A 288358-nucleotide genomic window follows, 5' to 3' on the forward strand; every position below is an offset into this window, starting at 1 on the left:
CCTTTTACTTGAGAAAGACAGACCTTTCTTGCTAATCTTCCAAGTTTCTTGAGCCGAAAGACTGTTTTACCCCCCCCCCCCATCTTTTTGCTGCTTCTGATGTTCTAGGATTTGTTTGGGGGCACGATTTTATTGGTAGTTTGAAGGTGAATACTGGAAATTTACTGCTTGCTCTGCCATCTTAGCTCTTGGAAGTCTAATGAATATCCTTAGGTGATAGATCTGAGTACCATTTTAGAAAGGATATTTAAATATGCACAAAAGAATCATGATGATAACAGGATCACAAATCCTAGTGCATGAGGATTGGTGAAAGAAACTGTATATGCTTAGCCTGAAGAATGAGGTTTTTGACATTTAAAATGTTATTTTTTTATGGAACACACAATATGCTCATTCTGCTTGACCTCAGAGAGCTGATCTAGGAGGAATGGGTTAAAATTGTAGAGAATTAATGCAAGAAAAAAACATTCTAATAATTAAAGTCCTTTTAAAGAAATAGGCTTTCTTGGGAAATAGCGAGTTCCTCAGGAAATGACATGAAGTGAAAGCTGTTGATTTCCCTGTGGTTTCAATTGAATTGAATGGCCTCAAATCTTGCCTTAGACACTTAACTAACTGTGTGATCCTGGGCAAATCAGTCTCAGTTTCCTGATTTGTAAAACAGAGATAACAATAGCATCAGATTTGGTGAGAGAATCAAATAAGACAAAAGATATAAAATACTTTTCAAATCTTAAAGCACTTTATAAACACTACCTATAAATAATTTTATCTTCAGTGTCTAGCTTCAAGTCTTACATGTGCTGTTGATTAATCATTTCAGTCTCTTCTTGTCCCATTTGTGGTTTTCTTGGTAAGGATGCTGGAGTGGTTTGCCATTTTCTTCTTTAGCTCATTTTTACAGATGAGGAAACTGAGGCAAACAAAAATGAATTGAGTGACTTTCTCAGGGTCACCCATCTAGTATCTGAGACCAGATTTGAATTTGAGAGGCAGAGTCTTCCTGACTTGTAAGCCTGGTGTTCTATCCACTGCAACACTTAGCTGCCTGTACCTCATATCTAGTAGATGCTTAATATTTTTTCCTTCTCTATTATAAAAACAAGAGTAATTGACTCTGAATGAGAGCCTGAAAGGTTGGCTTGCCAATGAGTCAAGTACATGGTCTTTAGCTTGATCCATGACTGCCTGTCCTACTTCCTGTCCTGTCTTGATTCAAGACCTTACCAAATTCCACTTAACTTAGAAAGTTTTTGAGGTTAGATCTTCCAGAATTTTCTCGTTTCTCTCTGGCTACTCTTTTGCAATTATCCTTCCTGAGAAGATGCACCTCAAATTTATCAGATTCTCAAAGAAATCCAAAACAAACAATTCAAAGGCAGAAGGCAAAGTTCAGTTGTTTTCAATTAATTCCAAAAAGGCCCTCAGTTTTGGCTCTGGTATGGGGATAATTCATGTGACCAGTTAGTTCTGCTGGTTAGACTATGGAGTCAATGCTTACATGCTGTATTCCCCAGTTAAATCAAATTCTCTTGAGGGCATAGACTTTTTTTTTCATTTTTGTCTTCCTATCCAATTCTCTTATCCCAGAGCTCAGACCAGTCATTTCATAACAGTTTCAGAAACTCTGAATTTGGAAATTCCCTACACAGTACACACATTAGTAATGCAGTTTGGATCAGAGCGTGGGTCTCTGAGAGCTTAAGTCACATATATCATATGGCTTTGGATGGGTTTGGGGTTGGGAGATAATTGGATGGGGCTCTCAGAGGGAGGGCCTGGACCCAGGTTTTTCTGATTTTAAAGGGGCAGCCATGTGCAATGGAAAACATGGTGAATTTGGAGCAATAGATCTTGAGTTCTACATGCTGGCTCTGTAACTTACTGTCTAGGTGACCTTGGGTAAGTCACAGTTTTTCTGAACCCTGGTTTCCTCACTTGTAAAATGAGTTGAGTTGTATTAGATGGTCCTTCTATTGCTTTCCAGCTTTAAGTCCATGATCCTCAATCCACTGTCCCACATGGCCTTTTGTCATACATAGTAGACACCTAATCAATATTTATTGAATAGGAGGAAGCTAGATTGATCAGCTACTTAGCTTTGCCTGGTTCTCAGAGACTTTGTTCAACCAGTTCTCTTGGAAAGGCATACTATAGATCACTAGTGGTGTAGGGTGAAAGGATGGCTGGCTACCTCCCTAACTGCATGAGATGAAGGACCCTAAATCATATGTTATGTATCTGATATTTAAGCCCTAACTGTAAATAGAAGGGCAGCTAGTTGGCACTATAGTGCATAGAATGCTAAACATGAAGATCTGAGTTCAAATATGACCTCAGAAACTCACTATCTGTGTTATTTAACTCTGTTTGCCTCAGTTTTCTCCTCTGAAAAATGAGCTGGAGAAGGAAATGGCAAATCTCTCCAATATCTCTGCCAAGAAAATCCCAAATGGGGCCATAGAGTTGGATATGACTGAAACAACTGAGCAGCAGCAATGAAATTTAATAAAGGGGAAGATGAATTTCATTAATAGCCAGTTGAGGGATAAAGAACAAATCTGAAAGATAGCATTTAAAGCTGAGTTTTCCATTAAGAATAGAAAAGAATGAGACTATTTGAAAATGCCTGTGAAAACTACTAGAGTCTGGTGAGTCCTCCCACTAGGGCCTCTAATCCATATTCTTTTTCAGCTATTTTATCTATTGGTCAAAACCTGAAGACCATGGTGTAATTATCATAGCTTGTAAAGAGTTTGAAGTAGAATAAAGACAAGATTCTGTGATATCATCAGCTTGGGAACTCAACCTGTCTGTGATTTGTAAGTCCTGGAGAGCAGAGAAGGCATTTGGAAGTTGTGTAACTTTTCTGGGATCACCTCACTAGTAAATATCCCAGGCAGATTTGAACCCAGGTCTTTCTAACTCCAAACCCAGCCTTGTATGAGCATAGGGACTGTGATTGCACTCAAAAGATAAATAGAACTTTTCAAACTTTGGTTGACAAGAGGACTTCTGCCTTCCATCTCCATCTGACACAAAAAGTATGAATAATATCCTTGGAAAAGTGAGTACTTCCACTTTGTCTTACTTTACCTTATTTGACCTTGCCAGGATCAATGAGTGCAAGTTATGGGGAAGCTGTTTTCAGTTCAATAAAAGGATATATTACTTAACAAGTACAGGCAAGCTAAAGTAAAATGGACCATGTGAATACAAGTGAGCTTCCTATCACTGGAAGAGGCTGTAAAATGGTCATCACAATTCATTCCCTTCCTCTGAGCTAAGCACAGAATTTGAATTCCAGCTCTGACACTTGACCTGGACAACAATGGGCAAGTCATCATTTTCCTCTGGTTTTCATCTGATAAAAGAGGGTTGGACTTGAATGCCTCTGAGGATTCTTCTAGCTATAATTCTAAGATCCCATAAATCATTACTGTTTAATAGATTACTCACGTCTGACTCTTGACTTCATTTGGGATCTTCTGGACAAAGATATTGGAATAATTTGCCATTTTCATCTCTAACTCATTTTACAGATGAGGAAATTCAGCCAAACAGAATTAAGTGACTTGTCCAGAGTTATGTCTAAGGCTGGATTTGAACTTGGGTCTTCCTGACTCCAGCTCCACAATGCCACCTTGCCTGTTCCATCTTATAAACTATAAAGCACTATATAAAGGTGAATTATTAGTGTATGGATTTCTGTGTCCTCCTCACATCTCTTAACATCCTGAAATAATGGCCTTAATTTCATTCAATGGGGAATAGGGTTATGGGTCCTAGTAATACATCTCTGTACCATGTGTAAGCCTCAGGAAATTGAGCTCATATTTCAGTTCACTGTGTCAAATGGGGAGGGGAGAATCCCTTTCTTAAAGCAGTGAAAATGATTGAAGAGAAAGGTATTGAAATTATAATTGCAAACATTAAAGGAGTGAGTTTGTAAAGCCTTGTTAAGTGAGTTAAGAATCAAATTAAAGACAGATATAAGAAAGATTAAATTGTTCAGTAGTGTCCAATTCTTCATGAACCTTTTGGGTTTTATTGGCAAAGATAATAAAGTGGTTTGCATTTCCTTCTCATTTTGCAGACTAAGAAACTGAGTCAAACAGGGTTAAGTGACTTGCATATAGCTAGTAAGTGTTTTAGGCCATATTTGATATCACAAAGATGATTCTTCCTAATTTCAGGTCTGCCACTCTATCCACTGAGTCATGTAGTTTCCTATAAATCTTAACAATGAAAGCTAACTAATTAATGGTGCATTCCCCCTCTCTAGGCTCTTCAAATGAAGGCTGGATAGATTCTTCTGGGAGGTGGAGAAGAAGATAGATAGAAATCCTACCCTAGAAAGAACCTTGAAGTCTGTCTAGTCCAGACTCCTCATTTTACAGAGAAGTACACACTGAGGCTCAGAGAAGCTAAATGACTGACCACAGTCATGCTGCTAATAAGTGTCAAAGGTAAGATTTGAACCCAAGTCATCTCTGACTGTAGATCTCACCTCCTTTCCACAATACCTCCAACTTCCTGTTGAGGTTGAGCTAGATGGTTGCTAAACTCCCTTCCATTCTGAATCTTTTGAGGATGAAATATCATGATTCCATCATCTAAAAGTATTTTAAGCATAAAAACTATAAGAAGAAGGATTTTTCCAACCTTGTATACAAAAGTATAATTACACTACTTACATTAGTTCTTTTATCAGGGAATCTAGAACAAATATGGAAAGGAGCTTCCTCGGAATGTTTACTCAAGGGTGTGCTATTTCAATTGCCATATTTACTGTGGCGGGTAATATTAGGCATATGCTGTAAGAAAAAATATTGTGACATGAAGACAGATTTGCCAACATTTCATCCATGAACACATGACACCTACTGGTCAAATCAGAAAATGATCCTCTCTAAAATGGCCAAAGAGGTAGACTACAAAAGCAAAAATTAGAGGGGAAGGTTTGTACATTTTTCCTGAATACATTACTGAAGGTAACTAGGCAGTCAATCATCTGAGGTACAATTTACAGGAAAATATAGCAAGGGATACTTTTTAAAAACTGTTTTTTTAAATTAAATGCACATATTTCTAATTCCAAGAAGTTTTGTTCCCTTGACATATAAGTATTTCATTTGTTTTAAGTTGTTGCTGTTTTGGGGGTAAGAGGGAAGGCTTAAAGTCTCTACCAGGTATCATCGGTAGTGTAGTACAAGAGCTGAAAGGCTTGAACCTGGAGTTAGGGAGTCCTGAGTTCAAATCCTATTTTGTGGCTGTAAGTAGGTTAGCTAAACTTTCTGAGTTTCAGTTTATTGCTCTGTAAAATGAGAGTGATTATACTTGTTTTTGTAGACCTTGCAGAATTATGAGAATCAAATGAGAACATGAATTAAATTGCCATACCCATGACTTCTATTTTTACAGTGGTGTGTAAATATAGTTTAAGTTAAGAAAGATAGTTTAATTTTCAAACTTTATCAGTGCCTCTTTTTGGCTTTGATTCTCCTTATAGGATCTTTTCCTCTGGAATGAATTTTGTACTTAGATTTAGATTCTAGCAAGTTGCTAAATTATGTTTTCCCCCTACACAATTGCTTTGGGCTTCAGTTTGCAAAATATATGTGGGGGTATACATATATATTATACTATTTTTGTTTTAATTCCAAATATTTGGGTCAGAAAAATAAAAAACACTGTTCTAATCTTATGAGTTAGAATTACTTCTATTATATCTTTTTAAAAAAAATTATTTATTCAGGCATATTCAGGATATACATATACTATTTTTATTTCCAAATATTTGGGTCAGAAAAAGATCAAATCCTGTAAGTTAGAATTAGTTCCAGTATTTCTTTTTTTAAAAAAAATTATTCATTCAGGCAATAGGGTTAAGTGATTTGTCCAAGGTCACATGGCTAGGTAATTATTAAATGTCTGAGACTGCATTTGAACTCAGATCCTCCTGACCCCAGGGCTGGTGCTCTATCCACTGTGCCAACTAGTTGCAGCCCATTATATCTTTAGTTGACTTGGAATCCTGAATATGATTCTTTGGTAAAATTGTCCTGTGCAAATTTTTGTTGTTGTTTATTTGTGTGTGTGTGTGTGTGTGTGTGTGTGTGTGTGTGTGTGTACATGTGTACATTTAATTCCTTCCTATTTGAAAAATGCTGGGGCAGATATAAGTCTCTACAGGTAGTTTATGCTCTGACTCAGAGAATAAAGTCCTCTACTGTCTTGGGTTATCTATGGGGCTTCAAGCATTATATTTGCAAAAGGTTCCCCTCTTTGGTAGAGAGAATGAATGTTCCAAGTTTTCATGAGTTGAAGAAATTGGAAGAAAGAAAGATCCTGGGACTGTGACTTCTGGTTTTGAGAGAGGACACACATAATTTCCATATTCTCCTCAGACAGAGGTACCTGGTGGGGCAAAAAAGTTGAGATACAGAGAAATCACACCTTGAACAAAAATTCTTCTCTGAATTTTTACCACCCTCCATGGACCTCTCCCTGAGGAGAGTCTGGAACCATGTGTGTCCTTCCTTGAACATGGAAGTTGGTATAAGAAATGATAAGCAGGTAGATGGATTTCAGGAAAACCTGGAAAGACTTAACGTGAACTGATGCTGAATGAAGAGCAGAACCAAAACAAACATTACATACAGTAACAGCAATATGCTGTGAAGATTAACCATGATTGACCTAATTCTCAGCAATACCAAGATCCGGGACAATTCCAAGACTCATGATGGAAAATGCTATCTATATCCAGAGAAAGAATCGATAATTTGAATACAGATCAGAACAGCCTATTTTCCCTTTATTTTTATGTAGTTTTTTCCTGTGGTTCTGTTTCTTTTCTCATAAGATGACTATTGTAGAAACATGTTTTACATGATTGCACATATATCAAATTGCTTACTGTCTTAGGGAGGAGAGAGAAAAAGGATAGAGGGAGGGAGAAAAATTTAGACTCAAAATATTATAAGGTATGTTTTCCCCTTGCATATATGATATGGACTTCAGTCTGCAAAATATTGGTGGATGTATGTATATACTTATATACATAAAATATGTTTAAATACATACATATAAAAATGTTAAAAAAAATTTTACATGTAATTGGAAAAAATAAGATACCATTAAAAATACTACATGATATTTTAAATTAAATTAAATTAAATTAAAATTAAATTTTATTTTACACACCAAAAAAAGTGTAAGCCAGAATGCCTGGATCACATGTCTCCCAAGCACTTTCTAGCTTACATAGACACAGAGTAGCAAGAAATTATTCTCTCTAGTAATTAGGAGGTTTGCATCCCAGATTACATATAATTGCAAAGAACTTCATTAGTGGAAGTGCTAAAATAATGTCCAGTGTATTGCTTTTTAGAGAAAACAGTTTTTGAAGCACTTTTATGCTGTCTGCATTTATATTTATTTGCATTGCAGGTAGGCAAACTCTTTGTTAAATTTTCGATGTGAGTATTTACACCTCAGAAATCATTCAGATCAGGATCTGATTTGTCTTTTGTGGGTATCTTTGCTGCACTGCTTCTAGAATTGACTATTCTTCAGCACTGGTTGGGCTAGTTGACTGATAAGATTTCTTTCACCTATGAGATTCTGAAATTTTGAGGTGGCCCTTGTCATTGTAGGGAACTTTACTTTTCCAAGCACCATGTTCAATTAGAGCACCAGGAAACATAGAATTGGAGCTCTCTCTCTCTCTCTCTCTCTCTCTCTCTCTCTCTCTCTCTCTCTCTCTCTCTCTCATACAAACTACTATGGAAAGGAACTCATTCCCTTAAAATACAGTAGTTCAGAGTAATAATCAATCAATAAACTTTCCTTAAGGGTCAGTAACATATGCTTGGTCCTCTACTAATGACAGGAGACAAAAAAGATAAAATGACCCAATCTCTGACCTCAATGAGTTTACATTAACCTTGACCTAGAAAATATACTACCCCCACCCCCAACACATACACATGGCTGATGTCTTGGATGTCATCAGCAATTAAAAACATCCCCCAAGAGTTATAATGAGGGCTGGTGGCTCCTACCCTGTCCCTATAAAACTCCTGTGGGAACACTTCTCTAGGAGTGAGCAGTTAATTAGAACCGTGTCTTTTTTATGTCACTGTCAAATGTTATTGTCATATAAATTATGATAATAACAACGTATTATAACTTATGTAATGTTGATTTACATAGGCTAAATCCCATTTTAGCTTGGTAACTTTTGAAGGATGGCTAATTTTTCTATAGTACCATTTAAGAAGCTATCCTTAATCAAAGGCATTGGCAGGAGGCTTTTAGTTTTGCTATTTTTAAGGCTGTTTCCCCTCTTTGTGGCTGATTGGCAGGCTCACACCTCGGGGAAGGAGGTGGCTTAGACAAAGGGGAGTTGTCGGTTTCTTAGGTTGCACTGACATCTGGTGGGAAGACAGAGCATCCTTTTGTTAAAACCTGAGTGAGGAAGGAAAAAAAAAAGAATTGTGATTTAATAAAGGATCACAGATTTAGACCTGGAAAGTACCTTGGATGCCATCATTTATCCCCCTCATTTTGCAGATGAAGAAATTGACCGCCTGAAAAACACCTTATAGACACTGTCTTAGTTACAGTAAGGTCAAATATCAGTTCATTACAGTAATCAGGTTGAGGATCTGGAACCAATAAGTCACTGCAGTTCAGTCTGATTTTTCAGTTCATTTAACCAGTGGCCAACTCTAGTTCACAACATTTCTCCATCCCTCCATCCCTCCAACCATCCATCCATCCATCCATCCAGTCAGCCAGCCAGCCAGCCACCCATTCATACAGCTACCACTCCAATCACTTGGACTATCTTGAAGTCCCTAATCACCCCCCAACTGGATTATAATGTAGTAGTCCCATAAATGGGGTCTCTGTTTCCAATCTCTCCTTTCTCCAATCCAACCTACATGTAGCTATCAAATTAATATGTCAAACGCAGAGGTCTGAGTTACCTTTTTGCAGCTCTAGATGCTGCATCGCTTTTAAGATATAACACAAATCCATCAATTTGACATTTAAAACTTCGCAGCCAGACTCTGGGTTACTTTTCCAAGCTTTCTTCAGACAGAGGGACTTTCCATACCAGAAAGTGCTTCTATACCAATGAAATCATAGATCCAGTCCCTATCTTCTCACACACTGAACAATCTAAACCATATTTAAATGTACATCTTGACTTCACTTGGTTTTCTCTGCAAATAACATTGTATCCTGTGCCTTTATGCTTCCTCTTCCTAATGCTTGGAATGCTTTCCCTCCTCATCCAATACCTCAGGAAGCTCCTGGCCCTCTTAAAAGCTCAGCTCAGGTGTTACTTCCTACAGGAAGGCTATCATCATAGGACAGCTAGGTTGTACAGTGGATAGAACACCCCCAAATCAGGAAGATTTGAGTCCTGGGTGACACTAGACAAGTCACAACTTCTGGTTGCCTTTGTTTCCTTATCTGCTAAAATGGAGATAAATAATAGCCATTACTCCTCAAGACTCTTACAAGAATCAATGTATAAAACACTTTTCACTATATAAATTTATTATTAATAATAAAAAAGTTAGTAGTATTTTATCTGTGCATCGCATTCTATCTTCCAAGTAGAGTGTTAGCTTTTTGAACACAAGAAACTTTTGTTCTCATCTTTAAATCTCCAATGTCTAGAGTTATATTTTGTATACAACATGCAATACACATCATAAGTGATTATTGATTTTTGTCGAATTCTAATCTTTTGTTCAGAATTATTTTAGATTTTCTTTGACTCTTGCAAATGTCAACTGGAAAGCATAAAGTATGATGGCAATTTCCTGAAATTAAAAAAAAGTAAAATAAACCTTTACTTGAGAATTCTCTTTCAGAAAATATTTTTTACTTGTATACTGATTACCATCCAAATCATGATATCTTGAAAAGCAATATGGTGCTTATGGGAAAAAGACTGGATTTAGAATCAGAAAACAGAGCATATTGGCTCTGTTATTTGCTATTTTGATGACCTTGGGAAGCTCACTCAATTTAGTTAGATCTCAGTTTCTTCATGTAAAATGAGGGAATTAAATTAGATCAAAAGTGTCAAACATGAAAGGCTACATTATTCCCAAGGACAGCCTGAACTAGATTAAAATTTAATAGATTATATTTAACAAAATATGTTTAAAAATACAATAGAACATAACTAATATTAATATGTGGTTTTCTAAGTCTGTGTATCACCCTGAGGGATCCTTATGTATGGGTTTATGGCTTACATTTTTATTTTAATTTGACCCTACTGGACTAGAATACTTTTGAGCCCCCTTCCAGATCTAAATCTAAATAATTGACAGACAAGGAGGGACTTGTGTACATACAATGTTCTGCTCACTTCCTTCAATATCAGATCATATAAACCTAAGTTTTTCTGAAATCATCCTGCTTATCATTTCTTATTGCATAATCATTTCAAATATGTAACACAACTTGTTCAGTCATTCCCCAATTGACAGACATCCCATTAATTTCTAATTCTTAGCCACCACCAAAAAAAAAGATACCAGAAATATGTTTGTGCAAATAGATCCTTCTCCCCCACTTTTTAAAAATCTCTTTGAGATACAGATCTAGAAATGGTATTGCTGGATCAAAAAGGTAAAATGTATGGTTTATTAAATTGTTTTCAGAAAATGCAACTCTGCTAATAAAGGACTTCTTTGAAAGAAATGAGCAGCTAGATGGCTCAAAGAATAGAATGCTAGGTCTGAGTTCAAACGTGGTCTCAGATTGGGCAAGACAATTAATCTCTGTTTGTGTTAACCCACTGGAGAAGAGAATGGTAATCTACTCTAGTATTTTTTCTGAGAAAGCCAAATGAACAGGATCTCCATGTGGTCATGAAGAGTTCGACATGACTGAACAATTGGATAGCAGCAGAAACAACAAATGAGGGGTGGCTAGGTGGCACAGTGGATAAAGCACCGGCCCTGGAGTTAGGAGTACCTGGGTTCAAATCCAGTCTCAGACACTTAATAATAACCTAGCTGTGTGGTCTTGGGCAAGCCACTTAACCCTGTTTGCCTTGCAAAAACCTAAAAAAAAGAATAGTGGAAATTTGAGACAACATTCTGAGCTGAGGTGGTAGAGAAGGGAAGTTATGGAAGATCAAGGAGGTATGAAAAGCTTTGGAAGGGTCATTGTGGGCAATGTGAGAGGAAGTTCATAACAGAGGTGAAGGATTGTCCAGCCCAGTTGAAGTTGTGTGATATATTTATAGTGGACACAATAAGAGTGACTATGTCATTTCTCCACTTTCATTCAGTAGTATGTGTGTGGACACAAAGGGAATTCTCCAGAGGAGAACTGAGGAGTTGAGGGTCATGTTGTAGTCAAAAAGTCAGGTTTGGTAGAAGAAGATGGAGGGTGAGGTGGAAAGTCAACAGACTACTGTCAGATATGATAGTAGAATTCTTGAACATGGAGGTGATAGCAAGTTAATGGGAAGATTAAGAGTATGATCATCTTTGTGTGTGGTTGAGATGGCATGGAAGAGTAGCTCATGGGAAAAGAGGAAGCTGAAGAATTTAAGGGAGGTCAATAAGAAGTTGAAGTCCCTTAATATGAAAACAGGGGTTGAGGAGGAGAGAAAAATTGTGAACTAGGTACTGAACTTAATGAGGAAGGAAGGGGAGTGATCTGGAGGTCTGCAGACAACTACCAGAATTTTGATTGGGTAGAAGTTGGAGATTGTATGGACTTTAAAGAAGTGTTTATTGCATCATGGATGTAGGGAGACAATCTGGAAGGATTCAATGGTAATAAAGGGGTAATTCAATCCTTTACCTCAACCAGTAAGTTTAGGGGATTGAATCAAGGTGCAGCCAGTAACGAAAAGGGTGAACAGAAAGGCCATATAATCAGGGGAATCCAGGTCTTTAGAAGATGAAAGAAGTAGAAGGGGAAAAGATTTCACATGAAGACAATTTTTTCCTATGGAATAAGCATTCCTGATGTCATTATAAAATGGGTAGATAGTTGGGGACTTAGTTGGGACTTTGGAGTGGGAAGGATGAGGGAATTGGGAATAAAGAAATGGGTGTTGAAGGATGAGAAATAGATTTTGGATTATGACAGAGGGGAAATCAGAATCACTGGAATGAACAGGTCTGAGTATATTAATAGATTGACTGATTGATTGACTATTCCTTTTCCTAGAGAAGGCTGGAGATTAGGTAGGAGAAAGGCAACAGGAAAGGCAAATCCTTGCTTTTCTTTTCCTCCTCTCTTATGGGACAGGCAAAGCAGGAGATAAAAGGTGAGAGGTAGGATGGAAAGTCACTCTACTTCCCAATTACAGCTGAGGCTGGAGACCAGATGGGCTCCTATGAAGAGAAAGATGGAATTTGCATTGGGCTCCATACCATCTTCCCTCCGAGAACACAGGTAGCAGGATATGACATAGGATAAATAGCTAGAGAACTGATATGAGCTATATAATGGTAGAAAAATGACAGGCTGAAGGACATTGCAGTCCTTCAGTTCATTTCCCTCAATGTTTTTAGAGGTTGAGAATTTAAAACTCACAATGTAGGAGATCAAATAATTGTTTGAAGACAATGGGATGATTAGCAATAATAGCACTTATCTCTCAGGATTGTTGAGAGAACAAAATGAGAATATTTGTAAATTACTTTGAAAACCTTAAAGATAGTGATTATAAATGCTAATATTGTAATTAGTGTTTTAAAATTTTCAAATACTTTAGTGTCACTTCATTTCTTCCTTACAATAACTTTTTAAGTTATTTCAAAGACATTTAATAGATGAAGAAACTGAGAATGAAAAATTAAGAGATTTGCCCAGGGTCTCACAGCTAGTGACTCTGGGGGATTGTATTTGAACTCAGTTTCCCCCTGATTCAAAATCTGTCATTCCATCCACTTCTATTACCTCCTTACCTAAATAGGCTCTTGATTTCACAAGAGGAAGGTAGATTTTTGTGAGCTTTCCTCATGAGGCAAAGATAAGTCACTGGAGCCCAGCAGGCTTTGATTGGAATCATTGAGAATATTGAAGAAGTCAATGAAAGAAGACTTGGAAGAACCAGCTGGGGGAACTGAGTCAAGAAGACAGCAAGAGATAGCTAGGAATATGGCAAAAAAAAAAGTCAGTTTAGAGAAGAGGTAAGAGAAAGGCTGAAATTCACTGGAAGAGAACTGAAGCATATTTCTAACCTCAAATGTAGTTTATAGCTTGCAATACGTGATACCTATCAGAAGTACTGGTTACTCTCTATTGCCATCTTCTGTTGGATAGAGACACAAAAGAGAAGGGAGAAGAAAATTAGATCTGCCATGCTAGCAGAAACAGGTTGGACAAACAAGGATTCAGTCGAATCAAGAACTCCCTGAGCTTGTCTTCTCTGGTCAAAGAGGCAACCAAAAGGACTCTGATTTTAGAGAATTGCTTGTCAAGACTATAGTCTGAGACTTCCTAAGCACATTTTAAAGGATGATTGGGAGTTAAATAGTGCTTGTCACTGCTTCATACATTTGAGAGTAGAACAGGGAATGTTTTCTCTAATGAGAGCAAGTGTTGTTCTTTCTCTTATATCTCAATGATAGATTTCTGTGAAGTCTATGACCCCATGTCCTCATAAATATTATGGGCATTGATGGGAGTGGTTAACCTAGTTTATGGATTAACTATGATGTTCTCATTATTCTTATTTTCCCCTTATTACTAAGTAAAAGTTTTATGTTTAAGAGTTAATGTCATTATTCATGACTGATTTTTTATAGTTAGAAATCATAGTAGTGCAGACTCAGGACCTACAGTGGGAAGGAGTGAGAACATATTCTAATCTTATCCCCAGTCCCTGAGAGAATCTGAGTTGTAATTACAAGGTAGGGATTCTTTCTTGGGAATATAGACCTGCTAATATGAGGACAGGTTGGCATGAGCTAGCCCAAAGTGAGTATTACCCTCATGAAAGATTACATTGGGAGAAAGGTTCTCATCCAGGATGCCATGAACAAGTTATATAGGTCAGAAATAAGTTGGCAAAAGATAGCACTTTGCTATTGGACACTGGAAATCCTTATAGAGTTTGAAGTCATTCTAGCTTACATGTTGTCGTTTTTTATTTTTATTTTTTTTTTAGGTTTTTGCAAGGCAAACGGGGTTAAGTGGCTTGCCCAAGGCCACACAGCTAGGTCATTATTAAGTGTCTGAGACCGGATTTGAACCCAGGTACTCCTGACCCCAGGGCTGGTGCTTTTATCCACTGCGCCACCTAGCCACCCTGTTTTTTTATTTTTAAAGGAGGTGGTAAGAACCCTGGAAAACTACTTTCAATGGGATTTTAGCCTAATTTCATTAATTGGGTTAAACTTATTAACTTATAAACACATTTTGTATTTCAACACTTTAAGAATGATATAAAAGCTGTTGCTTAATTGAATCTAGAAGTGTTTGAAAGTATGTTGAATAAGGTAAGAATTGGGAAATGTTTCAGCAGGCTTGGTGGAGGTAACACATACAACATGCTTCTGGGGCTAACGCTGATTAGGTGTCCAAACTGAGTCCAGTGTCAAAATGGTGAGCTTCCGGGGCGGGGGGGTCACCAGGCTGCCTAAGGAGGGACAAACTGGCCCAAATCAAAAAATAGAACAGGTGCTAATCACAATGGGAATAGCCTGAGCAAACAGGGAAGCCCATCCTCAAGAAAAGGAAGGAAGGAAGGAAGGAAGGAAGGAAGGAAGGAAGGAAGGAAGGAAGGAAGGAAGGAAGGAAGGAAGGAAGGAAGGAAGGAAGGAGTGTGTAAGGGAGAGAAAGTGAAAGTGAAAGTGAGAAAGAAAAGGAAGAAAAGGGAGGAAGAAGGGAAAGGCAAATATTTCACTAGTACTCAGGTATAAGGAAAGGTTGTTGTATTCCAAGAGTCAAGAATTATATGTTTAATTTTATCCTGAGGTATAAATTAGGTGAACTAAAGAGAAAAGGTAAAGATGCCTCTTTTTTGAATTTTCAGGGTTTGTTGAAGCATCAATTTAAAGATCATGACACAGGGATGGTAAAAACTTTATTTATCTGCCAATAGAACTATCTTTCGTACCTCTTAAGCCCTTAATACCCACAAACAAAATTAAGGGAAATGCTTTGTTTGGCAAAATAAATAAATAAATTCTAATTTAAAAAATAAGTTTCATAATCTTCTTTGAAGTCACAAATGAGCAACAATAAAAAAATATAACATACACTTGGCTGCAGAGATCAGTGTAGATGGAACATGAGTATTTTAATATTATTTTTCATAGTCAGACAATCCACTTATGTCACTCCAGCAAAACAAAAAATCTCAAAGGTTAGCTTCACATTGACAAATCCTTTGCCACTGCTAAGGAACCTGGGTAAAGCACAAGACACCTATGTGGAAGATAAATATTATAATACAGAAAATGAACCAAAAGGGAACAGTCTTGAAAATCCAAAAGTGAGTTGTTATGAACTCACTATATACATATATGTCCATATACACACATATATGTATATATTACATATATACACACACGCGCACACAAATGTATCCTTTGGATTTATGATTCAGTTGTAATTCTTCTGTGACTATGTAAATTGGACTTTTTTCTTTAAAATGAAGACTGTTTTGTTGCCCTACAAAGAGAAGATAGATGGGGGATACACTAAATAGACTCAGAATTCAAGTCCAATGGACATTGTGCAACAGATGCAATAAGGTGAGAACTCATCAGATAATTGATGTGCAATGAGATAGAGTTTGTTTGTACTTGTTTATTAGAATTCTACAAGGGCACCTCTGCCAGGCCCTAATAATAATAACTCACATTTACAGAGTACTTTAAAGTTTACAAAGCTCTTTACATATATAATCTCATTAAATCCCTGTTTTAACATTCTTCTAAAACAGAACTGGTTTGTACGCATTTCTTAAATGTCGATGCAAACCTGATGCAAAGTATATGAGTGAAGGAGTGTACATTCTTAAGGTCAGATTTAGTGACAAAATGTACAACATGAATCCCGAGATGCCGTTAGACTTTCAGCTGCATATAAGTAAGTTAACACGGGCTGCATTTTCTGTGATCCATGCAGTGGATGTTTGGTAAAATGAAGTTAGCAATCAGACATTTTTTAGCTATTAGACAACCACCAAGTCATGAGAGACCTTGCAGTGAAAATGAAAGCTGGGGTGACTGCAGCCACATCCTGGCCTGCAGAATAAGTCTAGTCAGAGAGGTTGGGTTGGCCAGCAGAGGACTCAACAGCTGCCTTCAGATGTTCTCTCTTTGAAGGAAATGTGAGGTTAACAGTATGTTTCCTCGATGGCTTTCCCAGCGACAATACAGGACTTTGTCATGAGTCCAACTGGCATTTGAGGTTTGAGATGAAGGCAAGCAGCCTTAAATGAGAAAGCAGAAGGAAAAGTCTCATGGGTTTCAGACCCTGGAGACAGCTACTATTGTCCTTAAGGCAAATGCCAAGAGTCAGAGAAGAAGGAAAACAGTCTTAAAATGTAAACAGTAATGTCACAAACCAAGGAAAGTAATGCACCTGGATATCCTGGCAATAACACCAGCAACATCTCTTTCTGAAACAAGGAGGGGTTTCCCAACTTAGTGGCACTACCCATTCTGAAGCTTAGTAGTGACCACCTTGGACTTCTGAGGGGATAACAGTCCATAATGTTGCTATAAAGACTTAACACTGAGAAGCTACCCAAATACCCAAGCAGTTTGAGGATTATGATTTATTCATCTATTTTACATTTTGCTTTTATGGTTGGCATAGTATGGAAAACCAAACTGGGAAATCATAATGTTGGAGTATTTTAAGGGCATGCTGTCATAGATCTTCACAAGCTTATTTATACAGTAAGATCTCTGCAAGAAGTGATCCGCCCGGTGCCACATTCCAGAATAGCCACTGCTGGTCTCTTTTTCTAAATTGCCCATTTCCACAGGCTTCACAAATACCCCAGAGGTCTTCCCGATGTGTTTGGCGACCATAAAATTCATGGCGATGTCATCACAATTTTGCGTCTCATCAATCAGAGCATGGACAGTAGCTGGTTGTTTCTGGAAGTATTCGAGGTATTTGCGGTTGAAGAATGATGCTCCAATCAACACCATGGAGTACTGGTCTCCATTTCCAAATCCTGGTATTTGCAGCTCAAATCCACCATAACTATAAACACCTGAAGCAGTGGGGACATGCTTTCTAGGGACAAATCCTACAATCTGATCAGGAAATTGCTGAAAGGAGGGGAAAAGTAACACAGTTAGTATAGCAGTAATTTAGAATAGACAAGTTTAAGTCAGTGTGGTTTGCCAAAGGAAATTAAGCTAGTATGTCAACTTTGTTCTATTTCTGACTTTATTTGTTCTCACTTCCTGTCTAGTGTTGGACAAGTAGCTTTATTTCTATCTGCTAGCATCACTTTGCGGGTCAGATGCTACTGCAACACAAGTCTCTTGTATAAGGAAGTCTATGTGGATAACCCACTCAATGTAAGTATTATCCAGGTGATACCACAAAATTTTGGTTCAAGGTGGTTTTGTGGATATGGCCCTAGCAATTGAGGCGGGGGATAGTCAACAAAGGCCTCATGTAGAAGAAAGCATTTGAACCAAGATCAAAAATACAGGTATTCTAAGAAGTGAGGAGGAAGTTTTTCAGACATGAGAGATAAGCAGTGAAAACAGGTAGAGACAGAAAAGGAAATGCCATGTATGAGGAACGATAAGAAGATAGTTTGACTGGGCTATGGAGTGTGTAAGGAAAAAAAGGTACATAGGTGGATGGGCACCAGGTTGTGAAGACCAAGGGCTATCAATTTTACTTTTGCAACATCTGTTGAATATGCCCCTTTCTCTCTTCTGATATTAAGACTTACTTCACTTTAGCCTTTCATCACTCACTACCTGGACTATTGCAATATCAAGGCTCTGCCTTTCTCAATACTCTCCCTACTCTAATTCATCCTTCTTTCAGTCTCTAAAGTCATTTTCCTAAAATATGGTTCTGATTGTGTCACTCTCCTTTATCAATAAACTCAAATATCTCCCTTTTATAAAACTCCAGGTACAAATTCAAAATGCTCTTTTTAGCATTTGAAGCTCTTCATAATCTAGTTCCCCTCCTACCTTTGCAGGCTTCTATTTCTTACTCCCCTACAAATACTCTGACTCAGTGCTACTGGTCTTCTGGCTGCTCCATGAAGAAGACTCTTATCTCTTGGTTCTGGGCATTCCCTCCTCCTTTCTAACTACTGACTTCCTTGGATTCCTCTAAGTCCCATTTAAAATCAATCCTAGCTTCTATAGGAAGCCTTTCCCAATTCCCTTTAATGCTTTCCCTTCCTATTTATTCTGTATAATAGTATATTTTGTATATATATATATATACATATATATATATATGTATATATATATATATATACACACACACAAATATACATATTTACAAATATGTGTGTGTATCTGCACATTGTCTTCCACATTAGATTGTAAACTCCTTGAGGACAAGGATTGCCTTTTACCTCCTTTTGAATCTTCAGTGCTTAGGATATAACAGTCACTTAAATTTTTGCTGAAAAAAGAAAGAATTTTAAATGTTTCCTTTTGGACTTTTCTTGATTTGTGTGTTTGGCTTTTTCCTGTATATGGGGATATATAAAACATAATTAACATAATTATGACAACATTTAAGAACTAGTATGGTTACGATGGAAAGATTTCAGGACTTACCATGATTGAACTCTAATAATGATACTTACTATGAGATTATGAATAAGTCATATAACTTCATTGATACTTCATTTTCTCATTTGGAAAATGGGGATAATAATATTTGTACTATCTACTTCATAGGGTTTTTTTAGGGGGGAGGAGGTGTGCTTACTGTGACATATCCATTTACCACTATAAAAATTAAATGTGAGACAGTGAAGAGAGGAGGTTGTACAAAAGTCAGAAAAGAGGAAAAAAAAACAAATACTAGGTTCAAGCACTACTGCAGTCCAGGAAATAGAGCTGAAGACCAGATTCTACAATTCCAATGGAAAGAAAAGTTGAAAAGGAGGGAAAGGGGATGGCAGCATCCTTTCCTGGAGATTTGGGGACATCTAAAACTGCTCTAGCAGTGAACCTGGTCTCAGTAGATTTAGAAATAAAGATTAAGATTCTGTTTGATTGTCCAACACCCCTTAAAGTGTTTAGATATAGATATAGAGATAGAGATATGGATAGATATAGATATAGATATAGATATAGATATAGATATAGATATAGATATACAATTATGAACTGCAATACCTCTACTTCATTGAGCTCTCTGGTGCATTGGATGAGGTGGAACAGTGCCCTTCGTTTCAAACACAATCTCTTATTAGAACTTTTGTTTTTGTGTGCTCGTAAAAACAAGCCCTGCAATATTGCTGATGTGGCACCAAGACTTAGTTGGTAATCGGAGGTAAGCTTTCAGCCCGACCTCCTCTGGCCCCTTTCATTAGATGTGATATCAAAATTGAAGCTGTGAAAAAATGCTGATCATTGCAGAGAACTGCAGCCACATATCATGAATGAATATTTGATGAGGAGAAACTGTCTTAAGCCGCAAATTGAGAAGAGTTGCTACAATCAAAGCTGTTGTTCTTAAGGAAACACAGTATTACAATGTCCTAAGCTGCTTCTGAGGGTCTGTGGGATCAGGGTCAGTTTTGATTTTAGATAAATGAGTGAAAGATTCAAGGAAATGTCAGTTACTATGAATGCATATTCAATGAGAGATTTTATGACAATTTTTATTATTATAATTTATTAATTATATAGTTATGTTTATTAATTATTAAATCATGGCATATATGTGTATTTATATATGCATATATATATATATATACATCCACATATACATGTGAAAAATATACATGTTGTTATACTAAGGATTAGGAAAAAAAGAAGGCAAACCAAAATATAAATTTAATATAATATGAACTTATAACAATAACAGCTATATCTAATGTTTTCAAGTTTCCAATAACTTATTTGAGTCTTACAGCAACTTTGTGAGGGAGATACCTATGGGCACCTCAATTTTATAAATGAATATAAAATAAGTAGAATTTATCCCATTTTGTACATGAGTAAAATAAAGATCAGAAACTTGGGTGACTTGACCTAGAGTCACACAGAATACTAAACAAGGGCCTTGAACCCAGGTCTTCCCATTTCAAATCTAGAACACTACCTAGTCACTAAGCCACACTATCTAGAATGCATGGCAGAGTCATCATACTTAAGGTTTGCCAATCTCTTCTATACTGGAGCATAAGCCCTGTATTGTTTGCCTCCTTTTTCTTGCAGGACTTCATCACAGTAAGTATTTGACTAAAATTTGTGCAATGGGAAAATGAAAAGTGTAAAACTATAGCAAAAGCTTTTTTGTGGGGGTCCATGTTTAGGAAAAGGGATTTCTCTTGAAATTCAGTTAAATTCTTTGGTAGTGGAGACAATGAACACTTCTTGGAAAAGATCTTCATAATCTTCTGATATCTACCCTCATCAAGAAGTCACTAATATAAAGAAAGGAAGGAAACTTGCTAGTGTTTGAGACATGAATTCATGTCTTTGTTTCTCCAGGCCTAGAGTTTATCCACGGTGTCATTCAGTTAACTCTAACTCTAGTTCAAATATCTGATAGTGTGTTTGATGCCACTAATCTAAACAATCTGTCCCCTGTCTTCCTGTATTTCCCTGAACCCTAACATACTTTTTATTTTCCTTTGGAGGCTATCAGAGTTGAGAGACTTGCCCAAGGTTGAACAGCTAGTAAATATCTGAGCTGGATTTGAAGTCAGGTCCTCCTAACTTCAGGATCAGTGCTCTATCCACTGAACCGCATAGTTGGCCTTAATTTCTTCATCTATAAGTAGATGAGCTTCACAAATGTAGGTTTTGTCTCCCTCAATTATGGGAAAAGTAGGGTCTCAGTCTGACACTTTGGTCTCAACCCACTCTGTGCTAAAAATGTTGTGGGCTGATTGAGTTAATGGTAACAGATTCTCTTTGTTTTTGTCAGAGGTCAAATTTCATCACAACAAACAGCACTGTTACCAAAATCACTTTATAAGAACAACAAAAGTCCATAGTCCCAGACAATTTATTTTGGAAACAACAAAAAAAAGTCCATTTATTTTGGAAACAACAAAAATTCCATTATGTGTAAAAACTCTGACTAGTCTCTGAGTTCATTGCAATGATATGTGCCCAAAATATATAGAAAAAGGAAAAACAGAGAAATGAATTATAAAATCATTTATATTTCTACAAACTTTTTAAAGTTTACTAAGATATTTCCAGAGACTAATAATTCTTGTTGATTGATTGAGCAATTGAGACAATCCAATTTTTATTATTTTTTATAAATGAAGAAATCAAAGGTGAGAGAAATTGTCAAAAAAAATTTTTTTAAATTCCCTTCAGGCTTTGATTTTTCCTTTTTTGCTAAAAGGAAAGACAAAAGTCCTTGCAGAAGGGGGTAAGTAGGTTTTACTGGCCTCCATTCATCTTCCTTCTCCCTTTTTTCCAACCCTATCCCAGAAGGCAGATAGTTACAGTAGAAAGAGAACTGTATGGGGAGTCAAAGGACTGGGTTCAAATATTTTTTCTACACATATGACCTTGGCCAAGTCACCTGTAAAATGGAGAGGGTTGGGCTCAATGGCTTGAAGGACTTTTCTGACTTTAAATCTATAATACTATGACTTTAAATAGCTAAACTCTACCAATTCCTCACAATTTTCACAAGAACTTATCAGCAAATTAAAAAAAAGAAAAAAGAACTTATCAGCTCTTACTCTCTAGCACAGAATAATAACTGCACATCAAAACAGATATGAGATCCAGTTTGATCTAACTACTGTTCAATGACATTGGACTTCAGACAAGTGTTTCTATTTATCAAACAACTTTTCCCATGATTTAAGTGATCCAACCATATTAAATTGTCGATTTTTTTGGTTGTTATTAATGAGACTTTAAAAGATATCTGTATGAAGCAAGAACCAAAGATTACCTGCCACACTGAGAATGCAAAAACGAGGTCATGAGCGCTAATTAGCATGTCATCATCCACCATTAAAACAGCTGAAAAGAAAAGACATGAAACCATTTGAATCCAATAGCTCAGAAATGAAACTCAATAATTAGGAAAAATGGCAAAGGCATGGGGATTTATTCATGAAGCTCTGTAACAATCATTTAATTGAAAAAAATTGGCAATGGTGCCAGGGCCCAATTAGCACATGTATTCCTCAGGAGAGTTGCCAATAGGGAAAAAAGTTGCTAATTGAACCATAATTGATTTTTGTAATGGTCCAAGGACAAAAACGATCATTTAATAAGCCAAGTAAATTTGAGAGCACTTTGTTTCTTAAAAACAAAAAATGCTATCTGGTGAAGTTGACTGTAATGGCAAAAAACAATATAAGTATTTGTGGATACATAATAAGAAACGTGTGGAGTAAATTGTATTTTCACCTGTAATATCAGTATCCATGGTGTGTTATATGTTATTCTTTCCCTACCCCTGAAAAGTTTCTAGGTATCTGAAAAATGAGTCCTTATTTTTTTACAAAGCACTCTCTGATGACTCAATTCACCATCCTCAATGACAACTCAGTCAGGTGAGAAGGCTGAAAACCCTATCACTGCTCATTGAGCATCAGAGACCCCACTGAGAACACAGATGCTCCTTACCTTTGGTTTCTAGTTCTGGAAAGGTCTGAAGTCTATTTCTCATTCTGTTCACGGTCTGTATTTTGAAAATCACAGGGACAGGATGAGGCCCAAGGGCATTCCACAAGTCCTCTGGCACCTTCTCCCCAATGTTGTTCCAGACAACAATCACCTTGTGCAGATGAGGCACCGCCTGGTAATGATTTAACAGCCTCAGCAACAGATCTGTTCTGTTGTACGTCTGCATGATGAGAGTAAAGGAATCCATGGCGGACTGGCTTGGGGGTTTTGCTTCTCGGCGGGAAGTGGGCATTTTGTCATCTTTTATGTTAGGAAGCAAGGTAGTCAAAGCACCTGCCACTAGTAGTAACACAAGGATGATGATGGAAGAGAGCCGGAGTAATCGGATTCCCATCACCCTCCCAGGAAGTTTGCAGATGTGGCAACACCTGCAATGGAAATTGAAATGAAAAGAAAGAAAGGAATTCATCTTAGCAATAGCTCGATTTCATTTTATTTTTTGTATCCATCTATTCAGATGATTCCAGCTAAAAACAAAAACCACTCCTGAAATTGCAGAAAAAGTTGGTGATTGGATTTTTTTTTCTTCTTGAAAAATTCAGATTGGTTGCTTGCTCAGCTCAAACTCACCAAGAAGTTATTAATTCTTCCCTTCACTGGGTCTGGAATTGAATTAGTCTAAGAAAGATAAACTTGCAATTTATTGCAGGCAGAAGGTCTTGGGCAAAATAAAAAAGGAAAAATTAAGTATGTTTTGCTGTTGTCACTGCTATTAGTTTGTCACAATTTGTTGCTAAAATTTTTCAGCATTATGTACATGTGATGTAAAATTATTTACTATTGAGGATTTTGTTCATCTCATTTTAGTTAAAAATAATGACTTTATCTGCTCATTCTTTACTGGGTGATGATTTGCTCTAAATTTTTTGTTAAAATCAAAATCTCTCCAACCATATCCTATTTTGTACCATGGTGCTAGACTGATATTTCTTTAAGGTGACAGGATTTATAATTATCTTTGCCATAACTCATTTTATTACTTCTATTACTCTGTATTGACTTGTCTGTGTACATGTTGACTCCCCTGTTACCTAAAATATTCGTTCCTTGAAGGCAAAGACTATTTCATTTTTGTCTTGATATTACTGGAACCTAGTTCAAAGCCTTCCTATACAGTAGGCATTTTGTCGATATTTTTAAAATTGAATTTCTACCAGCTTCTCCAAGTTATCCAGTTATTCCTCCATCTTATATGAAATTGATCCTAAATGCAATACCATAAAACACTTACAATTAGAAAAGTGCACATTAGGATGTTCTTGATAGAAGCTATTCTGATATTTCAAGAGAAGAGCTTCTTTAATTATCTTCAATAGTATAGATCATCACAATACCTTCTAATCCTCTGGTATGTTAATCCACAATTTTCCATTGATCTTCCATAACTGGTTCATTCAATGTACTGAAATTGTTTTCCTATGTATTTTGGACATCATACAGATAGAGGTATGGCCCTTAGGCTATCTCTCTGTTATTCCTCCTATCTACCAACTCTTTCCTAATCATGTATCTTTTCCATGAAAACTTCCTTCCTCCCATCATACATTTCTTTGATATCTTTAACAAAACTTATGGTGCTCAAATCATTAGAGAAAAATGCTACCCTCCTGGACTCATCTCTCTCTCTCTCTCTCTCTCTCTCTCTCTCTCTCCCCCATTCTTTGAGATCACTTGCAATTTTTATTCCCTGGAGTTTATAATTCATAGTCCAAAAGCATCAACATAAGAATATTGATAATAAAAATTGTGTTTTTGTATCACAGAGCAGTTTGATTATTGAAAGCATTGAATATTTCTTAAATGTGATCCATCTTACTGCTTTCTCTTCAATTGAGTCCAGTTTACTGTCTGTCTACGATATATGTCCATATGAAGGGGAGAATAAATGAAGTTAATAAGGTAGTTTAAAGCCAAGATGTAAATATTTGTATTTGTAAATATTTGTAAATATTTGTATTTGATCTAGAGCAAGAGAGAGAGCCATTAAAGTATAGAGTTTGAGAGTGATATGGCTTTAGAACTATGCTTTGGGGAAATCCCTTTGGCAGCTATGTGGAGAGAGTACTTTCTCAATTCAGGGGAGCTGATTTGACAGATCCCTTGATCTGCCCTGCTTCTTTCCCCAGCAGCAGATTCCACAGCAAGGTTAGCCCCTTACAATCTCCTATGTCTCCTGTCTACATCCCATGTGGAAGGCTGAGAAGGGGAGTGGTGGCAGTGGTGGCAGTGGTGGCACTGGCAGTGGCAGCTGTGTCCTAGTAGCTAAGATTTCCCTCTCTTCCCAGAAAATCTTTTCTTGCTTTTTAAGAATTGAAGGCATCTTATATGCTCATTGCATTGGACACATTTCATGGTATTGGACTCAAGTGCCAGAACTGCCAGTCTAGTTTGTGTATGTGATGAATTCCTTTAGCAATCTGGTGAAACCTATGAACCCTTGACAGATTTACAATTATAATTGAGTCTCCCTACTCTTCTTTTATATTATTCTTGGCAATATGGAACCTCTACACCTGCCAGTTTAGGCATATTTTATTGACTGAAACAATTTTCTGTGTAATACACAGCCTATTAACTTGGGGTCTGTGAACTTTTAAAAATAATTTGATAAGTGTATTTCAACATAATTGGTTTTCATTATAATCCTATGCATTTATTTATAAACATAATTCTGACAAGAGTTCATAGGCATCACCAGATTGCTGAAGAAATTCATCACATACACAAACAAAAGGTTAAGAACCTCAAGTCTTAATATTTTAATTAATGATAAAAGAGGGGTCTTTGTGAACCACAGAATCTCAACATTTCTGAGTAGGGAGGGACCACCTTGACCAGCTGGTCAAATCCATACTTGAAAAAGAATGATGACCCAGTAGGAAGAACACTGGCACTGAAATAAGAAATTTAAATGCTACTACTTTCTGTGAGACCTTGGGCAAGCCATTCCATCCCCCTGGGTCTCAATTTCTTCATCTATGAAATTGGGGTGGATGAGGAATGGAACAGATGGCCTGTGAGCTCCCTCACTTCTCTTGGTCTATATTCTTGTATTCCTAGGAATCTACCCAACTATGGGCCATCCAGTCTATGTATTCTTAAAAAAAAACCTCACTATTTCCCATGGGCAGAGATTCCATTACTAGACAGCTCTAATTGTTAAAACTTAAATTGGCTTCCTTGAAACTTCTCCCCACTGTTTCCAGAACAATTCCTCTTTAACATGAAAAATAATTGAAGACAGTTATCGTTTACTCTATCCTAAGTTCTTGCAATCTTCTCTTCTCCAAGCTCAACATCCCTATTTCCTTCAATTAATTCTTATATGGCAAAAAAAAAAAGATTGTTGGAGAAGCAAAAAAAAAAAAAACAAACTGCTTTGCCTTTATTCAGAGTTCCCCTTGAAAGAATTAGTATTAGTCGAAATACTGGCTTTTTTCCCAAAAGTTGAATATTATAACAAGCAATATGCCTGCAAATGATTCTTCCTAGAATTAAAGGTTGTCTTTTCTGACCTTCTAAGCTTTTTTTCAGTTAAATTAAATGATTTTTTTACTTCAATTCTATCTCCTGCTCAATCGAGTTCACAATGATTAGTTTTCAAGGGCAGCTCAGTTGAGACTTTAGAATAAAACATTCCTATTTTACACACTTTCTTTTACCTAAGTCTTTCAACTTGTGTTTTTTTTATGAAAACAATATATATTGTTAATGTTTTCAAACAGGAGACAAACTACTGCCAGAACTTAGAGTCTTGCAAAACTTGTAATATACTATCAAAAGCAAGTCGCTTATAGCAATTTTTTAGCTCTAAAAAAAAAAAAAGCTGGGTCAAGGTTTTCCCAGCAGAGAATCATTCCTGACAATTCCTCCACAAAACATCCTGATTAGGATCTTTATGTCTGTCCTTGGGAGCAGAGGAGGAAATAATATATTGTACAACTTGCATGGAGAAATTATCCTTCCTTGAAACAGAAATTAATGTCACCCAATGGCAATTCTGGTCAAGAAAAACAATAGAAGCTACTTGATGATGTAATTTCAATATTGCAATAATCTATTGCATACTTTAAAAAACAAGTCAACGAACAAAAACCCTGTGCTACGGACACTTTACACCTCCCAACAGTGCTCATCACAGAAGTTCCCAGATCTGGATAACTTTAAATTACTTATTCATCATATATCAAAAAGGGACATATTTAAAACAAGGGTTCTTAACTTGGGATATCTGAACTTTTTTAATGTTTAAATAATTGTATCTAAAGATAATTTATTTTTTTGAAATCCTATTATATAATCCTAGTGCTATCTCCATGGAAATTTCTTCAACTATTTCGTATTTTATTTTCTCTAAACATGTTAGTTCTTCCAATAGAATGTAAATTCCTTGAGGGCAGGAATTTATTTCTATTTTTGTATCTTAATCCAACTCAGTAACTGTTACTTAAATTGGGCTTAACAAATATCAGTTTAATTGAATAAAATTTCATAATACAGTTTCTCACAAAGTTTAGATTTCCCAGTTGTACTATGCTCAATAAAGCCCTTGCTACACATAGCTTTTCTATAATTAGTCTTTGGATCTGCAGACTACTGATTTTTGGCTAGCACTATATTATTGAATGAAAACATTGGTGGATCCATGATCTCTTCAGGGTAGGCTTTCTTTTCATCTGTGTTGCTCATACCCTCTTCATACATAATTCTGTGTGATTATTGTTCTTTTCTTTCCACAAAGATGCTACTCATGGTGTTAGAGACAGCCTCATGGCAATTTTAATATCCTATTTAATATCCAGGTCAACCCTATTCTTTTCTCCATACTATTCAAGACTAGACTATCTCCCTTTCTTGTCCTTGATATCTTTTAGTCTCCAAGGCTTCTCAGCTATAAATCATTATTGGTAAATGTTTGCAGCCCATTTATAAGAACTATACACATCTCCATTGGATTCTGAGATGGTGCTGTTCCATGATTCACAGCTATATAGCATCATTGGGAGACTCTTGCTAGACAAAAAATGGACTGGGGTTACTAAAAACTTGTTCCACCTTCCAAAATTGATTTTAGCCTGATAATCTACTCCTATATAATCCAAATTATTGTCTATCTGAAGTGTCAATGAAATGTATATATGTGCATGTATGTATTTATATGTACAGATACACACATATACAGATGAAATGACTCTAGGGTATGCATATCATAATTTGGGTACTGCATATAATTTCCCTATCTGTATAGTAGAAATGACTATATCTTATATCCATTTTTCTATTCTTGTGTTTTTCTAAATAGGGTCTGATTTCATTGATTTGGAGAATTTCCACATTAAAAAATACTCTATTAATATAGGTTGGAACCATCTGAACAACTCAGTTTTAGGGAGTTGTCTAGAGTATTATGAGATTAAATGATTTGTCCAAACGTAGTTAATATGAGTCAGAGTAAGAACATGAACCCAGCTCTCCCAGTCTCTAAGGACAGTTCTCTATCCATTCTACCTCTAGAACTGATATTGCCCTTAAAGATCTGCAAAACTCTTCACATAAGTATCTCATTTGACCTTTACAACAACCCTGTGAGTTTGGCATTATCATTATCCCCCTTTTAGAGATGAAGAAATTGAGCCTCATAGAAATTAAGGGATTTGCTCAGGGTCACACAGTTAGTAAATATATGGGGCAGAATTCAAGCTCTTCTTGCAGCTTTTAAGTCAAAGATTTTTAACTTTTTTATGGATCATCTCCAGTCCTTTGGCAGTCTGCAGAAGTGTACATGCAAATAATGTTTGTAAATGTATAAAACATAATACTGGCACTAGCAAATGGAGAGGATCAAAATAAATTTTCTGTAGGGATTAAGAGGAAAAGTGAATTCTAGGCATGAAAGATAGCCAGTGTAAAAGCATAGAGATGGGAGATTGAATATTGTGTACATATTCATGCAAGCCAGTAGGGCTGGAATATGCATGAAAGTAATGAATGCATGAATATGAATAATGTATAAAAATTCTGGCAAGATTTGGTGGAGCCAGATTATGAAAGATTTTCGAAGGCAAAAAGAGGAGACTTTATTCTAGAGAGAAGAGAGAACCATTGGAATTTCTTAAGAGAACAATGTGGCCAGATCTGTGCTAGAAGAATATTGATTTGGTAGCTGTGAGGAGGATAGATTGGAGAGCAGAGAGATAAAAGAACATTCAGGAAACAATTACTAGAGTCCAGACAAGATGTGATAATGATTTAAAATAGGATGATGATTGTGTAAGTGGAGGAAAACAGATAGATGCAAGATATACAGTAGAGGAAGAATCTATAGGACTGGCGACTAATTGGATATAAGGGCATAAGAGAATAAAGGCTGATGAAGTCTCATGGTGTAAACCCAGGTGACTATAAAGCTGGCAGTGCTCTTATTATAAATAGGAAAATTAGAAAGAGAAAAGGGTACTGGGAGAAAGAGGATGAGCTCTGTCTTGGACAAATCAAGTTTGAGATGGCTAGCAGACATGCAGTTGGAGATGTTCATTGGCAACATGTAAATAGAGAACAGGGTCTAGGAAAGACCCCCTAGATAATATCTAATCATAAGATATGAGGCAATAATGCTAAACCAGCAAAAGAGACAGTGAACAGAAGTATCACATATCTGGAGAAGAAAGATTATCCAGGAGGAAGGGGTGGTTAATGGTATCATATGCTGCAGAGAAGTTTTTAAAAAAAGGAGCAAAAATTGATTTGATAAATGAGAGATTGTGGGTGACCTTGAAGAAAGCATTTTCAGCTGAATTACTGTACATCCATTAGGCACAGGGACAATACAGTGTACAGAGTGGATCCATGACTACTCTGTATGACCTGAGAGTTGTCTAGGTTTTGCAATATATCATGATAGGTAATCTTTTAATCTTTGGGGAAAGAAAAATAATGTCACTTCTTTTATGGATTTGAGCTTTGATTTGAAGGCTTGAAAACGAATATACCTGATATGTCCTGCCTCTTATTTGGATGAGGAATGAGTTTGGGAAAGGACCAAAATATGGCACCTCATGTAGCAGGTTCCTTGCTCCCCATCCACCAATCTCTATCTTGTGACTTTTCGCTTAAAGTCTATCTCCTCATTTATCCCTCCCTTATCAGCACTTTGTCCCACCTACAGGTCATTTAAATATCCTAAACATAATGATGAAAAACATAGTAAAATAAGTAGCCTTTGGGGGAAAAGCACTTTCTCCTTAAAACAGGAGAATGTGTATATTTGTTGGACCCATCATAGTGGGGATTCCCTTCCAGATATAAATTTGATTAGAACATGAGTTCATAATCTGTTTAACTGACTTTAAACAAATGTGAAATTTTGAATGATATATATGTATGTACATATAAATATATATAAAACACAACTTTTCCTTTGTAATCTTCTGTATTTTATTGTTTTTTGCTTTAGTAACATTATTTTAGAAAGAATTCCTAGAATTCCAAAGAGGTCCATGATACAAAGAAGTTTATTAACCCAGGAAAGATGGCTACTGGTATCTTTTCCAACTTCCAATTTTGTGTTTTTATGAAAAACAATAACCAAGACAACTCTTCATGATTTTTTAAAATTTATATTGTTGCTGTCTTAGAATATATTATCCCAGGGGAGGCAAGCTTTTGAGTTTATTTTTGTATATTGATTACCCAGCATTTTGTTCATTCTAAAGCTTAATAAGTATTACTTGATAATTATGATGATTCATGATATTCAGATAACCTCTGGAAGCCAAGATTATCCTGCTTCAGTAAAGCAATAAGAATATTAACCATAAATCTAAAACTGTTCTTTATATTCTCTTCTTTAATAATTCACTATTCCTTAATATGTGGTTTGGTTTGATTTTGCAGGTATGATAAAAAGAAAATCATTAATTGGCAATGTCATTGAAATATCTAAGTGATGAAAAAATATGTCAGGGTTTTTGATGTTAATGTGTGGAGGCCTGGCATTAGAGATAATTTAGTACTCCCTAAAATGTGGACAGGAGGAGGAAAGACTATAGGATGTTCTGTAAGAAATATTATGTACTTTCCTCCTTTGCAAATCCTCTCAACTTACAGGTCTTTTAATAAGACACATACCACTTTGTATCTCCACAGAATTAATATTCAGTCTAACTACATTACCAATGCAAACTCTGTAAGAAGACTAATATATGCCACCATAATAATAATAATAATAATAATAATAATAATAATAATAATGATGATGATGATGATGATGATGGCATTTTATATGATGCTTTAAGATTTAGAAAGCACTTAGCAAAATTATCTCATTTGATCCTCACAACTACCCTAGGAAGTTAGTGATATTATCATTCCCATTTTACAGATGAGGAAACTGAGGCAGATAGAAGTTAAGTGACTGGTCCAGGGTGACATAGGATTTGAACTCATTCCTTCTGACTCCAGATTTAGCACTTTATCCTTAAAGCTACCTAACTTCCTAATCTTTTACATATAGCTGGGAAGGAGAGAAATGAGTTGGAATAGATTAGTAAGTAACCCAGAACACATTGTATTCAACTATTAACAGATGATATTGAAAAGGGAAAGGGAACTCAATGTCATATAAAGAAAAGCAATCATTTTAATGTTGATGTTCACATTACTGCAGATGGTGACAGAATGATTGCTATTCTGCTGTTTCACCAAAGTGCTTGTATCATATTGCCCAGATACAGTTGGTTCCTCTGTCTTCTTCAATGGATGAATGAATGCACAGAAATACATTAATAACACCTTCAAGGTTTGCAAAGCATTGTCCTCAAAATGACCCTTTCAGGTAGGTAGTCCAAAAATGACACTTTCATAAAGACTGATTCTTAGGTGTCCAGAAAAAAGCCCCCAAACTAGCACAAAGCATACTTACTTCAATATAGAATACAGAAATTTGGTTTTAGAACTTCTTGCTATGAGGCTGAAATGTGAGCTCTGCAAAGGGAGAATTAATGGAGAGCAGAAAGCTGGTGTAATTCGAGAATATGTTCTCATAACAGAATTTCAGAGCATTAGCTATTTCCCTCCCACCCTAGCATTGTGTCATTTGGTAGACTGGTTAAGTATGCCATTATATATGCTGCTTATCCAAGTCATAGATTTAAAAGTTCAGTAAAAGAGATAGAGCCCCTCTATTGCAACTTTCCTCCCAAACAAAACCATCATAATTCTTCTTTGGATCTGGTCAGTTCTGAAGCCAAATCATTTCACTATATCTAGCCACATTTCTCTATGTTTTTCATTAGAGCATCATGAAAACTATGGCTTTATTGCAATCTGATTTTACCATGTCTGTGGTATTCTCCAAGCTGTCAGTTTCATAACTTTGTGGGAAAACCCCGCAGTAGCAAAAAACAAATGCAATTTTAATTCCAAGAACACTGGAACTGCAGTCAGGATAACTGGATTTGAGTTCTGATTCTGCCATTTCGGAGCTGCAGTGGGCAAGTTATTTAACTTTGCTGTGTTCTGGTTTTCTCATCTGAGAAATGACGGGCCAAAATAACAAAGTGTACTGCCTACATCCCAGGTTTGTTGTGAGCAAAATGATCCGTGAATGCTGAATCTCTTAAGTTGTGATAAGTATTCCTTCCTTTGCAATGGCAATTGAGGATGCTCTGGAATAAGGGATTTTTTTTTTTGTTCAGAATGTAACAAATCCTAACAAACCAAGATGCCATGAGACTAGAATAAACATAAAACCAACTTTAATGCAAACCAAGGCTCAACTTGAGACCAGAAAGAATCTGAAGGGTTTCTCTAGTTCATTGTCTCATTAGAGAATAGGTTCCCTACCAGACAGATTTCAAGGGGAACATGAACTTGGATGAGAACAATTTTATATAAATATATATATATATATATATATATGCATACACATAGATACACACATTTTGTTGTTGTTTAGTCATATCCAACTCTTTCTGACCTTATTTGAAGTTTTTTGGCAAAGATACTAGAGTGAACTGCCATTTCCTTTTACAGATGAAGAAACCAAGGTAAACAGAGTTAAGTGACTTGCTTGGGATCACACAATTAGTATCTGAGGTCAGATTTGAACACAGGCTGGACACTCTACCTATTGTGCTACTTTGCTGTCCTATTTAGTGAATCATTAAATACTTGGTGAGTAGTCCTCTAGCTACCAAGACCCTGGCCATAGAGGTCAAGACTTCATCTAGTTTCTTTACTTCCTCGTAATTCTATATCAAAGTATAATTTGGCCTAAACTTTTCTGGTAGGCTCTACAACTCTCTTTAACAATCTGACTCATAGTAGGAATCTGAATTATTTAAAACCAGGCCCCTTTTTGGAAAAACCCCAATCTGTGATTTTACTGGTAGAAGGAATTACTGGGAACGAAATAGGTAATGGAGAGAAGCATCTGCCTGGAATAGACAGAGATTTACATAGCCACATAGCCAGTTGGTACAAGAAGCAGGATTCACAGTATTCCTGACTTAGGGGGTAGCTAAGTGGCACAGTGGATAGAGCACCAGCCCTGGAGTATGGAGGACCTGAGTTCAAGTCCAACCTCAGACACTTAATACTTACTTAGTTGTGTGACCTTGGGCAAGTCACTTAACCCCACTGCCTTGCAATAACAACAACCAATCCAAGCAATAATTTTTTTAAAGTATTCCTGACTTCAAGATTGACTCTTTAGTCACCAGGACATGCTGGCTCTCATATTTTCTGTAGATATTGTTAATAATAAATAAATAACAAAGCAAGAGAGGAAGAGATGGAGAAACAGCAGAACTAAAGTAAGCAAAAAAAGAAAACCCAGGATGATAAGACCTTTGAGCTATTTGTCCAAGACACAGATGACTTCAGGAGCTTAGCTACCTATGATTATCACTCACTGATGTGGCTCAGTTGTTAAGATGGATGAAATGATTGGTCCCCTTGGATACAGAGTACTTAGGAATTATATAAATATTGCCTTTGTGACAGTGATACTGACTGCTTGGGAACTTCTACAACTTCTTTCAATCTATGCTGGCTCCAAGGGTTTGGCACTGTTCTTTCACCTCTGCTTCTGAGAAGAGAATAATTAACAGCTAAAAATGCAGGGTGGCTGAGTAATACAGAATGGTGCAGTGAGAACAGATTTTGTGTCAGAGGACTAGGGCTGGAATCCCATAGCCATTACTTAAAACCTATGAATCCTTGGGCAAGTCATACAGCTCATATAGGTGATCTAATCTCAAAAGTGAGAGCATTGACTTAGATGACCTCTAAGGTATCTTCCAATTAAATATGGAAGTCTTCATTGTTTTCTTCAGTCCAATTTTTGCTTATGGAATTGCCTAAAACTTGACAAAGTGACCTTCCCCAGGTGTCCCTGGCCCCAAGGCCAGGAAAAGAGTCCAACATTAACATGATGTTCCAAATCAAGAAATAGGGTGAGAAAATGAATAAATGACAATAAAAAAGAACCTGACAATAATATACTATGGTGATGGAGAAGACCACAACACAAACTCAGAAGAAGACAATGAAATCAAAACAACTATAAGGAAAGTCTCAAAGAAAGATGTGATTTAGACATAAACCCAACAATCATTTCTGGAAACTAATAAAGGATTTTCAAAATCAAATACAAATGGTAGAAGATTAGAAAAAGAAATGAAATAAAGGAAAAATTCTGAAAAGAAAATGAACAGTTTGGTAAAAGAAGCACAAAAAAATTTGACAAAAATAAATCCTCAAAAAAAAAAACAGAAATGGCCAAAGCTCACTGAGGAAAATAATTTATTAAAATAGGGCAAATTGAAGCAAATGACTCTTTGAGATATCAAGAAACAATAAAACAAAGTCAAAAGAAGAAAAAAGAAGAAAATTAAAAAATTTCACTGAAAAAAACAACTGACCTGAAAAATGGAGGAGAGATAATTTAAGAATAAGTGGATCACCTGAAAGCCAAGATCAAAGAAAGAGCCCAGACTTAATATTTCAAGAACTGCAAACAAGAGAATACAAAATAAAAACAGAAACAGAAAATAAAATGGAAACTGAAAGAATCCACCAATCACCACATGAGATTCCATAAGGAAAACTCCCAAAACTATTATAACCAAATTCCATAATTCCTATGTCAAAGAGGAAATACTTAAAGCACTCAGAAAGAAACCATTAAAATATCATAGAGTCACAGTTAAGAGCATATAAGATTTAATGGAAAGCTTGGAATATGAGATTCTGGAAGGCAAAAGAACTGAGATTGTAACCAAGAATAACTTGCCAGAGTTAAATATAAAATTTGACTTCGAAATACAAGAATCAAGATGGTAAACATGAAAGAGAAATCATAAGGGATTCAACTAGGCTGTACTGATTATCTTTCTAGATGGGAAGATGAAATATGTCTCTCAAAAGAACTTTACCATTATTAAGGAAGAAGGATTCTACGCATAAAGAAAATGTGGGAATGAGTCCATTATGTTGGGATAACATTAAAAAAATGAATAGGTGAGAACTACCCTGGGAGGAGGAAGGGAGAAAAAAATGTGGAATATTATTTCACAAAAAAACAGACAAACAAAGAAGAGATTTTACACTGGGGGAAGGGAGAGTATGAGGGAAGGGACAGTATTTGACCACCTACATCTAAACTGATTCACATACTAACTCAATTGGTAAGAGAAATCTTTATTAACCAACAGGGAAAAAAAAGGAAAAGGTGATATGATGGTACATTTAGAGAATCCTAGAGAATTAACTAAAAAATTAGTTAAAACAATAAATAACTTGAGCAAAGCTACAGGATATAATATAAACTATATAAATCATCAGTAATTTTAGAAACTACTAACAAAACTAGCAGGATGAGATAGAAAGAAAAAAATTCAATTAAAATGATAATATAAAATACTTGGGAATCTACCTGTCAAGACAATCCAGGAATTGTATGACTACAAAAAGTATTTTTAATAATTTTTATAAAGAAATCCAAACAATTGGAGAAATATTAATTTTTTGGGGGTAGACCAAACAATATAAACAAAAATGACAATTCTACCTAAGTTAATTTACTTATTCAGTGCCATACCAATCAAACTTCCAAAGAATTATTTTATAGAATTAGAAAAAATAATAAAATTCATCTGGAAGACAAAAGGTCAAGAATATCAAGGGAATCAATGAAAAAAATGTGAAGGAAGGTGATCTAGCAGTTCCAGATTGTAAACTATATTTCAAGGCAGTAATCATCAAAACAATCTGGTACTGACTAAGAAATAGAGTGGTATATCAGCAGAATAGATTAGGTACACAACACATAATAGTAATGATTATAGTAATTTAGGTTTGTTAAACCCAAAGATACAAGTTTTGGGGATATGAACTCACCATTTGACAAAAATTACAAGAGAAATGGAAAGGCATTTGGCAGGAATTAGGCATAGATCAAAATCTCATATGGTATACCACAATAATATCAAAATGGGGAAATGATTTAGATCATCTGAGAACGATTTAGCTACTCTGACCAAGACAATGACCAAAGACAATTCTAAAAGAACCTTGATGAAAAATGCTATCAATCTCCAGTGACAATTGATGAATTCTGAATTTTCTGGTTTTTTGCTCTTTTTATTGTTTCATTTTTCTTGGGGTGGGGGAACAAAATAGCTAATATGGAAACATGTTTTGCATGATTTCATATGTATAAGATATCAAATTGCTTGAATTCTCAAGAAATAGGGAGGGATGGGTAGAAGAAAGGGAATTTAGAACTCAGAATTTTAAAAAATATTGTTAAAATGTTTTTATATGTAATCAGGAAATAATAAAATAAAAATAATTTAAAATAATCCACAATAAAATAGAGATAATAATACTTGGCTATTTCACTGTGGTTATGAAAATCAGCTCTGACCCCATCTGAATCAATTAATAATCTTTTTATTCTATATCTACTATATGTTTTAAGTTAGTGACATAAAGACAAAGTCCTTGGGGAGTTTATAATTGAGCCCAGAGGAGACTATATATATATATACAAAATAAAAATTAGACTATTTTGGAAGGAAGGCACTAGCAGATGGGGAATCAGGAAAAGCTTCAGGAAGGAGATAGGGCCTTACCTGAGTATACAGGGAATTCTGAGACAGAGATGAGGAGGGAACACATTCCAGAAATGGAGGACAGTCAATGCAAAGGCTCAAAAACAGGAGAGGGAATGCTGCTCATGAGAAAAATGAAGAAGGCAAATTTGCTTGGCCTGTTGGATATGGAAAAGTGTAACAAAGTTGGAAAGGTACGTTGGCGGCAGCTTGTGAGGGTTTTTTTTTTTTTGCAAGGCAATGGGGTTAAGTGACTTACTGAAGGTCACACAGCTAAGTAATTATTAAGTGTCTGAGGCTGGATTTAAACTCAGGACCTCTTGACTCCAGGACTGGTGCTGTATACACCGCACCACCCAGCTACCCCTATGAAGGGTTTTATATGCCAAATAGATTTTATATTGCATCCTAGGAAACAAGGAATCACTAGAGCTTATTTAGGAGGGGAATTAACTGATCCATTTTGAGTTTCCCATATGTGAAAACAATGCTAATATTAATACCAAAGCCAATAATAATTATATTTATGTGAGTAGGTGGTGTAGTGGATAGAGTGCTGGGTGTGGAGTCAGGAAGATTCATCTTTGTGAGTTCACTTACTAGCTGTGTGACCCTGGGGAAGTCATTTAACAACATTTTGACTCAGTTTCCTCTTCTGTAAAATGACCTGGAGAAGGAAATGACAAACCTCTCTAGGATCACTGCCAAGGAAAAAACCCAAAATAGGGTTAAAAATGGTGGATTTGACTAAAATGACTGAATAACAGAAATATGATAGGCAAATTGCTCAACTTCCTAATTAGTTTCTTTATCAGTAAAATGGGTATAATAATAACTATATTAAATAGTTCAAATCATTCTAGTGAGGTGTAGATATATAGGTAGAAGGATAAAGTGACAGAGAGACAGGTAGACAGACAAGGTAGTAGACAGTTAAATAGGAAAATAGAGAGAGAAGCAGTGCTTTGACTTTCTGGTACATATCCTACCTGAACCTATCTCTGATTCCCTCTTTCCAATGGGGCAAAGTATCACCAATACCATTAGCACCACCTCATTCACCACTTCCCCCATTCACCACCTCGTATACCACCTTCCCTTAGATTCCAATGAAGACAATTCTGGATCCTGAGTTCAAGATTTCCAGGAAAAGGAGTAACAATCACACAATCTATCCTTCACACAGCTGTCAAAGTGATTTTCCTAAAGATTATCTCTGATAATGTCATTCCCCTACTCAATAAATTCTAATGATTCTCTACTGATTCTAGGATATTATTTCCATCTTATTTAACTCATCTCTTTTTATAAGTTTTATAAAGTTCACAAGCTAGATGGCACAATGGGTGGTGTGCCAGCCCTGAAGTTAGGAAGATCTGAGTTCAAATCTGCCCTCAGACACTTGGGTCTGTGTGATCAGGGCAATCACTTAACTCTGATGGTCTCACATCCAGGGCCATCTCCAATCATCCTGATTCATATCTGACCACTGGACCTAGATGGCTTTGGAAGAGAAAGTGAGGCTGGTGACTTAGTACAGTTCCCCCTCACTTAAATCCAATCCAGGTGCTCATCATGGAATCACCTCCCTATGTCATGGTCTTCTTTGAAAATGAAGGACATTAAAAAAAAGAAAATGAAGTATGTTGTTATTAAAATTCACAACAATTAGTATAGTAGTCCATTATAAAAATTTACAAATAAAATAATTATATTGAGGGACAAAGAAAATGTGATAATATAAAAAAAAGTTTAGTGACCATTGCTCTAGGGCATGGAAAAAAGACCCTGGCTTCATGGAATGACCACTGGATTTAGAGTCAAAGGACCTCAGCATGAACTCCAATTTTGTTATTGCTGCCTATCTTGACTTCTCTGATCTTCAGTTTCATCTTTGCAAAAAAGAGGGATGAAGTAGATAACCTCTGAGTCTCTTCCAGCTTCTCTATGATCCAATGAATGCTTAGATCAGATAAATACTAGCTGTATTCCTTCATAATAATAGCTCTAGGGTACTCTAGGGAAAGTACTTTTACTTCATTGGAGTTAATTTCATGGGGTCTCTGCTTTACTCCTCTAAGACCATCTTGTAATGGTATCTTTCCCATATCTCAACTTACTCCCTACCCTTTAATGATTTGAGGACATATTTGGTGCTAGTTGACCTGGGCACCTAAATTGATAACTACAGTCCTTAGATGGATTGTATGGTAAATGAAGGAGAAAAGTATGAAACCAAGCTGGAATGGAAGGTTTGGGACAGAGTATGGAAGGCCTTTAAATGCCAGGCTGAGAGTAGAGTAGACTTTTTATATAGAAAACAGGAGAGCAGGCAGTGGGGATGAAGATACCTGAGCAGGGAAATCGCATTCACTCATTTATTTAAAGAATTAAAAGAATATTTATTAGGCAAGCCACTTTTTTGGATGTCTGTGGATACCAGATTTAGAGGTGTTCTAGAAAGATTATTCTTTTAGCAATGTGTAATATCCATTGGAAAAAGTTGGGGTGGGTAGAGGAGGCGGAAGGACTAATTAAAAGATTATTATTCAAAAGAGAGGTAATGAGAGCCTATCCCTAATTCACAGATGGAGGAGCTGAGGCCCGGTGAGAATGTGTGATTTCCCCAGAGTCACACAAGCAGAGAAAAGCCAGAGGCGCAATTCATGACTCCTGAGCTTTCTTTTGAGCTACTACTACTAGCTGGAGCTTTCTCACAATCTGAATGCTTTGTTTTAAATTGACTATTTGAGACATGATTTTATACTTTATGTATATATTTATCTTTTCTAATTCTATAAGAATGATTGTGTTTCATGGAATCAGGCCAGGAAAAGGGCTTAAGCAACATTCTATCTAAGCCCTTGACTTTGAATGAATGTTTAATTTTTCAAGAAATAAAAAATACTTTTGTATTTCAACAGAAGTAACTTCTCAAATAAAAGTCCTGGCACTTACCTCATCATAGCAAGTATTTTTGACTTCACCCTCCTGTCTTCTATGATGGAGAGTAACAGCCTTGTCTTGGCAATCTTAAGGGAATGAAAATATTTTTGTTGATCTTTAGTTCAGTCAGTACATAAAACAAACAAACAAAAAGTTGCTTGGACCTTTCCCCACTGGCTAAGTATTTATTTTTAGGAACTGGTTATTTATCAGCATTTTCCATTTTTTTTCCAAAGCTTAAATTTATGAAGCAATGAAGTAAACTCAAGATAAAAGTAGTAAATCACATTTAAACTGAAGTTTAACCCTAAGATAGGTAGTGCCAATATCAAGATTCCCATTTTCAGATACAGAAATGGATAACTTCTCCAGAGTCAAATAATTGTCAAAGGAAGTTTGTCATATGAAACCTCAGTCAGGGGGTAAAATATAGAACAAAAGACTTGGGGTCTGGAAGGCATGAATTCAAATTCTGACCCCAAGCCTTGGGGTCCACATATGTGGCTTGTATTACTTCAGACAAATTACCTAATCTCTATTAAGCCTCAGTTTCTTCAATTATACAATGAAGAGAGTACTAGTAACTACCTCCCAAGGGTTGTTGTGAAGATCCAAGAAGATAACATAGAAATAGTGTTGTTCATGCTTTAAAGTTCTAAATAATTGCTGTTTATTTTTATTATTGTCATTCTTTGTGATAAGATTTAAAAAAAAACCTTTTGAGAAATGCAGAAGAGGAAAGAACTTATTTCCTTTGAAATAAGTTAAAATACTGACACATGACGATAGATTTGGAGTCAGAAGAACTGGGTTTAAAATTTAGCTCTTTCACTTATTAGATGTGTGACTTTGGATAAGTCAACTAACCTCTCTTTTAGGCCTCAGTTTTCTCATAAAGTCTCATCTCTAAAGTTTTTTCAAATATGTATGATCACTGTGAGACATGAAGCCAAGGAATGCCAGCTGTTCAGAAAACCCTTTGAAAAATTACAATTTTGTTACATATGCATTTAAATATCTGTGTCTACTAAACCTTCCAGGAGGACTTGTTTAATTCTGGACCTAAAGGATCCCACACTTAGTGTTTTATTATGTTTCTTGAGAGCTTACCATTATTGTGAAGACCATGGGTAGACCAGATACTGTTAACCTGAAGAAACTAATGGGTAGGAGAAATATCTTCACCATGGGAGACCATGTTTTATTCAGAACAATAGAAATGTTTATGCTACTTGCCATTATTAATGATCTGCTAACATTTTATCTCTTCCTCCAAACATCCCAACAATCTGTTCCCCACCAGTCTCTTAGCAGCTGTTAAGATTTGGTGATTCCACTTTGTGCAGTTACCCTCTCTTATCTACTATTTTTAAACCTCCATTTCAAAGCTTATAAAATTGTTAAGGCCATACAGTTGGATGAGAAGCCATTCCACATTATTTATTCCTTTCTGTACTGAAAAGTTCTCTCCTTATAGCCATAAGTAATAAAGCTTTGTCTTAATTAAGGTGGAAATGATTGTGCTTTGGGTTAATTCTAGCACAGTGCAAATAACACATAGTAAGCATTCAATAAATGATTAATGAATAAATTAATGAATGTTGTGTGGATATATACAATTTTAGCTAAGAGCAAGGCAGTAGCTTAAACTGCATCTTGTTATCCATCAAAGAACTATTAATCTACCAAAATGAAGTAGATCTAAAAACAGCCAGATTTTAAAGCAGGCTTGCAGACAAATATTAATACTGAGTAGCATCTGAGGGTAGGCAACAATGTTCATGTTTCCTGCAGGCAAACATCTTTTTCATTTTGAAGGAGGTGACTCTGTAGCTGCTGCCTCTGCTAGTATCCCATTACTAGAAGCATTCTTAGCCTTGCCCAGGTGGGTCTGTGCAGTCATTCTCTTCCAGCCCCTAGTCTGCATGTTTATCTAATGCCATCAATCAAAAGGAATTTGGCCAATCTATGCCTTACCATTTCCTGACAGAAATCTACATATAGAAATCTAAGCACATAATAGGTGCTTAATACATTCTTGTTGATCTGAATATCAATGTTGATCTGAATGTTAATTGTTAAACTAAAGAAATCAATCTTGTTTCTGTAATTTATTAGACACATTTCATAAGAATTTGAGATTATAAAATGATTATTCTGACTCATATAAGTAGTCAAGAATTCAAACCCATTTGCTTAAGGACTCAGGTTCTGTATGTGGGATGCCAATAACAATATGGCTAATAAATCTTTTTGAGCATAATATGCACATACACACACACAGACACACAGACACACACACACACACACACACACACGAGATATCAAGATAAGGATCACTAAGAGGAATAGGGAAGGAAGGCATCAGGATGGTACTTTTTTCTGTAGCTAGACTGAAAATGACTTGTAAACAAAATATCATTTTAACTAGGGATTGATTTTGTTTTCTTTAACTAAATATACATGCACATGTATAATAACTGTTAAATAAAAAGTAATGGCGTATAAAGAAGCAGTTGTCCATCACATAAGTCTTTCTCTGCATTCCATCCAAGACAGAAAGATGCAAAGTTAGCATTGCTTTGGGATCCAAGAAGACTCATGAAAACGATATGGCAGAAATTAAGCTTTAAATCCTTCAACTTGTTTCAAATCTGGAATTCAGATTTCTCCTTAAGACCATTCTCAGGGCTAGTGTGTTCTGGGCAATATTGCTAAAATATGGAGAATTTTATTGGACAAACAGCACCTGACCTTGGTAAGATCATGAAAAAAAAAAGAAAAATGAATTGCTTAAATTTTGTAATTTCTACCTATTTTGTAACATGAGCTCACAACATATTGCCATGAAACTGGTTTGGGGAAGACCAGGGTTATTTAGAATATTTGAGGATCACTTGTACAATGTAATTTCCACCCTAGGACTATTTTTCTTGAGCACTGCAGCAGATTAGAATACAGTCTCCTGTCACTTTCCTAGGCTTCCTCAACAATCCAAAATTTGATCTTTAAAACACTTTTTACCCTTTTACATTAAAAAAAAAAGAAAGTAAAAACAAAGGTGGGAGGAAAGTCGTATTTTTCAATACTTCGTTCCAGGAACCTCATTTTCTCTTCAATGCAGTTACCGTTTAATAGAAGCATCTGAATTCCTTAACTACCAACTACGAGCGATTATTTCCTTCATTTAAATAAGGATCTTGTTATTCTTCCTGACCCCCTCCCCTCCTGAATCCCCTAAACAGGAGAGGAAATCTACCTGCTCGTTACAAAATATCTGGACAGGAGGATGTAGGGTTACCTTCTTACCTAAGAAGAGAGCAGAGGCTTGCGGTGGGGGGGTGAGCTGTTTTATTTTCCGGATGAATCGCGGGGATCAGTAAAGGGAAGGAGGTTCCTGCTGCTGCCTTGATCCAATGTGATCATTTTGGCAAGATTAAACAGCGCGCAGAAAGAATGTCTTCTACCCTGGATTGATATTGGTGGGGGGTTGGGGGGGGGGGTGTAAGCGCCGCCCCGCAACGTGAGATATTCCTAAAGGAAACAGTAACGAGTCGCAATCTCTTCCCTTTCCTTGGGGCGCCACTTCCTGTTGGGGGAGCCAGAAGTACCCAAGGATCTCTGTTTTGTAGTTCTCGGTTCACCCCCAAAAGCTCAGCCTTCCATTACGCTTCGATGTGATCCAAGGAAACAACTTTTACGCATTCCTGGGGGGATTTACCCCCATACCTAGCCGGGGCATTCCCCCCCTCTGCGATGAAACTGCAACGGTTGTTTCTACCCATCCTTGAATATCTCATGAATGTTTCAATTAATTAATATCAATGCCTTTCACGCACACAGAATTGGGCATCAGGAACGCTTTCCGGGTGATTTACTCGGCTTTTGTAATCCTCATTTACAACTCATTTTACAGATTATGATGTCCTCCAAATTTAAGATACTTCCCTCAAAAAAAAAATTCTCCTTAATTCAGCGCTGATAGCAAAATTGTGCAGATGGGGATTATTATTTATCTTTTGGAGCCATCATCTTTTAAGAACCTGAGCTCTATTCAACAAATTCCAAAATGTGCATCTATGCAATATGCATTGCATCATTCATTTAACAAGCGTTTATTAAGCATTTACTGTTTACAAGGCACCCAAGCAGGTGTGGAGCAGGTAACAAAGACATAAAGAAAATGAATACCTGCACTTCCACCCACCCCAGTTCTGCTTTAAAGGACCATACATTTAAGGGGGGAAGACAATGATTTCTAGTTTAATCAAGTACAAGAAAATTTGAGGTGAGAGCATTAGCAACATTAAGGATCAGGAAAGCTTTCCCTTGGGAGATGACACTTGATTTTATTCTTGAAAGGATGCATTCTAGGAATGAGGGACAGCTCCAGTAAAGAACAGCATGACTGGTGTTTGGGGAACAAATAAATGAATGTAGATGGAAAGAGAGTGCATAGAATGAGTGAAGAGGGAGAACGTGGAAGTCTATCTCTTTTCATAGGAGACTTTCGGTCCTACTTTGGGGGGGTTTAGAAGGGCAAGTTACTCTTGGCTAAATTCTAAATGTTAAACTAATCCAATTCAATGAACTGAACCAAAATTATTAAATCATCTCAGTGTAGTTACCTAGTCAGGATGTGGTAGAAATTGAATTGGAGGCTTTTTTTTTAAATGTGTCATCTAATAAAACTGATTGAGCCAGAGCAAGACTGTCTGGATACCTAGAATATTTAAAAGTGAAATGGAGGAGAATGGAGCAAGAACCTGAGGGGCAGGAATATCCAGAAATTTATCAATTTAATGATAAAGGTCACCCAGTTATTATAAAAGAGCTGCCTGTAATTACTCTGAGGAGTAAATCTCAGTCTGGCAAAGGGTAATGATGGACAGTTGGGTGAAGGACAAGTCACCTGCTGAGGATGCAGGGAGAATATCATTCAAGGCAATCAGGGATAAGGACTTTAATAAACATTCTTAGGAGGGAAGAAGAGTTTCCCTCCACCATGGTCTGGTGGAGTAAAAAGGAACTCTGTATTTAAATATAGAGGACCTGAATACAAGGTTCATTGCTCATGCTTTATAAACCTTGATGCTCTATAAAAATGCAATTACTATTATTGTTGCTACCTGTAGAGTCTTAGTATATGCTGCTTTACCTCAATCCCCTCATTGTAAAAATGTATCTGTAACACATTTTCCTCAGGTAGAAGAAAACACCTTCAGGACAGGGAGGATTTCCCTTTTGCTTGTTGTTTGATGAAAGATTTGGAGTTGATTGACTCTAAGATAGCTTCTACTTTCAAATCTATGATCTTATAGATGATGTACTCCATTTCAAATAAGATACTGTGTAAAGTGCTTTAAAAGGGTCTAGATAAATACGTTATTATTTTCTCATCTGTAAAATGCAGGAGTTGGACTAGATGATCTCCATAAGATAAAATGAAACTATATATGAAAAGTTTTCTAAACTTTAAAGTGCTAGAGATCTGAATCACCATCATCTCCAATTCTAAATCCTGCCTTTTTTTTTTTTTTTTTGCAAAGTAATGGGGTTAAGAGACTTGTCCAAGATGACATAGCTAGGTAGTTATTAAGTGTTTGAGGTCAGATTTGAAGTGAAGTCCCCCTGACTCCAGGGTCAGTGCTCTATCTACCGTGCCACCTAGTTATCTCTTTCACCAAGTCAACCTTAGCCAACAGGTAATGCAACCTCCACCACCTCTAACCCAAGGCAGTTTGCAATTGCATTATCCACTTCGGGACTCTAGGTGAAGTAGTGCAGTGGAGAGAGAGCACTGACCTTGGAGTCAGGAGGACTGGAGTTCCAATCCAGCCTCAAATCATTTAACCCTGTTTGCTTCCCATCTTGGGCCAATTCCAGTCATCCTGATTCCTATCTGGCCTCTGTATCCAGATGTTTCTGGAGGAGAAAGTGAGCCTGGTGACTTAGCACAGCCCCCTCACTCAAATCCAATTCCTGTGTTTGTCATGGCATCACCTCTCTGATGTTGTGTCTTCTTTGGAAATTAAGTACAAAGGTTAGTATGACCTTGGGCAAGTCACTTAATCCTGATTGCCTTTCATCCATGGCCATCTCCAGCTGGGTGGTGCAGTAGATAGAGCACTTGCCCTGGAGTCAGGAGGACCTGATTTCAAATCTGGCTTCAGACACTTGATAATTGCCTAGCTGTGTGACCTTGGGCAAACCACTTAACACCACTGCCTTGCAAAAAAACAAAAAAAAACTTCCCCAAATCCTAATTCCTACCTGGTCACTGGACTAGATGATTCTGAGGAGAAAGTGAGGCTGGATTCAAACTCCCATCTTCTGCCAGCATCTCCAGTCATCCTGATTCCTATCTGGCCACTGGACCCAGATGGCTGCTCTGAAGGAGAAAGTGAGGCAGGACCTGAACTCCCATCCTCTTAAAGTATCCATATTCTCATGTATTTTTTTTTTGTTTATTTAAGGCAATGGGGTTAAGTGACTTGCCCAAGCTAGGTAATTATTAAGTGTTTGAGACCAAATTTGCACCCAGGGAAGCTTCCTCACTCCAGGGCCGGGGCTCTATCCACTGCGCCACCTAGCTGCCCCAGTATCTATATTTTCTTAAGAAAAAGTGAAAGAAATGATAGTATCTACCTCCCAAGGTTTGATGGGAAAGACACAATGATATATTCGTTTTCCAATTTTTTTTTTTAGATTTTTCAAGGCAATGGGGTTAAGTGGCTTGCCCAAGGCCACACGGCTAGGTAATTATTTAAGTGTCTGAGACCAGGTAGGTACTCCTGACTCCAGGGCCGGTGCTTTTTTATCCGCTGCTCCACCTAGCCGCCCCTACAACGATATATTTGTAAAGCGCTACATGAATGTTAGCTTCCTCATCGTTATTGTTATTATTATTTTTGCAGTTTTATTATTTTTTTATTTAAGGCAGTGGGTTAAGCGGCTTGGCCAGGGCCACACAGCTAGGTCATGATTAAGTGTCTGAGGCCGGACTGAACTCCGGCCGGCGCTCCACCCGCCGCACCACCTCATCCTCATCCTCATCCTTCGTCTTCCTCGCTCCCTTGCAGCCCGGAGAGGGACCGGCGCCCCGGGACTCCGAGGCGGCTCCGCCGAAGCCCCGCCCCCGCCGCCCGGGCCCCGCCCCGGCCCCGCCCCCGGCCCCGCCCCGTCCCAGGGCGCAGACGCGGGCCGGGCCGGGCCGGAAGTCGCCGCGTCCCGGTGTGCGCGCGGACGAGAGTGGATCGCCGAGGGGTCCCGGCCGCTCCGGGCCGAGTGGTCGCCGCCGCCGCCGCCGCCTCAGCAGGGCCCCGGGGGAGCGGGGCGCGGGCCCGGCGCCAGGATGCTGCCCCTGTCCATCAAGGACGACGAGTACAAACCGCCCAAGTTCAACCTGGCCCGCAAGGTCTCGGGCTGGTTCAGGTGAGGCGGCGGGGGCGGCGGGCGGGCTGCAGGGCCCCCGGCCCCCCGCGCCCGCCGCCCCCGCCCAGCCCCGCGCTGTGTCTGTGCCCGCAGGTCCATCCTGGCAGACCGGACCTCCCGGAACCTCTTCCTCTTCCTCTGCCTGAACCTCTCCTTCGCCTTCGTGGAGCTGCTCTACGGCATCTGGAGCAACTGGTAACCGGCCTGGGCGGGGCGGGCGGCCGGGCGGGCGGGGCCGGGCGGGCGCCGCGGTGCCACGTCGCGCTCCCTCCCCGAGCCCGCGGCGGGGGGGCAGAGCGGGCCCCGCCTCCCCTGCCAGGGCCGGGCCTGGGCGCTGGCAGTGCCGGGCCGGCGCTCCGGCGAGGGTGGCAGCGCGCGCGGCGGGACGAGCCGCCTCAGGCCCTCCTGGGCCCGCGCCCTGGTGGCTACCCGGGCTTCTCGTCTCCTTGTTATTTTATCAGGGGTACATCTTGGCTGCTGTTGTTACAGCTGTCATTAATCTTCCTTCACATTGAGATATTATTGCTGCCAGCTTTTATGAAATGCACAATTCTTTATGTATTTATTTTTTTTGCAAGGCAAACGGGTTAAGTGGCTTGCCCAAGGCCACCCAGCTAGGTCATTATGAAGTGTCTGAGGTCGGATTTGAACTCAGGTCCTCCTGACTCCAAGGCCGGTGCACTATCCACTGACCTAATTTTTTTCTTTTAGGATTTTGCAAGGCAAACGGGGTTAAGTGGCTTGCCCAAGGCCACCCAGCTAGGTCATTATTAAATGTCTGAGGTCGGATTTGAGCTCAGGTCCTCCTGACTCCAGGGCTGGTGCTCTATCCACTGCGCCACCCAACTGCCCCCATTTCTCCTTTCTTAATTACACTTTGAAGGGGCAGCTAGATGGCCTGGTGAACAGAGCACTGGTCCTGGAGTTCGAATCTGGCTTCAGTCGATTATTAGCTGTGTTATCTTGAGCAAGTCACTGTTTGCCCACCATCCAGGGTCATCTTTAATCATCCTGATTCCTCTCTGGCCTCTGTGTCCAGATGGGGGAAAAAGTGAGGCTGGTGACTTAGTGCAGTGCCCCCCCCTTCACTCAAATCCAGTCCATCTGCTTGTCATGGCACCATCTCCCTGAAGTCATGGTTTTCAAGACAGATAGAGGACCGGCCCTGGAGTCAGGAGGACCTGAGTTCAAATACACTTAATAATGACCTAGCTGTATGGCCTTGGGCAAGCCACTTAACCCCATTGCCTTGCAAAAAGAAAAAGAACTAAAGAGAAACATCATCAGTACATCTTGGCTGCTATTGTTAAAGCTGTCATTAATCTTTCTTGAAATTGAGATACTATTGGTGCCAACTTAAAATGAAATGCACAGTTCTTTATGTATGTATTTTTTTTTTTGCAAGGCAATGGGGCTAAGTGGTTTGCCCAAGGCCACACAACTAGGTCATTATTAAGTGTCTGAGGTCAGTTTTGAACTCAACTCATCTTGACTCTAGGGCCAGTGCTCTATCTGCTGCACCACCTAGCTACCCCAGCACAGTTCTTTATGAAAGAATGAGATCAGTGCATGGACTTATTTCAGTAATTGAAATTTCTTAATTTTTTTTAATCTCATAAGGTCAAAATATTAGCATACTATACTCTCTAAAAGTACCTTTTTGCTTGTTCTTGACATTTGTCATGACTTGTATTACAAATCATCATTCATTACAAATGAATTTAGAGTTTTCCTTTTTAATATATGCTGCCAACATAAGTTGTGTCAGACAGCTTTCACAATCTTGTATTTACATGTTGACTGTATTGCAGAAGCTTTTCAATGTGGCTTTCATAATTCTACTAATGTAAAAATGTTAATTGAAATGACTAATTCAAGGAAATTTCTGATTTGAGCTTGTTGTTCAGTTGTGTCCTATTCTTCATGACCCCATTTAGGGTATTTTGGAAAAAGGAGTGACTTGCCGTTTCTTTCTCTAACTTATTTTACAAGGGAAGAAACAGAGGTAAACAAGGTGAAGTGACTTGCCCAGGGTCACATGGCTAGAAAGTGACCAAGGTTGGATTTGATGGAAGATGATTCTTCCTGACTCCAGGCTACTTTGCCATCTTGTTGTGTAGAACTTCTCTCTTTTCTGTCAGTGGCCTCACTGCTGTGTTTTTCCAGTCATACAGGCTCAAAAGCTTTGAATCATCTTTGACATTTTTTCTCTTTCAACTCACATGTCTAGTCAGTTGGCAAGTCTTGTTGATCTTTCTTCCTCACTTCTTACATTCAGTCTCCTTTCCAGAATCCCCAAATTCATATCTTCACCACTCTTATCCTAATTGGGATTCCTGCTTCTAGTCTTTCCCTCTCTAATCCATCTCCCATTTAAGTTTTAAATCAGCATCACTAACATAGTCAGAAAATAATAATAGCTCCATATTGTCTTTAGGAAAAAAAAATTACACCAGCAGCAGCTTGACATTTAAAGCCCTCCACAATCTGGCACCCATCTAGCTCTCCACTCTCCATTCCTACTATTTCCCCTTTCCAGTCAAACTGGTCTGCTCCATGTTCCTGGACTGACTGCCATCTCCCATCCCAGCATCTTTGCTTGGTTTCTCATGGCTGGAATGCACTCCGTCTACATCTTTAGCTTTTTTCAAAGTACACACAGTGTGCCAATTTCTGCAAAGGGCTTTTTTAATTCCCTCAGTTTCTAGCACTCTTTCTCTCTGTTGAAATTACTTTGTATAGACTTTATAATTGTTTCCTACACATGCTTATATTTCCTTTGCTTTTTCCTTTTGTTCCCTCTTTTTCCTCCTCTCCCCAAGCTCTTTGTTGTCAGAGATTGTTTTGTTGTCTTTGCATCTCTTGTGTGCCAGTCCATAGTAGGCTCTTGACAAAGATTTGATGACTTGCAGATTATTTTAGTACCTTGGATACTTTTCTTGACTGAACTGAACTGCTTAATGATTTACAGCCATAGTTTGGTATAGTGGAAAGAGCTCTGGATTTGCAAAGGATTTGAGTTTGAATCATATCTTTACTACTACTATTACCTGTGTGATCCTGGGCAAGGTACTTGGCCTCTCTGGGCCCCAGTTCCTTCATCTGTAAATGGAATTGGACTAGATCTCTAAGGACACTTCCACTTTTAAATTCTAAAATAGTATCATTAGGGGTTTCCAGACAGACTGAGAGAATGGTAGTATGACATGAAGATATGGTGTGGCTCATTGATATACAGTGTGACTTTCTTAAAATGTGCATTCTGGCATTATGTTCCTACCTTTATAAAATCTTAGAGTGTAGTGGATAAAATAGAATGGAATTGTAATCTAGAGTCCTGGATTGGAATTCCTGCCCCTGATGCTTACCCATTGTGGGACTTCCAGGCAAGTCACTTAACCTCTCCCACCCTCAGTGCCCTAATCTGAAAATTAGGGGCAGTAATACTGTAACTGCTGCCATATGGATTAGAGCTGCTTTTGGAGGCCAGAGGACTTTAAGTTCTACCTATGATTCTTGTTTGGCCGTGTGATCCTGGGGCAAGTCTTTTAATGGCTCATTGTTCCCAGGTAATTCTCCCAGAGTCAGTGACTGAGCACTTGACATTCTGCTTCTGGGTAGAACAAAGGCATTTTCCGTATTGGTAGCTACTTATGCCAGAGAAGTTAGAGCTCAGTAGAACAAACAAATTCAAAAACCTTCTTGAACTGGTTACCTCCCTGAAGTACATTATGGAAAGAGCTTTCAAATTTTAAAGTGCTATGTAGTACTTTAAAATTTCTGTTTAAACAGAAACAAAACTATAGAGCATCAACTTCCGGTGAGGGAAGGAATATGGGATTTTGAGCAAAAGCAAGACTTGGCTGTTGAAAGACCTGAAATTCATTCTGTAGAAAGGGTTTGTTGAAGAAACTAGAAATGTTTAGCCTGGGAAATAGAATGGTTAAGGGAGAAATGATTGCTGTCTTCTAGTTTTTGAAGAGTAGTCACATAGTTGAGGAATTAAATTTTGTTCAGTTTGATTTCAGAGACTAGAATGAAGAGCCCTGGGTACAAGATTCAAAGAGGCCAATTTACACTTAATATAAATGACAATTTAGTAACAATTATAGCCCAGAAATGAGATGATCCAGGGTGTGATTTATCTTCCTCCTTCCCTCTCTTCCCTCTTCCATTAGAGATCATCCAGCAAAGGCAGGGATTTTTTGGATGTATTGTGAGGGGAATGTATTTTTAAGACCTGAATTAAACTAGATTGCTACTGAGGTTCAAGCAATGAACCCATCAATAAACAAGGTATGGTACTAAGCACTGGGATTATAAAAGGAGGCAAATGACAAACCTTGCCCTCACAATCTAATGAGGAAGACAAAACAATAAGTCAGTCAATACAAATAAGCTCTATCCAGGGTAATAGGAAAAGATTCATAAAGGGAAGCTTTTAGAACTAAGAGGGGTTGGGAAAGATTTCCTGTAGAAAATGGGAGTGAGGTCAGTAGACAGAGATGAAGAAGGAGAGCAGTCTAGGCATGGGCATCAGCTAGAGACAATGTCAGGAGAGCTGAGAGTTGCAGTGTCTTATCTGTGGAGCAGCCAGAAGCCCAGTGTTATTGTAGTGAACTCTGAAATTCTGTGATTTTTTATTTCTGTTCTGACACTGACTTTGGACAGGTCATTTAATCTAAGTCTTGTTTTCCTTGTCTATAAAAAGGGATTTTTAATCCTTGCTCCATAGGTTTTATAAGTTTGTACAAATGAAACAAAAGAAAAGCATTTTTTAGGGGGTTTTTTTGCAAGGCAAATGGGGTTAAGTGACTTGCCCAAGGCCACACAGCTAGGTAATTATTAAGTGTCTGAGGCTGGATTTGAACCCAGGTACTCCTGACTCCAGGGCCAGTGCTCTATCTACTGCGCCACCTAGCTGCCTGGAAAAGCATTTTTAAGTGCTTACAATGTAGCAGACATTGTGATGGGCATTAGGGGTGAAAATAGGGAAAAAAGAAAGCCTCTGCCATTGAGAGACTCATATTCTAATGGGGAAGACAACACATATGAGACATGGGTGACCAGTCTTGGAAGTCACATGATTGTAAATGAAACCACAGAACATTTGAATGACTTGTCCTATTCTGGAACAGCAGTGTTGATTTGATTTCCTTTCCCAAGGTTAGTGGTGGAAAATGTTGAGATGATTGGGAATGGCATGATGTGAACATGTCCAGAGAGTAGCAGCCATGGTAGCTCTAGACTGAGCCATTCTAGAGAGTTCTCCCCAATCAGGAGCTCAATTGAGAATCTGGTCAGAGGGGAGAAGGCATGGCATGAAGATAGCATAAACAATATTTTGTTGTAACAAGGGGTCTATAGGAACAGTTCCTAATTGCTCTGATAGCAAAACATGTCAACATCTTCCTCTGATTTCTGTTCACTGTCAGGCTGTAAGAAAGGGAACAGAGATAAGAGATCTCAGACTGAACTTTCAACAATTTGTTTTTTTGTAGTATGATTAAGCAGTAATAACTCTTTACCTTCCTTCTCTTCAAACATTCCAACTGTTCCTGTTAGGAGAAACCCACCTAATTGGTAAACTATTTTTACACACACACACACACACACACACACACACACACACACACACACACACACACAATAATAGAGAAGGGGTGAGGTTAATATGCCTTATGCCTAGATCACTACCTTCTTTTCCATTTTGGACTCAAAGGATATTTTTTTTCCTTGATAATTCATTGAATAAGGAAATCAGGTGTTGGCTCAGTGTCATTGCTATGTAACATTTATATATACATTGGTAGAAAATAATAGCACAAAATTTATTTAAATTTAAACCTTCATCCTATTTCAAGCCCTCAATACTTCTTGCCTGGGCTATTGCAGTAACCTTTCATTAGTGTTTCTGCCTCATATTTCTCTGTATTCCACTCAGTTGCCCAGGTGATTTTCCTAAAGTGTAGTTTTGATAAAGCCATCTTCCACATTCATTAAATTCCATTGATGTCCTGTTATTTCTGAGGATCAAATATAGAATCCTTTCTTTGATATTTAAAACTCTTCATAACCAGCTCTTCTTACTTTTCTTGTTTTCTTATACATAATTTCCCTCCATTTCACTCTTTAGTTATACTGATCTAATGACTACTCCTTAAAATGTCTCACACCATTTCTCATCATCATATCTTACTGCTAACTTTCTCCCATGCTTAGAATGCACTTGTTCTTTACTTCCACCTCATATCCCTGGCTTCTTTAACATTTATTTCAAAATTCAGTTTCTGCAGGAGACTGACCTGGATTCCTTAACTGTTAGTACCTTCCCTGTTTTATATATATATATATATATATATATATATATATATATATATATATCTAGTTTACATATTGCTTTTCCTAATACAAAATAAATTCCTCCCTGAAGTACATTATGGAAAGAGCTTTCAAATTTTAAAGTGCTATGTAGTGCTTTAAAATTTCTGTTTAAACAGAAACAAAACTATAGAGCATCAACTTACGGTGAGGGAAGGAATATGGGATTTTGAGCAAAAGCAAGACTTGGCTGTTGAAAGACCTGAAATTCATTCTGTAGAAAGGGTTTGTTGAAGAAACTAGAAATGTTTAGCCTGGGAAATAGAATGGTTAATTCCTGGTGGTAAAGGATTGTTTTTACTTTTTTGTGTGACCCCAGTTCTCAGCACAATATCTGGTGCATGGTGAGTGCTTTAATAAATGTATATTGATGAATTGTCTTGGAGTCAGGAGGATGGGAGTTTGAATATGGCCTCAGACACTTGACTGTTACTAACTGTGTGACCTTGGACAGATCACTTAACCCTGATTGCCTCGTATTCAAGGCCATCTCTGTCATCCTGATTCATAGCTGACTACTGGACCCAGATGACTGGAGGAAAAAGTGAAGCTGGTGACTTAGCACCCCCCCCCCACTCAAATCCAATTCATGTAATCCAATTCATGTGATTGCCATGGCATCACCTCTTTGATGTCATGGTCTTCATTATAATATAATTCCCTAAGGGCAGCTAGGCGGCCCAATGAATAGAGCACCAGCCCTGGAGTTAGTACCTGAGTTCAAATAAGCCTCAGACACTTAATAATTACCTAGTTGTGTGGCCTTGTGCAAGCCACTTAGCCCCATTGCCTTGCAAAGAAAAAAAAAAAACCCTAACCCTAACCCCCCTAAAAATACTATAATTCCCTAAAGGGGAATTGTTTTACTTTATAAATGTTAGCAAATGTATGCAAAGGGAGCTAGTTGTGGATAGCCTTAAAATTTAGATTAAAATAATTGACTTTTTTTGTGTATAAGCAGCAAAAATAGAGCTACTGAAGGTTTTTGAATAAGGGAGTGATACCACCATACTCCTGCTTTAAAGAAGATTATTTTGTAGCTCTGTGGTGTATAGATTAGCCAGGGGAAATGATTAGAAGTAGAAAGCTCAATTAGGAGGTTATTACAGTAGTCTAGATGAGAGGTGATGAGAACCTGAATTAGCATGATGGCTTATGTGAATGGAGAGAGGAAACCAATAGGAGGAGAGATGTCTTGGAGGTGTATTAGACAAGAATTGGTAACTGACTGACTATAGATATAGGGAGCCTAGGAACAAGGAAGAGTTAAGGATGACTGAGATTATATATGATGGGTAATTAATTTAATGACAAATAATAAAATTTATTCTGCTAATTACCATTTTATTTAATTTTCCTATTTGTTGAGGTCGGATTTTGAAAATCCTGTCTGCCCAGATTTCTGATTTCCTTCTTGGAGCTTTCCATAATTAAATGTTTGTGGAACCTATTCCCTTTAGAGATGTTTTATTGCACTTTCTGAAGCAGTAGTTTTAAAAGACAGTCATAATACAGTAAAGCTATTTCTAGTTTATAAGTGCTCTTATTTCTTTGTCATGATTTATTGAAATCTGATTTGGATTGGAAAGTAAATAACATTAAGTATTCTCTATTTTGTATTACCCTGTGTAACATTTTTTCTTTCTTTTTAAAAATATTTCGAATTCAATTTTATTTTATTTTCAGTTCCTAATTTTTTCTCCTCCCACTACCCCCTTTTTCACCCAATGAGAAGTCAGAAAACACAATCTGTTACAAATATGTATATATGGTGTAGTGGCTAAGGCCTCCCTCCCTTTTCCCCATGGATCACTTATCTATGAGCCAGATTTATAAGATTTTTCATATATTCATAATCAGAAATATGATTTTCATAACTTCAGTTTCAGGTTATAGATCAAACTACTTAGAGGGCCTACACGGTACCGTGGGAATCAAGAAAGCTCAGGAGACATAAACATCTTAAAACAAAAGACCAAAGCAATATATGATAATCATCAATGTTAAATCACATTAAGTCTCCTTGTATCCTAGTAACTCATTCCCAAAGTCTATTTAATCATCACTTTAGTCTTGAGCCCTTGATAGTCCATTTAGTTGTGTGATCTTTGGAAATAGCTGGAATAGGCCTCATTTTCAGGCAGCGCTGAAGGAATCTCAGCTTTTCTAGTTTCAAATCACTTCTAGAGATTCTTGGGCAATTCTGCTAAAATCTGCTAGTAAGAAGACAATGCAGTTTGGTGCAATCTCTTAAATTTGGTTTTCTAATAACTAGTTCATGTTGTTAAAAGCCAGCTCAAGCTTTATGGAGCTAATCCTATTTGTTTTTTTAGGTTTTTTGCAAGGCAAGATGGGGTTAAGTGACTTGCCCAAGGCCACACAGCTAGGTAATTATTAAGTGTCTGAGACCGGATTTGAACCCAGGTACTCCTGACTACAAGGCCGGTGCTTTATCCACTAGGCCACCTAGCTGCCCCAGGAGCTAATCCTATTAATAAGTTATAAGAACATCAAATTGGGAACCCATAATTTACTTGAGACTTTAGATAATTTCAATTTTTATATACCACTTACTATTTTTATCTTTATCTAAATGTTGTCCTTGATCTAAGAATCTTAAATTAAAAAATACTGTAAAATGAATTCCTGTCTTTTAAAATGATCAAATTCTTTTGAAATGAGATAATAATTTCACTTTCTTTACAATTATCATTAAAACTTTCCATATAAATCTTTAATCCAATTTTTAGAAGTTAATACTATAACATACTCAAAGTCTGAATTTCTCTACTAGATATATTTGGAATTCAATCATTATACATATGTATATAGTTCTTAGAGATGGTTTAAACCTATTGCTTTAAGTCTAAACCTATTGCTTTCTTAAAAATTTAGTATCCCATTTAATTAGAAAATTTTTGCATTATATCTTACTACTTTGTCTAACTCCTCCTTAGGAGGACATCATCACGGTATTATATTTTGAATACAAATACAGGTTAAAATTATAAGATTTTTTTCATACTTGCATCCTTTTATAGTAACTCAGAGATGTTGCAGTATCAATATGTTTAGTACTAATTAATACATTATTAATGTTTTATTATAAAACTTATACTGCTTAGCTTTCCTGTTTATAGAAATTTTCCTTGAAAGGAAAAGGTGGAACACTTATAACAGATTCAAGGCTTGTGCCTTAAAGGTCATAGACTGACCTGACAGATACCATAATTGGGGAAAATTCTCTTAGCTCTGGTTGATTCCAGGCACAGGTCATATCTGTCAGCCAATCATGTAGTCACAGGGTATCAAAAGTCAGGCTCAGGATTAACCAGGTGTGGAAATTTACTCTTCAGAGAGGAAATAGCACAATGGGAAACTGAGTCAAGAGGCTCTAGCCCCAGGCCACACCAAGATTATTTTTTCAACATTTTCCAGGGACAGGCATTCACCTGTAGCAGTTCTCAGACTGCAGTTCATGCCATTTTCTATTACTGGCTTTATGACAGTTTGACAACCTTTTCCTGTAATCAAAATTCAAAACAATAGTAAATCATAGTACAAAGAGTTTTTACTTCAAATAGTACAATTTCACTAACTATAGATTAGAGAATGAATACTATTAATTTTCTCATGTTTCCCAGTTAGATTTCATTTATTTAGTTGATTCATATTATTGTATTAGAGTTACATCTTTAAGCCACTCTATACATTTTTATAAGTTTTATAAGTGATATTCAAAAATATTCAAATGGAAACTCACTTAGGCATGTTATTACTTATCCTATATCTTAAATTGTTTTGTTTATTTAATTTTGCATCAGTTCATACAAGTCTTTTTAGGTTTTTCTGAAACTATCCCCTTCATCATTTTTTAGAGCACAATATATTTTAACAGATTTATCAGAAAGCTGATATAAGGGTTTAAAACAAAACAAAACATATGGGCTCTTTTTCTCTATCTTGGATCTTTTTGGTGTAAAGATGTAGTTCCAATATTTCTAGGCCAAAGGGTTGCACAGTTTAATCATTTTTGTGAGGCATAGTTCCAAATTGCTTTCCAGCATGGCTGGACCAGTTCATAGTTCCACCAACAATATATTAATGTTCCTGTTTTCCCACATTCCTTCTAGCATTCATCATTTCCCTTTTTTGCTAACTTTGCCAGTCTAATAATTGTGGTGTTTCAAATGTACATTTTTTTAATTGTTAGTGATTTAGAGTATTTATATGGCTATTGATAGCTTGGATTTCTTCTGAAACTGTCTATTCGTATTTTTTGACCATTTATCAATTGGGACATTTCAGAATGGTGCTTATTTTTATAAATTTGACTTAGTTCCTTAATTACCTTAGAAAGGAAACTTTTCAGAGAAACTTGCTGCAAAGATTTTCCTCAGACACTTAATAATTATTTAGCTGTGTGGCTGGGAAGCCACTTGACCCCACTTGCCTTGCAAAAACCTAAAAAAAAAAAGTAATAGTCTTTGGTATTTGTTTAAACTCCACAATCATTTCTCTGGATACAAATGGTATTCTTCATTGCAGATACCCCCAAATTGTGCCTGATTGTTGCACTGATGGAATGAGCAAGGCCATTAAGGTTGATCATCACCCTCATGTTTCTGTTAGGGTGTACAGTGTTCTTCTGACTCTGCTCATCTTTCTCAGCATCAGTTCTTGCAAATTCTTTCAGGCTTCCCTGAATTCCAAGGGAAAGGATTTTAAAGTTGCTTTTAAGTAGAAAACCAGGAGAGGGTGATTTACAAGTTTACTCAACCATGTTTGAGTAATCCCCAATCTATGGTATCATACTGATTGGTGAAACTGTCTTGTATCATCACCAATTTGGAAACATACAATGCCGTTTTTGTTTTGTATGAAGGATCTTCCTCCTTCCCTCCCTTCCTTCCTCCTTTTTTCATCTTTCCTTCCTTCCCTTCTCCTTTTTTGTTACCTTTCTTCCTCTTTCCCTACCTGTTTCTTACATTTTTTCCATGTTTTTTTCCTACCCTCCTTTCTGACAAAGAAAAACAGTTAAGTAAAAATATCTGATTCAGAGATGATGTCAGACAGTATAATAAATGATTATATTTTTCATGTAGTCACCTTCAAAATTAGTATTGTCATGTTAAGTCCAAGCTTTTAAAAATATATTCATATTGCTACACCATATAGGAATTTATTTTGTTTTTATATCTTTACACAAAACATTTTTTAGATGCTGTATTTATAAATTGTAACAAAATGAAGAAAAAAGGAGTGTGTTGCAAAAGGAATGCTTAACGTTGCTCAGGATAAAAGAGCAAATGTTTTCATGCTTATTTTTTAGTATAACAGCACACAGATGTAGTATAAAAGATTCTCAATAATATTTTTGAACATTTCATGTGTACCGTATTGCTAGGGACTGTTATGTGGCACAAACTGATTCAATAGTATTGTGGAATCATCATGATAAAGAATATTTTTAATATTTTCAGATTCACATTGCCTTTCAGATTCTTGTACATTTATCTTAGGGCTTTGGACCTGATTCCTAGGAATCACTAACCTGATTTAGGAAGAGGTACCTTACTGGTTGTAGGTTTTCACAGAGAACATGAAGACTTTGGCTATAGCTATTTCTTAGACACATACCCTTGAGACATAAGTTGCCAAAAGTTTGATGCGTCCCAGGTATACCAGGATGTCTGGCCATTTCATTTTAGGGATTTCTGGAGTCTTTTAAAAGCGATATAACCTATTCTGATATCAGAATGAGGAGGATGCATGTGGAAAACTACTGACCAATTCTGAAGTTGGGAGGAGGTGCCTTCTAAAAATTTGAGAAGGGGAAAGAGTGAATTTATTTGTCTCAGCTTGTGTTTAATGAAATGGTGTTTTAGTGGTTACTGATGAATATTAAAAAAAATCAGCTCAGGAGCTATCTACTGTGTTCAATATGTTGACATATGTAAATCAGAATACTTCAATACTCTACAGTCCAATTTGTGCAGTAGTCCAGGTATGAGATGATCATGGCCTGTACCAGGGTCATAGCAGTATTAGAAGGGAGAAGGGAGTGTTTAGGAGAAATGTTTCAGAAGTAGGAATGATAGGACTTGACCGTGGACTGAGGTTGAGAAATGAGAGAGAGTCATTATAGTTCCAAGTGTGGGTGACTGGGAGCGTGGTTATACCCTCCATAGTCTCATAGTAAGTTTAAGGTGTCAGTGAGACATCTAATCATCTTTTCTATAATCACCACCAGTAACTTGGTTAATAAATAATTAATCTTTGTTTTATCTTATGTCTTCCCCTATAAATATACTTTTCTTTTTTTAACACTAATTCATTCTATGAAAACAGTGTTAGATCATATTGTTATTGAAGACTAATAATATAAATGTACAATATCATGTCGCATTTTAGTAGGGGATATAATAATCTAACAGCATTTTAAAAAAATTGATGTCTATTGGAGTGGCTAGGTGGCATAATGGATAGAGCACCAGCCCTGGAGTCAGGAGGACCTGAGTTCAAATTTGGCCTCAGACACTTAATAATTACCTAGCTGTATGACCTTGGACAAGTCACTTTAACCCCATTACCTTGCAAAAAAACAAAAATAAAAAATGTCTATTGCAGTATTGTTTTTCACATATGTTGAAAAAAGCCATTCTAAATAAAATTATTTAATTATGTTATTTTATCAGTTCAACTTGCTTAATCTTGAAATAAAGATTTCATTCAAAGATGACTACCTTTACCATGATCATGTATGTAATATAGCAAAAAAGAAAAATGAAACAAGCCTATAAAAGACCTGCTTATGAATGACAATAATATTCTTTATGAAAGTATATTATTAAATATAAAATTACTTATTTAACATTTTCTTCAATTTACTATTCCAAAATTATCCTGATTTTAGTATTTTTATTTTGTTAGTTATTAATTTTACAATTTAATTAAATGATTAAAATATAGCATATTTATTCACTTGTATTCTTTATGATCATAATGCAAGACAAAAATTACTTATTAAGCTTTTTTCTTCAATTTCTTATTCCAAAATTATCCTGATTTAGCATATCTTTTGGTTTCTTGAGACATAAAAATATTCAACCTAACTACTAAAAATAAAATCATCTAATCTGTACACAAAAAATGAATTGTAGCATCCTATAAAAGTTATTAATCATATAAATATTAAAAATTCTTCATATAACAGTTATTCAAAAGGATTATGTATGGTGGGAAAATAAACACTTCTGTCTTTTTTCATATACTTCTTTTCTCTTTATTATTGAATAATAGTTACTGACTGATTAATGTTATCAAAATTTACAGAATTAAAAATTTAAGTCCTGTTAGAAGGGTAGAGTTTCAGACATCAAGCTGGATTTAATTGATTTTGAATAACACATCTTTTTTTTTCCAAAATTAAATTTATTTTTAATTTATGGAACAAAACAAGTATTTCCATGATATAGTATGATGAAAAAGATGATTACACATTAAACTGCAAACCTATTATGTACAACTTGTTATTCCTTTTACATATATAATAGTTATCATGTAAATTTTTTTCTTTTTCCTTTTTTTCCTTCCCTCTCCCCTATACACCCCCTAGAGATTGATACCATTAAACACAAATAGATAAATATATGTAAAATTACTCTATATATACTTCTATTTGTCAGGTTTTATCTGGATGCAAATATCATCTTGATATATTTTTTATTTTTAAGTTGTGTATTTATAATAGTCAAAAGGCAGTCACTCAAAGTTGTTCTTAAAACAGTTTTGTTATTACTGTACACAATGTTCTTTTGATTTTCATTTCTCTCCATTATTTCATGCAAGTCTTTCCATGCTTTTTAAGATGATTGAACTCATCATTTATTAGAACATAATAGTATTCCATCACAATCATACACCTCAACTTGTTTAGTCATTCCTCAATTAATGATCATTCTTGCTATTTTCAGTTCTTTATCACTACCTAGAAAGCCACTATAATCATCCCACTCATACTCAAAGTAATAGTGACAATTTGTGACTTTCCCTTCATCTTATTTTTACTGTTTTCCTTCTCAGTTTCTCCCTCCACCCCATCTTTGCTACTCCATCCTTCCCCCCATCCTGCCAATCCTAATCCACATCCCCTCCAAAAATCTTTCCCCCCATTTCTTTGAAAATAATTTTGGATATGGAAGGTGTTAGTGTATAGTATTAATATTAGTGAATTGTTTTAAGTTAATTTTTTAAGGCAATGGGGCTGTGACTTGTCCAAAGTCACATAGCTAGGTAATTATTAAATGTCTTAGGCCAAATTTGAACCCAGATTCTCCTGACTCTAGAATTGGTGTTCTATCCACTGCACCATCTGGCTATCCCTGTTTATACATTTTTAGTAGACTAAAATATATTTTCAAAATGTGAGATTTTTCATTGATTTAGATTTATCATGTGCTTTTCATGACAATTATCATCTTTTGTAAGATAACTAGATTCTTAGTGAGAATTACTTCCAGGGTTCAAACAGATAAATTTATATATTATTTTCAAAACTCTAGAGAATTTAATAAATTACTGTGGCAGAACATCAGCTGTTTACTCTAGTGGCCTATGAGTTAATGTACTTTCAGAGATGCACAATTTATCCTCCCCCAAATAGCACTTGCTTTCTGTGACAATTTAAATTAGAATACAGCCAACATTAGTTTTTTTTGTGACTAATTACATTGTATATTGATTTTTTTTAGACTTTTTGCTTCTTTTTTTTCCTATCCTTTGCATTTTCTTTCCTTTTGCATTTCCCTTCCTTTGCACCAAAGGGATGAAAGGAGGGGAAGGAAAAAAACTGACTCAAGTTAGATTTCTCAAATATTATTGCTAGTGTAGTGCTTCTTTTAAAATTTATGAAGAAAGGAATATCATTGTTGTTCAGTCATATTTCAGTTGTGTCTGATTCTTTGTGACCTCATTTATAGTTTCTTTTGGCAAAGATATTGCAGTGGTTTGACATTTCCTTCTCCAGGTCATTTTACAGATGAGGAAACTGAGGGAAAGAAGGTTAAGTGACTTGGCCAATCCTCTATCTGCTGTGTCACTGAGGGTATCCCATCAGGAATATTATTATGCATCATTCTATTTTTTCACAGAATACGTACCAGACGATAATAACAGTATCCATTTCCCAGGGTTCTGAGACTCCAATGAGATGATACTCTAGATAAGTTTAGCCTGTAAGATACACCATATAAATATATACCCATTTCCATCCCCCGGAGTGGGAAGAAATTTGTTAGGGGGACCAATTGGGAGAGTGTTGAAGTAGTTTTAAGGCTTTGTTGATGAGGGTCCAATCTGAGGTGGTGGCTGTGTGAGTAGAAAGAAGGGGATCAAATGAAAGAAGTCTTATGAAGGGGGAAAGGGTCATATTTGAACACTGATTAAGATTAGGATGAGGACCTGAGGATAATGCCTCAGTTTTAAACCTGATGGACCAGAAGAATGGTAGTCCTTTGACAGAAATTGGGAAATTTTGATACAAGGATAGATTAGTAGAGGAAGAGAAAATAAGTTTTGTATTGCACTTAATCTGAGTTTGAGATGGGCTTTGGGACACTTACTTGAATATGTCTGATAGGCAGTTGATGACCCAGGCAAAGGACGGGAACTGCATCGAGAAGTCTCTGAGCCATGTGCAGGGGGACTACTGAGCTCAGGAACCAAAGGAGGGAACTGAAAGAGGATGAAGAGAGAGGACTCAGGACAAAGCCTTGGGGTACACCTTTAGTGAGGAGAAGTCAAGATTGTAAGGGGGACTTTAAAGATAGCAGCCTTTTAGTTCAAGTTCAGTGTTAGGATCAGTGAGGCATTTGGGAGTTGTGAACCTTTCCTCTAGAAGGTTTGCTTTGCCTAACCCAGCAACAATGCACAGCAGGGACCCAGGGACCCTTCGCTCCTCTCCACCCCTCTCAACTCCATCTGGACCCTACGTGGACAGAGTCATCTGGATATGGCATCACCAGGTAGCACAATGGATGGAGCACTGGGCTGGGAGCCAGGAACATGTGAGTGCAAATCCAGTCTTAGACATTTATTGGTTGTAGGACCCTGAGCTCAGCTCTGAAGTTTTGTTTGCTTAAGTTCCCACTTCTGTAAAATGGGGATATTGACAGCCCCTAATCATAATGGTCCAGTGAGGTGATATTTGTCAAAAGTGCTCAGCATGATTTTGATTAATGTATAGCATGGGAACAATGTAAAGATTCTCAGACTGCCTTCTGTGGGGGAGGGAGGGAAGGGAGGGTGGGTGGGGGGAAAATTGTAAAATTCAAAATCTTACAAAAAATGATAGGTAAAAACTACTATTTTATATAATTGGAAAACAAAATATTTTTTTTAAAAAAGCACTCAGCTCTGTGTGCACCCTGCACAGGCTCTAGTTCATAAATGCTGGTTTCCTCCTCCCTCTCTTCCATCATTGCAGTGATGGGTGTGATCACTGATGACTTGCCTGAGGGTGGATAGGGAGAAGTCTACAGGACCAGCAGCTGCAGGAGGGTCAGGGCTGTGCCCTGATGGAGCAGCCAGAGCGGAGTGGAAAACTGAGTATAAAACAGAGCACCCCTGTTCTGTGTTGCTGTTCCTGGGGATTTAATGGTAAAAAAAATACATATGTGATTAATAAGGTACATTTCATGTAATATAAACATTGCTCTATAAAAATACAATGTGGGAAAAACTGTTCTTGTCTTTCAAGGAGCTTACATTAATAAAAGACAAAACAACTAGTTGAAATTTTAAGCTATTATTATTTTTTATTTTTTAATTCTATTTGTTTGTTTAATTTACAAGGCAATGGGATTAAGTGATTTGCCCACAGCTAGGTAATTATTAAGTGTCTGAGGCTGGATTTGAACTCAGGTCCTTCTGACTCCAGGGCCGTTGCTGTGCCATTTAGCTGCCCTTTAAGCTATTATTATTTAAGTTTAAAGCTTAAAATTATAGGAAGGTTCATAGAACACCCTTATGCATATATACAAAATAGATATGAAAAAAATAGGAAAAATACATAGAATTTTAACTTCAAGGTATTTTAGAAGGAAGGGCACTAGCAATTGGGGACATCAGGAAAGTGGCACATAAATTGTCTCTTGTAAATAGAGAGGGATTTTTTGAGGTGGATGTGAGGAGCAAGTACAGTGCAAGTACTTAGGACTGAAGGGAGGGTGGATATTGAGTGTGACGAACACAGAGAAGACCAATTTGGTAGGATCCCAGAACATGGGAAATATTGCACAAAGAGTTTAGAAAGGTAGGTCCGAAGGCAAGTTATGAAGAGTTTTACTATAGTATGTTGTAGAGACAATAAGAGGGTAACACAGTCCTTTCTATATGGAGAAAAATATTTTAGCAGCATTGTAAAGGAGGAACTGGATTGAGAACTGACTTGAGAAGAGACTTGAGATAGAACAATTAGGCAACCATTGCAGCATCCTAGTTGAGAGGTAATGAGAGATTTGATTAAGGTGGTGACTGTGTGACTAGTGATAAGAATCAGACATGGGAGATGTGGCAACTGATTGGATATGAGGTGAGAGAGAGTGAGGAGTCTTTGATAACACTGAGATTATAAACAGGGTGCCTAGGGAAATGTAGTGCCTTTGCTGCATGATGGGAAGTTTGGAAGATGGTGGGTTTGGGAGGAAAGAATAAATAGTATTTTGGAATTTGAGTTTGTGATGTCTCCAGGACATGCAATTTGAAATGTTCATTTTGTAACATCAAAGCTCAGGAGAGAGACTGGGGTTATGTATATAGATGTGAAAATTATCAACATAGAACTGGTAATTAAACCCATAAGAGCTATTGAGATTAATGAGAGAGAAAGTGGAGGGAGAGAGAAGAGAAGAGAAGAGAAGAGAAGAGAAGAGAAGAGAAGAGAAGAGAAGAGAAGAGAAGAGAAGAGAAGGGGGCCTAGGACACAGTCTTGGGTAACATCTACAGTTAGGAGGAGTGATATGGATGATGCACCAACAAAACAGAGAAGGACTAATTACTAGAAGGTGGACCAGGAAAGAGTAATGTCTCAAAAAACCAAAACAAAACAGATAAGAGCGAATTCAGGAGGAGTGGATGATCAGAAGTGTCATATGTAGCACTTAAATTGAGAAAGATGAAGCCTGAAAAAAAGATCATTAAGAGTAAGGTAAATTTAGAAAGAACAATTTCAGTTGAATGATGAGTTCAAAAACTTAATTGTAGAGGTTGAAGAGTGAGAAGAAGAAAAGGCAGCAAGTGCAAATTATTTTTCTAAGAATTAATTGAGAAAAGGGGGAGAGGGATACTAGATAATAGCTGGGGCGGCAGTATATGGTATGGTCCAATGGAAGATGTTTTAGGTGTAAAAGAGGCTTGAGTGGGTTTGAAGTCAGAAAGGAAGAATTTAGTGCCCAGGAGGACATAAAGAGAAAGGGAAGAGGAGGAGGAGGTTTGATATTGCATTTTTCTGGGGATGATAGGAGAGAATGGGCTTAAGTTCACAGGTAGAAAGATTGACTTTGGCAAGGATAAGGCCACTTCATTGTGGGATAGAGACTGGGGTAGAGGAGTGGGATTGAGTGTCAAGGAATTTTTAGATGAAGGGAAGGGAAGAAAAGGCAACTTAAATGGAATGACTTCAGTTTGTTTTTTTTTTTTAATCAAAAGGCAAGACCCTTAGTTGGGAGAGAAAGGAAAATGAGCTATGTGAGATTTCAATAAAGAAGAGAAAGTTTGAAAAAGCTAAAGGGAGATAGAGAATCAGTTAACAAGGATTAAAAAAATACTATCCAACTACAGTGAGGGCCTAGATGAAGTTGAATAACCCAAACTAATGATGTACCCAGTTGGCACAGTTGTGTGACTTCCAGCCACCACTTTCCCCATTCCCTGGTTCCATTCAGAAGTCAGTGAGTAGGAATAGAGGAGGCAGATGATGGGTCTATTCTAGAGTTGAGGTTTGGTAAGGGATGAGTGCCAGTAAGAGAAGGGGCAAGAGATTCAAGAATAGAGAGGACAGTTCAAAGCTGAATTGTCTCACTAGAATCTAGATTTAAAAGGGAGAAAAGTAGAGTCATAGCAGAGATATTAGTTTGATAGTGGATAGAGACATGAAGTGACTGGAAATCCCTTTGAGGTGGAAGGTATCATAGGGATGGGGCATAGGGAAAGATGGAATAATAGGAAGGTCTGGTCCTGGAGAGGAATGTCAGGGAGTAGGACACTCGTAGATGATGCTGAGATCCAGTGTGGGTCATCCTCTTGTGGAACTGAGGTAGACTGCAGGAATAGGTTGTGGGATTTAAGGAGACTGAGGAGTCAAGAGATGAGAGAGGTTGAGGGATCATCAATATGAGTCAGATACTGAATTCCTTGAGTCAACATGTATTTATTATGTGTTTGCATATGCACTGACGCTGAGGAGCCAAGTATTTAGATTCAACTTGAAGGAATACACACACACACACACACACACACACACACACACACACACACACAAATACATACATATATATACTTGAATGATTATATATATTTAACTATAATGTATATAGTTAAGTGTATACATGAATATAGTTAAGTATATAAAATTGACTCAATGAAAAGATTTTTTTTTAAGGAAAAGAGCACTAACACTTGAGGGGATCACAAAAAGCTTCTTGTTGAAAGTGGTAACTAAAATGTGCTTTGAAAGAATTGTGGAGATGAGAGAGAGAGAGAGAGAGAGAGAGAGAGAGAGAGAGAGAGAGAGAGAGAGAGAGAGAGAATCCCAGGCATAAGGGAAAACCTATACAAAGGAGTGAAGGTGGAATATCATGTATAGGAACAGCAAGAAGGGCAGTTTGTGAGGAATAATGTTGACTTTATCAGATCAGTCTGGAAAGAGGTTGGAGTCCAGAATGTGAACTGCTTTAAATGTCAAGCAGAGGAGTCTGTATTTTATCTTAGGGGCAGCAGGAAGCATCTTTATCTGGGTAGTTGCAGGGTCGGTGTGCTTTGGGAATGATGAAAGATAATCTGGCATCTGTCTGGAAGATGGTTTGAAGGGGTGTGGGACTAGAGGCAGGAGAGAGGTGGTTTAGGTAAGAGGTGATGAGGGCTTTGTCTGACATAGGGTGGTAACTGCATACATGGAACTAGTGGAAGGCACTGAAAATGTGAAGGTACAGTCTGCAAGATTTAATGGCCCCTGGATATGAAAGGTGTGAATAGAAGAAAGAGTGGGGCATGACTTAGAGGTCATGAATCTGGGGGACCAGTGGGGGTAGAAGTGTTTTGAACAGAAATAGGGAGCCATAAAAGTGACTGGATTTTTTGAGGGGTGGATGAGTTCTGTCTTAGTCATGTTGAACTTCAAATACCTAATAGGTGAATGATGTAAAAATAGAGCTCAGAAGAAAGACGAAGGCTAAAGCCATAGATTTGGGAGTTGTCTACATAGAAATTCATCTACTCATGAAAATTTAAGACATCATCAAGAAATACAGAGAGAAGCAGGCTCTGGCCAAATCTCTGAGTTACATCCACACATAAGGGATGATAAAGTCAACAAAGGAAACTGAGGGGGTGGGATCAGAGGAGTTAGATGAAGGACCAGGGACACCTTAATGTTAGTACCGTCCAGAGAGCCAAAGCACAGGTGTCAGATGAGTGTCATGTGGCCCATAGTATGTACAAGTGAACCATTAAAATGGAAGACTATCTCCCTTTGGGAGATTAGCTTGCTCTTGTGAAGTTTGATTCCCCCAAATAAACATCTGAACTTGAATATTTTTAAAAAATTGGAAATTACTTAATACAATAAAAAATAAAATAAAAGATACTAAATTTTTTTAAACTAAGTTGTTATGTTGCCTTAGGAATTCCTGAATATGGTATGGTTGACACCACTCATAAAGTGCCTAGAAAGAAAGAATAATCAAATCAGCAGCTGTAGAGAGGTTTACCTAGTCAGATGAAGACTGAAAGCAATCTTTTGAAATTAGTATTTAGGAGGTCATTGGTAATGTTGAAAAGAGAGAGAGTTTTAATGTCTGAGGTCAGATTGTAAGAGATTGATGCCCAAGTAACATTTAGATGTTTCTTGATAACCTATCTTTAAAAGTATTATATAGTTATTTTTAATATTCTTTCTTCTATGTGATATGATGTCTTTTATGTTTCTTAGTTGGCTGTTCAAAAATGGAAGTTCCTCATGGATACTAGATTGACATTTTTCAGTATAGTAAGGGTACTTAATATTTGATTTTAATTTTGACTTAATGTGTGTGTTTTTGTTTCTCCCAGTTTAGGTTTGATTTCCGATTCTTTTCACATGTTCTTCGACAGTACTGCTATCTTGGCTGGACTGGCAGCTTCTGTAATTTCAAAATGGAGAGATAATGATGCTTTTTCCTATGGGTAAGATATATATATATATATTTTACAAAATCTTGATAGTATATTAACTGAAAATATAAACATGTAGAGAACATTAAACTTGCATTTAAACTGGTTAAGAAAAAAAGCCAACAATTTATATTTTTTAAATGTAAAGTTACTATGACATTGGTGAAGTAAAGAGAGCCCTGGATTGTATTCATGGCTTGAATCTTACCTCAGACAGTGTGCTTATGACCTCATTTACTCTCAGACTTCTGCTTTTCCATCACATTTAGTAAAATGTGAATTAAAATATTTGCATAATCTACCTCACAAAGGTGATTTTCAGTAGAGCAACTTGGCAAAATTTAAAATCACATGACATGAAGAAAAATGAAGTTTTGTTTTCTTATTTGTAGCATGATGAGGGTCAGCTTGGTGGTACAGTGCATTAGAGTGCCAACCCTGGAATCAGGAGGAACTGAGTTCAAGTTTGACTTTAGACCCTTATTAGCTATGTAACCCTGGGAAAGTCACCTAGCCCTGTGTACGTCAGTTCCTCATCACTAAAACGAGCTAGACACTCCAGTATCTCTTCCAAGAAAACCCCAAATAGAGACACAACTAAAAGACTCAACGCAACAATAAAAAACACAGCATGATGGTGTTTTTCATTGTACTATAGAGTAGATGGAGACTTTATATTCCATATTTATATATTTTGTGGCCATAATTTTATGCAAATTATTGTACCTTTTTTTTTTTTTAGAAAAGACTAACCTGATTGTTTTGCTTTGTCTAGGGTACTGTGCTAAATGATCTAGTCTCCATTCAGAATTGTATTCTTTGAGACAAATAGCAATTCACATTTATGTAATACATTAGAGTTTTCAGAATATTTTTTAACTTTCTTGTGATTTGTTCTTTGTAATTCACTCATTTATTCTATAAGTATATTCTTTTACATCCTTGTGGATGGTGGAGTTACTGTATGTTTCTATTGGTGTGTAGGTGTAAGCATAGCTATAGTTCAGGTATCTCTGAACATTCAGTTTTCCAGACATGAAGGATGAAATAAAAATCAAATTGTCCATATTATTGTGACCAGCACATATGGTAACCCTCTTTGCTCAAAATTTAAAGAATTATAAAACTTAACCAGAATATTTTATATTCTAACAGTATAATTGATATTTATATAAATTTTGAGCCTCAGATACAAGATCATGAAATAGCTTCTGAATTAAAATTATTTAAATTTTGTTCAATATAATTTTAATGCTATGCATTTGTCCTATATGAAAATCGGCAATTTATATATTTTATATCTGGTGATTGTTAAGCAGACTATACATTTAACCAAGAAGCCCCCAGTCTCCAGTTCTCCTGCATAAAGGAGTTCACAATATCTTTTTTATTTTTTGAGGCAATTGGAGTTAAGTGACTTGCTGAGGGTTACACAGCTTGTAAATTTCTGAGATTAGATTTGAATTCAGGTCCTGCTAACCTCAGAGTCAGTACTCTATCCACTGGCTGCCCCAACAATATCTTTAATTATAACATTTTGTAAAACAACTTTAAAGTTTTTCAACATTTTCATTTGTAAACTAAATTGTTAGTTTGTCAAATGTTTGTCCTGGTATATATTTTTTCTATATAAAGCACCTTTTATTTAAAGGATTATTTTCCCTTTTAATCCATACATGATATTTTCACTGACAGTTTTGGGTAGGATTAGTTAGGAAGGACAAGTTATAATTGTTGGTGTTAGGTGATATTTTACATATGAAATGGGTTTATACCATGTTCACTTATACAGTGATTGCCTTAATATAATGAGTACAGTTGTATTTGGGGGATGAAATAAAGTTGGTATAAAGAGAGTGTCCTAAATAACTGAGACTAGTAATGGGTTAAGCAGTAAACAGGTAAATATGTCCTAATGGTTTGTCACTGGAAAGATTGTTTTTTTTTACCATTCATGTCTTCATTTCTCTCTCTCTCTCTCTCTCTCTCTCTCTCTCTCTCTCTCTCTCTCAGGAAAGGGACTAAAAGAGGGAGACTTTTAGTATAACATTATACTATAGAAGTCACAATAGTAACTTAAAGTAGCCAATGTAGTTTTTGTTGACTAGAGGAACATTTTTAAATTTTGGACCTGTGGCAACTATGTCGGATGCCTGAACCCCAGGGTCAGGTGTTAAGCCTTTGAATAAGTTCAGCCCACTTGGAGGAAGGGAGACTCTGGATAGAATAGCGGGCCAGAGCTACAGTAAAGGACAGAGAGAAGCAAGGAGCAAATTCAATATTTTTAATTTAATAGATATCCTTTTTGTACCATTATCTTTGAACTTATGAGACTGGATAAAATGTATATATGACAGGCAGCAAAATCATAAACTTTTTTTTTGGGGGGGGGTTCCAAGGCAGTGGAGTTGAGTGACTTGCCCATGGTCACACAGCTAAGTATTATGTGTCTGAGGTCAGATATGAACTCAGGTGCTCCTCATGCCTATCCACTGTGCCACCTAGCTACCCCAAGAATCGGAGACTCTTTAAGAGTTGGAGGGTATCTCAGAGGTCACCTAATCTATCCTCTGCCTAAAGAAGAATCTCTTCTATGATTTTCTGGCATTGTTTTCAATATTTCTTTGAAGGCCTCTACTGAGGGGTAAGGAGCCAGTTCATTTCAGCACTGATCAGCTCTTAAGTTTTTCTTTAGATTATGCTTAAATTTTCTTTTTGCAGATTCTATAATACTATTACTTCTGGTTCTGTGCTCTGAGGACAAACAGCACAAATCTAATCCTTCTTTCAAGTACAATGAAGACAGTTATCCTGTCTTTCCTAATAGGGCTTTTAACACTTAGTTCTTTCAGCTGAGTATCATAAGGCATGTACTTGTTACCTTTCATAATCCTTTTTTTTTTTTCTGAATACTTTTTGGAATATTTGATCAATGCCTTTCCCAAAAGATAGCACACTGAACTGAACCCAGTACTCCCAAAATGCTTTGACCAGGGCAGGATAGATAGATGTTCCTATCTTATTTCTGCCTTTCTTTTCTATGTGGTGTTTTGGACAACTATTTCACATTACCAAATATTTACTGACTTTTAGTTTACTGAAATCCCCAACTCTTACTGCTGTCCTGCCATTCAAATTTCTCTATTGTCTCCTTAGGAAGTTAATTTTTTTTAAACTCAAGTTTTAAGAGTTTAAATTTACTACTAATAAATTTAATTTTTTTTAGATTGACTCAACATTTAGGTAATCAAGATCTTTGTGGATCTTGACTCTATTGTCTAACATATTAACTATTCCTTCCAGAATTGTATGATCTACAAAATGAGAAATTTAACTAATAATCATTTAGAGTATAATTGTGGTGTATCTATACTCCTTGCACATATAAATGTGTTTTTGTATTATTTTTGGAAAACTTGAAAACCAGTAATGATCTTCTAAAAGAAAAGTATTAGTAAATTTATGAATTGTATCTTTTGATCTCTTATAAGTAAGAGTTTTATCAGTAAATAGAAACACACTTTATTTTTCATAAATTTTGTAGTTCTTACCAGGAAGCCAGGGATATGCAAATTACATTGCTTTATTCTAGCCAGCAAGGCTAATCAAAGCAAATCTAATTAAACTAGCAATTAACTGTAGAAATGGAAGACTATAGTCATAAATTCACAAGGCTTTTTTTCCCTTGAAATTCCCTTGAATTTTGGTTTAGGCTCTTTGTTTTGTATTGTCATTTTATCTTCTCTAAATACATTTAGTGAATAATTATATTCAAAATATAAAACTTGTCAATAATATTAAGTGTTGGTGACTTTTATGGCTATAGACATGCACGTTATTTTTTTTTGTACAGACCTAACATACATGTTGGAACACACTTCATACTAGGGCAAGGATAACTTAAGATAAAAATATTTAGTTGTAACATTTTTGTCTTTAGGAACGAAAAAATTCTATAAAACAGAAATTTTTGTGTTCTAATACAGTTTGGTAACTAGATTGATTAATTTGTCAGCACCCTTTGAAAAAGTTTGGAAGCTAAATTAAAATTGTGTTTAATAATTTTATCCAAGCAGACTAAACATAAAAGGAAAAATAAGATCTTTCCTTTCCCTGTAATACTTTATTTTGATAAGAATCTGAAAGTTTCAGAAATCTAGGGAGAAATCACTAGTTAACAAATACAGTTCCAAATGAAAGCTAGAATTGGCTTAAAAAAAATGGGGATTTTGAAAAAAATCCTTGTTAGGCTCTCTAGTGAAAGTATAAATATGAGGTTGTTTCTATAATAATCTTTGAAGCTGAATCAATTCTTTAGCTCAGATGTATAGTTTCTGTAACTTACGTGTAGTCAGAAATTCTAGGCAGTTCTTAAAAAAAACATAAAAAGATATAATTTACTGAAATATTTACCACCTGTCTTTTCCCCCCACCCTTGCTTTTTGTACTGACCCATTATCTGGTTCCAAATTTCTGTCTCTCTAATCTACTGTTCCTGAGGCAATTTTAGATTTGCATGTCTGTCTAAGGGTTTTCCCAGTTGATTTTCTCTAATCAGTGCTATCCAGTTATTCCTTAGTAATCTGTGTTTGGTGTTGTATTTAACTGCTAATTATAGCTCTTTTTAAATCAGAATTAACATCATTCCCATGCCCTACTGTCTCTCACTTCTCCATTCATAGCATTTGTATTTATAGATTCCTGGGACATTTTTGGAAGTATGAAACTATGCAGTATTGATTAAAACCTTTGAAAAAATGTGAATTTATTATGCCTTTGCAGTTAATAATTCAATTGTTTGGTCATTCCCCAGGTATGTTAGAGCGGAAGTTCTGGCTGGTTTTGTAAATGGCCTATTTTTGATCTTCACTGCCTTTTTTATTTTCTCTGAAGGTGTTGAGGTACAGTATAAAAGAATCAGTAAATCTTTTTTTTTCCTGAAGTGTGACTTTTCATTTCTAGGCACATTGTATTAGAACTATTTGGTATTCTTTCAGTATTGCAGCAAGCACTTATTCTCACTGATACTGATATATTAAATACAGTAGAAGATCTGTTATCAGGAGAAGAAAGAAATTAACTTTGAGGAGTTTTTAAACTACCTTCTTTAGTGAGATAGACCATTTTGAAACAACTTGAAAACCAAAAAAATGCATGATAATGCAATATTAACCTATATACAAAATGTTGAGAAAATGCACAGTTAATGATCCATGTAAGGTATAATTAATCAGGAAATACTTCATAAAACAAAGCTCAATCCTGACCTGCGTTGTAAAGGGCATATTAGACATGGAGAAAAATAATGTATCAGGAAACCAAAAAGAAGAGCAAATGTTGAACTGGTTGTGGGATACATGCAAATAGATATTTTATGGAGATATTATTGTTGTTATCATTATTGTAATCATCACCATTATTAGTTATAATGATGAAGTTCATCACCAGATTGCCTCTAGGTAAAGACCCTCTACCATCTACATACTTTTAGAAGAATCTATGGGAGTGCCTACTCAAATAAAATCACAGCTTATTTAAAGTTGCATAATTACTATATTTTATGGTTTGTGATCTTAACATTTCATGGTATAATGGAAAGAGCACAGAATTTGGAATTAGAGGACTAGGGCTGTAATACAGCCTCCAGCATTTATTTCCTGTGCCACTTAACTACCTGTGTCTTACCTTGTGCAAGTCACTTAATCTCTCTGGGCCTCAGTTTCCTTTATCTGTAAAATGATGAGGTTGGACTAGATCGCCTCCAAGGTCCCATCCAACTCTAAATATATGATTCTCTGATTTACTACCTTATGTCCTGGGATGGCTTACTATTTTACCACCTAATCCAATTCACCAATTCACCATCAATTAAGTGCCTACTATGTGCAGGACAGTTACATTATTGGAATTTGCCTTTTTCTTTTGAAAATAAGAGCCATTGAATGCTGTTGTTTTAAACTTAATGATTTTTTGCTTTGTCATTTAGTTTTTTGCCATTTTATCTAATCAGATTTTGATTTTAATGTTGTCTCTTATGTGTTATGTGTTTTCTAGAGAGCATTAGCACCTCCAGATGTTCACCACGAGAGACTACTACTTGTTTCTGTGCTTGGGTTTGTTGTAAACCTAGTAGGAATATTTGCTTTCCAACATGGAGGTCATGGACATTCACATGGCTCTGGTATGATGGTTAGAGCCTTTTTTTTCTTTTTTCATTTCTAGGCCACTTGAGAAAAAATGAATAATTTTGATTATGTAATGGTTTTTATACAAAACTTGATATTGGTAAAGATGAGATATTGGATATAGAATCATAGGATCTCAGAGGTCAGCTAGTCCAACCCCTATCTAAATAAGAAACCTTGCTATATATATTTCTTCATTTTGTCTTCAGTAATAGGGAACTCACCTACCTTAGAGGACAAGTTATTCCACAGCTGAATGATTACTTGTTAGGATGATTTTCTTTTTATTGAAGTTTAATTCATTCAACTAAGATGTTGCATTTTTATGACCATAGTTAGGTCTATGGATTTTAAATTTTTTATTGAAAGTTATATTTATTCTACTATTGTGGTAAAAAGTTTTGATTAGTTTTATTGTAGAAAAGATTAGCTGAAATGTATGGTTGAGAATATCATTTCAGGATCCAACTGGTAGTACAGTAGAATAACTAAAAACAATATACAGATGTCTGACAGGTATTTTTATTAAAGTTATTTCATTTTGGTATTAAAAATGGATATTCAATTAACCAATGTTAATGTAGAAAATAGTTTTGAGAAATTTTCTCAAATTTATAACATGATACTAATTCCTTTGCCTCAGTTTCCCCTTCTACAAAATGACAGTGGATTAGTTCTTATGTAAGTACTCAGCTCTAAATGCTTCTAACCCATTATTAAGATTTTTCCTAGAGATGGGTTGTTTATTTATGTCACTTAAACTTTCTGAACCTCAGTTTTCTCATTGTTAAAATGGGGGTAATAATACCCGTAGTTTTACCCTCCTGGGGTTGCTGTGAGGCTCAAGTAAGATAATACCTATAAACTTTAAAGTGCTGTATAAATGGCACTGGGATAGTTAGAGAAATTTCCCTCCCCCAACTCCCATGAAAAACATTATAAGGTATTATATTCCCCTTTTCACATGGGGGTGAAGAAACTGAGGCTCAGAGACTAACATGCCCAAGGCCACACAGCTACTAAATGACAGAGGCAGAATTTTAATACAGGCTTTACCAACTCCAAGTCTAATTCTTTCTTCTCAAGCTAAGCCCCTTACTCTTTGAGGCCTTAGGGAAAGGAGGTGATAGATTTGACAAGTTATGTGTGAGCTCATTGTCTCTAAGGGAATGGAGACCAAGGTATTTGTATATAGAATGCAAGCAGAAGTGTTCGACCTCCCTTATTTTGTAGTAACAGCTGTAGTATCTTCCAGCCTTGACTCTTCTTTCATGCAGGTGAAGTAGCTGGGTTTTTTTTTATTTTTGTTTTTTTTAAGAAAGATTTTATTTATTTTGAGTTTTACAATTTTCCCTCTATTTTTGCTTTTCCTCCCCCACCCCCACTGAAGGCAGTCTGTTAGTCTATACATCGATCTAAGTTGAATATGATGAGAGAGAAATCCTTAAAGAAGAAAAGTAAAGTATAAGAGATAGCAAAAATTATATAATAAGATAACATTTTTAGCTTTTTTTCCCCCCAAATTGAAGCTAATAGTCTTTGGTCTTTGCTCAAACTCCACAACTCTTTCTCTGGATATAGATGGTATTCTCCATCATTGTATTTGGTTTTTGCTTCAATTATAACTGGAAAAACTTATGACAAGCTGTTTATTGTTTCATAAAGGTCTATATGTCATATTTCATGGAGAAAATTCTGGTTTCTGTTTAAGTAAAGCAAAGTTCAGTCTTGTTCAGTTTCTTCCTTTAAAGGTTTATACTTTGATGTCTCATCTTGTGGAGGTGTCCTGGATTCTAGATGGCTACAAAAGTGGAGAAAAAGTGTAGTCCAGAGAGGCTCATTGCCAGATTGGCCTTCAAGTAGAGAATTCCCAAGGCTGATGGGACATTGGAGACCATCCAGTCTAGACTAACACAGAAAGACTTCCCTCTCTAACATACCGAACAAGGAATCATGATGCCTTGGAAATGCATACACTTGAAGACAACCTTCTGTTTAGTCAGCCACATTCACAACTCCCCACACAGTCTTACCAGGGCAGTGTGAAGCTGGATGTCTGCTTCCACTTCCTGAGATTCTGGCACTCCATTCTTTAGAGCTTAGGGTTATGCTTGTGATGGATGGATCCCACTCTTGACTCAAGTCGACATTTCAGTTCAGTGAAACTCTTAGATTGTTTTCAGGCAAACTGGTGATCTCTTCTATTTTGTATTTTTGAACCTAAATATAAAATTTTACATTATCCACACTGAATTTTATCTCAGTAGGTTTGGCCCAATGCTTTAGCCTTTCAGGAACTTTTTGAATATTGACTCTTTCCTGCATTGCTTTGCTCCTAAGTTTTGGGTCATCTCATACATGTGAAGAGTTTGTCATCCATGCTTTTTAAGTCATTGATAAAAAATGTTATACAGCACTGCTCTCTCCACTGCCTTCTAAACTGACATCAAGCCGTCTAGCTACTCAGTTAGTTTTGATTTAAATTTACTATGATATACCCCTTATATTTTTATCCTCTTTCCTACCACAATAGCTTGAAAGACTTTATCATATGTTTTACCAAAAATCTAGGTCAGTTAATAGCATCTTTTTGACTTACCAGTTTTGTGATGTTTGTCCAGCATGCCCTGTTCTTAAGAAGTTATCCTGGCCTTTGTGATCACTGCTTCCTGGTGTAAGTGTTCACTTGCCATTCCTTAGCAATTTATTTTGGATTTAGTTAGAAGTCAGTCAAAATTATTAAAGGACTAAGTAAATGGGAACTAAATCTATTCCAGGCACTGTGCTAAGTCCTGGGTGTGCAAATAATAAAAAGACATCCTGTGCCTTCAAGGACCATACAGTCTAATAAAGGAAGACAGTACACAAAAGAAGCTGAAGGAGGAATGGGATGTGGGACTTCATTGAGTCCATAATTTTATGATAATCTTAGGTAGAAACCAAGTAGGACAACTAATAAAAAAAGAATTTAGCTGGAAAAGTTTTGAGCCCTCTATGAAGGCAGTCTTTGGAAAGAGTTTATTGTTGCACCCTCCAGTTGGAGTGGGGCCCTTGAGGTGGCTAAGGGGTGATAAGTATCAAAGCCAGTCAGTCTTCATGATGATGAGATTTTAATGGAATAGTGATCTATACTCACAAAGGGAGTTCCTATACTAACAAAGGTTATTGGAATATTGGTAAATTAGTTGCTCACTTATAAATCAGGCATTTTCAGATATATATGACTTGCTATATTATTCAAAAGTAATTATGTATTTCTGAACCTTTATATAAAAATTGCAGTATGCTGATCTATCTATCTATCTATCTATCTATCTATATATTTATACAGAGAGAGAGAGAGAGAGATTTTGAATTATTGGATACTTTCTAAGTTATAATTCATTTTAGCCCTGATCCCTAAAATATTCTTCATTATCAGCATAAAGTTATGACTGATAAGAATAAGAAGCATAAATGGAAAAACAATATGGAGATGGTTCTACTTTGAGCTATACTACTTTATGCAGTGTGACTTTGGGCAAGTTTTTCTGACCCTATTGTCTGTAAAATGAAGAGATTGTACTAACTTATCTTAAATTACATCCTTGAGCAAAATATTTATTTTTCTTTATTTTTGGAAAAGTCAGATGATGATGATGATGTAACTACTAAAGCATATAAAACAACAGAAAATATAAACTAGTGATGTTTTATCTATTTAGAATAATATCTATTGAAAATATTTTCCCAAATTTAAGTTCTCTTTAGTGAAACCAAGTCATGGCTATAGAGTTAAACATATTTGTCCTGGTAGAATTTCTTTAAGAACAATTGAACTTTGCTTTTTTGGCTTTTTATTGTTCCCAAGGTTATATTTTAGTTTGTTTTCCTGACTTGCACTAGAGTATTTGGTATGGTAAAACAGTATACATTGCAAAGTGATAATTCTCCTATGAATAAACAACTTTACTGGGAAGAATTGATAAATAGATTTATATTATATACATATATATTAATATGAATATATATATGTATATATGAGATTAAGTTCTGCCTAGCATTCTTATATATTGATTATTATAACACATTAATATGTCATAATATTTAATTTTGTATCTTAAGATACTGAATTAATTTTATTTGAATTTCTTCAGTTTTTGCCAAAGGTAAACTTTATTTTTTTTTGTTTTTTGCAAGGCAGTGGGGTTAAGTGATTTGCCCAAGCTAGGCAATTATTAAATATTTGAGGCCAGATTTAAACTGAGATCCTCCTGACTCCAGGGCCGGTGTCCTATTCACTGGGCCACCTAGCTGCCCCCACTTTATATGTTTTTGATATGCTGTATGCTTAGGATTTTTTTGGTAATCTAATAAAAATATATTTTATATTTGGTTAATTTAATTCATGCATATTTCCAAATATATTCTATAAAGCAATGCTTTATTTAATGAAACATCTGAAAATGAATATTTTACCAAGTATTAACTTTATATGTTTTTAATATACTCTGGAAATGAAGCTACTGTATGAAAGCAGAATGTAACTGATTTGTTTTAGTGTAGTTGAATTTTAGTCAGTTTATTACTTCAACTATCTTTTATTAAAATTTTAAGTGATTTGTTTTTATATCATTTATTTCTGAATAGATCCTTCCCTTTCCTACAATATCCTTAACAACAAAAATTAAGAAAGGAGGATTGAGAAGGGCAATTCAACAGAATTAAGCATCCCATCAAATGAGTCTGATGGTACCATTAGTCCTCTACTTTTGAAAATGAGGGGGGAATATGCATTGTCTTTGAGAATGAACTTTTGATCATAATAACTATGTGTTGACTTTTGTTTTATTGTCCTTTCATTGTGTAAATTGTTTCTTTGTTTCTACTTATTTCACTTTGTATCAGTCCATATGAACTTTCCATGTTTCTTTGCTTTCTTCATATTGATAATTTCTTATGGTGTAGGGTGAATTACATTACATTCATGTACCACAATTTGTTTAGCCATTTCTCAGTCTGGAGGAACCTACTTTCTATTTCCATTTCTTTGCTACCATAAGATGTCCTTTGAGCATTTTGGTGTATATATGATCTTTCTTTATCATGGAAAAAGTTGCTAAAAACATTTTTTCCATTAATTGTTAGTAACTGAATAGCTTGTGGCTATTAAATACCTTCTTGGTAACGCAGCTATACAAATACTAAATTTAACCCGGCCTTTACCTCCTGTACCATAACCATAGTGAATACATACTTGGAGTTAGAAGGGTCTTTGTTCATTTCCTTCTCAGGCACTTACTACTTACTTACTCTTACCCTGGCCAAGCCATTTTAACTTCTCTGTCTTGTACCTCAGTTTTCTCATCTATAAAATTAGGGGATAGTTCTGTTGGCCTCTAACATTCCTCACAGCTCTAAATCTGTGATCCCTAAGATTTCTCTCTCTCTCTCTCTTTCTCTCTCTCTCTCTCTCTCTCTCCCATACACACACACACACACACACACACACACACACACACACACACACACACACAATTTAATTTTTCTAAAACATTTGCTGTTATTTTATCTTTTCAAAATATTAATTTAAAAAATCATAATTCTCCAATATTTAATGACTTGAAATGTATCCACATATCAACCTATTCATTTTTTTTTCTGACAATGAAATTCTTGTTAGGGACATGTCCTTGGGATACATCAGAGATATTAACATGTGTGCTTTATATTTTAATCCACTTTTATATATTCTTTTCTCTAAACTATATATTTTTTTCTTGTAGGGCATGGGCATAGCCATTCCCTCTTTAATGGTGCACTTGATCATGGACATGGACATGGAGATCATGGACATGGACATGGACATGGACATGGAGACCATGGTCACAGTCATGAATTGAAACATGACACACATAGCCATAATCATGGACATGGACACTTTGACTGTCATGGTAAGTACCATATGAACATGTACATGTAAAAGACAAGAATCAGTTGTCCCATGTGGGCTGTCAGTTTTGTTCCCTAGGATTCTCTCACTTGAACTCTACAAAGAAATAAATGCGGCATAAAACACAGGACTTGGTCTGGTTTGTCAAGCTCTAAGTAGTCATGAAACAATGCTATTTCAATAAATGTGATAATGGCAATAATGTTTTTTAGCAAAATCATGACATATTTTTTCATTTTTCCATTGCCAGTATTTGACATTGACTTAAAAAAATACTAGTGATTTTAAAACTTTAGAATCATTTTTATATTAATTTTAGACTTTTGACCTAACTAGCTGATAATGCATTTATTTTAATTCAACAACTCACATTGACGTGTGTGTGAAGTAAAGTAAAACCAGTTTACTTATTCTTGTATTTTAGAAATCATATCTTGGGGCAGCTTGTTGGCTCTGTGGATAGAGCACTGACTCTGGAGTCAGGAGGACCTAGGTTTACATCCAGCCTCAGACACTTGATCCATACTAGTTATGTAATTTTGGGCAAGTCACTTAACCCCATTGTCTCACAAAAACAAAAAAAAGAAATATCCTTATGTAATAAAAATATTTTTTAATTAAAAATTTGTTGGTTGCTATTACATTTTCATTTTTTGATAGTAGATTATACAAAATCTATTTTTCAAGATGGGTACAGTGATTTGAGTTTTTTTGGGGGTGATATTTGAATCCTTAATAATTGCCATTAGCAATTTTTAAAGAGAATCATAAATAAGTTTCATAATATTCTATTTATACATTTCAGGATTTTTTAGCCTCGCTTCCATCTTAATTTAGCTATTTATGAAAAATAAATGCATGAAAGATGATTGAGTTACTATCAGATTTGTAGCTTCTACTTACACTTTTCAGTTTCAGGGTTTTTTAAGGGAGAGGAGACTCTTCATTTCCATTGGTTAAAAAAACTAATATGGTAAAAAATGTTATATGTTACAAAAATGGTAAGATAACTTAATTTGTTTTGAATTTAAAAATCTTTGAAAAATTATTATTTCATTACTTTAAAAGATAGGTGATTTAATCAGTTCATTATTCTTTTCACTAATACAATTTGCAGCATTTTGGCCAAAAATATTGATGTGGTATCCAACCAGCTGGTGACTGATCCTTTCTGAATTTAACTAGACTGGGCTTTAGTACTTCCTTCAGATAGTACTTTCTTAAAACATTCCAGCTTGGCTGCATGAGCTTGTGGTCTGCTGACATGACCTTTATTATTCCAAGGTCCTTCCAGGCCACAATGAGGTCCTGAAGTAAAATATTAAGGTTTTTTTAAAAAAAAAACCCATTGTAATGAATAGTTATTTTTCTACATCTGAGAATTGGTTATGGCTTTTTGGGAGTGTACTTTTTAATTAGTAATCTGTTCTCCATTTAATATTAAGAATGAACTTTGAGCTGATGCTACTTTATCTCCTGGATTTTTTTTGCACAGGGTATCCCAAAAGTCTTAGTGTAGTTTTAAACTATTATAGTAAATTTAAGTTAATTAAGCTTAAAACTTCACTTAAACTTTTAGGATACCCTCTATTTTAAATTTTGAAATAGTTTTGTATCTGATAGATATACAACATATACAAAAAATAATAATCCCTTGCTATCTGTAGTAACTTTGGCACTTTTTCTTTCATGCCTTTTGGTAACATTGAATGACATCCCAAGATGCCTAAGATCTAAAGCTTGTAGACATGGTTCACAAAGCATGCATCGCTTTTCCACCCATTAGTCTCACATTTGGAAAGAGAATGTGCAGGAAATGTACTAAGATTGTTGTCCTTAACTGTCTATTGATTTTTAGAAATTAGTGCCTTTAGAAAGCACTGGTTCAAGTTTGTTTCTAATTCAAAGGAAAGTGCTTTATTACTGTCCTTTTTAATTTAGATTTTTGAATTTAAATAAAAAATGTATAGTACAGAACAAATCTCTTAGATTTCTTAAATCATAGAATAGTTAGAAACTGTTATTCCTCATAAAGTTTACAGTTTCAAAAAAACTTTTAAAAAAATGTTAGGGGGGTGGCTAGGTGGTGCAGTGGATAGAGTACCAGCCCTGGGGTCAGGAGTACCTGAGTTTAAATCCTTCCATAGACACTTAATAATTACCTAGCTGTGTGGCCTTGGACAAGTCACTTAACCCCATTGCCTTGCAAAAACCTTAAAAAAAAAGTCATGAAGATCTCTCCAGCCAAGATGGTGAAAAGAAGCCAGGCATTGTCCTAAGGTCTCCTGGCTTTTCCTCAAAATTAATATGAATCAAGCCTCTTAACAGAATTTAGATCCACAAAACCCAGAGGACAGAGAAGAACATCTACCAACAAGGTCTGTCACAGAGGAGCGTGGGTTAGCCAGGGAAGCTTTGGCTGTGTGAGTGGTGGGCGGAAGAGTTCTAGCAAGGCTGGTGGGAGAGTTTCAGCACAGCAGGTGGGAGAGTTCCAGAGTAGGGCTAGACATTGATCTGGCCAGCTCAGCAAGCCTGGTCTAGAAGACCAGGGCCATGAGCCCATATTTTCAGCAGAATCCCCATTTTTCCAGTTGAGCCCCCCCCAATCACTGTGGGAAAAAGTGATTCTTCCCAGAACAAACACAGTAACAACCCCCCTCCCCCACACACAAACACACAGGTGTAGGCAGCAAATTTCCCCCTGTGCTGATTGAGGAGATCAACTATATAGTCTGAGTGCCCAGCTTACTATGTTCAAGGACAACTCCAATTTTACTACCCTCCCATTGCCGCCGCCCCCGCCCCCAGCCTAAGTAGTGGGATACTAATCAAAGTCACAGACACTCCAGAGAAAGCATCTAGCATCTCCTACTGGCTGGCCCACTTGGAGTTTCTAACCCAGTGAGCAAACCCTCTAGGGATTTCAACACCATAGGTCTGTGAAACAGCCTTTTCCCCAAAACAAGATCCTAGGAAAATGAAGAAAAGCCAGTGGAATGGGAGGTTCATTGAAAGCTATGTTAAAGAAAAAGATCCTAACTCAGAGAGAGCTAGAAATTCTGAGGAGAATTTGAATTGGTCTCCAATTCAGAAAGACTTCTTAGAAGGAATTGGGAAGGAGTTAAAAATTGATTGGAAAAATTGGGAAAAGAAACACAAGAGAAAATTAACACCTTGCAACAAACAAGAAAACAAATCCTTGAAAAATATAATTGGACAAATGGAACTCCTTCAAAAATAGAATTGACTAGTGGAAAAAAGTAGCAAAAAGGTAACTTCTAAAAAAAATGGAATCTGAAAACTAATGGTTTCATGAGACAAGAATCTGTTAAATAAATAGAAGAAAGCATAGAAGAAATTATAAAAAAATAGAAGAAAACATAAAATACCTCATTGGTAAAACGACTGACCTACAGAATAGATCCAGGAGAAACAACTTAAGAATCATTGGGCTTCTTGAAAACTTTGAGGAGAAAAAAAAAAAAACTTGGGCTTGATATTTCAAGATGTGGTGAAGGAAAATTTCACTAATATCATAGAACCAGAGGGCAAAATAGTTGTTGGAAGAACTCGTTGATTCCCTCCTGAAAGGGATCCCAAAATGAAAATTCCAAGGAATGTTGTGGCCAAATTCCAGAATTATCAGATAAAAGAGAAAATCTTGTAAGCAGCCAGAAAGAAAATACTGCAAGGAGCCACAGTAAGGATTACACTTGACCTGGCTGCATCATCATTAAAGGATTGAAGTGCCTGGAATATGATATTTTGAAAAGCAAGAGAGCTTGGAATACAGCCACTAATTCACTAATTCACTATCAGGTAAAACTGAGCTTTCTCTTTTGGGAAAAAAGATTGATATTTAATGAAATAAGAGACTTCTAACTTTTCCTGATGAAATAGAAAATTTGGACTTCAGAAAGGAGACTTCAAGACACACGTGAAAAGATAAAAAGGGAAAAGAAAAAAACTGCTATCCAATAAGATGAAACCTGAGAGAAAAATTCTTATAACTCTTGAGAATTGTAACTCTATTAGAGAGAATATACTTAGCTAGAAGTAATGGACACTCATGACTTGTCCTCAAAAAAGGGGCACAGTAAAGAGATAGGAGGATGGAGGAAATTGAATGGGGTAAATCACATTACATGATTTTTGTACGGAAGTACAAAGGACCTATTGCAATGGAGAGGAAGAAGGGAGGAGATAAGAACTGCCTGAATCATACTTTCATTAGATCTGGCTCAAAGAAGGATTAACATACACAAATTCAGTTAAGAAACTTATATCACCTCTCAATTATTTAAGGGGGAAAGGGGGAGGGGGAGGAAAAGAAGAACTAACAAAGAAGGAAAGGAAGAATTGGCAAAGTCAAAAGGGAAAGAAAGAGGAGGGGGATTGGATATAAAGGGGGCAAACACACTGAAGGAGGTGGTAATCAGAAGTAAAATATTGGGGAATATGGATAAAATAAAAAAGGGAAAAACACAGGGAAGATAGCATGGAGGGTAATAAAGAGTAAGTAATTATAGTAAGTATATATAGTAAGAGTAAGTAATTTGAATGTGAATGGGATGAACTGCTTACAAGAAACTCATTTGAAGTAGAGAGATACATATAGAATAAAGGTAAAAGGTTGGAGCAGAATATATTTTGCTTCAGCTAGAGTGAAAAAAGCAGGGGTAGCAATCCTTATCTCAGACAAAGCAGCTGCAAAAATAGATCTCAGTAAAAGAGATAAGGAAGGAAACTATATCCTCCTAAAAGGTAACATAGTAGATGAAGCAATTTCAATACTAAATATATATGCACCAAGTGGTAAAGCATCCAAATTCTTAGAGGAGAAGCTGATTGAATTACAGGAAGACATAGCAACACTCTACTGGAGGAAGGCCTCAGCCTCCCTCTCTCAGATTTAGATAAATCTAACCATAAAATAAACAAGAAGGAATTTAAGGAGGTAAATAGAATGTTAGAAAACCTAGGCTTGATAGACTTTTGGAGAAAATTGAATAGGGTTAGAAAGGAATATACTTTTTTTTTCTTCAGTACATGGTACTTACACTAAAATTGACCATGCAGGAAGCAGAAATAGTGAATATTTCTTTCTCAGATCATAATGCAATAAAAATCATGAGCAATAATGGGCCATGGAGAGATAGACCTAAAACTAATTGGAAACCAAATAACCTCATTTTAAAGAATGAGTAGATCAAACAACAAGCTATAGAGAAAATGAATGATTTCATCCTAGATAATGACAATAATTGAGACAACATACCAAAACATAGGACACAGCCAAGACAGTTATTAGGGGATATATTATATCTATAAATGCTTACATGAATAAAATAGAGAAAGAGCAAACCAATGACATATCATGTAGCTAAAAAAATTAGAACAAATTAAAAAAACCCAATTAAATACCAAATTAGAAATTATAAAAATTAAAGGAGAAATTATTAAAATCAAAAGCAAGAAAAGTATTGAACTAATAAATAAAACAAGAGTTGGTTTTATGAAAAAAACCAATAAAATTTATAAACCTTTGGTTAATTTGATTAAAAAAAGAAAACCAAATTACTATTATCACTAATGAAAAATGTGAACTCACCATCAGTGAGGAGAAAATTAAAGTAATAATTTGGAATTATTTTGCCCAACTTTATGCCAATAAATTTGATAATCAAAGTGAAGTGGACGAATATTTACAAAAAATATAAGTTGCCCATGTTAATTGAAGAGAAAATCAAATACCCAAATAACCTTATCTCAAAAAGAAATTCAACATGCCATCAATGAACTCCCTAAGGAAAAAATCTCTAGCGCCAGATGGATTCACAAGTGAATTCTTTCAAACATTTAAGAAACAATTGGTTCTAATTCTATATAAACTCTTTGGAAAAATAGGTGAAGATGGAACTCTATCTAACTCCTTTGATGATACTATTATGGTGCTGATACCCAAAGCAAAAAAGAGTCAAAATAGAGAAAGAAAATTATAGACCAATTTTCCTAATGAATATGAATGCAAAAATCTTAAATAAAATCTTAGCAAAGCAAGTTATCACCAGGATAATATAATATGACCAGGCAGGATTTATCTCAGAAATGCAGAGTTCGTTCAATATTAGGAAAACTGTTAGTATAATTGACTATATCGATAACAAAGGTAACTGAAATCATATGATTATCTCAATAGATGCAGAAAAAGCCTTTGACAAAATACTGCACCCATTCCTACTAAAAATGTTAGAGAGCATAGGAATAAATGGGTTGTTCTTCAGAATAAGAATATCTTATCTGAAACCATCCACAAACATATACAATGGGGATCAATAAGCTAGAGGCATTTCCCAGTAAGATCAGGTATGAAACAAGGATGCCCATTATCACCACTACTATTCAATATTATATTAGAAATGTTAGCTTCAGCAATAAGAGAAGAAAAAGAACTAAAAGCAATTAGAATTGGGAAGGAAGAAACAAAATTCTTTGCTCATGACATGATGGTATACCTAGAGAATCCTAAAAAATCATCTAAAAAACTACCAGAAACAATTAGCAACTTTAGCAGAGTCACAAGATATAAAATAAGCCCTCATAAATCCTCATCATTTCTATATATGACTAGAAAGATACAGCAGCAAGAGCTAGAAAGAAAAATCCCATTCAGAATAACTTCAGGCAGTATAAAATACTTGGGAATCTAACTGCCAAGGCAGACTCAGAAACTCTATGAAAACAACTATAAAACACTTTTAACAGAAATAAAGTCACATTTAAATAACTCGTCAAATATCAACTGCTTATGGATAGGCTGAGCTAATATAATAAATGACAATAATAAAATGACAATTCTACCTAAATTAAACTACTTATTTAGTGCCTTACCAATCAAACTTCCAAAAAATTACTTTAATGAGCTAAAAAAAAATTGTAACAAAATTCACATTGAGAAACAAAAAGTCAAGAATATCCAGGCATTTAATGAAAAGTACAAAAAAAAAAGGTGGCTTACCCTTACCAGATCTAAAATTATAATATAAAGCATGAATCATCAAAATTGTCTGATGCTGGCTAAGAAATAGAGTAGTGGATCAATGGTATAGGGTAGGTGAAAAAGACAGCAGGAAATGATTATAGTAATCTGCTATTTGATAAACCCAGAGAGTCTAGCTTCTGGGTTAAGAATTCTCTCTCTGATTAAAAACTGTTGGGAAAATTGGAAGTTAGTATGACAGAAACTTGGATTAGACCAACATCTCACACCATATACCAGCATAAGATCAAAATGGTTACTAGATTTAGACATAAAAGACAATATTATAAGCAAACTAGGAATAGTTTATCTTTCAGGTCTTTGGAAAGGGAAGTAGTTTATATGACCAAGGAAGAGATGGAGCATATCATTCAAAACAAATAATTTTGATTACATTAAATTAAAAGGCTTTTGCACTAACAAAATCACTGTAACCAAGATCAAAAGAAATGTAGTAAATTAGGAAACAATTTTTACAACTAGTATTTCTGACAAAGGACTCATTTCTAAAACATATAGAGAACTGAGTCAAATTTATAAATAAAAACAAGCCATTTCCCAATTGAAAAAAGGTCAAGGGGTGGCTAGGTGGCGCATTGGATAGAGCACCGGCCCTGGAGTCAGGAGTACCTGGGTTCAAATCCGGTCTCAGACACTTAATAATTACCTAGCTGTGTGGCCTTGGGCAAGCCACTTAACCCCATTTGCCTTGCAAAAACCTACAAAAAAAGGTCAAAGGATACTCAGGCAATTTACAGATGAGCAAATCAAAGCTGTCCATAGTCATCAAAAAATTGCTCTAAATCATTTCTGATTAGAGAAATGCAAATTAAAGCAGCTGAGATACCACCCCTCAGATTGGCCAGCATGACCAGAAAGGACAGTGTTCAATGTTGGAAGGGATGTGGGAAATCTGGGACACTAATCCATTATTGGTTGAGCTGTGAACTGATCCAACCTTTCTGGAAGCAATTAGGAATTATGTTCAAAGGGCAATAAAAATATGCATATTTTTTGATCCAGCAATACCACTATTGAGTCTATACCCTGAAGAGATCATGAAAAGGGTAAAAACATCACTTGTACAAAAATATTTCTAGCAGCCCTGTTTGTGGTGGCAAAGAAATGGAAACTGAGTGAATGTCCATCAGTTGGGGAATGGCTGAACAAATAGTGGTATATGTACATTATGGAACACTATTGTTCTACTGGAAACCAGGAGGGATGAGAATTCAGAAAAGCCTGGAAGGATTTGCATGAACTGATGCTGTGAGATGAACAGAACCAGAGAACATTGTTCACCGTAACAACAACATGGGGATGATGATCAACCTTAATGGCTCATTCCATTAGTGCAATAATCAGAGACAATTTTAGGGTGTCTGTGATGGAGAATACCATCTGCATCCAGAGAAAGAACTGGAGTTTAAACAAAGACCAAAGACCTTCATTTTTTTTTTAAATTGTCTTATATAATACATAATTTTGCTATCGCCAACATTTTATTTTTTCCTCACAGATATGTATTTTCTCTCAGTACATTCAGTTTTGATCGATGTATAGCATGGAAACAATGTAAAGATTACCAGACTACCTTCTGTGGGGGGAGTGGGAGGAGGAAAGAGGGAGGGTGTGGGAAAATTATAAAATTCAATACCTTTCCAAAAAAAACCCCTAGAAACTTCTATTATATATAATTGGAAAACAAAGTGGTTTTTTTTTAAAGTAAGGTTGTTTTAGGGGGGAAATGCAGCCACTGGAACAACTCCCTATTTGCCTTGTTCTTGAGAGACTGGAAATATTTTGGGGACATCACTTTGAATATATGAAAGTTCAATTAACACAGGCTAGTCTCTCTTTGAACAGGGCAAAGTTGAACTTCAGCTTTCAAAGACTGATCGATACTTTGTTACTTGAGGGCATACCCCTAAAGGGTATGTTTTTGATTACAGCAACTTTCAAAGGCCATCTTCAATCATTTGATTTGTGAGCTGCGTTAGGGGATGTCATTACATATCTATGAAAATACAGAGCTTAAAAGTATTGAAAAAAAAATTCAGACTAACTAAACAAAAAAATCATACAGTGACTGTTAATTTGTGGAGGAGCAATACTGCTTTGTGAACCGTGTCTAGACCTCAGTTCCTTTTCTGTAAAATGAGATAACTTGTATTACCTGCCCCAAATGGTGTGAAATAAATTGTAAAATGCTATGTAAATGTGAGTTGTCTTTTTTTAACTAATCAAGATTCCTCATTTATAAGATCTGCCATATAGATCACATGTGTCATCTGCAGACCAACAAAGAAGAAAATAGATTTTACAGGATGAGAGTTCTTTATAGACAACTGCATGTGAATATGGTTTAATATCATATTCAAACCTCTGTCACTTAAGTAATGGCATTAAGATACATCACATAACTACCATTTGGATAACCTCATGCTACCGACTATGAATCTCAGACAAGCTTCTTCATAGGTACGAGTGTAGAGACTTAGCTCTAATTCTGAATTCAGCTTAGAGATCACATTATAATATCTGGCAGCTGTTTTTTTTTTTTTTTGATTTAACTTTTAAGACATTGACAATTTCAAAATATTTTAAGAAATGTAAATGTTTGATCTTTGTATCATACATCCAATATGATAAAGTAGATGCTGTATATTTGGTTCTTTCTGGATGCATATTGAGAGTAGGTTGGATTATCTCTAGGCCTATTCTTATCTTTCTGCATGATTTTAGGTAACCATTTACCTTTCTATGATAGGTCTAATTGTAAATAATGATAATATTCTCCCTTGTAGAGATTTTTAAAAGATTAATGAATTTTTGCAAAAAAGTTATTTGTAATTGTTTTGCCTGTTTTTGAAAAATATTTTAAAAAAATATTGAGTCCTTCATACAACTTGAGATTGCCTTTGCATTTATTTCTAGATGATTTAATCAAGATTATTTTTAGTTTAGTCTGATTTTTAGAAATGGAAATGTTAAAATTAATTTGCAAGTCTACATTATTGTTATGTGCAATTCTTCAGATTCTTTAGAATGAAAACTAGTTAGTTTCCATTAGAAATCAGTTTAAATAAAAAATGTTAACATGCCATGTTAACTTGATTAAAAATATTTTACAGATGGTCCTTCACTTAAAGGAACAACAGGACCGAGCAGACAGATTTTACAAGGTAGGAAAAATTTTTGCTTGAAAGTTTTTCTGTTTTTTTCTCTTAATTTTTCATATAATCACTAGTAATGATGTTAACATTATCTCAGAGTTCCCTTTTAGTTTTAAGGTTCCATACTTTTGTGGGATGTTTGTTTTTAAGCTACTGATAAGCAACTGTTGGATAATTTAGCAGATATGCTTTTGATAATCACTTCTGTTGTTTCACTTCATATTCAAAAGCTGTGTTTTCATCAGTTATTCTAAACAACATGGTGATTTGATTAATATCCACAATTATGATAACATACTGAAAAGTCTAGCTGATAGATAATGTAACATATACTATATTTTTATAATAACAATTCTTTTGAGGATGCTGGAAAGCTTACTATATAGAGCATTGAACTTTGAGGCAGAAAGACCTGAATTCCAATTCTAAAAGCTGTGTGATTCCCTGGCAAGTCACTTAGTCTCTCTAAATAACATAATATATATAAAGTGCTTTCTAAATTTTAAAGTGCTATAATGTTAAAGTGCTATTAATGTTGAAATCATTTTAAATCACTATTATAGTATGTATCTAATTAACAAAATAAAAGCAAAAAATGTAGTATTGAAAGTTGTTATCCATAGATTATACCTCCTTCAGTAATGAGTAAAAAGTTATATTCACCTTAATGTTGAACTGCTTCAACAACACATTACAAAACTGCTTTATGAGTCAGAGAAAGTTATTGTTCAAGGAACTATGCTAATTTTCCATTTGGGAGTAGGTACTGATATATTCCTCCATCAGACTTCATCCATAATCATGATCCCTTGCTTCTAAGTTTTTTACTTTCCTACCATTTCCTTCTCCTGACACCAAGTATACCTTCTCCTTCACTAGGTTTAGAGTCTAAATATTATTTTTATTGTTCTCCTTCACTATTCTCCCTATCCCTATCCCTATCCTTAAAATTCTTTACTCAAACCTCCCCTTAAACTACTTCCTTGGATCTAACTCCTTAGACTGCAGTTTATTTGTAGGGCACTTAGCATGTTTTTTTTTTTTTTTTATCCATTGAAGCATCATTATGGAGGTATATAGAACTAGTGTAGAACTTTTGCTGACATTCTTTATTTGTTACATACGATCAAATTTACTTTATATTTGCTAATAATTTATTTTTGTCTTGTTAATTCATTATTTGCTTGGGGATCAAGGGTTTCAAGCAAATTAAACTAATGGATTGCAGTTTTTCTAATTCTAGCATTACACTTAGTTTGTATAGGTAGGATGAAATAGCTCAGAAGTATAAAACAATATTCTGGATTTGGATAATCCTCTAGGATTATAGTTTACATAAATATTTCAACAATTTAATTGCATTTAAAATATTTAGACAATCTTTAATATACTTGTTAATTTTCTAGTTTTTAGAGTAAATTTCATCAAGTGTATTTTGAAACTTCATAGCAAATTGAATGATTCAGTTTTTACCTGTTTTCACTCCTTTGTAAATGGAATTTTAGAAACTTACAAAGAATTGCATAATTCTGTTATGTTTAACAAAAATAACCATGAAGGGAGGGACTAACATGGTTAATCGAGAAATTTCCCTCTCTAAGGATTCTATTTTTTTTTTCCAACAATGCTCACCAGCTAGTTTCAATTTTCATAAGATCCACTAATGTATAGTGGGCTAAGAATAAGAATCAGTTTAGAGTTTGTTGTTCAGGGGCTCCTAAACCACTCTGGTATATTTTCTGTGGTTCTTTCTATGTTACTCAGAAGATAATTTTAATCTGATACAGTGATCCTAACCATATTTAATTGACATCTTTAATTCTTTGCCATTTAAAGTAGACATGTTAGAGAAATTCTAAAATATTTTTCCTTTAGATAAATTTTGGCTCTTATATAGTCTTATGTAGAATTTTTTTTCTTTTTAAAGTAAGTAAATTAACTACCTTGAAACAGTCACATAGAAATCCAGTTTGAATAAAAATATCTTTATGGTAACCCAAAACAAGATTTTGTAAGAACTGACTGATGCCTCCTGATTAACATCATGTATTGCTTGGAATAAATTCTACTTTAAGCAGAAGAATTTATAGAATTATGTAGAATTGACTGTATTTAGGTGTGCCTGATGTTACTACTATCTTTTTTACTCAGGTAATTAAATCAGTATTTCTGCAACTAAAATTAATTGTTATTGTAATATAGTTTTTTCTGTAGAAAATATAAAAGGAACAAGTAATTTGTAAATGTGTGTGTGTGTATATATATATATGTGTATATATATATATAGTTATTTTGCAGTGGCTTCTGAATAAGTCATTGTAAGGTGATTTTGAAAAATTATTGAAGAAGTATAAAAATTATCTGTAAGGCCCAGATGAAGTGTGTGTAGTAAGCATTATATTTACTGTGATGGTAGGCGACCTTTTTTGCTATGGTTTTTTACCAATAACATGATTAAGTTCTCACCCATCACATGTAAATATTATTCTTTGATGGTTATATTATTGTGCAAAACAAAATCTATGTAACATTTAACATGTTGAAAATCTTATTGCTATATTGTTTTAAATTTAGGTTAAAAATGAGTTATGGTTATGTAACCTGTGATAGAACTATATCTGAAAATTCATCAGGTTAGCCAAAGATTTTGTGTTCATTTTATTTATTCAAGGCAAATAGAAGGTTTAAAATTTTAAGTTTCTTAAAATAATTCAAACCTTGCTGTATTTTAAAATTTTTAAACTCATGATATTGAGCCTGGGCTTAATGGATAGAGCTCTGTATAGGACCTCCCCATTTCAAGAAAAGGAAAATTATATGGAAAAAGGCTTATAAGTTAAAGCACCAGCAGAGGGCTCTGTGTACCTATTTTTTTCTAGTTTTTTTTATACTGTTAGTATATATTTGGGGTGGTTTTTTTTTTTTTTTTTTTGGTTTAAAGCATATTGAATCTTTGAAAAAGAATTGTATTACATAAATTGTAAATCCTTAACTGATTTATAAGTATATTGAAAGTACTCATATTGAATTATGTCAGAATGTTCATTCAGGCTTATCAGAATAACTACCTCATAAGAAACAAAGTAAAAGTAACTTTAATAATGACATTTTCTTTTTAAAATAATTTACGTGTCTTATAATGATTTGTTTATCTATAGTTTTAAAATGTTTTAAAGTGATGTTTGTTTAATTTTTATTTTTCAGCCAGAACAACTAAAAGTTTCCTATAAAATATTCTGAAAGACAGTAAGGAAAACAAATATATATTACATAGCTACTTGAGTATTTTGTAGTTTTTCTTTAGAAAATTTAATTTTGATTTAAAAATCCTTTGGTTTTGATACTTTAAAATTTTTTTAAATATTAATTTGATTCTGATAATGCTTTTTTGTAGGTGTATTTTTACATATCTTAGCAGACACACTGGGGAGTGTTGGTGTAATTGCATCTGCCATCTTGATGCAAAACTTTGGTCTAATGATAGCAGATCCTATTTGTTCAATTCTTATTGCCATACTTATAGTAGTAAGGTAAGTTTTTGTTCTGTGTTTTCAATATTAAATGTGCAAAATAACCTAACAGAACACTTCAATATTAGTTCTAATATTTAGGCTGTTGAATTTGTTTTCTTTCAGCCTTTAAGCGTTTTCTACATCATATTTTTTATTCTTTTGTCTATTTGTGCTAGACTATTACCATTTCTTGTTTGGGGGGTATTGTTTAGCACTTTTTAAATTTCTTCTATTTAAATTTGTGGTCAAGTAATTTTATTTAATTCATCAATATATGTATGTATGTAGTAGAACCGTTATAAATGGGAAGTGTGTGTATATACGAGATAATAGCTAACAAACATGATCTGAAATACATAAATGTCACTCCTCAAATTTAAAATAGGGCCGTGTGTGTGTGTGTGTGTGTGTGTGTGTGTGTGTGTGTGTGTGTGATGAATCATGAATCTCTGGCAATCTGGTGAATTTGAAACTTAGGGACCCCTTCTTATCTTTAAAAATGCATAAAATAAAATACATGGGATTACAAAAGAAGCCAAAGTTTAGTGAAAATAAGAATTTTTTTTCCCAACCAACTTCATGGATCCCTCAAATTTGTTGACCCCCCCCCAACTTGGACTCAAGGTTAAAAATCTCAATCATTATTAAATATTAGTGGTACCTCTATCATCAAGGAAGACGATCCTTAGACTCACTCATGCCCTTTAATTATTTTTAAGTTTAACATATCTTTAAGTATACTTGTCTCATAGTTTTAGATATTCTTGACTTGACAGTTTTCTTTTATTGCCAATGTGCCCTTAACTTTGTGGGATTATAGTATTTTTATATGTTATACATTTACTTTTTTGTTTTCTTATCTCATAATAGATATTATTCTTATTCATGATACTATCATTGAAATATTTTTCTAATAACAAGAACTGAAAGGTTTTTTTTAGTTTTTTTTTTTTCTTTTTTGCAAGACAAACAGGGTTAAGTGGCTTGCCCAAGGCCACACAGCTAGGCAATCATTAAGTGTCTGAGACCATATTTGAACTCAAGTCCTCCTGATTCCAGGGCTGGTATTCTATCAACTGCACTACCCAACTGTCCTGAAATGAATACTTTTTAAAAAGAAACTTTCAGGGTGGCTAGGTGGCATAGTGGATAAAGCACTGGCCCTGGAGTCAGGAGTACCTGAGTTCAAATCTGGTCTCAGACACTTAATGATTACCTAGCTGTGTGGCCTTAGGCAAGGCACTTTGACCCCCTTTACCTTACAAAAAAAAAATTTCTTAGAAATGTAATCTTTAAATAGGAAAAATATAAAGACTGAATGTATAAATACCTAAAGTTAGATTTTAAATATCAGATACTTTCCTATGTTGGAATGATTTAGCAAGAGAAAAAAATCAGTATTTGGGTTATTAGAACTCAAAATATGCCTGTTCTATTTCTCTTTCATACTTTACATGGTTTAAATTTTATGAAATAAAAATATATTTTGAAATTGAAGAGTGAAATAAATTTAATAAATTTTCACAAATTTGAATATGTTATGTGTGTATGATATATAAATCTTGGGAATTTGGAGAAATGGGAAAGAACCTTTTTAAATATGTAAAAATTATTGTTATACAGTGTTCTATATGATTACTTACATCTTAATTCTTTGTTTACTGTTGCTGAAATAAATACATAGAGCATTGGGAAATTCCAATATTGATTTTCTTTAGTTCTGAGTAAGGAGCTACATTCCCCTCTCTGGTGAAAAAAATAAAACTTCATTTATTGTAGATTCAAATTTAGTTTATATTTGATATAAATTAAATCTGTTTAAACTTAGATATAAATAACTATGTCATGTCAGAAAGGCTTTTAATAATTTAAACTAATCCAATATTGCAAAAGAAGAAATTGAAGGACTTTTGTTAAATTATACTTTTTCATTGGATATTTTTATTTGTGTTTTGTAATATTCTGCTGAGAAACTTTTAAACCAATAAATATCTAGCAGATGCCTTCTTCCTGTGACCATGGGATTCTAGGGAGGATTGTGGAAAAACAAGATCTAGAGAACACTTGGTGAGGGAAATTTCTTTAGCAAAACACAAGGATGGGCTTTCTCCTGACATTCCTACCTTTAATAAGTCATCAGATGGTGTAGTGAATAGAGAATTGGCCTTGTAGTCAGGAGGATGGGAGTTCGAATTCAACTTTAGACACTTGCCATTTATTAGCCATGTGACCTTGGGCAAGTCACTTAACCCTGCTTGCCTGGCATCCAGGATCATTTCCATTTGTCCTGATCATATCTAGCCACTGGACCCAGATGCTCCAGAGGGGAAAGTGAGGCAGGTGACTTAGTATAGTACCCCCTCACTCAAATCCAGTTCATATGTTTATGGCATCACCTCCCTGATGTTGTGGTCTTCTTTTGAGAGTTAAGAACAGATATCATCATTAAGCATCTACTTTGTACAGGGTGTCATACTAGGTGTTCAGGATACAAAGGGGGAAAAAAAAGTTGGTTCCTGTCCTCAAGGAGCTTACATTCTGCTAGACTTGGGGAATAGAATATGTCAATAAATAACTAAATCTAGTTAAAGGCTGAGTTTGTTAAGGGCAGATGATGAACTTAGTTCAAATTGCGACAGGTCTGTTTAAGAAAGGAGAGAACATTTTCGTTTTTGGATGAGGGATTGCTTTCCTGAGTTGATGACACTTGAGCAGAACCTTGAAAAAAAGGATTCTGAAAAGTGGGAAGTACAGAAAAAACTTTCAAGACTGCCAGACTCCTGAGCTGGAGATGGGAGATGGCAGAATGAGGTTTGAAGAATAAAGCTAGTAATCCATTTTGGTTGGAACATAGAATACACAAAGAGGATTAATATCAAATGGTTAGAAACATTTTAATTTATTTAACATCTTTATTAAGTTAATTTGTTAGGCATTTATTAAGTGCCTACTGTATGTCAGACATTGTGCTGGGTAGTGGGGTATAAAGACACAAAACAAAAAGTATTAGTCCAAGAGCTTAGATTCTGTTAGGGGAAAATAATATATTGTGCACAAAGAAATTCAATACAAAATATGGACAGTGAAGTTAAATCCTAGAAGGTGAGCATAGGCTTTATATAGGAGATGGTGACTGAGCTGAGCCTTGGGGGAAGCTGCTTTGTGAAGAATGAATTGGAGAAAGCAGAGACTGGAAACAGGGAGCCCAATTAGGAGGTAGTTATGTGATTTTCCAGGTGAGTGCCTGTGTTAGCTTCCTGGCTACCTGTTTACTAGTTCCTTGTAGTGTTATCTTTGCAAGTTTCTTTTATTGCTAAAAATCATCCCCTTTATTTTTGGTGTATACATGTTTGTTTGGTTTTTTAAATTCATCCTTGATCTCTTTATATTCCTTTAACCACTAATTAATTGGAACTTGATAGTTCTGATAACCCAAATTTGTAATGACTTCTTTTTTTCCTATTTCCTCAAACAAATAAGGTCAGGAAGAAGAATTTCTGTTATTCCATCTTCCAGACTTCCACTTAAAAGCCTTTGTTATCATATAATATAGGATAAGCTATAAGAAATGCTGTTGAATGACAGTAATTCAACAGCATTTCTTATAGCTTATCCTGTATGATTAGCTAACTCTTATTATTATCTGCCAATCTCTAGGACACTCTTCTACCTTCTCCATAAGATGTCCTCCAGAATTACTTTAGGAGATGGGGTAGAAACTTAATCTTCTTTCTACCCCATCTCCTAAAGTAATTCTGGAGGACATTATTATTTTTATTAGGGACCTTTCTAATGCTTTGACTAAACACTTTTCTAAACTTCTCAGTTCTTAGGACTTCCAGTTAAAACTGTGCCAATAAACTACAAGATGAACACACCTTAGAATTCACCATCATTTGAAATTGTTTATGACCCAAGGTGTTGGGTTTTGAAGTTGCCCTGTTAGACCATAATTTTTTAGCTTTGCAACTGCCCCATCCCCTCACTTCTAAAACCTGCTTTTTGCTGTCATGATTTCTGATTTTATGACTCTTCCTGATTCCAACAAGTCATCCTGACCTTATTCTGACATCACTTCCTCTTCACTCAGACTTGTTTCAGTAATCAACTTTTTCAATAATGCCAGGATATTTTGATTTTCCCCTGCATAATATTTCAAATATATCTCCTTTAGGGGTGGCTAAGTGGCGCAGTGGATAGAGCACCAGCCCTGGAGTCAGGAGTACTTGAGTTCAAATCTGGCTTCGGACACTTAATAATTACCTAGTTGTGTGACCTTGTGCAAGCCACTTAACTGCATTGCCTTGCAAAATATCTTTAAAAAAAGATATCTCCTTTCCATCCAACTATCATTATCCCCCCCATTCAGATCTTACCACAAAGCCTCTTTTCTTTATCCATTTTGTATACCATTAATACAGTAAATTTTCCTTATGCACAGGTCTTATTTATATTTTTATGTTATATTATATCATATTATACTATGTCATATCATATCATTCCTTTGCTCCCCAAAACATCAACGGCTATCCATTGTGTGACCCCTCAAAAGAATATCCTCTCTTTAGCCCAGAATTGAAATTCTCTTATGATTTTACTGTAGCCTGTATTTCTAGCTTTGCCTTAACTCTGTTCCCCTTCACACATTCCACATTCTAGCCACACTGAATTACACAAAGTACTCCAACTTCATCCTCCTCCTATCTCCCATTCCTTTTCCTTTGCTCATACCATACATGGATTGAACTCCTATCCCATTCCTTATCTCTGCCTTATTGAAATCTTAGCTTCTTTTCCAGGCCCAGCTCAAGTGCTATCTTTATGAACTTTTCTGGATCCAATAATTGGATCTTTTTTTTTTTTTTTAGGTTTTTGCAAGGCAAATGGGGTTAAGTGGCTTGCCCAAGACCACACAGCTAGGTAATTATTAAGTGGCTGAGACCGGATTTGAACCCAGGTACTCCTGACTCCAAGGCTGGTGCTTTATCCACTATGCCACCTAGCTGCCCCTTGGTTCTTTCTTAATTCATATTCTTTGTGGCACCTGGTTTGGACCTCCTTCCAAAAATAAACTTATAAGTTACTGAGAGGCTAATTTAAGAAGGAAAAGCTCATTCATGGGCTGATTTTGGGATATTGAACTCTCCTTTGCTCCAAGCAAATATGCTTGAACTGTTGTTGAGGTCATAGAAAAAATTATTGCATTGTTGTTCTAGGGGATTTCTTCTGTCTTTTCCAACTCTGAGATTTTGTAATTCACATGATAGCTATTTGTCTACATGCTTTATTTACCCTAATAAATTGCAATTTGTAATTAATTATATCCTTTATAATTGGAATTGTGTTTAATCCATCTTTCTATCATGAATGCTAAACATTCCATGCATGTAGTAGGCATTTAATAAATGTTGAATTGTTTTTTTGTCAGTATTTTCATAAATGCTGAAAATTTACTCTTCCTGTCAAGATAGATTTTAGTGGTATGTAGTTTTATTCTTAGGTAGTTGATATGCCAAAAGTGTTCATTCAGAATATGTTATTCCAGATGGAGAAAGTATTAAAGGCTATTTTACAGCTCTTTTCCTTATAAAGCTGATACCTTTAATGCAGACTTATGTGTTGGTTTTGATGCATACTAATAACAGTGACTCCTTAGTGTGATGGAAAATAAGAGATAGATGCAGTTTGCGGAAATGAGGCTTGTTACTGATGTGGTATTTCTGAAACATTTGGGGGAATTAAAGTCAGTTTATAGCAGATTGCCAGCTTGAAACATATGTAGGGCTTTGTCATAAATCTTTATGATTATCTTAAAAGAAAATTCTTACAACTAATATAAAATTATTTAATTTTTTTCTTAAGTATATCTATAACTCATTTTGTAAACAGGGAAATTTAAATCTTTTTTGATTTTAGATTTTTGTTGGAAAGAAAACCTCTAACTTTAGAGAGAATTGAAGATGCTAATAATGGCAGAAGTAGTTGGTAATTAACCCCTTTAAATATGAGACTGAATCTAAATGAATATGAATAATACAAAAAGCTAATAATCAACTTGAGTTTTACATTGATGTATAAAAATGACTATAGTGAATTGAGCATTTGGGGGTAGATATTAATGGACCTATTAACCCAAGTCAGATACTTTATGTTTATTATCATTTTAAATCAATATACACCTTTTCTATCAATTAACATATGCCCAAGCTATTAAACTTTTGAAACATTAGGAAGGATAGAATATAGTGACTTTTGAGAATGGTTTTGGGTGTTGCCTAACATAATTTCCTTTGTGGTTTACTTTTAAAATGTGTATGTAATCTCTGGACAGCTTAATTCATTTGAGGGTAGTAAGGGCAAGACCTTCAAGCTATTGAATTATATGGATTTTGGGATCAAAATTGTCATTGTCTTCTTTTTTCCTTCTTTTTCCTTTTTTTAATAAGCTTTAGTTTTAGCGTAGTGCTTGACACAATAAGCACTTTAATACATGTTTATTGACTCACTCTTTAGTTTAAGATATATCATATATAGATTGAATACTAGTTTCCTAGTACTTCTGCTGCTTCTTAAGATGGGGAAGGATAGCTTCAAAACTAAGTATTGAAGCATGTCTAGAATCCTGATTGTTGAGTGCATTTGTCTTCAGACTTTATGTAGTAGGGGAGCCTTCACTTAAAAAACAATCAATTCCCCATCTCAACTTTGATAAGAGTTCTTTAAAAATTTTTTAAATAGCTTTTAAAATGTCTACCATTAATGAAACCAAATAGTATTTTGATTTAAAAAATATTATTTGAGTATTGTTGCTCCTCTAACATATGTCTAGAGAAGTAATAACTTCTAAAAGAGTAAATCTTTCTTTTCTTTGAAACCTGCCTTTTGATTTCAGTGATTGATTAGAGCATTAAAAGGGATCTCACAGAGAATTATGCTTCTTTTCCTTCCCAAATAAATTTAATCTTCAAAAATATACTACAGTATTTAATTTTAACATTGGCTATTTTAAAATAAGAATCCTAATCATATTTAGAGGAAGAAAAACGCTAGGAATTCAAAGAAAGGCAAAATAAACTAAAACAAAACAAAAAACAACCCAGTCTGCCTTTGAGTAGTTTACATTCTCAACTAAAAGACCAGCCAATATACAAATAATTATGAATAGGCAAGAATTATACTATGTAAATACAAGGTAATCTCAAGGGGTTGGCATTAGCAGTGGGTGGAATTATACAATGTAAATACAAGGTAATCTCAAAGGGTTGGCATTAGCAGTGGGTGGCAGAAAAGGCTTCTTGCTTAAGGTGAAACTTGAACTAGGTCTTGTAAACCCAAGAAATGAAGATGAGAAAGGAAACATTCCAGATATGGGGAGCAGCCATTGAAAAGTCAGATGGGGTATCATGAGAAAGGAACAACAAGTAGGTCTGTATTGTTGGATTATAGTGTACCTGGAAGGGCATAAAGTAGAAGACAGAGTGGTAGAAGGCATACAGGTGGTGAAAGGCTTTCAGTGTGTAACTTGAGTCTTTAATAGTTGTTCATGGAGATGATAGAGAGTCACTGAAGTTTATGGAGCATATGGATGACATGATCAAGCTTACACTTAAGGAAAATTACTTTAGCAGCTGAATGGAGGATGATTTGAGAAAGGAATGACTTGAAACAGTATGACCAAACAAAAGACTATTGCAGTAGTCCAGGCTCAAAGAACTGAGGTTATATGCCAGGAGGTGGCTATGTGAATGGAGAGAAAAGTACTTAAATGAGAGATGTTGTGAAAGTAGAAATGACAAAACTTGTTAACAGATAGGATATAGTAGAGGAAAGGATTGAAGAGAATGAGGAGTCAAGAATGATATTAACATTGTGAGCCTGGGTTATTGGAAGGACAGTGGTTTCTTTGACAAGGATAAAGAAATCATCCAATCCATAATGATCTCTCCCTTTCCTGATCTATTACTGTTTAAATTATTTCCAAGAATTTTAGTAAAGCATTTGGCAGCTGACATTGTATTCACCAAATGGTTTGTGAAGGTCAGTAGTAGAATATAAAGCAAATTTGCTCCCTCCCTATGGGTAACTCTTTAAGACCTTAGGGGCTATAAAATAGCTCCTTTTCTTTCCTTACCCTTTGTTGCTCAGAAGAGGCAATTTTCAATCACAAGCCTCACTTTCTCCTTCTAACAAAGCAGTAGAGCCACAGTCAGAATCTTGGTATACAGTATTTAAAAGTTAATGAAGCTTGAATTAGTTTGTTTGCTTACCTTTTTTTTGGGCAAGGCAATGGGGTTAAGTGACTTACCAAAGGTCACACAGCTAAACAAGTATTAAGTGTCTGAGGCTTGATTTGAACCCAGGTCCTCCTGACTACAGAGATGCTATTCTATCCACTGTGCCACCTAGCTGCCCCTGGATTAATTTATTTTAGTCTGAAAAGCCTTTCCTTTAAGAATGAGTGATCCATAGGGGAAGAAATAATCAAATGCAACATAACTTAAAGACAAGGCTTGTTTGTTTTTGGGGGGGGTGGAAAGTATTTTATTTTATTTTATTTTTTTATTTTATTTCATTTCATTTTATTTTTTATTTTTTGCAAGGCAAATGGGGTTAAGTGGTTTGCCCAAGGCCACACAGCTAGGTAATTATTAAGTGTCTGAGACCGGATTTGAACCCAGGTACTCCTGACTCCAAGGCCGGTGCTTTATCCACTGCACCACCTAGCCGCCCCTTGGAAAGTATTTTAAAACATCCTCATCTACTTTGTTAAATTTTGTACCTTTGCCAAATTATCTTAAATTGTTTTTGATGTAGCTTTTTATATCAAGATTATGTATCCATATAGAGCTTAACTGAAGTTTTGGGATTTATTAAAAACTGAGATATCAGGTTTGTTTGTTTATTATATACTTACCCAATCTGTTCCATTGATTGACATTTCCATCTTATAAAACTGGTACCAAATTGTTTTGATGATGACAACTTTGTATTTGAAATCTGAGACTATCATCAGATCCCTTTCCTTCCCACTATTTTAATGATTTTCCCTGAATTTCATGAGCTTTTGTTCTTCAGTTGAATTTTATTATTTTTACTAGTTCTATAAATTAATCTTTTTTGTAATTTGATTGATATGACATTAGATAACTAAATTTAGTTTTGTCTTTTTTATTGACTCAGATTATATTGAACAATTAATATTTCTCCAAATGTTGTTTTGTATTTCCATAAACAGTGCTTTATAATTCAATTCATATAGATTCAACATGTATATTAGTAAGAAGACTCAAATATTTTATATATTTTGTAATTATTTTAAGAGGAATTTTTCTCTTTACCTCTTCCTGTTGAGTTCTATTGGTAACATAAAGAAATCCTAATTATCTGAATTTATTTTATATCTTATGATTTAGCCAAAGGTATTGTTTCATTGAAATTTTAAATATACCTTTGCCTTATTTGAAGAAAAAAAGAGATTTTCTGGTTTCTTTTTTGTCTTTGCTTATCCCCCCCCAACATCCCCCCAATTCCCCCAAACTAGTTTTTCTAGTATTGTCAAATAGTAGTAGTGGCTACGGTCATCTTTACATTACCTTTGGTCTTATTGGAAATTATTTTGATTTATTCTTATTATATATAATTCTGGCTTTTGTTTTTATATATACATTTCTTATCATGTTAATTGGTTGGTTGGTTGTTGTCCTTGGTCACAGAGGATCAAAATTATATCACCTTGTTGGGGTCAAGGTACAGTGTAGTACAGTGTGTCCACCAGTGACTAATAAGAACAGTACAGCCTTGGAAAGCTTTACACAAGTCAGACACATATATTCCATATGAACATTTGGAGTTGAGATGTCACCTCACATTTCTTTTGAGCTACTGAACTTCTACTTGGCTCATAGAGTCCAGTACCTTCTTTGATGTAGGTATGCCATACAGGTCAGCCCTGTCCAAGTGTCTCCCATGTCTCACAATTGATTCCAAAGTTCTTTGAAGAGAGCTTGAGTGTCCTTGTATCTCTTCTTCTGACTTCTGTGTGAACATTTACTTTGTACGTGTTCCCTGTAAAATAGTCTTAGGTAAACATTTGAACAGTGTGGCCAGCCCATAAGAGTTGTGCTCTCTACTGTAGGTCTTAAAGGTTTGGCATTTCATCTTGAGAAATATTCAGTGTCCCATAAACTTCATCTTGCTAGATGATCTTCAGACTCTTTCTAAAATAATTCAACTGGTAGCATCTCAGTTTTCAGGTATGGTTCTGGTATTTTCTTCAGGTTTCTCAGTCATGCAACAATGAAGTCAGCACAACAGCTCTGGAGACCTACACCAGTTTCATGGCCCTCCCCTTCATTGCAGCCAGGTAAAGAATAAGTAGATTCCCCCGAACTCACTAATGGGTTTGAGGTCACTCAGTTACCCTCAACCTGGTGTAGCCTTTCCACCAGAATGGTTTAGTGGGGTGTGGCCACTGCATTTGCTACAACTTATTAAAGCCACAGGTGAAGAGTTTGGTAGCAGGTTGACATTCAAGATGGAAAACAGCCCTTAGACCAGAGGTTCTTGTCTTCCTTGTACATGAGTACAGCCCAATGGTTCACTTATTCTTACATTTACTAATATTTTGTTTTGATAGAATGTGTGCTGAATTTTGTCAAGTTTTTTCTGCATCTATTGATATAATATGAATTTTTGGTTGTTCTTGTTATTAAGATGGTTTATAATGTTAAAATGGTTTTTTAATGTTGAACCCATGCTGCATTTCTGATAAAAAAAAAACTTAGTCATAATATATAATCTTTGTGATAGGTCATCCATAAATTAAAACAGTGTTTAATAGTTTTTACCACTAACTTGGACAAGAGAGTAGATGGCAAGCTGATGAAATTTACAGATGAGAAAAGGCTGGAAAGAATAGTTAAGACAAATGTCTTGGATTTAGGTTCAAAAAAGTTAATTGTGTAAGTGTAAGGTAGGCAAAATGTATCTTCACAAAAATTTATGACAAAAAATTGGGGGAGAATTTTTTAGTGAACTATTATCTCAATATGAATCAAATGTATGATACTACTGCCAAAAAAGCTAAAGCAATTTTATGCTGAATTGAGAGAGGCTACATTAAATATTTTAATGATAAGAAAAAACAAATTCTCTGAAGATATGATTGTCAGTGCACAGAGAATTACTTAACCAAATTTGATTTTTGAAAAATAAGTAAATGCAATCAAAAGAATAAATACAAAACATGTCACAGTCTTATAAGAATAGAGATGGATCTGCTGAAGATCAGCATGATTAGGATGAATAGCTAAGGGGAATAAAAATGTCAGAATTTCTTTATCTATGAAGGAGGGAGAAGGAAGAGGATCAAAGAAGAAGTAGAACTCCTGATGGGGTAGATTTGATGATTATAATTAATGTCAGGAGAAACAGAGTTGTTTAATTTTAATTTTGCTTTTGTTTTCTTTAGCAAGGAGAATGACCTTTGTCTTAGAATAGAACAAAAATAGGTAATAATGAAGCTGTTATCCAAAATCAGTAAGAAAATAGGGAGATAGCACTTCACTGTCTGGTACCAATTCTAGTCACCTGACCCAGATAAACTAAATTCTCTGGGACTGACAGAATTGGCATATGATTGGTGAATATCACTCTCAGTGATATTTGAAAGATATTGGGAAATAGGAAAAATAATATAAAGAGTAAAGAAGGACAAGAGAGAAGTAGAGCTTAAAAACTTTAGGACAATGACTGTGTGAACATATAGAGAAGGAAAGAGGTATCACAAAGAACTAGTATGGCATCATCAAGAACCTGTCAAAGTTTGTTTACTTTTTTTAAAATGTGATTTCTAAACTAGTAGATCAGAGGAATGCTGTTATTATAGTTTGCCTAGATTTTAGCAAAATGTTTGATGAGAAATCTCATGTTATTGTTTCATAAAAGATGGAGCTATGTGGGTTAGGTTATTTATAACCACTCTATATAAATATATAATTATATTACATATATCATATAAAACCTATACATAAATATAGGTTATATATGACTAGATTTTATATATATATATGTATAGTTTATATATAAGTAGATTTTGAACTTGTTTAATGACTGAATTTCAAAGATTAGTCATTAATTGTACAATGGCATCTTAGAAGGACGTCTGTAGTGGTGTACCTCAGGGATCTGTACTTGGGTATGTTATTTAGCATTTTTATCAATCATTCAGATTAATGGTAGGTGATAACTCAGTGTCATCTGCAAATTTAATGAGGGTAAGACTGATAGTTAACTGAATGATTGAGTCAGGATCCAAAACCATCTTGACAAACTGTAGCACAAAGTTGACTAATCAGAAATAATTTAGTAGGAATAAATGTAAAGTCTTATACTTGGGTTCAAGAAATCCATTTTCATAAGAAAAAGATGGATGAATCATATCTAGAGAGCAATTCATGTGAAAAGAAAGCAGATTTAGTGGATTCCAAATTCAGTGTGAATTAGTATTATGATATAGCATCCAAAAAACTAATTTGAATTTAGACTTCATTAAGAGAGGCATAGCTAAGCAATAATGAAATGGTAGTTCCAATATACTCTCCAATATACTCATGGAAGGGAAAGGAGGGAGAAGGATCATTTATTATCTCACAAGGGAATCCATTCCATTTCTTAATATCTAACAAGTAATATATTGTTCAAATCACTTCCAGAATACTGTGTTCAGTTCTAAGTATAAAATTTTAATAAGGGCAGTGATCTGGAATTCAATGATTGCTAACGAAAATGATAAAATACCTTCTGGTTCGTGTCATATGAGGGTTGATCGAAGGAACTAAAACTTGTTGGCCTAGAACAGACTCAGGATAATGTAATGGCCATCTTCGTGATTTTCAAAGGCTGTCATGGGAAAGAGAGATTAAATTTGTTCTGTTTAGCACTAAAGGACAGAACTAAGTGGTGAGCAGTTGCAAAGAAGCTTTATTTCAAAGCAAAATAGCATGGTGTCTCACTGATGTATGACTCACTCTTAAATGATTAGATGACTAGTTATTAGTTGTAGTGTGTATTCATTTGAATTATTGTCTTCAATATTTGAAGGGCTGACACATAGGAAAGGGAATAGATTTATTCTTTGACCCCAGATGGCAGAATATTAAGCTTTTAGAAGATCCTCTGGTAGTTAGATATTAAAAAAATGCAATGCATTCCTTTGTGAGATAATAAATGGTCTTTCTGGGGCAGCTAGGTGGCGCAGTGGATAAAGCACCAGCCCTGGAGTCAGGAGTACCTGGGTTCAAATCCAGTCTCAGACACTTAATAATTACCTAGCTGTGTGGCCTTGGGCAAGCCACTTAACCCCATTTGCCTTGCAAAAAAACCCCCTAAAAAAATGGTCTTTCTCCCTCCTTTACCCTCCATGAGAACCTTCTAGCAATAGCTGGATGTCCATTTGATTAGAAGGAATGCATTTTCAGTTATTGTTTAAACTACATGACTGAGGTCTCTTTTAACTCTGAAATTCTCAAGTTTTGGTTAAACTATACATTAAATAAAAATATAGAAGTATATTTCAGTTCTGTTTTGTGACTAAATTGAAAATTAAAAAGAGAAGAGAGAGAGAAACAGGTGTAAAGAAACTTTCATTCAAATATTTTCTCCATTTTTTGGCCTCATGGCATAATCTTAAATCCATATTGTATTTTTTTCCTATTATATATATATGTATATATATACATATATATATATATATATATGAATCATACTTTGCTTTTTTCCATTGTGGCCTGCAGGAAATTAGAGGCTCTTCACCACTAGACTCTTACTTTTTTTCCCTAGTTATTTAATGATGTTTTTCATTGTTTTATCAATAAGGTTATACATTCCTTGAGTAGGTGACCATATCTTGTGCTGCTTTCTATTCTATCATAGGGCTTAGCACATGGGCTTCTATTATTCCCTATTGATTGATATTGGGATTACAGATTTAGAGCTGGAAAAGACCTTAGTATCCTTTGAATCTAACTCCCTTATTTCACACTTGTGAACACTAAGGCAAAGACGTTAAATGATTTGTTCAGGTTTGGACACATAGTATTTGGAGAAAGATCTGAACCTGACTAGGTCACAGTTCAGCAAACTTTTGTTGTTTTTCAAAGTTCTTTTTTAGTTTATTTTATATTATTACAATAATCTTGTTATGAGAGTAATCATAACCCCCCCCAAAAAAAATAGTGAGAGAGGAAAAAAAAAACAAGTGTACTGAACAGTCTGTGTTCAGATTTCAATGGCTCTATCTCTAGGATGAGTTGCCTTCCCCATCATAGCTACCAGAGAAGTTGCTTCAATATTTTTCCCACAGTTGCTATCACTAGCTGTATTTCCTTCCACTCTATTCTTCCCCACTCTCATCTATTCCATTCTCTTGTCTCCTTTCATCCTCTGTGCTGCATACTCAGAAGTGTGTTGTATCTGAGCACCCTCTCCCATGACTTTCCTTCTCTTCTATCAGCTATTTCCCCTTGCCCCTCATTTTTCTCTAGGGTAAGATAGATTTCTATACCCTATTAAGTATGTTATTTCCTCTCTGAGTCATTTCTGATGATAATGAAGGCTCACTCATTCCCCCTCATCTTCTGCCACTCCACTCCATTGTAAAAGCTTTTTCTTGACTCTTATGTGAAATATCTTAACCCCTTCTTCCTCTCCTTTCTCTTCCTCCCAGTACTCTCCTTTATCGCCCATTGACTCCATCTTTTTACTATATTATACCATTATTTTCAGCTCCTTCCTGTGCCTTGTCTATATCTATATCTATATCTATATCTATATCTATATCTATATTCCTTCTAACTGCTCTTGTGAATGAGAAAGTTCACATGTTATCAATATCTTCTTCTCATGCAGGACTACAAACAGTTCAACATCATTAAGATCCTCATAATTAGTTCTTCTCATCCACCCTCTCTGTGGCTCCTCCGAGTCTTATAAATGGAGATGAAACTTTCTGTTCAGCTCTGGTTGTTTCAATAAAAAAGTTTGAAAGTCCTCTGTTCCATTGATAGTCCCTCTTTTCCCTTGAAAGAGGATGTCCAGTTTTGCTGGGTAGTTGATTCTCAGTTGTAAAGCAAGATCTTTTGCCTTCTGGAATATTGTATTCCAAGCCCTATGAGCACTTAATCTCAGTGCTGCCAAATCCCGTGTAATACTGACTATAGAGCCACAGTAGCTGAATTGCTTGTTTCTGGCAGCTTTTAGTGTTTTATCTTTGACTTGGGAGTTTTGTAATTTGGCTATAACATTCCTGGCAGTTTTTCTTTTGGGATCTCTTTCAGTAGGTGATGGGTGAATTCCTTCAATTTCTATTTTACCTTCTGCTTTAAGATCTCAGGGCAATTTTGCTGTATTATTTCTTGAAATATAAAGTCTAGGCTCTTTTCCTGGTCATGACTTTCAGGTAGCCCAATAATTTTTAAATTATCTGTCCTGGATCTGTTTTCAAGATCAGTAGTTTTTCCAATGAGATATTTCATATTTTCTTTCAATTTGGGGAGTGGGTGGGTATAGCTTTATTTCTTCCTGAGTTCTCACAAAGTCATCAGCTTCTTTTAGTTCCATTCTGCATTTGAAGGAGTTACTTTCTTCAGAGAGCTTCTTTATGTCCTTTTCCAGTTGGCCAATTCTGCTTTTTTAAAGCATTTTTTCCTCCTTTGCCTTTTGTGTTGCTTTTTCCATTTGACCTAAACTGATTTTTAACATTATTTTATTCATTATTTTTGTATTTCTTTGACTAAGTTGCTGACTTGATTTTCATTATGTTATCTGCATCACTCTCATTTCTTCTCCCAATTTTTCCTCCATCTCCCTTTAATTGCTTTTTTCCCTTCAGGTTTTTGTAAGGCAAATGGGGTTAAGTGGCTTGCCCAAGTCCACACAGCTAGGTAATTATTAAGTGTCTGAGACTGGATTTGAACCCAGGTACTCCTGACTTCAGGGCTGGTGCTTTATCCACTAGCCACCTGGCTGCCGCCCCCCCCCCCCAATTGCTTTTCAAAGTCTTTTTTGAGCTCATCCATAACTGAGCCAATTTTCTATTTCTTTTGGAGGTTTTGAATACAATAGCTTTGATTGTCTTCATCTGAGTATGTAATTTGATCCTCTGTGGGACCAAAGTAATTTTCTTTGGTCAGATTCTTCTTTTTCTGTTGTTTGCTCATTTCCTCAGCCTATGACTGATTTACTGTACTTCCAAGGCTTTGGGGAGTTTTTGCGATACTCTACAGGGATCTTAATTCCTCCAAGGTCTTATGAGAGGCTCTGCCTACTCTCTTACCTGTGTTCAGGTCCTCTCCTTTGCCCTGGAGCTGTGAGAATGGTACCTGTTTGGCTGTGGTATTGTTGTGGGGGCTCAGACTGCAACCTGGATCTGAGTGAGGGCAAACAGCAGAATCCTGCCCCAGGGAGAGCAGAGAGAGAGACCTCCTGACCCCCTTACCTTCTGTGGGCTGAGAGCTCTGGACATGCTAGGTAGCTCTGCTGACTCCTGCCTGCTGCAGGCTCTCACCGCAGTGCGGCTCTAAGGCTGGAGCTCCACTCCACACCCACTCTGGTGTGGCAGAGTTCTCTCACCACCCCTTCAAACTGTCCCCAAAGATTTCTGAGCTAAGAGGTCTTGAAACCGCCCCCTCTGCCACCGACCCAGGCTGGACTGGCTGGCTGTGCTGCACTGTGGCTTCAGCTGCACTGTGGCTTTTTCCAACTCTGGGTCCTGGTGGAACAGACCTTTCCTGTGGAACTAATGTCTCTCTGTGGGTTCTGCACCTCTAAATTTTGTCTAGAGTCATAATTTCATGACTCTTGCAGTTTTTGGGGGGGAAACGAGTTTCCAGGAATTCCTTCCTTCACACAGCCATCTTAGTTCTAACCCCCGCCCCTTAGTAAACATTTACTATGTACTCACTATATGTAGTCCACCCTCACTCCCTTTTGGACTTGGGAGGCGTAGAGTTACTATGAAAACATTCGGTTCAAGGATTCTCAATTGAAATAGAGCTCAAAGATAATATAGTCCAATATGTACCTAATCAAAAATCCCCTATGCAACATACTGATCAAGTCCAGTGAGAGGAAATATGTTGCATTGAAGATTAAGGGTCATGATTGAACTGCCTTGGGATCCTAAGAATAGTAATATTGTTTCAATGGGAAAATGTACCCCAAGTGCACTTAAACTTTAAGAAAATACACTTAAACGTTAAGAAAATAACCTATTGGGGTGGCTAGGTGGTGCAGTGGATAAAGCATGGGCCCTGGAGTCAGGAGTACCTGGGTTCAAATCCAGTCTCAGACACTTAATAATTACCTAGCTGGGCCTTGGGCAAGTCACTTAACTCCATTTGCCTTGCGAAAACCTTAAAAGAAAAGAAAACAAGCTATTAATAAAGAAATTCAGGGCTGTCATCTATTGCAGTGTTTCATTCTGAAGTTCCCTAATTAACAAAGTAAAAAGGGGATGTATATATGAACAATTTAGTTTGGCAAGCATTAAATTCCTATTATTGTGTGTCATGTTTTGTTATGCTTGGGGATATAGACAAAACCAATACAGTCCCTGATGTCAAGGAACTTATAGTTTATTGGGAAGATATGGATACAAATAAGTAGAAATTAATTTGAAAGTAGAGTGAGCATTAATATCTGGGGTATCAGGGAAGTCTTCATGCAATTGACTGAATCTTTTTTTTTTTTTATTTTTGCCAGGCAGTGGGGTTAAGTGGCTTGCCCAAGGCCACACAGCTAGGTAATTATTAAGTGTCTGAGGCCAGATTTTGAACTCAGGTACTCCTGACTCCAGTGCCAGTGCTCTATCCACTGGACTACCTAACTGCCTCTGAGCTGACTGAATCTTGAAGAAAGATTTTGTAAATTTGTAAAATTGAAGGGAGAGCAAGTAATGAATTTGAAGAACAGTTCAGTTTGGCTTGAACACAGTATGGTTGAAAGGGAATAATATGGAATATGCTGAAAAGTATAGCTAGATTGTGGAAGACTTTAATACCAGGCTTTGTATTTTAGGAGTTTGCATTTCATAATGTAAATTAAATAATAAAACTGTTAAATGTTTGGTATCTTGAGTACAAATGGTCTGCATTCTGTGCCTCAGGCTTATTTTGACAAAATGGTCTAGAGAGGGGAAATATTGATTGCACAGTGACTAGTCAGGATGTTTTTTAAATGTTCAAAAGAAATGATGAGAATCTGTGAGTAAAGAAATGCCAGATATGAGATGTTGGTAATATAAAATGGATAAGATTTAGTGCCTAATCACATATGGGGAATGAAAATTATAGCCTTCCCTTAAAGCCATCCATGACTGGGATCTGGGATTGCTGCTAATTTTTGGAGCTGGAGTTGCCACCTGTGGGAAAAAGGATCATCCTCATTATAGGTGGTATTGTTCGTGGGAGCTGTCATCAGAATTAGTGGAGTTTATTCCTGACATCCCAAACTAGAACTCAGAATTAATTACACCATTTATAAATGGTGTAAATGATGGATTTTCTAGTACAATTACTAGAGTATTTCAATACTATTAGTACTCTATTACAAATTAAGTAAGCTGTTTTGATCTGATCTCCAAATAGAATAACTATTTATAAAATTATTTGTGTTTGAAGTTCTAAATAATTGATTGCAAAATATCCTTTGATACTTAGTTTACAGAATAGGATTCAGGCTATCTCCATATTTGTTTCTGCCTCCCATCTCATTTATTGATACAGGTTTCCAACAGTTACTTGTGATAATTGAGTTCAAATTCTCTAGTCTTTTTTTCCAAAATTAAAAAAAATGGGAGAGATATAGACGACAGTTACTGAAACAAACAAATCAATCCATCAAACATATATTAAACTTGTACCATATACCATGTATTATACTTGAGGACACAGATACAAAATTAAAATAATTCCTTTCTTCATTTTCTTAGTGTAGTTCAAGTGTAGCTCTAAAAAGTTATTTTTGCAAGCAATTTTTTTCTCCCAGTTCTTTAGATCGGTTCTCAAAGTTAAATACTAATTTAAGTTCTGAACTACATTCAGAAAGAATATTCAGCAATAAACTGAAAAGAATCTTTTCTAAAATTTTTATTAAACTACATTTATTATCATGAAAAGCTGTAGCCAGCATAAAGGTACCAAACAATCAAATGAGAAGGAATACTGTTTAAGAGCAGTGCATAGCATCAGTAGGATTTTTTTTTTAATTTTTGCAAGGCAATAGGGTTAAGTGGCTTGCCCAAGGCCACGCAGCTAGGTAATTATTATCTGAGGTTGGATTTTAAACTCAGGTACTACTCCTGACTCCAGGGCTGGTGCTCTATCCATTGTGCTACCTGACTGCCCCAGGATTTAAAAAAAAAAAAAAGGAACAGAAGTTTACTTCAAGTTTAAAATAATGAGACCCGTTTGGACCCCAAAATCAAATCTGTCCTTAGGGCAAATTGTCCTTAGGCATTGCTTAGTTAATTTTTTATCTATTTATTTATTTTTAGTAAAGATTGTTAAAGGGGGAAATGGCCTTACAGAACACGAAAATAGTTCTTTTTATCTTTCCAAGCACCTCTAGTTGTTCTTATTATTATTGTTGTCATGTACATATTGAAATAATAGATGCTAAAAGAAAATAATGCATATTTCACAGTTGACTTTGTTGAGAGTACAAACCACAAACCAAACTGAAGAAAGACAGAAGACAGAAACAATCAGAATAATGTTTTTCCCAGCAACAAATTGTAATTGTCAGTTCATTATTATTCATTTTGTTGACAGCTTTAAGTTGACTTCTTGTATTGTGGTTTGCCTTGGTAAAGAAAAATTCATTACCCATAGTTGCTTTTTAAGCTTGGTTATTCTAAAGAAAGTGCTCTAGTTTCAAGTTTGAGGGAAAAGGCATATTGATAGTATGAGATAAATTAGAACATCTTTACTAGTACCAAGAATATTAAGTGCATCAGAGTGTTTAGTACAAACAGCATTTTCATCTTTTTCTATTTTTCTGCATATTTATTAATCAGCTTTTGGGATGCACATGTACATTTAAAACATTGTTTAGTTGTTAATGTTTACATTTGAATTCTTTTGAATATAAAAAATGAGGACCAATGATGACAGGTGAGAACTGCCAGAGTCTCTTCTGCTTCAAAAGATAAGGAATGTGCATTTTGAACTGACACAGAAAAACATTCAGGAAAGAAGAATAAGGTCAGATATATTCAGTAGGAACATAATTAACTGGGAGCCATTTAATGAAATTCCGTATAAAATAGTATATGTGTAATAAGCATTTAGGTATTCTAAACTCTCATACAATAGAAAGAGCCCTTGGAGGCAGAGAAGGTTAATTTTGAATTTTAGCTCTTTCATGTACTATACAGATGTAACTTTGAGCAAATGACTTAAATTTTTTCTCAGCCTTAATTTCCTTATCTCTGAAAGGGAATTACTTGTACCATCTACTTTAGAGGCAATTGTGAAGGAAACTTTTGTAACTCAAAACATTACATAAATTGTTATTCAGGTAGTATAGAAAAACAAAAGAAAAGATCAGATTTTTTAAAATGCTGAGGTAAATATTAGTGGGAAGTTTATTTAACTTCTTATTTGCAGTAAGTATTATCTCTCTAGTAGCGATATTGAATAGACTTATTAATGTATGGTATTTTTGTACTATAGAATTGTATGAAATTAATAATTTTGTTTCTAGCAATATAACTACCAATTATTTTTTGTTATTGATGTTATAATTTCCTCTGGATAATTCACTTGACTTTGTAGTCCTTTTTTTTAGTTCAGTATATAAATATTTGTTTATTGCGAAGTAATGAATAACATTTTTAGAATAGAATTTCTAAATGGGAAGACTTAGTGGTCATCTAGTCCAATCTTCTGTAAGATATCCCTGACAAACTATCATTCAGCCTCTTTATATAAAAGGAACCTTCTACCTTTGCAGAAGAATTCATTCAATTTTTGGGATACTCTAGTTTTTTTGAATGTTCTTCACTACACACACACACACACACACACACACACACACACACACACACACACGGGGTGGGGGGGAGAGAGAGAGAGAGAGAGAGAGAGAGAGAGAGAGAGAGAGAGAGAGAGAGAGAGAGAGAGAGAGAGAAATCTGCCTGTCTCTAAATTCCAACAAACTACCAACTATAAATTTCTATTTTGGCATTGTGCTATTAAGAAGAATAAATATGACACATTATTTTATTTCATTGTATCAGGTTTGAAGACATGTATCATATCCCCTGTCAAAGCTTCTTTTTTCCTAATTAATAGCACCATTTCCTTCATATGACATGACTTGAAGGCCTTTCAGTTTCCTGATTACCTTTTTTCCTAGATTTCCTAGATTTCCTAGATTTCAGTAGAGCACTAGCCCTGAAGTCACAGGACCTGAATTCAAATGTGACCTCATTCTTACTAGCTGTGTGAACTTGGGCATATTGCTTAATCCTGACTGCCCCACATCAAGGGTCATCTCCAGGTATCCTGATTCATATCTTCCCACTGCTCTCAGATGGCTCTAGAGGAGAAAGTGAGGCTAGGGACTTAGCACAGCACTTCTCCTTACATACCCCCCCCCATTCAAATCCAATTCATATACATGTCATTGTCTTCTTTGAAAATTAAAGAAAAACATACAATTTGTCACTGTACTTCTTTATATGATGTTCAAAACAGAGCACAGTATTTTAGATGAGGTTGACCAGAATGTAAAGCACTCTGTGATTCTGTATCTTCCATTAATGTCTTGCTGAGATACTTCATTGTAGAGGAGAGGTCAAAGAGTCTGCCAGTGAAATTTTTCTTTTGGTAGGTCCTATCGGGTTGAAAAGCCTTGAGTACAAGAAGCACATATATGTGCTGATGTCAAGATGGCTTTGTGGTCTAAAGAAAGGGTGGGAATCTTTTTTTCTGCCAAAGTCATTTGGATATTTATAACATCATTCACAGGCCATATAAACTTATCAACTCAAGAATTAGCCTTCTATATTTGGTCAAACATCTAATTGATTAATTAACCTCTAAAAAGCTCCTAGATTTATTGACTTTCTAGTTCTGTCTGTGGTTGCCATGGCATCAGCAGACCAAATGATTTCATACTTCTTATATGGCAGCGTGGGCCAGTTCCTCACCCTGGTCTAAAGCATTAGACTCAAGTGCATTCTTCTGGTTTTTGTCAGGAGACATGGGTTGAATCCCACTTCTGACATGTCTTTGTCATCTGAGGAACTTCCTAGCTAAGTGTGAAGAATTCTGTCATTGTAGGGTTAACTCCTAAGGAAGCATTCTCTCTCCAGTCATAGCAACTCATGAAAAATTTCTGCTAAGACCAGGGTCATGATTTTCATTGTTGCAGAGAGTGCTCACAAGTCATAAAGGAACACGATTTTGAATTCTTAAGCTTAAGTTACATTAGCTTTTGGAACAGCCACATTGAATTTTACTATTTTTGAGCTGACAGTAAACAGAATTTTCTAAGGCCTTTTCACGTAGATTACATTAAACCAGACTTCACAAATTCTGTACATGTACAGTTGAGTTTTTAAATCTAAGGATAGAGCTTTATATTTATCTCTATTGTATTTCATTTTATTATATTTGATTTGTTCTTTTAACTTTGGGAGACTTTGTTGAACCCTGATTTTGCAATGCATCAGGGTAGCCAGCTTGCTAGGCAGAGTGTTGAACTTGGAATCAGGAAAACCCCAGTGAAATCCCACTTACTATTATTCTGCATCCCTAGCAAGCAACTTAACTTATCAGCCTCAGTTTCCTCTACTTTTAAATGAGGATAATAACAGCCTTTACTTGTGAAGTTTAGATAAGATGACAAATATACAGGGCTTTGTAATCCTTGTAAACCATACCTATTTGCTTGTTTTTTATTGTTATTAACTATCCCTCCCAGCTTTATATTGTGACTACATTTGAAACACATGCCTTTTGTTATCTTCATCCAAATCATTAAACTGTTAAACTGCAACAGAATCAAGGACAGGGTCCTTGAATCATGGTTAATTCTGATCCATTCATCCACACTTTGGTTAAAAGCTCATTCATCCAGCCATGTTTCTATTCAGTAGATTATCAGCAAGTCCCCAATTTAAAATATTGTTCATAGGGTTGTTTCAGGATACTTGGTCAAATGTCTTGTTGAAATTTGGATACACTTTACCTAGTATACACAACACCTGATGTGTTGTTAGATTTCATATGTAAATTACTTCTCTTCTGATTAATCATTCTGATAAAGAATATGGGAAATGATTTAATTCCCTTTTATTCTGGAATATTTGGAATATGATTCTTTTTTTCCTTCATTTGACAACCGTATTATTTTTTTTTTGCAGGTTTTTTTACAAAGCACTTAAGTCACACATGCTTGTTGGAAACCTTTCTACCAATCTGTATGTTCTTGTTACTGTGTCAACCATGCTTCCAATAAAATAATTCATTTTTGCATTAGCAAATAACTGAACAGTTAGCTTCTTATGAACTGTTAGTGTTGCACTTATATTGAGTCAGTAAACAAGAACTGTTTTTGTAGACATTTAAAGGAGTTTATTTTAGATTTTTTAAAAACTTCCCATGGATCAATCATAGTATATTTGTTTTTTATTTAAGTGGTCTTTGAGCATCAGAAATTGAAATTAGCTATTAGAGCTTAATCATTTAAGCTCATCCACTCCTAATTACCCAGGCATGAATTTAGATGTTTGTCATTGCTTTTCTGGAACTGTACAGTGGCATGAAATCTTGTCAATATTAGCTGCCTTTCTTTTCCATCCTTGTCCTCGGATTAGTTTTTTTTTAAAGGTTTTTGCAAGGCAAATGGAGTTAAGTGACTTGCCTAAGGCCACACAGCTAGGTAATTATTAAGTGTCTGAGACTGGATTTGAACCCAGGTACTCCTGACTCCAAGGCCGGTGCTTTATCCACTACGCCACCTAGCCGCCCCCTGTCTTTGGATTAGTTTTGCTAATTTTCTTTTCCAAAGTTATTTGAGCTTTTATTGTATCTCTATTCCTCGGTGTTTGCTTTCTTTTGGCAAAACATCTTTTTTTGATCTAAGTTATAGTACTTTTAGCTTAACTTGAAGTCAGCATTCTTTATGGTTGGTAAAGATACTTGGGAGTAAGAAGGAAAAACCACACAATAATTGAATCTCTCTGAATGAACTCATTGACTTCTCTCAGCCCCACTTCATGTCATATTTGAATGATTCAGCTAGGAAGAAAATTGTCATCTGCTCAAACAGAATCTGTCTCTTGTAGCACTGTTAAATTACATATATATATAAATACATGTTTCACCCAACAGAGTTAAAATTAAATTAAAGAATTTCATGGTACCTACTCCATTCTGGATACTTTCTCCAGTCTCAAGGTTCTTAGGTATAGAGAAGTGAAACTTGCTATTGCTGTTTATTCATTCATTCATGACGAACATTGATAAGTACTTATTAGTATTCTACTAATATTTTGGGGGTTGTTTTATTTAATAGGATAGGAGTTGATCTTGCCCTTTGATTTCATTGGGCTAAAGAAATTCCTGTGAGGAAACTCTCATCAATCAAATCTACAAACAACTTCTTTGTATTGTTTAGTATTAGAGAGTTGCCTGGACCATTAAGCATTTAAGTGACTTTCCCAGGAACACATAGTTGCTGTGTCAGAAACAGATCTTACCTTGGCCTTTTCAATCTATGTACTATGGGAGAGGGCTGGGTAACCCTGGTCAAATTACTTGACCTATTTGTCTTAGTTTACTCATGAGAATGGCAAACCTAGTATCTCTGCCAAGAAAGTTCCAAATGGGATTCATGAAGAGTTGGCTATGACTGAAAAATGACTGAATAGTGTGACTGCCTCCACATTTCTGGAGTATTTTAAAATTTCTCAAGTTTATAAAGCAATTCTCAGCAACTCTAAGGAAGGCAATACAAGTATTTTTATCATTATTTTACATTTAACAAAACTGAGGCACAGAAAAATTGAGTAATTTCCCTAAGTTCACACAGTTAAATCTCTGAATTCTTAAGCCTGCCAGCATTTTGTTCACTACATCCTGATTTTCCCAGAAGAAAGCCCTGCCATAGTTTTAGTCATTTAATGTAAGATATCCAAGTTTCATTTGCTTTAAATTACATTTTTGAGATTTTTCTTTTTCTCTCCTTTCTAGTACCCCTTTTCTAGTTTTTTTTTTCAGCACAACACAAATTCAGCCAGCCATTTAAAATGCAAAACTTCTTTAGCAGTTTGAGGAAATCTCAGTGCATGTGCAGGGTTAGGTCAGTTACAGGTATACTATTTTGTTTGACATAGTTCATATTTATTGACCAAATTGACCAAATCACCCTTCAAACAATCTTTGTGCCATCCATATCTTGTTTGTTGGTTCTCAGCACTTCTTTATCATGTTTCTCTTTTTCTTGTTTTAATCTGTTTCACTTTTTTCTACCTTTCTTTTTGGGATCCTTTCCTCATGTTCACTAACTTTGAAAATTTTTTTTTTCTTCCCTCTAATTGCATCTTCGGTGAATTTATCCTGCTGGCTTAATCTAGTTTGCCTAAGACAGTACTCTTTCTTCTCTTCTATTTTTTTCCAAATATCTTCTTCATACCTCCCCTCTTTTTTCATTTACTACCCCTTGTCCCAACTTACCTAGATATTACAAAGGTTATATAATATTTTGTGTTTTGTTGGGGTTAAGGGGGATAGGAAAGGAAATAAAATTATTGGTTCCTGAATCATTTCATTCTCCATCTTCTTTGGCTGGAAAGGAATACTAGATTAATTCTTTTCTCCCTGGTGATTTGTAATTTTGTTCTCCTTCATTAGCATGAGTAATAAAAATTTGACTATGTGTACTAGAGTATTAAACCATAGGACAGGGTGTGTTAATGTCTAAATATAACTGCTGCCTAGATTTGAAAGAAGAATAAGATTTATTTGGGTCTGCTTTTGTTACTAGGTCTTTACTTTTGTAGCATTTAAATTTTGTACTTTAATTTGTTTAGTTTAAGCTGTAACTTTGAAATATTCAAAAAGCTTTTCTGAGAATTGGATATTCTTTTCACCTAGCATTCTTTCCATCACAGTTTGGTTTGTTGAACTGAATCATTTGTTAATTTATTAGCTTGGTTTTGTTTTTGATCAAAAATAATTACCATATCTGGATTCTCATCTGAAATTGAAATGATATCATCTTTCAGTGACAAAAATTAGTAAAATCACTAAATAAGTTGAAATTTACTGAAAATAAATTTAAATAGATCCTACTAGCCAGCATTTCTTCCCACTTCTACTTTCCATAATAAGTAGATGAAGGGAACCACATCATTTAACAAACAGTGACCTTTCTAAGAAAAACAAAAAAAAATCCATCCTTATTTCAAAAAAGGCAAGCACAGAAAACTGATTTTCAAACAATTTCAATCCAGGAATCAGCAAAATTATTTGGCATTGTATGGTATAGTGGAAAGATTGTTAATGTTGAATGAGAGAATCTGAGTTCCAATTCTTATTCTGACCTTGGTCAGATGTATGGCTTGTGGACCTCAGTAACATTATCTACAAAATGAGTATGTATTAGATGATGTCACTCTAAGATTCCTTCCAACATTTATTCTCTGATTATACTGGTTAAAAATAATAGAAAAGTAAATCATTACAACGGTCCTGATAAAGCAACAGAAAACATAGTAGCTCAAGTTTGGTAAATCTCCAGAAACACTTCTTGTCAGACAAGAACTATTGGGAAATTTGAAAGTAGTTTGGCAAAATTAAGGTTTAGAGCAGCATGTCAATTAAACCCATATAACAAAACAAGCTTCTAATGAGTCTGGGACCAGAATATAAAAAACCCCTATCTTAATAAAATTAAAGAAGGGAAAGCAGTTCCTTTTCACAACCATAGCTAGAGAATTCCTCCGTATCAAGGTATGATATAGTGGGAAAGACAGTGAATCTGAAATCTGAAAAACTGGGTTCAGATTCCATATTTATTGCTTAACACCCATATCACCTTGGGCAAGTCACTTAATCTCTATGGACTTCTATTTCTTTACTTGAAAAACGACAGGTTGGCCTGTCTACTGTCTTCCTATGCCATGTGACCTCTAAGGGCCTTTCTATCATGTTATCTATGATCTCTGGCTTTCAGGATATTATAAAAAGTAAAATAAATAACTAATTTGACAAGATAGAAAAAGTCTTAGTTGTTAGGATCGATTAATTATATTATATATCTACATATTTATATGTGTATTTTATCTGTATTTTTATATACATCTCTATAGATCAATGAAATTCTTTGAAGTCACATGTTATCTATTTTTAATATAGCACTGTAAATAGTTTACTATCCAAGTTTATTTTTCTTTATGTATACAAATATATAGATACATATAATAGATTGTGTGTGTATGTGTGTTTGTGGAGAGAGAGAGAGAGAGAGAATGAATATTGATATGGTTATAAACAAAAAGACATTCTTCAATAAGCAAGTGGTTTAAATAAGAGATTTATCTAAAGGGATCAGATTTGATGTCACTAGCTTTTGAAGATGAATACCTTATGAAATTTCTCTTTTTTATCAAGCTAAAAATCCTTTTATTTTTACTTTTACAACTGGAATAGTTAGCCAGAGAAGAGAGCCTCTGATAGTTTTAAAATGTTTACTGTTTAGGCTTGGATTAAACTGTAAACTATAGCAAACCTCAGGAATTTGTGAAGCTTGCCGTTTTTCAAAGATTATTTCATTATGGCTAAGTGGAACCCCATACAAATTCTGTTTTATGTTCTTCATATCATCTTCATTGGGAAACTATGTCTTCATGCCAGTCACTTAATTTTAAAAATCAAAGCCCCAGAATCTTTGTACTTTAAAAAAAATTTTTATATGGTCATTTCAATTACTGTAGAAGTGGAATATGGTTCTGAATTGTATTTCACCATATGATTTATTAAATACATTCTCCCTTCCCTCACAGTATTATGACCTAGTTGAAGATTCTATTGTGTATTCCACAGTTGAAATTCTTACCAATTTGCAAAGTTGTTGCTAAAGAAATTAATATGATTATCTTTGTACTTCAGCAAGGTGGTTGCTACTATTGGCATGTTGCTTCATAGTAATATGTCTAAAGAGGCAACCATTTTAAATTTTATATTGTAGAAAAAAACACTTTTAAAAGCAAATACCTGAGCAAAGTTTCTGATAACTCTTGGTGGATAGTAACTGTACTTTCCTTACTTTTATAGATATGTTCAAGCAGGATTATCATGTACTTGTAAGCATTTATGTTAATAACATGATTTGGGCTTTGATTTTATAGAACTATTAATTGCATATGTGTTATGATTCCTACACTGGACAAGATGGGCTGAATGATCACTTCTGACTTGTAAAAAGTAATTTCTGCAGATAAAGAAATCATATGAATTATTTACCAATATTAAAACTACTAGAACTAGTGGGTATTCATTAAAAGTTGGAATTTTATAACAGAGTAAAAGGAGATATAATTTCTCATTTTAAAAACTTTATTTTGAGCTTAAATCATCCATCCATACAAAAAGAAGACAGTTTCTTATAAGAAATCATAAATTTCCCTTATGTATAATTTTTGATAAATGCTATATAAACATATACATATATGAGTGTGTGTATTTACATATACAGGATAAGTAATAAAATTGTCATTTTTTGGCTCCCTATTTATACTTTTAATTGATGTCATTTGTTGACATATATCTATCACTACCTATTTACTAATCTTCCATTTATATCCTCTCCTTTTCACTGAGAGTAATAAACATGGACTTCTTCATCCTAGGTAATTTCTTAGGCTATAATTTAATAATTTCACAAGCAGGGTTTAGAAAAATTTGCAGAAGATAGGATCATGACCCATTTGCTAATAGGATAAAATTTGTTGTCATAGAGGGCAATGTTACTCACTGCTTCTTCTCTCTTATAGCTAAACTCATAGATCTGTAAAGTTTACTTAGAATATACAGAGAAGGAAGAGAGTAGGTTCTTTGAGAGACCTTTGGTGAACACCCACTGTTTGGGGTTGTGATGAATGATGAACCAGCAAAGGTGAAGTAGCTGTCAGATAGCTAAAGAACCAAGAGAGGGTTGTGTCATGAAAGGCCAGATAGGGAAGAGTTTAGGAGATGATGCCAACTCGAGCAGATAGCTTAAAAAGGATGAGACTGAGAAAAGAATTTCAGATATGGCAAAAAAGATCTGTTTAAAAGTTTCAAGAGTTGTTTCATTTGAAGAATAAGGTTGCATATCCCTTGTCAGTCATTACTGTTTCTCTGGAAGGTGTTATTATCTCATTCATCTCATCTGAGTTCAGAGAAAAATCAGGTAGAAACAGTCTTGGAAAGGTCAATATTGTGTTATACTAATTTACCTTGAATATTCTATGGTCACTGTACAGTTAGATAAAATAACTGCTTTTTTATATTTGAAAATGTCTTGAATGTAAACTCATCTTATATAGGCTTTGGAACAACGTCAGTAGCTGACAGGATGGTGGGAATATGTGTTTTATTAATTTTATCATCATCATCATCATCATCACCATTTAATTCTATTTCTGAAAGACATGTTTATTTTTAATGCCAGTCGTTTGCTCAAATTATTTTATCTGAACTGCTCAAATTATATTATTGCACTTTTCCCACCTTTCTTATTCTCTATATCCTTTAGGATCTTTTGTAACTGATCCAGGCCACATATTAAGATAACTGTTTTCTGAATTCTTATGGTTTCTATTTAGGTCAGCCCTTGTCTTGGAATATTGGAGTCTATTCTCATCAGCTGGGTACTGTGGTCTCAGCTCGAGCAAGGCAGGGAGCAGATGAATAGGTTCTGTAGCTTCTTCCCCCATCCCTCCTCGGACTCTACTTCAAGAGAGGTCAAGTCCTACTAGCTTAAAAGCATTAGAGTGTAATCTGGTACTTACTGCCCTTTTACACATTTTGACCTTTTGACAATTTATTACTTAACTGTTTTATGAAGAAATGACTTGTTTCCCATGCTAGTCTTTTTAAAAAATATTTTATGGATAGGATGACTTATTTATTTAGGCTTCTAATATATTGCTGTGTACATGAGCACTTGTTATATGTTAGGGGCCAGCTGCCATGGTGTTTTTCTGCCATTTTAATTGAAAATATGCTTCATTAAAGATGGATTAAATCATAGCCCTAAAAACAAACTTGTTTGATTCTAATGTATTAATTTTTCATAAATTTGAGAATTAAGTACATTTTACATTTGTGAAGTAACATTGACATGGATTTGTTCTCTACTTGTTTAGAATGTATTAGAAAATACTTTGCTGGTTACTTGAAGAACTTTGAAATTGAATATGTTTCTTGCAATAAAAAATGCATGTGTGTGTATATATACATATATATGTGTATATACATACACACATGTATGTGTGTGTGTGTGTGTGTGTGTACCTGTACAGTTGTTTTTATTGTAGGAAACTAATGTATTTTGACAATGTTATACCGAATTTATAATTTTTTTTTTCCTTTAGTGTTATTCCTCTGTTAAAAGAATCAGTTGGAATATTGATGCAGCGAACACCTCCATCGCTGGAAAGTTCTCTGCCTCAGTGTTATCAGAGGGTAAGTTATAAAATTTCCAGATCTTTGCATTTGTGAAGATCCAAACTCCTGAGGTTTTTAATGTGTTTGGTATTGACTTTTTGGTCAGCATGTGCTTGGGTATTATGGATTTTTTTTAAATTCCAAGACTTTATTGTGACTGATAGCCATTTCTCAGAAAAAGTCAGAAAGTTTTTAAAAACAATTGCTAAGGAAAATGTGAAATGTGCCTTTGCTGTAGCTCTGAGTTTATCTCTAAATTTGAGTACTACATAATAGAAAGGTATAATATAAACATATCAAGAATATAAGCTCCTTAAGAGGTTGTCTTTTCAGGAGCTAGGCCATTGTCTAACCTAATGTTTGACCTAATAAACATTTGAACTGTTTATTATTTGAACTGTTTGCTTGTTGAATTGTGGATGTTGTCCTCAAATTTACTTAAAGATTTTTCTCAAACTTAATACGTGCTTTTACTACTATCCTCTCTGGACAGCTAGCTAGAGTTCTGGGCCTGGAGTCAGGAAAACTGATCTTCCTAAGTTCAAATCTGGCCTCAGACATTTCCTAGCTTTGTGAGCTTGGGTAAATCACCTAACTTACTTCCTCATCTGTAAAATGAGCTCCAGAAGGAAATGCAAACCACTCCACTATTTTTGCCAAGAAAAACCCAAAGGGGACCAGTCACAAAAAGTTAGGATCTGAACAACTGTCCACTCTAAATGTTTGATCTGAATAATGTTGATGCCAATTCTAAAAGGAAGTGACTGTTTGTGCATGAATAGAAAGAAAACATTGAAATTCCCTTTTCCTCAAAGGCAGAGTCAACCTTATTTTGTCTGTAACACTTTTCATGACCACAGTGTCATGAAATCATATATTTAGAGTTTAGAATGCACTAGCACATCAGCTTATCTAGTTTATACTTTAGATGGCATCTAGTTTAATTCCTTCATTGTACATAGGAAGAAACTGAGGCCCAGAGAGGCCAAGTGAGTCCAGGTTTACACAGGTAGTAAATGATAGACAGTCTTTGAACCTGGCACCTTAGATTCAGAATCTGTCAGTCTTCACTACCACACTTGACTCATTGTAAGGTCCAAGTCATCTGCCTTCCAGAGCTTACGAAATGAATGATCATAAAGGGAGTATACTGATCTTTGAAGCAGCATGTGAGGGCTTCAACTTGGTTTCATAAATTTTACCTATCTCAGTAGAGGATAGAGGATGATACATTGATAACCTTATGTAGAAAAATCTTGGGGCTTCGGCAAATTGCAGTCTCAGTCTGAGTCAGTAATGTGATGAGGCTGTCCAAAAAGTAATTGTGATTTTAGTTTATGTTGGCAGAACCATATGTTTAGAACCAGGAGGGGTTTGAGAAATTCTTTAATCCCACTTCCTCAGTTTACAGCTGAAGTAATAGGCCCAGAATGTCACGTGACTTAGAACATTTACTTTTAGGCTGTGAGTAGGAGAGATTAGATTCCAGCATCACTGCTTTATTACTTAACACTGCTGTGTTATCTACTGTTGCTTGTTACCTTAGTCACAATATTATTGGCCCATTCTAAACCCCAGGAATAACTGATCCTGTTGATTGTTCTTGTTGATCAGCTCCTTATTACTCTCACCTGGTCCCTTCTGGATTCCTCTTGTTGATAGTCTATGAATTCTACTAAATTTCTATCTCATTGATTAATTATGTCTATTTTTTTTTGCAAAGTAAGAAAATTTATTTTAGTTAAAGGATGCTTGAGTTATTATTTTAATAAGGAACAAGAGATTGAGACTGTCTGTATGTCACTTGCTGTACCCTCTTTGTACTAAGATGATTATCTAACATTTAGTTATAACCTTAAATTAACTTGATAATTTTCTTTTTTTCTCCAGATTTAAATATTTATTTATTTATTTATTTTTTGGTTTTGCAGTTTTTCCCCTAATCTCGCTTTCCTCCCCCTACCCCCTACAGAAGGCAGTCTGATACTCTTTACATTGTTTCCATGGTATACTTTGACCAAAATTGAATGTGTTGAGAGAGAAATCATATCCTTAAGGAAAAAAAAAATATAAGAGATAACAAAATTATATATTACATAAGATGAGTTATTTTAAATTTAAGGTAATAGGTTTGGTCTTTGTTTTAACTCCACAATTCTTTCTTTGGATACAGCTAGTATTCTCCATCACAGATACCCTAAGATTGTCCCTGATTGTTGTATGATGAAATGAGCAAGTCCATTAAAGTTGATCATCACCCCCATGTTGCTGTTAGGGCGTACAATGTTCTTCTGGTTCTGCTTATCTTGCTCAGCATCAGTTCATACAAATCTTTCCAGGCTTCCCTGAATTCCCATCCCACCTGGTTTCTAATAGAACAGTAGTGTTCCATAACATACATATACCACAATTTCTTCAGCCATTCCGCACATGATGGACATTCGCTTGATTTCTAATTCTTTGCCACCACAAACAGAGCTGCTATGAATATTTTTGTACAAATTAATCATGTCTATATTAATTGTTCCCAGGAAAATATGTTCAGAATAATGAGGGGTATACATTTATAAATGATAAAGCTAAAACTAGCACAGTCAGTTATTTCTAAATCCTATTGAGACCCATGCTTCTTGGGCCTATGCCATTCACCCCCATTTCTGTGGGTCCATTTTCTTAGTCCCTTAATTACCATAACAGCACTGATACATGTTTTCTGGGGGGAAAAAGTATGTACATATATCTCAAATGATGAACAAGATGGTGAGCAGACTATGTGGCTGTCTGCTTTCAGAGAAAGAAGGCAAATGACCTAGTATTCATGGTACTAGTTTACTCTATTCTTGTTTAAGATTATATTATCATTTAATTTCTTTGGGCTTTAGTTTCCTCATCTGTAGTATAGTACTTGTCCTACTTATCTAAGGAATGCATTGAAGACCAAATGAATGAAACTGTATAATTGAAGATGTTTTATGGGAGTGAAAACAACTTTAATTTAGACCCAGTCCCAGTGAGATGGTTAGCCAAACACTAACTGCAAGAAATTGAAAAAAAACTAATATCAATTTAAATCACTTTGAACAAACCATTGTTATTTATTATGAGCAAGGCTTTCTGTTAGATGCTATGAATTTAAAGGTTTTCTGCTCTTGAGGATTACTAAAAATAGTTGGCTTTTTTTTTTTTAGATTTTTGCAAGGCAATGGAGTGAAGTGGCTTGCCCAAGGCCACATGGCTAGGTAATTATTAAGTGTCTGAGGCCAGATTATAGTTGGTGATTCTTGAAAGCATTGTATGCTTAGTAAGACTTACTTCCTAATTTATTGAGGTGGTCAGAATAATACTTTGTATTATCATTGTGGTATAGTGGATGGAAGTCTCAAATCAAGATGGCTTTAAGGAAAAATCAGTTTGAGATAAAACTATTTTCTATAGATCATATGGGTAACCTGGGCATTCAAGATTTGTCATAATTAATATTTAATGTAACTTAGTATATATCTTTGTCTTGCTCTCTTCATAAAGCAGTACAAAATATTTTTCATGTTTTGGCCAGAGAAACAAAGGTATTCTTAATAATGGATAAATTTTAGTATTATTATAGTCCTCTTTTGAAACTGACTAAATGTGATTTATGCAATACCATTCCATTTATATTTCATTTTAGAATATTATATATATTTTCTGATGGAGTATAGCAATTTCTGCATAGTTGATAATGATCATATCTACATTTTGTTTTCTAGGTTCTACAGTTGCAAGGAGTTTATCATTTACAAGAGCAGCATTTTTGGACTCTTTGTACTGATGTTTATGTTGGGACCTTGAAATTAGTAATAGCACCTGATGCTGATTCAAGGTGGATTTTAAGCCAAACTCACAATATTTTTACTCAGGTGTGGCTTTTCTTCATCTTACTTTTGGTAGAATCTTGAAATATTTTTATTTTTTTTGCATATATATCAGTTTAATGTTATATATTTTTTCTAACCCAGATGTTGATTGCGGGGGATTCTATATAGTTTATACTTTGTAGAAAGTTTTTTAATTCTTAAATTTGTGTAATCAAGGAAATTCTATTATGAAAATTCATTTTCCAAGCACAGATAAGGAAAAAATGAACCTTTTAAAATAGATGAATGTGAGGCAGCCCTAGTGTATTAATTAGAATGCTGAATTTGGATTGAGTTCAGAGTCTTTCTGACACTTGGTAGGTTCATGGTCATTGGACCAATTGTTTAAGTTCTTTATCCTCAGTTTATTAATGTACTAAATGGTGGTAGTTTCTTAAATTTGTCATCTTTTATTTTTTAACACTCTTACACCTGCCATTATTCAGTCTATTATAAAATCTTGTGGATTTTTCCTTCGCAAGATCTCTTTTATCCTGGTTACAGGCCCTGTGATTTTATATGTGAACTATTGCTAAAACCTTCTGGATGGTCTCTCTGCCTCAAGTTTCTCCCTTTTCCACACTATCTTCTACTTACTTACCAAATTCATCTTCCTAAACTACAAATCTATGTCACCCTGTCCTTCCCCAAACTGATTAAACTCCATATTACCTTCAAAAGCAAATATAAAATTTCTCTATGAGTTTTTAAATTCTTCACAACCTGGCCCCTTCCTACTTTTGCAGTCTTTTTATATTTTCCTCTCCATCTTCTGATTCCAAGCCTTTTCACTTACTGTGAAATTCTCTGCTTGTGAATTCTGTGCTAGAATTATGTTTTTCTTCACCCAGTCTGTCTTTAGGCTTCACTGGCTTTCTTTAAATCTCAGCTAAAGTCCTACCTTCCGGAAGGTCTTTTCTGATTCTTCTTAATACCATTATCTTCTCTTTAAGGTTATCTTTCTTTTATCGTGTGTGTGTGTGTGTGTGTGTGTGTGTGTGTGTGTGTGTATACATATATATGTGTGTGTGTGTATATATATATATATATATATATATATATATATATATATATATATATCTTGTAAAGAAATGGTTTGAATGTTGTAGTCCTCCACTAGAATGACAGCTTCTTGAGAACAAATGTTGGTTTTGCCCTTCTTTGTTTCCCCAGCACTTACTCTGTTAATACATGAGTAAGAAACTCTCCCCATCTCTAGGACACTTATGCCTCTCACTGTTGGCAACATGAGCCACTTGCCAGGGAGCTGGCCAACAAGACTTGGTTTGATACTCTTTTGGGGTGTGCTGTAATTACCTGGACAGGTGTGATCTTTGATAATCGTCCCATATGACACCCATTTCCTGTCTCTGCTTTGGCCATTCCCTTGTATTTCTTCCTTAACTCTGCTCTGTTCAAGACCCTCTTTTCCTTTAAATGTAGTTCAAGAACTTTTTTCTATGTTAAAATTTTTCCTCCTCAAACTACCATGAATTGAATTACCTACTTTGACTGTGTGCATATTCTCTTCCAAAATATTATTCCCTTTCATTTATATTTATGCAAGTAAATACATATGCATACATATAGTGCTGTATATATTATCTCCCTTATTAGAATGTAAGCTCTTTATAAGGATGAATAGTTTCATTGTTTGTGCTCAGTTCCCTAGAACTTTGCAGTTGATTTGTTGCTTGATTAGGCTTACCTGGGGGTCCATAAAGCTGATTTTGCTCCTCTTAAGGGTTGTCCGGTAGAGAGAGGTGGGGAAGCAGTAATGGACAGTGGTCCTTATTTATATTTTAAAAACTATTACATGTTGCAAGCATAGAAGGATCTTTTTTTTTAAGTGTGATTAAAAAGTATTTACCTGATCAGTCGGCCCATAGACATTGTGCTAAATATTGAAGCTTCAAAAAAAGACAAAAGGTCATCTCCCTTTGAGGAGCTCACAACCTAATATGGGAGCAAATATGTACAAACAAGTGATATACAGAATAATTAACAAAGGAAAAGAATTTTCCAGGATACTGGAAAGAGAGGTTATCCAGGTCCTTCCAGGTGATTTACCTGTCAGTGAGGTGGTTCTGACCTAGTCAGGAAAACCTGGATGTTGGTTATATGACCTTGGACAAGTCACTTCACTTTGTCTCATTTTTCTCAACTGTAAAATGGGAATAAAGGCATCAATTTCCTGGGGTTGTTGTAAGGATTAGAGATATTTATAAAACACACAGTGCCTGCCTTAACATAAGTGCCATGTAAATGCTAGTATTATTGTTTCTGTTATCATGATTATTATTGTTATTAGGTACCAGTATGCAGTAAACAGACAATTTACCCATAAGAATGAGAGAAAACTGATATTTCCTACAGCAATTATTGGGGACAAGAGGAATTTTATGGTGACATGCAAAGAATGCACAATGGTTATCTTTTGTCAGTACCTGCAGGTTTTATAAGTAATGCATATTTCAGGTTGATGTTCCTCTTAGAAAAGAAGGTAAAGCAAAAGAAGTTAGGACAAGATAACTAGATCAAAGGATCATCTGCAAAGACATGATAAATTCAGTTTATGAGAGCTGATCCTATCAGATTACTTATATAGGATCCTAGTCTAAGCCTGTAGACAGGTGAGCAGGAATCTTCTCTTGGGATATATAGAACATATGCAGAAGTAGGATTTTACTTATTGCTTTGTAAATTATTACTGTCATAATCTATTTTCCAATAATTTTGTCTTTTGCAATTTTCAGGCTGGAGTAAGACAACTTTATGTACAGATTGACTTTGCTGCCATGTAGTGAATCATCAGAAATTGTGCTCTTTGGACCAAAGTTTTCCGGTACTGTACAATCTAAAACATGTCATCATCTTTTATAAAATAGAGCCATCACCACTACAGCAACTCAAGATGAAGAAGACCCAAGTAGACACATCTTTTAATGGTCTAATGGAGGAGTTCTCTTCTAAGGAGCCAAAATTAAAAGGATCCAACCTGGACTTTTGGTCTTGTTTTTGTGTCCTCTCTTTCCAAACCATTTTCTTTTAAAGGTTTCTTTTTCCCTTCTTTTCTACTATCATATCTTGATTTCAGTAGAAATCAGATTATGGGCCTGTGATCATTGGTAATGTCTTCTCTGAAGCTACTGAATCCACAGCTCTTTCCCCACAAACCAGTGTTATTAGAAAAGAAAAAAAGTTTTAAAAAGAAATCTGTTTTGTATGTAATGTCACATTGTTGACATTCTTCAATATAATCATATGTTTGTAAAATTGTTTGTACTTTGCAAACTTAATGAACCAAACCATATTGGGTTTTCAAAGTGCCTTTGCTTCAGAAAATATATTTGCCAGCACAGAAATGTAATGTCAGGGGGTTTAATTTTTTTTTATGGGCATACTATAACTTGTACAAATAAGACTTGCTACTGATGTATACTAAATTTATTTTTTGTGTACTTCAAGCATAGTTTTATTGTATAAAATTTCCCTTTCATTGTTTTATCTTGTCAAAATAAAAAGGTATATTACTTTTTTAAAAAAATTCATTATCACATAAATTACTCTTGGATTATTTTCAAAGGTTTGCAGATACATCTGTTGAACAAATGGCTGTTTTGGTTTAATTAAACATCTGCTAGTTTCCAAATGATTTTAGTCAAAACTGCTCTCTTTATGGGAAGCGGTCCTAAATTACCCATTGCAATTTTTATGGAGTTTGTAAATAAATGAAGAGAAAGGGTTCTGACTTCTGAAAAAAAGTTGATGATTTATGTTTTTCTTTTCATTTTTCAAATGCTGATATTTTGATAGCTTTGTTTTTTTTTTTGTGTAAAGCTTTGCATCTGTAAAATTGCTTTCAAGAACCCCCCTTGAAGCTTGAATATAATGGATTTAGTTGATCTATTGCTAGTTTCCTAAATGGAAGTGAGGAAATCCTGAGACTAAACCAACCACAGGAGGGAGTTTTGCATTCTACCTAACACAGACATCTTAAGCAGAGGTGAAGACAAGGCACTCATAGATCTAATTTGAGAGGATGAGCATTGATACAGGTAAAGAAATATTGAAATGGATAAATCATTTCATGTTAAAAATTGAAATAGAAAATCTAAAAGAAGAAAATGAATGTTTGAAAATATTAGTGAATAGCAAGTTTTAAATTTTCCTTTGGGAATGAAAAAATATATTCATTTTTTACTATAGTATAATTTGATCATCTAACTTCCATATCTCTGACCTACAACCTTAAGAAGTGAGCATTTATGTTGCATCAAATACGTCAGTGGTTTCCACATAAGGAAAAGAAAGCAAGTAATAGATTATGATTAAGAAAATTGTCTATGCATACATCCATATGGACTATATTAAGGATTTATTGCTGCTGATTGGTATGAAGTACACATATAAATATTCTTTCCTTGTAAATTAAATAGTAGTTTCAGAGCTATAAGACTTGCTAGACAAAATTGTTAAACTGAAGAATCAATGCAATTGTAATCAGTGTAATTGAAATAATTATTGGAGTCTTTTAAAGGGGTGAGGAAAAGACATGTATTCCCATGATCCTGCTGCTTTTTACTTGACAAGTATGATTAGTCTTTTCTAATCTTTCAACCACTATTAAGCCTGTGAAACTGATTTATCCCTTAAGCTTATCACACAAATAATGTTCATATTATAGGAAAATGACAGAATTAGTATGCCTGAGAGATCCTGGAGTTTTAGACTTAAGACAATTGAATATGAATTTCCAATATGGAGAATGAGTTTTCTATAAGTAAGGACATGCATGATTGTGATGTGGTTTTTGAAGAAGCGCCAGGTGCTCATTCTTGTGGTCTTTATGTACACTCTGCTGTTTAGCAGAAAGAAGGATTTTTACAGATACTAATCTGAACCACTCCTTACTTTTTAATGAAGAAAAACCTGCTTCTCTTTATAAAATTGTATTCACAGTGCACCCTAAGAAGTTGCATGGGTATTACACATTTTCCATTTGATGACAATTTAGAGCTACTGGATTAATAAACAGAATTCTTATTATTGCTTCTACATTGAGAGTAGGAGCTTCAGTCACAATACTGCTATAAATCATTTCTACATTTAGTTAAAATGAATGTATATATAGTATTAAAAGCATAGTAAAAGACAACCATCTTATTCTTTCCAGCATTCCTGGTGAAGGTGTGTTACTTCAGATTATTTTGCCAAGAAATAATTAATCTGATTGTTATTAATCTTCTCTTTTAGAGAAAAGATTAGTAATTGTTGTTGAGTTATAGAACTTCTGTGGTTTTCCAAAAATAGGTTTTTTTGTAAAACTGAGACTTTTGCTAATACTTCATAAAATAAAGCATTCACTGAAAAAATTTTTGTATTGCTAAGGGAACATTTACCTTGCAATGGAACTCTCTTCCTAAATAAATTTATGTATCCTTTTTTATCAGAATGGTGTCATTGAAGATGAAGCATTTAACATATCCAACTTCCTGCTTTTGCTAACCCTCAAATGCAGATTATTGTCTAGTCTGTCTGTTATCTTGAAGTAGGCAAACCCTCAGACTCTCTTGAGTGGAACAGACCACAGCACTCTGGGAGATATATACATATATATATATATATATATATAGGCAGTGAGATTATATAAGAGTATTTGGCATTCTTATGTTAAGCTGGTGTGGTCTCATTTGGCGCACTATGTCTTCTCTTGTGTCCTGAAGGTTCTTCATATTCTTCATAAAACAAGCTTTGCTAAGTACCATGAGGGTTTTTAATTGCAGAATCATAGAAAACCACTATATTTTTAAGCAAATGGGGTGGGAAGACAACATATTGAGGAAACGAACTATTTCTTACAAAACTGAAAGAGATTACAGAACTGAAAGAGATCATAGAAATCTAGAGATTTTACATGTGAGAACAGGGCAGAGAGGTAAAACTACTTCCCCGAAGTCTTACAGCTATTAGTGGCAAGTCTACAGTCTTATAATGGGCTGACCATTCTAAATCATTTTATAAATGGAAAAACTTATTTTCCCCAATTTGTAATCTAATTCATAGTATATCAGAACAATTTCGTGAAATTTAACTGTATCAAACTATTAAATTAATTTTGCTCTTTGGATTCCTTTTTTTTTTTACTAGAGGATCTTTTTAATTAGATTAATGCTTAATACTCTAACATGAAATTTTTTTAGCCCCTTTTTTTAACCTAAGGGTTTTAAAACATAAACAGAAGCTGATGGAATGTCTACATAAGATAATTTCCCTTGGAAAATGTTTGTTTTCACTTCAAAGCTAAAACAAGATTTTTACTTGTTCCAGTTTTTTAAATTCTGGAGCTTTAGAAAATAGAAGGGTAACTCAAAAGATGATCTCATTTTAGCTTTACTGATATAGATTGACAGTTGGGAGGGAACTTAGACATCATTTAAATTAACCTCTTTCCTATATATAAAGAAACAGAACCCTGGAAAGGTTAAGGGCCACCACCACCATAGTCATTCAGCTAATAGGAAGCAAAGCTAGGATATTCTTCATGGAAGATATAGATGTTGTGCCGGCATGTGCATTTGGATCTCTCAGAAACTGGAGTGATTATAGATGGCTTTTTCTAGCAAGAAGAGACATCATTTTTAGAATTTTTTTCCCAATTCTTCCTTGCTTTAAGATTTTAAAATTTGATCCCTGAGTGCCTTCAAAATCATGGGTGTTTATTTTGTTAGCTCTAGTGGCTCTCCCTGATTTACATGAAGTGCCATTTCCATTTCTGTCCATAACTACCAAATGTGGTTGTTTTATTGTCATGGATGATGTGAATAGAAGCAGTGATAAATCTGTTGCATATCCATGTGTTGTTCTCACAATTTTACATGTAAATGCTCTTGGGATAATTTGGTCCATTTTCCTCTATTTTGTGAGGCAATACACCTCATGAATATCTGCTAATCCTCATTCTCCATGTTTTGCAAAATGAATTTCACTCTAAATTGACCTGTACATTTTTATTTTTAGGTTTTTGCAAGACAAAAGGGGTTAAGTGGCTTGTCCAAGGCCACACAGCTAGGTAATTATTGTTAAGTGTCTGAGGCCGCATTTGAACTCAGGTACTCCTGACTCCAGGTCCGGTGCTCTATCCACTGTGCCACCTAGCTGCCCCGACCTGTAGCTTTTATGGCCTGTCTGCTTTGCCTTGAAACTTTCTTTCAATAAAAGTATTTTAAATTCACAGAGAATTTATTTTAAAACAGCCTGGAAAGTTAAGTGATTCAGATTTTTCCTATCACAGCAACATAAAAAATTATGAATTATTAGGTAGCTAATTTTTTTGCACAGACTGATCTAAATGTATTTCTTGATTGTGTTTAAAAATATTCAGTGCTCATTGTAGACAGATTGCCTTTGGCCATGTTTTCATCAGGCCATTAAAAAATTCACTAATTGCAAAGCCATTTGATCCCAGAAACTGTGAACAATATTAGCATTTTATAAATTTATAATGCAAAAATTTTGAATTTTGAGAACAAATTTCATCTGCATGATCCCAGGAACTGTGAAAAATATTAGCATTTTATATATATATATATATATATATATATATATATATATATAATGCCAAATTTTAAATTTGCATCCATCTGCATGATCCTGTCATTGGTAATATTTAAGTTCTTAGGCCATCTTGTCTTCAGTGTCTAGTCTATAGTAAGATCCACTGCACTGTTGACTAGAAATAGATGACTTTAGTAGTAAATACCATCCTTTGCTGTAAGGGTGTAATAACTTCCCAGAGACTCTCTCACAAGGTAGACAGCTAACAAGAACTCTTAGAAAGAATGATCACAATCCCTTTCTTGCCAAATTCTTTAACTTAGTTTAGTAGGAGAGTCCTTTTCCTTTTCTGATCAGGTATTCAGTTTTACAGAGAAATAGGATTATATATAATTTAGTTTTAGTTTCAGCTTTTAAGGATCAAATATTTTATGTAAAGTGAAGAGCTATACAAAGAATTTAGTTTATAAGAACTTTCAACTACTTAAATGCAGAAAGTTTGGGTTGGGGGGGGGTTGGGTGTTATTATGATAGTATTTGGAAGCAAACTGTCTTACTTTTCTGAATCTCCTGTTGACACCTTACACAGTGTTTGCACAAAAGTACCGAATAAAGGGACCTGTTCAATGTTGAATAAATGGGCATTATGGGTATATGCATAGCAGGGCAGCCCTAAAATATGGAGCAAGTAATATGCATAGTGCACAAATGACGCTTTCAAAATTTCTATTGTATTTCACACAATTAAAGAACTATCATTTTAAATGGACTTTTAAAAAGTATTCCTGTGCGTGTAGGGGTTTTTTTTTTTTTTTTGGTTATAGATGAAGTGGAAGAGAAGGATATCATTTGTGTTGTATATTGTCAAAAGCAAATGAATAGAACTGGAGCTGCAAAACCTAAGTTTAGGTATTTTTCCCATAACATCTAAAGTCACATTTGTCTATTATTAACACAGAATAGTGTTAAACATTCCAATATTTATATAAGTTTTGATGATATATTTAGCATAACACTTGAAAGAAACAGGGCTTATTATCAAGTTGGAAACTGATCTGGATACCAAATTCTTTTGGAGTAAGGATGCTCTACACTTAAAAACAATTTTTAGATAACAAATCATGTTTTATTTTCATTCTCTTCTACCTCTAAATACCTTAGGTTGCAGTGGCCACCCTGCCTTAAAGCTCTCTGCTTCAACAAACTGCCACTTCTATAACTTTCCAATCTTTTCCAATGACAGGAAAACCTTCCCATGACTTAGTGCTTACTGGAATTTTTTGTTGAATTATATGTCATGTTTTTCAGGCTGGTTGGTGATTGTTCTAGACATTAGAGATAGTGGATCTTAAATTTTTATAAATCATGTCTGTATGTACTCCAACTGCAGTAAGCCTCAGTGATTTGGTTGCTACATGGTTTTTATATGTGTGTGTGTGTGTGTGTGTGTGTGTGTAAATTAGTGTGAATTTTATGAACAGCTACAGAGTAGGATGTTTTGCATCTGAAGTACTGTGAATAAAAAGTTGCCAAAACCATTCCAAGCAGTGGACACTAAACTGAGCTGCAGAATACAAAACCTCCCTGCTTCCTATTATTAAGGTTTGAGTTTTCAGTGAAGACTGGGGCATTTATCCAAATCTTTCAGTACTAACCCATATTGCAAATGGAAATGTCAGATTTTAAAGACTATGTTGTAATTTGGTTTTTAAGTGCTGAAGTAAGAAATTATGATATGCTCAAGTGCAATAGAATAATTCTATAAAAGTATATTTCACCCTTTCTACTTGAAGACAGTAATATGTAAAGCATAACATCAAATGTATTTTTAAAAAAGGACCATGAAAGATATTGTATGAAAATGTTCTTTCAATAAAACTTTGGTTTAAAAATCTATCTGCTTTGTGTTAGTTCTGGTACTTAATTGGACTCTGTAGCAACAAATGGAAGTGAAGATGGGGAGGGGAAGAAAATTCTCAAAATGACCCTTATTTTCCTCCAATTTTTTCTCTTTAAAAAGTTACTAAGATGGAACAATTATTTTGATTGATAAGGGGAGCAGTACTACTATTAGGACTTGAGGTTACCATTGCCTGTCTCTTAGACATCAGAGAGTACCAATCTATAAGTATTATCAGTTTAGATCTATTTTGTTGGAGAGGGTGAAAGAAATCTATCCATGTTTGGATAGTTCTCTCCTTTTCCAGAATGACCATGACAGTGAGAACTAGCATAAAAAGAAAATGATCAGAATTAGATAGTTACATGGTCGATTTGATTTCATAGTGATGGGTAAATGGCAAATAAAAACTGATTTTTTTTCCAACTTAGATTAATTACTTTGTAACTTTGCCTTAGCAAACAGTATGACAAATTAAATCTTTGGAAATGAGCACTTAGATGAATTTTTAAACACCAAACTAGTTAGAATTAATTATTTTTTTGAATACTCTGGCTACTTGGTACTAAGATAGATAGAACTTGGTACTAAGTTCTGTTTCCCCCACTCCAGTTAACTATTAGAAACTCATTTGTTAAAAGATTCATGACTTTATTTTTTTTTCTCTAGGTAAAAGCAAAGGCCTCTCAAGGAGAATTCATTTTGCTTCTTGAAGAGGGGAGGACACAGGGAGGGAGGGTGTGCATAGGTGGGTGGGCAAGAAAAGTTTTTGTTAAAAATAATATACTGATTATGTGTTTACATTTATCCCTTCCACATTGTGGGTATGATGCTCCAGCAATCAAGAAAATACACATAAAATTTTTTTGGCCCCTCCTTTCATATCAAAGTTCTAATTTTTTTTTTCTTTTTGGGGGCGTTTACCTTTTTAAAAATTTAAGTATTTGATCCTAGGCTCTATCATCTGCAGCTTCTGCAAAAATGTCATTCATTTATACAGACTGGTGAAATCATAATGGAGGTTGTGATGCTGAAGCTGAGATATGTAGCATTTGAATTGGACTTTATAAATGGGTGGCAGAGCTAGCAGGAGTGGGCAAAGGCTTGGATGGTGGATGGCATCAGGTACTGTAGGGGATGTTTTGATGAGTAGAGACTATGTGGAAGAGAACAATCTGATAAGAGTTGGGAATGTAAAGTGGCTAAGCAGATAATAGAGGATCATGAAATAAGGCCAATGTTTCCCCACCACCTTTCTGTGTGGGGTGTGGTGGATATACCCACCATATCTGTATATTCATTTATGTCCTGCCTTTGTTCCTTGTAATCTCCTCTACCTTAAAGGCTCTCTCCATTTGTTGGTCTAAATTCTACCTAGCCATTACTTAAAGGACTGTATTGTAGACCACGCTGATCCACACTGATGACTTCTCTGAATTACTGTTGTATTTGTAGTTAGTGATTAAGGGGGAAAAGTGCCCTTCTTAGTGTCTGAGAACTTGGGTTCAAATCCTGTTTTCATTATTTAATCACAATGATTTCCTTATTAGTGTAAATAATGAACCAACAGAAGTGGTTGCATGTACTCAAAGTTGTAATTATGTAAAAAAGTAGTCATTGCTTCCAACCCAATGGAAACAAATAGTGCAAAATTATTGTCACTAATTGAAAACCAGCTGTACCTTTGACAGCCTTGGCATATCATTTAATCTCTTGTCCTCTCAGTTCCACCATCTATGAAATGGAGGGTTTGGATTAGAGCTGACAGTTTTCAGCCTTAAACTGGTCACCCTAGAAATGTTCTTAGTCTTTGACATTTAAAATGATCAGTTCCTGAGACTGGAGACTTGGCCTTTTATTCTATGTCCCTCACAGTAATTTAATAGTTCATCAAATGAAAGACATCCCTACAAGTGAGGGACAGAAACCAGCCCCCTTTTTGTGTATGTTGGAATGCTGCTAAGTCTATTTGTCTTCCCCCTCCCTCAACATAACTGCTTCTTGCCTTGGGTTGACTTGTCGTTGGAAGCGACTTGTGGGGACATTAAAAAGTCAGAAAATTTACCTAACATGTTGGGACAAGAAGCAGAAAGATACTTGGGTTTTAAAAAGTCATTTAGTTCAACTCCTTATGTGAAGAATGATTCTCCTGTAGCCAGGTTGTATTAATACCTTGGATCTCAGATGAAATAGTCACCTGTTAAAACTTAATTCCTAGGGCCACGTGACGTAATAGCCACTGTTCCTCAACACGGGCATTTTCATTTCCCAGGGTAATAATTCCATACCAACTGTCTTTCCCTAGGGCTAATCAGGGCAGATTCTTCTTGGTTTTAAACATAAAACCAAAAAGGATGCGTTTGCTTTATCACGCAATCAATAAACATTTTATTATCTTCTATCTATGACGCACCAGTGGGTCCTGTGGACACAAAGACAAAACCTAGGAAGGAAGTGTTAGGAGGTACTTAGTTTTCTAGTCTTTGAATACCCAAAGGGTTGTCAAATAGAGGATAGATTAGACAAATTCTATACAATTTCAGATGGCAAAACTAGGACCAGTGGGTTCAATCTACAAAGAGGCAGACTAACTCAATGGAAGGAGCTTAATAAGCCAAAATGGAATGGGTGTTTCAGAAGTAGTGAATAGTCACCATTGAAAATGCTCCAGCAGCTGGTTCCTGGACCAGCATATCATAGACGGGGTCCATATTCCACATGATTTAGAATTTCTTCTAATTCCAAAGTTCTACAGTCTTTTCCATGCACAGCATGGAAGATTGGGAAAGTGCCTGGATTTGAAATCCTAGGTCTGTAAGTACTCTAGTGGGTGGCAGTTTACTGGTAACTTGGGGACAAATTACTTAGCCTCTGTACCTCACTTTTCCTTATCTGTAAAATAAGTGGGTTGGACTAGATGGCCACTATTACCTTCCAGCTCTAAATCCTATGTTCTGTTGCCCTGAAGAAAACACTGATGGGATGTAAGATGTTCAGTTTTTAAAATCTCTGATCAACTTCTAGCCTGCTAAATGACACCTCCAACTTTATCCAAACGAACTAGAATCTCCTGGACGATTTCTCACAAAGCCAAGCAGTTTGTCCTTCCATGCCTGCCTGACCCCTTCTCTGGAATTCATTGTTAAGCATTCAGTGAACTTGAAAAATACTTTATTCTTGGTCACAATAGAGAACTGTAATTTCCTCAATAGCTGCTGTTAACAGAGTAATCAATTAAAATTTTCCCCCCCCTTTTTAGAAAAGGTAGTTTCTGGATAATTGTTATTTTTCCTGCCAGCTGGGTTCTGGAGATGGCATAGGTTGATCGTCTCAGGCAGATAAAGGCAGGTTCATTTGCATTTATCCTGCATATTTAAATAACAAGACCATTGCAGAGGGAAGACGGGTCCCAATTGACAAACTTCAAAAACATTAAGACCCAGAAAGACTTTCCACAGATGAAGAAATCAATCTAAGGAAAAGTTAATAGAATTACCCCGGATAGTATGAAATAATCAACTGGGATCTGGCTTTTTGATTCAAGCTTCTTCAGTTGATTTCTTATTCTCCTAAGCAATCTTTAAAGTTAATTTTCTTTCTCTTCACCCATGTCAGAACAGAATTAGATATGACCCAGTTGCAAGACCACAGGAATTTCGTCTATGATTGGGGATTCCAGCTACTTACTGGAGTGCAGCTGTTAGGGAAGACTAGTACCTCTTAGCAAAGGCTACTGAGTCCTTTTCAGAACTGTTTTCTACCTTTGATGTCTACCAGATTCTGCCAACTTCCACTTGTGAAGAAGCAGCTGCGGCAGATGGGCTACTCCAAGTTCAATATAACTGGGAGCTTAACTCATCAGTGAGTTAGTGGAGTTCCTATCCCGTGTATGTAAAGACTTCTCTGGTGGAATAGTTAGCTATGAACAATTTGTTACACTAGACCCATAAATACAGCAGAGGGAAGTGTAATGGAGAATTTAGAATTTGGTTATACATCCAAGATGCCAAGATCATCCACTTCATCTTGAACTATCACCAACTGTCTTAACGTTTGTCTTGCCATTAGGCTCAGATGACTCTAGGAGACCAGTGACTTCACACAATTCTGCCTCACTTAAATCCAATTTATGTGTGTACGTCATCCTTACTACTTTATGATTTTTATAATGTGGTCCTGTGGGGACAGATAAGGAAGCAGCAGATACAGATACACTGCAAGCTATTGTCATAATTCTGCACACTGGACTATTGTCCAAACCATCAGATCGCCTTCTGGACTGAAGTAGCACTAGGATTTGGCAGCCCCAATGGTGGTTTTTTTTCCCTTTTAAAGATTTTGCTTATTTTGAATTTTGCAATTTTCCCCCTAGTCTTGCTTCCCTCCTCCCATCCCTCACAGAGGGCAATTTGCCAGTCTTTATACTCTCCATGGTATACATTGATCCAGGTTGAATGTGATTAGAGAGAAATCATAAGATTTAAAGATAGATTAAAAAAAAGGTAGTTTCTGAACCAAGACACAAAGCTAATTTAAAAGCACCACAAAGATTTATAAGACATTTCAAGTGATAGTTGACTAAAAGATGCATAGCACCCGGACCTTTAAAAATCTCACTGTCACCTAAGTTAACCTGGGCTTTCAAAGCAGCAAGTAAAATGACTACGTTGCTCGTATTTACAAGGGTATTAGCATGTTCTGAAATGTTGTCAGTGTTTAGATGCATGTCATACAATTTCCATTTTTAAAAATTTATTTAAGGCAATGTGGTTAAATGGCTTGCCCAAGGTCACACAGCTAGGCAATTATTGTCTGAGGCTGGATTTGAACTTGGGCACTCCTGACTCCAGGTTACACTGAGCCACCTAGCTGCACCCAATTTCCTTTTTTTTTAAAAGGTTTTTGCAAGGCAAATGGTTAAGTGGCTTGCCCAAGGCCACACAGCTAGGTAATTATTAAGGGTCTGAGACCGGATTTGAACCCAGGTACTCCTGACTCCAGGGCTGGTGCTTTATCTACTGTGCCACCTAGCCGCCCCTCAATTTCCATTTTTCAAAAAAAGATTTTACATGGAGTGGTTTGGACTCTATAATGAATTTGAAAACAAGAGTAGGTTCCCATCATGTGATAACTTATGAATGAAGCATTTATTAAGTACTTTGTATGTACAAAGCGTCGTTTTAAGTACTGGGCTTACAAACTTGTTTTCAGAGGTCCACTTGGGTGTCATTTAACAAAATGTTTAGCCCAGGGCAGAGAGGACTCAGGAGGGTCAAATGTGTTCCAAGAGTTAAAGAGCCGTCCCATGGTGGAAAGACTGGACTCCCCGTTTGGCCCTGAAGGTCAGAACCAAAAGCATTGGTTGCTATTGCAAAGGTCAATTAACAGTTGAACTCACCAAACTGTGCACTACTGAGTCACTTTCAGAGATGGAGGTTTTCCTCTCCCTGGAGGTCTCCAAACAAAGGTGCTGGCTATTCCAATGGATTCCTTTCATGACGGGACGGACTAGGTAGCTGCTGATCTTCCTCCAAGTATTTGATTCTGTCTCATTTGCCATGCCCTGAATTCAAGGGCTTGTTCAGCCCTGGTCCCAAAGCTCCCTTTGCCACCTTTAGCCCCAAACCTATCACTGACTCCTCAGTCAAATCACAGAGTTTGCAAGTCTTAGCTCCCCTCTTACTGATAAAAGTCCAGAGTTCCGTATTTTACAAAGTTTCTGGTCTCATAACAGGATTTAGCAGAGGGCTTTAGTCCTGACTGGCTCTCCATCCTTCCTCCAACTCACAGTTGATAATGTATATGTACTGACTGATAAACAACTATCACATGAATTTATACACATACAAGATACTGTCTCCAAAGAATAACTAAGCAAAATATGTGCCCAGCAACAGAGAGAGATTGGGTGAATTGATCAGAGCCAGGAAGAAAGGCCTGTCTGGTGGAATTTACATTTACCTATAAGTGACTGCACATTACATCAAAGCTGAGGTTCACAATAAATATTGTTATAAAGACAACAAGCTCGTACATAAACGATACAATTTAATGAGTTAAATTGAATGATGAATCTTTAAGACTATGATCATGTCTTAGGTTTTTTAAAAAGTTCTTTCTTTGTAGTTAAAGTCCTTTGTCAGCATGGACAAGAAATATGGTATCCATTTACAATCCAATGGCAACTACATATGGCTGATCCAACATTTCCAGTGCAGTACGTAACCCACATAATGTGGCCAGCCTTGTGCCACACAATTAGGTATCAGTTTAAATGAGATGAGCCAATTCAGATGAGTGTCACTTGAAGGGGTGTGCTTTTAGGTGGGTGGAATCTGCTGGTGGTTTGTTCTTTTCAAATCTTTTTATAAGCATTATTACAATTAAGTTCAAGCAGAATAATTCATCCTATACTTGCACAGTGACAAGCAAATTATGGTGAATGAAGTGTTAACAACTGGCTTAGTTTTCTTCTAAAAGCTGCCTTTTCCCCTTCAAAAATGGAAGCTGAGTTTAATTCAGGATGATTCACATTCCAACTGTCCCTCTAAATTTTACCCTAAAATTAAAGTCAAAGCAGTTAACCCAATTTCTTAAATGAAGGAAAAGTTATTAAAACCACCTTGCCTATGTCTGTGTTACTACTTTCCTGCTTTGTCTGCAGCCTCCTGCAAGCAAAGTTATCTTGGGAAGTGGTCAAGGTGATACCACCTGTTCTTGACATCAAGAGGACTGACATGGCCTCTAATGAAGGAGGTTTTGTTAGATAAATTTATCTTCCTTTTTTATTCACAAGATGATTCCAAGTGTTTGTCCATTTTGTTTTGTATCTGGAAGTTGTACATCTTTGTATATACATCTGACAATGAAACAAAAGTAGAAACGGTGGCTATGGGCAGGACCTATCAACACTCAGGGTTTCAGTCATCTTCTGGCATAGGAAACAGTTTCAGCATCTCTACCTCCAAAGGATGCAACTTTCCTGTTATAATTAATGAATGCAAAGGGCTGCCCAAGTCCACGGTACACATTTGCTGTAAAGTGCCAGCAGCAATTTTCTGCTCCTCAGATCCTACTCTGGCCAGGCCCACACAGATTGTCTCCTCAGTGATGGCTGTAAAATAAGGATAAGCATTTCAAACTGAGTCAGAACCATGCTCTAATATCCTGCCTTTAAAGTTTCCCCAAAGGGTGATTTTAAGCAACAACTCCTATTTTATGGAAATCAACTCGTATTACCTTCTCTCTCAATGACACTGAACAAGTGGTCCTCCCACAGCTGTCCATACCTCCTGCTCACTTCTGCCTCACTGAAACTCTGATTTTTGTTAATAGGCATATAGGGCCCACCTCTGGCAAAACACCTTCCTTATCTCTTCAAATTATTAGACAATCACCCTCTTCCTACCAGCAGAATGGATTAAATACTTACTATAAATCTTGTAAATGCTTGTAAAACTTGTAAAACTGACGAATCAAGGATTTTGAAGTGTTTTCCTTACAATACCTAAATATTAACACCCCTATTTTACTGATAAGCAAACTTGAGACTTAGCAGGGATAAATGACCTATCCATGAGAAGACAGCTGGTCAGCATGAAAGCCGGGATTAAGAGGATGTATCTGAACCCCAGAGTCGGTACCGCTCCCATGAAGCCAGAGCCCAATTCAGGAGTCCTAAAGTGGCTGGTGGGGAGAGAACCTGGGTGACCCAGAAGGATGGAAACATCCTTGACAAAAACAGGGAAGTCAGGCAGGACAGGCTGAGGGGAAGGAAAAATTGTCTGAATATGCTGAATTGAACATACCTATTAGATATCATGGTGGAACATCCCAACAGGGATTTGGGGACATAGCATTGGGAGTCTGGGAGATTTTGGGAGTCATCTAAAGAAATGGGAGAAGCTGAGGAAAAGAGAGTAGCAGAAGTGTGTGTGGGGGGGGACAGAGACAGAGAAAAGAGACAGAAAGAGAGACAAAAGAGGAGAGGGAAGGAGGGGGAGAGAGACTGAGACAGAAAGAAAGAAGAGAGGGAGGGAGAGAGAGAGAACAGAAGAGGGGGAAAAAATGAAGATGGGGGGGTTGGAATAACATCCCAACAAGGAGATTATTAAGATAATATATCTGGATTGTACCTCAAAGGAGGGAAGATTGCTGAGTGAAGGTAAACAGGAAGAAGGGTCTAAAAGCAAACCTCCTGGTCCAATATAGAAGGAATATAAAAGATAAAAATCTAGTATTAGAGGGAATGCCCACAGGAGGAACATCAGGGGATGAGTCAATTTTCTGCATTAAAAGGAGATGGAAAGAACAAGGGAGAAAGGGGGTTAATATGAAGGGCAATTCATTTCAGCCTTAAGATCAACTCAATTCCATAAGTGCCTACTCTTATAACTGGAAAATGCAAAGATAAACAATCTAGTCTCTACTGAAAAAGGAAAGACTGTTTCTCAGGTATCATCCTTATAGAACTACTCCAAACAACTTAATTGTTCCTTAGTAATTTTTAAGTTTTATATGAATTTATTTGATTGAACCTCAGTTTACCATAATTTTACTGAGTGTAAATTTCCTTCTTTCAAGCTTCAAGGGCTTCCCCCTAGGCTGAATATATAGCTTTAATCAAAGTCGTTCTCAGAGTCTGTATTTCTACTCTGAATGGTACTTGTGTAAATGACATTCTTCAGCAAAGTTTCTGATAGAAATAATGGCTCAGGGCTGACTTGAAAAATAACATTCTTTTAACATAAGACTAGTTAATTCCAGTTATTACTGGTAGTTAATTCAGTAGGACCATCTAATCATTAAGCTGAAGGAGAGATAAAGATTTTAGGTTTTGTTATCAGGTGGGAAAACTGTCCCAGGACTTCTCCAAACTACAAGCAGTAATCAGTGTGAATTAAGCAATTTTCTTGAAAGATAGACTTGCATGGATGAATACTGAACACTTTATGTAAACTAAGAATACTGGAAACCCCAGCACAATGTCTGCATCATCATTGAGGAACTAGTAATGGAAATATACTCAGCATCCCCAGTTACTGAAAAGTTTCTAAATTAATCCCTTTTTGTAAGGGTGTGTCAGGAAATGGTGGTCAAAGTCAGCTGTCTTACAACAGAGGTCAGTGGGAGTGCTTCTCAGGACATGAGGTGCTAATAAGTAAAACAAATAGAATTTACAAGGATGGTTCTCTCACATTGTTTATACTCTTAACATTTTTAGTGGAATTAGCTTGTAAGATTGATTGATTGATTGGTTGATTTAGGTTTTTGTGAGCCAATGGGGTTAAGTGGCTTGCCCAAGGCCACACAGCTAGGTAATTATTAAGTGTCTGAGGCTGGAATTAAACTCAGGTCCTCCTGACTCCAGGGTTGGTGCTCTATCCACTGCGCCACATAGCCGCCCCAAGATTTACATTCTTGAGATAACCTCAAATTAAAATTTATGTTAGTAATACCCTCAGTATATCTCTTTTGGCTCAGTAAGTGGAATATGGATTTTAAGAATAAATTAAAAAAGAAATGAAAACTAGAGAAATTACTTCACTTTTTTTTCTGAGCCTCAGTTTTTCCTTCTGAAATGAGATTGAACAAGGGGATCTCAAAGTATTTTCCAATTCTAACTTTCTAAGAATCTGTGAATATAACCAACATTAAGAGCCAAAGGAAAACTTTGGAGTAGCAAGGATTCTACTTGAAATAAATAATGTTAAGACAGGGGTCAGGGAATTGGGAAACTCCTGCAAATCCCAACAGAGGCTGGATGACAACTGGTTAGGGATGTTGCAGAGGAGATTCAAACTGCAAACTGGCTTGAAGAGACCTAAGCAAACACCTGGTTCCTCTCCGCGAGCTCTTTGGTTTTGAACAATCTCCAGAAGCTGCTGGGCTGCCTGGTTCACAGTCATGAATCGTGGAGGCTCATAGATCTTCCTTCCCCTAAAAGGACAAACCAGATTTCACTGTTCTTAACCATTAAACCACACAAGACTTCATCAATGGAATTATTCCCCTACTTCTGACTAGGGCTCCCCAGCCCCTGTTCTATTTGAAGCCATGTGCAGAACCTACTCTGAGCACACAATGAACTAGTTAGAATTTCAGTATTATTTCTGATACCTTTCCAGTGGTATTACTGGACTTCAAATTCAGTACAAAATCCAAAAGTAGCTTCAAAAGACAGATGTACTGAGTAAAAAATCATTCAAAATAAGTGGCTGGATATACTAGGTTCAGTTTTGCTAAAGATACTAAGGTTAACCAGGATATCATTGATTTTTATGACTACTTTAAAAGCCCTATTTTCCTCCTTTTACTACTACTTTCGTTATAAAAAAATATTTTTTATTTTTTTATACAAGTGTTTTTACATTACTAAAATATTCTTGTTTAAGAATAAACATAATACCCCATCCCCCTGAAAATATAGACCCTCATGAGCAATAAAGAGAAAAAAAATTAAAATTGTTATTAATAACATTATTAATAATTATAATGACAATGATGATGATGATAGGGGCAGCCAGGTGGCGCAGTGGACAGAGCACCAGCCCTGGAGCCAGGAGCACCCATTACTACTACTTTCAAAGAGTTAAGACAAAAACTTGCTCAAGGCCATTTTATTCCAATGAGCTGTAAAGATAAACTATGCATGACTAATGATCAGGAAAAAATTAAAAAATATTTAATTTGTAACTAATGGATAATCAAATCCATTTTTCTTAACCATTTTCAATACTTAAATCCTTTTACATAACACAGTAAAAGAATGAAATGATTCAAAAGAACATATTCACATTTTCAAATCAACAACTCACTTTATTAGATTTTCCAAAGACCGTTCCCTTATTTGGAGATCTATAGAAAGGGGGAAAAAATTAGTTAAGTATGAAGTTTACTCAAAACACTGTTACATTTCAGTTAATGGCTACTCTACTTTTGGGGTTTTATAGAGTCCAATTTTACAAAACACAGGTTAAATAATTAAGAATACTCATGACTCCTATAGCAGACCTTACATACTGCAAATTTACAACCTAAAGGGAAGTGGCAATCTTTGGAGCCAAACATGCAAATGCTTGTTTTGTTCAAAGGCCACCAACCATCACCACACAACAATTCTACTCCAAAGACAAAAAGAAATTGTGCCTGGGATTGAGTTTTGAAACAGGAAATTTCCTTCCTCTGTGATTTTAGATGAACCAGACTTACCATGTTGGCCTGACCTTTACCCAGCAGCTAATCTAAATTACTGTATTCACATGGCTGGGAATTGAATAGACCTGAATATGACCTTTTCTCAAAGGTTTTGGTACATGCCTACCATATAGAGTCTGAAAAATACAGTTAAGAATTGTGCAAAGGTTTTTCTCCATTCTCCAGATTAAAAATGAGACAAAAGAAGCCTCAATATTACCTTTTTTTTTAGATTTTTTTTCAAGGCAATGGGGTTAAGTGGCTTGCCCAAGGCCACATGGCTAGGTTATTATTAAGTGTCTGAGGCTGGATTTGAACTTAGGTTCTCCTGACTCCAAGGCCAGTGCTCTATCCACTGTGCCACCTAGCCGCCCCTCAATATTACTTTTTTAAATAAATTAGTTGTACCTAATGAAAGGAAGACAATAAGGTCAGAATTCAGCTGTCATTCGTCATAAACTCATGGAAGGAACCTTTTGTGTTCCCTAATTTGTTAGCTTTTTGCAAATAAATGTTTCATGGAAGTGACCAGCTACAAGCAAAAAACATAAATACAGTAAAATGTCAACATTGAGTTTCACTCACTGACTAGTCAGCTAAACTATTTAGTCAAAAGGGGAAAAGGCAGCTTCATTTTATTTCCTCATAAGAACCAATATGAAGCAGCAGCTGCTTCCTATATATATATACTTCAGTGAAATGGTTTTCACCAATATAAGTGAAATGAAAATATAATGAGAGAATTTTTAATGCATCTGCTTGAAATTAGCTCATTCCATAAAAAATAAGTTAACACAGACATACAAAATTCAAATGACAATTTATGAGGGATTAGAGAACTCAGGATGAAAGATACTAAAGTTCAAAGTTCCACTTGAATGGTGCATTAGCAATTATAACTTGCAGTTAAGGAATTTTTATATTTATGAAAGTGGAATTCAATAAATTTTATTTTCTTTAAAAAAAATTCTTTTAAGATTTTTGAAACAATCAAACAGGAAAGGTATTGAGATGGTCCATTTATTAATGTTTGTCCTTCATTCTTGAAGAAGACCACATCAGAGAGGTATTGTCATGATAAGCACATGAATTGGATGGGGGGTGGTGGGGGGTGGGGCTGTGCTAAGTTGCCAACCTTACTTTCTCCTCCAGGACCAGATATGAATCAGGATGACTGGAGATGGCCCTGGATGCGAGGCAATCAGGGTTAAGTGACTTGCCCAAGGTCACACAACTAGTTAGTGTCAGTTGTCTGAGACCAGATTTGAACTCCTGTCCTCCTGACTCCAAGGCCAGAACTCTATCCATGTGATACCTAGATGCCCTGGTCATTTATTAAAAACTATTTTAAGACAGTAATAGAGTACTCTTTACATACTCTATGTGAAATTGGATTCTTGATGTTGCCCTTATACCCAGGAGTCACATAATGCCCTTGCCAGATTATTAAATATAATAACATACTACTTAGCTCTGGCCTCCCTTCAGGGTTTATTATAGTTTTCTTTGTACCTGATGTATCCGGATACAGGTCTATGTCACTTTTCATATCTACTGACAGCGCCACCTTGCAATTAGTCAACCAGAATTTTGTCAAGGACCGGGGGAAAAACAAGGCAAAAATAAGTCCCTGGCTTATGTGAGTTTATATTCTATAAGGAAAGACAGCATTTGCTACATAAATAAAAAATTCATAAAACAAATTCAAGGAAAAAACGAGAAAGGGGAAGGAAAAAAAGAGGGATCAGGAAGGGCTTTGAGTAGGAGTCACTAAGCAATACTTTGAAAGAGACAAAGAAATTTAAGAGTTCGAGGAAATGTTCTCTAGGCATGGTGGGACAAAGAGTTTGATAAAAGGAATATGGAGTGAACATTTTGAGGAAAAATAAATGTAGTTGGGCCAGAGGGCAGGAAAAGATATTTTGCACGTAATAAGAGACATTTTTAGGGATTTTTTTTTTAGTGAAAAAAGATCCTATTCTCCAGGCTTAGGTTAATTAACACTAGGATGTCAGTGAACAGAGACTGCGAGCCACTGAAGAAGGAAATAGCAGCAAATCACTTCAGAATGTTTGCCAAGAAAAACCTATGGGCAGTACCAAAATGATAAAAGAGATGATACTTGAAAATAAGCCCCTTAGCCAGAAGAAATCCAATTCATTATTAGGGAAGAGCAGTGGACAACATAGCTCAAAAGGAAGTTCAGCTATGCATAAGTCTGTAAGAGGAAAAGCTCAATGCTGTAAAGATCAACATTGCAAAGGGACATGGAACAAAAGATCTATGAACCAAGTTATGTAGATGTGATCAAACAGATGATAGAAAGATCCTATCATAGGGTTAAGCTTATCTAATCCTAGATATGAGCATTATTTTTCACTTAATGCAGAATTCCAGAGAAGAGCAAGAGGAGATAAAGTTTTCTTAAATGAGTAATTTAAAGAAATAGGAAAAAACCCAATCACAATCAGAAGAGTTTAAAGGGAGCAAGAAGAGACAATACAACCACGCTAGACATCTAGAGAATGAAGTCAAGTGAGCCTTAGGAAGCTCTGCCAACAATAATGGCTAGTGGAGGTGAAGGAATTCCAGCTGAGCTCTATAAAACCCTAAAAGATGATGCTGTTAAGGTGCTGCCCTTAATATAAGACAAATTTGGTATAAATCACAACAGTGACCCCCTGAATTGGAAATATTCATTTTATATGCCAATCCAAAGTAGGCAATGCCAAGAAATGTTCAAATCACCAAATAATTGTGCTCATTTCATAGCAAGGTTATGTTTAAACTTCTATCAGCTATGCTTCAGCAATAGGTGAACTGAGAATTATAAGCAAAGTAGGCTAGTTTTCAAAAAAAACAGGAAGAACTAGAAACCAAATTGTCAACATTCTCTATATTATGGAAAAAGCAAGGAGGTTCCAGAAAAAAAAAATCTACTTTTGCTTCACTGACTTCACAAAAACCTTTGACTGTGTGGATCACAACAAAATGTGACAAGACCTCAGAGATGGGAGTCACTTGGGGAACCTGACTATGGGCCAAGAAACAACAGAATTAAATATGGAACTGAACTCTTCTAGACTGGAAAAGGAGTATAACAAGGTTATATCCTGTCACTTTAATGATTTAACTTATTTGCAAAATACATCATGCAAAATGCCAGACTAGATGATTCAGAAGCCAGAATATTAAGGTAAGCTAGGAGAAATGTCAACCATCTCAAATCTGCAGACCATTTCAATCTAAAAGTGAAGTAGAATTAAGAAGTCTTTTGATGAAGTTGTGAAAGAAGAGAGTGTAAAAGCTGGCTGGAAGCTTAACACCAAAAAACTAAGATCTTGGCACCTGTGCATCACTTCCTGGCAAACAGAGGAAGAAATGGAGGAAGATCACATTTTATATTCTAGGGCTTCAAAAATGACTGCAGATAGTAACAAAGCAGCTATGAAATTTGAAGTAAAGCTGGAGCAAAACTGGACAGCATACTAAAAAGCAGAGATATTCCTTTGGGGACAAAGTTCTATAAAAGCTCTGACTTTTCAAGTAGTATGGCAGTGTTGAGTCATAAAGAAATCTGAGTACCACAGAATTAAGCTTTTGCACTGTGATACTGGAGTAGACTTTTTTGAGAGTCCCTTTGGTCAGCAAAGAAGTCAAATTATTCAATATTTAAAGAAATTAATTCAGGTTATTCACTGAAAGATCAAACACTGAAGCTGAAGCTTATATATAGTTTTAGTCACATTATGAGAGGAAAGGACTCCTTGGGAAAAGCCCCTAAGTTGAGAAAGGCAAAAAAGATTGAAAGCAACAAGAAAAAGGAACAAAAGAGGATGATATGAATAGTGTCACAGAAACAATGAACATGAGGGTGGACAGACTTTGAAAGTGAGTAGCAGAAGGGTTTGGTGTGCTATGGTTCATTGGGTCACTAAGAGTTGGTGAGTAACAACTAAATAACAATGACTTCTCTCCACTGAACTTGTTTCCTTTTTTTACATCATGAGTTAGCATTGAAGCTTCAATTTTAGTTTTGTTCCTTGCACAGGAATATTAAAAATAAACAAAAAAACACAACCAATAAGAAAATAGCTAGTTCTCCTTCCACTACTTAGAATCTTCATTTCCCAGCGCATTCTCAGTTCTCACTGCCCCTAGAATGAAGGGCAGGTACTTCAGTGGTATGACTGGTATGAATAAAGGGGCTATGGCTACCAGTCTCCTCAGCCCTATAACTGATCTTGTTGGTATAATTCCCATCTCTTTACCCTCTATCTTGGGTCCCAAACCTTATTCCAAGTTCCATGACTGTCTATGCTGTTCTCTCAAAGTATGTGAAACTCTCCACAAGGAGGTACCAAGTCTCACTCAAGGTGATTAGATTCTACAATATCATATTTAAAGCATGCTACTTTTACATAATTTTTTTTTTGCTAGACTGGGAACCTAACTACTGTGAAGAACATTATTTTTATGGGAAAATAATTTCAGAATTTCAGGCTGAAAAATTAATTCTTGATAAAATGGGGATTGCTTCTAGTCATATTTACCATTCTGTTTTCAAGTCTTACATTCATCTACTCAAATGAATTTGTCTTGTAATGGAATATATTTTTTTACTCTTTTAGCTCCAAAGTCCTGACATACCCAGAGCATTAAAGTATATCATGTTTGTGATGAATCTAAATACCTATGACATTGCAGGTCCCCATGTATTTGCTTTTATCATAAAATCATAAGGGAGCAGCAGTTTAGTTATTTTGTTTTCTCTCTCAGAAGAGTAAGAGAAAACAAGTAGCTCTTTCAAAAAGAATTCTCAAATGAGGGGAAAAAAATGATTCCACTTTGCCTTCATTACCTCACCATAAAGTTTCATATTTAGCCTTTTGTCTAGATTGTGACCCTTCCTTCAATCTCTTAATCCCTTGGTTGTTTCCCAGGCTATTAACTCTGCAATAGACACTATTCCTCTTTTTCTACTTTATACCCCTTGTTGAATAAATTCAAGTGTACAATCTTTTCTTCCAAGTCCCTGGTCTTCTTATTGCCAAATGCATCCTTCCAAATCTCAGCCCTGGATCACTCCCCGCTGGCTCCCCCTGGATCACTCACAACTTACTGTGTTGCTCCTTCATATGTGCTCCTGAACAAAGGTGGAGACAATCGTACAATTGTTTTGAGTGGGTCCAGTACAAATTTATGTTATACTGATGCTGAGTGAGATGAGTAGAACCAGAAGAACATTGTGCACCCTAACAGCAACATGGGAGTGATGATCAACCTTGATGGACTTGCTCATTCCATCAGTGCAACAATCAGGGATAATTTGGGGCTGTCTGCAATAGAGAATACCATCTGTATCCAGAGAAAGAATTGTGAAATTTGAACGAGGACCAAGGACTATTACCTTTAATTTAGGGGAAAAAAAACCTGCTATCTTATTGTCTGATCTTGCTATTTCTTATACTTTGTTTCTTCTTGAGGATATGATTTCTCTTTCATCACATTCAATTTGGATCAATGTATACCATGGAAACAATGTAAAGACTGGCAAATTGCCTTTGGGGGGGGGGATGTAAGATTAGGGGGAAAATTGTAAAACTCAAAATAAATAAAATCTTTAAAAAAAAACACAATTTATGTTATACAATGTGTCAGGCCCTCACTGCTGTTAAGTAATTCTACTTAACTCCCTTATCAATTAACTATCTGATTCTTTAGTCTTTCTTCCAACTTTTCATCCTTCCTCAAACCTCCTATGGTTCTCCCCTTTCACTTGGTCTGCCTCCTCTCCTACAGCTGAGAACCCTTCCTCATTTTTTGAGAAAAAAGTTAATGCCATTCCCTATGAACTCCCTTCTGCTCCCTTTCCCCCCATCTCTTATCACTGAGATGTCATTATTTTCTTCAAGTATGTCTCATGTGAAAAAGTGGCTTTATTACCAAGGCTCAATCCCTGAGACCTACCCAAGCAATCTTATTCTGGTTTGCTTCTTCCAACAGACTGCCCTCTATTATTTCCACTTTTTCACTCACATTTTCAAATCTACCTGGTCCTATCCTAATCTCTACCGAACTCCAATCTCTAATCTTGCACTTCTCTTCAGATATCTCAAACTTAAATTCATTAACTCCAAAACAGAAGCATTATCTTCCCCCTTAAACCCTCCTCCACTCTCCCAACTTCTCAAGTACTGTAGAGGGCAAGATCATACTCCTAGACCCTCAAGTTTACTCACTCTCACTACTCATATTCAATCTATTGTCCAGATTGGTTGATTTCACCTTTTAAACATCTTTTCAGTTCTCTTCCTTCTCTCCTTACACATGGCTGCCATTCTAGTGGAGAGATTCATCACTTCATGCCTTGATTACTCTAAGAACATGCTGGGGGTCTAGGTCTGACCACATCCCCCCTCTAATCAATAAATTTCAGTGAATCCCTAAAAGCTCTGGGATCAAGTACAAATGTCTCTATCTGGCATTCAAAGCCCTCATAACCTGGCTCTTCCCTATCTTACAAATCTTCTTGCACTTTCACTTCCCCAGCCTGCCAGATTGTTCTATGCAGTGACATTGGCCTCCTGGATGTTCCACAAACAAGATGTTCCACTCACTCAGTTTAGGACATTTTCTCTAGTTGACCCTCATATCCTAGTTTCCTTTAAGTTCTCATTAAAATCTCACCTTTTATAGGGAACCTTTCTCAACTTCTCTTCATTCTAGTTATTTTCCCTCTTTTAATCATTTCCTCCTTATCCTGTATACAGAATGTTTGTATCTAGTTGTTTGCTCATTATCTCTATTTAGATTTTAGAGCTCCTTGAAAGCAGGGGTTTTTACCTTTCTTTGCCTTTTCAGTGCTTAGCACATAGCAGTTGATTTTATGTATACGCTTTGCTTTTCTAAGAATTATTAAGTCAAAAATGTGTTTTTTTTTGTCTTAGACTGCATCAACAGAAGTGTGGATTGAATTATACTACTATTGTACTTCTGGAGGTTACATCAAAAATATGGTGTTCGGGTCTGGGTGTTATATTTTAGAAAAAAATTTGACAAACTAGAATTGCTACCAAAATGGTGAAGCTACTCAGCTATGAGAATCAAGTGAAGAAATGAGAATGTTAAGCCTTGAGGAAACATCATACTATGGGCATGTGATAGCTATTTTCAGAAATTCATCCTACTTATTCATGATGCCATCTATCTCTATTCGTTGGTTATTATGCTAAATACCTATACGAAAATTCGGGTCTTTCCTACATCCTTTAAAAACAAATATAAAACCCCAAAACAAAACCCTTCAACATATCACTATCTTCAAGTTATCACCTTTTGTCTATCTTCCTACCTCAAATCCTTGCAATGTAGCTTTTAACCCAGTGGCTGAAACTGCTTTCATAAAGATCATCTATGATTGTTCAGTCCAAATTCACAATCTCTTTGTACCATCTGATACTGACAAGTCTCTAATTCCTGGAATGTTTCTCCATGGACCTCTGTAATGCTGACTTGATTTTTAGTCTTCCTATCTGATCACTCCTCTGCTGAATCACTCCTCTGTGCCTCTCCTATCCTCTAGGTAAAGCCAAAAGTCTGATTTAAAAGAAAAGATCAAAATTCTTACCCAGTAAGCACAGGGTGTGCAAGCCATTTTGTCTGTTTGTCTTCACTCTGTCAAAGAAGCTTTCTGGCTTCCAAGTCCTTGTCCAGAAAACAATGGAAGCTACTTCTCCAAAATTATACAACTACAAAACAAGAAGCAGAGATGGAATGTCATGAAATACCCTGTTCATTAATTAGGAGATAAACGGATTCTTTATAAGTATAATATATGCTATAGGACTTTGAGTTGGGACTGTTTACTTTAGAAGGAATAAATTTTTCTAAAAACTGTTACAATTAAAAGAAAAATCTTTCAGACAATGTCCTATGCTGTTTGCCCAAAAGAAACACAAGGGTACATCTCTGACCCAAGAATAACTACAGAATGAGCCATACTGAGCCATTTGTGCAAAGGATGGTTCACCAGACCACTCTTCCATTCCTGGTCTTCAGGTCTTCTAATGTCTATGCTGAATAAGGTTAGACGAAGACAAAAGGGAAATTGGTTTCCTTGAATAAGTAAAGGAAATTCAAGAGCACTGACTCTTGAAATAAAAAGGTGAACTAGAAGCTGCTTGCAGACATCCTTGGTCAAAAGTTTATAATTGGTTTTATTTCAAATGTCCTATATTTTTGGATTCTCATCCATCTTACCAAAGCAGCTCACTCCCACCCTTGTCTCTGACCCACCTTTTCTTCTGCCTAGATGTCAAGCCAATCTGTAGGCCCAGAGTAAAATATGGGCTCAAGTTGTTTCACCCTTCCTCTGCTTCCATCACCATGCATTAAGCAGTAGTTTTTTATACTTGGAGAGGGAGATACACACACAGACACACACACAGACACACAGACACACACACACACCCATATCTATTTTCTATGTCTGCATACCTTTCATGGAATGCAAATTTCTTGGATTTCCACTTTTGCCTTTATATTCCCAACAACTACCCAGTGCCTGCCACAGAATGAGAGCTGAATAAACCTTTACTATTGATTTATTTTTATTTTTAATTTACTAATATTTACTGTTATTTACTAATGCTTCCAGTTAGGAAATCTCTGTTATAGTACAGACTGGGGGGAGGGAGGGAGAGGGGAATAAATTCTTTCTTTTTTCAATTTTTAAATTGTGCATGCATGTGTGTGTGTATAGGTAATTCCAGCACAGTTATAGAAGATCCTTGCTTCTTCCATGTCTGTATTTTCAAGAAGATCTCATGGCTATTAATATTTTGATTTGTTTCTTGTAGATATTCCCCAAGTCTTTTGGAGGGTTATAAATTCAGTGGTTGGCATTATCAAAAAGGCCAGTTGGGCATGAGACTGAACACATGTATAACATGACAACTTACAAAGGATGATGGATTATTGATTTTATCTGGGGCATATTTTTTGTTATTTTCTTAATGAGGCAGCAAAATACAGCATCATTTTAACATTTTGGTTGTGGATGCCAAGATAATCTTAATAGACCACTATGCAATAAGAATCCTAAAATCCACAAGTATTCACCTGGGATTCAAAAGACCTGTATGCTAATAATAGTTTTACTGGTAGATTTATCTGAGCTCAGCAAAATTCCTTATACTTTACACCTTTAGATAATACAAAACCCATTCTCTCTAATGACAGCACTATAATCTGAAATATATCCAACAAAGAAGATACTGGGTTAATATTTCAATGTTTCACATCATTTAGAAAAGATTCTCGCTTTCCACTGACATGTATAACATGGAAATTAATAAAGGACAAAGAGAAGCAACCATGTGACAAATAGGGGCATTTGTTTTACTGTCAAATCAAAGGTGCATCTTAAGAAAAGTCTAGAAGCAGCAAACTGTGGGGCAGTATATATGAACAAAAAGAAATAATTACCCAGTACTACTTTTATAACAATAATAAGATATATGGGAAAGCTATTCTAAAGTATATTCAGCTTGTTTGAAATTCTCTCTAATGCTTGATTAGGTATTCTTCAGAGACTTTAGAATTGAGAATACTTCTGGTTCAGGAAGATCTTTGAGACTTCTAGACATTATTCTTGACTTGGCTAATTAAAATGTCAAAATCTAATCTCTTCTAGTATATTTGGGTACCTCACTAGCTCTATCTGGAATAGGAGTTAAGAGTTCTTAACTTGTGGGTCTATGAAATTGATTTTTAAAAATATTTTTGTAAATATTTCAATAAGCTTTATTTATAATCCTACTTATTTTATACATTAAAAAATCATTCTAAGAGGGGACCATAGACTTCACCAGACTGCCAAAGGAATTAATGACACAAAAAAGGTTAAGAACCCTCTCTTCTAAAAAATAACATATTGCACATGCCTGCTCCATAGTTATTTCTCTCCCTAGAAGTTGTGAATCTGATAGGGCCATAGTAAGTTTAGGTAAATAAAAATGATAACATCTTGAAATGATTAGTGATGTAAAAATACCTACTGCTATATTTAATATAGTAACATCAAGCAGGAGGAACTTTGAATAGTCCCATTTTGCAGTGATCTTTAAGTTCATTCCAAAAAGAAATCAGCTGGCTTATAAATATGACAAATTATTAAGAGTCCATCTGGGGTGGCTAGGTGGCACGGTGGACAGAGTACCAGCCCTGGAGTCAGGAGTACCTGAGTTCAAATCTGGCCTCAGACACTTAATAATTACCTAGCTCTGTGGCCTTGGGCAAGCCACTTAACCCCATTGCCTTGCCAAAAAAAAAAAAAAGAAAAAAAAAAAGATGGGTCTTCTTAAAAGCCCCAGAGTGTTTTCCACATAATAGTCATTCGATGAATGGATATTTAAATTTCCTTTTTTTAAAAATCAAGATCAAAATAAAATTTAAACTTATTATGTCTGAGAGATAGGTGGTAGGTAGCAAGAAGTGACAATAATTTGTAGCTGTGAAGTGACAAGGCATTCTGAGAGACAGGGTAGCTTGTGCCAGGTACCACCACCACCTCAACTATCACCTGCCCTCAGAGGACCTTGGACCCAAAAGCTTTGGGGGGAGTGGAGCCCCTCAGACCATTGGTCTTGCTTCTATTCCTGGGTCTAATATCATCATTCAGGGAGGCACTCATTGTTAAGAAGGGGTCTACCCTATTCAACACCTTTAAAATGAAAGACTGTTATTGATGGGCAGGTAAAACTAACTGTAGGAGTGGCAACAGCCCCCCAGATCCTCTGTCCTTCCATCCAGCATACCCCATCATCCTGGGAAACAATCTCTATGGGTAGACAGCCTGGTAATGGCTTCTGTCACAACAGTGAAGACCCAGAAAATACTACTCCTGCCTCCAAAGTCTCTGGCACTGTTAGATGGTTCACAATCAGCAAGTGATACTATTTTATCAATAGAACTTACTCTAAAGAAGATATATTCCTATGTGTATTATCATTAAATGTTAAGGATCGTGGGAGTTTTCCATCTGTCTAGCAGTTACAACCTCTTATGGACTGTTTTCCCCATCAGAATGTGGGCTCATTAAGAGCAGAAAGGAAGAAAATAAGATGAAATGCCTACTGTGTGACAGACATAAATATTTCATAGGATTCTCACAGCAAGGAAGTTCAGTTTTATTATGCTCATTTTACAATTAAGGAAACAGAAGCAGACAGAGGGTAAGTGATTTTCCCAGGAGCACAGAGGAAGTGTGGCTGGATCTGAACTCGAGTCTTCCTGATTCCAGGTCCAGCCCTCATTCCCTTCTTTTCCTATTGAGAGCCTTAGTGCTTTGCACTTCAGAGGAGCTTAGATTCCCCTTCTTTCAGGTTACTCATAACTAATTAAGCAGAGCTTTGGTCTCAGCATTCTCTGTATGAGTGGGACCAGGCTTTCTTTTTTTCTGTACTAGGTAATGATGGATCTGAATAAATAACAGGGGCAACTGAAAAACTAGCTGGTTCCTAGAAAGAAAAAGGGTAATATAAGAATTCAAGAAAGGTAATATTGATTATTCTAAGTGACAGATGTTAATTTTTTAGAAACAAGTTTCATATATAGTTTCCTCTAATGTGGAACTATATTAAAAACAGTACAAGATATGATAATACTCGATGTCAGTCATGCAACAGCAGCAGCAAAGATGGAAAGTGGAAGCACTTCTCAATATTGAGAAATTACAGTCTTTTCCCTGAACTATTACTACAGCTGGCCACAATGGTGATAATGCACTTTAGCCAAAAACAAATTGCTACCTGAATTCATGAAGTGTTTAGTTGATTTTATCATACCAGGTTTGAAAAACACAGAAAGAAACACAGAAGAAAGTACAAAACAATTCTTAGATGTTATTTCTATATTATAACCCCCAAATCAGAAGGATAAAGCAAAATCACATCACTGCTGATGAAAAGAAATCTGATTGCATTTGACAACATCCTGCCACATAATTTTATAGAAGTTTTAAGCCAGGAAGAATACAAAGAAGCTCAACCTCTTCAGTGATAAGACTGATACTTAGGAGGCCTGAATTATATTCACACTTCTTTCTATCTGACCTGTTAAGCCAGATGATTGTATTTATGTTATTCATTTAAACTCAAAATACTCTGTTGGTAATGTTGTGAACTGATCCAATCATTCTGGAGAGCAATCTGGAACTATGTTTAAAGGCAATCAAATTATGTACACCCTTTGATCTAATAATAATAATACCAATACTAGATCTATATCCCGAAGAGGTCACAAAAAGAGAAAGGACCTGCATGTCAAAGATATTTATAGCAACTCTTTTAGTAGTGGGAAATGGGAAACAGAACAAGTTGTGTGGATTTCAGAAAAATCTGAAAAGGCAGCACCGACCCTGGAGTCAGAAGTACCTGGGTTCAAATCCGGTCTCAGACACTTAATAATTACCTAGCTGTGTGGCCTTGCAAAAAAACTAAAAAAACTAAAAAAAAAAATCTGGAAAAGCTTACATGCACTAATGCAGAATGAAGTGAGCAGAGTTAGGATAACATCACTGTACACAATTTCAGCAAAACTGTGTGATGATCAACTATGAATGATTTAGTCCTCAGTAATACAATGGTACAAGACAATTCCAAATGCCAGAAAATGCTATCTACATCCTGAGAAAGAACCGATAAGAGTATGAATGCAGATCAAGCATGATACTTTTCACTTTCTTTATTTCTTTAGTGGTTCCTTTCTTTTAGCCTGTTTATTCTTTTATAAGATGACTAATATAGAATTATGTTTATGTGATCATATATATAAAATCTTTACCAGATTCACTTGCCTCCTTATGGAATGGACAGTGAGAGAGGGAGGGATATAATTTGAAACTCAAAATTTTAAAAATATGTTAAAAAAATTAATATGTAATTAGAAAAAGTTAAAATACTAATAAAAATAAATTTGCTACACTCCAACCTTGTCATGTGTAATGAAGGGCTCAGTTTCTTTTGTGGCTTAAGAAAATATTCATTATTATGCCAGGGAAAATATTCATTATTACTCCTATAGTTTTTATAAAAGGATTCCCACTGAATGATCTGGCTATTTTGTTAAACAAAGCAGTAAGTTATACCACATCATGTATAACATATAACTTGGAATTTGTATATGAATTTGTAAATTCTTAATGTATTTTAGTCAAGTAGCCTTGTTTTGAAATCTGAAATACATGTAACTTAGATCTAATTTAATTTAATAAGCATTTATTAAACAACTTTATTTATATGTATACACACACACACACACACACACACACACACACACACACACACCATTATGGTAGGCACTGGAGACACAAAGACAAAAGACAAAAAGCCATGTTCTCAAAGAGCTGATAGTCTTCTGGGGTAAAATAACACAAATAGATAAGTAAACATGGGCAATGTAATTATGGAGTGGAGTAAAATGAAGTGCACTAGTAATTGAAGGGAAGGAGGGGAAAGAATCAGGAAAGACATTTTATAAGATATAGTCTTGAAGGGAGCAAGGGAGCTGAAAGGGATGGGGAGAGCATTTAAGGCATAAGAACAAAAGCTACATTGCTGTGTACAGGAACAGCAGGCTGGCCCAGTCTACTCCAGGGAGTATGGAAGAACATATAATAGGAAAGTAGTTCAGAAAGACAGCCTGCTAATATACTTTGAAGGTTTTAAAGGCCAGACAGAAGTGTTTTATTCAGACAAGGGGAATTAGTGACCACTGAAGCTTTTTGAACAGACCTCTGCTTCAGGAATATACAAAAGCAGGAAGTGCAGGCAGAAGGCTACCGCAGCAGCTCAAGGGAGAGCAGGGAGTGCTTGAACCAGGGCACTGGTTGTTTTGAAGAGAGAAAAAGAGTCAGATGTGAGAAATGAAGTTGAGAAAAGTTGTGGAAGTAAGCTCAAAAAGATTCAGCAACTGACTATGTACAAAATGAGGGCAAATTAAGATTTTGAGATTCTGAAGAATATGAACAAGATAAGTTTTGACTAATCAGGTTTAGTGAATTTTCTAATTTCAGTGCTCTTTCTAATACATCTTATGTATACTAACAAATTGTTTTAATTAAAGTGACTCTTAAAATTATGTTTATAAATCTAATTCATCCTACAAAGAGATGGCAGCCATATCTTACTGATCATAGTTTTCAGAATGTTTTTTCTCCTGCTCAGAAGTGTCCATAACCCAGAGAATAAAGTTAAATTCTCAGCATGGTTTTAAGGCTCTCCACTATTTACCTAAACCTACCCTTTTAAAATGTTCATCTTTTACTATCTTATATACTACACTTAATCTGGCCTAATTATAATTTCCTAAAACTTTCCCTCAACTTGGAATGAATGATGAATGAAAAAGCATGACTTTCCCTTGCGTTCCCACTTGTGAAGACCCTATCTATCTCTAAGTCTATCTCCAATGCCATTTGTTTCAGTGACTTTCAGATCAGAAAGTCTGATCCACTCAGTCAGAAATTTCTATTCCTTTTACATTCTTGTTGAACTCTTTATCTTTTATGGCATCTGTGCTTTTCTACATTGCAACATAATTGAAATTGTATATAATTACATCATTGTTTAATTGTCAAATAAGAAATATTTCTTTTTACTGAGTCATTTACTGATCCACTTAGTCATTAATAATTCAATGCCAGCTTGATATTGATTTGGCCCAGGGAACCTTGTTTGTTCCTATGCTTTTATAAATAATTTGGTTAAAGGTGAGGAAGGTATCTTTGCCAAATTTACATGTAACACAAAGCTTGAGGGGATCTATAATTAAGTAAAAAATGATGATCCAAAAAGATCCTAAGTACAGGCCCAAATTGATCAAGAAGATAGCTAATAGAAACAAAGAAAAGCAGCTTGGTTGAAAAAAAAATTAACTTTAGAAATACAAGATGGGGGAGGTATGGTTGGATGTTAGTTCATTTTAAAAACACCTGGGGATTTCTGTAGACAACAAAGCTCATCAAGCAACAGTGTGATAAAGCAATTTTTTAAAGTTGTTTTTTTTTTTTGCAAGGCAATGGAGTAATTTGCCCAAGGTCACACAGCTAGGTAATTATTAAGTGTCTGAGGCTGGATTTGAACTCAGGTTCTCCTGACTCCAGGGCCGGCACTCTATCCACTGCACCACCTAGCTGCGCCTATGATAAATTTTAAAAGGTAATTAAACTAGGAAGATGTCAGTGACTTAGTCAAACCATATCTGGAATAATGTGTCACTATTTTACAAGGGCGTTGATAAGCTAGAGAGAGAACCCAGAAAAGGTTAACGTTACAATGAAGATTCTAGATAGAATACTTGAGACTCCATTTAAGAAACTGGTGATATTTAGTTTGGAGAACAGGAGAAGATGACTGTATTTGAAAGTCTACTCAGAAAGACTAGACTTACTCTGCTTGGTCCTCCTAAGAGAGAACTAGGAGCAATTTGTAGAAGGTGCAAATAGGTAGATTACAATTGTTTTAGAAAAAATTTTCTAACAACTAGAAATGTTACAATTCGGGAAGTCACTTGTTCCCTATCACTGGAAGTCTTCAAGCAAAGAATGTATGACAACCAGTTGAGTTCAAGTATAGAAGGGTTTCTTATTCAGGTATGAGTTATAATAGACAGAAGCTTCTGTGTTCGCAGGATTCAGAGTTTGAAGAAGTTGATATATTTTATGATCAAAAGTTGGAAAGGGACTTTAAAGGAAATCTAATTCACCCTCTTCACTTGAAAAATGAGGAAATAGAAAAGTAAAGTGATTTGCTTGTAAAGTCATAATGCATTAGGCAACAGACCCAGGATTTGAATTGGGGTTTTAGGATGAAAGGTTTATTCCCAGGGCAGTAGTATGTATTGAAGTTTCTGGAAGGCTCATGGATTGGAGAGGAAAGGCAATTTGCTTGTAGTGTCCATTAGGGCCAAGACAGTGAGAAACTACATAAAGTATATATATTTACTGAATTAAAGATTTCTCAGAGACTAGTCCCTGTGCAAAGTTAGCAAGACTATCACTAGACATCTATAGAGGTCGTAAAGTTATAGATTTAGAGCTGGAAGGTACCACTGAAATTTAGCTCTTTTTTATAGAAAAAAAAAACTACAGTGAAGCCCAGGGAAGTTAAGTTACCTGTCACTGATACTAAGTGGCAGAGCCAGACTTTGAATCCAGGCCCCCTGACTCTGGATATAGTACTCTTTCCAAAGAGAACTATACAAACCTTTTCATTTCCTTATTAAAAAATCTCTACTAGCAAAGAATTCTGCCACTTATTCACCCTGAAAGGTCATCAAGTTTACACCTACCTTTGACTCTTCCTGGAAGAGCCAGCTGCAGGGAGTTGATTACTGCTTAATTCTAAGAGACATTTAAAGAAACCAATTTTCCAGGTATAACCTTGGGTAATGCTGAAAGCCTTTCCCGTGGTGGTAACAGGGGTAAGAATGACTTTTAAAAAATTATCTAGTGCCTAGTTCCCCTTTTTTCAAGAAAAAAAGTGAACAAGAGGCCATACCAAGGCAAATGTTATTCAACAGACTATTAAGCAAAACCTAATCTTGGGAACTAAAATATAATCTAATTATGTTAAAACAAATCCTCATTAGTCTATAGAACAAACACATTTTTCATGAGATTTAAGATATTTCAGACTTGCTAAAGGATTCGTAACTCATAGATGCTGGCTCAAAGTATAAAGAAGATCCAATTTAGGGTGATTCTCAGGAGAGATTTTGGAATTAGAGTTGTAATGGCCCTTAATCCAATTTAGTCTTTAGCCCAGAGTAGAAGTGACTTCCTAAAATCAGGAGGCAGTTACAAGCAGACGAATATTTGAATCCAGATCCACTCCAAATGTCAAGCCTTTTCCATAGTGCCAAATAGCAATGACTATATGATGATTCAGATATTTAATTAGAAGATATTAAAAGTCAGTTTGGCTTAGATTTTGGAATACCTCAGGGAAAGAATCAAATAGTTTTGAATTCACTGAAACATAAAATTGTTTAGTGGCAGAGAAATATTATCAAATATGTTATTAAATACTTCTGTAAAAAAAAATTTAGCTATCGTTTTATCCAAGTTACCTAATTGTTGGATGGTTAATGGTTTTTTTACTGAGTAGATCACACATTCATACTTTTAACATATCACTATACTCTGACTGGAACTTGAGTTCACTAATTTATTATCATGCACAAAATGTGCTAGATGGTTAAGGAGATATGAAATTTAGATAAAACATTTGGCACAGTGCCTTTATTGATCAGTCACACAATCAATATCTGTTACCTTTGTTGCTGAATGAGAAATTTCTAGTCTTACACAGATCTGTACATATTTATTTTTAGGGTCAAGAGTAAAGATAAAATCAAACATTTATGAAATGGTAGGCTTGGATTTGGTTCAGCCTATATTCAGAGATTTTCTCTGTGCAAAAGTTAAATGGTCAACATCTGATTTGAAATCCTGTTAAATGTAACAACAACAATAAATTTCTTTGTACTTGGGAGTGTGATAAAGTGAATATAGTGATATAGTGACCTCAGAGTTGGGACCTGGGTTGAAATCCCAGCTTTGACATACAGGTGATAAACAGTGGGCAATTCACTTAAGATCTCAGAGCTCCTATTCAATGAAGACTGAACTGCACAAGAGTTGCTAATGATCACTGACTGAGGGAGTTACCTTACCAAGAAATTCCTAAGTCAATGAAATTACACCTGAACTAAAACCAGAAACTCCCCAAACTGACCTGAAAATTTATTACAGATTTTGTTAAATGATTCGAGGCGGGGAGGGGAATCAATCAGAACTCTAGCAAGATTCTATACTCAATTGTGTATTCATGTGCTCAAAAAAAATTAAAATGCAATTCTAAAAAAAATACCACTAGTTTACATACTGGTATGTATACATACCTGCAAACCACAGCAGCCCACAGCACTCAAGATGGAAGCATTATGAACAATTCGGTATGGGATCCCCATCTTTACTGCTCTTAGAATAAGATCACTGTGTGTTGTAGCCCTGAGGGAAGAATGGAATGGGTTAAATTGAAACAATAGCCAGGTTCAAAGAACAAAGACTATGGTATGTTTAGAAAGTAAAATGACATTGCATCATGAGAAATGCTATCAGATAGACTGACTTTGCAGCAACCTTCTCCAATCTGTTAATGCATACAGAAGACTTTTACTATTGCTCAACAAGGACTGAAAATATGAGGTAAGACTCATATACTTAACTAATCTAAACTACTTTCTCACAAAGTTGAAACTGAAATAGTAGCATATTTATTACTGTGTAAAGCAAATTTGGCAGCTATTTAAAGGAGAAAAGTTGTACTAGTCCTTTGTTCTGCAAACACCTGCAAAAAGACATCTGTTGAACAGCGAAAATTAGCTTCTAAACAGAGCAGCATGACTTCAATGCTCTCAATTAAAGGATGAGGATTCTTCCTGTACTTCCCAAACACAATAAAGAAATATAGATAAATAAAGAAATATATATATATATATATAATATATATATTTATGGAGAGAGCACATTCTTATGGATAGTAGTTTTTATGAGGCTTAAAATTTATATACTTAAATTTTATATTTAAAATCTTTCTGGTCATTGTTCAATTGTGATTAGTTTTTACTATTTCAAAAGTGGCTTCTATGTATAATATTCTCCATTGTATGTTCTCCCTGCCACCTTGCCTTTCTATTTTTTTAGCTAAGTCTATAGTTACAATAAAAGAAAACAAATGAAGTTGATATGTATATGCTACAATTATTAAATTGTGAAATGAAAAATATTAATTTTCAACTATTTCTAGAATGGGCTTTTTTTTAAATAAATAAGAACTCTCTGATTAAGGAAAGCAACATTAGCATGTACGAGGAACCACATACAAATAAGCAGAATCTGTCAACTGGTCAATGCATACTAAGTAGCAAGATCAAGAGCTTTCACTCGATGAGGCAGGTGGAGACAGATGAACAGATACTCACTAGGGAAGCCTGTTTAATTATATACATAAAACAAAAATTAATCTGAAAAAGCAACTGGTAAGTAACTTCCTTTGCCCTAAATTTTGAAATTATGCACAAGATATTTGTAAGGAATTATTTCATCTTGAACTTCAGCAGAAACTCACTATTTCATAGTGTGAATTCGACAAATGGTTCATAATGTAAATTTTAAAGCAGCTAAAAAATAATTATTTAAGTCTATACCTCAAGATTATGTAAAACACTCATCTGGAACTACTGTGTGGGCACTGAACAAAAAAGATTTAATAATGACTTGCTAAAACAAAGTGATTAAAGAAACTACTAAAAATGTGAGAAAAAAAGTGAAAATTTTCTGCCTTTGAAAACTGGAAATGATTTTAAATTTCTTAGTTTTTGAGATGAAGGATAATTAGATTAAAATGCTCTATGAAAAAAATAGATGTAATTAAATGGGTGCCCAGTCATTTGATTGTATTAGCTGTCTATCATTTTACTCCTTCATAGGACTAAGGAGACTGCTTCAGTATGGGGGTAAAGAAAATGTAGTCTGCCTTTTGTCTGCAAGAGAGAAAGAAGGACCTCATGGTAAAGTTGGACATGTACTCCAAGATATAAGAACAATAGATAGAGAAATTAAGAAGTCAACAGTGAATGGGAAGATGGGCCAAAAGTGATTGCCAAATACAACATTCTAACAACATAACTGAAACAATATAGATAAGGGAAAAAATGGGGAAATATCTAAAAAGACTGATGATAGCTACACAGGTATATTATTTCTCTGATGTGCCAGCAAGGGGAGTTCACTTAGGAGTTCAACTTTTTAAAAGGGCTAGAATAAAAATGGGAGGTGCAGATAATAAAAGTTGATATAAAAAAGTACTCATGGATCTACCAAGACTACTGCCCCAAAGTAAAGCTATGCTGAGCTGGGGGAAAACACTAGGGACAATTAAAAAAAAAAGCTTTTTAAAGGAGCAAGAAGAACAAGGAAGAGATGGGTCCACTACTAAGGACAACTAACAGAGAAAAAGTGGAGCTATTCAGTTCTTATTTCACTTCTATAATTTCTACTTAGCAAGTACTTTATATTGGCTGACTTTGTGAAAGAGGGATACAAATTGGCTGGTTCAGAGGGGAGAAATTGCAGAAAGCGAATTAAGGGAAGAACACATGTCCAACTAATATTCAAGATAGCTAGAAGTTGAATGGGCTAACCTAGGAGTCAGGTCTTCAAGAAGAGTCTAGGCAACTGTTTTTCTGGGACTTTTAGTTCAGTTGTGAATGAGTTCAATACCTTGAGTTGTTTTACAACTGAGATTCTGTGATTTTGAAAGTCTGCTTTGAAAGCTGGAGTTTTCAGGGAACAGTCCCTTTGTCCCAGCTCTCATCCAACCACTTGTGGAGGAGCACTGTGCTTGGTTTTTTTAGATGCCAGAGTTTAGAAGGAGATTGTTAAGCTGCAGGGTATCCAGAAAATGGCAACTACTAGGTAAATAAAGGACTTGGACTCCAAGAGACCTAAGGGGTTAGTTGAAGTAACTGGGAACAGTTAGTCTAGAGAAGAATAAGGAAGACACTGATACCTATCTTCAAGTATTTAAAAGGCTATCATAGTGGAAGAGTGTCCATTAGACAAGAGCCATGAGCAACAGAAGTTACAAAAAAGGCAAATTTTGACTTGACAATATCAGGAAGAACTTAAAAAGTAAAGTTATACAACAATCAAATGAAAGAATCATTCTAAATAAATCACTAAGCCAAAAATTCAAATCCAAACTCTTGAGATTTCACTTTAGGTTCAGCAAGCTGACAAAAGGATAAAAGATAGAAATAGTTCATGTCAATGGGCTGTGGACATATGGGCAGACTAATACACTGCCAATGAAGTTGTAAACTGGTTCACAATCACTCTGGAAATCAATTTGGAAATGTTAAACAGTGACAAAAATGTCCATATTCTGACCCAGAGATCCTTGAAAAAGAAAGCACTCATTTACTCCAAATATTCAAAGCAGTCTTTTTTATGTAGCAAGAGAAATAAAACAAATGCCTATCAATTATAATATATCTAAGAAAATTGCAGTGCAGGAATATGATGGAATTTTACTATGTTTTTAGAAATGCTGAATAAGAAACTATGGAGATATATAAAATGATGCAAAGTGAGGTAAGCAGAACCAGAAAAACACCACACACAATCCAAAACAAAGAAAATATCAAGTATGCAAAAACCAAAATAAATGCTGCATAATTATAATGATCAAGGATGTACCAGGAGGGGACCTTTGCAGGTGGGTGACCTCTGCCACTGATGACTGCTGATGAAATGGTTAGCTGTACTAAACCATTTTCCCCCTTTCCCTTTAAATTCTTTTGTTAGAGGTGGGGTGGGGGTATACATTGGGAAATGGTGATCCAACAAAATGGAATAACAAAAATGTTTCTTATAACAATTAGAGCCCAAAAGTTTAATGGGATACTTCAGGAAGTATTGGCTTCTCCAACTGGGTATCTTCATGCAGAGACTGGATGACTATTTGTTGGGCATGTTATAAGGAAAGGGGACAGACTCCGTTTGGATAGGGGTCTGATTGATGGTCGCTGAATTTCCTTCCAGTTCTAAAATCCTATAATTTCAGTTTTGAGTTTTAAAGTTATCACAGAGGAAAAAAATCAAAATGATGCACTTCAGCATTCTATATTCCAATTTCCTCACCCATGGACTAAACACCACTGAGTAAGGCAATATGCAAGACCTTTTCCAGCACAAGTGGTATAAATCCACATATAGCATTTGTATAGGTAGAGAAATCTTTGTCACAAGCCTAGAGCTAATAAGAAATTGGTCAAAAGCAAAGAATAAAATAGCGCCACACTTCATCATGACTTCTCATTTACTGCAAATTCAGATCCACATCTCTCCTTACACCCTATCTCCAGTGAAATTATCCTTTAACATCTAATATGATCTGGATCAAATAGTTTCTTCCTAATTGTTAACCTCCTTTTCAGATGCACTAAAAGGTATTACCTGTTTAATGGAATTATGGTTAGCTTCTGTGAACTATACCTGTCTTTTCTCATTGCCTTCCTGAATATTCCTTTTCTTTGCTATCTTCTTCCAAATCTGGGTTAAGACTTAGTATTTTGCTGCCTTACCCTGATAGTTTCCTCCTCCTATGAAAGTTTCCGTGCATCAATTAAATCACAGGCTGACCTTATCTCACAATTTAATCATCAGATAAATGACAGAGCCTTTTATTATTACTCATTTGGACTATTTCAACAGACTACTAACTCATTTCTCTCTTGTTTTTCCCACTCTATTCTTTCCTTCACAATGCTGCTATATTATTATTCCTGGTACACCAATCTAAGCATGATGCCTTCTAGCTCATTCCTATTACCTAGCAAATAAATCATAAAACTTTTTTCAGTTGGCTAAAAGAAGACCAAAATTTCAAAAGAGCATAATATCTAAAGGCCTTTCATGATTTTTCTCTAACTTGTTTTTGCACTCTTATCAAAACATAAGCCAAACGATAAGCTATGAGGTGTTTCCTCAATATGCCTCATGTTATCTTGCCTGGTCATGCAGAAGGCACAAAACTAGAAAAAAAAATGTAAATGTGAAAATCAAAGAGGTATATGAGGGAGGTATGGGATCCAGGGAGGAAAAGGAATAGGTTTTTCAAGGACAAATGGGGAAAGATGTTCTCCAGCCTTCTGGCTGTCCATTTTCTTTCTACAGATCTTTAGGATACCCACTCAAATAGGCTCTTCAAAAATTCTTCCCTGGTCTTCCAACTGAAAAGATTCATCATACTTGTGAATATAGGGCTTTGTAAGTCCCCACTCCATTGCTCCTATACTACAACTGATTACATGTAGAACTCTAACGAGGACAGAGAAGGCATCATCATCATCTTTAGAATACAGCATTATGTATAAATGTCTTTCAAAAAGGAAGTGCTCAGTAAATATTAGTTGAATAAAAAGGACCAGTTTACTAATCAGAAAATGATAATCTGTTTTTGGACTTGGAGCCATAAAGACCTTGAGTTCAAATCTGGCCTCAGATACTTACTAGTAATGGAACCCTGGGTAAGTAAGTCACTTATCCTGTTTTAGTTTCCTTTTCAGGAAAATGGGAAGGAAAACAGATTCCTCACAGAGATTTAATCAAATGAGAAAATATTTGTAATGTGCTTTGTGAACCTTGAAGCTCTATATAAATTGCTATCATTAACTCAGGATCATTTTTTTATATATACACTTCTGTTAGCTTTAGCTTTGTCTATCTAGTTTATGGCTAACATCAAGAGAAGATACCATATATTTGGGTAAAACTTTAATTTTAGAGTCTCTAATTGTCAAAAGCTAAACAAAACTCTAAGCTTGCCCATGGTTATTTACAACCAAGTTCAAGTATAATGATAGACCTTCCCTTGTGACTTGTATTAATGTAAATTACTCTTTTTTGACAGACGCATGCACATGTAACTCCTTTCCTTTTTGAAAAACATCCTTGGTGGTGGGCTCACAGTGATTTAATTGTCCTTATGCTCCTTAAAGCTGTGACATGAATTGTGGGTCGCCAGCTGGAGACAAAGAATGTTTCTGTTTGGCTTGACACGGGAGATTGATGATGCTTGACTGGACAAGCAGAAGTGCATCCTTTCTGGTAATAGGGAATGCCATAGCTCCCAATGGACATAAGAAATTGAAATCAGCAGTTTAGTAAACAAAATGATTCAAGAACCTTGGCAGCTTCTAAATTTGTACAATTAAAAACAGAAAATAGCTAAATATTCACTATGTGATCAACCAGTCTAGAAAAAGAAAAACGAAGCATCCTTTTGCAAAAATTAAATGTGATGAATCAAAAATCTTTGTGAATCATACCATGACTTTGATTATGTAATAATCTATAATGTCATCATAAAAAAGGTAATTCATTTAACGCTCCTTAAAATAGCAAAGAAGAATTTTACCTCACAGCTGTGGGATGAATCTATGTCCTTATGGATGTGCTTTATTGCACATCTATAATAAGAGAAATGCAAAGTGAAACTTAAAGCAAAATTGCAAGCAAACAATGAAACGGGATTTTTAAGATTAATTATTCTGAACGTATCTTGATTTCTAAAAAATGATTCTGAAGATAAAAACTGGTTATTAGTATTTATAAATGAAACTTCTAATTAGTAGGGACATATACAAACTAGGTTCACAGGACTTAAAAATTTTTTCTTTTACATGGAAATATAAATATTTGTCTTTTCTTACCCAAATGGATCGCCAACAACAAGGAAGGCAATATCATTGACATCAGCATCCTTTAAAATTTCTTCTACTTCTTGTTCCACTACCTGTCTGTCAGCAGTAATCAATGGTCTTCCATAAAACTGCTCCTAGAAATTCAAGGAAAATACCACCATGAGACAAAGCTAATTATCACAAAAACCATTTCACCCCACCCCATTATTATCTGTCACCTCCTTACTCCCCTAAACTAAATACAACTACAGACACTGATCTTTGTCTTCTATTTGTGGAAATCTTGGCAATTATCCAGCATAGATCAGTGTATAAAGCTACACAATGAACTGGTGCTCTATATCATGTTGCAATTAAACTCTGTCTTTAGGCCTATCTTAATATCCCAAGGGAAGCAGACCTTTTAACATCTGATGCTTTCTTTGAATTTTAAATTTATCCCTGAATGTGGTCCTCGTAGATGAAGCAGAAGAGGGAAAGGCTAGTAGAAATAATTCTGACATATGTCCTGTATTTTGTAAGATGTTACCGAAGAATATTAATAGTACTATTCAAGAATTGGTACATATTTTTAGCATTTTAGTTTTATCTGCCATGTCTATCAATATCATCTTTAGGAGTTTAGAGACCAAAATTATTAGCAGGTGACATAAAACCCACAATTAGTCCATGCATTTGTTGTATACATTCCTAGGAAAAGTAAATTTAAAACAATCTCAAAGGACCATAAAGCTAGAATACATCAGAACAGAGGGGGGAAAAAAGTCTCATAGATATAGATGTTCTCCACACAAGCTGCTCATTAATCACTTGAAAATTCAAATCTAAGGAGTGATATGAGTAGTGCCTGGTCATATATCAAAATGGAGGGGCTTAATAAGCAAGTAAGCTATGAGGCAATGCTAATGTATCAATTCTAGATATTCACACTAAAGTGCTACAGTATCCATCCTATTTTATGGCTTAATTCTTTCAACATTAGATACTTAGTAATGCGAATATAACAACCCTACTTTTCTAAGTTTAAGGGTTTTTTAAAATACATTACCCAGTTTATCTTTGCAGTATACACTGTTCAAGCAGAAAAGTCAAAGGGAAGTATTTAAACTTGACTATAAACTCTAGATCCAATTCTACTTTCACTATTTCTGGATTTTATAGATAAAAAAACTAAATAGTTCAATTAATTTGTCATCAATAAATAAACAAGAATTTAATGAGGACCTATAAAGGGTTAAGCACTATGCTAAGTCCTGAGAGATAGACAAAATGAAAACAGACTTTGTCTTCAATGATTTAGTAGGAAGACTCTCTCTCTACATGTGCACACACACATATATGGGTATAAATAATGTACACACAACATGCGTGTATAACACATAATCACTTAGTTAATGGAAGGAGAGTTGGAACTAAAACCCTCATCTCCTTGTCCAGTGTTCCTTCTTCTCTACTGTGAAAACAAAAACTAAAGAAAATTACTTAAGTAAAATCTAGGGTCATAAATGACAGTGAAATAAAATATACTTCTTTTGTTTAACAAAGTAATACTACTGAAAACCTTAATGGGGTGGTTATTGAACAAGGTATATTCTTTTCCCAGTCTCCAGGCTTTGAAGGTTCTAATTCATCCTAGATATCCCCCAGATTAATATTTCTTTTAAAAACAGTCTTAAAATTATTCTGTTTTACTTAATTAACATGTAAAGATAATTTTCAACATTTATTTTTATAAAATTTGCCAAATTTTTCTCCTTCTCTCCATCTCCTCCCCCCCCTCCCAAGACAGAAAGCACAATAATCTCCCAGTATGATCATGCACCTTTATTGTTTCTATATTAGCCTGGCATTAAGGGCACTAATCTGGCTCCAACCTCCCCTTTGTTTCAGTTTTTTTTCCCTTAAACTACTTACCTCCTCCTCAGTAACCCTATATTCTACCAAAATGATATTCATCTAACATAACCACCCGATATTCCTCACTCCATTCCCTAAATCCAGAACACTATCTTTATCCCACCTCTTCATTTCATTCATCAAATAAATATTAAGGGTTGCTATGTAAAGGTCTACATTAAACTACTGGAGGAGAAATGGCTAGTGGCCATCCTCATGATGATTATTTCATATATATATATATATATATATATATATATATATATATATAATCACAAAAAAATATCATATAAAAATAGATTAAAGAGTCACAAAATAAAATGTCAAAGTCTAAGGAGAAAAGTTATTACTAACTGTTGGGAGCTTCTGCCAGCTACTATATCTTTGGGTAAGTTACATTCTCTGGAGGACTTCAATTTCTTTTGTGAGATGAGGAATTTAGCCTAGCTGACCTCTAAGGGTCCTTCCAGATCTAAATATACAATTCTAGGAAGGGAGAATCTGAATTGATTTTTATCAGATAATTATAATTATTAACTTAGTCATAAAGGGAGAAAGAGGATTCCAGGCATAAGAATCAGTTTAGTCAGGGGCATGGAGGCATAAGAGTTCAAGGAGTAGAAATATAGTTTGGTTAGACTTTAAAATGAAAGTAAGTAAAATAAGGCTGAAAAGAGGAATGTCAGTTCATTGCTAAGTAGAAAAGTTTGGATTGTGTAATTCAGTGAGAACGTGCACTTAATACCCTTGGCGTCAGAGAAACCAAGCTTCAAACACCCTTTTCTTTTAGTATCTGCTATTACCTATGGGACATTGGATGAGTCATCTCACCTCACTGAGTCTGAGTTTTCATATCTATAAAAGGAGCTTAGATAGCTTCTTCCAGCTCTAAATCTAAATCTTCCAAATCAAGAACACTAAAGATTTTGAGTAGCAGAATAATGTGATTACATCTATGGCTATAATATTCTGGCAGTGATATAAAGAATGATTGAGAGGGATGAATAGGGGTTGTCTTGTCTTTTGTATTCATATTCTTAGTGCTTAATACAATGTTTAATAGCAGGACAAGACTAATAAAATGTTCTTTCTACTGAAGTAGATTGGGGAAGATCCTAGTGCAGACAGGTGGAAATTCTTCTTAGTACGAAAAGTTCCAGATCCTTCTAAACATTCCTGCCTCGTAAGTTACCTTCTTTTCCCTCAGTATTGATCTGTCCTGAAATGATTTCTTCTATTACTATCTCTGCTGCTTTAGAGCAGGTCCATTCTTTGTAGCTCTGGACCACTGAGGCTTAACAAATGCTTGTGAACTGACACCCGAGAAAGGTATCACACAGGTAGATCTAGCTGTACTTCGCAAATGATTGGCTTTGAGAGCTAAAGGAACAGGAAGAGAAAAAAAAAGACAATTCTAAAGATAAACATACAGTAAGTCACATGATGGTGGTAGGACAGAAAGAGTTCTTTGCCAAGAATGGCTTTTTTTAAATTTCCAAAAACTCTGCTCCTTATCTTTGAAGGCTTCATATTGTACTTAAATAAATAAGTATATGTCCTCCTCCTGCCTCTTTTCCAAATGGAACGTAAGTTTCAAAAGAGAGACTATCTTAAGAAAAAAAGTTTTGTTTAAACAGTATTTTATGCAAATAGGTAGATTTAAAAATGTTGAGTTTAAAAAAAAAACACAGATTTTTGACTGAGCTGCTGCTGGGTATCCAGGTGGGAGATATTATAGATAGTTGATATGAATTCAAAACAAGAAAAGTGGCTAAGACTAAAGATTTTGGAATGACTGATTTTCATGAAAGAAAGGACAAACCGATAAAAAGAAAACTAAGAACAGACCTTTGGGGAACAAGGGAATACTATAGAGCTGAAAAAAGTCATTAAAACAAAAACAAAAAAACAGGGATTTTAAGAACCAGAGGCCTTGGTATGTATAAGGTAAAAGAGAGAAGTCAATATCAAGTAGAATAAAACATTTTATTAAGCATCTACTACATACCATACATTATGCTAAGGCATTAGAAATACAAAGACAAGCAAACAAAATAGTTTCTTAAAGGGGTTTACATTTTAAGAAAGGACCAAGACAAGTCACAAAAAAGAGGAAAAACAAAATGGGGGAATGCTCAATACCAAATGCTGAAGACATTAAAATTAAGGACTGAAAAAATAAGTCATCGTATTAGGCAATTATATGATACTGGTAACCACAAAGATCCCATTTCATAATATGGTGGTGATAATGAAAAGTGGCAAAAAAAAAGTAAAAACCTAAAGTTTAGAGATTTTTGAAAACAGTTTAGTACAGTAAAAATAAGAGAGTTGTGAAGGTAGGTGGATGATATAAAATGGTAGGGAGGAAGGCTTTTTTAGGATTGAGGAAAACCTGGGACATGTTTGAGGGAGAAAGGAAATACCCATTGGTAAAAAAAAAAAAAAAGTCTAAGAACAAGAGAATAGATGCTAAAAGCAAGATCATGGAGGTAAGTTTGAGCAAGGTCCAAAGCAGATAGGTAAGGATCAGCCTTATTAAAGATTAGGATACTTCCTTTATCATTAGATGGTAGAAAAAAAAGAGACAATGAAAAGTCTGAAGGAAAGGAGGGAATTAAAGGGAATGAAAATCAAATACTATCAATTTTCTTAGTATATTTACTACTGTATAAATGAAGTGTATTGATACAACTGGGAGCAAGAAATGACAAGTTTTAGCAACAAGGTCCAGATGAAGTTTGGTACTACTAATATGAAGATGAAATCAGATCAATATTGTGATTTTTCTACCGCTACAAAGAAATAAGATTTACAATTTGAGAATGGCAAAATGTCATTCTCAAGGAGTCAAGGAAATCTAGGGTATCGTCTAATGAAATAAACTAGAATATTATTGCCATTAGTTGACATCCTAGCCATCTTTTAAGACACAGCTTAAGTGACCCTTCTAAAGCTTTCTCTTTGTTTTCAATTTATGAGATCTCTTTATCTGATTGCTCAAAACTTTGGACTTATGTACTTATTTTTATTAACTATAAATTTTCATTAAATTTATATAAATAGTTTATCTCTTTTAGAATATAAACTTTCTTTGTATCTAATCTCACACCTAAAATTGTACAGTGCAGTGCTTTTAGAATCTGTCCAATGCTTTCCATTTGGTGACAACTCATATTTGGAAGTCAGTGGCATTTGCCATCAAACACAAGTAAAGCTAGTTGCCTCATTCAAAAGAAAAACACTGCCCTTTCTAGATCTCACTCATCATATCTCTCATGATAAAACTCAGGAAGTGTAGAGAAGAACAGAGCCTTGGGTTGTGGAGTTCTCACCATTCCCTAGGTAAGCTTGTTCCATTTCTCCTGATTTTACTCTGAAAAGAGCGTAGAACTAGATGATCTCATCTCTGAGGTCCCTTTCTCTTATGATATTCCAGGATCTTACATTTGATCGTTTTGTGTTATGGGTTAACATAAAATAGAGACAGTATTACTCTCTCACAGAGTTTGAAGAAAACACTGCAAACCTTAAAAGCTTATATATACCTGAGGAATCACTTTTACTTACATTTTCTGAGCTTTTATAACTTTTGTTGATACCACTCAGCAACTCTCATATACTGTATTTGTTGTATATTACATTATACAATGTTATGACATTGTACACATGTAATATTAACATGAAAAATAAAATAGGTGCCAAGTATTAACTATATTGTGCATATACAAATATATATACTATAGCATAAAGTATATATCTATATAATGTATATAGCTATACTCATTTACATCCTTTCAAGATAAACAAGGATTTTATCTTTATATCTTAAAGTTCCTTATTATTGGCTGAATTATTACACAAAGTCAAAATCCATTAGTCAGTTTCATAAGAAAATTTGAATCCCTCTAATCCCAGAAGTTAGTAAAGAAATGACAAGTCACAAAGGTATTAAATAACAGAACTAATATTTGAACCCAAGTCTTCTATCTCCACATACATTTTTCTTTACAGCACATTAGGCTGCTCTGGTAGCTGCCTACCTGATGCTCACCTATCTGCTTTAGACCCCAATCTTGCTCCTCCCCACCCCAGAAGGCAGTCTGATAGTCTCTATAAGGCTTATTGTTTAAGAAGTCCCCCTTCCTCCCTTTAAAAAAAAAGGAAAAACTGACCTATCTCTAGTCCTTCATCAGCTCTCCAAGATTCCCTCCCATCCAATAGCATTATGGCTCAGCAATCAATCATGTGTCAGTTCAGTAAATTGTTTGACCAATACCTATGGAGACTATCTTTAAACTTACTTCTCAATTTTTTGTACATTTAGCAGTTTGTAAATCAGCAATTCAACTAATAATTCTGAGAAACTGTTTATTTACTAAATTTTGCCTTAGTTCTCTTAGTCAACCTTTTCGATCACTGGTGGTTCATTAGCTCTCCTTGGTCACTACTAAGTGACACATATTTCTTACAATATTTTCCCAACTGTTTTGACATCTTTGTTATCACCTATTTTTCTCTAAGACTAAATCCTAGTGAAGCAAGAAAAAGCTTCAAATATCCTGAATCAAGATGTCAAATTCTGTTAGCAGTCCTTGGCTTCTACGCTGTGATTCTGCTGTAATTCTGGGGCTTTCAGAACCTTCAGCACATCTGGGTTTGAAAGATACCAATCTCAAAGTAGGTATGGAAGAAGACCAACTCTCCGGGACAGCTCTGTTCTCTCCCCCAGCATGATGAAGTAATTGTTAATACAAATTCCTTATTTAGTTTTACAGTTTGTGAGGTGTATTTAATATATTATTTTATGTGAACTTTGTTTGTGAGAAGTGGGTGCCTCATTGATTACCTCCATTTTAGATTATAGTACCCAAGATGGTGCCTACTACTCAAAGCTAGGTGGCACGTATTGGATAGAGTAACTGGTCCTGGAGTCAGGAATACCTGAGTTCAAATCCGGCCTCAGACACTTCATAGCTGTGTGACCTTGGGCAAGCCACTTAACCCCATTGCCTTGCAAAAAAACAAAACAAAAGTCAAGACTGCTGGAAGGATGTGGAGTACTTGAAGAGGGGAGTCAGGAATGAAGAGAACATGATTTGGGGTTCTCAAGAAATAGTCTTGCGAGTAAACATAAGAGTGGGCCTCAAGGCAGAGTAACTTCCAGCATGGGCGGGCTGCTAGCCTGGGAATGAAAGATGGGGAAACTGAGGATCACACTTGCTATTAAGTGTCTAGGGTGATTCTAATTCCAAATCTTCTTGACTCTCAGTCCAAGCTTGACCCCCCCCCCCCAACATCCACTAGGCCCCTCAGCTCTCTGGCTCAAACAAAGCCAAGAGTGTGCCACCCAACCAATCCTGCTTCCAAGGTGGCGGGAGGCTGAGAAGCTTGCAAAGCACACTGCAACATAAGCTATGGAAATGTATTCTGGTGTTGACTTAACTGCACAAATGGGGCTTGGGGTCTAAACCCCAGTGGGGTCCAGGAGCTTAAAAAGGTAAGATCCAGACAAAAAAAGAGATTAGTATTCCCGGGGGATAACTTCAAAGGGGGCAAACCTCACAGCTCCCTATTTGAATAGGTAACCCCCTGATTAAGTCTGTATTAGCTCCTCATTAGCAACCTCATTAGCAAGAAGTCCCAAGATGCGGAATAACTTTTTTTCTTTTCTTTTAAAGAAAAAAAAACCATTTTCATTTTGCGGGCCCTCATGGCTTTTTATGGGGTTTTGGGGGGTTTTTGCAAGGCTACGCGGGCCGCAGATGCAGACTGGGGCCGCCCACCTACCAGCCGCTCCTTCTCCACCGTCAGCATGGAGGTGTACGACTCCAGGTACACGCGGCTGCACTTCTTGACGATCTCCAGGCCTTTGACGGTGATGTCCTCGGCATCGCCCAGGCCCAGGCCCACCAGGTAGAGCATGTTCCGCGCCGGAGGGGGGGAGGGGAGGAGGAGGAGGAGGAGGAGGAGGAGGAGGGGCCCCGCGGCTGCTTCTCCGAGGCCGTCCCAACAGGCCCGCCGTGAGCGGGGCAGGGGCGGGCTGCCGGGCTCGGGGTCCCTTCCGGCCGCCCTCGGGCCCGCACCGACCCACACGCGCGCCCCGGTTACCCGCCGCAGGCTCCTCCGCCGGGACCAGGCCTCGCGCCCCGGCGCCGCTCCCGACTCGGCTCTGACTTACGGCGCCGTAAAGCGACCGCCGGTTTGCGGCGCTTTTGCGTCCTTGGGGGCGGGGCGAGAGGGAGCTGGGCGGGAAAGGAGAGTTCCGGGCGGCCGCGCGCCCCGCCCTTCCCCCAGTCCGTCCAGTGGGCGGGGACCGCCGCGTCACCTGACTCGCGAAGGCGCCGCCGCGCGGAGCGGAGGGCGGGAGCCGAGGGAGGCCGCGTGGGCCCCACCCGGCCCTCGGCGGAGAAGCCCCGTTGGAGCCGGTAGATGCCTTCTGATGTCAGACAACTTGCTTACAGCTTCGGAAAACTCCCTTTTATTCCAACTGCCCCAATCCGCAGCCAGGCAAATTGGGTATTTGTGCCGTTTCTGGCACTTCTGACTGCCCTGCCCTCCCCGGGCGGCCTCCGGAACGCGCAGTGGTTCCCCGGGAATTAGAAAGCAGCATCCCCGATAAGACGTGAGCCGCCGCTTTCTGTGATTCAGCTTCTTGTTTTACCCTGCTTGATGGAGAATATCTGGGTGAAAGGAATTTATTGAAACAAAAAAGAAAGAAAGAAATGCTCAGCCAGCCTGAAGACGAATATCCTGTATTTTGTTCCAAGAAACTAAAGAAGCTGGCGCAAAGGGGATTGATTTTTAAACCTACGCCTTTTCTGTCTTTGTTCAGAGAAGGACAATTATTTTTTCACTCTTTTAAAAATAAATAATTTCCCCAATGATCTTTTAAAATTTTTACTTATTTAAAAAACAATACAAATTTATTTGTTGTTATTCAGTTGTTTCAGACTCTTTATGACTCCATTTGGGGTTTCCTTGGCAAACATACTGCATTGGTTTGCCTTTTCTTTCTCTAGTTCATTTTATAAATAAAAAACTGGCAAAGATTACTGCATTGGTTTGCCTTTTCTTTAATTCATTTTATAAATAAAAAAACTGGCAAAGATTACTGCAGTGGTTTGCCTTTTCTTTCTCTAGTTCATTTTATGAATAAAAAACTGGCAAAGATTACTGCAGTGGTTTGCCTTTTCTTTCTCTAGTTCCTTTTATGAATAAAAAAACTCAAACAAGGTTAAGTGACTTGACCAGGGTTACCCAGGTAGTACCAGATTTGAACTCAGGAAGGTAAGTCTTACTGACTTCACACCAGGTACTTCATCCACTTTGCCACCTAGCTGCTCACCCCCTTCTTCCTAACTCCCCCATCCCTACCCACGTTCTTTTTTTTAAAATAAAGATTTCTCCCTTCCTTCATTTCCCTTCAGAAGCAATGAGGAAAGGTAGATAAGAGAAAAAAGCTGGGAGAGCCTATAGATTTGTTTGATTATTCCTATTTTAATAAATCTTATCATAGACTGGTAAATATTTTGTCCAGTATTTACTTGCCGATCCATGCCATTGGATGTGGACATTTTTCCCTTCGTACTTTGACAATTATTTCAAACTCTGGATCTTAGTTTCTCTATAAAATGACCTTGTTAGACTATTGACTTTTTTAATTATTTATTTTTATATGTACATGCATATTTCCAAGTTATAAAATTTCCCTCCACCCTCTCTCCCCTCAACAAGGAGCAGTCAGGTTAGCATTTTACATACATATTTTGTTAATAGACTATTGACTTTTAAGTTTCCTTCCTGCTCTAAATCTTTAATTCTGTTATCCCATGATAATTGCAGTTTATGATGTCAAAGTATAAGATTCTCAAAACTATTTTGCTAGCAAAATATTCATTTCCTTAGAGAGTACACTGGTAAAAGATTCATTTCTTTAGAGAGTACTCAGCCTTCGTATCAGGCACCTTGCCAGACTTAGTAAGAAGTTAAAGACTCCTGGGTATCTTCTCCTATGTTAACCACAAACACAGGACAATGATCAGGATGCTGACTTACCCTGCTGGAAAAGATCCTGCCAGAGATCAGATAGTATTGTACAAGTATGATAGTCTTTGAGGAACAGTTTTGGGCAGAGATACTGTGCAACCTTTAGGATCAGGCCACACACACACAGGAGACATTATTTTCCCTTCTCTGTTTTTGCATGAAAGATCAACCCTTTCCCAGTTGAAGAGTGGTCATTTTCATAATGGCTTCCACGTTAAGGTTTAGATGGCAAATCCCAGAAAATAAAACTTCAAGTCCAATGTATAACTTTCTGTCAATTTTGTCTTAGCCTTATATTTTTAAGGTTTTTACAGTTTTAAGTTTCACAGTAATAAGGCCACTTCCCCAGAGATGATTAGATGATTAAATTAAATAATCACTTTCCTAGCCTAAGGTAACTATACTGGGTTCTCTAAGATCACCCAAGAGGAATTCAAAAAGGTGAAAGGAAGCTTCTCAAATTTTCCTTTTGTCAGAACAAGCATAGCTACTAAGGAATTCAATCTATCAATATTTCTTAAGAGCCTATGCTGAATATTCAAAAAAGAGGAAAAGACTACCTGCCCTTAAGGAGCTTATAAATTAGTTGATTCTTAAGTAACCTGATAATAAGAGAGAACCTAGCCTAGCTGCCCTTGCTGAACTTAACTTAAAAAAAAAATCTTCAGATATGATTCCTGATCAGTTAGTGATCTTTGAAAAATTAGGACAGATACTGGTGTGGATTGGAGAAAGATAAATAATCTGGCTCAAAAAAAGGGAGAAGAGTCTCCAAAATATAGACTAGAGAACTCAACATCTTTTCTGGCAAAATTATAAAGGTGAGGATTGACTTCCAGGAGCCAAGATGACAGAATGCATAGTAAATCATCATAACCTCCAATATTCACCTCCAAACAGATCCTGGAACCCAAAGAACCAGCAAAAAAGATGAGGTAAAACAGTCTTTTAGCCCAGGAAACTTGAAAGATTGGCAGGGAAGATCTGTCTCACTCAGGTAAAAAGGGAATGCTGTCCAGGACAGAAAGCTTCAAAGGAGCAAGCCTCAGCTCAGCAAACCAATGGGAGATGCTGAACCCCTGGAAATTCTAGCCCAGGTCACCCCACCCCATTCCTGTCCTAGCTGCATTTGAACTTGTGCTTCAGCAGAATCAGAGGAACAAGTGACTCCAGCTCCAAGAACTGTTAGGACTATCACCAAGCTTCAGCCCAACCCCAAGCTAGCAGACATCCTTCAGCAACCAGATCACCAGGTAGGCCCAGGGAAATGCAGAAACACCTCCACAGGTCTCAGCAGCTTCAGAAAAGCTGCTAGAACCCTATGGCCTCCAGCAGTTGCCAGCCAGCCTCCCACTCCCCACACCCCTCAGAGTAGCAAGATACTTGAGGGTGCCCCTTGGGTCCCTGGACAACATCAGTGCAGCACCAAGTGACAGCCAGGACCTGCAGCCCCTGGCACAAGAAGCCTGAGACAGCTTTCAGCCTCAGGAGCAGAACTTAAAGTTAAAAGAAAGGAAAAACCCCTCAAAAGGCAAAAAACACCCAAAAGAACCTGACCCTGAAAAGTTATTGTGGGACACAATACACAAGACACAAATCTGAAGAGGGCAACACCTCCCCCCCCCCAGGAAGTGGTCTCAGGCTCAGAAAGATTGCATGGAAGAGCACAAAAAAGGAGCTTAAAAATTAGAGGTAGAAGAAAAATTGGGAAAGGAAATGAGATTGATGCAAGAGAACTATGAAGGGTCAACTAGGGAAAAAACCCGACGTAAAAAGTAGAATTGATCAAATGTAAAAGAAGATATGCAAAGTCCACTGAAAAAAAATAACTCCTTAAAAAGTACAATTGGCCAAATGGAAAAGGAAGTACAAAAGCTAACTGAGGAAAATAACTCCTTAAAGTTCAAATTGGGCAAGTGAAAGCTAATGATGCTAACACATCAAGAAAGAAACAGAAGGAAATAGCTCATTGGATAAACAATTTCTATAATATTGCAGAGCTTTGTTGCAAACAGCATGGTATTTTGAAAAGTGCAATAAACTTGTAATTATAGGACTTGAGCTCAAATACTGGTTCCTCAGCTGTGTGCTTTGAGCAATTATAAAGCCAACATGGGCTTTAAGGTTTGCAAAGAACTTTTGCATACATCATTTAATTTGATTATCACAGTGACATCCCAATTTTATACATAAGATGGTAATTAGTCAATTGACCCACAGCTGGTGAGTTTCCAAGGTGAGATTCCTACCCAGGACTTCTTGACTTCAAGTCTAGTATTTTGTTCTCCATGCCATACAATCTTCCTGGGCCTCAGTTTCCTGATCTGTAAAAAGAGGCGATTGTACTAGATCATGGGTGTTCAACCTTTGAGCTCTTCTGGGCCACACCACCCAACAAAAACTTGTCAAGGGCCACATATAGAATTTAATATTTATTTATGACTATAACATATCCATATTCATTTTCTGTTTACTTGATGTGGGTCAAAGGAATGGGCTTTGAGGATTGCACACCACAAGCTGCAGGTTGGATACACCTGCACTTAATGAACTTTAAGGCGCTTTCAGCTTTATATAAAATATTTTCATCTAATTTATATTGGATTTTGAGAATTTTGCTTTTGAATGACTAAATATCACAATAATCATATAATTTATTTGGTTATATGGTTATAACATGGAAATTGAAATGTACAAAGCAGAACTATAGAAATGATAGCATCAATAAAATATATTATCTGGCTTAGCTAAGTTTAAGAGAGCAAAAACCATTAACCAATAGAATGACAAGAGAGTCCTCTACTGTATGTTTTGATTTTTGATCATTCAGTTTGAGATCAAGCATTTATTGGGCACCTATTATATACCAAGCAATGTACTTCATGCTTAGAAAATATAAGAATGAAAAAATCTCTTCTGGCAATGAGCTTACCTTGTAATGAGAAGAGAACAAGCTCATTCTAGACTTGGAAATATTGATGCTTTTTTTTAAAAGAACTTTTTTGAAGCTTTTTGCAAATTTTGTCAGTAATCATTTTAATGTTTAATATCTCAATTTCAATTAATTTTGAATTTCAAATTCAATTAATATTAAAAATTTCATCCTTTGATCTGATCTCTTATAATCATATGCAAGAAGATATGTGATATTTGTGAGATGTTAATTTTGATTGAAATGAATCTAATGGATTTTTCTCCATTTCAACAAAGACAAGTGTCATAATGTATTATAAAAGGCAATAGCACAGATGAGATGTGTTATTATATTATCAGAGAGTTGTAATTATCTTCCATTCTAGAGAAAGTCAGCTTTCAATACCTTTATCTGAGATTATTGTTTGACCATTAAAAAGAAGATGTCAATGTGATCAAACTCTCTCTGACTTGTAAGTGAATAGAGAATATCATTCTCCTATGCAGCTGGCCCCTTAACCATCATATTCACAGTGAATGGTTATGTTAGGAGAAATCTTGATTAATATTCTTAGGGGTTAGAGTTCTCACATTGGTATTCAGTACAATTTCAGCAAGAAGTATGGTGTTACTTTAGGGAAAACCACTCATTTTTCAAGAATTTAGGAAAAAGTTGACATTGCTAGACCATACATTAGTCAAAGAAAAGCTCAATATACATTAAAAGCTAGTGTTCTCATCTCATCAACATTAATTATGTAAAAAACATGAAATGCATATAGATAAAATAAGGAATAGTATGGTCATTAAAAGATTTGTCTGTCTTAAAGGTTGAAAGATTAACATGTTTAATTAAAACAATTATTACATTAACAAGAACACAGAATTACAAAGTTGAATGAAATTCCAACATTCTTATTCCTCTAGCTAAGTTTAGAGAAAGGGACTATATTTTCTAATTCTATTGTATATCCCTGTGTTATATAATGTAATATTCTCCACATAGTGGACAATGAAGAAATATTGACTAACTGGTAGATGTTGAAATCCAAACACAAAAATTGGCCTATTTTCAAATGAGCTTTTCCTATCTGTAGTTTGGCAATCAGGTTTGACTACTAAGAAAAAGTTTATTTGGGACTTAAAAATTTAATAATAAAAGCCTTATTGAACACAGGATAATGTTATATCACTTTTTATTCAGTTGAAAGATTTTTTTTATTAATTTCTGTGTTTATTAATTTTTTAAAAGTAAAGTTGCTTCTTTTTGAATTCAATAAAAATACTTTTTTACAAGTGTTTTTAAACCTTAAGGCAAATTTTTCTTTTTACTCTATAGGTACCATCTATCTGTAGGTATTTTTATATGCATATATTTTTGTATATACACACATATATGAACACATACATATAGATATATATACACATACAGTATGTAATATATATGTATACACACATGTATATGTATGTGTGTGTATATGATTTGCTAAGAACAGACAGTCTGAATATAGATGTGGCAGGTAAATTTATACATACATAGAAGAGATACCAATTGTGCCCTGCCAACTCTCAGCCTTGGATCACATTCAATACTCACCACTGTTGCTCCTATACCTATATTCTGCTGAACAAAAAAAAAAAAATTAAAAAGCTTTGTTCCTTCCTACCTATAGAAATTGTAAATATAAACAAATCTTGAAGCATATGGTTTTTAGATAGAAAAAAATGCAACATAAATCATCTGTATAAATAGCTAAATCAGTAGTTACTCATTGGATCCTTACAACAACCTGGGAGGTAAAAGACTGTTATTCTTATTTTACAGTCAAGGAAATGGAGGCAGAGAAAAAGTAAATTATTTGCCTAGGGTTGTACATCTGGTTAAGAGTCTGAGGACTGATTTGAACACAGGTAATTATTATGATCTTTTTCATAGTGAATGGTCTTTTAACTGAACTTAAATGAAAAAATTATCCTGTTCTCTCCTATGTTCTCTGTTCTCTATACCTCGCAGCTTTTCTATATCTTCACCCATCTTCTCCTTGTAAAAAATAAACCATCTCTTAGAATCTTGATTCCACTCTTTCCTTATATAATCTGGAAACTTGCCTAATTAATCAGTCCTTCTCTTACTCATCATTATTTCCTTCCCAACTATAAATTACAAACATGTAAAAAGAATCCTTCATTTAACACTTCCAACTCATCAACTGCCATCCTTTATCCCTCTTCTCATTTTCTATCAAACTAGTGCTATGTTTCCTTAAATTTTTTCATTATTTATTCACTTCTGATAAGCCCTTGCTATCTGGATCATCAATCTGCCAACTTCTAAAACCTTTCTCAAAGATTAACAATCATCTCTTACCTGCCTGTTCCCTGCTGAGGGGAGGGGAGGGAAGAGAGGGTGGAGGGACATTTTGTAACTTGGAAATAGGCACGTACATATGGATAAAAATAAATAAATTTAAATAAAATAAATTTAAATAAAATAAACAAACAAACAAACAAACAAATAAATAAATTTTAATAAAATAAATTTTAAAATCTCAAAAAAAACCAGTTATCTCTTAACTGACTTTTTTGCAGTTCTTTATTGACTTCTGCAGATTTTTCCATTGTTGATCACAAAGAATTTTATAGTTGGCAAAGGAAATTAGTAGCCATTTAGCCCAACCCATACTTCCCTTCACTGGCATACTGGTAAATGTTTAATAAATGGTTTTCCAGGGAAAAATATATCCACAATATATTTTTAAGTTTAACATGCATTATTAACATTTTCAATCAAGAAAACAACAAATCAAACCACACTTTGTAGCACTTGCCAATATGTTCACATAGCCTTCGAGCTAGAGCTGAGTCGGCTCCAGCACACCCCTCCATAACTCAAAAGAAATGCTTTTCCCAACAAGTGTTTATACAGCCTCTCCTTGAAGATCTCCAAAGAAAGGGAAACTACCACTTCCTAAGGCTTCCCATTAAACAGTTCTGATTGTTAGACATTTTTCCTGACTATCAAGTCTACATGTATTGCTTTGCTAGATTTGCTCTTTACTTCTATGTTGAATCTCTTTGGCCTTTATTACCATGACTTGGTTATCTTCTTTCCCTGCCCCAGCAGCCCCTTACTCCTATTCATGAGTGCTTTTTAGACCAGTCATCTTTCATTCTCTGACCTTCACCATCAAGTGGATACTTCTTTTCTCCTTTAATTTTTCAGCACCCTTTTATGTGTTGCTTCCCCCCCCCGTTAAATTTTGGTAGTGGCTGTCTTTCTTTTTTCTTGTATTGTGCCCCACAGTACTTGGCATATCCATGCTTATTGAATGCTCTTTGACTTGACTTACTCTCTAAGATTAAACAGAATAAATATAGTGCCCCTTCCCTATGAGAGACCCTTGAACACATCTATCATATACCTCCAAAGTCTTTTCTTCTTCAGACTCAACTTTCCATTCTTCTGTTATCCTCATGGGACATGAACTCAAGGCCTTTCACCACCCTGTTTGCTTTCCTTTAGATTCCTTCCTTCTTATTGGTATCCTTGAAACTATCCTACACAGAACCATACCACTTCTACATCCAAAACAAAATAAACCTACCATGTCTAAGCTATGCTTCTGGCTGCCATGCTATTGACTCATATTGAACTGAATCCATTAAAACTCTCATATCCCTTTCCAGACAAACTGATAGCTAACAAGGAACAAACATTTGTTAAACATCTACTATGGATCAGTCACGATGCTAGATTCTGGGGATCCAAAGGCTAAAATGAAATCGTCTAAGTTATTAAGTAGTTAAAATATCTAAAAATGGTGACAACAATATATGTGTGTGTGTATATATACACACACACATATATACGTATAGAGAACCCATACTAAGCAAATACATGATAACCTTGGGAGGAGGTGGTCACTAAAGACTGGAGGGAAGAGGAAACCAGGAATGCTATTATCCAGAAGACAATATTTGAGCTGAATCTTGAAGGAAACCAGAGATTCTCAGAGCTAGAGCTTAGCGGGGAGGGTGAGCATTTTGAACCTAGAGAGCAGCCAGTGCTATGATTTCCCATGGAACTTAATTTTTTTCAAGTCAAAGTATAAGACTTTATCCCTACTGAATTTCATTTTATTAGATTCATCCCACTCTGCTAGCGGGTAAAGAAGGTTTTTTTGGGGATTCTGGCTGTCATTCAGTCTGTTAACTGTCACCTTCTGGATGCTCTCTTTGACCTCTGTGTCTTTCCTGGGTTTTCTCCTGCCTGTCTGAGGTTTCTCCAGTTTTCTTTGTTGAATCATATCCAATTCCCTAAGGAAAAGGTGTGATCCAAGATTCTGTCTTTAGCTTTCTCACTATCCCCTGATGAGCTCATCATTTTTTATAGTTTCAATAATTATTTCAGTGCAGATGACTTCCAAATCTATACATCCAGCCTTAAATTCAATTTTTAATTTCATTTTAACCTCTTCAGCTATATACAGACAGTCCTATGATATGTTTCATTGACATCCAAGCTCCACATGTCCGAAAACAACTTATTTAAATATAAGAAGAACATCTGATTGCATTTTTCAATTCCTCCAGTTATGCAAAGGGTTTTTCGTGGAAATTAAGAAAGTAAATTTCCATCTTCCTGATGTTAATGCACACTAATTTCACACTAATTGGGAGATATCTCTTCCTATTTTTTCTATTTTTTTTAACAACACAGTTCAAAATCCATTGTTAACTGTGGTAATTTCAAAAATAGGTTATTAAATTCTGTATCCAATTTTTAAATCCACTTAAACAGGGAATAGGAAAATAGAAATATATTGTAGTATGCCTAAAGAAAAAAAGGTGGAGAAAATGCCACTGTCAATTGTTCTGGGTTATGGAACTCACACTCTTCTTCTCTCAAGATACTTTTTTTGCGAGGGTACCAAAGTTCTATTAATTATTGTTAACATTTAATGTCTTTTTAAACTTAAAAGATAGAAATGGAGGTTCTAGTATTTTCTTTTTAATCTAGTAGATTATCCTGGATATCATTGGTTTGGACTGTGCTCCACATTTAGATGGATTACTCATCCAATTGTTCTTCAATCCATGTATCTTGGAGAGATACAACAGATAGAGGGTCAACTAGGTCCAGAATTGAGCAGGATTCAAACAGGCAATTGGATTGCTTTTAGGAAGTTGTTTATAACCATTTTAAGTATTGAGGTATATACCATTTGTTCAATAGATTTGTTTGCACAGTTTCTGTGTGACTAAATGCTGAAATTTCCCAGCATAAGGGCACTTGATTCAGAGTTAGAGGAATTTTTTTAAACGCAAAAACAATTTTTTAATGTTCATTTTTAAAACTTTGAGTTCCAAATTTTCTCCCTCCCCCCCTTCAGTCACTGAGAAAGCAAGCACTTTTGAATGGGCTATAAATGTGTAGTCATGAAAAGCATTTCCATTAAGATCATGTTTTAAAGAAAACTTAGAGGCAGCTAGGTGGTGGATAGAGCACTGGCCCTGGGGTCAGGAGGATCTGAAATTCAAATGCAGCCTCAGACACTTAATTACTTAGCTGTGTGATCTTGAGCAAGTGACTTAACCCTACTGCCTTGCAAAACCTTTTAAAAAAAAGAAAAAGAAAAAAGAAAACATGTCTTCCCCCCCACCAAAAAAAAAGACTCTTCAATAAAAAAAGAAAGTTAAAAAATATGCTTCAGTCTGTAGTCTGAAAACTCTCACTCTTTATGGGGATGGATAGTATTCTTCATCTTAAGTTCTTCATAGTTGTCTTGGGTCATTGTATTGCTGAAAAAAAGCTAAATCATTCACAACTGATCCTCCTACAGTATGGCTGTTACTTTTCTTACAGCATTTCACTTTGTTTCAGCTCATGTAAATCTTTACAGGTTTTTCTGAGAGCATCCTGCTTATCATTTCTTATAGGGAAGAGCATTCCATCATGATCACATATCACAATTTGTTCAGCCATTCACCAAGTGAAGAGCATCCCCTCAATTTCCAGTTCTTTGCCACTGGAAAAGACCTACTATAAATATCCTTGTATCTAGTAGTGGTATTACTAGGTCAAAGGGCTAATTTTATAGCCCTTTAGGCATAGTTTTAAATTGCTCTACAGAGTGGTTGAATTAGTTCTCAAGTCCACCAACAGTGCATTAAGGCCTTGTTTTCACTCCATTCTCTCCAACATTTGTCATTTTCCTTTTCTGTCCTATAGCCAATCTAATAGGTATAAGATAATACCTCAGAATTGTTTTAATTTGCATTTCTCCCATCAATAGTGAGTTAGGATATTTTTAAAATATGTCTATAGGTAGCATTGATAACTCATTTGAAAACTGCTCATATCTTTTTGCTTATTTATCTATTGGGAAATGGTTCTTATTTTTATAAATCTGACTCAGTTCTCTATATGTTTAAGAAATGGCCCTACCAATCAAAATTCCAAAAAATTACTTTAATGAGTTGGAAAAAATTGTAAGTAAATTCATATGGAGAAATAAAAAGTCAAGAATTGCCAGGAGCTTAATGGAAAAAAAAATGCAAACGAAGGTGGCTTAACACTACCGGATCTAAAATTATATTATAAAGCATCAGTCATCAAAACTGTTTGGTATTGGCTAAGAAATAGAGTGGTGGACCAGTGGAATAGACTAGGTGTAAAAGCAGGAGAGGAGTATAGTAATCTGCTGTTTGATAAATACAGAGTCCGGCCACTGTGATAAAAACTCCCTCTTTGATAAAAACTGCTGGGATAATTGGAAGTTAGTATGGAAGAAACTTAGATTAAACCAACGCCTCACACCCTTTACCAAGATAAAATCCAAATGGTTACAGGACATAGACATAAAAAAACAATACTATAAGCAAATTAGAAGATCAAGGACTAGTCTACCTGTCAGATCTATGGAAAGGGGAACATTTTATGACTAAGGAAGAGTTGGAGAACATCACTAAAAACCAATTAGATGATTTCAATTACATTAAATTAAAAAGTTTTTGCACAGATAAAACCAATGTAATCAAGATCAAAAGAAAAGTAGTAAATTGGGAAACAATCTTTACAATTAATGATTCTGACAAAGGACTCATTTCTAAAATATACAGAGAACTGAGTCATATTTTTAAAACAAAAAGCCATTCCCCAATTGACAAATGGTCAAAGGATATGCAAAGGCAATTTACAGATGAGGAGATCAAAGCAATCCATAGCCATATGAAAAAAAATGCTCTAAATCATTAATTATTAGAGAAATGCAAATTAAAGCTTCTCTGAGGTACCACCTCACACCTCTCAGATTGGCCAGTATGACCAGGAAGAATAATGATCATTGTTGGAAGGGATGCGGGAAATCTGGGACACTATTACACTGTTGGTGGAGCTGTGAACTCATCCAACCCTTCTGGAGAGCTATTTGGAACTATGCCCAAAGGGCAACAAAAATGTGCATACCCTTTGACCCAGCAATACCACTACTGGGTCTATACCCTGAAGAGATGAGGAAAAAAGGGTAAAAACATTACTTGTACAAAAATATTTATAGCAGCCCTGTTTGTGGTGGCAAAGAACTGGAAATCCAGTAAATGTCCTTCAATTGGGGAATGGCTTAGCAAACTGTGGTATATGTATGTCATGGAACACTATTGTTCTATTAGAAACCAGGAGGGACCGGATTTCAGGGAAGCCTGGAGGGATTTGCATGAACTGATGCTGAGTGAGATGAGCAGAACCAGAAAAACACTGTACACCCTAACAGCAACATGGGAGTGATGCTCAACCTTGAAAGACTTGCTCATTCCATCAGCGCAACAATTTGGAACAATTTTGGGCTGTCTGCAAAGGAGAGTGCCATCTGTATCCAGCTAAGGAGCTGTGGAGTTTGAACAAAGTACAAGGACTATTCCCTTTAATTTGGAAAAAAACCCCAACATATATCTTATTGTCTGATCTGGTTACCTCTGAGAATTCTGTTCTCTTTAAGGATATGATTTCTCTCTCATCACATCCAATTTGGATCAAGGTACAACATGGAAACAAAGTAAAGACTGATGGAACGCTATCTGTGGGGTGGGGGTGGGGGAGGGAAGCAAGATTGGGGGAAAATTGTAAAACTCAAATAATATCTTTAATAAAAAAAGAAAAAAATGAAAAAAAGAAAAAATAAATTGAACTGAATTGAATAAAACAAACAAAAAAAAAGAAACGAGACTCACCCTGTCCTTCCTCAGAATTGTTTTGCCTGATCTGTCCTCCTTTCCATTACCTTTCCCCTCATACTTTCCTGTAGAGTAAGATAGATTTCTATATCCAATTGAGTTTGTTTGTTATTCCCTCTTTTGAGTCAATCCTGATGAAAGTTCACTCACTCTCTTTCATCTCCTTTCCTCTTCCCCTCCACTGTAGAAGCTTTTTCTTTCCTTTTTTATGAAAGATTATTCACCTCATTCTACTTTTCCCTTTCCCTTTCCTCCCAGTACATTCCTTTCTCAATCCATAATTTTATTTTTAGATAGATCCCTTCATATTCAGTTAACACCTTTGCCCTCACTTCTCTCTCTCATATATGCACATATATATATATATATATATATATGCATACACACTCTTCTTCTAACTGCCCTAATGAGAAAGTTCTCTTGAATTACCAGTATCATCTTCCCATGTAAAATATAAACAATTCAACTTCATTAAGTCTCCTATGATTTCCCTTTCCTGTTTATCTATTTATGCTTCTCTTGAGTCTTGTATTTGAAAGTCACTTTTTCTGTTCAGCTCTGTTTTAAAGTTCCCTATTTCAATGAATATCTATCTTTTCCCCCTGAAGGATTATGAGCTGTATAAATGTGAGGCACTGTAATTATTATTCTCCATGAGTGATTTTTATTGTTGTCCTCCTTATCCTATTAAATATAGTACTCTCTGTTTTCTAGTGTTTACAAAGGAACTAAATTTTCTTCCAACACCCTATCCTCATTGGGGCTAGATTTTTTTCCCTGGTATATCAGAGACTATTTCTTGCCCTTGAGCCTTCCCTTCTCCCTGCCCTGCCTTTTCCTGAAAAATAGATTTCTTCAAGATCATTGATAAGTGATAAGGATATTAATTCTACCTGTTAATAGAGACTTCCCCAGGCTGTCCAGCTGCTTGTATAGATATCATGGATTTTAAAATCATTTTGAATATTTTGCTAAGAAGACTTAAGGCCTCTTTTTCTTTCCCCTCCAGTGACTCATCTCTTAGGTTTTTGGGAGACAACATACTCTGGTAAAAAAAAAATAGACTCAGAGAAAAGAGGTATTGGGTTTAGATTCTGTCTTTGGGGGCAGTAAGCTGACTCAATGGCCAGGGTGCTGGGGTTGGAGTCTAGAAGACCAGAATTCTTTTCCATCTTCAGATACTTCACACCTGAGAGACCCGGGGCAAATAACTTAATTTCTGTCTGCCTCAGTTTCCTCAACTGTAAAATATGAACAATAATAGCCCCACAGGGTAGGATTGTTGTGAAGCTCAAATAAGATAATCCTTGTTGGGGTAGCTAGGTGGCGCAGTGGATAGAGCACTGGCCCTGGAGTCAGGAGTACCTGGGTTCAAATCTGGTCTCAGACACTTAATAATGTGTGGCTTTGGGCAATCCACTTAACCCCGTTTGCCTTGCAAAAAAAAAAAAGATAATCCTTGTGCCTGGCTTAAGGTAGTTGCTCTATATATGCTTATTCTTTTCCCTTCCCTCTGTCTTTGATGCATAATAAATATGACTATTGGAAGTCTTCTTGGTATCTGGGCTTCAGTTTCTAAATCTGTAAAACAGATATAATTATCCCTATAATTTTTACTTGACATGTTTATAATGTGAAGATCAAATGAGATAATGCTTTTTTAAACTATAAAACTTCACTCTTATATATCTAAATTTAGATGCTTGTGTGCTTTACCATTATTGAGCTTTGCTTTTACTTCTTTTGTTTAAATTCTCAGTCTTCTCCTGACCCATTAAATCTACTTACATTGAGTTTACTGACCCGCCACTATCCAGACTGATTATTACTTATAGGCAACTAAGACTTCAGGAAAATCAGATTCAACCAGAATGTGATCCAGAAAAGCGAGGGGATACCCATAATTGGAGGATTGCTGAACGAGTTGTGGTGGACAAATGGAATGGAATACTATTGTGCTGTAAGAAATGATGAGCAGGTCGGTTTCAGAAAACTTGGAAAGATTTACATGAACTGATGAGGAGTGAAAGAGCAGAACCAGGAGAACATCTATCCAGTGACAACAGCACGGTCTGTCAACTGACTATGATGGCTTTCACTCTTCTCAGCTATACAGTGATCCAAGACAGCTCCAAAAGACTCGTGCTGCACAATGTATCCACAACCAGAGAAAGAACTGATGGAGTTTCACTTTGCATGTGTTTTTTCTTTCACCGTATGATAAAGGTGAAAATATGTTTTAACTGATTGCATATGTATAACCTATGTTAGATTACTTTCTGTCTTGAAGAATATGGAGGGAAGGGAGGGAGAGAGAAAAATTTGGAATTCAAAATTTTTTTAAAAAAATGAATGTTGAAAATTGCCTTTACATGTGATTGAAAAAATAAAATGCAGTTTGCAGTTAAAGAAAAAAATATGATCCAGAAGGCAAAGGAAAACTTCATCATTCTGAAAGTGACTTCTGGTAATTTTTATATGTTTCAAAAGTTGTCATTGCTTCATTTTCATATCTTATTTCGTTTCAAAATATAACTTTCCCTTTTCCTTGATAGAAGTGTGTCACCAGCACTATTCTTGGGTTCACTAGTAACATTAACACTAATTTAAATTAAGAGCAGACAACCATGGCTTATAAACAAAAAGCTAAGAAGTCATTTAGAAATGTAATCAAATACTAGTTAATCTGATTTACAGACTTTTAAAAAATATTGCATGGCAATTAGGCACAAATAGTTTACAGTTTGTGGCAATGCCTAAAACTTGTTCCACTGCCAAATTAAACATTTTCAACAGTGTCCTTTGGGGTAAGTTGCTCAGAGTCTCCTCAGAAAATGTGTGACCCTTTAATTTAGATGGGCCTCATGACCTCTCTAACAGGGGGCTTAAATGTTCTTAGGAACACCTTATGTCTAGGGAAATTTGCCCTGTGGGGTTGGGGGTAACAGAAAGAACTGGACACCAAAGTTCTAACAAGTTTAAGGCTGTGGGATCCTTTTCTACAGTGGAAGTTGTCTCTCTTCATTAAGGGATAAAGATCATATGAGACAGATGAAGACTGGGGCTTTAGTCTCTAAGGGTTGGTGGAAGGGAAGAACTATTATAATCACTCATCCACAGTAAGAGAAGAAAGATAGAGAGGGAAGCTTGAAAAAAAAAGGTTCAATACATGCTTATTCTTTTCTCTTCCCTTTGTCTTTGAAACTTAAGAATGTGACTATAAAAATTTTGCTTAATATCTGAGCTACAGTTTCTCAGTCTGTAAAATGGATATAGTAATTGGGCTTTGTTTTTACTTCCTAAGATTAATTATATAGAGGACCAGATTGAATGATTTAAGCAAATCCTCCCCCTTTCCTACTCAAACATATGTCTTCTAGTACATCCTGAAAATACCAATCATTAGGACTGCTTTTAGGCTAGAAAACAAATACTTAGTGGTATTTTAAGGTGATTAATCTGGCAGTGATATACAGAGTAGATCATGGGAAGAGAAACTAGAAGCAAGAAGATTAAGAGATTATTGCAGTAATTCAGATGGAAGTTGATGGTGAATGCAATACATTAAAATGAATTTTAACAAATTCATTTGAATCACAATTTGAATTCAATCCTGTGTTAAATAAATATTGGGGAAAATCTATTTAAATTGTGAATAACACCAAAATTTGCTTCATACTTTTTGAGTTTTATCAACAGATAAAGATCCCAAATTGAATTCATGTTATATTTCAGTGGTGGGACACATTTCAGTCAAGGGTATTCTGCAGCTAGGCTATTAAAGTTTAAAACAATAAAGCATTTGACCCAAAAAGACCTCTGGCTGAATTTCCCAAAGTCTGTGAAAACAGTTGGTTGATATACATATGGATTTTGTTTAGACTCCCATTTTTTTGAGAAGTTTCAACAAAACTGAAATGAGTTCTGGGATTTTCCTCCCCTCAACTAATCAGATGGACACTGGAATGAATATGTACAGCACGGATATAGATTACCCACCTCTTCAAACTATTTGAAACATTGCCATGAAATAGGGTAAGAGTGCTGGTGGATAATTCTATTTGGGGAACCCATTTTTGACAGACTGCTCAACTTGCATGGGAATCTATTATCTATGTAGAGGGAGCCTAACTAATCTAGGAATGCTGATTTGGGTACTTCCCAGCATCAGGAAAACTATTGCATTAGATCATAGTGCCATAAATTTACTACAACTAGGAATCCTCTAGTCCAGGCCCTTCCTTTTGAAGATGGGGAAATGAGGACATGGAGATTGTGATCTGCTTAAGGTCCCACAACCAATAAGTGGAAACTCAAGCCCCATGACTCCAAGTCCAATGTCTTTCCACTTAATGATGTTTTGTTATTGCAGTGAAAGGGATAAATTTGGATTCTAATTCATTACTATGACTTCACATACCTATAAACCAATTTGCAGAGTCAATAACATTTTAGTGCAATATACAAAGTGCTGGAATATAGGAGATGCAAAGAAAGGCGAAAGACAGTTCCTGCTTTTAGAGAACTCACAATTGGAGGAGACAAGCATAAACAAGATATAGAAAGGTCACATAAGAGATAATAGAGGGAAAGCCCTGGAATGGGGAGGGGTGGAAGGGAAAAGAGGGTTGGGGGGATCAGGAAAGGCTTCTTGTAGAGTAGATTTTAGCTGGGACTTGAAAGAAGTTAGTGAAATCAAGAGGGAGAGGCAAAGGAGAACATTCCAGACTTGGGATACAGCCTAAGTGTCGAGAGATGGAGCATCTTGTTCAAGTCTCTGGGACTACAGAGGATGAGGAGGAGGAGGACAGTGTAAGAAGATTGGAAAGTTAGTAGGGGACCTGATTATGAAGGACTTTGAATGTCAAACAGAGGATAAAACATAGGGAACTTTAGACTAAATAATTGATAAGATAGGACCTAACAATAGACTATGGCAATAGAGGTTCATTCCTTTAAAAGAACAAACTCTTAAAAATTGTAAATCTAGGGGCAGCTAGGTGGCACAGTGGATAGAGCACTGGCCCTGGAGTCAGGAGTACCTGAGTTCAAATCTGGCCTCAGACACTTAATAATTACCTAGTTATATGGCCATGGGCAAGCCATTTAACCCCATTGCCTTGCAAAAACTAAAAAAAAAAATTGTAAATCTAAAATGTGAAGAAGGAAGTACACAAACTTTTGAATGAGGGTAAAGTCAGAGAGAAACAGAAGTTTTATTTATATAAATATGTGTGTGTGTGTACACATGTATGAATGCATGTATATATGTCCAGTCAAATAGAGGACTTAAGTAACATTCTTAAGCCAGAAATTACAAGACCTAATTAAACTTAAGATATAGGAGTGATGGAAAATCTGTAGTTACATGGAAAAATGATAGAGGTCTCATTCTACCAAAAACAGAATCAGATGAAATTTTTTTTTTTAGGATTTTGCAAGGCAAATGGGGTTAAGTGGCTTGCCCAAGGTCACACAGCTAGGTAATTATTAAGTGTCTGAGGTGGGATTTGAACTCAGGTACTCCCTGACTCCAGGGCCAGGTGCTCTATCCACTGCGCCACCTAGCCTAAATTCTTAATATGCATTTCTGATTGTGTAAATGCAATAACTAAATAATTATTTAGCATTTCAGAATTTGTGTTAGAGATCTGACAACTCTTTATGGAGTGAGATTGGGGTTGTGAAGGATTTTTAAAAGTTAAACTAAAAATCATATAATTTGATCCTAGAAGCAATAGAGATAAGATGGGAGTTACTGAATAGAGTGGGCAGAGCCACGTTTAAGAAAAATCATTTTAGCCTCAAAGTGTAGGATGAACTGGATAAAGTGAGACCATGCAAGAAAACCAATTAGGTCACTATTGCTGTAAGTAAAGTGAAAAGTAATAAGAGCCTGAACCAAAGTGGTAGCCACGTGAATAGAGAAAAGGAGTGAAATGCAAGAGATGTTGTAGATGTGGAAGTGGCATGATTTGGAAACTGTTTCATAGGAAGGGTTATGAGAAAGAAGAATAGTGGTGTGGCCAAGCAGATTATTCTTTACACTGGAAATTACAGAACAGAAACCACTAACAAGTGGTTAATACCCAAGAAAAGCAAAGGAAGAATAAGAGGGCACCTAACTACTCTAGATTGATTCAAGTTATTTGGCCCAGATGAACTAAACCTTTGATGTTTGAATCATTTTCAGTGCGATCATGAAAGATGGTAGGGGCACCACAAGGTTGTAAAAGGACAGATCATGTCCCAATTTTTAAAAAAGGGAAGGGAATAGATTATGCAAACTCTAAACCAGTAAGCTTGATTTCAATTGCTGGAAAATTCCTAGAATAGAACATTTACAAATATGGCTGGTAAACTTCTAGAAAGAACATAATGCCTTCATCAAGAACATGTTGAATTCATCTCATTTCCTTTTGTGATAGGATTGTTAAAATGATAGATGAGGGTAATGTGGTAGATATAGTTTACTTAGATTTTAGCAAAACTTTTGATTTTGTACCTCATACTATTTTTTGTGGAGAAGTTGGAGATATGTGTGCTAGATGATAATACAATTATAAATGAATTCAGAACTGGCTTGAAGCCCAGACTCAAAAAGTAGTTTTTATTGGTTCCATGTCAACATGACAGGAAGTCTTTAGCAGTATACCCTAGAGGTCTGTGCTTTGGCCCTGTGCTATTTAACATTTTTATCAATGATTTGGTTCAAGGCATGCTCATCAAATTTGTAAGATAGCACAAAACTTGGAGGGATAACTTACAAAAAATCATAGTATTAGGAACCAAAAACATCTTGATGCACTAAATCTAATAAGATGGAATTCACTAGTAAGACTGTAAAGTAAGATTTTACGTGTGAATTAAAAAAGATTAACTTCATTACTTATACAATGCCAGAGTCTTGGATAGAAAGCAGTTGTTCTGAAAAGATCTGGTGTTTTTAGTGTATAGCAGAAATCATGGAGCATGAACAGAATGGATTTACCTGCTCCAAGTCAGATATTTCAGTTAATAAGGTGGGCATTTGGGAGACATACAATGGGGTTTGAGCAGGATGTCACAATATTACAAAGGAAAAATTGCATAGGAAGAATACAGTTAAGAATGTCATCTGAGACATATATAGTAGAAAGGAGTTAGACTGACCTTGTAATGAGAGGAAAGGGAAACTAATGGACAGACTTTGCACTCTATTACTATTCCTCAAATGTCCAAAAATCCAGAAGAAGGCTCTAGGACCCCTCTCTGTAGAAGTTTAAGTGAAAAAAATAACAGTATAGGATAAAATAGATAGATGAGTTGCTATAAACTGCCCACAACAATACAAATGCAGATTTATTCATATATCCATCAAATCAATTCAAGTATCCTAAGAAAATGATTATTAAATAATTAAATATCAAATAATTATTTAAAATATTTATACAAGTATTAGTGTATAATTGAAAAAAATCTTCAAACAATCTAGATGTCTAACAATTGAAGAAATGACTGAACAAACTGCATTTCATTTATTTAATAGGACAGTATACATAATGCAATTAAGAATGATAGATATAACAAATCCAAAGAATATGGTAATACATGAAATAATGTGGAAATGAAGAAATACAAATCACTTCAGCTTTTCAAAAGGACAATACAATATAAATATACATATGCACACCCTTCTACCAATAATTGCATGGACAAAGGAAGAGAGGACATTAGAATTAAAGGACATGAGAAGTTTTTAAATATATCTATGTTGAAGACCTTTAAAAATGCTTAAATCAGTTGTAAATGTAAATTTAATTGATTTTGATTTTATTTATAGTGTTACCTATTTTGAAAGAATATACACTTAAGGCAATATCTAAAATTAAATCAGTTGATATGAGTATAATTTAACTTTAAATTAATTTAGAAGGCATCATACCATAGTACTCTATAAAAGAACAATATTATGACTATTCACACTACCTGTACTGGTTGCAATTCTTTCACTCATTGATTGTATTCATGAGTTTCTATGCCCAAATCTTTAGCTGATAATTCATTCTGAACTAGCTAAGGGTATTTCCCATAAGAAAGAAAAAAAAGTCATGTTCTTTACCTGAAATTTTTATAGGTTAGCAGGATCTTTCAGAGGTTGCATTGTGTTAGAATAATCTTTTGAAAATCTATGTTCCCGAACATTGTGCACCCTAACAGCAATAGGGGAGAGATGGTCAACCTTAATGGACTTGCTCGTTTTATCAGTGCAACAATCAGGGACAATTTGGGGGTGTCCGCGATGGAGAATACCATCTGTATCCAGAGAAAGAATTGTAGAGTCTGAACAAAGACCAAAGACTATTACCTTGAATTTTAAAAACCTGTTATCTTATTTATTTATTGCAAGGCAATGGGGTTAAGTGGCTTGCCCAAGGCTACACAGCTGGGTAATTATTAAATGTCTGAGGCCGGATTTAAACTCAGGTACTCCTGATTCCAGGGCTGGTGCTTTATCCACTGTGCCACCTAGCCACCCCTCCATTATCTTATTATATAATTTTGCTATCTCTTATACTTCCTTAAGTTTCTTCCTTCTTTCTTCCATAAGGATATGATTTCTCTCTCATCACATTCAACTTAGATCAATGCATACCATAGAAACAATGTAAAGACTAACAGACTGTCTGTGGGGGGTGGGGGAGGGAAGCAAGATTCGGGGAAAAATTGTAAAATTCAAAATAAATAAAATCTTTTTTTAAAAAAAAGAAAGAAAACCTATGTTCCCCTTCATGCCACTGTGAGGCATCAGCATCCATTGAACATATCTGAATACTAACCAACATTCTTGTTGTACAGGAAATAGTTCTGATCAGTGTCACTGATGTTTTTATTTCTTGATTGCCTTAGTTGCCTTTTCTTCCAGGTTTAGTATTATGTTTCTGCTATTTCAAAAGTTTGTTGCCCATTGGGGTTGAGAAGAAATATAAATCTTTCAAAAGTGATTTTAAATTTGGCAAGCAATACCCAAGCATTTGTGGTCAAGCTTTCTGGATATTTTCCTAATGTACGAACCTTCATCTTCATTTAATCAAGGATGTGGTAAAATCTAAATAATATGATACACAATCCCTTTCCAAGGCCATTTGGTCTGCTGCTTTCCAACCTTAATAATTATATTGTATTTCTTTGGTGATTAGGTCGCACAGTGGAACATAGCACTGACTCTTGGCTCAATTCTTGACTCATTTTATTTCCCAAAATAAATTCGTTTCTAAGTACCCTTAAATATGTATTCCATTTTCAAGGAAATAGAACTCAGATAAATTTTATCTGAGTGAGGTATATAATAGAATCAAAATAAAATATAATGCAAATGTTTTGTCTGTTTCAAATTGTTATCTCATGGATATTTAAAATGCTAGGAATATTCTTTTTAAATAAAATTCAGATGGCAAGAGTTAACTATCACAGCGAAATGTAAAGTTAATTTTTTCTTTTTACTGAAATTCTGGTGGGACATAATAAAAGTAAATCTTTTAAAATATCCAAAAATTTAAGTTTAATTTCCCAACAGTTCTGTATCATAAAACTTCTTTGTGTGTTAAGAAAAATTAATATTTTACCAATATACCAAATTTCTCAGTCTGGTCCAGATTTAACCATAGAATATTGGTTATAATAGCAGTGAACATCTTTAGCTTAACAAAACATGATAACAATGATATGGCCAATTTCAAGTGTCCCACTATCCTATCTTAATTTTCTTTATTACCATAGCTCTAGGGGTTATTTAGATTAATATGAAATATACAAAATATATTACAAGAAAGGTAGGAAGTATGGAAAGTTCATTAGAGATAGTAGTTTCCTTAATGAAATTGACCAATTAAGAAGACTATTTAATAGTATGGGTCAGACACTGGCTCAAGCATTCTGAATACACAGAAAAAGAAATATAATCCTTTTCCACACAGAGCTAACTTCTAATGGGGGAGACAATATAATGAATCAGTATATGCAATATAAATAGTCTATAGGTAATCTGTTGAGGATACAGGTAGTGGCCATGACCAGCCAAGGACTCTTGCAGGATGTGGTGTTTGACTTGAGTCTTAGAAGCTAGGGTTTCTAAGAGTTGGGTAAGAATGGAGAACCTTCCTGTATGAATACAAGACAAAGAATATTGTGTGAGAAGAATAGCAAGTAGGACAGAATAGTTGAACCTTCAATTTTTGTGGAGGACAGGAGAATATTAGAAGATTGGAAAGATAAGGAAGGTGCCAGGTTGTGGAGTACTTTAAGTACCAAACAAAGGATCTTATATTTGATCCTAAAGGTAATAAGGATTGACTAGACGGAGTTTATTGAGGAGCAGGAAGACATGATCAAATCTGTACTTTGGGAAAAATCACTTCAGCAGCCATATGGAGTATGTATTGGAATAAGAAAAGACTTGAGGCAGGAGCCAAATGATAAGTCTAGGTGAAAGGTGATGGGAGCCTGAGCTGGTATGGTGGTTTGTGAGAGGAATGAAAGGGTACATGTATGAGAGATGTGATGAAGAAAGAAACTACAAGATTTAAAAATTAATTGGACATTCGGAGTAAAGAATGGAGGTAACTATGAGAACATGGGTCACTGGAAGACTAGTAGAACTACTAACAATAATAGGGAAATTTTTTTATAAGGCTTTAATTTTGGGGAGAGGGAATTCTGCTTTGAAAATGTTGAGTTTGAAATGTTTACAGGTCATTCAGTTTGATATATCCAAAAGATTGATGTGTAAGAGAGACTAAGATAGGATCTATAAGTTTGGGAATTGTCTGTATAGAGATGATAATTGAACCCAGGTTGATGTTGTCACTGAGTGAATTATGTTTAGAAAACACTTTCAGCTGAACAATGAGGATGGAACCTAGATTGCAAAGGATTTAGGAGAGTTTTAGAAGACTTCAAGAAATCAGGAATATGGGAACAGTGACAATCATGCTGTTAACTGGTAATTTGTAATAATTTCCCCAAAGTCACTACACTGCATATTCTTTAATTCAGTATTAGTAGACCTAATCAAGGCAGCTAGGTGGAGAAGGACTTGAGTTCAAATTCAGCCTTCAGACACTTGACTCTTATTAGCTATGTGACCTTGGGCAAGTCACTTAACCCTGATCGCCTCTCATCCAGGGTCATCTCCAGTTGTCCTGATTCATATCTGGCTAATGGACCCAGATGGAGGAGAAAGTGAGACTGTTGACTTAGCACAGTCCCCTCACCCCCTCTCAAATCCAATTCATATGCTTATCATGGCATCACCTTCCTGATGTCATGGTTTTCTTTGAGAATGAAGGACAAATAGCAACAGTAAACCTAGTCACTGCTAGACTTTTTCCCCAAAGAGATCAAAGAAAAGTCTCATAACACAAATATTTAAAGAGTTCTTTGTTGTAGCAATCATGTTATGTGAAAGTAATGAAATATTGTTAGTATCATAGGTAATGATGAAAGAGTTTCAGAGAAACCTGAGAAGACTCAAGAACTGATGCAGAGGAGAATTCCACTGGTGGAACAATTTTTGCAATAACAATGTTGCATCAAGGTGATCAAGTGGATAAAGGGCCAGGACCTAAGTCAATTTTGCTAATCTTATTTGCCTCAGTTTCCTTAACTATAAAATGATCCAGAAAAAGAAAAAGGCAAATCATTCCAGTATCTTTGCTAAGAAAATTCCAAAAGATGTCATGAAAAGAAAGGACACATGAAAAACACCTAAACAACAAAGAAAAACAACCTTGGAAAACTTAAGCCTTCCAAGCAGTAACACGCGCAACTACAATTCCAGAAGGCTGGTGCTGTAGTTTGTTATCTACCTCCTGATGGAGATGGGGAATGGAATTAGACTGCATGGTGGGACATATATTTTAGGACATGGTAGATGTATGATTTGTTATTCTTGAATTTGCTTTTGCTGTAAGGATTGAATTTATCTTTTGGGTGGGGGGCATTTTGAGATCATTTAGAGGGAAAGGGAAGCTAGTGATAGTATTGCCAAAAAAAGAGTCATAGAAAACATTTTTTAAAATCCATATGTATATTTTATTATTAGTAAAAGTTTGCTGTATATAATGGAATTTCATAACCTCAAATATAATCCTCTTTTTTCTTTTCTAATTTTTCATGTGGGAAAATTTTCTTTGGGGTAGTTCATTAAATTCAGAAAGTTTTTTTTTTTTTACAGAATAGAGAGGGGGCAGTTAGGTGGCACAGTGGATAGTCCTGGAGTCAGGAGCAGATAGACCTGGAGTCAGGAGGAACTGAGGTGAAATCTAACCTCAGACACTTAATACTTAGGTGACTTTTTTCAAAGAATTTAGCTGATAAGGGGCAGCTAGGTGGCGTAGTGGATAAAGCACTGGCCTTGGAGTCAGGAGTACCTGGGTTCAAATCTGGTCTCAGACACTTAATAATTACCTAGCTGTGTGGCCTTGGGCAAGCCACTTAACCCCGTTTGCCTTGCAAAAACCTAAAAAAAAAAAGAATTTAGCTGATAAGAGGAGAACTTTTGAATGATAGCCACCAAAGTAGGAAGATCTAGTGAGGGTTATTTTCTTTTCTTTTCTTTTCTTTCTTTCTTTCTTTCTTTCTTTCTTTCTTTCTTTCTTTCTTTCTTTCTTTCTTTCTTTCTTTCTTTCTTTCTTTCTTTCTTTCTTTCTTTCTTTCTTTCTTCCTTCCTTCCTTCCTTCCTTCCCTCCTTCCTACTTCCTTCCCTCCCTTCCTCCCTCCCTTCCTTCCTCCCTCTCTCCCTTCTTTCCTTCTTTCTTTTCTTCCTTTCTTTTTCTTGTTTCTTTTTTCTTTTCTTCCTTCCTTCCTTCCTTCCTTCCTTCCTTCCTTCCTTCCTTCCTTCCTTCCTTCCTTCCTTCCTTCCTTTCCTTCCTTCCTTCCTCTTTAAAGGATGGTGGAGTTTTAGATCAGCATGTTCGCAGGCAGAAGGTAGGAAACTTTGTCAAGTAATTTGAAAAAAATTGTATGGTGAATTTGTTTTACCTGCTTTTATATGATTTTAGAATGTGAGTAGTAAATGCTGAATTACTTTCTTCTATTTTTGATGTTTTCTAATCATAAGTAATATAATTTATTTGCACTCAACAGATATTTAATTGCCTACCATGTATATTGACACTATTTTATGTAACCAGGTATATTTCACCTGCACAATTTACTATTTTACAAGCTAGAAGGTGATTAATAGACATGTTCAATAGAAGGTGATTAGTAGACATGTTCAATTATGGGTATCACATAAGCTAGAGATTATTCACAGGAGGGCAACTGTGAATAGCCCTTGACCCAGTGACACTATTTGGTATGTACCCCCAAAGAGATCACATATAAAAGGAAAAGGATTCATATGTATAAAAATATTTATGACAGCTCTTTCCATAGTAGCAAAAGCCTCTGTAAACAAAAGTGCCCATGTAACAAAATGCTATTATCCCTTAAAAATGAAAGAAATGATGAGTTTCAGAGGAAACTGGGCAGACTTTTAGGCAATGAGACAGAATGAAGTGAGCTGAAATAGGAGAATATTCATACAACATGATAAAGAAAACCAAATTTGAAAGACTTTAGAACATTGATAATGTGAAAACAAATCAAAGTCCCAAAGGACTGAAGATGGAACATAATAATCAGCTCCTGCTAGTGAGGTGATGGACTTAAAATGCAGAATGAGACATCTACCTTTGGATACTAGCTATATGGAAATTTATCTGACTTCACTGTGTATATTTATACTAGCTGTTTTTATAAGAACAAAAAGCCAGAAATTATAGGTATGCCCATCTGAATAGGTAAACAAATTATGGTTTATTTGTTAGAAGGGTTTCCCTTTTTTATTGTTCAGTGGAGAGGTGGGAAGAAGAGAAATGAATGCTTGTTATTTGGTGGAAAAATGTTTGGGGGGGGAAAGGAGGATGAGATCACCTAGGGAGAATATAGAAAGAGAGAGGAAAAGAAATACAAAGACAGAATCAAGGTTGGTATGGGGGGAGATATCCTCACTTAAAAGTGAGGGTAGAGGAAAATAATCCAGCAAGGAGACCATAAAATGATCCAGACCTAGAAGAACCAGGAGATAGGGTTATTATGAAAGCCATATGAGGAGAATGTCTCCAGCAATCAGGGATGGCCCCCCCAAGATAAAATGCTTCAGGAAAGTCAAGGAGAATGAAACCTAGAAAAGGCCATTTTATTTGGTAGTTGAATCATTTTTGACTTTAAAGAAAACAGCTTCTCTAAAATAGTGAAATTAGAAGCAAGCCTACAAAGTGTTGAGGATGAGAGGAATTGAAGAAGAGGCATAATTGAGTTTAGATTAATCTTTTTTTTAGAAGTTTGATGGTGAATTGGAATGTAGATAGCATTGTAGCTTAACACAATAGCAAAGTCTAGTGAAGAAGTGATCATTTTAGTTCCACAAACATTTTTTTGTGTTTGTTGTACACCAGGCAATTTACTTGGTATATAAAAGTAAAACAATGAAAATGAGCCTGCCTTCTTTTTTTTTTAGAGAATTTATATATTTAGCTGATATTTGGGGAAAAAATAAGGAAAATATAGATATACATGATGAAAATATACAAAATATATACAAAGCAAATAAAAAGATACACCATGGAATGGATTTTAGTAGTGAGTTAGATCCTACCCTCTCATTTTGCAGATAAAGAAGCTTCCCAAGATCACACAGGGAGAGACCGAAGATCAATAATCAATAAATATTCAATGGGGAATAAACATTTATTAAGGTGATAGATTGAGGGAAATTGCTTAATTGAGAAAGTTCCTCTTTGATTTAGGAGAAAGATTTCAAGGCCACAGAGAAAGATCCTATCATTCTATGAGACTAGAGGAAAGGAGCCATTGATAGAATTTAATATGTGAAGACAGGATAAAAAGAGCCTTATACATGGTAGCTTAGAATTTTTTAGTCAAATGAGAGATAATACAGGAAAGTCAAATAAAATGTTATTTCTTATCTCTGAAAATAGAATTAAAACTTAGTTTTATAATTGATGCAATTAAACATCAATCGATAAGCATTTGTTAAGTACCTATTTACTGTCAGGTATTGGGAATACAAATGCACAGAATGAAACAATTTCTATTTTCAAACAACCATTCTTTAGTCACAAATTAAATCATGCCCTGTTGGGCAGAGACAGCAACTCATCACTGAGTTATTAAAGCCCTTTTGTCATAGTAAATTCAAGATAAGTATAAGCAAAGAGTTCAACATACCTCAATCAGTTAAGCAATGATTAAGTTTTTTTAAAATTCATTTGATTGGAGAAACAGGACCGGGCATCCAGAGGACAGACACAACATTGATACTGAAGGAAGGAAAGGACTTCAGGGAACCTAATGCAAACTGCCCTCTGACAGAGAGACTGCTACCTATAGATTGTTGAAAACCACTAACCCTTTGAGTTCATCAGAGCATTATGTCTAAGGGGAACTTTATTAATGTAGGAAAGTACTTCCAGTAACCAGGAACTGTGAAATATCCCTTGGCCATGTGTCTCCACATGTGTTTCTCATTGCCACTGCTAGAAGTTTGAGCCTATAATCCCAGGGGATCTTGTATATGCAAGGGGGAGAATACATCCTCAGTTGGAAGTTGTGATGTTAGTATGTTTGACTAAAAACAATTAACATGCTAAATTAATTGAGGCTATTGTCTGCCAATCAATGGAAATCATAAGGATGGAAGTTCATGAATAATAGTACTAGAGAGGAGTAGTAGTACTAAGCAACCTTCAGAGAACCTGGCCACCCAAGGGAAAGTGGCCTTCTAAACAAGGAGAAGTATGTTGTTTATTGTATCCCTTTTAAAAAATCTCTAGTTTATTTTCATTTATATTTCATAAACTCAATTTCCCCATCTATAAAATGAGGGGTGTTGGACTACACTTTAGAACATTCTTATGACCAGATTGCATGCATCTAAAGATCCAGAGGTGTAAGTACTGTTGAAGGGAAAACTGAATGGGTCAGTTCAGTAGTTTTTCGGTTGTGCCCACTCATCAGGACCTATTTGGGGTTTTCTTGGCAGAGAAGCTGTAGTGATTTGCCCTTTCCTTCTCCAGCTCATCATGCAGAGGAGAAAACCAAGGCAAATGGATAAGTGACTTTCCCAGGATCATCCAGCCAGTATCTGAGACCAGATCCTGATTCCAGTCCAGGGCTCTACTCACCTCACCAATCGACTGTTGAGCTCAAAGAGATCGAGGGCAGAGAGGTGGTCCAATGGCCCAAGAACCAGACCTGGAGTTGGTGCCCCTGGGCTAGCTCACACTGAACCCTGCTTGCCTCAGTTTCCTCCTCTGTCGATGAAGCTGGAGAAGGAGCTGGCAAATCACTGTAGTGTCTTTGCTAAGAAAACCTCACTCAAGGTCACGCTGAGTTGGTATGACTGAAAAAAGGACTGAACAAAAATAGGCTTCTAGGAAGCACAAGAGAAGGGCAGTTGGATCCTATTTGTAGTGAACAGCAAGGTGTTGAGCCTTAAAGAAAGTTAGCTTAATGGACAGCACTCAATTGTTTTTTGTGTGTGTATCTGGATATTTTCTGTCCTATTTTCCAGGTTCCTCTGAAGTCTCTTCATCTAGAATAATTTTGTGACTCACCACCTTCGTTATTCTTCCTAATTGGTTCACTAAGCAGCTACTCACACCATTATACTTATTTTTGGTTAATTAAAATGAATGATTTCTCTTGTTTGGCGTCTAAGGTCTATGCTGTTTTCATATTTTTAAGGCCTAATTGTACAGAAAATTTAGTGAATTAATAAGATTTTATATATATTTATGCTATTTTCAAACTTGATTTTTTTTTCCAGTTTGGGCAAATTATTTCACAAATATTCCCTTTATTAATGAATTTGGTGTCAGAAGGGGTACCTTAAACCCAATCTTCAGGTCCCTTTCTATTCATAAGCTTGGTGGTATGAAATCAGCTAAATAAACCTACATTAAATACAAAGCCAAACCATTAGAAATTGCACTATCGAAACCATCTCATCAGAAACTGAAGAAATAATCATAGAAAATGAACTCCTCTTTGATAGATACAATGCTTACATGATTAGCTATTTGCTGGAGCCTTTCATTGGAAGAGTTTGTCTTTCAAAGCCATTGAAAACTGCTACCATCTTTAAAAAATAGTTTAAAGTAGAAAATTTTGTAGAATTGGTCATATAGGTTGAATGTCTCCCCCTTGAAGGTTTCTCCATTTTAGCAATAGAAAATTTTATATTTGATCCATTTACTATGACCTACTTTAACTTCCCAGGGAAAGCTAATTGACTTCATTCTGCTGAGGAGAGGAAAGTAAATTGCTTCTTATTTGAAGCTGTATTAACTCTTTGAAGAGATGAGTTCTATTCACTGTATTAGAAAAGATAATTTGCTAAATGGACCTTTTTGGCTTTAGACACACCTCTAAAAGCTTTAATACTGGAAAGATCTGATCCATTACACTGCTAACTTCTCCTTTAAAGATCTCTTCTAAGCCTACTATAATTTGCTGTTAGCCTGAAAAAAGTCTTGTATTCCCATTATATTCAATAATGGATTGATGCCCAGTTGCTTGATTATTGTTAATGATTTGTCTTTGTTTGTGAAGGCCAGATAAATAGAAATTGGCATTTGAGACTCACTTTACTTTTGTCTTCTGGTTATATTTCTTTAGATTTCCACCTGTCATGTATTCATAAGTGAACCATCATTGTTAAAAGTAGCTGCAATCCTTCTCTTCCTTTGATTCTTCTTTTCACTCTCCTCTTAACATTGCTTTTTTGTTCTTATCTCTTCCTTTACTTTCTTCTTTTATCCCTTTCCCCATTTCATTTAGCTTAGGTTTCTTTCATCATCCCTTCTCCCTCTTTTTTAATCACTGGTACTACTTACTACTATTTTTTAACTAAAGCAATGATTTGCAAGCATTTTTTGATCATGTATTCCATCAGTAAAATAATTTTGAGAACTCATTCTGAATATATGTATATTTAATTATTGGTAAATTATATACATATGCTATTATATTAATATGATATATGTTATAAAATAAGCATGAAATTAATATATAAAAGATGTAAAAATATTTAAATATTAGTTTTATTATAATTTAAAAATTCTTTTTCTTCTTGATAAAATGATACCAATAATAAGAATTTAGTAAGTGACTGAATTTGCTTCATCATTTTTACAATTCTCAGTTTATGACAGTGTGATACAGTAATATGACAAAATAAATATGCTGAAAGCGAACAAATGATGGTCGTAATTCCAAATTACTTTCCAGAATGTCTAGCCAATTCATAGCTCCAATAACAGTGCATCAATTTGCCTGCTTTCCCATAGTACTCAGCATTTGTCATTTCATTTCTTTTAGTCAGTTTGCAAGTTGTTGAGTGGTGAGTTTAATTTTAAGATTTCTAAAAGGTTTTTAAAAAGAGTATTGACTAAGAAAATGTAACAAGAATTGTTGGTACAAAATATATCCCCCAAACTCTGAGACATATTTTCCTTCAAGTACATAGAGGAGTTCAAGGTAATGAGCCTCAAGCATGGAAAGCACATGTAGTAAAGGGGTATGTCACAACTCTGGGGTGCTTTAGATCTTTTTTCCCCATTTATGGACCCTCAACAAATGGGGACTTAGCTATGGCATAATGTCTTTGTTGCACTTTTGCTTGAGGCTACATAACCTTGGACTCCTCTATGTACTTGAAGGAGAATTCATCATAGGGTTTGGGGGACATATTTTGTACCAACAATTCTTGTTACATTTTCTCAGCTAATGCTCTTTTTAAAAACCTTTTAGAAATTTTAAATTTATTCTTAATTGAAAATCTAGGAGTGAGAAGAAAGGGAGCACATGCTTCTTTTTTTGAACCAATTAAGATAATCACATCTTACTCTTCAGGGGTATTACTAGTACCCCGGCTGGGGAAAGAGATAGATATAACTGGTCTAAAGCTGGGAACCTTATTCAGCTTTGAGAGAGAGAGCTTATATGTATTGTAATTGCGTGTATCTATTACTGTGTTAAAAAAAAAATAAGAGGGTTGAACTATATGATCACACTGAAATTCCTCCATCTCCAAAATTCCTTCACCCTATGATTTGGATTCAGATCAGTCAGATGGCTTTTCTTTTTGCTGTTCCTTAGTAATTTCATCTATATCATAGTATGACTCATCAATGAAAAAGGATAGATATTATTTTTTTAGCAAAGGGGGCTGGAAATAAGTGCCACACAGCTAGGTAATTATTAAGTGTCTGAGACTGGATTTGAACCCAGGTACTCCTGACTCCAAGGCCGGCGCTTTATCCACTGTGCCACCTAGCTGCCCCTAAACAAATATTTTTAATCATAAACATTTTTTTTTAGATTTTTACAAGGCAAATGGGGTTAAGTGGCTTGCCCAAGGCCACACAACTAGGTAATTATTAAGTGTCTGAGACCAGATTTGAACCCAGGTACTCCTGACTTCAAGGCTGGTGCTTTATCCACTATGCCACCTAGCCGCCCCCATGGAAATAAGTTCTTATAATCCTGAGTTTCCATGTAAACTATACTATAATTATTCCTTTATTTTTTTTAATTGTGGTCTTGTCATCTGTAAAATTGGAATAATAATTATTTCTTTTAATTTTTAAGTCAGATATAGCAAGTATTTAGTATAAGCAGGAAAGCAGATTGATTTTTGCAAAGTACTTTAGTTTTTTTAAATGTATTTTCCCATCATATGAGATCCTTATAATCTTAATGCATGCATTTTAGAACTCAAAACCTCAGAAACCACTGGTTATAATATGTCGTCATTGAGGCCCTTTGATGGGGGTGGATATATGCACTTAGTAAAATTGTTATTTTTCCTATACCTGTCAGCCTCAAAAGAACCAGAAACATGAAGAATATTTTGACACTTATGCAAGTATTTTTATATTTTATTACATAAGTGAATATTTAAAATAATCTTAATCTTTAAAACCAATACTCAAAGTACTCAAAGAATCTTAGAGCTGAATGGGTTCTTAGCAGTCATCTTAACTCAGTACCTTTCTTTTATATAAGAGGAAATGGAGGCCCAGAGGTATTAAATAGATTGTCCAGTCCCACTAATCTAATGGCAAGGTCAGGACTTGAGCCTATGTGTTCTAGCTCCTTTTGTTCCTTCAACTCTACTTGCCTTTATAGAAATTATTCATGCATAAATCTTAGTTTAAAATGCTCTGTAGCCTCCAGAATATTTATTTTTTATTCAGTTTTCCCAATATAATTACAGTTGAGTCTCTGAATTTGTTGCTGGAGGGAGAAGTTATTTAAATAATGCAATATCATAACAATATTTGAGAGTGTAATTCATGCAAAAAAGCTATATATACTCAAATTTCTCACAAACATCCTACTCTAAGATCAGAGAAGTAGGTTACATTTAATTTTGATGAATTATTAAATTTTTCATATGTGTTAAAGCCCATGAGACATTTTTATAGTGTGTTACATGGTCATTTCTCTACTTTTCATATTTGATAGATCTTTCAGAATTTCACAGAGCTTGGTTGGCATATAAAGATTACTGTTTGTGAACAATCATAATCTTTTCTGAAAGAAGTGGCTAAATAATATTGCTAGGAATTATGTGATCAAAAAATTGGGCGTGCCAGAATGAGAGGTAATGACTAACATTTGCATAAAGTTTTAAGGTTTGCAAAAATGCATTATGTACATTATCTCATTTGAGACTTTTAAGAGTCCAGTGATGTAATTACTTCTAATATTAGTCTCTTCATTTCAGAGATTAGTATCAAAGAGGTTAAGTAAATTTCCTATTGTTATTCAACTAGTTGGTATCATTATAGATAGTTATGATCTCCAATTTTTTGACTTCAAGTTATTGTTTTTATTTAGTTAGTTTTTTTTGCTCCAAGCACTAATCCATGATATCTCATAATAATAGAAGGAATGAGAGCTTTACTGGTACATATACAACATTAAGACCTAAGGGAAGGCCTCTAGGATGTTGGATTTATCTTTAATTGAATATATATGAAAAGACATGAACATGGATTGAATAGGAGGGCATGACAATTTGCAATGTAATAGCATCCAAGGGAACATACACATCTATGAAATTAAAGGTTTATTGAATTCCTGACATGTTGTAGCATTGATGAGTTTTTTCTTATGGAAAAAATGTTTATTTAAAAAAAATATGGACCTGTGATTTCTTTTTAAATGTTTTTAATTTTTCTTTTTTTAAAAAATTTACTTTCTTTTCTTTCCACTTCCCATTCCCCTGCCCTTCTCTCGAAAATATAATTGTAACAGAAATTCGTGTTCAAACTAAACAAATCCCTGAATTGACCATGTGCTTAAAAAAAGCATGTTTCTGTCTATACTTTAAACCATGACCTTTCTATCAGGAGATGGATACCATATTTTATAATATAACCTTGACATTGTGGTTGGCAATTATATTAATCAGAGTTCTTAACTCTTTCAAATCTTTTTTTTACAATGTTGTTAATGAAAAAATTATTTAGATTCTTCTCAATTCACACTGCATCAGTTCATACAAATCTCAAATTTCTCTGAAACCATCTTCTTAATCATTTCTTATGACATAATATCTATTATATTTATAAATTATAATTTGTTCATGCATATTTTCCAGTTGAGGTACACCATTAGCTTTTAATTTTTTTGTCATCACCAAATGGTCTGCTATATTTTTGTATATATAATCCGTTTTCCTTTTTCTTTCATCTCTTTGGGGTCTAGACCTGTCTTTTGGTATCATCAGCACAGAAAATGACAAATGAATACCTAGGAGCTTATAAAATCACCAAGTAAAGCAATATAGAGTGGAAAGAGAAGAGGACCTAGAACATTCACAGAAAGGGAATATGCCTGAATAAAAATCCAATAAGGAGACTAAGAAGTAGCAGCCTGATAAGTAGGAAATGAACCAGTTTTCATATTAGTTTCATGGTTATCTGGGCAGTTAGACTCCCAAATATTTTTTGTTTTCTACAGTTACTTTAAATGGAATTTCATTTTCTCTCTTGGTATCAGAATTTGTGGTAAAATGTAGTAATGCTGATGATATGCCATATGAGCCATATGCTCTGATGAACTCAAAGGGTTAGTGGTTTTCAACAATCTATAGGTAGCAGTCTCTCTGTCAGAGGGCAGTTTGCATTAGGTTCCCTGAAGTCCTTTCCTTCCTTCAATATCAATGTTGTGTCTGTCCTCTGGATGCCTGGTCCTGTTTCTCCAATCAAATGAATTTTAAAAAAACTTAATCATTGCTTAACTGATTGAGGTATGTTGAACTCTTTGCTTATACTTATACTTATGCTTATGTCAGTTTGTATCCTGCAGGTTTACTAAAGTTGCTAATTGCGTCAAGGAGTTTTTTTAGTTACATTCAATATTCATTAGGATCTCTAATTTTCTTTCTTTGTTTTGACTCTTACTGGTTTAGGAACCAGTACCAATATTGGTGTCATAGAAGGAATTTGGTAGAAGTTCTTCACCCATTTTTTTCAAATAGTTTATGTTGAATTGAAATTAATTGCTCTTTATCTCAAAGATTTTAGCAACAAAATGATCTGTGACTCAATTCTGTCACAGATGATAGAGATTCAAGTCATTACCTATTTCTTTTCTCTATAAAATAGTAAGCTCTTTTCTGCATCTTTCTTCTTTTTGTCTTACACATTCATGGACTCTGTGTAAAATGATACATGGGGTGTCCTTCTGGATAGACCTTTACCCTATTGTTTCTAGATCTTCCTGGATATCTGCCTATACTTAATGTGGCCTTCAAAATGACTCACTGATTTTTTTCCTTACATTTTCCAGGATTCAGTCATGTGTATTTTCTAGATTTTGTAGTATATTTGTGAAGAAGATCTGGACTGGATTTCTTTCTCCTACTGCTGCTTTCTCCTACTGCATCATGTTGTTTGATCCCCTTGATTAACTTTTTAAAATTAATCACATTAATTTCACCTTTAGTATTATGAGTTTTCCATTATATATATGTGTGTGTGTGTGTGTGTGTGTGTGTGTGTGTGTATGTATGTACATATATATATATAATATATATATATTTATTTATTTATGCTCACTTGGCCAATATATGGCACTAGAGAACAAAAGAACCACCCTCTCATATTTTTATTTTAGTATAATGTTAAAATACATTGTTGGGAGGAGTAGGTTTTGTTTAAATTAAGAACCTGCAACTTTTCTATTAAGAGTCATTAATAAAGTAATACTAAATGATGTAATAAAATAAATATAATACATATCATATATAATATATAAAAAATAGTAAAAGCATATCAAATTACCTTTTAAATTTTAATTTCTATATTATTCAAAGGATGTGTTATTTGATCACATAATATGTGTGAATTATGATTAAATGAATTGATGGTTGGAAAAGCATCTATTAAGTATTTCCTGCATGTCATACTTTGGACTAATTGGTAATATACAAAAAACAATAGCAAACATAGACCCTATTCACAAGAAGTTGCATTTTAATGGAGGAAAAGAAGATAAAAAAGGGGGTCATCATTAGTATGAGAGTATTGTGATTAAGAAAATTCCAAGGTTGATATGTGCAGCCATTGGGGGAAAGAGCAACATAGATTCCCATTCTTTTCCACCTCAAAAAGAAATAGAAGTATTTTTCACATCCTTAATTAGAGTTTGCTTTGCTTAGGACTAATTACTCCCTTAATGTGACCTCCTTCTAAATCCCTGTTATTTCTTCTCGCCTTTCTCTCCTATTTCCCTGTTAAATAAAATATATTTCTGTTCCTAATTGTGCATGTTTTGTGTGTGTGTGTGTGTGTGTGTGTGTATGAACTCTCTGTCTTTGACCACTCCAGAAAAGTGTGAAGTATGGAGTTTGAATGCCAGCTGTTTCCCATGCTTCAAAATACTGAAAAATTAGAAGAAAATGTAAGCTATCACACTGTAAAACAGATGGTAGAGAAAAAAATATGGATCACTGAACTACAGGAATGCCATGACCAAAAAATAAGGGAGTCATGCCATCATATTTCAAGAAATCTTAAAAGCAAACTGCCAAGATTTCTTAGACCCAGATGGTTAGGTAGATATAGAAAAAATCCACTAGTTACCTTCTGAAAAACAATAATAAAACTAAATTGAAAACTCCCAGGAATGTTATAGCTAAAATTCAGAATTTCAGGTCAAAGACAAAATGCTGTAAGTGTGTAGAAAGAAAGCAAAGTTCAAGTACAAGGAATTACCTTCAATATCACACATGATTTAGCAGCCACCACTATAAAGGAGCAGAGAGTTTGGAATACAGTGTTCCAGAGGGCAAAGGATATGGACTTATAATCAAGAATAACTCATCAAGAAAAACGGAGTATAATGCTAGAGGGGGAAATGGATCTTTAATAAATTGGAGGACTTCCAAGCATTCCTGATGAAAAAACCAGAACTGTATAGAAGTTTTGATGTTCAAATATAGAAGTTAAACTGCTTAAATTCAAATTTGGAGAGATAATAATCTGTAGTCTCTGAACTCTTTCATCATCATTGTGCTCAGAGGCAGTCTAATCAGAGAAGGCCTAAGAATGATTTTGTTTATGATCTTAAGAAAAGGATGGAAAGAAAGGGAAAAGGAATATCTTAGGTGGAAGAGGGAAAGGGATGCTAAGGGAGATGGTCAGAGTGTACAAATAAGCTCTTGTGGGATGCATTAGGAGATGCATAGCATCTGGGACAAGGAAAGTGGTCATACTACCAATATTTTGTTTTGGTTAGATGACAGAATTTTATGCTCAGTTTGGATGCCATATCTGAAAAAGGACAAAAATAAACTGGAAAGCATTTAATGGAAGTAACAAGATAAAACACATATGACTGAGGAAGAATTGATAAAATTTCTGGAATGTCCAGGAAGAACAAAGAATAATTCTTCATCTATATAAATAAGGATTCTAGACTTGCTGTTTATTTAAAATCTTAACATTCTATAAAACTGACTTAATGGGCTAAGGCAGAGGAAGGAGGGAAAATGACCAACATACCATAGAATGAAACTCAAATGTAGGAAGAAAAGAAGTAAGAGATGATCAGAAATGCATAGCTGAAAAAAATTTAAGAAAGAAGAGAGCAGTAAATCCCATGACCTAAGAGGTTTGTAAAAAGATGCACCATGTGTGGGGTTATAAACAAAGTGAAATGGAGATTCTAACACACCCAAGAGGCTTGTTGGAATAAGACCCAAGGGTGGTATTTGAATCTGGAATATGCCTAATTTTAAAATATGATAGATAAAACAGAAGATGATTATCATATAAAATGTATTCGTGAATAAATCCATTAATAATAAGAAGGAAATCTTGTGGGAGAATTTGGGTGAAATTTGGAAGAGGGAAAGCGAGAATAAGTGACTTCCACTCCAAGTCTTTTTTACAAAGCTCTCATTCCACATTACCGGCTATTTATTAGATAGTTCTTTCTGGATGTCCTGTGTTCATCCTAGAATCAACCAAAACCAGAAATTATTAACTCACCCCTCATACCCATTTTTCTTCCTAACATCCTCATTTCTGTTGAAACAACCATCATCCTTCTAGCTTTGTAGTCTTATAGTCATCCTCAATTCCTTCCTGTCCCTTACCCCCGCCACATCCAATTATTTGCCAAATCTTGTTGATTCTATCTCTCATATCTGTCCTCTATCAATAAAGGCCTCCACCCTAGTTCAGTCCTCATCTCCTCTAGCAGTGTAAAAATTAAACAGTTGACCTCCCTCCATTCTTTCCTTCTTCACTGTATCCCTCCTACAGCTACTAAAGTTATATTCCTAGAGCATAGGTCTGACTAAATCACTTTCCTAATCAAAAATCTCCAGTGGTTTCTATATTGCCTTTGTGATGAAGTACAAACTCTGGTTTTTAAAGTCTTTCACACTCTGGACCTTCACCTCTCCTGATCCTCTAGCTATTCCTCTCATTATTGTCCATATTTTACATTTATTTTCATATGTGAGTGAAGGAACTGACTTCTGCTGTAGACAAAAATAAGTCATTAAAGGGAAGTAACCAAGAAGGTAAAATGCATATGACTGAGGAAGAGTTGATAAAATTTACTGACTCTCCAGGAAGAACAAAATTCTTCTCTTCATCCTTCATAAATTTTCCAAAACAATCTTCTTAAAGCAGACCACATAATCCCCTTGCTCAAAAGGCTTCTAACCCTCTGCCTCCAGGATAAAATACACATTTTTTTTAGCCCTTATTTAAGTTCCTCTGTAATCTAGTTCCAACCTAATTTTCTAACTTTTTTTCCTTGACTTACTCTTATTAACTTTACACTTCAATTCTTTCTCAAACTAAGCATGCAATTTGATAAGCTCTTCCCTGTAACTTGAAAAATTCAGATGAGGGAGAGAAGGGAGAATTGCTTAAAAGGAGCAATGTGGATTCACAGATAACTCACCAGCCAGCTTAGACTTTTAAAAATATGTATAGAAGTTAGAAGGAAGGAAAGATGATACATAATAAAAATATTTTTAAAATCTTTTTTAGAGAAAGAAGATTTGAGAAGGTATAAGATTGTTGATTTGTACTAGGGGCCTATTTTAATTGATTATTGAGAGAAGATAGAGCTGCTCAACTAACTTTGCTTCTATTTTTTCTACCAAACAGAATGATCTTTATGGTGGAATAGGCAGAAGAAAATAACTAATAGATAACTAATATAGATGACAATAATTAGGAAATTACTAAGAGAGTACTTGGTATCCTCTATGAGCTCAAGTTATCTAGCCCAATCTGGCAGATATAAATAATGAGGCATAGACAAAATTCATGAAGAATGGGAAAGGTACTATAGAATTGGTGATCACAAATTTTGAACCTATTTTCAAGAAAAAGAAGAGAATGAAGTTTGCTGGGAGGCTTGTCTTTGAATCCTGGTAAAACTATATAATATATAAAACTATATAATGGAAAATTGATTGTACAAAATGATCTGTAATTCAGAATATTCTCCAATATGTGGAATAGATATAAATTTTTTAACATTGAAAGAGAGAGATAAAAAAAAGATGGAAAGAAGAGAAAGGAAGAAATAGTCTTTATTAAGCAATTGTTGTGTGGTTACAATCAGATACATACGTGTACATATGCAAACACATAACAAACATATATAGTAAAGGAGCTTACATTTTAATGTAAAGCAATACATAAAGGAAAATGAAGGGAGGGGACAAAGGAAAATTGGGAGGATGGAAGAAAATTGAATCTACAGTAGGGACAAGGTGGTTGTCAGGGGGAGGAGAAGAAAGGAGAATATAGTGAAGCATGCCTGGGGCCCCTCCTGAAGTAGTGGTCTTGTTCAGCATTCCTACCAGTCATGAAGCAAGGCTTGAGGATAGAAATCTCCATGGTGGGAAAATTTTGTTCAATATAAATTGCTGTAAAAAAATTGTGTTTTTCAAATAATTGAAGAGTTTCAACAACATAGTAACAGCATAGAGCATTAGACTATTTCAATTACTGATTTCTTTTGCCATTCTTAGATTTTTAAACAATTGTATTCAAATACTAATTGGGAGCCCTGTTCTAGAAAAAAATGATTCCTACTCTTCAGAAAGGGTTTATATTTTTGTGATAAAAGTTTCAATTGAATAAAGTTATTGAAGCAGTTGGATTCTAACCTGTAGTAAGCCTCTGTTGTTTTGGGGGGGGTGTTGTTTTGAAAGTTTTGACAATGTTAGAATATTTTCTCAAGGTCATTCTCATTCTCTGTATTCTTAAACACAGTATGACATCACCTTTTATCAAGGCTTCTTTGTAGGAAATGAGAAACTTTAGTACTTGAAGTTTCCTTATGTTTGAATGGGCTTGATACCATGCATACTAGTTTTTCCTATACGAAGTCTAGAAATAACTATCCATTTGTGCCTGGTTTAAATAAGTATAGATATAAATCGGAATTTGTAAACCCTCCTTTTTTGGTTTTCAATTTCATTCAGTTCCCAGAGTCTCAGAAGGACATATGATAATTTTAGTATTTTTATGACTCTTCTACAACATTTTTTCACCAGTCAGTAAAATTTTACTTAGGCTGTTAGCAATAATTCACAGGAATGCTAGGTTTTGATTTTGATCAGCTGTAGGGAAAAAACAGAGGAAAAAAGACAAAATCAGTGAAGGAAAAGGAGGCTTGACTAGAAGCCAAGAGATAGCTAGCATAGATGTTAATAAGTGTTAAAAGACTGCTTTGACTCTTAGCTTGACATTAGCAGCTGTGTTTTTTCAGCTTTCTCTTTATTATAAAAGATGTTAAGAGCTGTGATTTATAGAAAGTAAATGATTCACTTCCAATAAGTAAAAGCACCTGGCCTCAAACAAGCCAACTATCAGAACATATTCCGAAACTGTATTGCCAAAAGAAGCTTATTATTCTGGCAAAGTCAGTGTCATCCCTATGCTGCAGCCAGAATGGGAAACCAGGGTTGTTCCTTAGGCTTTAAATGGGGTTGGAAAGTTCTGATGATTTGTTCCCACCCTTTGGGATATGTGTGTGTGCATGCATGCAAGTGTGTGTGTGTGTTTTATTCATGTTCATATCTTCTTATGAATAAAGACAGAAAAAATTTTGACCAAAAGAATAGAAAGCATAAAGATAATAAGTGCTTTGGAGGAAGAAGGAAGAATGGATGGAATGGTGACTGACTGAATGAAAAAAGCATGTAATATATATTAAATATATATGTATATAAAACACTGTGCTAAAAATCCTTTATCAATATTATCTGATCCTCACAAAAACAGAGAAAATAGTTGCCATTTTCATCACATTTTAGAGTTGATGAAATGGGGCAAACCAGTTAAGTGACTGATTTGGTCACATCGCTAGTTAATGTTGAAGTCAGAATCTGAACTCAGGTCTTTACCCAGTGACCTCTCCACTGAGCCTACCTCCTCTTATGACCAAAAAGCATCATTACCCTTTAGCTTGGCTTCTGATGACAAAGTCTCTTGGAATCTGATTAGTTTTGTCCTTTACAATTTACTCTACCCTTTTGCATTTATGAAATTTTTTTTTTAATCTAAGTGTAGGAGTTTCCATTGATTCCTCTAAAAATTCGTTTGGATTAGTTTCGTCCTTTGGTCTATCCTTTGGAGATCTTTTTTGCACTGTGGTTCTTTCATCCAATTTACCAGCTTATCCTGAATTCTTTTCCATTTATACATTTCATAAGTATGCCATCTGCTTCTTCATTCAAAATCATTCCTAACTATACTGAACATCAGAGGAGAAAGTCCAGATCATGATGACATTTCACTCCTCTCAAGATGCTACCAAATCGCCTTTGGTCTTTGGTGCTTCACCTCTTCTGAATCTGCACAGCTGTACTGACATCTAACCTCTTTATCTGCAAGACACTTTTGCCTAGTGACTTGGAGCAAGCTATGACTAATGAATAAGTGAGGTGGGTAAGGAATGCTTGCTTATACTCCAAAGACTGATCCTTTATTTGCCACTCTCCCTAGCCCTTCATTACATTTGTATCTAATTTATATGAATTTTGTACCTGCTGTCTCCTAGGTGAGAATGTAAAGTTCCAGGACTATTTTGCTTTTGCTCCTGTATCACTAACCCTTGGCCCAATAACCATCACTTAATAAATGTTTGACTGATGAACTGATTAAACTCTACTGCCATCATTGCCCCTAGAAACTCTTCATATCTAAATTTTCTCATTTATTAAGTTACAGCATTGATATTGTAAAAATAAAGTACAATTATATGCAAATACCTTCAAAAGTTAGAAATGATTATAATAGTAATCATTTAAAAAAGTTATAGTTATCTCCTTTGGGAAAAACTTTCATTATTTTTAGTTTTCTTGGGTTATTGTAAATTATTTAAATCACAATGGCAGAGAAAAAATTCAGTCTGAGTTGCATATGATAAATTAAAATGGATACTCTCAAAAAGATTAAAAATAAACAGACAAATAACTAACTACAACTTTACCTCAGCTCCAGCAAGGTATTTTTTTGGATATACATCTTCAGGCTATATGCTGATCCCTCCCCCTCCTTGCCCTTGACTGTGAAATTTGATGACCCCTTCTTAATATGTACATGTAATAGAGTACCAAATACCAAGAGTATCATTTTGCTAGTAACTACTCAGTGGAACAAACCTTCTAAGAGCCCAACATGTCTTTGTTATTTATTTGAGCTTCACAAAAATTGGATTTAAATAATTTACTCATTCTTTGTACCATTGCATTGGCTAGTTTAATAGTGAATCTACAGATTGTTCCAGGCATGCTATATGACTGTGAACTGTGAACTGTGGAATCATACTAGTATTTGAAATATTGATATTATAGATTATATTTCCTCTAAACCATAAAAATGTCAAACAGCACAGCACTGAAGTTGAGGGAGAAAAACATGGTATGAAAAAACAGGCTGCTGTACATTACAAATGAGGAATTATTCAGAAGTCGTGTGAATGGTGTCATTGAAGAAATATCACTGGGAAAAATGATGGATTTGGTCACATAGTGGGACTGAGGGGCTTCCCCTGTGTACCACTGATTTCCCATAATGTGGAGAGAATTCAAGAAATGCCCCCAATTCATTGGAAAAAGCACGTCAATGGTAAATTTCTGATAGGACATGGACAAGAGGCACTTTAGATTGGTAAGTAGGGATGGGTTGTGAAGTCAGTTGGTAAGTATGAATAGGTTGTGAACTTGCTACTTGGAGTGAGCACCCATATCAATGAGGCCTCAGATCCATCAGAGTTTTGGCATTATATATTTCAATTATTTCTAGCATGTAACACACCCTGAAGAGTCCTTATGACCTTAGGTTCCAAGTCAAGAAATTTTACAGCTGCAGTTATTCATTTCTAATTCTTGGAGCAAGAATAGAATTCATTATGTTATTAATTCCTAAGGAGCAGTGTACTCAGTGAGTCTACTGAAGAAAACAATGAAGAGAAAGTCCCAGTTTTATCCTTTAGGGAAATTCTGATATATCTCCTGAGGGGAAAAATTATTTTTTTAATATCTAAGAACTATCTGTATGTTTAAAACATATTACCTCCTTATTTTATATGATGAACAGCAAGATCAGCAGACATCTGAGGAGCTATCCATTACACTCTTCATGAAGAGAATGCGCTTAATTACTGTATCTGATGCAGAATTTTCCTTCTCTCCTTTGTGGGCAAGAATGTGCTCTTCCCACTCTTTCACCCCTTGGAATATCTAATTCAAATCTCATGTCCTACAAAAATTATTTTCTGTTTTCCCAAATGTTAGTTCTTTTTCAGAAATTACTTTGAACATATTTCTCTGTGTATGTTATTTGCTTCTGGTTGTTGTTGATGATGATGATGATGATGATGATAATAATAATAATAATAATAAAAATAATAATTTTAATGCCTCAGTGTTTGGCTTATCTGACCCATAAGCACCTATTATAAATGTGTGACAGTTAGATGGAACAGTGGATAAAGCATCAGTCTGAATTCAGAAAGACCTGAGACTTACTAGCTCTGTGACCCTGGCTAAGTTACTTAACCTTGTTTGCCTCAATTTCCTCATGTGTAAAATGAACTGGAGAAGGAAATGGCAAACCACTCCAGTATCTTTTTCAGAGAAGTCAGACATGGCTGAAAATGACCGAAGCACAACAACAAAGCTTAACTGACAACAAGTTTAATTGAATTACATTGAACTCAGTATGTAGAAGATAGGATTCATGGTTTGTTTAGAGAATAAATTAGGTGACATGTGAGATCCCTTAAATTTTATAAACTTTTAGGGGAGGCTAGGTGGCTCAGTGAATAGAGCACCGGCCTTGGAGTCAGGAGTACCTGGGTTCAAATCCGACCTCAGACACTTAATAATTACCTAGCCATGTGGCCTTGGGCAAGCCACTTATACCCACTGCCTTGAAAAATCTAAAAAAAAAGTAGAGAGACAGGAGAAATTTTATAAACTTTTAATTCTATGATTCTCAGGATCCTGATGTAATGGAAATGACATTAGAATCATAATCAGAAAAGATAGGTTCAAGCACCAGCATTTCTACTTGCTTCTTGAATGACTTTGGAAAAGTCATTTAATCTCTCTGTACCTCAGTTTCCTTACAATTTCTAAAGAACTGAATTATTTTCTTACTTATTCAAGACATTGTTCTTTATTATATATAACCATAAAAGAGAGACAGACTATGGACAAACCAACTGATGTCATAGCCAAGCTTTTCAATCCCAGCTAATATATCAATGTTGTAACTTAATAAATGAGAAAATAATATTTTGAAAATGCAGAGAAAATCAATTTTGGGGAATTTTGTAGGGAGTTTTACAATATTCTGAGAAATGTGCAAAATGTTAATGAATGATTGATTGCATCAGTGTACATGAGTACTTCCATTATTCTTTCTGAATGCAGTGAATTTTCACATGAGAAAGCACATTCCTGAAGCCCTTCAGGAAAGCAGTGTAGAGACTTACTCATATCATTTTGTAGTAATGCCAAACTCTCTAGAAGCACAACAAACAACTACACACTTTTCCCTTTCCAAATACACTTAGTGGTATTTTCATTTGTTGGTTTGGTTTGGTTCAGAATTGTACTATATAACTCAGAATTATAAGTTGACTTTCTCTCCATTACACAGGTTGGTTGGCTATCAATTTGATGCTTTCTTAAAAGGCTATTGTTGCTATAGTCAGGTGTTTCAGTTATGACTAACTCTTTGTAGCCCCATTTGGGGTTTTCTTGGCAAAGATATTGGAGTGGTTGGCTATTTTCTTCTCCAACTCATTTGACAGATGAGGAAATGGAAGCGAATAGGGTTAAGTGACTTGCCCAGGGTCATAGAGCAAGTAAGAGTTTGAGGTTGTATTTAAATGCAAGTCTTTCTGACTCCAGGTCAAACTCTCTACCCAGCTGCCCAACAGAAACTACTTTTTAAAAGAAAGCATTTAACTAACTCTGAATCTTTCATTTTAACTACTTTCATTTTGTCCTTACTAAAAGTTCCACTCACTAGTTGTAATGTTTCCATTAAGATTGACCTATTTTCTGCAAAAATCATGACCTTGCCTTTACTAAACAGCGGTAGAGCCATGGTCACATAGCTACTAAGTGATTAAGTCTTACAGTACAGACATACCATTTTCTTCCTTTGTGACACATGTTCTAAGGAGTTAGTAAAATACATACTTTTCTTCTAATTTCTAGAAAGGGCAATGCTACCAACTCATAGACCATATTATGTTAATTAAGTTGACCAAGTAGAAACATAAATTCTGTCATTATCAAATTCCAATGAAAATGAGTTGAGAAGAAAGAAAAGCAGCCTTGTGATCTGTTCTGTGGGCAAAGAATTTAAAATCAAATGATTTAAAGACAGCATAAACAGATGGTTAAGGCATTTTATTTGAATGTTATTCTTAGCAAAATCACTTTCATGCCTTTCACCAAAAGCACTATGACCCTTCAGTGGAAGAATGTCATTGAAGCACATAACTGTTTCCAGAGGAAGAATTGACTGCCAATTCTTTATAGACATCTATAATAACTAGAATTTCACTTGAGTTCCATAGGTGATTTATTATATATAGTTTTTTATATAGGTTTTGCTATACATAATTTTTTGAACAGTTATGCTCTTTGAATTAGTCATAATAATGAATGCCTACATAGATGTCCCTGGGAATACTAGATGATAACATGATAATAAAATTAAGATCTTTTAATAAAGCCAACATTATGGATTATTAGTTATTAAAATGAAATTCCTTTACTAATAAAACAAATATTTATTGAGCATGTACTCTACTGGGCAGTTTGCTAAACTCTATGGAAGATACAAAGCTATACCTAAGAAAATCAGTGCATTCAGGCAGTGATCCATTTCCTTAGGAATTTAGGACTAATGAACCAAAGCAAGGCTAACTTTTAAAATTAGAATATTAATCCACTCCTGATTAAAATCCTGCAATAACTGCCTTGTAATTAGAGTGTTAGAAATGCCACTGAAGATGGTGAATAGAAAATATTTTCATTTTACTATTTTCACCTCAGTTCTAGTAAGAGATATATTATATGCCACTCTTTTATAATAAGTCATCTTTATCATCATTAATAACCATATGAATGTTCACACCCAAAAATATGTCATTTGTTTAAATAATTATCTGTTTCATTGAATTTCTAGTAATAGATCTTCTGTAAAGGAATTAAAGATCAAAGTACAAGGGACAGGTATCACAGAAAAAGAAAGGAAAACATAAGTTGTAGTCTGACTCAGTTCTCAAAGTTAGATGGCACCTAAAAGACTGTCTAGATGAAACCATATTTTTAAAAAATATGTAGAAATCAGTCATACAGTGTTTACTGTAAAATTTGATCTTTAATGAAGGAAACTCATTAACTTCCCAAGCAGTCCATTCCTCTTATGGGTAGTCCCATTTATTAGAAAGCTTTCCCCTCTTCAACTTATATTAATTGCTCCTAGTTCTGTCCTCTAGAGTTCAGCAAAGCAGTATAGAACATCTCTCTTCCAATGTATATGCCTTCAAATACTTGAACATAGCTTCCTATTTCCTATAAGCTTTCTCCAGATTGGTCAGTCCTGATATCTTCAATTAATTTTCATAGCATAGTCTTGATACCCTTCATCATTTTCATTTTGTTCTTTTTGATTGTCTCAAACTCATCAATGTCATTCCTAAAGTATGGAGTCCAGAACTGAACACAATATATGTGTTCCATATTGGGTCTGACCAAATAGAACTAGCTAGTCCTGAGCCCTATGCCTCTCTTAAGGTAGGCCAAAATTGCATTATATTTCCTGGTTGCCCTGTTGAGTCATATTCAATTGTTGGTTCACTAAAACACCCAAATCTTTCAGACAAGCTGCTATCTAGCCTCACAATGTATTTGTGATGTTGATTTTTTTTAAAACTTAAGTGTAAGTTGTTACATATATTCCTAAAAAAAATTATCTAAGTTGATCCAGTCTAACACTGCATCATGTAAAGATATTTTTGGTTCCTGTCATCCATTATACTATTTATTCCTTCTACCACTAATGAGTATTATTAACAAATACCCAAATGACTCTGAGTTCACAGATTTGTGTGTTCTCTATCAGTGCAGATCATGACTTTCCCAACAATCTGTCAATTTACTATATGTCTGTAAGGCATAGAATATAGTGGCCTCCAAGGAATTGAAAATGCCTATCATACTGAAGCACTGGAGAGAAATATGGAGGATATGAAGGGTTACAATATAAAACCAATAGGGAACATTGAAGAAAAACATGAGTAAAAGATTGTGAGGAGACCCTAGATGAGGTGGCGAGAAGCAACAGGAGTGCTCAAAAGCAATTTATTACTCACATACAAGTATATGGCTCCCTATCCTTTCTATCCTTTGAGCAACCATAAGTAGTAATGATGAGAGAGAAATCATATCCTTAGGGAAGAGACAAGAATTCTAAGAGGTAACAAGATCAGACAATAAGATAACTGTTTTTTTTCTAAATAGCCTTTAAGTGGGATTCATATTCCAGTCAAGAGCATCTCTGCTCTTATATCTGATTGTTGTTGCTGGGGAATCACAGGAGAAGAGTAGAAGAGGAACTTTATTGAGATCGAATCAAATGGTAGCCTAGACCAGGACCCCTACCCCCTCCTCATTGATTTTGAGAGCATTGTAAGGGGTGACTAGTTGGTGCAGTGGATAAAGCACCAGCCCTGGAGTCAGAAGTACCTGGGTTCAAATCTGGTCTTAGATACTTAATAATTACCTAGCTGTGTGGCCTTGGGCAAGTCATTTAACCCCATTGCCTTGCAAAAAAAACTTTAAAAAAAAGAGCATTGTAACTAGAAAAGTTTGCTAACATTGTTAATCTGGATTAGAATTATATTCAGGAGAACTTCACATTTCTTGCCTAAATAAGGCTGACTAAATTAGACATTGGATAGAAGATCTTTCCAGAATATAGGTGGGTCAATTAGTGATGAAACAAGAAATCATGTGTGTCAGCTAGGGCCCTACAGTAGGCTAATCTTCACAAGAATGTCCAGGAAACATATGGTGGGAAGAGAACATGAGCTGACTAGTCACAGTCATGGATACAGGCAAGTAGCCAAGGTATTACACTGGTGTTTTTATGATGTTTTGTGAAAGTAAGGTCAACCTCAAACTTACAGGAGCATGTGGACAAGAGTCAAAGACCACATTTTTGAAATAATAAATCATTTGACAAGTATTTATTAACCACTTGAAATGTGCCAAACATTAAAGCAGGTATTGGGAAAAGAGGAAAGGAAAAGAACTTAGGAAAATGCGCCCTCAAAAGAGTTTATATTTCATCATATATGTAATAAAAAAGAAACACAAAAACAAACTTTGAGAGGAGTTACTATTGGCTGTGGATGTTAAGAAGAGGTCAAATGGTATAGCAGAAAGCTAAATGGAATTCTAGATACCTTATAATTTTTTTATCTAATTACTTATTTTCCCTGAGATGCAGTTTCCACATTTATAAAATAGGGCTGTATTGAATTGCTATAATATATAAATAAATATATAGAGAGAATATCAGTTTCATCTGCTGCTATTTTTATCCAATGTGTTTCCTCCAAGGAATAGCATTTTCATAGAAAGTTTATAAATTTTTTTAAAAAAAAATTTTGTTAGGTCTCAACCAACAAGAATTCTATCTTCCCTGTTACTGTAGACAGTGACATCATTCTCCCAGCCTTTCAACCTCACAACCTGGTATCATCCTTGACTCCACTTACTTTTACCTTCGACATAAATAGATGATCATTGGAATATACTCCCTTCTCCCCTCAGACTTTGCCACCACACTAGTGAAGGCTCATCAGCTCATACCTGGTCTATTGCAATAGCTTCTGTTCATTCTTCCTACTTCTGGCTCCATTCCATTTTCTAATCAATCACCAAAGGGATTTTCCTAAAGTACAGAGTTAATGATTTAGTCCTTCCCTTCCCTCTCATTAAACTCCACTAGCTTTCAATCACTTCTAGGATCAAATTCAAAATCCTCTTTTCAGCATTGAAAGCCTTTCAAAACTTGTCCCCTCCTACCTTTCCATTCCTCTATTCCTTATTCCCTGCCAGCTACTCTTTGGGCCCAGTGACACTGGTCTTCTGGCTATTACATGAACATGACACTCTGTCTCTTGGCTATAGACATTTTGTTTGACTGTCCTCATGGCTAGGATGTTCTTCCTCCTCAACTCTGTCCACTGATTTCCCTTGACTTCCTCTAAGTTCCAGTTAAAATCTTTCTGTCCACACAGAAACCTTTCCTAAATCCCCTGCATTCTTGTGCCTTCCCTCTCTTAATTATTCCTATTTATTCTGTATATAAACGACTTTGTATAATTTGCATGTTGTTTCTCCCATTAGATTGTGAGTTCCTTGAGGGCAGGCTCTGTATTTTACCTCTTTTAGTTTTCCCTACTTAGCATTATACTTTGTACCCTTTTGGTTTTTCAGTCTTTCAGTAGCATCTGACTGAGACCCCATTTGAGGCTTTCTAGGCAAAGATGCTGGGGTGGTCTGGCTTTTCCTTCTCTAGCTCATTTTATAGATGAGGAAACTGAGGCAATTAGGGTGAAATGACTTGCCTAGGGTCAAACAGGTAGTATGTGTCTGAGACCAGATTTATATTTGGGTATTTCTCCTTCAGATCCAGGACTCTATTTGCTGTGCTATCTAGCTGCTGCAGCTGGTTTGTAATAGGTACTGGAGTATAAGGGTGTTCAATGAGGACTAGCATCTCCAGTGTGGGGGGCTTGGGGAACCCTTTTTAGAGCTGCTTATCTATCTTTTGGTGTTTGCTGGGCATTCAGATCTCACTTGTGGCTCCGAGAAGCTGCAGCATAAGCAACAGCCAGACCCTAGTAAACCATCTTGGCAGAGTGGTAAGTTAAAGGGTGGTTGTTAAAGGTTGGTAAGTTAAAGTAAACTCTAAGCATGTAAAGACTGCCCCCAGTGGAGTGGGTAGATAAGAACAATTTATTCCAAAGTAATGCAGACAGCTGAAGCAGGCAGGCATCATGGAGTGCTGAGAGCTTAGTCGGACACCACAGATTCCTAAGACATCCACTGTATCCTGGGGCATCACTGGTCATCTTCACTTTTGTCCTGCTACTGGACGTCAATGACTCAGGAAGGGAGAGTGAGAACTTTATGTAACTCTGCCTCACTTAAATCCAATTCACACAGGAGTCAAGACATCAATCACACTGTTATGTCATTGGTCCTCTTCAAGAACACAGGATGAATAATAAGAACAACAGAAGGTGATTAATAAATGTTTAATGATTAATTTGTTAAATCAGGAATCTAACTATTGAGAGACAAAGACAAAAGCAAAACAGTGGAGGTCTGGCAAATATCCATCCTTAAGAGTACATACACCTTTTATATAAAGGGTGGAGGGTTGAATCACTCAATCAAATTACCTCACCTTATCTAACAATTTAATTAACACCTTACTACCTCTATCAGGTGAGAACACATCTCAATTGGATTGCTCTGAGGTATGATTTGGACATAGAAAAGGCCTACCTATCTCTGGTTCATCTGGTCTTCATCTTGTTGCTGTAAGAAGTCTATTCAGATTGTTGTGCTTCAAGGCCTGCACAAAATCAGAAAGCTATTTCAGAATTGAGTTTTTGGAAGTCTGGAAGCTTAGTGCAGCTATACCCCTAAGAAGGAATTATTTGAGCATAGGGGAAAAGAACCTTGGCTTTGGTCTCTGCCTTATATTCCCTTCCTGCTCCCCTGGAAAAATGCTGGAAGAGGACCTTCTGACTGTCTCATAAGTATCCTAAGCAATGAACCTAGGAGAGTGATGGTTGTTTTCACCAGTAGCTCAGAGTAAACTACATAAACTCAAGAGGTGAAGTACAGGGGTCTGACAGGGAGCCAAGTAGACAGTTACTCCAATCTTAAGGGCAACTTAGTGCATACCTTAGAAAAGGGAGAAAAAGGCTTTCAATAGACATAACTTTGCCATATATAATCTATAAACTTGAGCCCATTTTACCCTGGACTTTACATGTTCTGTTGAGAAGTGGACTTTTGGTGGGATGTTTTGTACCAACTCTTCATCATTATTATTATTATTATTATTATTATTATTATTATTATTATTATTATTATTATATCACTTTAGTCAATATCTCTTTTGAAAAAGCTAATTAAGGGGGCTGGGTGGCTCATTGGATAGAGCACTGGTCCTGGTGTCAGGACAACCTGAGTTCAAATCTGGTCTCAGACACTCAATACATACTAGCTATTTGATCTTGGGCAAGTCCCTTAACCCCAGTGCCCCACAAAAGCAAAAAAAAAAAGGGGGGGGGAAACTAAATAAGTCTTGTTGTCTAATTGATAGCAAAGATAATCATGGAAATAGGCATACTGGTTATAACATTGAAAATCCAATCCCCTAATGCTACCCCTATGCCCGAAGTAAGATGTTTTAGCCATTCCCTGGTAACCTAACCTTCCTAATTTGAGTTGGGGTTGGGAGACAAGTATTTTTGCTTCATGGGTATAGCTACATTTTAAGTAGACATTATACAATGCAAAACATCAGAAATCAATTATAGAACATATATATGTGTGTGTGTGCTTTATTTCTCACTGTATATATGTTCTTTATATATATATATATATAGTTTAGTTTCAGCTAGAGAAATATATACATTTGCATTTATATGCATAAATATGTATAGGTAAAGAGAATGAGACATATACATAGAGAAATTAAGTATCTCATCCTAATTTGTTTGTGAAAAAGTGATTAAAAAACCAACAACCTGATATTTAAGTCTTTTATGTTCTGCCTAGCATCCTTTCCACCAGACTTAAATTTCCTGCATTTTAAATGTCAGTGGTACATGTTTAATTGTTGAGGTTCTTTCACCTTAACTAATTATATGCTGTTAACACTTTTGTGTTATCTTTAACAGAGCTTGTTATAACTTGTGTAAATCTTTAACAAAGATTTTATGAATTATTATGAATTATTTTATGCATTATTATTTTGTCATCACCAAATTTTTATTTCCTGGGTTTGTGTTTGTTTCAATTTATTTCTTAATCATGTACTATATGTACAAGCTACTGAACTGAGTATTAGGAAGCTATAAAAATAAAAAGATATATGCAGTCTTTGTTCTCAAAGAGCTTAAAATCTAATGAGGGTGGAGTGAGGAATGGGACATATACAAAAATTAGTGTAGTGAATAAAAAGATGTAGACATGCTAGGAGAAACCAAGCAAACCTTTATAAGATGCTGCCAATTCAACAAACATTTTTAAGGGCCTACTTCAAGGACCTTGGGAGATAGACCAGTAACCGTGAAATTAGTCTCTGACCTTCAGGAGCTGCCATTCTACCAGGGGAATATGACTTGTATACAAAAATAATATTTTTATATTTTGTAATGAAATTTGCAATATATATATAAAGTAAAAATTACATTGAAAAGAGAGAAAACATTCAATAAGCTTGATGACACTATAAACTCAAGTTTTTGTTTCACAGGGTTAAGAAACATGAGTTCAGGAAATTGTATCACTTGTCAGCTTTGGGTACAAGACTATTACAGGCAAGGGCCTAACTCTAGGAAAAGGAAATTGGATTGAAGAAAGGGGTATTGTAAGGAATGCAAAGTATGAATAATTTTTATGAGTTCTCTCTAATTTCTCTTGCCTCCACCACTGTTTTCACTGCTATTGTCTTAATTTGGAATCACTTGCACTCATGACTAGACTATTGTAATAAGCTCTAATTGGTCTCTTTACCTTTATCCTTTCTCCATTGTAATCCCTCCTACACACTATTGTCAAAATTATCTTCTTAATGTATAACTGGACATACCTCTCTCCTAATGGAAACATCTTCAATGATTTTCCATTATCTACCAAATAAGTCACATTTTTAGCCAAGTTGACACTAATTCATCTTCAATCTACTTTGCCAGTCTTATCTCCCAGTGTTTATTTAGATACCATTTCTAATTAAAACTCAATCATTTTTTCCCTGGCTCTAGGCCTTTTGTGTTTCATTACTGGTAGCAGGAATGAAGTTTTCTCTTTCTTCTATCTCCAGTTATTGAAATCTTGGCTATTTTTAAAGGCCCAGTTTCAATGCCACATCCTCCATGGTTTTTAAATGCTGAAATCCCTAGTTGAAACCAAATCATCATCTCTCACCTAGCATGTTGGACCCATGTGATTTGCTTATCATATTCTGTTTTGTTTCAGAGTTATTTATGTTTGTGTCACTTTCACTATGAGTCAATCTCTGATCTTATCAATGTATTCTTGCCCTCTACTGGCGCAAGACGCAATCCAACTTCTTATCTTGGGCAGTTCTTCCTCATATTCACTCACATATCTTTCTGAGGATATCCACCCAACATGATGGGGTTTTTTCCCCTATATCTTCTGCCATTTCTAGCTCTCAAGCCATACTAGTTATCTCCTTAGTATCTCTCTATCTCATCCTATGACCACACCACCTCCTTTTCTGGTCATACATTTCCTGAATGGTATACCTTACATCACTTCATGGGTTAGGACACCAATGGAAATGTGCTATAGTCTATAGTCCTGTCCATGCAATAGGTCACCAGTGGAACTATGCTACAGTTTATTGTCCTGTCCAAGCAATCTCTCCATTGCTATTTGAATCACAACCTTTTAAAAAAGTAAATCACCTGGAATACTATTAAAAATGATCTGCACGATAGTTTCAGGATAACCCTGGGAAGATTTAGCTGAAATGATATAAAGTGAAGGGAATGAAATCAGGAGAACATTATACACAGGAAAAGAAATATTTAGTGATTAATTGTGTTCTGATCACTGCATACTGGAAGCCAACTCAGATGGGCAAAGATTCCTTGGCATTCACATTACCCATGGAAGATATTATCTAGTAATTTTTTATCTATTGGATTATTTGTATTTTACATTTGAGAAGCCGTAAGTACATAGCAATTAAGTGACTTGTCCACCACAGTCACATAAATCATTAGTAATAGAGCTGAGTGAGATTAGAACCCATATTCTCTGTCTCTTGCTTTACCAAATGTTCTTTTTATTGGACCACACTGCCTTTGTTTAGTGAAAGAATTGGAGATATTAGGCCTCAGAAACTCCTTGCTGGCTCCTTACATTAAACCTCATGCTACACTATGCAACACTATTTTCCTTTCCTTTCTTTTCTTCCTTTGAATCATGAATATATTTAATACTTAAGGGCTCATAGCTCAGGAGTGATTAATCTAGGAACTACCAGAACCCAGTGGGTCATTTGAGTTTGTTGAACTTAAGGAAAGATCACAAGAACTTAGATTTAGAATTGGAAGGGACCCTCATATGGAAACCGAGACCTGGAATGGTAAGTGACTTGCCCAAAATCACACGGTAGTAGAGAATAGAACTGAGAATATCACCAAGATCTATTGATTCCAAATGCAGTATTCTTGTCATGTTAGTAAAAATAGTAGATAAGTATGTTTATCTTCACTCTGGAGCTTGTCACTGAATGAAAATTGAAAGAGGATTCATTTGTGGTCCTTGTCTTTAAAATATCTAGCTATATATAATGTGGTCAAGAAAGTGAAAATGATGGGCTTGTGGCATTGTTATTTACTCATAATTGGCTTAAGCTGTTTCTTCTAAAATATTTTTTGTTTTCGTTTTACTAACCATAGTATTTACATTGAAAATTGAAAATACATGTGCATGCAACACATTATCCAATCTTTACCAGGCAAACTTTGTACATGTTTAATAGTGCCTATGATTTCATTAGTATAAGACACAACACATGAGTTACTTCCTCTGTGGGAGAACTGACCTATTGCTGGGCCCTAGTTGACAGAAGTGACTCCTATATGATCATGATTGACCCATCTATGGACCAGGGAGTTTCTACATTACTCAATAACTGGTTTAGTCAACTTTATTTAGGCAAGGAATTGATAAAGGGAGGTGTTGTAATACCAAGTAGCTACTTGAGGCCCCTTGAGGTTCTTCTCCTGCTTAATCCCTGCGAATCTATCCTTAGGACAGAAGTTCACTAGGTGAAGATAGGCATCCTACCCTACCACCTCCTGGGCTTTCCTATGGGCTTGGGAACCACACATTTTTGTCTGAAATGAGTTTTCAAGAATTGGTGTTCCTCATGCTCTTCCCTTGAAGTTCAATTTATGCTCTACCAAGTGCAGTCTTAGAGAGTTACTGAAGAGTAAATGAGTTGCCAAAATTTATACAACCAGTTTGTGACAGGGATGGGACTTGAATCCAGGTCTTCCTGACTTGCTGCTTCTCTCAGTTTCAGATTGGTTATATTGAGTTCCCTAATAGGAGAGACCCCTTTCAATCACACAGTGGTCCCAGTGGGTTCTGGTAGTTCCCAGATTAATTACTCTTGAGCTATGAGCCCTGAAATATTAAATATATTCCTGATTCAAAGGAAGGAAAGGAAAATAGTGTTGCATAGTGTAGCATGAGGTTTAATGTAAGGAGTCAGCATGGGCAATAGGAGTAGTAAAAGCAAGGCTAAATAGTTATGGGAATTGTGGGAATTGGGAGGTGGGTCAAGAATACACACACAAGGGCGACTAGGTGGAGCAGTAGATAAAGCACCAGCCCTGGAGTCAGGAGTACCTGGGTTCAAATCCGGACTCAGACACTTAATAATTACCTAGCTGTGTGGCCTTGTCAAGCCACTTAACCCCATTGCCTTGCAAAAACCTAAAAAAAAAATACGCACAAAAAACATATCATCATACCTGTTTCTAGGTATCATTTGCTTCTGGTTCTGTTACTTATTTTCAAGTCCTCATTCTCTGTGTTTTTGTTGGGGATAAAGGAGAGGTTGGGAGGGGGTTGAAGAATGGTCAATACCCATATATTTAGTCAATTGTATGGACCATTTTTTATCCATTTTCTCAGAGTCAATTCATGAAACCAATGAAAGAAATTTCACTGTTGTTCCTTTGTTTCAGTGGCTTCTAACTCTTTGTTACCAGATTTGGGGTTTCCTTGGCAAAGATGCAGAAGTGATTTGCCATTTCCTTCTTCAGCTCATTTTACAGATGAAAAACTGAGGCAAGAAAGGCTAAATGTCTTGCCCTATCCACACAAGTGTCTGGGGTCACATTTGAACTCAGGAGGATAAAGCCGGACATCAAGCCACTGTACCATCTAGCTGTCCCATGAAACAAGTTGGTATAGTATAGGAGCTGGTAGCAATGAACTGAATATTATTATTCTAAGTCAGGGATCCCTAAATTCTTTATTCAAAGAAAATATGTGCCAGGTTCTTTGAAATTAGGAGTGGAAGACATAGTAAGTATTTAATAAATTTTTATTTAACTGACTGCCTAGCACATTGTGGATGCTATATTTGATGGATTAATCAAATCTGAACATTTTAAGAATGCAAATATTCTCAAACCAGATTGTCATAAAACCTGTTATATGAAAAGAACCAGTTCTATCTCTGAGAAGATACTTAAAATCATGATTACTCTGTTCTAAAAACTTAAGTAAATCTATTTTAAGCATATTAAAGTACTTAATGGCCTAGTAACTAAATAAATTATAACAATCTCTTTTTGGAAGATAAATCTCTTAATAATATAGAAAGTAGGGGTGGCTAGGTGGCGTAGTGGATAAAGCACTGGCCTTGGAGTCAGGAGTACCTGGGTTCAAATCTGGTCTCAGACACTTAATAATTACTTAGCTGTGTGGTCTTGGGCAAGCCACTTAACCCCATTTGCCTTGCAAAAACCTAAAAAAAAGAACCCAAATAATGTAGAAAGTATTTAGAAGTATCACCTCCTGTATTTTTTTTTTTGCTAAACCATGGTAGAAACTATAGTACCTTTAGAGATACAACTGTCTTATGCAAAAACACTGGTTACCAATATAATCGTGAACTTCATTTTAATATCCTCAGGTTTCAACTTTCTTTTCTTTTCTTTACAATTCACTCCTCTAGGGGAACTGTGTATTTTTTTTTTTAATAATGATAATTAGTGACCCAACTCTTAGCATAGTACTTGTCACTATGTAGTAAGTCCATTGAATGACTGTTGACATTGCTATTTAGTGAAATAGGTATTTTCCTTTCTAATATTTGCCAAGTAACTAAATGGTTGGTAATTTGGCCATGATTTTTTGGCCTATTATCATACTTCTATCCAACTAGTATTCATTGATTTTTGTAGATCTTTCTTCCCCCCCCCCCACATTTAGTAAATGGCTTTTGAAATGGAATTCTAACATTTATATTTGGATTTTTAAAAACCCTCATATCATGCTTAGATTGGCATTAGTAGAAACGAGATAAATATTTTTTTAAAGAATCTAATCTATAGTAATTGCCTGGCTGTGTGACCTTGGGTAGGTCACTAGATCCTATTGCCTTAAATTAAAAAAGAAAAAAGAATCTAATTTATAGTATAATGAAGACAAAGGTGGGAGACATAATGAATGTATTTATAATTCAAGAAATATTCAGTCCTATATTAACCCATGCTTTTTAGACTGAACTGGTAATGTTTAATCCTGCGTTAATGTAAATTAAAAAAAATTATCCACATCTGTTCAGGTATGACATTTGATTATTCTTGTTGTCAGTAATAGTCACAGTAAATAATAGTATTATCTTGTCAATACAAGAATTTGTTGACAGTCAAACTTTATAGAAAAAAGAAACTTTTTAAGTGTTACCATACAACTTTGAAAATATTATTCCTAAAACAAATTATTACACACAGTTAAATTTATTGCCATGTTTGTTAGTTGTTCTCTTAAGGCTCTAGCAAGGTGTAACAAGTGTTGGAACTGATTTCAATTGAGTAACAAAAGAAATGGAATGAAAATCATTTAAAACTGGTTCACACCAGCTATCCTCCTTGTACTATTAACTGCTAAGATCAAGTCACAAAACATTATTTTAGAGAGAAAAGGTTTAGTGAACCCTAGAAATTGGGTTTGATTTATGCCAGAAAATCTGCCTTTTCACTGCTTGAGATTTCAATGGAAGAAAGCCACAGTCTTTTACCAAATGGTTTCTACGGAAACCTCTTACAGCGGAGCATCTGAAAACAATTTGGTTGTTAATGAGAAATAGTTCTTACGATGGTGGGAAAGTGTTGACTGAAAGGAAAGGCTTCAAGATTTGGCAGCCTCTCCACAAAAGTGTTTAAATAACTGTTATACAATTTAGTTTATGAAATTTCTACAGAGAAGTAGTTGCCTTTTTGATTTACAGGTCTGGTTGTAGGCTTCAACTAATTTATAAGTAAATTTTTAGAATTATTTAGAAGTATTTATGTTTAAAAATGTAGATTTGTGAATGGCTTAGTATTTCACAACCCAAAGAAAATCTTTGTGCTTTTCACTGTGTACAAGGAATTCTTACATGCTATCTTGCATTGTATACTATAAAATTCTCATGGTATCTACACAGATGTCTATAAATTTTAAATTATCGCCATCAGAATTCATACCGAAATATTCCATGGAATTTCCATTTTGAACCTAATAAAGTTTCCCCCGAGACATAAAAACAGATCTACAAAATTCTTTTCTAAGCTATCTTCTATATCAGGATAGCTTCAGTGTTAGAATTCGAAATACTTTGATTTTCCCCTATGTATATCTAATTGAAATGAAGTCCTAAATAAAAATACTTAGAAAAAAGCAAACAAGAAAACTTCAAGCCCTACTTGTTACTGAGACTTAGTTACTACGACCTAGTAACTCTTCTAAATAAAATTCCATTCTATTCAGAATTCAGATATGTAAGTAAAAATTCATGGAAAAAGATGTAATAGACATTTCTAATTTTGTATTAAATATTCTCTTTCCCTGAGATTGACAGGGATTGATGGATCAGTTTGAAATTTTAATTCTCAAATTGTTAAAGCTTTTTAAAATATTGCTTATGTATTAACATGCTTTCTACCCATCCCAACCACTACATGTGTTCTTCTGGAGACCTCTCCCCAATCAGACCTGCCAGGAATCCTCTTGAAGTTTTGGCACCAGCTGTTCTCCTTATTTGACCTCCCTTTCCTTTCTTCCTGGGTCTTTATACTTCCTCCTCGTTGGGCAGCTGTTTCCATTTGGAACTCTGTTTTGGGCAGAAAAACAATCTGCCAATGAAAATAGGAAAAAGAAGAGGAGAAGGGTTACAGTTGCATTTCGCGTGCTGCAGCTGTGACCACTGTGGGTCTTTCTACCTCCTGGTGGAGAAGAAGGCTGCAGAGCACTCTGGGGTGGACAGGTCCAGAGATCCTTCCAGACTAGGAGATCAGTGACTGAGAGCCCCCTCTGTTCTCTTTGCATCAGTGAACAAAGAGAGGACCTGAATGACTGACAGTGGCAATTTTATATTTATCCTGCTCTGACTTCTATAAATGTATTCTGCTATAGAGTGAAGAAATTTCATTTCCTTAGGTCAAGGAGAGAGAGAGAGAGAGAGAGAGAGAGAGAGAGAGAGAGAGAGAGACAGATAGACAGACAGACAGACAGACAAACACAGAGAAAGACAGACACAGAGAAAGACAGACACAGAGAGAAACGAGACAGAGACAGAGAGAAAATACAGGCAGAGATAAAGACACAGAGAGAGAGACATAAAGATAGACAAAAAAAGAAGTCACCATGCACAGAAAGAACATGGCAACCTCTCCTCAAATAAAAATCCACTAAGATAATGCCACTGTAACACTTACAAAGAAAACATTCAAGGGACTAGCATACAAAAAAAGATTATAATGAAAGTTGAAAATTATTTTATTTTATTTAATATAAATAAGATTCCTACTAAAAACATTTTCTAATTTGATGCACTTTAGAAGTTAGAAGGAAAATTATAATGACATTTAAAGAACAGAGAGACTATGCTTATTAAACTTGTATAATGGCATTGCAGTGAACTGTGTATGAGATCATTCAGTGTAATTTGAGGAAGTTGCTAATTTTTTTTACAAGTTCTCATTCGTTTCATGGCTCACCTTTTAACACTAAATAGAAATTCCTGAAAGAACGTGTTGAATTTGGAACTAGAGCAAATAAGTTGTGACTGGGATAATCCTACTTTTCCTGATTTGGGTTATCTGCATTCCCTTGATGGAATAAGAAAAGGGAAAGGATGTTATTCTTTTATATTTTTGGTGACAAGTTGTCAAGAAGTCCTTTTTTCTTTAGTTCCTGCATGACATAATAAAAATAAAAATAATATTCTTCCTTCAGCAAAATTAACTTGCTGCTTCTTTTCTTCCTCCTTTTTTCACTGTCTCCATAGTACCACAGGATGGCTCTCCAGTCAACTCAGCAACTTAATTTAGATGGCTCTAGATTCCTGAATATAAATTGTAAGACTATTTGCTTTTCCTTGTGTCACCTCCTTAGCATCTTATACTAACAAATACTGTATATAGAAACTGAATAAGTGAAAACATTACTTTGTTTGCCTTTGCTTAAATGATGCTCATCTTTACTACCAGGGTTAATCTTTCAAGGACAGAAATTAAATCAGATTTTTTTTTATCAACTATCATACTTGAAAATGGAATGGAAAAGAAATCAGGGAATCAGATTTGGTTCTCAGATATTTTCTTGTCTAAAAAATCAGATGTGATTTCCATCTGCATAAAAATTTTAACTAACAGCTACAATTTGAGAAATTAATGTAAAGAAAAAGTTGATACTGTGACTCCTCTTATTTGAGGGCAATTTTGAGTTCATTATCCTATTTACTATCAATGTGTATCTTCCTTGTTGCATGGGAATTTACAATTACAATCACAATCTCTATGATCCAGCAAGTGGTATACTTTTTTTGGTATTCATAATTTTTAAACTGATTTTTTTCTTCCTAGTTTCTCTCCTCCCCTAACTTTTGAATAAGATCTTTGCTCCATTTTTTAATCTGATCCCTTTAGCATTCATGTAGCATGTTTTGAATTATAGAGGATAATACTTTCAACCTAGGACTGTTTTCTCTTTTTTTTAAATTTGTTTTTAGGACTGTTTTCTCTTTGATTGACTTGTATATATTTGCATGTCAGCATCAGCTTCTTTGTAAAATGTGGTGATTTGTACTATTCTCACAAGGGATTAACTGTAAAGCTTTGTGCAAACATTAGATCTTCCCTGTCCTTCCTTACTTATTATTCTAGTTAAGGCAGTAATTGTTGGAAGTTTTTTTCCTTTATTATAACTATTTCCTTGAAATCTTTTCTGACTTCATTTTTAGAGGTTAAGGCTAGGATGACTAATCTATTGTAATATACAATCTCTTATAAAATTATAAAGTTCAATCACAGTACTCATCCTCCTGTCTTCCTCCAGTGTGATGCCACAGCTTTGGCCATGAGCTTGAAAACGAAACAGAATTCTTATGGTGTTGAATACTAAGCAGAATAAACCTTTGGGTAATTGGGCAGAGTATATTAATTTCAATTGAAGAGACATTTTTAACAGGCTTACTACGTGTAGCACACAAGAGATCATAGTACAGTAGAAATGGTCAATTCTACTAGCCTGCAAGTTCAGTATTCAACTCCTTTGTCTGATACTTACTATCTGTATGACTATAGACAAATTACTTAACCTCATCTTCAAAACAGGCATAATAATATTTATTTTTCTACTTTATGGGACTGTGTGAGTCACAAATTGATAATATATATATATATATATATATATATATATATATATATATATATAAGTGTTTACACATATATAATTGCTTTGCAACTTGTAGTTTTCTGTTGAAGAGGCCAGATGTGGGGATCTTTGCCAATTCCCCTTGCCTTCCATAACAATGGCAAAACATCAATCCACAAAGTTCAGGAGATAGTGATTCTGTCCAACCATGGGGAATAAAGAAGGAATAGAGGAATTGGTATGGAAACCACAGTTGGAGGATAGTGCACAGCAAAACTAGGTGGGAGGGAAAGAGTATCTGAAAGAAGATAGGACAGAAAACAAACTAAGGATGATCCTTTTTCCCAAGAGTTTACTTAAGCTAAAGATCTATGTACACTCATAAAGAAAGAATTAGGAACTCAGATCAGTCTAATCACTAACTATGATCCCAAAGGACTAATGATGTAACATATTATTCACCACATAATAGAGAGGTGAAAATCTCAGTATAGAAAATGAGTTTATGTTTTGGACATGGTCAATGTGGAAAGTTATTTTAGTTAACTATACGTGATTTTAGCAGGGATTTTATTTTTCTTTCATTCTCAGTTGAGGGATGAAAGATGGTTTTCATTGGTGATTTAAAAATATTTTTTAAAATTCTGAATTAATCACAATGCTTACATGTGCAAAATCTACAAGGGATGTGTGCTTATGTGTATGTGTAAGAAGAATAGGAAGGATAAATGTATCAGTTTTGATTTAAAATTATCAGGAAAAAGAGAGTGACTAATTGTCTTTAAGAAATCTTTCCTTCAGTGATCCACAAATTTCTTCTAGAAACAAAGGACCAACTTTCTAACACAGTATTTGACTTATGAAATTTTAAGGGTTGTTCAGAGGAATTAAAAAATAACCATCATACATACAAGAGAAAAGTACATAGTGCTTGGGAGCAGGTTGTAACACATACCAACTGGAGAACTTCAGAGACCAGCAGGAGTTGAAGGATCCATTACAGAATGCATTCCAGGTGAGAAACATAACATGCAAAGGCATGGGGAAAGGAGATGCTTCAATGAGTTTAGGGCATTTATTCAGGAGCTTGAAATGCATAAAGGGAAGTGAAATGAAATGTCTGGAAAAGTGAGTTGGGAACAGATAAGGTGGAGCTTTAAATGCTATACTGAAGGATTTTTTGATTTTTTTTTAACTTTATCCTGGCAGCTTTTGGGAATTGTTGAAGGTTTTTAAGAAGGGGGATGACATGGTCAGATCTTTGATTTTCAGAGATTTTTTTGGCTATTTGTGAAACCTAGATTGAATGGAGGAGAGTCTGGAGTCAGGAGCAACGTTAGTCAGACAATTATAGTAGTCAGATGAAAGGTAATGAGGGTTTACATGAGGGTAGTGGAAGCCTTGAGAAGAGACACCTATCAGCTAGGATTGATAAGACATGATATATGGTTGTTTTTATGAGTGGTGAGGGAAAGGAAAGAGTCTCAGATAACTCAGAAAATGTAACATGAGTGAATGGACTTAAATATAATTTTAATAAATGTGAGTTGAATACATGGATGAATGAATTTAAAAAATGCTTGAAATGAACTGAATTAAACTGAATTCAGTGCTTTCAATAGGAATAGGAAAGTTTGATGGAAGGCTAGGTTTTTATTGAAATACTGAATTCCTTTTGAATGTGTTGAGTTTGAAATGCCTATGGGACATCTAGTTAGAGAGCTCTAAAACAATTGGTAATAAAGGACTATAATACAGAAAGACAGATCTTAGGAAAGAGATCAAGGCTGGTTATATAAATTTGGAATTCATCTTCATAGAAATAAGTCCATGGGAGCTGATGAAATCACCAATAGTACATAAAAAGAGGAGCAGAACTTAGATTAAAGGATAGAATGTAGATGAACCAGCAAAGACTGACAAATGAGAAGTAAGAAGGCAGCAGGATAGAGAAAAGAAAAGAGAATCCTCCAGAATAGGGAGAGTTAACAGTATAAAAATTTTCAGTGAAATCAAGTGAAATGGAGACTGAGAATTTTTGTTTGAGTAGTTAAGTCAATTGGGAACCTTGGAGAGACCAGTTTCAATATTCAGTTTATTTTTACTTTTTGAACTTTAATAATGACAACGGAATTGCTGTTACTTGATAAACTGATCATTTGACAATGGGTCATAAAACCTAGCACTGAATCTATTAGTAGAAAAAAAGAAACACAATGTTCTATTTATGTAGATAGATGAACTCTTTTAATGTACTGAAGGAAGAACAATTAAGTCTTGATACATAATGGACCCTGGTGCAAAAATGAGACCCTAAAAAATAAGAAAGAGATTTGGTCATTCATTTTTATATGAAAAAAAATCAGTTTTGAACTGTTGGAACTTTGAATGAGGAAGGTGGGAGTTTAGTTACTTTTCTTGTTTTACATATTTCTCAGTATCTGATACAGGAACCCCATTTGCCATACCATCAGATATGAAACAAATATTTAAACTAGCTCCTCCCAATGGAACACGTCCTATAGAAATTCCATTAAATACTCCAAAGTACATCTCCGAGAATATGTGCCATAAAGGCAGGGACTTTCCAAATGGAATATCATAAGTTTAGAGTTTCAAGAGACCTTAGAAATAACCTAGACCAACTCCTTCATTTTATAAATTAACAACCTAGCAATAACTTATGCCTAGAAAATCTAAGAGATTTGATCAAAGTCATATGGGTAGTAAGGAAATGGAGAGGTAAGATTCAAACTCAGACACCCTGACTCCAAATCAATGTTCTTCCCTCTACATCATAATGCTGACATGACTTCTGGGTTGAGGTGGCCACCCCAATACAAAACAATTTGTCATCAAGAATCATGTGGTATAATGCCAGAGGTCAAGAGGCTTGGAGTTAGAGGACCTAGTTTGGAATCCTAGTTTTGATACTGCCTATGGGACTTTGGAGAAATTATTTCACTTTTCTGGTCTTCAGTTTCCTTCTGCAAAATGAGAGGTTTTTGTCTGAGGTCTCTTCCCAAATCTATGATCCTTTAAGAGTGGAAATGAATGAGAAGCCCAATTTGTTGACAATTTAGTTATGCCTAAAACATTTTAATAACAAAATGTCCATTACCTATTTATCTTTTTAATATGTTTAATATTATAAAGGTGCCTGTAAGAACACCCTATTTAGTTTTAGATTCCACAACTTGAAAGAGATAGAATATTTAGTATTTTTAGTGTTAATTATAATTAACATATTGGAAGTTGGGAACTTAGAAAGGTAGAAAAGGTCAGAGGACATTAGACAGTAATAGCACAGAACTCTGGAGTTAGGAAGAGAAATCATTTAATTTATTCCTAACACTTTGCCATGATTATGATGTCCTTCTCTTCCAGATTATGATGTCCTTTTTCTTTCTTTTGGTGTATGTAGATGATATCATGTTTGATCTTCACAGCAGAATGGTATACTGTAAAAAGCAATGCATTTGGAATCAGAAGATCTGAGTTTGGATACCAAGTCACCTCATCTGTTAAGAAAATGAGGGGCAGCTGGATGACATACTGGGTAGAGTGCTAGTCAGGAGGATCTGAGTTCAAATCCAGCCAGACACTTACTAGCTGTGGGACCTTTGGCAACCTAATTCTGATTTTCTCATGTCCAGGGCTATCTACAGTCCTAATTCAAATCTAGCAGTTCTGTTCTGTTTTTTCCTGGAGTTGTCTGGCAGCTAACACCATACTGACTACCCTTTCTGAACCTATACTGCCTCTCAGGGAAGTGACCATCTTCCAGATGAAGGATCCGCCTATTGAGAAGGACTCTGGCAAGAATCTTACCAGCAGTGACTAAAAGAGAAACACCCTTGTGACTGTCACAGGACAATCTATTCCCTTTACCTTTATAGAGATGGATGATGGAGGCATCCTTGAATTCTTGCAAGATAACCTCTTCATGCCATATAACCTGGAAAATTTCAGTCAGTTTTTGAATGATCAATGGACCCCCACCTTGTAGATCTCAGCTTGAATAGAATCAGCATCAGGTGCTTTGCTACTTGAAAGGAGCCTAATAACATTCAAAACCTCTTCTTCAGTTGGAATTTAAGCTAGGGACTGATTGACTTCAACTTGAGGTAAATGGTCAGTGCCTTCTGCATTGATTGATGATGGTCTGTCTTGATGTGCTGGATCATGATGACTTTGGAAGAGACAAAGAGGTAGATGATTTTGTGCAACTCTACTTCACTTAAATCTAATTTACCCATGCAACAAAAAACATCACTTGTAACCATTACTCAAGGATGTGTGGAGACGGGCAAGTGATGAAGTAGCAGGAGCACATACACTGGGAGCTGTAGTCACAACCCTGCTCACAGACAGCCCAGGTCATAGGGCTGTTAGCCCAATGAAAGCAGCAGTGGAATTTGGCAACTCTCTGGGTGGCTGAGCGACCCTTTTGAGGATCTCATTGCTCACCTCCTGTTGTGAGGAAGGGGCTAGAAAAGCCCCTAAAAACTGTCTGCTTACCCAACCCTAGCCTGATTACTGTGGCAGGCAAGGATTCCACAGTGCAGTTGAGTCACAAAAAAAATCTACAAAAGCTTCTTCAAAGAAGCTTCCCCTCATCATCGGTGTATGGAACATGTACACACTTATAGACAAATACAAGATCCAATAGATCTGAGAGACAAACAGCTCTTGTTGCAAGAGAACTCAACAGGTATCATATCGAAACAGCAGCCCTGAGTGAAACATGGTTGGAAAATGAAGGCCAACTTAGTGAAGTTGGAGCTGGATACATATTTTTCTGGAGTGGCCACAGGGAAGGGGAACACTGTGAAGCTGGGGTAGTTTTGCAATGAAAACAAATCCAGTCAATATTTTTGAATACCTACTAAGAGGAATGAATGACAGGCTCATGACAGTGAGATTACCACTTTCAGGAAAATACCATGCCACCATCATCAGTGCCTATTCTCCCACCATGATGAACACTGATGAAGTTAAAGAAAAATTTTATGAAGCCTGGGAGATCCTTATCATCAGTGGAAGCTTATAATTCTGGGTGACTTTAATGCTAGAGTAGGCTCAGATTACCAGACATGGCAGGGAGTCCTTGGGAGGAATGGAGTTGGAAACAGTAACAGAAATGGTCACCTTCTACTGAAGACTTGTGGTTCTCATGACCTTCTCATCACAAATATTGTCTTCCATTTACCTAAATAAAACTTCCTGAATACACCCTCATAGCAAACATTGGTATCTATTAGACTATGTGATTGTAAAGAGAAGAGACAGACAGGATGTGAGAGTGACAGCAGCAACATGTGGTGCAGAGTGCTGGACTGATCACAGACTCATCCTCTCTAAGCCAAATATTCATATTCAACCAAAACAGCAATCCCAAGGTAAAATGACTCCTAGAAGAATTAATGTCAAGAGATTGGAGAGTCTATGTGTGCTGGAACATTTCTTGCTAACTTGGAGGGGAAAACTGAGTCAACACACAGCATCAGTGGAGCAGAAAAGGAGTGGGCAGCTTTCAGAGATCTGGTGGACAGCACTGAATTTGCTCATCTGGGTCAGAACACTCACAAACACCAAGACTGGTTTGATGAAAATGATGGGGAAATATGGAAGCTGCTAAATGAAAAACAAGAACTCCACAGAGTTTGCCAGCAGGATAATTTATTGATTTCTCAGAAGGCAGCATTTCATTCCATCAAAAGTAAAGTACAACTGAAACTTACAGAGATGCAGGACTCTTGGCTCATTAAGAAGGCAGATGAAATTCAATTTTATTCAGTCAGTAACAAACCAAAATGCTTTTAAGATGCCCTGAAGACTATTTATGGACTAAAGACATATGGTGCATCTCAACTACTCAGTTCTGATGGATCCACATTGATTAATGATAGGGACATGATCCCAGAGAAATGGGCTAAACACTTCTTTAGTAACTACAATATAAAGGAATTGCTATCATATATCCAAATGGTGCAGTAAGAAATAATGGGAAAAGCACATTTTTTGGAATAGGGTGAGCACAGTTTGTTTTGTTCTTTTGTGTTCTATATGCAGAGAATCAAGTCCTAAACTGATTCCTCATTCTAACCCTGAAGATGCATCTGAGTTCTGGAAGACTATGCCAGCAGAATTAACTGTAAGCTCTGGTAGATTTTCCTTAATTGGAAAGGTTCTGAGGACAAGCTCAGCAATGAATATAAACCAGTTTGAGGGTAGACCACAGCTTTTAAACCTATTGGTACTTAGAGAGGTGGCCCCTCCAAGCATGTAAAGACTTCTCCTGGCAGAATGGGTGGATAAGAGCAATATGTTCCATTGGCCATGAAGGTGGCTGAAGCAAATTGCTTAGAGCTTGGTAAAATATTAAAGATGCCAAGGTCATCTACTGCATCCTGGGCCATTGCTATTCCTCCTGACTTTTGATTTGTCAACTGAACTTTGATGACTCTGGAAGAGTGAGTGAGACTGATGATTTGCACAACTTCACTTTATTTAAATTAAATTCATACAAAAGTCAAGACACCATTCATTTGTGATATCATTGGTCTTCAAAAATGAAGGATAAACAACAATAAGCTAAGGATAGAGTGTTTTTCTTGGTGATGAGATTTTTGACTATAACAACCCATCTACTAAGGCATGATGTATCTAATTCTGTATCAGTAAAGAAAATATTCTTGGGGTGAGTACGTGGCACAATGGATAGAGCACCAGCCCTGGAGTCAGGAGTACCTGAGTTCAAATCCGGCCTCAGACACTTAATAATTACCTAGCTGTGTGGCCTTGGGCAAGCCACTTAACCCCGTTGCCTTGCAAAAAAAACTAAAAAAAAGTATTCTTAAAGATTAAGTCTTGTGTGTGTGTTCCAGTTAACAATTACAATAAATGCTTGTTGAGCACTTACTATGTGCCAATGGGCAGATAGATGGCAACATAGTACATACAGTGCTAGGCCTGGAGCCAGGAAGACCTGGGTTTAAATTTAACCTCAGACACATCAATTGTGTGACCCTGAGCAAGTAGCTTAACTCTTCTTGCCATAGTTTCCTCAACTTTAAAATGAACTGGAGAAGGAATTGGCATATCACTTCAGTATCTTTACCAAGAAGACTTGAAAAGTTGAATCATATACATTTTAATCTTAAAAACCTTTTCTTCTTTTTCATAGGAACATAACCTGAATCAAGAAACTTGCCTTTTAATTCTGTTTCTGTTTTTAACAATGTGTGACTTTTGGCAAGTCATTTTACCCCAGGGGTGGCTATGTGGCAGAGGATAGTGTAGGTCTCAGACATTAGTTCTGTAATCCTGGGTAAGTCACCAATACTGCTTCCAATGTTCATCATCTATAAAAATGAATTGGAGAAGGAAATGGCAAATCACTCCAGTATCTTTGCCAAGAAAACCCCAAATAGGGTTACAAAGAGTCAGATATAACCAAAATACTAAATAGACACAACAAATTTCACCTCTATGGGTCTCAGTTTCCTCATTTGTAAAGTGAGTCATTTTGACTTATTGACCTTTAAGGTCTTTAATAGCACAATCTACCTCCATTGTGCAAAAATTATAGAATTGGAGCATTGTTCATAGCTTTATCAGTACCTCAACTGTGAAACCAACATCTACAATATTGGGGCTTTAAAAGGAACTAAGAGGGTGGGAAGGAAAATGAAAGGGGCAATTTTATAAAATAAAATGTATTCGCTCTGATAATGTGCTAATGGCAGTTGCCTGCCTCTAATAGTCTAGTCATAATGAACCAGGCTATTGAAAGATTAAAAGACCACAAACACCAGTGTTAGGGCAAGAGGGTGTGGGGGAAGTGGTTGGAGACCTTTTTTTCCCCCCTAACCGTAGAAATCTTTTTTTTTAAGTGTACCACTGTATGTATTCAAATAAAATTTTTTTTAAAAAAAAGGCAGATTTAAGGAAATGTCTGACTAGTATTTTCACATTACTCCATTTCTGAAATATCTGTTTGTCAGTACTATATATACCATTTATTCAAGAATAGATTATCCTTTGTCCAAATCCTCTGGGACTTAGATTATATATAGTAAATTAGATACCTTGCCAATAAAATATAATCAAGTCTATCCTTTCTAGATATATGGAAGTTAGATGCAAGAAAGGAGGGGACATAAATTTAGAGACAATTCTATCTCATAGTTCTCTTATTAAACAAACAAAAATTAAAGGCCATCATCAACAGTCCACTGTTAAAAGGGTTAAAAAAAATGAAACTTGGTGCTGTCCTAAATATTGTTACTGGAATAATTATGTATGAAAAAGGGACCACAGTCCATTAGCAAGACCTCTGAATGAACTTCATTCATTCTGTGCTTGGAAATGTCTATTCAGCCTCAAAGAGCAACAATAGTCACAACCTAATTTCTTTTGGCGTCATTACCAGCAGAGGAAAAGTGAAATGGTTGTTATGAAAAACCATAGTAACTTCAGCCTAATGATTACATAATTCTACATTTTTGGTATTTCAGTCATATCAATATAAAATTATCTAAGAACATTAAAAGTGAATATTTTCATTTAAATGATTTAGCTTAAATGGTGTTTTATATATCTGTATATATGTATGTAAAGTTTTAACACTCATGGAATCCTTTTGAAAAAGGCTCAAAGTAGTTTTTCTCTTTGTAGTAGGAATTGTAAAAATATACCAATTTATGTGAAGAGAATTCTTAAGATACTTGTATTAAAATTGTTTAAATTATTGCATTTTTAAAACTGTATGAACCTTGAAATATAGTAAAATATAGTAAAATAATAGCTAGTAGTTATTGACAATTCATTTACCGGGGTGGCTAGGTGACGCAATGGATAGAGCACCAGCCCTGGAGTCAGGAATACCCGAGTTCAAATCCAACCTCCAACACTTAATAATTACCTAGATGTGTGGCCTTGGGCAAGCCACTTAACTCCATTTGCCTTGCAAAAAACCTAAAAAAAATTCATTTACTCCAGTTTGTTTCTGAACCTTCTCTAAAATACTCCTAGTCATAGGAACATGACTTTACAGCTGGAAGAACATTCTAAAGTCTTCTAGTCCAACTCCTTCTTTGCAAAGGAGGAAGATGAGACCCAGAAAAATTAAGTAATTTGCCTAATACCATAAAGGTAATAAATAGCAGGGGCAACTAGATGGTACCATAGTTCACAGACTCATCTTCCTGAATTCAAATCTGTCCTCAGACACATCTAACTATGTGACCCTGTGCAAGTCATTGAAACCTGTTTACCTCAGTTTCTTCATTTGTATAATGACTTGGTGAAGGAAATGACAAGGCACTTCAGTATCTTTCTCAAGAAAACTCCCAAATATAGTTACTGGAATCATTATGCCTGGAAAAGAGACCACAGTCCGTTCTCAAGACCGCTAAATGATCTCCCTTAAAAGGAATCATGAAGAGTTATATCATAAAGAAATGACTGAAAACAGCAACAAAATACGGCTTGGATTTAGGTCCCCTGAATCCAAAACCAGCAGTGTAGTGAGGGGATTTTACTAAGAACTTTTGTTATGCTTAATACATAATAATACTGAGATCATTGAAAACAGAGTTAGAAATTTGAGTCCCAGCTCTGCCAATTACCGGCAATGTGACCTTGGATAAGTTATGTAACCTCTGAGACCAGGAAAATCATCTAAAAAATGTGGATTATAGTACTTATACAATCTACTTCTCAGAAATGTTGTGAAGACCAAATAAGATTTTGTATTAAATATAACTTTTAGTTAGAATATACTATATAAATGAGACAATTATTTTGATTGAATTAAATATTATAATTACTACATTTCAACTGATGTGTTTTGTAAGAAAATATTTTTTGCATTTTGTTTAAAGTATAAAATTAATTTTAAAGAAACTAATAAATAGTGTCATCCATTTTTGACATATTTGGTATAATAATCTAATTACTAGAGGATTAAATGAAGAAGGGACCAATCTTCAAATCCCTTTCATTTAATTGACACTATCCTAAAACTTCTCTATAAATGAACAACTAGAAATTTATTCTTATTTTGATTTATTCACATATGCTCTCTTTCTAACATGTGAAATTCTCTGAATAGCACTCAAGTATTAAGGAATTTTATGAATCTTTATCCACTCAAAATTATATATATATATATATATATATATATATATATATATATATATATGCCCTCATCTATGTGTCTCCATCTTTTTCCTAGGTAGCCAGACACAATTAGTTCAAAGCAATGGCATATAATAAAATAGCATAGTGAGAAGATTTGCTGTAGAAAATTCCCCCAACAAAGATGAGATATTTGGAAATCTATTTATTAAGGCATATACAAAATTACACAGAATAGTCTCCTCATGTTTGCACATTCTAATATGATAAAAATGACCTACTTCAAATTATAACTTCAATATCATACCAAAGAATAATTTTGTGGCACTCATTAAATAAGAATACAATTCATCTGGAGAGAACAAAAGGTCAAAATTCTGAAGGGAAATAATAAAAAAAAAGGAAAGGAACCTGACAGTGCCATATCATTATCTGTTCTACAAAGCAGTAATCATCACAGCTATTTGGTATTGGTTAAAAAACAGGAAAGTTGATCAACGTAATATTTCATAAACCTATGGGTATTCACTAGTGGAATAAGGACTCGTCATTTGACCAAATGTATCCACCAATTTTATGAAATACTTTGGGAGGAATTTGGCCTTCAAACAACAGCTTACATAAAGAAATTAAAGGAATAAAGAAAGAATCCTTTCACAATTAAGGATGGGTGAAAAGGTTTTAAACAAGAGATCTAGATGATCATAGGAGTTCAAATGGAAAATTCTGATCACATAAAAATAACTTTTTTGCCCTCCCCCCAAAATCAGTGTAATTAGAATTCTAAGTGAACAGTGATTTTCCCAGATATCTTTGTGGAAAATGTTTTCTTATAAAAGTTCTACTTAGGATATAGAAGGAATGAATACATGTAAGAACAGAGTCATTCCCCAAAAGATAAATGGCCAATGAATATCAAAAGGCAGTTCTCAACAGGAAAAAAAAAATGCAAGTTATAAACTTGCTCCAAATTTGTAATAGTAAGAGAAATTCAAATTCAAACATTTCTGAAGTTCCATCTCACAGCTTTCAGAATGGAAAAGATAGCAAAAAATGGACAGTTATTGGAGGGCTCTTTGTTGCCTCCAGGATCAAATACAAAATCATCTGTTGGCTTTTAAAAATCTCTATGATCTGACACCTTCTTAACTTTCTAGTCTTCTAACACTTTAAAATCTATCATGCACTCTTTGAGTAAGTGACCCTGGACTCCGTTCTGTTCTTCATCCAAGACACTGCATCTCCTGATTTATTTTCACTGACCAGTCCCTGGACTCAGAACTTGCTTCCTCCTCATCTCTGCTGCCTAACTTGTCTGGATTCTTTTAAAACACCCTAATGGAAGTACTGTCTCCTGTAGAAAAGTGTTTTCTGATTTTGCTCAATCTTAGATGTTTTCTTTCAGAGGTTCTCTTCCATTACCCATATGTACAAAGCTTAATGAATGTTGTCTTCCCCATTAGCCTGTGAGCTCTTTGAAGGAGAGACCTTTTTTTAAAAAAAAACAATCTGTCTTTGTATTCCTATTGTTTCATAGGGTTCTTGGAACAAAGTTGGTGCTTGATAAATATTTGTTTAATTGATGAACACACTGATGCATTTTTTATAGAGCCATGAATTTGTCTAGCCATTCTATAAAACAGTTTGGAACAATTCCTAAGAAATTATCTGCTTGTGTGTGTGTGTACTTTGATGTAATAATATAATTATCAGACATTTACCCTAAAAAGGACAAAGTAAGAAGAGAAGCCCCCCCCAAATATTTATAGCAGCATTTGCCATGTATGAGAAATTTAAAGGGGTTGCCCATTAATGGGGAAATGACTAATCCAATTATGGTTTATTTATATAATTACATATTATCACTTCTTATATTATAAAATGGATAGATTGAGGGAAAAAAAAGATAAAGAATTGTATGAACTAATGTAGAGTGAAGTGACCAGAAAGATAAGAAACATTTATCTATAGCATTTTAAAGGCAAACAATTTTGAAAGATCTAAGACCTCCGATCAGTATAGAGATTCATCAGGACTCCAGAGGCCTGGTGATGATGAAGCATACTTTTTACCCCTAGAAAAATGGTAGACAAGAGGTATAAGATGAGACATACATTTTTTGATATGGCCAATGTGTGAATTTGTATTTGTTTCTTACAAAGGATGGCTATTATTTGGACATGGTTGTGGTAAAAAATAATGCAAAAAAGAAGAAAAAGCAGTAAATATGAAATATTTAGTAAACACAGAGGAAAGAGCAAAGAGAAATTCAGAAAAGGACAGAGATAAGCAGGGTAGTGTTGATGAGTAAAATTTAAGACTTAAAAGAGTTCCATAATAGATCTCTTCATTTTGGGAGTTCTTAGCAGCAATTAAGACTAAGATGATATCCATGCCTACTTATCCTCTCTGACTCTTCCCCAAAGTCTCCTAAAATTTCACTGTAAAAGATTCACCATAGCCAAGGTCTTCCTTACTTTCTCCCAACTTAGGGAGGGTACCAGTGACATACTCTGTTCCCTTCTTATCCCTTGTTTTTAACATGTGACAAGGCCATCTTCACTATCATTCAATTCTTTGATAACATCTTTTTTGGTCTCATTCTTTTTAAGAATTTCTCTTTGGTTGTATGTTGCAGCCTTCTCCCACCTGTCATATGCCTTGCCATTGACGTGTGGTATTTAATTTTCATTCTTCAGAGGCAATAATGTTCCATGTCTCATTTCCATATATCAATATGGTAAAATATTAACATGTCAAAGATGGGCCTTTGTTTTTGTGGATGCTTGGGGTTCATAAAAGAACTTACTAAATTCCCCAAAGCAATCCAGACTACTCTTCTTTTTTCTCAATTCTTTTTTGCAAATCTTCCACTTTTCTTCTGTTTGTAGAATGCCTTCTAGTTTTTTATTACTGGATGCCCTTGGAATTATTTCACATACTAGGACCTATTGCCAAGATTTTTTCATATTTGTTTACCCTCCTATCAATTTTCTTTATAAAATGTACTAATCTTTAAATTTGATAACAATTTTTAAAAAAGCCAATTATTAATAGAGATTCAGGGTCAGAAAGCCCCAGGTCAGTCAGACCTAACCTGTAGGATATAGTAGAGTCCTTTATAAGAGTAATATATTTTATATTGAAGTGTTTCTGTTGAGAATATTGGAAGATATGGGATCATATACAACCTTTTTTCTGTTCATGGTATAAGGAAGTATTCGTGTCAAGTTTATCAGACATTTTTTAAAAACTAGCAGTATATAATATTCATGATTTTATTTGCAAGATTCTTTGTATATAGAAATCTTCTATTGATTTTGGTAAGTTCATAATTTAAAAAGTCTGGAAATGACTAAGAAGCAACATGCCTATGTCTAATTAGTGCTCCATGTCAAAGAAACTAGACAATATCCAGATTGTTATTATCCTACTGACAGGCTGCACAGTAGGGGCCTCTTTGCATTTTTATCTCTAGTCCGTAGTATAATGCTTGGTGTGTAGTAGGAGTTTAATATATACTTTTTTTCATTCATTCATTTAAAAAGAGAAACAGATTTGCTGATGAGTGTTTTTCGTGTTTTCCGAATTTGTTGTAAAATCACAAAATATGTAAATGCGTTATAATTTTGATCTGAATATCAATCAACATGCATTCATGTACTGGGTACTGTTTGAGATGCTGAGACTACAAATTCAAAAGGGGAAAGCCCCTACTCTTTAACAATTTACATTTATCTATGGCAATCCAACATGGCCCTATGATATATATACCAAATAGAAAATACTAAGTAGTTGGAGGCAGAGGACAAACAGCTAAGGGAAATCAGAAAAGGCCTTTCGAAAAAAGTGGTTCTTGAGTTGAGCCATAAAAGGAAACTAGAGCTTCCAGAAATGAGAGCTAAGAAGAACATTTCTTGATTGTGCAAAAGCATGAAAATGGGAAATGAAATATTCCCTAGAATTAGGTGTCTTTGAAGATATATGTGTATATGTTAACATATGCATACATACATACATACATGTACATTTATAAATGTGAATGTATATGCATATATTTGCATTTTATGTGCATATATATGTATATGTATATATATGTATACACTGGAAAATCATCCCAACCATAAGCTATACACATCTTTTATACAAATCAAAATTTTTAGTGAAAGACTGGTTAATACTCAGACTGATGGGGAAGTTTGAGTCTACCTGTGCCACCATAATGTAACAGTGTCCAAATTATTATAGAAAATGGTGAGAACACTATTAACTTAATAACAATTCTTACAATTATGCAAATAAGGCATTAATTTGATTCATAGAATAAAAAAACATGAAAATTATATGAATATCTCATGGAAAAATAATTGATAATCAGCCATTTTCTTTTTTTTTCTCCTTTTTTAATTGAAAGCATTCACATATTGGTGGTATTCCCATAATGTTGTGATATAGGCCCTAAAAGAATGTGATATTCATCACATTGACACAGCCAGATGGCATAGTTGTGAATCTCTTTTGGGAAAAGTCATCAAGGATAGAGGTGTGAAGTATGAGGTTCTACAGAAGGCTTGGTTTATAAAGTCTTTTGATTTATAGATGTCTTTCAGCTATAAATATTTTACTATTTTCAGTGATCCTTTAAAAAATTTTTAAACCAAATGAAATATAACATTAATAATGTAGGAAACTGATTTGGGAGATGATTTGTCAAATTAGTGTTTTGGTTCTTGTAGGGGTGGAGGGAACCTTTGCCCTGCAGTCATATTGATCTGGCCACTGCCAAGGATACTGCAGACAGGACTTGGAATTCAGTAAATCTAGGAGCTTTTTAGAGGTGAATTAATTAAATATTTGACCAACTAGAGCCTGCAAATGATGTTATAAATATCAAAATGGCCCCTGGCAGAAAAAAAACATTTCCCTTCTTTACAGAATAAAACTCTGATTTCTTCTATGTATTGAAATACATTTTCGCCTTAGGTCACTCAGGCCCAACCTACTGTTGTGGTAGGATACAATGGACTTTTTTAGAAGTGTTATATGTCTTATATTCAAATGTATATGTCTAGAATATTTAAGGATTTTGTTGTTGTTCTTTCCCATAAATATGTCTTCATAAGATCTATATGCAAAATGTCTGATAAGATGCTAAAAATGTCAATAATTTTGTACCTACCTATTTAATGTTGCTGTTCAGTTGTTTTCCAGTCATGGCTGACTCTTTGTGACCCCATTTAGGGCTTTCTTAACAAAGATATTGGGGTGGTTTGTCATTTTCTCTTCCAGCTCATTTTACGGATGTGGAACTGAGACAAATGGGTGTGATTTTTTTCCCAGAGTCACATAGTTAGTTCTTAGCTAGTCACATAGCTTATTCTTATTAGTTTGTTAAATATAAATTCATATTATTATTTTAAGTATAAGGTTAATATATTTAGTATGTTTTATAGTGTTTTTGAACTAGAAACTCATAAGGGATTCCTAATTTTAGGACTAGATAGAATAAAAATAAAGATATTTTAAGAATATTGAGAAAAAATAAAGGATTGGAAAACTGAAAAATAATTGATGGTATGCTCAGGCCTTATGAATCCATAGAATTAATATTCCTTGACTTACCAAGCAATTAGATCATTCAGGACTATCAACTTAGTATTAGTAGTAAGCAATAAAATCTGGGAACTAATTTATACAGCCTCCTATTGAGGAAGGAATAATGATCAGAAGAATAGAGGTTTAAATGAAAGCAAGGATAACAAAAAAAATATTTGCATCAGAATTTGCAGCTTACCAGGGAGTTATATAGTCAGGTCCTCTATGATAGACAGGATAATTTATTTGGGAAATTGAAATTTATGAATATGGAATTTTTTTCAAAAATGGAAAACCAAAGATCAGAGTAAGTTATTTCCATATAAAAGAGGCAAGAAAAAGGTTTTGTAGTGGAGTGGAAGAGGGGATAGGTGAAGGAGAATGAGTGAGTGAGCCTTACTCTCATCAGAATTGTCTCAGGAAATAACATACATACTCAATTACTAAACCCTAGAGGAAAATAGGAGAGGAAAGGGATGGAGAAAGGGATGGAGTAGAGGGAGAAGGAGGGTGTAGGTTATAGAAGGGAGAGATGATTGTGAGAAAGGGTAATCAGATGCAACACACTTTTGAGGAGGGACAGGGTGAGAGGAAAGAGAATAGAATAAATGGGGTGGGGGAGGGAAATACAGCTAGCAATGTTGACTGTGGGAAAAAATATCGAAACAAGTGTCTCTGATAAAGACCTCATTTCTCACACAAGGGAACTGAGTCAAATTTATAAAAAAAATAATATCCATTCCCTAATTGATGGATGTTCAAAAGATACGAACAATTTTCAGATGAAGTTATCAGATGGAGTTATTTAATTTTTTTAAAACATCCTATCACACTATTGATAGGACAAATTTGGGTTGGAACAATTCTGAGATACTATCTTATACCTATTGGTTTGGCTAATAGATAAGGAGAAGAACATGACAAATATTGGAAGGGATGTAGGGAAATTGAGACACTGATGCATTGTTGGTGGAGTTGTGAAATGATTCAATAATTCTGTAGAGCAATTTGGAACTCTGTTCAATGGGACATAAAACCAAGTCAACCCTTTGTCCTAGTAGTGCCACTGCTAGGTCAGTATTCCTTAGAAGAGATAAAATCTATGTGTATAGGGATATTTATAGCAGCTCTCTTCTGGTGATGGGGATCTGGTGAGGGGATGCTCAGCAATTGGGGAATGGCTGAATGGATTGTAGTATGTGATTGAGATGAAATGCTGTTCTGTTATGGGACATGATGAACAGGATGCTCTCATTAAAAAACTTACACAAGCAGATGCAATGGGAAATGTACCATATACAAAGTAACAGCAATATTTCAGGATGATCAGTTGTGAATGAACTAACTTTTCTCAGCAGTGTTGTGATCCAAGACAGCTCTGAAGGGCTTATGCTAAAGAATGCTATCCATCCCAAAGACAGAGCTGATGGTGTCTGAATATGGACTGAAGCATATTTCTCTTGAGGTTTCTCTTTTTTGTGTGGGGGGGTTATGTTACTTTTACGATATGACTATTATTGTAATGTTTTTCATGGCTACACATTTTTTTTAAGTTTTTACAAGGCAAGGGGGTTAAGTGACTTACCCAAGGCCACATAGCTAGGTAATTGCTAAGTGTCTGAAGCCAGATTTGAACTCAGGTACTTCTGACTCCAGGGCTGGTGTTCTATCCACTGCACCACCTAGTTGCCCCCTCTACTGCACCACCTAACTGTCCCCTTGGCTACACATTTTTAACCCACACCAAGTAATTTACTTTATTAATGATGGGGAGTTGGGTGGGAGGAAGGGAGAGAATTTAGAACTCAAGCTTTTGGAAGTAAATGTTGAAACTTGATTTGCTTTTCTCTAAAAAGGAAAAAGGGAAACCTCTTTTGAAAAACTAAGAGAGCAAAATTCTCAACAATGTGATGCAAGTGTCATCAGCATAGTACAAAAGAAGATGTGGCCTGTATGGACATAGGATTGCTGAATGTGTTTGTGATGAGAAGTCAGATTTGATACTTCTTCAGAAGTCTAGGGCTAAAGAATTGATTTCAGAAAACAAAGAGGGAACCAGGGATAAAGATATTCCTGGACTCCCCAGACACTAAGATCAATCAATCAAATAAGTTATTGATTACCTACTATGTACTAGACACTATGCTGTGGATACAAAAGCACTGTGGATACCAAAAAAAGGCAAAAGAAAGTCCTTGCCCACCAAGTGTTTCCAATCTAATTGACCTCATTATCAATTAGGTCACTACAATTTGATACAAGAATCAATTGATCAATAAACATTTATCAAACAGCAATTATGTGCCAGACACTATGATAAGCACATCATCAAGACACAAAGAAGCAGGAATATTTTCTGCTTAAATTGTAGTTGAGATGATGATAATAATGTCAAGTTCATTGAAGAGGTTCAGAAGGAAGCTGATATTCAGGGAACCAGTGTTGAGAAACAACCTATGTTGTAATGTCCCATGTTTTCCTTCAAGAATTGAAGCAAGATGATGACATTTTGCAGAAAGATTTGGAAGTTCGGAAATTCTTTTTCAAAGAGATTTGAAATAAGAATTAAACAAGGATTTGATAACCAGATGGAAAAATCTAAATATGTGATATCTCAATTGATAAAGAAACTGAGTAAAGTATAGCCTCCATTGGGCCAGTAGCTCATGAAGTTCAGCTTATTTACCAGTCAAACAAAAAATTGCCAGGAAATTTGATACATGGAATAAAGCAGATATTGCATATTAAAAATCCAATAGCAGACAATTAGGTGGCACAGTGAATAGAATACAGGCCCTGGAGTCAGGAGGACCTGAGTTCAAATCTAACCTCAGACATTTACTAATTACCTAGCTGTGTGACCTTGGGCAAGTCACATAACATCATTGCCTCACAAAAAACCCTAAAGAAAAAATCCAATAACTTTGATCCCATTTCACATAAGGGGAAAGAGTCAAACCATGAGGTAACAGCTTTTCTTTCTGGTCTCTCAGTTATAACAAAGGCAGGGTAAAAAAGACAAGTCATAGGGTTTAGAAATACTGGTTATTGAATCGAGTCCAACTCTTCATGAATCCTTTTTGTGGTTTCCTCTGCAGAGATATTGGAGTGACTTGCCATTTCCTTCTCTAGTTCATTTTACAAATGAAGAAATGGAGGTAAACAGGTTTATATGACTTACTTAGGGTCACATAGCTAGTAGGCATTTCTTGATTTGAACTCAGGTCTTCCCCAGCACTCTACCCCACTGTGCAGAAGAAATCCTGGTAGTGAGTCTATAAAATTGGGGAATCTGTCTCAACTATCTTAAATAAGCATGTTGAAACATCAGTAGATTATAAAAGAATTAATATTATTTTTTCTCTAAATTAGATTACAATGCTACAGAGAAAGTGGTTTTCCCATTAGCTATTTAGAGTTCAATGTTGAATTACATGTAATATCTTGTACTTTTCAATGTTATGAATGTACAGATATCTTATTGTCTGATCTTGTTACCTCTTAGACTTCTTGTCTCAAAGGATATGATTTCTCTCTCATCACATTCAATTGGATCAATGTACAACATGGAAACAAAGTAAAGATCGACAGATTGCTTTCTGTGGGGGGGTGGGGGAGGGAAGTAAGATTGGGGGAAAATTGTAAAACTCAAATAAAATCTTTAATAAAAAACATTATGAATGTGTTATTTTATTATTATTATTAGAGCTATTATGTATTCTATTAAATTATTAGCTATATTCCTCTACCCTTAAGGCATTATTTTATAGTACTTGAAATGATATCATCATAGCATTTATTTGACACTTCAAGGTTTATATTAAACACTAAAAATATTATCTAATTGTGCCCTCACAATAACCTTGTGAGAAAAGTATTTGCTATTTTACAAATCAAGAAACTGAGAGATCAAAATTAAATGATTTGTCCAGGGTCACACAAGTGACTAATTCCATTAAGTGGCTGAGGTCAAATTTGAACTTGGATCTTCCTGTCCCCAGGTCTGGGGTTATCTGGAGTTAGCTAATTTAGTCCACTAAGACATATAGCTGACTCAAATACATATATATATATAAAATACTATTATTAATGATTAATTATGGAATATATTAACATGGATTTTATGAATAATAATAATGAAATATAAATAAATGAGTTAACATGAATATTAATAATCCATTAATATATATTTTATAAATTAATGCATTATTGAAAATATTTGGCCAGAGGAGAAATATGTTTTACTTGCTATTCCCTCATACAGGATAGATATTACAGCTATATCTTTAATAGTCGAATGGAATATTGCTGAAAAAAAGCAGTTGATGTTGGCAGTTGGAGATCAACTGAAAAGTGATTTATAAAGTACTTCTCCTGGTGAAATCGGGGGAAAAGAATTTATATTTTATCTATGAAATAGAAGAAATCTATACAAGACAAAGTTGATAGTGAGATGATGCTTCCTCTTCAGAACTTTCAAAAAATAGTATAGAAAGAATACTACAATGAGGCTGAGAATTTGACAAACAGTATATTTTTTAAAAAGATTATTTTTTGTGATTACTGAAGGGACAAGTAAAAAAGAGTAAACTAGCTTATTTTCTGAGAGACTGAATCTAATTCTTAATTTAAGAAACTTTAGTCACTATCTGGAGTTAACTAATTGGTGAAGAATTATATTTTCTGATAAATGAAGAGACATGTAACTATAGTAAAAGTTAGTGGTGATTCTGGCTATGAATTTTACATTGCCAGTGTTATACCTTACTTTATTATTGTTTCATTTGCCAATCAATTATATAAAAATATTAAGAAATTTATCTTTTGTTCAAAAAATCAATATTGGTGGTTCAGAATAGGCTAATTTATGAATAAGAAGGATTGTGAGCTTAATTAACTACAACTGTATCCTCATAACCCAGGATTATGATAATGTTCAAGATGATAAAATTAAATATATATAGTAATCAGCCAAGTGTCAAGATGAAGGGTGACTTATAAGAGAGTAATTAACTTTAGTACATAAGTAATTGAACCATGAAAGGACCATGAACTATTATGCTAACAAGGGAAAGAAAGCAATTTCCATTTCTAGGTTTCTATAGCTTCTAACTACTAGGGTCACATAACCTGTTATACATATTAAAATACAAGAACTAAGTAAGAAGGAGTTGTTGAAGACATAACTTTTGACACAATCATCACTAAAAAGTCCTTTGTTTTTCTTCGTATCCACAATTTCAGTAAACTCATAGAAAAACACCAGGTGTCCCAAGAGATACCAAGATTAAAAATAACTAGATACCACATAGTACACAAAACTCTGTACTTGGAATAAGGAAGAACTGAGTTCTAATCTGGTCTCAGACACATTACTAGTTGCATGACCATCCTTCAAGTCTCTCCTTTTCGTAATTTTTTTTCACACAACTACCAAGATACTTTTACAAGAAGGTCAGATCTGACCATATTTCTCCATTCAAGAATCATAAGTGACTCCCTATTATCTAATAAAATACAAACTCAGCTTAGTATTTAAAGTGCTTTGCAATTTGTCTCAATTTTATTTCATATTTTACTTCTTAACATATCCTGTATTCTAGTTAAATGGGTCAATTTACGGTTCCCAAGACTTGGCATTTCCTCCCCTACTTCCAGTCCTTTCTTAACTTCATCTCCTAGAATCTCTCCTTGTCTTATAAGGTTCAACTCATGCACCATCTCTTAGAGGAAATGTTTCCCTATTTCCCTCCTTCATAATCATTGATAATTGCCATCTTCAAATCATTGTGTCTATCAGAATATGTATTATATGTTTTCCACTCTCCCTCAGAATAAATGTAAGACAGCACTGACTATCATTTTTTTTGTCTTTATATCTTTAGCATTTAACAGTGTCTTAAATTTAGCAGGTATGATATTTGTTGGTTTAGATAGATTAGGATTGGATTTGGAGACAAGACATATTCCTGAAGGGTTTCCATTTCTTTCTATTTTAGAATCAGTTGAAGAAACAAGGTTGTCTTACTTTTAAAAAGAAATTTGGAGTGAATTTCAATAGCTATAAACCCATAGACCTTGAATAGCTATTATATTAAATATATATATTTAATATGATAGCTATATACTGCTTGATTTGTGAAGAGAGAACCAGCAAATGGGGCAAAAGAAGTTAGGAGAGGTTCAAATCTATGAATGGTAGTGATTCCCTACAACTTGAGCTACCCTAAGTGGAATTGTTATGTTAACACTCTGGTGGTCTTTTAAGCAAGCTTGGTTGACCACTTAATGGGTAAATTTGGACTTTTGGACTCAGATTCTTTTATTGAATAGGAACAGAGTAAGTAGTCATTCAGTTTTTTCAGTGATTCCCAAGCTGTTCCCTGGAATGGAAACACATCTTAATGTTCTCTCAGCAATTTTATGTATAGTTTTTGAATCACTGGATATCACTATCTTAAAAAAAACTCTCAAAATTGCAAACTATACCAAAGACAATCAAAAAATATTGTTAGTTAAGTAACCTATGGAATATTAACTGGCAAACTAAATGTCCTAGCAGTGTGATATAATGGAGAGAATCCTAGCTCTGTGATCACAGGCAAGTCATTTAATTCTCTAAAGGCCTCTATTTTCTCATCTGTAAAATAAGAAGTTGGACTAGATATGATCCTAATTGGAGTAAAAGACATCAACAGAAATTTTTTTTATATTTTTGCAAGGCAGTGGGGTTAAGTGGCTTGTCCAAGGCCACACAGCTAGGTAATTATTAAGTGTCTGAGGCTGGATTTGAACTCAGGTACTCCTGACTCCAGGGCCAGTGCTCTATCCACTGCACCACCTAGCCACTCCTAACGTTTATATTTTTTAAAGACTGAAAAAAGGAGTTGTATCAAGCATACAGAGAGAACAATGATACCAGTAGCAATGAAATATTCAAGACCCAGAGAAAGGGAACTCTGGTTCATTGACTAAATCCTACTCTATGAGTAATTTCCAGAGACAAGGATCTCACCACACAAAATAGTATGCATCCATGGAAGAAGTGCTTATACCCTAAGATTTTGTTCTTTATTGAAGCATATAATTTTATTTCTATTTCTTTTATAGGTTGCGTGGAAGAAGGAATAATGCGAGAATTTATTTGGATTTTGTACTCAATTCAAAAAATAATTAGCTCTCACTAGGATCTTGGTGCTTGTCTCATTTGTTACTTCTTCTTCCATGAAATCATGGAACCTCTAAAATTGCCCAGTATATACATAATTAAGAAACCCACATGTAGAAATTTAGCAAGACCTGATGTGGATTGAGACACCTGAGCTGTTGAACTGAAATTGTTAGGATTCACCATGACTCTTGGCTCATGGTCTTACTGTGCAAAAACCCACATATAGAAACTTGGCACCTGAACTGTCAAACTGAAATTGTTAGGATTCACCATGACTCTTGGATCATGGTCCTACTGTACAAAAATCTACATGTAGACACTTACCGGGAGCTGGTGTGCATTTAAGTACCTGAAGGTCAAACTGAAATTGTCAGGATTCACCATTCATGGTCCTTCTATGCAGAACAATTTTGGCTTGGTGCTGCTTTATACAGAACTCAAACACAGATGACCTCAGTAAACATTGTGAGGGTTTGGGGGGCTTTGCTTTTGTTTACTTGCTGCCTGCATGGTAATTACTATTTTAATGATCTATTTTGGTTCTAGATTGCTTTTGGTTTCATATGCTATCTAAATAAAGGTCATTTGGCTTTTCTCCCCCTCCTTTGAAAGAGTGGTAACTTTCCTGTTTTCTTTCTTTACTCTTTTAAAACTTCATCTAATTTTCTTCTGTGTTTTGTTCCCTTTTGTTATATTGATTAAGGTTTTTGGCCAGGAACTTGTTTTGTACCAGTTTAGAGTAAGGAAAATCTTCTTTCATTATGGTTGGAAATGTAGTCCCTGGATTCCTGAAAGCTGTGAATTAAAGTAAGGTCTGGTAGATCCTAAGAAGCCAGAGAAACTAAATATCACAACAAAATTTAAGTGTATAATGGGAACCAACCAGCCTAACTAAATACTAAAAGATTTATCATCAACTTGGCAATTGAGTTTTGGTCAGGGCAATTCTCAAAAATTATCTCTTAAATTGTAGACAGGTTGTAATCCTCTGCAGTATGCAAAATGACAGACCTTTGAAATAATATAGAATTAGAATCTTATAATGTTGGCATCTTAGCATTTGGTCTTTAGAAATCATTTAATCTACCCTCTTATCCTATTTCTCAATAGCAATGAAATCAAGTTTTCTCCTCTTCCTTTTCCTATTGCACAATATTTTTTGGTTCTTTAATTTTTTTGTCATTAGGGTGGTAGTTAGGAGTTGGTACTTATACAGAGTTTCTGAATAGACACAGTTATGGACAGGAAGTCTATCAGATAAAATCAAATTAATCTCCCCTAGTTTTTTTTTTTTAGAAATTCTTTTACTCAGGCTATTGTTTTGAATTTCCATCACTAGATAAATGTTTCTGTAAAAATTGCTCATATTGTAGCCCTTTTGCATTCTTTTCATTCCTCCCTTTTCGACTGGGAGTATTTTTCTTGGAAGATTGTGTCATGACAAGTATAGAATTCAGGTTATTGGTACATAGATGTTTTTTCTAGATAATCACTTTTAAGGAGTTTAGTATACTTACAGATGTTATATATAGTACTTTATAGATGTTATATAGATATAGTACTTTATAGATAGTTTCCTACAGCCTTAAATTCCTTTTTACAAAGGCTGAATTTTTCATTGGCCAACTTATGGACATAAAATGTTGCCAAGGTAACTTGAGTATGGTAAAACTCTAGTATGAAAATTAGAAGTGCTGGTTTCCATTACTGACTCGCTAAGCAACCTTGGGAAAGTCAGATGGCATGTTTTCCCACTTCTCTCTCTCTCTCTCTCTCTCTCTGTGTGTGTGTGTGTGTGTGTGTGTGTGTGTGTGTCTTATTTCTCTCTCTTTATATACATATGTGTGTAATATATATACACATATATATTCTACCATTTCATCATCTATCTATCTCTCTATCAATCTATCTATTCAAATGAGAAATATGATGGTAGAAGAGCAAGAGGCCTTTGAATGGTACTAAGACATTCATAATTAGAATACTTCTAATTCATAAAGTTTGAAGCTATAGAGAATGAAGGGTCCTTCTCCCCTTATTCTATAAATATTATAAATTCTAATCTAACATTTTTATGTTTATTTGATGATTTTTTATAACTAATATAAAATATTTTTCACAATGTGATTTCCATAAATGCAATGGTCCTCCATATCTTTGTATTGTGAGGTAGATAGAGTATTTATCAAAGTATCAAGTTCTTAGTCAAAGTCCCTGAGTGCCATATAATACACCAATATGCATAATAGGTATCTAATTTTATAGATTGAGAGACTTTTGTCACCTGTAAATTTCAATCTATAACTATCTTAGAAAAATTTCCTGAAAGGCAGAGGTTCTGAAATTCCTATTCTGGTCTAATCACTTACTGAATGTCTCTCCAAATGGATATTTTTCATTCTTCATCCTTCTTGACCTCTCTGCAGCATTCCAACTTTTTCCCTTCCATGTACTCCACATTTTACCACAAGTGGCCTACTAAATCATTGCCAGTGTCAGAATTCTATCTTCCATCTCCATGTTGCAACACAGGCTGTAAAGTCCTTTCTTCTCCCTCTGAATACTTAACTTTAAAGACTTTTCCTCAGTGCTCTCTACCACTCCTCAAAAAATCTTGTATTCTTCTGTTTGCATGTTGTAACCTCAGTAGAATATAAACTCTGTGAGGGCAGGGACTACTTTGTTCTTTTTTTTTCAAACATTCCTAGAACTTAGCAGAGAAGTGCATGTGATATATGAATGCTCTTTACATTGAACTGTCTTAAAGTGTGAGCAAAGACATGAGAGAGGGTCAGCAAAAGGTATGTTTAGGAAGTAACTAGCTTTTTGGAGTTAAGTGAATATTAGAGGGAATAATAGAAAAATAGAGTTGGAAAGGGCAATTAGCAAATAGCAAAGGGTGTTAAGCTAAGAATTATGTATTTTAATCAGTAGGTAATAGAAAGTATCATATGGTTTAGTGAGAAACACAACAGATTTGGACCTCAATTTGAAGCTCTCTTCAACTTTGAATAAGTCACTTTCCCTCATTGGATCCAGTTAACCCCATCTATAAAATAGAGAAGTCTGGCCTCTTTCTGGCTGTCATCTGGGTAACCTTTATATGTGTTTGTATAATTAGATCTTTCTCTAACTCCAATTTATCTAGATCAAAGTAAAAGACAACTTACTGGCACAAGTGTGCATTGGTAGAAAAGGAACTTCTCAAGAAAAACTTGTTTCCTAGGAAGGACTTCTATAAGTATATTCTAAGAAATTTCCTTTTTTTCCTTTTTTCTTTTTTTTAAGAAAGATTTTATTTATTTTGAGTTTTACATTTTTTTTCTCCCATTCTTCCACCCCCCCCACAAAAGGTAGTCTGTTAGTCTTTACATTGTTTCTGTGTTATCCATCGATCTCAATTGAATGTGATGACAAAGAAAGGAAAAAAATAAAGTATGAGATAGTAAAATTACATAATAAGATAATGGTTTTTTTTCTAATTTGAAGGTAATAGTCTTTGGTCTTTGTTCAAAGTCCATAATTCTTTCTCTGGATACAGATAGTATTCTCCATTGCAGATAGCACAAAATTGTTGCACTGATGGAATGAGCAAGTCCATCAAGGTTTATCATCACCCCCATTCATTTTTTCTTTTCTTTTCTTTTTTTTAATTTTTTTATTCTCATTTTGTTCAGATTTTTTTTGCATTAATAAAATATTCTTGTTTACAAGTAAACAAAATACCCCTCCTCCCCCATGAATACAGATAGACTTGTTTGGGCGAAAAAAGTAAAGGGGAGAGAAAAAAAAATTAAAATAAAAAAATAATAATAGTAATAATTGTAGGTATGGCCAGGTGGCACAATGGACAAAGCAACAGCCCTGGAGCCACGAGCACCCAAGTCCACATCCAGCCTTGTAAACCCAACAATCACCCAGCCGTGTGACATGCCAGCCACCCGTTCCCCACTGCTCTACAAAAACCAAAAAAAGAAAGAAAGGAAAAAAAGACCCAAAATAAAATAAAATAGTAATAATAGTAGGGGTGGCTGGGTGGCAGACAGAGCATTGGCCCTTGAGCCAGGAGCACCTGGGTCCAAATCCGGCCCCAGACACCCAAAGATCACCCTGCTATGTGGCCCCAGGCAGGCCATCCAGCCCTACTTGCCCTGTACCCTCCCCCAAATAATCATAACAAAAAATGTGCTTGAGTCTTTGTTCCAACACCAACAACTCTGTCATGGGTGGATCTCATTCTTTATGATAAGTCCATCACAAAAGTTATTTCCATATTTTTCCACCCTTGCCATTGCTGATCGCAACTCCCTCCTTTCTTATTTCTCCACTACCATGTACTCTATTTTCTCTCTCCTTTCACTATGACTCTGCTGTAGGGTAGCTGAGTGGCACAGCAGACAGATCCCTGGTCCTGGGGCCAAGAAGCCCTGAGCCCCCATACCACCCCTTAGGCCCAGAATCCACCTGGCCCTGTGGTCCTGGGCAGGCCTTCCATCCCCAGCCCCTTGCAAGAAGTAAGAAAGAAAATGTGTTATATCTGGCCACTCTCCCCCCATGATCCATCCTCTCCTCCTTTATTCACATCCCCACCCCTTCCCCCAGCTCCCCCCTCCTTCTTACTCCAGATGTCTATACCCCATTGAGTATATTTGCTGTTTCCTCTCCTAGCCATCTCTGATGAGAGCAAAGTTTCCCTCATTCCCCCTTGCCTCCCCACCTTCCATATCACTGCAATAGCTCATTGTAATAAAAAAAATCTTATGTGAAATATCTTGGACTATTCCCCCTCTCCTTTATCTTTCTCCCATTCCATTTCCCTTTTTTTCTATTGACTCCATTTTTACACCATATTTTATCTTCGAATTCAGCTTTCTCCTGTGCTTCAACTATAAAAGCTCTCTCTACCTGCTCTATTAACTGAGAAGGTTCATATGAGTATTATCAGTGTCATTTTTCTATGCAGGAATACATGCAGTTCATCCTCATTAAGTCCCTCATATTTCCCCCCTCTCCTCCAATCTCCATGCTTCACCTGAGTCCTGTATCTGAAGATCAAACCTTCTGTTCAGCTCTGGCCATTCCAAAAGGAACCTTTGAAATTCCCCTGGTTCATTGAAAGTCCATCTTTTTCCCTGGAAGAGGACATTCAGCCTTGCTGGGTAGGTCATTCTTGGCTGCATTCTAAGTTCTCTTGCCTTCCGGTATATTGTATTCCAAGCCCTATGAGCTTCCAATGTAGCTGCTGCTAAGTCCTGTGTGATCCTGACTGCAGCTCCACGATATTTGAACTGTGTCCTGGCTCCTTGTAATATTTTCTCTTTGACTTGGGAGTTCTGGAACTTGGCTATAATATTCCTAGGGGTTGGTTTTTTGGGATCTCTTTCTCTGGGGGATCAGTGGATTCTCTCCATTTCTATTTTGCCCTCTGCTTCTAGAATATCAGGGCAATTTTCCTGTAGTAATTCTTTGAAAATGATGTCAAGGCTCTTTTCCTGATCATGACTTTCAGGTATTCCAATAATTTTTAAATTATCTTTCCTAAGTCTGTTTTCCATATCAGTTGTTTTTTCAATGAGATATTTCACATTTTCTTCTAATTTTTCATATTTTTGGTTTTGAAGTATTGATTCCTGATTTCTGTTAAATTCATCAATCTCCCTGAATTCTATTCTTTGTCTGAAGGATTTGTTCTCCTCAGAGAGTTTTCTTATCTTTTTTTCCATCTGGCCAATTTTGCTTTTTAAAGCATTCTTCTCCTCAATAACTTTTTGAACTGTTCTATCCATTTGACCTAAGCTGGTTTTTAGCATGCTATTTTCTTCAGCATTTTTTTGGATTTCCTTGACTAAGCTGCTGACTTCATTTTCATGTTTTTCCTGCATCTCTCTCCTTTCTTTTCCCAGTTTTTCTTCCACCTCCCTCATTTGATTTTCAAAGTCTTTTTTGAGCTCTGTCATAGCCTGAGCCCAGTTTCTGTTTTTCTTGGAGTCTTTAGATGCAGGAGCGTGTGCTTCCTCATCTTCAGACTGAGTATTTTGGTCCTTCTTGGGCTCATTTGCAAAATATTTCTCAATAGTCTTCTTTTTGTTTCTCTGCTTGCTCATTTTCCCAGCCTGGGCCTGGTTTGGGGTGTTTCTTGAGCTTTTGGGACACTCCCACAAGGGTCTCAGTGTGTGTGGCTCTGTCCTCCCTCCTGGTCTGTGAATGACCATAAGCACTCCCTTCTGCCATGGGGCTGATGTGGGGTGGGGGCTGCTGTTCTATGGGGGGGCCTAGACTGTGGTCAGGATCTGAATGTGGTCAGAGCCCCAGAGTCCTGTTCCAGGGGCAGAGGACAGAGCTCGGCAGTCTCTCTCTTCACTCCCCTCCCTCAGCTCAATGGGCTCATGCTCTGGGGGCTCCTGTTTACCGGCTCCGCCTGCTTATGTTTCCTGGTTCAGGGCTGGGGAAAGAAGATGCTGCTTGCTGTGTGCCCTGAGGGCTGGGCTCCAGTGCTGTCTCTGGCAGAGGTCCCCCCCTGTTCCCCCACTTTGTGCCCAGTGCTCCTTGGGGTGCAGCTCAGGAGACTCCCCCACTGCTGTGAGCTGTGGCTCCCAGCGCCCTGGGGCTGCCTCCGGGAGGCTGAAGTTCTTTGGCTCTGGCGGGCCACCCCTCTGGCGGGCCGCCTCTCCAATCCTGGGGAGCAGAGCCTTTCTGCTCTTTTCCTGGTTACCTTGAGTAGGAGAACTGCCTCACTGGGACCCTTTGTGGGTTCTGTCTCTCGAAAGTTTAGTTAGAGTCCTTAGCTGATGAATTTTATCAGAGAGCTCTTAAGACTGGATCCCTTCTTGTCGCCATCTTGGCTCCGCCCCCACTAAAACCCATTTTTTTTCTTAAAGAAATTAAAATAGGGGGCAGCTACATAGAAGAGTAGATAAAGCACCAGCTCTGGAATTCAGAGGACCTGAGTTCAAAGCAGGTCTCAGACACTTGATAATTACCTAGTTGTATGACCTTGGGCAAGTCACTTAACCCCAATTGCTTCAAAAAAAAGAAAGGATGAAAGAAAGAAAGAAACTGGAATAAGCAATAATACTTCTGATACTTAAGAGGTGAATGTGCTTGCCAACCTGGGATGTGACTATCTATAACTGATAAGTTTTTTTTAAAAATAATATTTTCCCCCTATTATATCTTCTTTTAGGTTTTTGCAAGGCAAATGGGGTTAAGTGGCTAGCCCAAGGCCACACAGCTGGGTAATTATTAAGTGTCTGAGGTCAGATTTGAACCCAGTTACTCTTGACTCCAGGGCCAGTGCTCTATCCACTGTACCATCCAGCCACCCCTTCACTATTATATCTTAAAATAAATATTTTTAAATATTTTAGAAGAGTTTTGAGTGTCAAATTGTATCCCTCCCTCCTGACCTTTCCTCCTCCCTCCATGAGATGGTAAGAATTCTATATAATTTTTATATTTACAATCATGTAAAACATTTCCATGTAAATCATTTTGTACACAAAGTCTCAAATAAAAAAGAATGAAAGAAAGTGAAAAATAGCATGCTTCAATCTGTATTCAGATTTTTTTCTTCGGAGGCAGATAGCAAGCTTTACAATGAGTCCTTTGAGATTGTCTTGGATCACAGTATTCTTGAAAGCTAAGTCATTCATAGTTAGCTCTTCATGGTACAAGCTCGCTGTTACTATGCATAACGTTCTCCTGGTTCTGCTCCCTTCACTTTGCATCATATCATATGTCTTTCTAGGTTTTTCTGAAATATTCCTGCTTTTCATTTCTTATAGCAAAGTAATGTCCCATTACAATCATATACCACAGCTTGTTTTGTCATTCCCCAATTGTTGGGCATCCTCTTGGTTTTTAGTTCTTAGCCATTACAAAAACAGTTACTGTAAGTATTATTGTACAAATAGATCTTCTTCCCTTTTGTTTGATATCTTTGGGATAAAGATCAAGCAGTGGTAGTTCTGGTCAAAGAGAATGCAACATTTTATAGCGCTTTGGATATATTTCAAATTGCTCTTCAGAATGGTTAGATCAATTCACAGCTTCAACAGCAGTGCAATGCTTTTTCAATTTTCCCACATCCCCTCCAACCTTTATCTTTCTTCTTTTTTGTCATATTAGTCAATCTGATAGCACTGATCCATTTTAACCGTTCTAATGTTCAGGCATTGGTGGATGAAAGTTCTTTCATTATTACAAACCATGCTGAGACAAATAAGCCTACTCTGTCTGACATCTTAAATTCAATTGGAACTGACAATTTGACAGGCTTTAAAAAGACTGGAAGAGCTCTGTCCAAATAGCCTGTTAGTGGAAAAGTGCCAATTGCTATGGGAAGGTTGATTGTGATGAAGTGTCACATTTCATTGAGAATTTTGATGAAGCTTCTAATAATGATGCCAACTGAATCATCAACTTCTCAAAGTTAAGAATTGAAAAATTTATATGGAGGTATTATTTTCTATGGTTCTATTTTTTCTCGTTTATGAATTTCAAGAGTTATAAATCTAATATTTTTAAACATCTCAGCTATTGCAACTTTTTTATTTATGCACAACTCATTCTTTGTGGTCTAACCATCCTGTGTAAGCCTGTAATTAAAATTTGCAACAAAGATGAATAAACATTTTTACTAGTAAAATCAAGAAATTCCCTTCATCTTAGCTTCTTTCCAGTTCTAAACCCTATGATGCTATGAATCAGTGAAGGTATTCGTAGGTTAGACTGTATTATGGGATTTTTGTAAATGGATCATTTTCTTTTATGTTTCCTCAATACTTTACATACTTAATAATTATCAAATTGAATTGAATTGTAGGACTACAACATTGGAGGCAAGTAGAACAATTTGTCCATGAGACCTATAACATGGAACTAGGGTGACACAAATTATGGTCCAACAAATACTTTTCAGACATCTACTATATATATATATATATATATATATATATATATATATATATATATATATATATAAAACCATAAAGATAAAGGTACCAGTGCTTAGTCCAAAATAGATGCCCAATAAATGTTAATTGATTATCAATTAGTTGTATATGAAGGCAAAAACTAAACAATTCCTTAGTGGCTATCTATTCTAACCCATACCTGAAAGAGTTCCTTCTACAATGGTGGTGTCATATTGGACTCCATGAAATTGGCAAAATTTTCAAGTAAGGCTTGAACCAAATGAAAATGGAATTGGCAAATAATTAACAAAATAAAAATAAGATATGACAAAACAATGCTATTTTATGGTTTTCTATGCCAAGATGCTGCCCATAGGAATCTGTTTCTATTTGAATTTGACACCATTTCTGTACAACATAGCTGTCAAGTCATACAATCTTTTGGTGAACTTTGGTGAACTCCACTACTTTCCAAAGAAGCTCATTCCACTTTGGAGTAGCTCTCATTGTTAGGAAGTACAAGTCCTAAATTTGTTTCTTTGCAACTTCCCCCCATTTTTTTCTATCTATGGCCTCTGAGAACAGTTAGGTGGTACAGTGGAGAGACACTCATTAGGACACTAGTCCAAATTTAATAAGATGAAATTTACAAGATTAAAAATAACACATTGCACTTGATTTCAAAAAAGTCAGCTTCAAAATGGAAGAGACAGTTTTCAGTCTTTCTCTGGAGAATGGAATTTTCAACAGCATGAAATAGGAGCCAGGATCGCTAATGCAAAAGTAAAAACAAGGTATGCTGCCCAGGAGAAAGGAGATTATAATTCCATGATTTTATTCTGCTCTGGGTTAAGGTTACTGGAATATTGTATTAAATTCTAGGCACATTCATCTAACAGAGAGGTGATGAACTTAAAAGGCAGGAAGACACTCATTTTCAGATAGTTACTATGTGAATTTAGCTGGCCTGTGCTACTATGTATTGAAAGCTTTATTTTATTTTATTTGCTGACTGGGAGAGATATTCAGAAATTTGTTAATGGAAAAAATAAAAATAAACTATAAAAAATGAATTCTAGGGACCCCCATTTTGGGAAGGACATTAATACAATTGAGCATATCCCAGAGGAGAACAATGAGAATGGTACTAAAGGAGAATGGAGATTACATAAGGATTGAATGAACTGGGGATATTTAGTTTAGAACAGGAAATTTGGAGGAAACATGATAGCTGTTTTCAAGTATTTAAAAGGATATATGTGGGAAAGGGATTGTTTTTACTCCGGCCTCAGAGGACATTTTTATTGTTCAGCTGTTTCAGTAATGTCCAACTCTTTGTGACTCCATTGGAGGGTTTTTTGTCAAAGCTACTAAAATAATTTTCCATGTTCCTCTCCATTTCATTTTATAGAAGAGGAAACTGAGGCAAACAGAGTTAAGTGACTGCCCAGGATCACACTGCTGATAACTATCTGTGTTTGGATTTGAACTCAAGTCTTCTTGACTCCAGGTCCAGTTCTCTCCACTATGCCACTAGCTGGCTTCAGAGGGAATAGATAGAAGCAATGGGTTGCAAAGAAGCAAATATAGGTCTGAACTTCCTAACTATGAGAATGAGCTACTTTAGGAAGTAATGAGTTCCCTTCATTAAAGTTCACCAAGCAAAGATTGGATGACCTTGACAGCTTTGTTGTACAGCAGTGGTATCAAATTCAAATAGAAGCAGATCCCTATGGGCAGAATCTTGACATAGGAATCCATAAAATAATATTATTTATATCATATTTAATTTTTATTCTGTTAAACATTTAGCAATTCTATTTTCATCTGGTTCAGGGCTTATTTTGGAATTTTGTCAGTTGCATGGAGCCCAGTGTGACTCCAGCATTGTAAAGGGAACTCTTTCAGGTTTGGGTCGGACTAGATGGCTACTAAGGTCTTTCCAAATCTGAAGTAATCATAAAAGTCTTAAACAATTTTATTTTACCCTATTTCCCCTTGCATGTTCTAAATTCCAGCCAAACTAGACTATTAATTCTTCCCTGATTTTTCTGTTTGTCTTTAGTCACACAGGTTTTCTCTTTAATTGGATTATACTACCAGCTCATTTTCCCCTTTCAGAATCTTTATCCTCCTTAATAGCTTAATAACAATAAACTATAAAAAATAAATTCTCCCATTTATTTCTAAAATTCTTTGTTTGGATCCATCCTTTACCCCTATTGCTCCCTATATTATACTTATTGCCCCCCTTCCCACCACTCTGCCTGTGACCCCCAGTTAATTTTAATAAGATCCATGATGCTAGGAATTCATTCATTCATTCAGTTATGTTGGCTGTCCTCAGTTTTGTGCCATCTGTAAATATATAAATAAGCATGTCATTTATGCCTTTATCCAATTTAGTGATTAAAATATGAAACAGCAAATAGCCAAGCAGCTCCTAGAAGATCAAGCACATCCTACTATAGAACTGCTTCCAAATAACATTAAACTATTATTGATTATTCTTATTTCATTCAACTGATCCCAGATCCATCTAAATATTATTTTCCGGATCATATCTCTCTAACCCGTTTATAAAATTGTTTTTGGTAAATGTTTTATTCTAGTAACTCCCATCAAAAAGAAGAAATAAGGTTAGTCTGCCATGACTTGTTCTTAATGGAGTTATATTGACTGTTTTGGATCACTTTTTCCCCTTTCTATAAATTTGATAATGATCCTTCCAATAATGTTTTCTAGAATTTTTCTAGGAAACAAAGTCAAGCTCATAAGCCTATAGTTTTCACATTCTTCCTCTTTTTTGAAAGCTAGGAATGACAGTTATGGTACTTTTCCCATTTTACATGAATTTTAGAAGAACATTTATAATGACTTAGTAATCATACCTACCATTCTTTCAGTGTCCAAGGATGTAATTCATCTAGAATAGTTAACTTGAATTTCTTCATAACAATTAAGTTTTCTCTTACTATGTCCTTACTTACCCTGAGTATCAACACTCTATTGGTCATGTTTATTCTGCCTTTCCAGCTCAAAGATTATTCTCATTGTTAGAGAAAACAGAAGCAAGATAAGAAATGAATAGTTTTGTTTTCTCTCTGCATTAATTATCATCATCCTACCCACCTGAAACAAGCAATTTTACTCCTTCCTTGGCAATCCTTATTTCCCCAATGTAGCTAAAAAAATATTTTTTGTTCTTTACTTTACTCACCAGTCTCAACTCATTCTGAAATTTAAAATTCTGGAATGAAGTGTTTACAGCATGCCAAATTCTGTTCTCCCCACTTTCCAGATCATTGCCCAAGCTATGATTGTACTTTTCTTCCTTTTCCTTGAAGAACTAGTTCACCTCTAACTTTTCACTGTTCTGTCCTCTACCCTCAAGTCCCTTTTCCCCCTTTGTTCTTTTGATGATCATACTTTGTAAATCCCAATGCTAAGTTTACATACTACTAAAAAAGTGCTAGAGAAAAATCACAGGTCCATGCTGATTTTAGTCCACTAGAAATTTGTTATCTCAACTGGATCCTTATTACAGCAAGACATTCTTCTCTCCATCCCTAATTGATTCACAATTCTACCTCCACAGTGGCTGTGCCATAATTTCTAATCTCCAAGCTTTCCATGGGATAAAATGCTTCCCCCCCCCCCTTCATTTCTCTTGGATTTATTTTTTTTAGTTTGTTTGGGTTTTTTTTGCAAGGCAATTGGGTTTAAGTGGCTTGCCTAAGGCCACACAGCTAGGCAATTATTAAGTGTCTGAAGTAGGATTTGAACTCAGGTCCTCCTGATTCCAGGGCCGGTGCTCTATCCACTGTGCCACCTAGCCACCCCTCTCTTGGATTTCTTGAAAATATAATTCTTGAGAGCTTCCCATCCAATCTAAACTTGTTTCTTTTGTAAATTGTAATCTATTTCATCCTACCTTTTGCAGGCCAGTGCTAATCAGGTACTTTAGTTTTTTCTTGGAACAAAATGAAGAAGATCTCATAACTAACAAAAATAGATTTACTTAGTCATAGCAGTAGAAAGCTATTGAGCAAGAATGTTCAGTATAACAACACCTCAGGATTCATCTAAGTCCACCTTTCTTGTTTCTGAGATGCTCATGATAATGGTCCAGAAAAATACTGGGGCCATAATTCTCTTTCTCTTTTCTGAATAGCAATAGTATTTTTCTGGGATGAAAGAATGGACACCAGAATAAATCTTTGGGAGACATCAAATGGAACTCTTTAGAATTTCTTGTACTTAAGGGTTCAGGAAGTCATGTTAACAGTCTGAGCTTTAGTCCCATGTGCCAATTTAGATAATATAGTGAAAGTGTGAACTTCCTAGGAAGACAGGTTGCTGAGTAAGTCATGAAGTCATGAGGCAAGTCATGAAATAGATAAAAGCAACAAATTTGCTTCCTTCTCCTGCCCTCATCAAAGACTATGAGAGAACTTAAGAGAGTAGTGATCAATGAAATATCTCCAGAAAAAATTCAAAGTTTCTTGCTTAGACAGAAGTTGGAGGTTATTTTTAGGAATAATTTGCATAAAGCTAAGAGGTTCTCACTATACCATGAATTTTTTCACACCTTATCTAGAATGTCCTCTGCATCATCATGATTTTTATATTTTCCTATCTAGCAGATCCCAACTTATTGATTAAGCCTTTCCTTACTCTTATAGATCATAATCCTCTTTCTCTTTTCTGAATATCGTTAGTATTTTTCAGGGATGAAAGAATGGACCCCAGGATAAAGTCTTGGGACACACCACAATTAAGGGTACTATTTGGACGAAGATTTAGCAAAGAAGAGAGTAGGAACAATCACACGGTAAGGAGAATCAGGAGAACTGGGAGAGAATGTCATGAAAACCTAGAGAGGAGATGGCACCCAGGAGTGGACTAACAGCATCAAAGAATAAAAAGAGATTGAGAAGGATAAGGATGGACAAAGAGGCAAATGGGTTTGGTGATTAAGACATAACTTTGGAGAGAGCAGTTTGAGGTCAGAGGATTCATATATATATATATATATATATATATATATATATATATATATATATATGATTGGAGGCAACCTGTGTTAATGACTTTCTTGAGGTTTTTTTTTTTTTAACTTAAAGCTAGAGCTTTTAAACTCCTCCAGTCCCCAGAACCACTGCTGCCATGATGTCTGCTTTCCCCGAGCTCTACTTCAATGTAGACAATGGCTACTTGGAGGTCTTGGTCCGGGGCCTCAAGGCCCAGGTGCTGAGCTACTCGGATTATGTCAACTTGGTGCAGTGTAAGACACTCAAGGATCTGAAACTACACCTTCAGAGCACAGAGTATGGGAACTTCCTGGCGAATGAAGCATCCCCACTCACTGTGTCAGTCATTGCTGATGATGACAAACTCAAGGAGATGGTGGCAAAGTTTCGCCGCATGAGGAATCATGCCTATGAAACACTGGCAAGCTTCCTGGACTTCATCACCTACAGTTACATGATTGACGGTGTTATTCTGCTGATAACAGGGACCTTGCATCAGTGTTCCATTGCTGAACTTGTGCCCAAGTGCCACCTGCTTGGCAGCTTTGAGCAAATGGAGGCTGTGAACATTGCTCAGACTCTGGCAGAATTATATAGTGCCATCTTAGTGGATACCCCACTTGCTGCATTCTTCCAAGACTGCATCTCTGAGCAGGACATCGATGAGATCATCCGCAACACTCTGTACAAGACCTACCTAGAATCTTTCTACAAATTCTGCGCTTTGCTGGGGGACACCACTACAGATGCTATGTGTCCTATCCTGGAGTTTGAGGCTGACCGCAGAGCCTCACCATCAACTCATTTGGCACTGAGTTCTCCAAGGAGGACTGGGTTAAGCTGTTCCCACATTGTGGGAAGCTCTACCCTGAGGGCTTGGCCCAGCTGGCCTGGGCTGATGACTATGAACAGGTCAAGACTGTGGCTGACTACTACCCAGGATATAAACTGCTTTGAAAGGACTGGCAGCGATCCTAGAGATAAGACTTTGGAGGATCGATTCCTTGAGCATGAGATAAAACTCAACAAGCTGGCTTTCCTCAACCAGTTCCACTTTGGTGTCCTCTATGCTTTCATGAAGCTCAAGGAGCAGGAGTTCCATAACACTGTATGGATTGCAGAGTGTATCACCCCATGCCATGGGGCCAAGAGCAGCAACTATATCCCCATCTTCTAGCTCTCCTCTCTCTGCTGATCCCCTGATTACTATCCTTTGGCCACAATTCCATGAGGCCCCCTGGGGAAGGACAGTGGGACTCCATGTGTGTATGGGTCCTTGGGAGCCCTTGGTACTAGGCATGTGTATATTTGGAACCCCATCAATCTTCTAGTCTGTTCCATATGCACTTCATGCTGATGGAGCAAGCTCCCCCTTCCTTCCCCACCCTGGACTTTGTCCTCCTGAGCTGTCAAGGCTGGAGTGGTAGGGGTATAAGATCCTGGTGTCAGAACTGAGCCCCAACCCCACCCCCCCAAGTAGCCTCTGTAATTTCTGTGTTGTTAAAACCCCTGCCCTAAGAGGGAGGAATACAGGGGTGACCCTATCCTGATGTTTCTAGCTGTTAAAGGCATCTGAGAAAAGCATGTGGTCACTTTGATCCCCTTTCCTCCTCCCTCCTTCAGGAAAGTCAGCTTGACTCACCTGACTCCTGCCAGACCCCTTCATCTCAGCTACCCCAGGGCCCTCACCCCAGTGGAAAAGTGATCTGTAGGTATTAGAGGCAGGGGAATACCCTGCAGAGTCCTCTCTCCACCCAGATACACTATATGCACACATATCTAGGCCTTCCCCACCAGCACGAGCCAGGGCTCTGGCTCTGGAAACTAAGGAACCTTTCCTCTCCTTACCACCCTCAGCCAGGAGGCTTTGGTACACAAGGCAGGGCTGTACAGGCCCTCCTCCACGAATGGGGTGTCTCTCTTCTCTCCAGCTCACCCTGAGGTTTTGTATTTTTCCTAACAATAAAGTTGCCCATTCTGTGGGGAAAAAAATAAAGCTAGAAAAGATGGTAGAATCAAATGAGGTTTTTTTTTTTTTAATGATGGGTTACATGGGATGTTTTTTAGTGACAAGAAAGGAGCAAGTAGGTGGGGAGGGGTAGAAGATTAGAAAGAGTGTTGATGATAGATTGGCAATCTAGAGAAGACAGGAGAGGACTGAGGATATATATGTATATACATACACACATATAGATTGTGAATACAAACATAAATGCAGACAGATGGATATCCATATCTGTCTGCCTGTATCTATATTCATCTCCTTGAAGAAAGGAGATAGTTGGGGAAGGGAAGAAGGGAGAAGAGGGAATTCTTGCGAATGGTCTCCGTTTTTTTAATGAAGCATGAGGTGAAGTTCTCAGGTAAGGGAAGAAGGAGAAGGGGCCCTGAGGAGGTATGAGAAGGGGAAGCTGCTGTGCTAAGTGGGAGAATGAATTGATTACGGAGGCATGAAAGAATTTCCTTACTGCGGTAAAGGCCCACTTCAGATTATGTAAACATGAATTTGTAGGAGAACTAGTTGCCTCAGTTTCCCAATTTCCTCCAGTCCTTTTCAGCATCACATGAATAAGACCACAGTCAGAGGATTGTGAGAGAAATATAAGGTTAAGGTTTGACAAGGCATGGCAGGGAGCAGCGAATTTGACTGTAGAGAATGATGAGAAACTTAGATTTCTTGATCAGGGTCAGCTTTTTATATACTCTGCCACACTGCCTACTATGGTGCTTTATATTTTTCAAAAATATTTTTCTGCATATTAATGAGGGATATATTTCACTGTTACAATATATTTCAAAATGAAAATTTTATTGCTTATATATGCTGCTGAAGTTTGTTTTTTTAGCATAGAAACTCTAAATATATCATGAATTCTTTAGAGCTTCAGATTCGTTATCTATTGGATTACCTGGAATCAGTTTTAGCCATGAATTAGCCTTTTGTTTTACCTGAAGACTAAACAAATTGATAAATTGAAGGCTAGCATTGTCTTAATCTTTTCTGGATCCCTATATCCATCAAAGAATGAATGACAGGCATAATATGGTAGGTAGGTGCTTAGTATTCGTTAATTATCTACTGCATAATCAAAGGGTAATTTTAAATATTCATTTTCTGGGAAGCATTTTGAATCTGTGTTATTGTTCAAGTTTTATTAGGGTCAGGGAGAAGAGGAAAGAGGATGATGGTAACAATTCTAGGTTGGATTTTACTATCCTTGGTGAATAGCCTGATTCAGGAGGGTCATAAAACAGACCCCTTGAGTGATTGTAAGAAAGTGCTAACATTCAAAGTTCATAGATTGTTCAAAATTTTAAACTTTTGAGTCCTTTAATGTGCATTTTTAGTGATCTTTGTGCTGTAGAGGAAGTTGATCTATCTTGCCATTTTGTTATAAATCAAGACAGAAGACAAAATGATTAATAACTGTTGAATTGAACAAAAATATGCAGATGAGGGGCAGCTAGATGATGAAGTAGATAGAGAGCTCTGGCCCTGAAATCAGGAGGAATTGAATTCAAATCTGACTTCAGATACTTGACATTTACTATCTGTGTGACCCTGGGCAAGTCATTTAACCTTGATTGCCTTGTCATAAAAAATAGTACAAATGAAGAAGCAGCTTACAGGTTTTTCCCACAGGGAATTCCTGCAAATAGAGGAGCTTGTTTCTTTATGTGAGCAAAAGCAAAAAATATTAATAATGAGATTTTGCCATACTCATCTTGCCAATGATTTATCATAAATCAAAATGATCCCAAGCAGACAATCTCCATAAAGAGAATTTCAGATTTTGCTCCAATGGTTATTGTAGATAATGAAGTAAAAGTTTAATTAATTTTAAAAAATTTAATGAAAATTCTCTAAACTTGGTTAAAATATAGCTTCCTTTTACTGCAAAGGCAGTTACAGGAAAGAAACATAAAAAGTATTTTGGAAAAAACTGTTCAGGTTCAAAAATGTAAGAGATCAAATATTTGTTGGCTTCTCAGAACCTCCCATTTACACATCAAGAATAAAGCTCTGGAAAAAAACACTTGATGATAACACACACACACACACACCACACACACACACACACACAGAGAGAGAGAGAGAGAGAGGAGAGAGAGAGAGAGACAAAGAGAGGGAGAGAGAGAGAGAGAGGGAGAGGGAGAGAGATAAAGAGATAAAGAGACAGAGACAGAGAGGGAGAGAGAGAGAGAGAGAGAGAGAGGGAGAGAGAGACAGAGAGACAGAGAGGGAGAGACAGAGAGAGACAGAGACAGAGACAGAGACAGAGAGGGAGCGAGAGAGACAGAGACAGAAAGAGAGAGACAGAGACAGAGAGAGAGAGAGACAGAGAGAGAGACAGAGAGAGACAGAGAGGGGGAGAGAGCAGAGAGAGAGAGAGAAGAGAGACTGAGAGAGAGAGAGATTGTTTATATGTTAAAGGAAAGGAAATGACTGATTATCCATGTGGTAGTCCTTTCAGTATAGACCTCTTCTATGTATTCTGACTGACTGGTTAGAACAAATGTCAAAGTACATACAAAGAAGGAGAAAACTAATGTGCTCCATATAAACTCTGAGGCATAAATACCTTAACACTCATTCCTAACACTGAGTCCCTAGAACCCATTTGGTTAGCTCCATCTATATTTCAAGGGTTTCTAAAGGTAACATTTTTTTGGGGGGCATCAACAATTCTGTAATGTCGTTGGCTCTAGCCTTTATTTACAGTGTACTTCTTTCCAAGATTATCAGTTGAGAATCATTTACTCAGGACTACCTTAAATATTTTTTTTATTTAGAAAAAAAATGTATTTACCAAGTTGGTATAAAATGTCTTACTAAAACTTGTGACATTCTCTACTGAATGCAAGCAGAAAATGTCTTCAAGGTTTAGAGATCATATGTATCAAAGGGATAATTTACAGCAAATTCTTGCTTACTATAATTCCTTTTCTTCCATTCATGGGATGTTCAGAAAGTTTCCTTTTACACATAGTGAAAACTATTTATGGGCTCCTTTTAGAGCAGTGGCTCCAGTCTGTCCTTGAATGCTGATGATACAAAACTGCTAGACAGCTGTAAGGATGGCAAAGATGGGAAATCAAACATCCTTTGGATCCATTCAAGGCTGAAAATCCTCCCCTAGTCAAAAAGAGTAGGAAGAGAAACACCCCCTGGCCAAGCCTGGATACCAAGTCCTCTCCTCCCTCTTAGATAGTGTCTTCTCTCTATGCTTAATCCAATTTCTCCAAATCAATCCTCCTTAACTGGTTTGATAATTTACAGATGATCCCTGGTGTGTGACCCAATTTCCTTAAACTTCTTCTTTCACAATTCTGGGGCAAAGTGAAAAGCCTTTTAACATTTACTTAGTCTAGGACCTTTTCAATGATTGCCTGCTTGAGTCATGTTCTCACCTACTTAAAGTATCAAGGCCAGAAATAGAGTGGGTGGGTTCTGATCCTTCCCTTACAAATAAAGAGAAGAAAGTATGTTGTGTGAGTACAACAGTTTTAACTTTGTCAACAAACTGTCCATTTGAAAACCTAGAAATTAGCCAGGATTAAAAGACAGGAAACTTAGATACGGAGGGTCTAAATGTAGTGGTTGTATTGCCATTGATGATGAAAATTGTTGGCAATATAGCATAACAGCTCAAACCATTAAGTATTTATTGACCTGACAAGTTTATTCTTTTGATTACTGGTCTACTGTTAGTTTCATCTTTGAATGTTGTCGGGACATGTTTTTAATTGGGTCTCTTGATAAACCTTCCATAGATGTGGTTTTTTCTCTACTGCTTTTCACTATCTTATGAGAGTCCATAATCTTTTGTCATTTTCTTCTCTAATATTCTACAAATGAATTTGCATTCTGAAGTGATATTGGTCCCTCTCTACTTGGTAAGAAGGTTATTTTT

The 288358-nt window shown here is 35.6% G+C and overlaps 3 protein-coding genes and 1 pseudogene across 9 annotated transcripts; 2 read left to right on the plus strand and 2 right to left on the minus strand.

Moving 5' to 3' along the window:
* Nucleotides 1-15100: 15100 nt before the first annotated feature.
* On the minus strand, nt 15101-46692 carry EXTL2 (exostosin like glycosyltransferase 2). 3 transcript variants are annotated; one of them, XM_074188282.1, is made up of 5 exons: nt 46205-46692; nt 39944-40017; nt 22809-23236; nt 22126-22196; nt 15101-17306 (listed from the first exon to the last, which is right to left on the minus strand). In XM_074188282.1, exons 2-5 carry the CDS (start codon nt 39949-39951, stop codon nt 16815-16817), a joined length of 999 nt encoding a protein of 332 aa, XP_074044383.1. In that variant the 5' UTR covers nt 39952-40017; nt 46205-46692; the 3' UTR covers nt 15101-16814. The 3 variants fall into 3 exon arrangements, with proteins under 3 accessions (XP_074044383.1, XP_074044382.1, XP_074044384.1); XM_074188281.1 differs by lacking the exon at nt 46205-46692 and adding an exon at nt 43241-43506; XM_074188283.1 differs by lacking the exons at nt 39944-40017; nt 46205-46692 and adding an exon at nt 43241-43506.
* A 471-nt stretch (nt 46693-47163) lies between these two features.
* On the plus strand, nt 47164-134549 carry SLC30A7 (solute carrier family 30 member 7). Of its 3 annotated transcripts, none has more exons than XR_012468640.1 (11): nt 47164-47365; nt 47459-47560; nt 69074-69187; nt 73989-74076; nt 75230-75356; nt 81126-81293; nt 91466-91516; nt 94902-95037; nt 105297-105382; nt 125669-125759; nt 129488-129577. XR_012468640.1 is itself a non-coding variant. In XM_074188284.1 (11 exons), exons 1-11 carry the CDS (start codon nt 47286-47288, stop codon nt 132436-132438), a joined length of 1155 nt encoding a protein of 384 aa, XP_074044385.1. In that variant the 5' UTR covers nt 47166-47285; the 3' UTR covers nt 132439-134549. The 3 variants fall into 3 exon arrangements, 2 of the variants coding, with proteins under 2 accessions (XP_074044385.1, XP_074044386.1); XM_074188284.1 differs by lacking the exon at nt 105297-105382 and adding an exon at nt 132391-134549 and having other exon boundaries at nt 47166-47365; nt 129488-129637; XM_074188285.1 differs by lacking the exons at nt 47164-47365; nt 47459-47560; nt 105297-105382 and adding exons at nt 61037-63813; nt 132391-134549 and having other exon boundaries at nt 129488-129637.
* Nucleotides 134550-137234: 2685 nt separating this feature from the next.
* On the minus strand, nt 137235-182510 carry DPH5 (diphthamide biosynthesis 5). 3 transcript variants are annotated; one of them, XM_074188286.1, is made up of 7 exons: nt 182310-182510; nt 174633-174757; nt 168255-168363; nt 157918-158038; nt 149909-149948; nt 148915-149030; nt 137236-146205 (listed from the first exon to the last, which is right to left on the minus strand). In XM_074188286.1, the coding sequence occupies exons 1-7, from the start codon at nt 182442-182444 to the stop codon at nt 146012-146014; spliced, it is 840 nt and encodes a 279-aa protein (XP_074044387.1). In that variant the 5' UTR covers nt 182445-182510; the 3' UTR covers nt 137236-146011. The 3 variants fall into 3 exon arrangements, with proteins under 3 accessions (XP_074044389.1, XP_074044387.1, XP_074044388.1); XM_074188287.1 differs by having other exon boundaries at nt 148927-149030; nt 182310-182508; XM_074188288.1 differs by lacking the exons at nt 148915-149030; nt 149909-149948 and having other exon boundaries at nt 137235-146205; nt 182310-182509.
* A 100072-nt stretch (nt 182511-282582) lies between these two features.
* Nucleotides 282583-283620, plus strand: LOC141490014 (V-type proton ATPase subunit d 1 pseudogene; annotated as a pseudogene).
* Nucleotides 283621-288358: the final 4738 nt, after the last annotated feature.

The sequence above is a fragment of the Macrotis lagotis genome, chromosome 5, assembly GCF_037893015.1.
Source record: "Macrotis lagotis isolate mMagLag1 chromosome 5, bilby.v1.9.chrom.fasta, whole genome shotgun sequence".
Taxonomy (NCBI): domain Eukaryota; kingdom Metazoa; phylum Chordata; class Mammalia; order Peramelemorphia; family Peramelidae; genus Macrotis; species Macrotis lagotis.

Bases quoted from the DNA above. Each gene is read 5' to 3' on its own strand.
- EXTL2 (XM_074188282.1), bottom strand. The intron at 22,197-22,808 runs GTAAGGAGCATC...TTTTCTTTTCAG, and splicing joins TCCAGAACTAGAAACCAAAG to CTGTTTTAATGGTGGATGAT. The intron at 17,307-22,125 runs GTAATCTTTGGT...CCCTCCTTTCAG, and splicing joins TTGCATTCTCAGTGTGGCAG to CAATTTCCTGATCAGATTGT.
- SLC30A7 (XM_074188284.1), top strand. From the start codon at position 47,286: ATGCTGCCCCTGTCCATCAAGGACGACGAGTACAAACCGCCCAAGTTC. The intron at 74,077-75,229 runs GTACAGTATAAA...TGTGTTTTCTAG, and splicing joins TTTTCTCTGAAGGTGTTGAG to AGAGCATTAGCACCTCCAGA. The intron at 129,638-132,390 runs GTGTGGCTTTTC...TGCAATTTTCAG, and splicing joins CTCACAATATTTTTACTCAG to GCTGGAGTAAGACAACTTTA.
- DPH5 (XM_074188286.1), bottom strand. From the start codon at position 182,444: ATGCTCTACCTGGTGGGCCTGGGCCTGGGCGATGCCGAGGACATCACC. The intron at 158,039-168,254 runs GTATGTATACAT...CTTGTTTTGTAG, and splicing joins TGGGCTGCTGTGGTTTGCAG to TTGTATAATTTTGGAGAAGT. The intron at 149,031-149,908 runs GTGAGTTGTTGA...TTGTCCTTTTAG, and splicing joins TCTTTGGAAAATCTAATAAA to GGGAAGGAAGATCTATGAGC.